The sequence below is a fragment of the Balaenoptera acutorostrata genome, chromosome 3, assembly GCF_949987535.1.
Source record: "Balaenoptera acutorostrata chromosome 3, mBalAcu1.1, whole genome shotgun sequence".
NCBI lineage: Eukaryota > Metazoa > Chordata > Mammalia > Artiodactyla > Balaenopteridae > Balaenoptera > Balaenoptera acutorostrata.
In genome coordinates this window covers 79,350,059-79,593,851 of record NC_080066.1, presented here as the reverse complement: position 1 = coordinate 79,593,851, position 243,793 = coordinate 79,350,059, and the positions used below count along the sequence as shown (strand labels likewise).

At 45.4% G+C, this 243,793-nt stretch overlaps 1 protein-coding gene and 1 long non-coding RNA gene across 6 annotated transcripts; both read left to right on the top strand.

Annotated features, from left to right (window-relative positions):
* Window positions 1-204: 204 nt before the first annotated feature.
* Window positions 205-205,099, top strand: CGNL1 (cingulin like 1). 5 transcript variants are annotated; one of them, XM_057543464.1, is made up of 23 exons: window positions 205-228; window positions 8,158-8,246; window positions 9,183-9,229; window positions 11,261-11,534; window positions 13,901-14,046; window positions 103,964-105,548; window positions 106,335-106,429; window positions 108,678-108,783; window positions 111,795-111,896; window positions 112,429-112,577; window positions 114,389-114,524; window positions 123,559-123,771; window positions 171,440-171,646; window positions 172,550-172,654; window positions 178,251-178,403; window positions 179,581-179,751; window positions 183,257-183,418; window positions 186,353-186,442; window positions 197,761-197,844; window positions 198,714-198,838; window positions 200,297-200,405; window positions 200,779-200,942; window positions 202,034-205,099. In XM_057543464.1, the coding sequence occupies exons 6-23, from the start codon at window positions 103,980-103,982 to the stop codon at window positions 202,167-202,169; spliced, it is 3,876 nt and encodes a 1,291-aa protein (XP_057399447.1). In that variant the 5' UTR covers window positions 205-228; window positions 8,158-8,246; window positions 9,183-9,229; window positions 11,261-11,534; window positions 13,901-14,046; window positions 103,964-103,979; the 3' UTR covers window positions 202,170-205,099. The 5 variants fall into 5 exon arrangements, with proteins under 5 accessions (XP_057399447.1, XP_057399448.1, XP_057399449.1 ...); XM_057543466.1 differs by lacking the exons at window positions 205-228; window positions 8,158-8,246; window positions 9,183-9,229; window positions 11,261-11,534; window positions 13,901-14,046 and adding exons at window positions 49,633-49,689; window positions 51,887-52,003; XM_057543465.1 differs by lacking the exons at window positions 205-228; window positions 8,158-8,246; window positions 9,183-9,229; window positions 11,261-11,534; window positions 13,901-14,046 and adding an exon at window positions 49,584-49,689.
* A 29,519-nt stretch (window positions 205,100-234,618) lies between these two features.
* Window positions 234,619-240,151, top strand: LOC103006992 (uncharacterized). Its single transcript, XR_449640.2, has 4 exons — window positions 234,619-234,770; window positions 236,962-237,046; window positions 237,907-238,083; window positions 239,925-240,151. It is a non-coding gene; the product is annotated as an uncharacterized LOC103006992 (long non-coding RNA).
* Window positions 240,152-243,793: the final 3,642 nt, after the last annotated feature.

Sequence of the window (243,793 nt, the reverse complement as noted above, 5' to 3'; positions counted from 1 at the left end):
AAATTTCCCATTAACGCTGGTGGCTAATTTACTAAACAGTCATCTGCTTGTGGTTCCAGAAGACCGCCGGGTAAATTCCAGACACCTCCTGGGTTGCAGATAGCTTGGGCGTGAAGTCACCATACCCTGGTCAGTGTGACTTTTGGTGACCATCTCTCAGTACACCGGAAAGTATTTCCAGAGACTGGATGCCATTTTGGAGTGTAAAGCCTTGGAAATCTGTGGAAGGTGACTTTTTTTTTTAATTTTATTTATTTATTTGTTTATTTATTTATTGGCTGTGTTGGGTCTTCGTTTCTGTGCGAGGGCTTTCTCTAGTTGCGGCGAGCGGGGGCCACTCTTCATCGCGGTGCGCGGGCCTCTCACTGTCGCGGCCTCTCTTGTTACGGAGCGCAGGCTCCAGACGCGCAGGCTCAGTAACTGTGGCTCACGGGCCCAGCTGCTCCGCGGCACGTGGGATCTTCCCAGACCAGGGCTCGAACCCGTGTCTCCTGCATTAGCAGGCAGATTCTCAACCACTGCGCCACCAGGGAAGCCCAGGAAGGTGACTTCTTATGTTGAATCTAGAAATGGGATGGCAGGAAGGGGTACTCTGACTCTTGGTGCCAGGAAACTCAAGTTCTGGTGCTCGTTCTGCCACAGATGTTAACTACAATTCAAGTCACTGAATGGCTCATCTTAGGGGTGTTTCTAGATTAGATATTGTACTGTATCAAGAGGTGTAGAAAAGTAATGAATTGCCATTCACCAGTTGTTAGGCATAAAGGATGCCTTTCCCCGTACTTCTCTGAGCCCTACTTTCCTTATCTGTCAAGTGGAAACACTAATAACTTGCTTATCCACCCCTTACCTCCCAGGACTGTTAACATGAGTAAAAAGAGAAAAGAGATTTGAAATTTCCATGCAAAGTTCAAAGTTCTACACAATTAGAAAGCACAAATGGAAATCATTTCTAGATTCTGATGAAGCTTTTCAATCATTTCCAATCACAGGTTTAGGAATTCATCCACCATGTTCTTGCTGTTGAGCCTGTGCTGGTTCAAGCATCACAGCCCAGATGGCCAGTGGTCTCTTCTCTGGCCAGCTCCTTAGGGGTCAGCCTGGGTTTCTTGCTGGTTTGTCACTGCCTCACACTCTCTGCCCCTGACACTGGGGTGGGGCAAGAAACAGGGATGAACCTCTCGGCTTCCTCCTGAAACTGCCCTCCTCACAGTTTCTCAGCTGTGTCTTCCAGAGTCTTCTTTTTGAATTCTTGCCTGGGCAATCACTTTCCTTAAACCAAGTCAGGTCTCCTGAATTCCTAGAGGCAGCAGAGCATAGGGGGAACTTGTGGGACTTTGGGCTACAGATCATTAATTAATTATCCATGGATCTTACCGAGCCTTGTTTTTCTCATTTGTAAAATGGAAGTAATAAATCTACTTCACTGGGAATCTCTGAGGATGAGATAAAAGAACATGGGTGAAAGGACCTGGCATATTGTAGGAGTTAAAAGTGCATCCTTTTCCTTTTTCCTTCTCTCCCTCTTCCTTCCCCACTCAGCTGCCTGCAAGGCACTGTCTCCTCTCTCCTGATTAGGTGTTCCATTTGCTCTCTTTGCAAAGGAGATGCAGAAAGCAGATTTAGCCACATGTCTGTGCATTTTCCTGGAGAAGTCTTCACAAGACCACTTCTCCTTTTCCATACTGGCCTTCTCTGAGTTCTTCTAGAGTCTTCACATTTGGGAAAACGTCTGGATGTCACCTAATTTTCATGTTGCATGTGGACATGTCTCAGAGCCACACTGTAACTGCACACTGAGAATCATGTCATTTGTTCTGGGGCAAGCCTAGAGGCGGCTTTGTGTGGGTCTACATGTAGGTGCTGGGGTGGCCCCGGAGGAAGGAAGAGGGAACTTGGAGGGCCTGCAGAGATGAGGAGTCAGGTAGGATCCTATTAAGTGGGTTTCACTGAAGGCTGTTGACACACTTCTCATAAACTCCCCGCTTCCTGCTACTTTCACAGGAGAAAACACGATGAGGGCTGGAAATCAAATTAAGCAATTAAGCAAAATTCCCCAAGTCACTTGAGCTATTCCTCTGAATCCAGGGCCCTGGGATAACACGGCCTGTCAGCCACCCCTGTTTCATACCTGTCTTCCATCTCCATTCTGCAGAGGGAGCAGGGAGAGAGCAGAGAGATGATTCCAGAAGTGCTGCCATTGCTGGTATGTCCATCCCTCCCGCTCTGGCGCTGGCTCCCCACCTTCTACCCTCCACTGTCTCTTCATCCATCTTTCTCCTCTTTATTTTTGTCCACCCTTATGGCTGTCACGGGGCTCTTGGGTCATCTTTGTCATCATAAACTCATGGGTTCCAAAGTGTGCTCTGTGGAACACTTACTTGAGAATGTGCGTCAAAAAAAAAAAATGGATCCCTGACCAACTGCCAGGAATGGCGCACACTGTGTCCCTCGTGGAGATTCTCAATTCGTGTCACCTATTGAGAGCTCTGAAAAATTCCATAATAAATGGTTTAACATTGTTTAGCTAGTTTTTCCCAAAACCCTTTTGATCATGGACCCTTTCCTATGAACTCCCAAGGAACACCTATTAGCAGGGTTTGGTGAACCACACTTTGGGAAAAGCTGGCATGAACAATGTATTATTTGTAGAAATGCTGTAAAGTCACATTCGCTAATGAGAAATCTGGCATCAAAGGCCTATGGGAAAATGTGTGTGCTGTGCTTTAATGAAAGTATGACATTCGTGTAGATCAGAGGTCCCCACGCCTTTCACCACGAAAGATCCTTTTTAGTTCTTTCCTCAAGGGATTCCATGTTTCGAAAGCTTTTATCTACCCAACAAACTACATTTATTGAATAATAATTTGTCCTTTGAGTTTTATTCATCAAAGACATATTGCTGCCAATCAGTGTTTCTGATCAGTCAAGATAACCACTGTTACCACACGGAGTTGATATGACTCCAGCCCAAAGCAAATAAACTTAATGTTTTATTTAGTCTGGGAACCTCATTGAGGTAAATGTATGATTTCCTCTGGGCTTTTTGAAATCTTGAAAACAGCTTACAGACCCCCCTCGCTGCCTTCCCAGAGTGCAGGGTGGGTGGGAAGCAGGACTGTGTGTGGAAACCCAAGGAGGACACACATGGTTGGGAGGAAGGCAGGGAGGCAGAGGTTATTGGGGCTGCCCACGGACAGCGAGGACAGCCGGTGGGGGGGACAATGGGAAGCGGCTACAGTCCCTATGAAGCCCGAGGGTCCATGGATTACGGGGTCCAGATCTTGAAGAACAGAGGAGAAGCCACCGGCCAAAGGCACACACGTGGGGCTCCCCAAATGTGGGCAAGAACCTGGGCAAAGCGTATGCACCCCTGTAGCCAGGTACCCGGAAGAGCTGGGGAGGAGGCCGGGGCCCAGGGGAGGGCAGGGTGGGGTGGGCGCTCTGCCGGCTGCTCTCCCCGGGCCTCCCCGCTACCTGGTAGTTTTTATCATGAGCTACTAGGAGGTGAGGGAACTCAGTTTGGCCGCCCTCGTGGTTGTTGATGGAGCCCTTGAGGGTTCGAGGCCCCTGAGGTACCGCCTTCTATTCTGCGTCTGGCTGCCTCCTACCGCGGAAGAGCCTCGTGCGGACCTAGCGGCCCGCTCCCGCGGGAGACGGTGGGCATCCCGGAGCTCGGCCTCAGACGCCGGGGCCGCGGGCTCCTGACACAGAGGCTCTCCTGGTGCGTGTGAAATGGGATCACGTGCCCCGCGATCCGGTCTCCACTGGACGTTGCACAAGAGCTGTCGGGGCAGCTGTGGGTGCAGCGGGGTGGCCCCATTCCCTGCAGTGAGAGGGGGCTCCTCTATGGGAGGGAAGCGCTCAGGCCAAGCCCTGTGCAGCCCGAACCGGCCTCCATGCGCCGGGCGCCCAGCCCTGTCCAGACACGGCCGTGGACCTCAACACCAGCCTTGCTTCTCGGCTCTCTCCTCTCATCAGCCAGGACGTTTTCACAGAAGATATACAATCTGTGCCTGGCAGAAGCCCGGTTGCAAAAATAAATCTTTCCCTGAACATTTTCCAGGCCCATTTTAGAAACAAATCTGGGCGATGCCTTTTACTCATTTCCAAAGACAAACAGCCGACGCCTGAGGCGTCTATTCGCGCAGAAATGTTTCGAGAATGGAGGATGGGATCTGCCCTCAGAAGAGCCCACCCCGCTTTGAGCGGGAAGGGTGAGCAGCCCTGCGGATTGTGCCCTCACCAAACCGCTGCCCGGGTCTGGGGACACAGGTGGGAGGGAGCTCACAGGCCTGGGCTCCAGAACGGTGCAGCCTCGTGGGGGGGCCTCCCCCTCCCCTCCCCTCCCCTCCCCCCTCCCCTCCCCCTCCCCTCCCCTCCTCCCCCCACCCCTCCCCTTCCCCCTCCCCGCCCAGGTTCTCCCACAGGTGGAGCCTTCCTGTGGCTTCCGGAAGCACTGACAGCTGCAGAGGCTACAACCTCCCCAGAACCCACCCACCCATTCTCTCAGTAAACATTTACACTGAACACCTGTTAAGTCAGCATAGGCACCACGCTAGGGGCTGCAGATTCAGCGTGAACTGTGCCCACGGGGCAGGCATGCGATGGGCGCTCCGTCCAGAGGCAACCACTGAATGAGTGAGTGATGCAGCCGTCACACAGGGCTGTAGTTTTCTGTGCTCTATCACGGCATTGTCTCATTTGATTTTCACAACAGCCCTGTGAGCTGGGAAGGAAGGAAGGGCGGGAGGGAGGGAGAAAAGGAAGTTTCTATTTACCAGGCCAGTGCCCTATGCTTTTACATGCACTATCTATTTATCTATTTAATCCTCCCAACTATACTATGTGGTAAGAAGGTACCTCTGTCCTCACTTTCACAGAAAAAATAAAAACCAAGCCGCGATGAAGAGTGGCCCCCGCTTGCCACAACTAGAGAAAGCCCTCGCACAGAAACGAAGACCCAACACAGCCAAAAAAAAAAAAAAAAAAAAAAAAAAAAAAAAAAAAAAGAAGTTGTAGCACTGAGTGCAACTCTTAAAAAAAAAAAGTAATTAGCAACTTAAATGATGCCAGAGTGTTTAAATGGACTTCATTCTCTCTCTGTCTGCCTCACCTCACTTTTTTTTTTTTAAAGCAGTTATGTTTTTCTTCTTGTTTTTTCTTAAGGGCCTAGTGATTTCTATCTACTGATAGTAAAGTTTCACTTTTCTTGTTGATATTTTACTAATACAAAAATTCATCTAAAAGAAAAAATATGAATGAATGAAAGAATACTGAATTAGCAATATATATACTTATGTCTATATAAATTCTTTGAAAATATTGTGATCCAAGTAGCAATTATTGTTGTTATTATGCACAATAGTATATTATCAAAGTATAATAAAATGAGATTTATTTAAAAAATAAATAAATAAATAAATAAAATAAAAACCAAGGCCCAAAGGAAGTGCCAGAGGAAGGACTGACCCAAGGTTGGTCTGATTCCAGAGACCCAAACTCTCTTGCGCACAGGTACACTCACTCACGCACACATATACACGCATCTGCTCCACCGGCCCCTGCTCCAAGGATACCCAGGGATTAACCCACGCACCGACACTTACTTTCCCTCGTCGGTAGGAATGTTCTGAACACCTGCTCTGCCTCCTGAGTGCTCCTCTCTGGGCTCGGGGACCCAGTGCAAGCAGGAGAGCCCAGGTCCCTACCCCTAGGTGTACCACTGAGCGTCGGAAGTGTGGCTAAATCTGAAGTGAGATGCGCTGTGAGCGTAAAAAACACGGAATTCCCAAGACTTAGTAAGAAAAAAGGAATGTAAACCATCCTGTACTTTATATGGATCGCATGTCGTGATTATGTATCTTTTAGATATATTGGGTTACAGAAAGCAAGTTTTTAAAAATAGTATTTCCTATTTCTTCTTTTTTTAATGTGGCTATTGAAACATGTAAAATCACTTATGTGGCTCATGTTTGTACCTTGTATTATATTTGTGAGGAACAGCTCTGCTCTAGATGGAAAGAGAGACTCTAAACAAGGAAACAAATACAGAAGAGAGGTGATTGCAAATAGAGAAAAGTGCCAGAGAGGAAATAATGCAGGCGGTGCACTGAGAGGGGCTGGCAGGTGGACACAGGTGGCCAGGACCTGCTGGTCTCCAGTGGCAGGTGGGGAGAGACAGGAGGCCCTCGTAACCATGGGAATAAGGCGTTTCCCACGCTGGGGAGGTGCCAGGGCCTCTGTCCTAAAGAAAGGAGCCGCCGTGCAAAGATCCAGAGGGCTGTACAGACTCCCACTGTATTCTCACCCCACTGAGCCATGAGTCCTGGAGCTGCAAGGACCCTTAAGGTCACCACCTCCGCCTCTGGGTTTCAGAGGGTTGGTGTTTACCGAGGTCTGTTTACCGATGTAGGACTGGGTGACTCTCATGTGCCTACCCCGCTATTGTTTACTCCACAGAGGTCCTCTGCATGCCTGTGACGGTCCAGCCAGCAATAAGCTCTGGGAAAGAAGTGGTGACAAAATCAAGTCCCTGTTCCCAGCAGCTCATAAACAAGTGTGAGGTGGCTGGAGCCAAACGGGCGAAGAAACATATATGTCAGGAGTGGTAGGTGAAAAAAAATCAAGAAGGAGAGAGGGTGGGTGGGAGCTGTGTTAGAGAGAAGGTGATATTTCATCAGGGACCTGAATGAAGTCAGGGAGGGAGCCCTGAGGACACTGAGGGGAAGAGCATCCCAGGGATCTGGAACAGCAAGTACAAATGTCCTGAGGTAGGAACCTGCCTCTCAAGTTCAAGAACAGCATCAGGCCAGGGCCCTGGGGAAGAGTGAACAAGGGAAGAGTGACCAAGGTGAGGTCAGGGTGAGGACCTGGATGGATTCAGTGTCACATGGATATTCTCTGTAAGTGGCAGTTATGATTATCATTATTATTATCATTACCACAGGTTTCCTAGAAAGATGACAACTGCCACCATTCACAGGATCTTCCAAGATGAGGAGGTCCTCTGGTCCCAAGGCTTGGCACAAAAGAAATGGGATGGCCCGTGGCTGGCTGGGCACACACTGTCTTATGCTCAGCAACTTGTCTGTAAGACAAACCATACAGCGAAGCATTTGGACTCGGGGGGAGGGGGTCTTGGGGTGGAAGTTTGGAGCTGTCAGAGGGGCAGGTGGCCCAAGTGATGACAGGACTCAGCGATTTCCTATAATTAAGGAGCCAAGGCCCTAATGGCTTGCTGAGGTTCTGCTCTACCACCCTCTCCCATCCGCCCTCTAGCCCTGGGTTTACCAGGCCCCTCCCCTAGTCAAGAACCCACCGTGGCTCCCTATTGCCTGCTGTTTTGCTCTTCAGTTGACCCTTTGCCACAGTGATCACTCAGGTCTCCCTGTCCAGTGATGATTTGCCAAAAAATGTTGGCTAAGACTGCAAGAGGAAATTACTTGTTTGTTTGTTTGTTTTTTTGCTAAGAGGGAAAGACCTGCTTTAATGAATATTTTTTCCAAAGAAAATGATCCTTCTGACCTTCTCTGAACCACAAAGCCAGGGCTGCCTTGGCTCTCCCGGCACATTGGGAGTGCTTCCCTGTCCCGCAGGGTGTGGCAGGCCCCAAGAGGCCGCGAGGCTGCACTTCTGCGGGCACAGCTGTGCTCACCAGCCTGGCCTGGACTCAGGGGCCCTCCACAGGAGGCTGAGGGCTATTCTGACAGGCTTTTTGACATAGCAGGGTGCATTCAAAGACACTGGCCTCCCATCCCATCTGCATTCACTAAGCCAGCATTCCCTGAGGACCTACTGTGTGCCTGCCACTGTGCTGTGGCCTTTCTGCTCAAAAGTGGTTTCTGTACGGAAAGGCTTATTCCAGATAGGCTTCTAGTAAAGAATGGCCATCACCTGTTTTTTCGGATTCCTTGTAGAAACAGAAAATCATTTTTTATAACTAATTTTTATTGGAGTATAGTTGCTTTACAGTGTTGTGTTAGTTTCTCCTGTACAGCAAAGTGAATCAGCTCTACGTATACATACATCCCCTCTTTTTTGGATTTCCTTCCCCAGAAAACCATTCTTTTGAATCTAATAACCACAGTCCACCAAGCTTATAAAAATATTTCCGTATTCCATCACATCTCATGATGCCTGTTCTTTGGTCTCCAGGGGAGCTCCGGTGTCCTGAGCCTTCTGTTTGCTCTTAATCAGGAAGATGGGCATCATTCCATAGCAGTTTGCAAATGGGACTCGGAAAGGTAAGTGACTTTCTTAAGATCACACAGCCACACAATCTGGAGCTAGGGTGGAAGCCCCATGCCTGAATCTAGAGGGGTCTCCACTCCGGATGCACAGGGAATCACTAGGGGAACTTTTACAACTGCCAACCCCCCAGCGGCTGCCCCCAGAGGGTCCGATTCTTTTTTTTTTTTATTTTTTTTTTTATTATTTATTTTTTGCTGTGTTGGGTCTTCGTTGCTGTGTGTGGGCTTTCTCTAGTTGCAGCGAGCAGGGGCCACCCTTCGCTGCAGTGCATGGGTTCTCATTGTGGTGGCCTCTCTTGTTGCGGAGCACGGGCTCTAGGTGTCTGGGCCTCAGTAGCTGTGTCTCATGGGCCCTAGAGCGCATGCTCAGTAGTAGTGGCACATGGGCTTAGTTGCTCCATGGCATGTGGGATCTTCCCGGACCAGGGATCGAACCCGTGTCCCCTGCATTGGCAGGCAGATTCTCAACCACTGCGCCACCAGGGAAGTCCCGAGGGTCCGATTTAATTGATTTAATTGGCGGGGCCTGGGCAGTGGTAGGGGGCTGGTTAGAGCACCCCAGGTGATTCTAATAGGCTGCAGGAGCTGAGAATCACCGTGCCAGAGCCTGTAGCACAAGCACACTGGCCCAGGCGCAGAGGAACCATCCCGGCTCTGCCACTAACTTGCTGTGTGCAAAGCCCATAACCTCTCTGTTCTTCAGTTTCTTCATTTGTCAAAAGGGAGATCTCTTTCAGGGTCTCTTTCACATGTGGGATCTGTGAGTCATGGGGTAATGGGAAGACGCTTGAAGCCCTCAGCAGGGTGTGACTGCGGGAAGGGGCTTGGGGTCCTGGCCCTCCCTGCCCGAGGCAAGTGGGGAGAGCGGGGCTCCTCTCCTAACGTGATTCTCAGAACTCTTCTCTGTTCTCCGTTCCCGGTGGTGAAAAGCGTGTTTCGGAACAAACAGAACTATGCCTGTTCCCCAAATGATGAAGGTGAGTTCACGTCCTTTGGTGGTTTTTCAGTGTTTCTGAGACAGAGTTCACTTTTCTTCTGGGACACTTTGGGGCGCACTGGGACCTGAATGGGCGAGGTTAGTGGCTGGGGAGCTGTGAGAGGCCCCTCCTCACACCACAGCACACCTAGGACTAAAGCGGAGGGGCTCAGAGAGCTCCAGAGTCGGGCGGCGGTATGGCCGAGGCGCTGAGAATAAAAGGGCAGGAGGGCTGGCCTGAGCCCCCAGGAACTGCCAGAAGCCCCTCTCCTGGGAGGAGGGAGGCCACGCCCTTGAGCCCTGGAGGGGCAGGTGTCACTGCACCTTCGGACTGAAGTGAGGGGGAGGGGACTTCCCCGTATTGGGACAGGCACCCCTGTCGTGAGCTGAGCCCCCGAAGGTGGCCCCGGCGTTCTCTCTCTGACTCAGAGGATGCTTCTCTCCTTGGCACCTGGTTCAGGGCCGCCCGGAGGATGCGTGTTGACCGGCCAACGTTCCCACTACAGATGTGGGCCCCGAAGCCAGAATTTCTTGATTATGAACAAGTAGTTCCTGCCGGCAGCGCCTCAGGAAGTGGGTCGTAAAAGTTCTTTTCCCCGCGCTCCTCCTCGTGCGTGGGGCCTCTGCGTCCAGAGCCTGGAACGCGAACCCGGCGCGGCCAGGACAGAGCGGCGGGCCCTGAGCGGCACTGCGGGGCCGCGGCTCCTGCCGGCAGCGGTCCCAAGTTGCCGCGTCAGGGCAGTGGGTGTGGATCCGCTCCGCGACCTCCAGGCGCAACAGTTAGCAGTTTCCGTCCGTTTCCTAGCTCCCAGGCTCGGAAGGAAACCCCTTCGGTTGTGTGCGAGGACCTTTTCTGCTCCCTGGGGTCCAAGGAAGTGGAGCTCTGGGCCTCAGGTCACCATGGCACTGCCGAGACTGGCTCTTCAGTCATCTTGGTCCCTGGGGGCAGCGGCGCCATCGAGTCCTGGTGCAGCCCCCGGGTCTTCATGCCCTGTCCCTGCGGGCAGTCGTGGCCAGCCCACCCCGACGCGACTCCAACCCTTTTGCTGAGACCACAACCCCTGTGCCCCCGTCTCCCCTGGCACAGTCGACTCCCCTCTTCGACTGGAGCCGCCACTCTCATCCCCCCTTCCCTCTGCAACGACACAGATGACCCCCTCTCCCCCGCCCCAGGGGCCTAAAACATAACAGCTCTTTACTTGCGGAGTTGGGGTGGGTAGGTGAGAGAGTGCACCCTTTCGGAAACCCCAAAATGACCTCTGCTTCCCAGAATGGGAAGCAGGGAAGGGGAAGGAAGAAGCTCTATTCTTCCTTTAGGCATTCAGAGCAAAAGCATTAGCAAATGCCACTTCTACCCCACACCCACAGGGCTGAAACCAAACGACACCCCAAAGACCAATTTTTTTGTTTTACTAAATTGCTCACCTTGTTACATTAGCCTCATTTTACAGACAAAGAAACCAAGGCTTAGAGGGTTTAGTTACTTCACCTGCCACTTGGCCTTGAGTCAGAGTTTACAGAGATACCCGCCTCACCCTTTGCATACTCGGTGGGACCAGTGTCAGGTGGTGGGCACTGCCCCAAACTGTGTCCACCCGGCTCTAAGCAGTTACTCACCTGCTGGGACACACCCTCCATTACAACTTTAGCCACAGCCAGCAAATGGGTAGGACTTGACCAAGAGACAATTACATTCCAGCCACTGCAGGCAGAACTAGCTAAGCCTCCTTCAGGAATGCATCACCATGGCTTAGGACTCTACAGCTTAGGTGTGCTTGATTTTGATCACCTCTCCTGGACCAGACACCGTGCTCACAGTGTTATGTATATCATCATATCATCCCCACAAGAATCCTACTATTATCTTTGCTCTCCAGATAAGGAAAAGGTAGCTAAGAGCGCTGAGTAACTTTCCCAAGTACTGTAATAAGCAGGTTGGCTAAGTGGGATATGAGCCTGAATCTCCTAATTTTAATCCCCTGTTCTTCCCATAATGTATCAGTGAAGATAACTGGGCGATTTCATTTTTCAGAGAAATAAAAGCAAGAGAGGGGAATGCCAATGTTCACGCCTTTCATTTGTGGTGACACACGGGCAGACAGTGGACCACAGGGAAAGCAATCAGACATTTCAGTCTCAGGAACTCAGTGATGGGAGAGCAGCCACTACAGTGGTTATTCCACAAAGGACCACCAGGTAGCACCATTGCACAACAGCTGCGTACCCAACAGCTCAACTCAGACCAGAATGGGAAGATGCAGCCCCGAGGAGTGGCCTGCTTTTCATTAAGTCACTCGAATGACCTGGTAAGTCTAATGAGGCTGTGTCCATGCCCAGCCATTGCTCACGCTCTCCTGATGTCCAGAGCTGCTCTGTGAATAAGGAACTCAGTCAGCTCCTGTCCATTTACTAACCCATCTTTTTAGCAAAGATATGCTTTGTACTTTGTAACTATTTAAAATATCTTGACTGTTAGATCTTTTTTTTTTAAGTTTCTTTTATTTATTTATACATATATTTTTGGCTGCCTTGGGTCTTCGTTGCTGCGCAGGCTTTCTCTAGTTGCGGCGAGCAGGGGCTACTCTTTGTTGTGGTGCGTGGGCTTCTCATTGCAATGGCCACTCTTGTGGAGCACGGGCTCTAGGCACACGGGCTTCAGTAGTTGCAGCATGCAGACTTCAGTAGTTGCAGCATGAGGGCTTCAGTAGTTGTGGCATGTGGGCTCAGTTGTTGCAGTGCACAGGCTCAGTAGTTGTGGCTCACATGCTCTCGAGCGCAGGCTCAGTAGTTGTGGCGCACGGGCTTAGTTGCTCCGCGGCATGTGGGATCTTCCCAGACCAGGGATCGAACCCATGTTCCCTGCATTAGCAGGCAGATTCTTGACCACTGCGCCACCAGGGAAGTCCCAGATCTTTTAATATAATTTGATCTGTTTCTGAAAAGGTTGTGCTTCCTTGTCTAGAGGTGCAGGGAGCAAGGGTGAAGTTCTTTAATGAAGGTCCCTTTTGGCCTGAGGAGGTGGCAGGGAGAGGTGCTGGGTCTGGGTTGAAGGTGAAGGGGGGTCAGCAGTCATGCAAGGGCAGAGCCATGGTTTGACCGGATTGAGGGCCTGGCAGGCAGCTTTGTACAATCTACCCATGGCCTCTGTACAGCGTCAGGGTCTTGGAAAGCTTTGGAACTGGAGAGAGGAGGGGAGCGAAGTGGGTAATAAACAGCATTTCTCACACTGTTGATGGACACAGTCCTCTCCGTTGCTAACCTGGTTCTTGGAGTTTGGATGTTCCTAGGATGGGCGTGGTGGGCAGGAGCCAGGAGCCCAGGAAGTCTCCAGTTTGGCTCCACCTTGGCTCCAAGGGTGTCTGTCACACACTCTGCAAATGCAGGCAGTGTCAGGGCTCTGACACTCGGGAGAAACAGGAAGTCAAACCAAGGCCCCAGACTTTGAAATGTGAAGAGATGGGTCTTTCCTGACGGAGGGAAGTAATGAGGCAGGCAGAGCCTTGAGTGGTGATGTCCACACAGGGAACACACAGTCCCAAGTGTGATGTGCCCAGGATTACCTTCAAAGAGCAGGCGAAGCCGAAGGAGTCTGCTTAACAACCTCTGAGAAGTCAGAGCTAGGCAACGGGTCGGGGTAGGAGTCAGAGAAGCACAGGCTGTAGGGCAGTGCCGGCTGCCTGTAGCCCAGGGAAGCAGATCCAGGGGCAGGATGGAGGCTGGCTTCCTACGGGGGGGCCAGTCAGGACCTCGGGCTGAGTGCTGAGTGCACCTCGGAGTGCTGATTGCTGAACTCTGGCCTGTCGGCAAGGACCCACCTCAGCGAGGGAGGGCCCAAAGCTCTCAAACAGCGTTTTTTAGTTTTTATTTTCTCTGAAACCTTAGCCCTTTGTACAATGAATAGTCAGTATTGGAGAATTTGCTGGAAGGAATGTGGGGTGCTGGGCAGAGATCCTAAGCTGTGTTGAAGAAAGTATAAAGTGGTGTGACAAACTTTGTGGATTACAGCTTGAGATACCTTTTCTTTTTTTTTTTACCAACCTCTTGTCTTATGCTGACAGGTGTCCAGTTATTTTTATAACTACCGCACAAGATCTGTAAAGAATGAAAAATGAGTATTTTTAAATGTCATATAAAAATAATTGCTATGACTTATTTAAATATAGTTACAAAGGAAGTTCATAACAGAATTTGCATTCAAGTATCATTACTATACTATACTATAACTCAGAAAATTTTTCCTTCTGCACAGCCCTCTTATGTGGAAGCATAACATGTCAGAAGCAGTTGTCCTGTAAGAAAACATAAAAGTAGATGATCAACAAATAAGATTAATAAACATGGTATAACCTCTATACACTGTAGAAATATTTATTTTTACTTAATAATTGGGATTTAAAGGGCTTGGAATATTTTTATGTGTCTTGCATATCATTGACAACTCAAAGGGCCTTCAGGGTATTAAATCTAAATTCTAGTCTGTGTACAGATGATGCCAGCTCCCAAGTATTATGGGCTGACTTGTGATCCCCCCCCAAAATTCATAAGTTGAAATCCCAATCCCCAGTACCTCGGAACATGACTGTATTTGGAGACGGGTTCTTTACAGGGATAATTAAGGTAAAATGAGGTCATTAGTTGAGACCCCAATCTAATATGACTGTGTTCTTATGAGATGAGGGAGTTTGGAGACAAGATACACAGAGGGAAGACTCTATGAAGACATAGGGAGAACACAGCCATCTGCAAGCCAAGGAGAGAGGCCTCAGGAGAAACCAACCCTGCTGACACCTTGATCTTGGACTTCTAGCCTCCAGAACGGTGAGAAAATAACTTTCTGTTGTTGAAGCCTGCCCTGTCTGTGGTCCTTTGATATGACAGCCCTGGCAAACGAATACACTGAGTTACACAGACTAACGGGGAAGAAGCAGTAAGGATAGAAGAAGCTAAGACTGCTTCTTTCAGCGATAAATCCCTTTTCCTAGAATAATTTGTGCCTGTCCTCTTTTTTTTATTAATAAATTTAGTTTACTTTTGGCTGCATTGGGTCTTCACTGCTGCACGCGGGCTTTCTCTAGCTGCGGTGAGCGGGGGCCACTCTTTGTTGCGGTGCGCAGGCTTCTCATTGCGGTGGCTTCTCTTGCTGCGGAGCACGGGCTCTAGGTGCACAGGCTTCAGTAGTTGTGGCACACAGGCTCAGTAGTTGTGGCACGTGGGCTCTAGAGCGCAGGCTCAGTAGTTGTGACGCACAGGCTTAATTGCTCTACGGCATGTGGGATCTTCCCAGACCAGGGCTCGAACCCATGTCCCCTGCGTTGGCAAGCAGATTCTCAACCACTGCGCCACCAGGGAAGCCCTACCTGTCTTCTTAAAGTAGCTATTTTCACCAAAGAGAAAATCATGAATTTTCAAATTTCAAACATGTTCATTTGTTTCTATGTGACTGTATATGGTTTGAAAGTGACAGTCACCCTTCTGAGCGAGTCCCCTGTCTCCTAAAGAGTCATGGTCTGTGCTGTGCCCAGGCTGGGGCTCCAGTTTGGGAAGATAAGTGAGCAGACTCACCAGGTCCTGCACCTTGTGGAGCTCTGATGCATGCATCTGGGCCTGGCACAGGGAGCCCTGGGGGCTTGGGCAGGGCCAGCCAGACAGCAAGGTGAATTCCAGGCCCTGAGACCAGCTGCAGCAAGCTCCACAAAGTCCCTGAGCAGGGCAGGGCCGGAACAAACGCCAAAGCTGGTCAGGAAGCACTGGCCGTGTAGGCGTCGCCTGGTCCCTGCCAGGGTCTCCCACCTAAAACTGGACACCTGGTCAGTGCTCTATTTTGAAGACAGTAGCTAACTACTGACTAATTGTTTTGTTTTGTTTTTTTTTATAAATTTATTTATTTATTTATTTATTTATGGCTGTGTTGGGTCTTCGTTTCTGTGCGAGGGCTTTCTCCAGTTGTGGCAAGCGGGGGCCACTCTTCATTGCGGTGCGCGGGCCTCTCACTATCGCGGCCTCTCTTGTTGCAGAGCACAGGCTCCAGACGCGCAGGCTCAGTAATTGTGGCTCACGGGCCCAGTTGCTCCGCGGCATGTGGGATCCTCCCAGACCAGGGCTCGAACCCGTGTCCCCTGCATTGGCAGGCAGATTCTCAACCACTGCGCCACCAGGGAAGCCCCTGACTAATTGTTTTTAAAATAAATAGTTGATGGACTGAGTAGTACTTTTCAAAAATTGGTTTTGTGTGCATGGGCTGGATTCTCCTAATACACAAAGAAGATTTTCTGGGGGAAAAACTCCAGGATCTATAGTTCTAGGCGTATGAGGTTGACAGGCCAAGGAGAAAAATTAATTATTTTAGAGCTCTATTGCTTGGCAGTTGGCATCCTGCTGGCATCGCTGCATACAGGTACCTGAACTTTGTCTACAATAAAACCGTATTAATTTGAAATCCAAAGAACAAAAAGAAAAATTCTCCAACCCCCCACTGGATTTTGCATTTACCAGGTTCGGCTTATCTCAGCACTTTTATTAAACAGTAAAAAAAAGGCGTCTGGTTGGTTGGGGCCTAGCAGTGGCTTTGAAATAGTCGCTATTTTTAATTAACCAAGACTGAAGTAATGAGGTTTTACTGTAATTTGGTATGGTTTAATTAACTCTAACTTCTCATCAGGCCTTAAACCTCCCTGCCCCAACCAAGACAGCCCTCAGCCAATTGCTTGGATTAGGTGTTTCCCAAGACAGTGGAGCCTCTGGGAAGGCTGGCCTTGCTCTGCCCCTCAGGGCAGCAGTGGGGATCCCACTTTTGCTCAGCAGCTTATGGAGTAACCTGTTTTTCTGGGTTTTTTATTTGCCATTGCTGCCAACTCAGCATGTCTGCAGGCTTGTCACCTTCCTCTCCCCCCGGGTCCCCTGCCGCACGTGGTTCATCCACAGCCTCCGAGGCTCAGAACCACCCTTAACGAGGATTCTCCTTTTCCCTCAAACTGTACGAAATCCTGTGCCATCTTTCTTCTTAAAGCCTGTCCATCTCTGTGGTCGCCCCTCCATGGTCCTAGGCTCCCTGCCCTTCTTCTTAGCCTGCTCAATCCTTTCCCTTTTCAAATGACCCTCTCATTCTTCTGCAGCAACCCTCCCGTAGCTGCCCAGGGCCCATCAGAGGTTGTCCTTGTTCTGCAGAGCTCCAGGAATTGGGGGGGGGGGGGGTCTTGAGGTGAGGATGAGGGGACAGAGGCGATGGAGGGAGCCTGGACAAGCCACTTTGTTCTCCCCACCTCTGCTCTGACCAGAGCGGCCCTTCTTTCTCCTTGGATTCATGCATGAAGCTTCTGGGTAATATTTGATGTGGCAACGAAAGGTGTCTGTTGCTAAAAATAAGTTAGAAAATCACTGATCTGTACAATAGGACCATGCTCTCCAGCTTAACGATCATGACCCCAAACCATGCAACGAAGGCCGCCTCTCTGTTCTTTTCCACTTCTCCCTCTTTCCAAAACCACGCACCCATTGGGTCTTGGGAGCATCTTGTCATTTCGCACCTTCGTACCTGGAATAAAAGGCCCCTCTTCTCCGTCTTTCTAATTCCTAGTTATTGAAGGCCTAGCAGAGACCTCACCTGCCCCAGATGTGGCAGCGTCTGCCCTGACCGCGGGGGCTGGAAGGCTCTCTCTCATCCCGCAGGCCCCTGCTCCTCTCCCTGGCCACAGCTGGATGGACCAGGGGACCCTTCATGGGCCTCTGGGGCCTGGCACAGAAACACGTGCCCACCGGAGAGTGTGGGATAGAGAATTGAGACTGAGCCATTAGGTGACCGTGACTGATGGCTGGGCAGAGGGACCACGTGGAGCCTGGAGGCACTTGTCAGTCAAAATTGGGAGATGGGGGTACAGAGGCTGTGGGTAAGCTGAGAGAGGCAGTGAGCAGAGGCAGGAGAGTGAGGAGGATGGATGGGGTGGGGGGCAGAGAGAGAGAGAGAGACACCCGATTCTTGTCCTCATTTGTGAGACCCCCAAGGAGGTCTTGCAGCAAACCTTCCCTTTACTGGAGCCCACTTGCTGGGGCCTCTTTTCCTGCCAACAGAAGAGCTAGTTCACATCTCCTGGACTGGACCTTGAGCGCCTCGAGGACAGATGTTGTGTCTCATTCAGCTTTTATTCCCTGCAGCACATACCACAGGAGCGCGGCAGGGAGCGTGCATGTGGGAACCAGCGCTACCTGCCTGCCTCGAAAACACGGTGTGTTTGAGCTTTAATGCTGAGTGTGTGCAACCCAAGCCTGGGTAAGGAGTTATTCAAAACCCATGGGCACTTCACAGCCACCAGGAGGGCCATAATCAAAAAGATGACAGTAACAAGTGTTGTTAAGGATGTGGAGAGGGCTTCCCTGGTGGCGTAGTGGTTGAGAATCTGCGTGCCAATGCAGGGGACACGGGTTCAAGCCCTGGTCTGGGAAGATCCCACATGCCGCAGAGCAACTGGGCCCATGAGCCACAACTACTGAGCCTGTGCGTCTGGAGCCTGTGCTCCACAACAAGAGAGGCTGCGATAGTGAGAGGCCCGCGCACCGCGATGAAGAGTGGCCCCCGCTTGCCGCAACTGGAGAAAGCCCTCACACAGAAATGAAGACCCAACACAGCCAAAAATAAAAATAAATAAATAATTTTTTAAAAAAAAGGTCCTTTATTTAAAAAAAAAAAAAAAAAAAAAGGATGTGGAGAGATCAGAACCCTCATACGCTGCTCCCGGGAATGTAAAATGGTGCACCAGCTGTGGGAAACAGTCTGGCAGTCACTCAAAATGTTAAACATAGAGTCATCGTATGACCCAGCAGTTCCACTCCTAGGTCTGTACTCAAGAAAAATGAAAACATACATCCATCCAAAAACTTGTACATGGATATGCATAGCACCATTATTTATAATGGCCCAAAATTAGAAACAACCCAAATGTCCATCAGCTGGTGAATGAATAAACAAAATGTGGTCTGTCCATACAATGGCTTATTATTTCAGAATAAAAAGGGATGAAGTACCGATACATACTACAACATGGATGGACCTTGAAAACACTGAGCTGAGTGAATATGCCAGTCGCAAAAGACCACACTTGATACCATTTATATGAAATGTCTAGAATAGGAAAATCCGTAGAGATAGAAAGTAGATTAGTGGTTGCCAGGACTTGGGGTTAGGGGAGAATGGGGAGTGACTGCTAATGGGAAGGGGCTTTGTTTTGCGGGTGATGAAAATGTTCTGGAATTAGATAGTGATGATGGTTTCACAACCTTGTGAATATACTAGAAACCCACTGAATTGTACACTTTAAAATGGTGAATTTTATAGTGTGTGAATTATATCTCAATTAAGAAAAAAACATGGGCAGCCCTAATGATTGAATATCTAAGCACTAAGCAGCAGTGATGGCTAATATGGTCAAAAGAGAGACAATCAAACATGACCCTCCTTTGGAAGAAGGAGGCTCCACCGCCTGTGAAGGAGCTTTGCCAAAAAAAAAAAAAGGGAACCTGAGTCCAGTCAAGCCCGTAGCTCCAACACAAACTTACAGGAAACAGAGAGGCAGAGAAACGTGTAAAATGACACCACGGGGAAGTAGTCCAGACTGCAGGAAACTGTACTGGACAAACAACTCAGTTACTTCAGCAAATGAATTCCAAAGGAAAAAAGAAAAAGAGACCACGGGGGAACACACAGATTAAGAGACAAATCAACCAGTTGCTCTGTGTGGAAGTTATCTGATCCTGAGTCAAATAACCTGTTTAAAAGAATTGGGGCATTTGACACTTTGGAAATTTGAACACTGACTGGGTATTTGATAATATTGAGGCATTATTATTATTCAGATTTTTTCCCAGCTTTATTGAGATATAATTGGCATATAACACTGTAAATTTCAGTTCTGCAGAGTTGATTTGATATACTTACATATTGCAATGTGATTACCACCATAGTGTTAGCTAACACGTCCATCATGTCATATGATTGCCATTTCTTTTTTGTCTTGAGAACACTTACGATCTACTCTCTTAGCAGCTTTCAAGTATATAGTACAGTATCGTTATCTACAGTCACGATGCGGTGTGTTAGATCCCCAGAACTTATTCATTTTCTAACTGGAAGTTTGTACACTTTGACCAGCAACTCCCCATCTCCCGTGCCCCCAGCACCTGGTAACCACCATTCTGCTCTCTGTTTCTACAAGTTTGGTCTTTTTAGATTCCATATATAAGTAAAATCTCACAGTATTTCTCTTTCTCTGTCTGACTTATTTCACTTAGCATAATGCCCTCAAGGTCCATCCCTATTGTCCCAAATGGCAAGAGTTCCTTCTTCTTATGGCTGAATAATATTCCATTGTATAAATATACCACATCTGGGGCTTCCCTGGTGGCGCAGTGGTTAAGAATCCGCCTGCCAATGCAGGGGGACAGGGGTTCAAGCCCTTGTCTCGGAAGATCCCACATGCCGTGGAGCAACTAAGCCCGTGCACCACAACTACTGAGCCTGTGCTCTAGAGCCCGCGAGCCACAACTACTGAAGCCCGTGTGCCTAGAGCCCATGCTCTGCAACAAGAGAAGCCACCGCAATGAGAAGCCCGCGCACCACAATGAAGAGTAGCCCCCTCTCACCGCAACTACAGAAAGCCCGCGTGCAGCAATGAAGACCCAACACAGCCAAAAATAAATAAATAAAATAAATTTATAAAAATAAAATATACTCCATCTTCTTTATTCATTCATCAACAGATATTTAGGTTATTTCCATGTCTTGGCTATTCTGAGTAATACTGTAATGAACATGGGAGTGCAGCTATCTCTTTGAGATCCTAACTTCATTCCCTTTGGATATATAGCCAGAAGCGGGATTGCTAGATCATATGGTAGTTCTATTTTTAATCTTTTGAGGAACCTCCATACTGTTTTCCATAGTGGCTGCACCAGTTTACATTCTCACCAACAGTGCACAAGGTCTTTTTTCCACATCCTTGCTAACACTCACCTCTTGTCTTTTTTTTTTATGTAGATTTTAAAAATTATTTTTCTTTTTTTAAAAATTTATTTATTTAACTTATTTTTTTATACAGCAGGTTCTTATTAGTCATCCATTTTATACACATCAGTGTATACATGTCAATCCCAATCTCCCAATTCATCACACCATCACCCTCCTCCCTGCCGCTTTCCCCCCTTGGTGTCCATACATTTGTTCTCTACATCTGTGTCTCAATTTCTGCCCTGCAAACCAGTTCATCTGTACCATTTTTCTAGGTTCCACATATATGTGTTAATATACGATATTTGTTTTTGTCTTTCTGACTTACTTCACTCTGTATGACAGTCTCTATATCCATCCACATCTCTACAAATGACCCAATATCATTCCGTTTTATGGCTGAGTAATATTCCATTGTATATATGTACCACATCTTCTTTATCCATTCGTCTGTCAGTGGGCATTTAGGTTGCTTCCATGACCTGGCTATTGTAAATAGTGCTACAATGAACATTGGGGTGCATGTGTCTTTTTGAATTATGGTTTTCTCTGGGTATATGCCCAGTAGTGGGATTGCTGGATCATATACGGTAATTCTATTTTTAGTTTTCTGAGGAACCTCCACACTGTTGGCCGCACCACGCGGCATGCGGTATCTTAGTTCCCCGACCAGGGATCAAACCTGGGCTCCCTGCAGTGGAAGCACAGAGTCTTAACCACTGGACCACCAGGGAAGTCCCAGTATCTTTCGTCTTTTTTGATAAAAGCCAGTCTGACAGGTGCGAGGTGATACCTCATTGTGGTTTTGATTTGCATTTCCCTGATGATTAGCGATGTTGAGCATCTTTTCATGTACCTGTTGGAATTTGCATGTCTTCTTTGGAAAAATGTCTATTTAGGTCCCCTGCCCATTTTTTAATCATATTGTTCTTTTGCTATTGAGCTGTATGAGTTCTTTGTATATTTTGGATATTAACCCCTTATCCAATATATGGTTTATAAACATTTTCTCTCATTCCATAGGTTGCCTTTGATTTTGTTGATATTGTTTTTTGCTGGTTAGAAGCTTTTTAGTTTGATGGAGTCCCACTTATTGATGTTTGTTTTTGTTGTTTGTACTTTTGGTGTTATATCAAAAAAAACTGTTGCTAAGACATATGTCAAGGAACTTTTTCCCTATGTTTTCTTCTAGGAGTTTCACAGTTTCAGGTCTTATATTTAAGTCTGTAATCCATTTTGAGTTAATTTTTTTGTGAGTGGTATAAGATAGGGGTTCTGTGTGTGGTTATCCAGTTGTCCTAACACTATTTATTGAAGAAACTCTCATTTCCCCATTGAGTATTCTTGGCTCCTTTGTCAAATATTAGTTGATTGTATGTGCATGAGCTTATTTCCGTGCTCCTGATTCTGTTCCATTGGTCTATGTGTCTGTTTTTATACCAGTACCATACTGCTTTGATTAATATAGCTTTGTAATATAGTTTGAAATCAGGAGGTTTGGTACCTCCAGCTTTGTTCTTCTTGATCAGGATAGTTTTGGCTATTCTGTCTTTTGTCATTGCATGCAAATTTTAGGATTTTAAAAAAATGTCTGTGAAAAATGCCATTAGAATTTTGATATAGATTGCACTGAATCTTTTCAGATTTGTTAATAATATTTTGGGTTGTGTTGTTGTTGTTGTTGTTGTTTTTAAAGAGTCCTTGTCTTTTAGAATTGCTGAGATATTTACAGGAAAAAAATGATATGATACTTGGGATTTTTTTTTTCTTTTTTTTTTTTTTTTTACAGAAGTCACAGGTGGAGAGGACAGTGATTTCCCTGTCAGCCTTGGCTATGTGATGGTCAGATCATTTTAATTTTTATTTTTTTTAATTTTTAAAAAATTATTAGCACCTTTAATTAATTAATTAATTATTTTTTGGGCTGTGTTAGGTCTTTGTTTCTGTGCGAGGGCTTCCTCTAGCTGCGGCAAGCGAGGGCCACTCTTCATCGCGGTGCACGGGCCTCTCACTATCGCGGCCTCTCTTGTTGTGGAGCACAGGCTCCAGATGCGCAGGCTCAGCAGTTGTGGCTCACGGGCCTAGTTGCTCCGTGGCATTTGGGATCTTCCCAGACCAGGGCTCGAACCCGTGTCCCCTGCATTGGCAGGCAGACTCTCAACCACTGCGCCACCAGGGAAGCCCCGATACTTGGGATTTATTTCCAAATAATTAAGAGGGAGGGAAATGAGTGGAGGTATAGATAAAATGAGATTGGCCATATATAGACAATTTTTGAAGCTAGGTGACAGGGGGTTCGTTATATGTTCCTACTTTTGTATGTTTGAAGATTTCCTTATTTCCATATTTATTTTTTATTTAAAAATAAACAAGAAGAATTGAAAGAGAAAAATCATGGTAAAGTAGTTGTTGAGGCCTGACATCTGTCAACGGTTGACTGCCAGCCTGGCTTTGACTGGTCTGCTGGCTGCACCCGAGTGTCTCCACCCTTGTTCCCTCCCTCACTGCCCCACGGGCCCTTCCCAGGAGGGAGCACTCTCAGTGGCCTGTGGACTCCCGTGGACCCAGGTGGGAAGAGCAGGCGATCACATGAGGCCACCACTGTTGTGGAACATATAATGATTCTACACTATGGCCCTCCCATAGTCAGAATACTTGAGAAAGCAAAGAGCTGAGGTGTGTGAGAAGGAGGAAAGGGAGGAAACCTTGGATCAGAGGTTGGGGAAAATTCTGGTCAAAGGAGTGAATTGAACTAGAGTGACAGATAAATCATGCAAACCATCTTTGAATGCATTTCTTAATGAAAATTAAAAACCCTGCAGGTGGATGTACTTCTCTTTTGCTTGAAGATGACCACTTTGGAAATGACTGGTGCCTCAGTGGAAGGTCAGTTGCAGGCTGGCTGTTTCAGAACAGAGAACGCATTTCCCATGGAAGCAATGTTATATGTGGTGTTGGGTTCCCAAGTTCTCCCTTAATCTTTAAAATTTTATATAATCTTTAAAAAATGTGAATCACTATGTTGTAAACCTGAAATTTATATACTACTGTAAATCAACTATACCTCAATAAAAAAAAGAAGGAGCCAAGATATCTGAAAGACTAGACACTTATCCTTAAAAAAAAATTGATTTATGTTAGTTCCTCACCATATGTTGAATGGGAGTTTGTAAGGAAAAGCAATTCAATTATTTAACAAAAAGAAACTACAATTATTTGGTTACATCTGAGTGTTATTTGTGAAACTTCATTGAAATTGTCTTATCAACTTAAGGAAAATTAAAAACTTCAAATGAAAAAATAAAGTTTACTCAGCTAGTTTAAACGCTGAGCATCTGCACCTGAAGTAGTGAAGACAAATTTCAAGGTTTGGAAAGTTAGAAAACACTTGTGTTACATGTCAGGCTAGCAGAGATGTTGTGCCTGGCAGCCCTCAGGAACTCTTAGTGGGATTCAGAGGAGGGAGAGAGTCCTTCCAGTTAGGAAGCCAGGGAAGCAGTGAGATTTGAGCTGGGCTTAGAGTGGTGGATACATTTCAGGGGCAGAGCAATCCCTCTGTCCTCCTTCCTCATCTTTGTTAGGAAAAATTCTGAAGTGTGCTTTGGGGCAATTCCCAAATGAGCCTTGAATCAGGCCCAGTGAGTTATGAGGAAGTGTTAGGAGTGAGGCCAAATCTATCTGAGGCAGACAGAAATGTGCTCAGGATGTGCTGAATTGATAACCACACCTCCAGGCCTTCAGGATGATTCCAGCTGACCATCGCCACCCCACACTCCTCCATCAGATTCCAGGCCCACGGTTCCTGACCTGTTTCTCACTTCCACTTCTGTCAAAACTACAGGGTCAGATTGGCTCTTATCTTTGTTTTTGTTATGATGTTCCAAACACAGCCTTCCTCAAGTGATCTTTTCCACCAGGCCCATAACTTCTTCCTGAAACTAGCATCCAGAATGCAAATACCAGATCCATCAGGCAGGTTCAAAAAAATAGGTCTCAGATGGCTTCCTTATTTCAGGAAGCATTGGATTAATTATTTCCACTCAGGAAAATATTATGCTGGAGTCCATTCCTGCTTCTAGTCCCCAGGTGAACTCCAGGAAAAAGCAAACGAAAAGCAGTCTTAGGGCATGAAGATCAAAGGATGAAAGGGCCTCATTTTCCCTAGCGTGAAACTTTAATAGTTAAAGTAATAAAGAGAATAGATTCTCTTGACTCCCCCCTTTCCTCTCCCATAACAGCCAGGAACTCATTTCTCATTTGCTTCTCAGCCATCAGCTGTCCCGTATCAGTTATCTATTGCAACAAGAATGCTGTGTAAGAAAATCTCCCAATTTTAGTGGCTTCAAATAACAACCATTTCTTATTGCTCATGTGACTGTAGGTTGGATGGGTGGTTCTGATGATTTGGGCCAGGCTTGGCTTAACTCAGCTGGGCTTACTCTGGGGTCAGTTCCTGGCTGAGCTGGGGGCTGGTCGATCAAGCATGGCCTCAGGTGGGATGAATCAGTTCTCCTCCTCAGACTAGCCCAGGCTTGTTCTCTCTTCAGGTGGGATGAATCAGTTCTCCTCCTCAGACTAGCCCAGGCTTGTTCTCTCTTCCTCTAGCTGGACTGCTCTCATGGCTGAAGCAGGGGTCCTAAGTGAAGAGCAGAAGCATGCAAGACCCCCAGAGGCCTGGACTTGAAATGGCACAATTCGGCTACACTCTGTTGGCCCAAAGCTAAGTCACAAGTCCAGCTCCGATTTCGGGGGTGAGAAAGGACACTCCGCTTCATAATGGGAGCAGTCGTGAAGCCATGTAGGAAGGGGGATGCCTACAGGGGGGCCATTAACTGTGGCCATGAGTGCCAGCAATCTATCGGAACTGCCAACATGATTTTTCTTTTAATTGTGGACTTAGTCCAATTTCATACATTAATGAAACATTCAGATTCTACTTCCAAATTCCTAATTCCTAGGGAACCGGGAAACCGTCAACCTTCTATAATCCTTCTTCATGTGACAAACATTTCCAGAGCATCCACTGTGCCCAGCCCCTTGCTCAGTAGGTCCTGGGGAAATACAGGAAAATGACCCCTCTCTGTCCCCCGGATGCTCAGCCCAGTGGGAGAATCAAACCATGAACAGGGAGAGGAGACGCCATTCAGCGGCTGTGGGAATCCCTGGGGGAGTGATATTTGGTCTTGAGTTAGAGTTTTCCGGAAAGAGAAGGAAGGGGAGTTTATTCCAGAGGCCTTGAAACTATAAAGATGGTCGTGTTTTCAGGAAAGAGAGCTGCTTGCAGGGAAGGGCAGACTGGGGTTGCAAAGGGGCTTAAAAGCCCTTCCTTATTCTGAAGGGTACATGAAGCCACTGCAGGGCTTGAGCTGGACTCATGTGCCAGGTTTGCTTTCAGAAAGATCTCTGGGGCAGCAGGGAGGTGGAAGCAGAGCAGAAGACAGGGAGACAGGTTGTGAGCCTATTTCCATTCCAAACCTGTCCTTTCAAGTTGAAGTTTCTATGATGCCCACCTGCTGGCTGAACTGGAGAGCCTCTCTGGAGCAGCTCAGAATTACACAAGCCTGTGTGCAGTGGGGGCAGGGTCGGGAAGCTTTGCCCTTCTCTGCTCTTGGCCAGCTTCATAACAGGTTAGCTTTTAAACTTCTGCCTCATTCCAGACACTATGCCTCTGGCCCTGGAAAGAACTTACCCTTCCTGATCCTGCATAACATTTCCACTTTCTGGGAAACACACCCTGTGTGTGATTAGGTGAGGGAGGCGCATACAAATCCTTTAAAGTCCTAAACCTTCCTTCTCTGCGTTTATCTTACAAAGGCTCCATCCTGGGAGAATTGCCAGCTGCAGTTTTCTTCTGCTGACGCCTAGCTCAGCTCCTGAGCTTTCAGATCCCCAGCTCGTCTCCCATCACAACTGGGTTGTCACAAAACTCATGGGAAAGCATGGCAGGCAGAAGAGTGGCCCCAAGACGTCCATGTCCTGATCCCCAGAACCTGTGAATGTGTTGTTACAGGCGAAGGGGAATTAAGGTTGCTAATCAGCTGACCTTAAGACGGGAAGTTATCCTGGATTACCCAGATGGACTCAATGTAATCATTAAGGTCCTTAAAAGGGGAAGAGGGAGGCAGAAGGGAACTCAGAGCGAGGCAGGGTGAGAACTCCACCTGACACTGCTGGCCTTCGAGCCGGGGGAAGAGGGCCATGAGCCGCGAATGTGGTGGCCTCTAGAAGCTGGAAAGGACAAGGAAATGGATTCTCCCCTGGAGCTTCCAGAAAGGAACACAGCCCTGCCAACCCCTTGATTTTAGCCCAGTGAGACCCACGTCAGACTTCTGAACCACAGAACTGTCAGGTAATAAGTTTACGTTGTTTGAGGTGATTTGTTACGGCGGCAATGGGAAACCAATACAGGACATGTGAGTGGATGGTGGCTTCCTTGAGGACAGGGGTTACTGTTATATCCTCCAAATCCAGAGCATGCTGTCGCAGGCCCAGTGCTCAGAAAGGATTTTCAGAAGGGGTAGGAGTGATGGAAGGAGTGGGCATCTGGTCTCTCCAAGCCCCCATCTGGCTGTGTGACTATGGTGAGTCCCCTCACCTTCCGGTGACTCAGTTTCCATGTCTTCTCTTTTAAAAAAAAAAATATATATATATATATATTTATTTATTTATTTGTTTATGGCTGTGTTTGGTCTTCGTTTCTGTGCAAGGGCTTTTCTCTAGTTGCGGCGAGCAGGGGCCACTCCTCATCGCGGTGCGCGGGCCTCTCACTATCGCGGCCTCTCTTGTTGCGGAGCACAGGCTCCAGATGCGCAGGCTCAGTAATTGTGGCTCACGGGCCTAGTTGCTCCGCGGCATGTGGGATCTTCCCAGACCAGGGCTCGAACCCGCGTCCCCTGCATTGACAGGCAGATTCTCAACCACTGCGCCACCAGGGAAGCCCTCCATGTCTCTTAAGTAAGGAAGTCAGGGCTAATGACCTCCAAGGTTTTGGAGACTTTTGAGTTGACCTGCAGATATGTTCCTTACTTCCTTTTCTCTCCTGGCAGCCACCACTGGATGACTCTTTCTCTCCTCCCACTGGTCTCACCCATAAAGTCTGATACTATCCTTCTCAATGAGTCAGTGCCTGAGGCCTTCATCAACTCTGTTCTCACCACCCTCTCTGGGGTCCCCTGCCCACAGGTTCAATTTGGAGATGGTAGACATAGCTGTCCAGACCCCCCTCGTCCTCCAAACCCTGAGAAACCACCTTGCCCGTTCTCAGCCATGGAATGTGGCATGGACTCTTGCTTCACAGTTTTGCTTAGGATCAGTGCCTGGGACATCCCCCTGACCTGTAATGCTTTGGGTTTGAATCGTGCATTTCCTCAGAGCAGTGTGTGGCCTTGGAGCCTATCTTTCCTATTCAGTGACAGGGGACAATCACTGGATCAATGGGAAGAAAAATGAAGCTCTGTGTTCTTATCTACTATGAGAGCCATGTCCCAAGAGTAGGACGACACTCATGGTGACATCTGTTTTCCTGACCCTCCTACCCCTGTTTACAGAGAGTGATGATATGTCTAAGTGCAGATTCAACTTAGAGGAATCGTTTTCATTTAATAAAGAACTGAACCAAATTACAGCATGCTACCTCCAGGTGATGGTCAGATCCGCCATTCTCAAATGGTCTAAATTTGTTTTGGGTTATAGATGTTCTTAGAGCCCGAGTTCTCTTCTCTGACCACCCATTAGAATCACTCAGGGAGTGTTTAAAAATCCAAGCCCAGCTGCACCTCAGAGCCATTGAATCACTGGGTTAAATTTATTTGGTTTATAAGTGACTCCACTTTTCCAGATTCTGATGTGCAGTCAGGTTTGGGAACCACTGCCTTAGATGACAGTATTTACTCCTGTTCTTCCCTTTGCTGTTTACAAAAACAAGTTTACTCAATGGACACCTCTTACAGCAATGGGTCGTGATTGTTTACTAATACAGTTCACTTGATATGGAAAAAAAACCAAAGAACAAGTTTACTTAACAATGACTCTAAAGCGCAACAACATCCACGTGCCCTTGATTGTTAAACAAGAAGATGCTCTGTGTAACTGACCCTGGACCCCCGCTTAGTGCCAAACAGTACTTACAGGTAGTCTTGGGATCTCAGCCCTGGGCCTTCTAGCCAGCTGAGCATCCAAAGTCTTCCAGAAGTTTGTGGATGAGACTCCTATGGAGTCCCTTAGCTGTCTCTCTTCTAAGAGCCCAAAGGAAAAAAAGAAAAGCTGGCACCTGTGCTGACCTCTTAGGCCCTGATCCAGAAAACCTGCTCTCTCCATGCAGTTGCCTCTCCCACCCATCCCCCCCTGCCTCCTGGCTCCCTCATGCTTTGCTCACGGACTTTCAGCCCTAGTGCATCTGTGAGGTATAATCCTCCCTGAGTCCCCCTTGCTCTATGGACCAAACCTTTGGAGCACACCCTTTGACCCAGCCCCTGACACTGCTCTTAATCTTGCTGCGTGCCCCTCACCCATTCAGCAAGGGAGACTGGGACCTGCAGGCGTGGCTGCGAGGCTCACTGTGCCCCGCCTCGGTGTATTGGGGGCAGCAGGCCAGGACCAGGGCCTATGGAGGCCTGATGGTTACAGGTCTCACCTGGACCACCAATGCCCTATAGGGGTAGGCTCTTGGGAGCAAGGGCTTCTGGGTCACACCTGGAGCATGGGAACATGCTGGCATCAGTCAGCCAACAAATGCAACTCATCTGAAGTGACTATTTTTTTTTTTAATTTTTATTTATTTATTTATGGCTGTGTTGGGTCTTCATTGCTGTGCGAGGGCTTTCTCTAGTTGTGGCAAGTGGGGGCCACTCTTCATCACAGTGCGCGGGCCTCTCACTATCACGGCCTCTCTTGTTGTGGAGCACAGGCTCCAGACGCGCAGGCTCAGCAGTTGTGGCTCACGGGCCTAGTCACTCTGCGGCATGTGGGATCTTCCCAGACCAGGGCTCGAACCTGTGTCCCCTGCATTGGCAGGCAGATTCTCAACCACTGCGCCACCAGGGAAGCCCTCAAGTGACTATTAATGGCTGAGAGGGCACTGAGGACAGGCAGTGGGACTGCAGCTCAGGATGTAAGGGGGAAGGGTCAATAATCTGGTCTTGGGTGCTGGTGCCTGGGCAAGGAGGGGGCCCCAGCAGGCACTGTGGCACTCGAGGTGGTTCCTGCTACCTACAGCCCCCCTCACCCCCGTGACGGTCTTTCACGCTGCAGACCCCATATGGCTTCCCTGCCTCCATCAGAGATGTAAGCCTCAGCCCGTGAAGGGCAGACTCAGCTGGTACGTCCTCCTCAGAGAGTAAGTCTGAGCCAGTTCCCGCTGGTGCCCCTCACTTCTCCAGTGAGCAGGAATCCAGTCACACAGCGGCATGTCTTTCCTGAGTAAAATCCCGCAAGGCTAACTGTTCACAATCTGAAGAGAGGAACGTTCCATTCTCAAAGAAAAGAGAAACATCCTTTCTTCCAAAGAGCCGCTAACAGCCAGCTGCTAACTAGGTATCACTTGAAATTCACAGACACCAGTTCCCATAGCAACCCCAGGGAACTATCACAGCCTGCCCTTGATACAAACGGCTTTAGCAAGGGGTTTTGAAAGAATCAAATATTTTAGACACAAGTTTTAAACACAGTTTCTAGCTAGACATCAAGGGGTTCCTCACCTGAGGTAATTTGATGAGAAAGTCACTGTTCGGTTTAGTCAATGAAAACAACTCTGATGTGATCAATGGCTGGGAGCAGTAGGGCAGTTGGTGTAAAGGCACTGAGACTGCATCCCATGATGAAGGGGACATCCCTAGGCTTAGCATCATGTTTGAAATCCTTGGACAGCCTTCCGTGTGCAGTGCTGTTTGGAAATGATGCTAGGAACCGGAGAAGGCACAGATGCACAATGATGGCAGCCTTGGTGTGAGCCCTCCACCAGCCTGCATGGCAGAGTAAACCCACGTCTGCACTTAGCCCCTCAATTCGGCCACCTTGGTGCCTTCTGATGAGGACAGCCCTCTCCTCTGCTCTCTCTTGGGCGCTGCAGAGGACGAGTATGAGTCTCCCCAGGCCTTCTTCTCTGAGGACAGGTTGTCTGGTCCCCTGGAGTGAATTGTCCAGGCACACAGGGCTTCTTGGAGAAATGGGCTGGGATTCCAGGACTGAGAAAGGGAAAGAACAGAGTAAGCCAGGACTAGCTTGTGGTGCCAGAAAGCAGGGAAGTGCTGGAAACATGATGAGGACATGTCCAAGGGTCACAGGAGCCAGCTTGAAAGGACTCGCAACAGCCCAAACTGGGGAATCTGAGCAACAAAATAAATAAGGATAACAGTGGATCACGACCCCTAGAGTAAAATGAGTGTATTTTGCTAAGTGAAAGAAGCCAGATCCCCAAAGCTACACATTGCATGAATCCACTTATGTGACATCCTAGAAAAGAAAAAATCATAGAGATGGAAAACAGATCGGTGTTTGCCAGAAATAGGGGTTGATCACAAAAGGGCAGCGTGAGGGAGTTTTGGAGGGTGACGCAACTGTTTCATGGCTGTGATGGTGGATATATGAGTCTATATATTTGTCAAAACCCACAGAACTGCAAACCTGAAAGAGTGAATTTTACTGTATGTAAATTAAAAAAAAAATTAACTAGGATGGTGTGTGTTCCCCTGAATAGAAAAGTTGTTACAAATGAACCTAACCATGTATAACCTGACCACACTGAAGGAAGTGGGGAAGAACAGGACCAACCTAAGTACCTTGGGGAAAAAAAAGGTTTTTGACTTTTGCTACTGTCAGATAAGTATCTAAAGATAAAAAGAATGCACACAAATACTGTACTTCTAGTAAATTTGTTTCTCACAGGAGTATGGGTTATCAATTCCGAAACTACTTTAGGTATAGAGTAGGGCTGAACAAATAAGTAAATACATTGTTGATGTTGAGAGCCAGGTTTCTCACTGTCAGAGAAGGAAGTTACAAATAAGAAAAGGGGGAGACTAGAATGAACCCTGTGGTGTTGGATTGGAATCTGAGATATCACTATGAAGTATGTTCACATATATGTGTGTCATATATATCATACACATCATATGTATACAGACAGGTAGGTAGATACAGAAATATGGATGCGCATGCATGAGTTAATATATAATATGTATATGTTCTGGTCTCTGAGAGGGCCTAGAAGCAATGACACCAGTGACAATAAGCTCACCTAGTGCCCATATCTTCATTTCTAAATAAAAAGAGCCAGGTTTTTTGTAGAAGTGGTTGATTCCTGGTCTTGGGCAGGGAAAATATAAGAAGAGCCTAGAGCATCTTGAGGTGACAGAAAGTAAGGAAATGCTCAAAAAGGACAGGAACATGTTAAAAGCAAGCAGGAGACAACCTGAAGGAGCTCCCAATGACCAAGGTTGGAACAATTTGAGTAACAAAATAAATAATGATAACATTAGAGTATAACCCGTAGAATAAAATAAATATACACATTCATACTCTTATAAGCAAACAAGCAAATGGGTGAGAAAGGACAGCTCTCCTGTAGAGAGAATTTCAATTACTTATAATAATTAATAATGAGGGAACTGTATAGTAGTAATAATTATTATTATTTAATGAGGGGAATATAAAATCACCATTAGACAAACACCATAGCAAAAGTTATTGCAGGCATGATTCACTAATGGAAATTAAAATTGGTGGGCAAAATTTGAAGTGAAACAGGGTATGTGCATAGCCTCAAAGTAGCTCCCTCAAGATATTTATTAACTACAAAATGAAAAATAGTAACTTTACAGTGGAGAAACCCAGCAGACACCACCTTAACCAAATGATCAAGGTTAACATCACCAGGAAGAAGACATAGCTGCATCATATCCCCCTGACATAGTGCACTGAGGGCCCATCTCCTTTGTGCTAGTGCTGGCAAAAATGGATAACTTCAATCTGATCATGAGAAAACATCAGATAATCCCCAAATGGGGCACATTCTACACAATAACTGACTAGCAGTATTCAAAAGTGTCAAAATCATGAAATCAGGAAAGACTGGGGAACCATCACAGATTGGAGGAGACCAAGGAGACACAGCTAAATGCAATGTGGCATCCTGAAGGATGCTCGAGAGGCCAAAGGACGGTAGATAATCAGAGGCAATTAGTAAAAATTTAATAAGGTCTGTAAATTATAGTAGTATTGTATCCATGTTAATTTTCTGATTTTCATAAATGTACTATGGGTAAAGTAAGATGTTAACATTTGGGAGATTTAGGTGAAGGATTATGGGAATTCTTCCCCCACCCCCAGCTTTATTGAGATATAATTGACTTATAATATTGTGTAAGTTGAAGGTATATGATGTGATGATTTGATGCACTTTTATATCACAAAATGATTACCACGATAGGGTTAGTTAACACATCCATCACCTCTCATAATTACCTCTTTTTGTGTGTGTGCGTGGGACTTATAAGATCTACTCTCTTAGAACTTTCAAGTATATAATAGTATTGATAACTATAGTCACTATGCTGTGCATCTTAGGTCCCCAGAACTTATTCATTTTCTAACTGGAAATTTTTAGCTTTCAACTATCTCCCCACTTCCCCCAATGCCCAGCCCCTAGCAGCCACCACACTACTTTCTGTTTCTATGAGTTTGGCTTTTTTAGATTCTAGATATAAGTGAGATCATACAGTATTTCTCTTTTTCTATCTGACTTATTTCACTTAGCACAATGACCTCAAGGTCCATTCGTGTTATTGCAAATGGCAAGATTCCTTCTTTCTCATGGCTGAACAATATTCCATTGTATGTATGTGTGTATATATATATATGTATATATGTACACACACACACACACACACACCACATCTTTATCCATTCATCCATCAACAGACCCTTAAGTTGTTTTCCTATCTTGGCTATTGTGAATAATACTGCAATGAATGTGGGAGTGCAGATATCTCTTTGAGATCCTGATTTCATTTCCTTTGAATATATACCTAGAAGTGGAATTGCTGGATCATATGGTAGTTCTACTTATAATTTTTTGAGGCTGCATCAATTTGCATTCTCACCGACAGTGCACAAAGATTTTCTTTTCTCTACATCCTCTCCAAATCTTATCTCTTGTCTTTTTTTTTTTTTTTTAATTTATTTATTTATTTATTTATGGCTGTGTTGGGTCTTCGTTTCTGTGCGAGGGCTTTCTCTAGTTGTGGCAAGCGGGGGCCACTCTTCATCACGGTGCACGGGCCTCTCACTATCGCGGCCTCTCTCGTTGCGGAGCACAGGCTCCAGACGCGCAGGCTCAGTAATTGTGGCTCACGGGCCCAGTTGCTCCGCGGCATGTGGGATCTTCCCAGACCAGGGCTCGAACCCGTGTCCCCTGCATTGGCAGGCAGATTCTCCACCACTGCGCCACCAGGGAAGCCCATCTCTTGTCTTTTTGATGATAGCCATTCTAACAGGCGTGAGGTGATATCTCATTGTAGTTTTTTTTTTTTTTTATTGAAGTATAGTTGATTTACAATTTTGTGCCAATCTCTGCTGTACAGCAAAGTGACTCAGTTATACACATATAGACATTCTTTTTTAAAAAATATTCTTTTCCATTATGGTTTATCACAGGATATTGAATATAGTTCCCTGTGCTATACAGAAGGACCTTGTTTATCCATCCTGTACGTAGTAGTTTACATCTGCTAATTCCACACTCCCAGTCCTTCCCTCTCCTACCCCCCTCCACCTTGGCAACTGCAAGTCTGTTCTCTGTGTCTATAAGTCTGTTTCTGTTTTGTAGACAGGTTCGTTTGTCCCATATTTTAGATTCCACATATAAGTGATATCATATGGTATTTGTCTTTCTCTTTCTGACTTACTTCACTTAGTATGATAATCTCTAGTTGCATCCATGTTGCTGCAAATGGCATTATTTCATTCTTTTTTATGGCTGAGTAGTATTCCATTGTATATATGTACCACATCTTCTTTATCAATTCATCTGTCAGTGGACATTTAGGTTGTTTCCATGTTTTGGCTATTGTGAATAGTGCTACTACAAACATAAGGGTGCATGTATCTTTTTGAATTATAGTTTTGTCCGAGTATATGCCCAGGAGTGGGATTGCTGGATCATATATGGTAATTCTATTTTTAGTTTTCTGAGGAGCCTCCACACTGTTTTCCATATCTCATTGTAGTTTTTTTTTTTTTTTTTTAATTATGAGTGAGGCTGACAAAGAGATTCCTTCTCTCATTTTTTGTTTGGTTTCTTTTAAATTTCATTTATTTATTTATTTATGGCTGTGTTGGGTCTTTGTTTCTGTGTGAGGGCTTTCTCTAGTTGTGGCAAGTGGGGGCCACTCTTCATCACAGTGCACGGGCCTCTCACTATCGCAGCCTCTCTTGTTGCGGAGCACAGGCTCCAGACGCGCAGGCTCAGTAATTGTGGCTCACGGGCCCAGCCGCTCCACGGCATGTGGGATCTTTCCAGATCAGGGCTCGAACCCATGTCCCCTGCATTAGCAGGCAGACTCTCAACCACTGCGCCACCAGGGAAGCCCCTCATTGTAGTTCTGACTTGGATTTTTCTGATGAGTAGTAGTGTTGAGCACCTTTTTGTGTACCCGTTGGCCATTTTTGTATCTCCTTTGGAAAAATGTCTATTCAGGTCCTCTGCCCATTTTTAATTCAAATTGTTTGCTTTTTGTTATTCAGTTGTATGAGTTTTCAATATATTTTGAATATTAACCCCTTATCTGATATATGGTTTACAAATATTTTCTCTCATTCTGCAGGTTGCCTTTTCGTTTTGTTGATAGTTTTACTGGTTAAAAGCTTTTTAGCTTGATGTAGTCCCATTTAGTGATTTTTGCCTTTGTTACTTGTGATTTTGTTGTCATATCCAAAAAAATCATTGCTAAGACCCATGTTAAGGAGATTTTTCCCTGTGTTTTGTTCTAGGAGTTTCACAGTTTCAGGTCTTACTTTTAAGTCTTTAATCCATTTTGAGTTAATTTTTGTGAGTGGTGTAGGGTAGGGGTTCAATTTCATTTTTCTGTGTGTGATTATCTAGTTTTCCTAACACCATTTATTGAAAAGACTATCCTTCCCCTACTGAGTATCCTGGCTCCCTTGTCAAATATTAGTTGTTGTGTATTTGAGAGTTTACTTCTGGGCTCACAATTCTGTTCCATTGGCCTATGTGTTTGTTTTCATGCCACTGTTTTGATTAATATAGCTTTGTAAAATAGTGTGAAATCAGGAAGTGTGGTGCCTCCAGTTTTGTTCTTCTTTCTCAGAATTGCTGTCCAGGGTCTTTTAGTGGTTCATGTTTCCATACTAATTGTAGGATTGATTTTTCTATTTCTGTAAAAAATGCCATTGAAATTTTGATAGAGATTGCACTGAATCTTATATGGCTTTGGGAAGTATGGACATTTTAATATTAATTCTTCTGATCCATGAACAAGCGATAGCTTTCCATTTGTCTATGTCTTCTTTAATTTCTTTATTCGAAGTCTTATAGTTTTCAGGAAAAATGTCTTTCACCTCCTTGGTTAAAATTATTCCTAAGCATGTTATTCTTTTTGATGCGATTATAAATGGGTTTCTTTATTTCTTTTTCAGATAGTTCATTGTTAGTGTATAGAAACACAACTGATTTCTGTATGTTGATTTTGTATCCTGAAACTTTACAGAATTCGATGATTAGGTTTTTTTTTTTTGGTGGATTCTTTAGGATTTTCTATATATAAGTTCATGCCATCTATAAGCAGAGATAATTTTACTTCTTTCTTTCCAATATGGGTGCCTTTTATTTCTTTTTGTTACCTAATTGCTCTCACTAGGACTTCCAGTACTATGTTGAATAGGAGTGGTGAGAGTGGACACCCTTGTCTTGTTCCTAATATTAGAGGAAAAGCTTTCAACTTTCTAACATTGAGTATGATGTTAGCTGTGGGCTTTTCACATAAGAACTTTATTGTGTTGAGGTATGTTCCTTCTATACTCAGTTTGTTGAGAGTTTTTATCGTGAAATGATGTTGTATTTTGTCAGATGTTTCCAAATGAAGCAACTGACAAAGGATTAATCTCCAAAATTTACAAGCAGCTCATGCAGCTCAGTATCAAAAAAAAAAAAACAAACAACCCAATCCAAAAATGTGCAGAAGACCTAAATAGACATTTCTCCAAAGAAGATATACAGATGGCCAACAAACACATGAAAAGTTGCTCAACATCACTAATCATTAGAGAAATGCAAATCAAAACTACAATGAGGTATCACTTCACACCAGTCAGAATGGCCATCATCAAAAAATCTACAAAAACCATAGGTCAAAAAGAGTCATGTACCAAAATGTTCATTGCAGCTCTATTTACAATAGCCAGGACATGGAAGCAACCTAAATGTCCATCGACAGATGAATGGATGAAGAAGATGTGGCACATATATACAATGGAATATTACTCAGCCATAAAAAGAAATGAAATGGAGGTATTTGTAATGAGGTGGATGGAGTTAGAGTCTGTCATACAGAGTGAAGTAAGTCAGAAAGAGAAAAACAAATACAGTATGCTAACACATATATACGGAATCTAAGGAAAAAAAAAAAAAAAAAGGCCATGAAGAACCTAGTGGCAAGATGGGAATAAAGACACAGACCTACTAGAGAATGGACTTGAGGATATGGGGAGGGGGTGGGGTGAGATGTGACAGGGTAAGAGAGTGTCATGGACATATATACACTACCAAATGTAAAATAGATAACTAGTGGGAAGCAGCCGCACAGCACAGGGAGATCAGCTCGGTGCTTTGTGACCACCTAGAGGGGTGGGATGGGGAGGGTGGGAGGGAGGGAGATGCAAGAGGGGAGAGAAATGGGAACATATTGTATATGTATAACTGATTCACTTTGTTATAAAGCAGAAGCTAACACACTATTGTAAGGCAATTAAACTTCAATAAAGATGTTTAAAAAAAATCTACAAACAATAAATGGTGGAGAGGGTGTGAAGAAAAGGGAACCCTCTTGCACTGTTGGTGGGAATGTAAATTGATACAGCCACTATGGAGAACAGTATGGAGGTTCCTTAAAAAACTAAAAATAGAGCTACCATACGACCCAGCAATCCCCCTACTGTGCAAATACCCGGAGAAAACCATAATTCAAAAAGAGTCACGTACCACAATGTTCATTGCAGCTCTATTTACAATAGCCAGGACATGGAAGCAACCTAAGTGTCCATTGACAGATGAATGGATAAAGAAGATGTGGCACATATATACAATGGAATATTACTCAGCCATAAAAAGAAATGAAATTGAGTTATTTGTAGTGAAGTGAATGGACCTAGAGTCTGTCATACAGAGTGAAGTAAGTCAGAAAGAGAAAAACAAATACCGTATACTACCACCTATATATGGAATCTAAAAAAAAAAAAAAAAAAAAGGTTCTGAAGAACCTAGGGGCAGGACAGGAATAAAGATGTAGAGAACAGACTTGAGGGCACGGGGAGTGGGAAGGGTAAGCTGGAACGAAGTGAGAGAGTGTCATATACATATATACACTACCAAATGTAAAACAGATAGCTAGTGGGAAACAGCCGCATAGCACAGGGAGATCAGCTTGGTGCTTTGTGACCACCTAGAGGGGTGGGATAGGGAGGGTGGGAGGGAGGCACAAGAGGGAGGAGATATGAGGATACATGTGTATGTATAGCTGATTCACTTTGTTATAGAGCAGAAACTAGCCCACTATTGTGAAGCAATTACACTCCAATAAAGATGTTAAAAAAAAAAAATCCAGTTCCTCACCATTAAGTATGGTGATGTTAGTTGTAGATTTTTATAGGTGTTCTTTATCAAGTTGAGGAAATTTTACTCTATTTCTAGTTTGCTGAGAGTTTTTAATTATGAATGGATGTTGGAGTTTATCAAATGCTTTTTTTTCCTAAATCAAGTGGCATGGTTATATGATTTTTTTCTTTAGCTTGCTGATGTGATAGGTTAGATTGATTTTTTTTTAATTTTTATTTTATATTGGAGTATAGTTGATTAACAATATTGTGTTAGTTTCCAGTGTACATCAAAGTGATTCAGTTATGCATATACATATATCCATTTTTTTCAGATTCTTTTCCCATATAGATTATTACAGAATATTGAGTAGAGTTCCCTGTGCTGTGCATTAGGTCCTTGTTGGTTATCTATTTTATGTATAGTAGTATGTATATGTTAGTCCCAAACTCCTAATTTATCCCTTCCCCCCTTCCCCTTTGGTAACCATAAGCTTCTTTTCAAAATCTGTGAGCCTGTTCCTATCATGTAAATAAGTTCATTTGTATCATTTTTTAAGATTCTACATATAAGTAATGTCATATGATATTTGTCTTTCTCTGACTTACTTCACTCAGTATGATAATCTCTAGATCCATCCATGTTGCTGCAAATGGCATTATTTCATTCTTTTTTTATGGCTAAGTAATACTGCATTGCATATATGTACCACATCTTCTTTATCCATTCCTCTGTTGATGGACATTTAGGTTGCTTCCATGTCTTGGCTATTGTAAATAGTGCTGCAGTGAACATTGGGGTGCATGTATCTTTATTATGGTTTTCTCTCAATATATACGCAGGAATGGGATTGCTGGATGATATGGTAGTTCTATTTTTAGTTTTTTAAGGAATGTCCATACTGTTCTCCATAGTGGCTGTACCAATTTACATTCCCCCCAACAATGTAGGAGGTTCCCCTTTTCTCCACGCTCTCTCCAGCATTTATTATTTGTAGACTGTTTGATGATAGATTGATTTTTGAATGTTGAACAAGTCTTGCATACCTAGAATAACTGTCACTTAGTCATGATATATAATTCTCTTAATACTGTGCTGAATTTGATTTGCTCATATTTTGTTGAATTTTTGTATCTAAATTCATGAGAATTATTAGTCTATCATTTTCCTTTTTGTAATGTCTTTATCTGGTTTTGGTATTAGGGTATGCTGGCCTCATAGAATGAGTTAGGAAGTACAGTGGACCCTGTACTTGACCCTTGAACAATATGATGGTTGGGGTGCTGACTCTCTACACAGAGGAAAATCCACATATAACTGGGCCCTCTGTATCCACAGTTCTGCATCCATGGCTTCAACCAACTGAAGATTGTGTAGTACTGTAGTACATATTTAGTGAAAGAAATCCATGTATAAAATGGATCTTCACAAGCTAAACTCATGTTGTTCAAGGGTCAACTATATTCTCTCTGCTTCTGTTTTCCGGATCCCAGTTTCAAAAATTATTGTTATCATTGGTAGAGTCAACATTTATTTAGATTTACAACATTTTTTTTTTTAATTTTATTTATTTATTTATTTATTTATTTATTTTTGGCTGTGCTGGGTCTTCGGTTCGTGTGAGGGCTTTCTCTAGTTGCGGCAAGTGGGGGCCACTCTTCATCGCGGTGCGGGGACCGCTCTTCATCGCGGTGCGCGGGCCTTTCACTATCGCGGCCCCTCCCGTTGCGGGGCACAGGCTCCAGACGCGCAGGCTCAGCAGCTGTGGCTCACGGGCCCAGCTGCTCCGTGGCATGTGGGATCTTCCCAGACCAGGGCTCGAACCCGTGTCTCCTGCATTAGCAGGCAGATTCTCAACCACTGCGCCACCAGGGAAGCCCACAACATTTTTTTAACCAATGTGTTTTCTGTTTCATCTGGCATTCTATTTCTTCATTGTTTTTACATATTTCTCTTAGCAAGATTCTGTAGGAAATATAATGTCGTAGTCCTTGTATGTCTGAAAATGTCTTTATTACACCTTTGCTCTTGAATAATAGCTTATTTGGGTATAGAATTCTCATTTACAAAATTTACTCTAATTTTCCCTCAGCCCATTCATGATTATTATTCATTATCCTTTGGTATCTATTCTTGCTGAGGTAAAGTCTGTTGTCAGTCTGAGTAGTCTTTTCTTTCTGATACCTTTTAATATTTTCTCTTTAGCGTTGATGTTCTCAATTAATGGGACGTTTTAAACCTGAGGACTCATGTCTTTCTTCAATTCTGGGATGTTCTCAGGCATTTAAATCTTTCATCACCCTTATGTTCTCTGTTCTCCATTTCCGGAACTCTTATTCTTTACAATTGGAAGTCTCAACTTATTTTCCATCTTTATTTCTTTAAACTGAGTTTTGGGTACTTGCCTCAGTTATATTTTATCATTTATTAACTGTAAGTTTGGCTATATCCAAACTTCTGAGTATACCTTCTATTTAAATGATTGTTTTAAATTTTTCAGTATTTCCAGTTAGTTCTCTTCAGTATCTGCCTCTTCTCATTTCATAGCTTCCTCTTCTTGATTTATGAATACCATCCTTTATTTTCTCTCAGAGGATTTTAATAATATATATTGTTATGTATGTGTATTTTAATTCTTTCAAGGTGTTCTCCTCATTTTTGCTAGCATGAGTTATTGTATTTGTTCACTGTTTTTCATGGCACTAGATGGGCTCATGCATTTTGTCATTTTATCTGAGAGCTCTTTGTGCAAGGAGTTTTCTTCTTCACTGTTGGATAGTTTCCTGGTTGCAGATTCTGTCTTTAAATTTGATCTTAGGTTACTGGTCTTCTGTTCCTGCTCTGGGCAGAGACTAAATTCTGGATATTGGGTGTGAGTCAGTTTCCGGTCATGTAAGTGCCCCTATACCCTTGCTCTGCTGTGGGCAAGGGGTAGATTTCTGTTTACAAATCTAAGCAAGCTATTTTAGTCTGTATTCTTGAGCAGAGAGCATGGTGTCCAGCCCTGACTTCACACCCAGGGTTCTCAGTTCAGTCTGCCACTGCCCTGAGTAAGGTGAGCATGGCACTGAAGCCTTGGTTCTTAGCACATACCTGACCTTAGCTCCCCATGAGTTCCCAGTAGCAGCCTGTATAGCTACAGGTTTCCATTTCATTTGGGGTTTTGTCTTTCATTTACTTCTGTGTTTGTAGTAGAAGGGAATGTTTCAGTCTGTGCTCACCCAGCCACCTTGACCTGGAAGGTCTGAGTTACTTTTATAATGGAAAAAAAATGCATTCTAAAATAAACATTCTGTATAAGAGGGCTAGCTTTATAGACATATGGTTTATCACAGAGATGAAGCACACAGCCTCTGGAGTCGATCAGACCTGGTTTGGGAATCCTAGCCCTGCCACTTGCTAGCTGTGCAATCTTGAACAAATTATATAATCTGTGCATTCTACTTTCCTCCTTGCACAATGGGTATAACAATATTGTCTGGGTTATTGTCAGGACTGAATGAAATAATGAATATAAAGCCCCAGGACAGTGCCTGGCACATAGAAGCTCCTCCCCCTCTACTTCCCAGGTCTTTACCTGTTGAAACAGACATCAGAATCGGGCAGAGTAGATGGAACTGGCATTTTTATTACTGGTGGAGTCGTTGGAAATATATTAGGTAATAGATATCTTTCCTCATGCGGTCATTAACCCCATTTCAACAAATTGTGTTGTAATATCCAGGTCTATGTAGAGTTTATTATGTATCTTAATACTGCTTTGTTGATGCCTCTCCAATAGTTCAACTGAATAGCAAAAATTTCAAAATATGTTCGTAACTTTTGGAGATTTCATAAGATGCGTTTGCTGTTTGTTTGTGTGGGTTTTTTTCTTTTGGCTGTGGGTGCTTTGAATGGCAGGGACCAGGTATAAGACTGGAGGAGAGCATGACTAGGTGGGCCTTGAACAAGATGCTAAATGTTATAAGTGATTCTGCGATTCCTTTTCTTAGCATGAGCTAAGTAGCTTGTAATATTTTATAAAGTAAGACTCAGTTTTTCTACATTTCTCGGGTGCTTTCACTAGCTTACAAGGTCTTAAACATGCACTGATGCTCATATTTTTAGATTTCCATCAGCCAGATACAAATAATCAGAAAACTATTTTTTATCTCCTCTCTTCCTTTTTTCATGTACGTGTACACACACACAATCAAAACCACAAACACAGTGTTTTCATGTTTTTTCCTCCTGCAATCTGGACCCAGGGACTCTTTATTCCTTTATTTATTTTATTTATGGCTGCGTTGGGTCTTCACTGCTGTGCGTGGGCTTTCTCTCATTGTAGTGGCTTGTCTTGTTGCAGAGCACAGGCTCTAGGCACACGGACTTCAGTAGTTGTGGCTCGTGGGCTTTAGAGCACAGGCTCAGTAGTTGTGGCAAACGGGCTTAGTTGCTCCACGGTATGTGGGATCTTCCCGGACCAGGGCTCGAACCCGTGTCCCCTGCATTGGCAGGCGGATTCTTAACCACCGAGCCACGAGGGAAGCCCCTCTTTATTCCTTTTCTAAAAATTGTGATAAAACCAACAAAACATCAAATTTACCATGTACACTATTTTTAAGTGTACAGTTTAGTGGCATCAAGTACATTTACATTGTTGTACAACTATCGCCACCATCCATCTGCAAAAATTTTTCACCAGAACACAATGTTTTGAAAACTATCGGTTTTATTAAGTACCCTTCCTTCAAATTTTAACAGCTGAAGAAAGAAATGTAGACTCGTCAACATTGGCACTCTTGCTACTATATTTCAGAAGCAATAAAATATCCTTTTTTGAAAAATCTCTTCCCATTCCTTGCAAGTCCATAGTAATGTTGCTTTTGGAAAGCAAAATTTAAAACAGAAAACAAATGCTGTGTCCCCTGCTGGTATGTAACAACCGAAGTTTATAACAAGGTAACTATTTTATAGCCCTCCAAGCTAGTTAAAACTACATCCTTCCTGTTGTGTTCTATCTTTTGGACAGGTATGTAATTAAGATAGATGGTGTGTGATCCTATAAGCTCCCTTCCCGGAGAATGTTCTGGCCAGATTCAGTTTGTTACATTATACTGTTCTTTTATATGTCCCTTAGTGTCACACTTAGCAGTCTACAAAATATCAAATGTAGGTCACTTTCCTTCCTAAAATGTTTTCAACCTTTGTTATGTCCATTAAGGAAGTTATAATTCTAAGTTGTCTGAATTTTAGTGCTGACTGGATAGATCTTTTTCTGGTATTAAGTGTGAGTATGAAAGCAAAGAAACAATTTGTGACAGTCATCTTTCACTTCTATATTTTCTAAGAATTTTGTAATCCTAGGAAAATATCCAGGACATCTTATTAGATGTCCTGAGCTCCATCCTTCTTCTCAGGGATGTTCTAGACTATTCTACAGTGGGAATGGAGCACCCAGGATCAAGAGAAGGGGAGTGTGTAAAATCTCTGCCCTGAGTGGGCATCCCCTTCCTGGGTGGTCACCAGGCACAGGGTGGCTGTGGAGGAAGGGAAGCTTCACCCTCACCTGGAGGGGCAGCTGGCGAGTCATGGAGGCTGCTGGCTCCTTGGTTCTCCCTCAAGTCGCCCGCAGTGGCCGTTCTATCCATTTTTTTCTTATTTCTGTTTGAATGGTTTCTTCATCCCACTCACTCTTAGTCTCCCCTCCCCCCTAGTCTAGAATAATATTTTCTAGTTTCCCAGAGCAAATCTCACACATAAGCCCCACATTTCCGCAGCTTTTGGTCTAGACCCAGAGACCTCCCAGTCCAGAGACCTTTGAAAACTCCCACTCTGAGATTCCTTTCTTTTCTGCCTTCCACCCTGTCACATCTCACCCTGAAGGCAACGGGCAAACAGGGGCTTGGAAAGGAGAGGTAGAGCTACAAAGAGCAAAAAGGGGGGAGGGGTTAAAATTTCAAAAACATTGTCCCACTGTGATGTAAAGTAGATTTTCACCGATAGAAATAAGATACAGTGAGGTTCTCTGCTTGGAAAATTGATCTGTAAAACAGTGGTCCATCTCCAGCCTCAAAGGATAGTATCTTTAAAAAAAAAAAAAAAAAGCAATGGAGAATTTGCTATTGAGAAACTTAAGGTCCTATGAGGAAAATATTATTAGAGCCAGTATTACAATCCTGTCTGCACACTGGAATCACCTGGGAGATTTTTTCTTAATGCCACAAATAGGGTGCCTCGACCCACCCCTGGAGACTTCAGTTTAATTGGCCTGGGGTAGAGCTCCATGCAAAGCTCTCTTTTAAATTTCCCCAGGCATTCAGTGTAGGAGAGAAACCCTCAGGATATAAGCAGGGCTGCCACAGTGCCTGGGCCCACGATAATTTCAGGGCTCCACAAAAATGTTTAATTTATTTTAAAATTAGAAGAAAAAATGAACTTTAAGGTGGAAGAAAACATGTTACTATATAATATCAAAATATTTTTCTTTATACCAATGCCTTCATAAAATACAATTTTATATATATAGAGTTTATATATATAATTATATATACAATTTATATATAATATATAATTTTATTTAATATATATAATTTTATATATACAATTATATATACAATTCATATATAATTATATGTATACAATTATACACACACACGCACACACACAAAAGTGCCCAAAGTCATAATGCAGCCATGTATTAAAAGGACCAGCATAAGGGTACATCTTTGAATATCCCTAAATATAGCTGTTCAGTTCACATTAAGTTAGCACATTGAAATATGTCAGTGATGTCTGCACTTTGTGTTGGCAATAATGATGCCTAAATTTCCCTTTGTCATGCCCTGTCCCCTACAGATGGTTCAGGGGATCTCCATCCTGTTTCAACCAGCTACCTGTAAATTTTCCTGTGTTGCCAATGACAGCCTAAAAGGCATCCTTCAGTGTATTGTCTTCCTTCCAAACATCCAGTACCTTTCTGATGTTTGATTCAGAGCCACTGACCAGGTCCCTAAGGTCAGAATAGACTGGAGAGCTCAGAGAAAAAAGAAACGTTGGCCCTGAGTCAGAGGCCCCGGGAGACTCTGGCCCCCACCAACGTGGGGCTCTCTGCCTGGGCTATGCTGGCCTCTCATGCCCCAGCTCAGCTGCTGCCTGGCCCCTCCTGTGGGCAGCTTCCTAAGGCTGAGTGACACATACCTTGCTGCCCCCTTGCCCTCTTTCCAAACCCATATCCATATTTTAAAAGTCATCCTCCTCATGTTGGCACAAACTCTGGAATTCTCATAGCGAGGGAAAGGCCTATGGATATCAATCTCTGCGTCCTTGAATTTCATGGAAGGGATTGGGGGACAGAGGAGACAGATCAGTGCTGGGCTCAGCTGGCACAGGGCGGGGCTCAGAGGAGGCCAATACCTATAAGAGCTGCGTGTAAAACTGAAGGAGGGAGGGGGAGAGGGAGGGGGAGAGGGAGGGGGGAGAGGGAGGGAGAGAGGGAGGGAGAGAGGCTCAGAGAAAACTACCTGTCAGAACTTGTGGCTGCTCTAGGTGCTGAAGTTTCCCTGGCTTCCAGCAGGGAACTCGTTTTCAGAAACCCTGGTCTGAAACGGGAGGAGGATGGCTTGGGATGAATCATCCCCTAGAGGCCTTCCAGTCTGAAGTCTGTGACTCTCCAGCAAAGCTCCAGTCCTGACAGACCCAGGAGCCGTGGAAGCTGCTCCTCCACTTAGTAATTAAGAATTCGATCTTGGGCAAGTTGTGTGGCTTTTCTGAGCCTCAACTCCCTCATCTTTAAAATGGGGATGAGAACATCTACCGGGTTGTTCTGACATTTAAATATTAAATGTGAAATTCCTCAAGTTGCTCAAGAAATCCAAGTTCCTGCTATAATCACGGTCACCTTGATCACAGGACTGTGGGCAAAGGGTATCACCAGTCTGTGGCCCTCAACCTGCTCGTGAGTTAACCGGCTCATAAGCCCTAAGGTAACTCCTTACACTTCAGTTCTAGGAAAATACATCATATCTACTTCTGCAAGATAAACTAAATTCTAGTTTTCATTATTTCAAGGCCGAGCCACTAAATAGTCACGGCTGGCTATTTTTGCTTTAGACATATCCAAGAAAAATGTGTTCTGGAAGGAGAAATTCCTTGTTAGAAGGTGTTGGCCATCAGAAATGAACAAAGATACTTAGCCTTGGCACAGGGGAGGTTTGCCGTTGAGGTTGAAGGGGCTTGAGCTGCATCTTGACAGTAGCAGCCTCAAAAGCAATTCCTCTAATAAACTGATCTCCACTCCTCTTCTTTCCTTGCCCCCAGTGGCTCTCCTTATTTTTGTTATCAGGAAAATATCTGCCTGGAAGGTGGGGGTCAGTTGCTGATTAAATGCTTTTTAGACAGTTAACAAATATGTACCGAGTGCATACTTTGTATGGCTCCTCGTGTGAGGGTCTAGAAGTAGATTTGTGGCGTTCGGCACCACCCTCTCCTTCATGAACTGCTCATCCTTTGGCTTCTATCAAAGACTTCCCTGGTTCTTCCTGACAGCTCTCCGGGACCCTTCTCCTTCTCCCTTGGCTGGTACCCGCTGCTTCCTCAGCCCTAAGTGAGGGAACTTCACTCTCTTCTCCTGGCGCCTGGGCCTTGAAACCTCAGTTTTGTCTTTGCTTTTTCCATTCCCCCACTGCATACATCTGCTCCCCAACTCCTAGGGGTCTTCTTTGGAAATTTTTTTCTTCCCTCTCCCTCCCTGCTGCAATCCCCTCTCATCACTTTGTTGGTTCCTGGGCTGCTGGTTTCTGCCATCCCACGTTTCCAGGGTCATTTAAGTGCCCTCTGTAGGATGCAAGTTCCATTCCAACCATTTTGAGGTATCCAAGTGCTGTTTGGTTAACTTGAGCCCCCTCACTTTGATATTGGATGCCTTTTCCACCATCTGGCCCCATCCCCCATTCTAGTATGATCCCCTACAGGCAGCCTCCATTCAGGAAAAGCTGGACCACGCTCTGAACAGTGTTCACCCACCCCATCCACCTTGGGTGTCTTCCTGGACTCACCTGCACCTGGATCCATTATTTCTAGGATAGCTCAACTCCACTTCCTCCAAAAAGTCTGCTTTGACCATTGCTGCCTTCTTTGGATAAGTAGAATCCAAATCTTCCCACCACCCCCATCACTATTACTTTAAATGTTTGTTTGTTTATTTAGGTATAATTGACATTTGGCATTATATTAGTTTCTGGTGTACAACAGAATAATTCGATATTTGTATATACTGCAAAATGATCACCACAATAAGTCTAGTTAACATCCAGTTACAAAGATTTTTTTCCCTTGTGCTGGAAACTTTTAGGATCTAATCTCTTAGCAGCTTTCAAATATGTAATTCAGTATTATCAACTATATTTACCATGCTGTACATTACATCCATATGACTTATTTTATGACTGAAAGTTTTTACTTTTTACTCCCTTCACCCCCTTCACCCATTTCAACCCCCTCAGTTCCTCCCACCTGGTAACCACCAATCTGTTCTCTGTATCTATGAGCTTGTTCTTTTTTGTTTGTTTTTTTATTTTTGTAGATTCCACATATAAGAGAGATCATATGGTATTTGTCTTTCTCTAACTTGTTTCACCTAGCACTATACCCTCGAAGTTCATCCATATTGTCGCAAATGTCAGGATTTCCTTCTTTTTTTATGGCCGAATAATATTCCATTGTATGTTTATACTATATCTTCTTTAGCCATTTGTCCATCAAGGGACACTTAGGTTGCTTCCATAGTTTGGCTATTGTAAATAGTGCTGCAATGACATTGGGGGTGCATATATCTTTTGAAGTTAGAGTTTTCATTTTCTTTGGATAAATACCCAGAAGTGGAATTGCTGGATCATATGGTAGTTCTATTTTTAATTTAGGGGGAACCTCCACACTGTTTTCCATAGTGGCTGAAACCAATTTACATTCCCACATCTTCACCAACACTTGTTATCTCTTGTCCTTTTGATAATAGCCATTCTGAACAGGTGTGAGGTGATAGCTCATGTTTTGTTTTTTTTTTTTTAAAGTATTTGATTTTTTAAAATACTTTATTTATTTATTTATGGCTGTGTTGGGTCTCTTAGTTTTCGTGTGAGGGCTTTCTCCAGTTGTGGCAAGTGGGGGCCGCTCTTCATCGCGCTGCGCGGGCCATTCACTATCGCGGCCCCTCCCGTTGCGGGGCACAGGCTCCAGACGCGCAGGCTCAGCAGTTGTGGCTCACGGGCCCAGTTGCTCCGCGGCATGTGGGATCCTCCCAGACCAGGGCTCGAACCCGTGTCCCCTGCATTAGCAAGCAGACTCTCAACCACTGCGACACCAGGGAAGCCCGCTCATTGTGGTTTTGATTTGCATTTCCCTGATGATTGTTGAGCACCTTTCCTCATACCTGTTGACAATCTGTACGTTTTCTTTGGAAAAATGTCTATTCAGATCCTCTGCCCACTTTAAAATCAGATTGTATTTTTGCTATTAAGTTGTATGAGTTCTTTATATATTTTGGATATTAATCCCTTATCAGATATGATTTGCCAATGTTTTCTTGCATTCACTATTACTTTTTAAGTCTTTCTATATTGTTATTTTAAATTATTGAATTTTCAAGTGTCTATTTCATTCCATACGTCAACAAACATTTACTTATTAGCACAGGTTGTGTGATATTCCATGTCTGTTTTCTTAGGTAATCTTCACAACCTGGTGGGGTGGGTAGCCTCCCTTTTCACAAGTAAGAAAACGTTTTTTGCTCAAACTCCCGCAGCTGGTCAGCGGCATTCTGCAGTTTCCCCTGGAACGGTCCTCAACTAGATACCAGAAATCTGACTTCTAATCCCAGCCCTACTACCATCAGCTGTGTGACCTTAGGCATCTCACTTCCCTGCCTCCCTAACAGGGACGGACATTTATTATTGGCGTCCCCTCCACCAGTATTTCTAGACTTCGTAGGTGCTCAATAAACACTTGCAAATTCGATTGTGGTAGGAGAAAAGTTATACCTTAAAGTTTCTGACCAGGTGGGGAGAAAAAGGCTGCCTGTAAGGGTAGGGAGAAAACTGGGCCAAGGGGCCGTGGGGAAGGGACAGAAGGGAAGTCGTGGGTGCGAAACAGGCAAGGCTCCCAGGAGACACGGGGAATTTGGAACTGCCGGGGCTCGGAGGTGAAAAGTACCGGGGACGGCGGAGGGGAGGTGGGAGGACATTCCGATCTGGGGAAGGGTGAGGACAAAGCGTAGCTGGAGAGGAGTGTGAGGCCTGATGGGGTGGGATGGGGAAGAGGTGCTGGCGGAGGGGCGGGCGCGTCCCGGCCGAGCCGAGTAGGCGCCGTGTCGGGGTGCGGGGAGACTTGTCCCGAGGGCCGGGGCGGCGCGAGGGCACGCGGGAGTGCAGGGAGGCCCGCCGAGCTGCTGGAGCGGGCGGGACGAGCCGGCTCGGGCGGGGCGGTGGTGGGGGTGGGGGCGCCGGGCTCCCAAACCCGGGCGGCCCCGGCCCGGCCCCTCCTCCCCGAGGGCGGGCGGGGCGGGGCGGGGCCCGGGCTCGCCCGGCCTCTTGGCGGCGCCGCGGTCCCTGCACTCGGGCCGGGCTCTGCTGGCTGCGGCTAGAGCGGGACCCTGGAGGCGGCGGCGGCGGTAAGTGAGCCGGGAGCGGGCGCGGGGACTCGGACCGGGAGGCCGAGGTGTCGTCGTGGGCGGTGGGATCCGGAGGAGCTCGGGCCCGCCGTCCGAGCCCCGCGCCGCGCCCGCCGCCAGGCGCGCGGGTCCCGGGGCTGGAAAGTGCGCTCCTGGCTCCCGCTCGCGCGCCCTGGCGGGGAGACGTGCAGGACAGATGGGTTCCCGGGGGCCCGCGTCGGGGCCGGGGCGAGGGAGGGGCTCCGGGACCGCCGTGTAGTGAAGAGGGGCTGGCAGCCTTAGCACCCCTGCCTCGACCCTCGGGCTCGAGTGACAGCTGCGAGTGAGCCCGGGTTCCTCCCGGACCCAAGCGAGCACCTCGGTCCCTGTCCGACCCTGTTTTACTTTATTTCTGGGCGTGCTGGTCTCGACCATCCCTTGAAAAGAAAGGGCGGGTGGGCGTCCCTCTCTCCCTGGCTTTCCCGGTCCAGGCAGGTCGTCCTGAAAGACCCCGCCTCACGTACGGCACACATCCTAGCTTTCCAAGGGATTTTTCCAAGTTGCATCACTGTTTGGCCTCTACACAGGTGCTTGGCTGTCATGTTGGAGTTAGTTACAGAGGATTTTTTAAAAAAAACTTTGTATATTTACTCTGTGTATACCCCTTCACCCCAAGGCTGCGGTGCCTTTCCAACGCTGCTCACAACGCGCTGTTCAAAACACGTTGGGGATTTCTTTTGGGTATTGATTCTCAAACTTAGCTGCACATCTAGAGAGTTTTAAAAAATTCTGATGCCTAGGTCCCACCTCTAGAGATCCTGATTTAGCTGGTCTGGGGCGCAGCCTGAGCAATGGAATTTAAACAGCCAGGTGATTCTAATGTGCTTTGGGTTGTGCTTTTCGCTTTCCACACCCACTTTCTGAACTACTAGAGGAGATCATCTCAGCTACTCTCGATTCTGCCTTGTGTAATCCACCTTTGCACTTGAAAAACCTGTGGGCTGGTGCTTTCCAACTTTAAACTGCAGATGGTGCCTTTTTCTGGAGTTCCTTCTGCTTCTACCTCTCTGTTCACAGAAAATATTGCTAGTGCACTTTCTGCCAAGGAGGTGACAGTGGAGGGATTAAAGTCATGAAGTCCTTGCAAGGGTCAAGGTTATGCTACAGGTTCTTATTCAGGGAAACTAAGTGATAGTTTGACTTGTCCTAGTTGGAAAGGATTTCAGATTAAAAGGAGGAAAAATAATTTAGGAATCCATCAGCTTTTGGAGATCCTCTGGCACAGATTATGATTCTGCATAAATGTGTGGGGAAATTTTTTAAGAACACAAGCTGACAAGATCCTTATTTTGTAGTTGATATGGTGTTAATATGTGTGTTAAGCTTCATTGTGTAGATTGGGCTTATTGCCACTGTGTGATTAAGCCCAGCAGATGTAATTAACACAGTGTATATTTCTTGTTGACAGCATAATATCTGAGTTAGGGAATTGGTGCCTACAGTAACATGACACATCTGAGGTGAGACCTTTGCCACTTGTCTAATGATCTTAAAAATGATAGGGAAATAGGACTAAGGAAAAATCGAATATATGTATACATTGAATTTGAGCATATGTTTTTTATAGTGTGTTATTGTGACAGTCTCCTGGGATCTTGGTTAATTTACTGTGGTACCTAAGTATGATGTTTGTATTAGATTCCCACCTGTGTGCTACATGGCCACAAACCAGTGGATTTCATTTTTTTCTTAGGCGCTGGCCCCCTATATGACATTTTTATTAGTAGTGGTGTGACATTCTTTTAAGAGAATGCCCTCCAGAGTTGGAGGAAAGTTTGTGTTCATTTCTAGCTCCTAACGTGAGTCAAAAGAACATTCATTTTGAAAAAATTCAGAATTGTAGAGTTTGGTCCCAGTTGGTTTCTCTCTTTTTCCCATCCTCGATTACCATACGCTGCTCCTATCCCTGGGCTCAGTTGCTGGAAGTGGGGCCGCGGTGGCAGTGGGCTTAACTGTCTTGGCTTGAGAATGGAGGTTATGAGGAGGGCATGGTCTCACAGGGTGGCCCCTGGCCCGAATCCTCAACCTTTGGGGGAAAAAGACCATATGGAAAGTGTCTTCCTACTGTTGAGTTTTTCTGTTTTTTTTGGACCAGGCCAACAAAATGAAGCCATGTTATTGACTGGTTCGTTAACTTGCTAATCTTATCTCCATTTAGGGGGAAAATGTTGACTTGAGGATGCTGTCGAACTCCTAGTGCCTGAAAAGTTGCACCTGAACAGCAATGGTTAAACTGTGAATATAATGGTACATTCTGGAAAAAAAGCAAGAAAAAGTATGTGTAAATATGGACCTAACAGATTTATTTAAGCATTTCTCCCTTTTTAGTAGTAACTCTAATATTCTAAAGTGATTAGAAGAAAGGAAGTGAAGAAAGAGTTAGTGAGGGGCTTCTTTATTTAGAGAAAGGGTATGCAGCATTCAGAAGAGTGATCTTTGATTTGTGTTAAGAATAGACTGCCCTATTGGCTTTTTTTTTTCCCCCCCCCTTCACGTAGGGACAGTTAATTTGCTTGTACTGATGGGGTTGGGGGTGGTTTAAAGAATTCAGTGGCCTCCTTTACTCCCTCTGTCCCCACCCCTGCCTGCAACCCATTTATCTAAGAGGTGCCATTGACCCTTTTAAACAACACGACTGATTTTGTGCTTTTCCTTTCTTTTCCTCCTCTGATCCTGGCACTAAAGGGCAGTGAAATGGCTGAGAGGTTGGCATCAGAGGAGAAAAACAAAGTTCAAGGGGAATTGAAAATTGGGTAATTTTCCATGAATGACCAAGTGCTTACTTTATTCTGTCACATGACATTGCTGTTATCACGAAACAAGTTATCCCATAAAAACCCTGAAAGTAGAAGAGAAAAAAGGGGGATTTGGTGGAAAGAGCACCAGGGTTGACCGGCTTTCACGTAGGGGAAGCTTATTGGAGTTTTCAGTCCAATGCCCCCGTCCGACCCCACTTTCCTTCCTTCTTCAGGCACTGTCCTCCGTCCCCCAAACCAATATCCCTGGGAGAGAGAGTGCTTCATCTTAAATTCATACCACATTTTTGTTTTTGTTGTTTCTTTACTCAGTCATACAACAAATTCAGTTCTTATGAAGCCCCCACTCCTGGCAAAGCTCTGTTATCGTTCACCGATTTCGTGGTAAACAGGCTACTGTCCTGACTTATGGAGCTTGAGATCTGGTGGAGATGTAAACTGGGGGTTACAGTAGGTTGGGAACTCTTAGACGCACGATGAGCATGAAGAACTGTGGGGGGAGCTGGGTACCTCCTGGCTCGCCTCCCCTGGGTGTATAGATACCTTGTCAATTCATTGGCACAGCAGACGCAAGAAAAGCTTTTCTTGGGTTTAAATTATTAAGTCCCTACGTCAAGTTTTAAATAATTGACTTCAGATACTTTTCTGATGGACGAGAGGGGTTTGTACTCCGATCCTGCCAAGGGAAAGTGAGGAGTGAGGAAGGAGGAGTTAGGATTCTGGCAGATGCGATTTGCTTAAGGAGTACTTAGGCAAGCAGTGCATGGAGGGATATGACCGGGGTTGGGAAGCTGGCGGAGAACGTGGCTGGATCCCTTTTTGCCATTATAGTAACTGGCCACCTAAGCTTAGTGAGTAGAGGCTACCCGTCCTGTGCAACCGAGCTGGGAGGAGGGTAACAGCAGCCGTTGTACTTTGAGAGCAGGTGGGTCGGTTCTTGTCTGTCTCTCCAGCCAGTGTGTGGATGTTTGTTCTTTATCGTACTGTTGTCCCTTTAGCTCAGGTTTCCTTGGACAGACAGGAGACTGGACTTCACACTGCTTTTCCTTGGGAAGGTGGTTTCCAAACAGCTGACCCACAGGACTAATAACCCCAGGGTTGTAAGAGTAGTTACATTTGTTGGCTGTCCACCTTTCACGTGTCGGGTAGCGAGCGGGGCACTTGTCCTCCGTTGCTTGAAAACCTGTACGTTCCTGAGGGGCAGGTGGCAGCGGCCTCATTTTACAGATGAGGAAACTGAGGCCCAAAGAGATCCTGGGCGGCTCAGGCGCTCCAGAGAAGTGGCAGAGCTGAGGTTCCAGAGCTCTCGGAGCTGCCTGAATTCAAAGCTGAGGCCTTTCCACCGCTCCTTGTGCCTCTAAAGCAGAACTGATTGGGAAATTATGTTTTCTGTGCCTTGTTTTTCTAACACCACAGTCCCCTTAGATCTGGATTGATTTACTGTTTTCCTCTACGGGACGATGCGTAATGTTAGACTGAAGATCACTGCGGGCTTATCATCCCAAGGGAAATTTTATGAAATCCTATTTTTCTGTTTTTTTAAACGGAGAGGATAGATTAGGCTGTTTAGAAAGGCTCTCAATGGATCCCAAATCCTAGGTTAGAGAGACACTGTCTCCACATTTCTTCAAGTTCTGCAAACCTCTGAATTTCTGGAGAAAATTGGCCGTTGGGTAAGAGATTAAAAACAAAATTCAGTGTCGAATATTCTGGAGCAAAGCGAAGCCGTGCACGTTCAGTTCCTATTTATGTGGTACTAGCAACAAAAACAAAACTTTGCTGCATTGTAATTACCTCAAGCTCTTAAAATTACAGGTCAGAAGGGTTTAGAGGCGTGCGGAGCTATAATTAGGAAAGGTAAGTTGAAAACAGGGTTACCGCGTGTGTGTCCATTACTACAATGGGCTCTAGCTCTATATTTCACCCTAAGAAGGATCAGCTCGATGGAGGGTCATCATGGAGTTAGTGTTGGGGATTACAGCACAGGGCATTTTTCATGAACATGGAATATTTCAGCCTCTTGTTTTATAGGGCGGGGTTTATCCCCTGCTGTCCAGTCACAGGGCTTTCTGCTTGCCTTTGGTAGAGTACATAATGGCTCAGGCTGTTACATACTTTGTAGTCTTCTTAAGTCTATAAAGCGCCTTTATTATTATTATTATTATTATTATTATTATTATTTTTAAATTTATTTATTTATTTTTATATTTTATTTTTGGCTGTGTTGGGTCTTCGTTTCTGCGCAAGGGCTTTCTCTAGTTGCGGCAACCAGGGGCCACTCTTCATCGCGGTGCGCGGGCCTCTCAGTATCGCGGCCTCTCTTGTTGCGGAGCACAGGCTCCAGACGTGCAGGCTCAGTAGTTGTGGCTCACGGGCCTAGTTGCTCCACGGCATGTGGGATCTTCCCAGACCAGGGCTCGAACCCGCGTCCCCTGCATTGGCAGGCAGATTCTCAACCACTGCGTCACCAGGGAAGCCCAGCCCCTTTATTATTAATAATCTTTCACCCTTGCTTATCTCTTTGCTAGAGGATTGAGGCAAGATGATCAAGATTTTCTAGTTTTGGCTTCAGTAATTCGCCTGAGTTTTACTTCTGACTCCCCCTGGCTTTCTAGCCCGTATTTTATTGCATTTGAACAGGCACTCTGTTTTCCCTTGCAAATTGGAGTCCATTCGGGGAAGAGGACCCCCTGCGGCTAAGACTCCTCCCAGGGATCCTGAGACGTCAGTGTTGTTGATCCCATTTTCCAGGTGAGGAACCCGTTGAGGTCTGGAGTCTTGTGATTCCAGTTCAGAGTTTGAGACGCTGTTAACAGCTGCCCTCTTTTGATTTTATTTCAGAGGAGAAAGAAATGGCCCAGTTTCCAAAGTCATAAAGAGGTTCTAGTATATCCTATGAACTAATCCATATCCTTGAGCTTTGTTGTAGCTGTATTACAGATAACATTTGTAAAAAAAAAAAAAAAAAAAAAAAAAGAATTTGCTTCTCCACCATTTTTGCTTATGAGATTTTTATCCTTATTAAAAACAGTTGACTTAGAATTGCACAGCAGCAGCTGAAAAGTGGATTAGCCTCTCTCCTTGCCCTAATCAAATATCAAAAACCTGGAAAGTTTACTGAGAGTGGTGATTACAGTGAAAGCTTTAAGAGTTGGAGAGGAACTGATAGAGAAAGAATGGAGGGAGAGATAAGAGAGAGTAGTTTGGAAAGGGACTGCTGGCTGGAGTTTACCAAATTTAAGATTTTTCCTACTTGTGAGTTTCAGGCTTGAGGCTTGAGCACCTTTGTTTCACATGTAGTCAGGCCAGCTCAGCCCTAACTATCTGTGCTACCCTGAGCCACCTGAAAGCTGTTTTGTGGGGTGGGGTGGGGTGGGGTGTAAGGTTAGAGGGAGAGAGGAAGTAGGGAAGGGGGGGAGGATTAGAACCAGTAGTTACCTGGTTCTTCAGGTCTGGTCTGCTCAGGGCATGACCACCTCTTGCTAAGGGTCTGGATACCTGCCTTGAGTCCAACTTCCTGGGCGTGAGGCAGCTTGGTGGGGTGCAGAAGAGTCACCAGACTTCCCAGGAGGCCTGCCCAAATCAGTGATTCTCATAATAATAGCAAATGCTTCTGGAGCATTTACCTCCAGCCCTGTCTGAGAGTGTTCAACATAGCAGCTCTATGGGATGGGTGCTATCATAAATGCATTTTCCTGGTGAGGGAAAGAAGGCCATGAGAAACTGGGTCACTTGTTGAAGTTGTGTAGCTACCAAGTGGTTGGATCCAGGGTTCAAACTTGTCTGGCCCTGAGCTGTGCTTCTCTGGACCTGGAGCCCTGGTTAGTGCGTGGGCTCTGCATTCGTCCCCTCAATTCACCCACTCCTTCATTTCTTCACAAATTGTTGACTGCTTGCATGTGCCTTTATCTCAACAATTAGAACACCATCAGTGCCCTTTGCTAACATGTCGGAGGAACCCCCCTCCCCCCAAAACCTGTAAACAAACCTGTAAAGAGGAGGGCTCTCTCAACGGACCTCGCACCCCCGTGTGTAGTGGAAAATAGATGCTCCATAAAGTTTTGTAGGAGGAAGGACAGAAGTCATTCAGCTTTTTGAAACGTGACGTCTTGTATTTCATCTGTGTCTCTCTAGCGGCCACAGTGATTTCTAAACAGAAAGACAGATGAGCGCTAAGAAGGGTGAGACGGGGGGCGGGGGGAATGTTTCACCAAAATAATACGGGGGAATTCTTGATAAAGGCATGTTTTAAAAAATGTATTTCGGGCTCTCATGGTCAGTGATTGCTGTTTGTGTTTGTGCTTAAAGCACTTATTATTCAAAGGGCATGCCTACTCCCAGCTTGCAGATTATTTTGTGAGTCAAGGAGGCCCTTCAGCCTTCTGGGCATTGCTGGAACTGTTTTTGCCAGCAGAACGCATTTTCTTTGGCCTTGAGGATCAAACCCCTGGAGGGTTCAAGCCCACCTCCATCTTCTCAGGGCAAGGCTCTGTTTAACATTTCAGTACGTGAGCTGGTAGAAGGTAGATCCACCTCTGGTCTTCTTGTTCCATCTTCCCACTGTGGGGTGAGAGCATTGGGGTCTCACCTGCTTGAATTGGAAGCCACATTTGCCCATCACAAGGAGTGTGGTGTTCTGGGCAGGTTGCTCATCCATTACAGGGTTGTTTCCTCATCTGTAAAAGGGGCATGCAGCTCTTACCTCGTAGAGCTGTTAGGACCACATCTCTTTGACATAGTGTAGTGGCTCTCAAATGGGGCCCCGCTGGGGGACATTTGGCAGTATCTGGAGACATCTTGGTTGTCACGACCAGGGGTGGTGGTGGCTACTGGCGTCTGGTGGATAGAGGCCAGGGATGCTGCTGGACACCCTACAATGCACAGGATGGCCCCCATAACAAAGAATCATCCAGCCCAAAAGTCAGTACTGGGAGGCTGAGAGCCCTGGCAAGGTGGCACCTCTAACAGCGGTGGTGGTTTTTAACATCTCTTATCAAAGGGAGCTGTTGGCCAGTGGCAAAGAGCCCTGCTTTCTTAAGTGGGGTGGAGGGAATGGAATTTAACCTTTTTTTTTTTTTTTTTTTTTTTTTTTTTTTTTTTAAGGATTTATTTATTTATTTATTTTTTGGCTGTGTTGGGTCTTCGGTTCGTGCGAGGGCTTTCTCCAGTTGCGGCAAGCGGGGGCCACTCTTCATCGCGGTGCGGGGACCGCTCTTCATCGCGGTGCGCGGGCCCTTCTCTATCGCGGCCCCTCCCGTCGCGGGGCACAGGCTCCAGACGCGCAGGCTCAGCAATTGTGGCTCACGGGCCCAGCTGCTCCGTGGCATGTGGGATCTTCCCAGACCAGGGCTCGAACCCGTGTCCCCTGCATTAGCAGGCAGATTCTCAACCACTGCGCCACCAGGGAAGCCCTGGAATTTAACCTTTTATTGGTGCTTCTGGGTTACCCCACAGGTGCCCCTGAAATGTGGGAAGAGCTGTTTTCCTCTCCATTAGCGTGCTCCTTAACTTCATTTGTAATTGCGTGCACCTATTTACATATAAATAATACGTATAGATTTACATATAAATAACTTATATGCTAAAAAACATCCCCGGACATCTCAGAGTAATTAAACCTGGCTCTTCAGGAAGACAGCAGAGTGGGGCCCTGGAGTAGAAGCCAGGTGCCTGCACCCACCGTGTGGCCTGACCTTGGGAGGCTGGCTTTTCTCCCGGGGAAAGGACGGGTAATCACACCACCCTCCTATCTTACCACATTGTTCCCGGGACTAAATACAGTAAATCCGAACACATGAAAATCTCTCTGTCTACGTGAAGTAGTTCTACACATGTGAAGGTGTAGTTTGATTCCTAAGGTGTGATTTTGAAGGTGTTTTTCAGAGAACTCTGTGGTCACTCAAGAAATGCCACTGAAAAAGGATTAGGGCTCAACAGCCAAGGAATATCCGTGTTGCGGGCAAAGTGGGAAACTAGGCCCAGAAAACATTCCTTCAGCAGAGCGTACGATTCGGAGGCAGAGTGGCCGTGCTCTGAGTTTGGGTGTAAGCTACCTGCTCTCCTCCCTCTGGGTTCATCCTTTGGCTTTTTCCCTATTTGCTGGGTGACCCTGGGCAAGCTCCTGGACCTCCCTGTGCCTTGGTTTTCTCACCTGTAAAGTGGGGCTAATGATAACAACACCACCCACCTGAGGACAGGTGCGGGGCGGGGGGGGGGGGGGGGGGGAGTGACTTGGCCTTAAGTGCATAGTGCACATGGGAAGCTTAACTCAATAAATGAGTTATTAGTAAAATAATACTATTTATTATTTTGGCCTGTAGCATGTATATTTATATTCATGTGAGGAAGGGATTGCTCCTGGGCTAGGAGCTGAAAAAGGATTTTTCCGGAGTTCCTGTTATCATTTTCTATTTTATGGTGGTAAAATACATACTGTGTAAAACTGCCCATTTTAGCCAGTTTAAAGTGTACAGGTCAGTGGCATTAAGTACATTCCCAGCATTGTGCAACCATCACCACTATCTAATTCCAGAGCTTTTTCGTCACCGGAGAGGGAAACCCTGTAGCCAGTAAGCAGTCATTTCACATTCCTCCCTCCCCCCCAGGCCCTGGCACCACCAGTCTACTTTCTGTCTCCGTGGAATTGCCTATCTGGGTATCTTATATAAATGGGATCATACAGCATGTGGCCTTTTGGTCCGGCTTCTTTCACTAAGCATCATGTTTTCCAGGTCCATCCATGCGCTGTAGAGAGTATCAGCACTTCATTCCTTTTACCTGGTGTCTTTGTAGAGGAACCCAAGCCTCAGTTTCATCAGGCCTATTCTCCCACATCGTGTCCTGTTTTCAAGCTTTAGAATGTCTTTCTTCATTTATTTGGGTTCTTTTTGGCCAGCCTTAGTTTTTCCACTTTTCCTGTCCGGTGATTCTAATGACCCTTGAAATGAATATTGGAGTGACATTGTCACGCCGGGTTCTCTGTGCCGCCGGGGAGTAGGTCTTATTAGGTATTTTATTTCTGCTGAAGAATTAGCAGCAGGGGGACACACACCGGCCCAGAGTTGTGCTTCATTTCCCCAGGACAGCACGGCAAGTTTAAAAACAAGTGTCTGGAAAACACCCACTAGGCCATTTTATTCCTCCGTGTAAAAAGCTTTCCACATGAGAAGTGGCCCTCAATTAAATCGTTTAATAAAAGCCTCCCTCTGTTTTAAAGCTTTCTTGGGAAGTGTTTACATTTAACGCCACTGTGGGCTTCTAAATGAGCTGCTGTGGAGTCAGGGATCCTTAACCTGTGACTTTAATAATATCCTTTGCTTTAGATTTCCAGGTGGAGGCCTGGGCCAGATTGGTAGCGTGTCATTGACCCAGACAATCTGGGCTGTCTCCTCCCCACCCCGCTTAAGCCACCAGTGATGGAAGATTCAGAGAAGCCTGAAGCCCCAGAGATGTAAAACTAGCTCCTGGAGAGAGAGACCAGACTGAAAGGAGATGGTGTGTCACCTCCATCCTCCCAATTCTGAGATCAGTAACAGGGTAGGGGCTTCAGTAAGAAGAGACTGAAGCGTTTAGGAGAGCAGCTCAGGGCTGTGAGATGCTGGGTCCTTTAGGCGAGGCCTGAGATTTCAGCCAGGCTTTGGAGCTTTCTTGAGTTACGGGCCATGGGCCCTTATAGCTGAGGAGGCTCTGCTTTTTGCTTTGATTCTGGAGAGGTGAGTAGGTCCTGCCAAGAGGAAGCAGGATGTTGGCAGCTTTAGGGGGCTTAGAGGTTCTTTTGTGGCAGATGCTAGGATTTATCCCAGAGGAGTGTCCAGGGAAAAGCTGTGTCCTGAAATAAAGGACGCTCTAGGATGGCCTTCCATTTGTGCTGCTTTCCTGGGGATCCTCATCAGCTGGCCCAGGACAGGTGGGTGGAGAAGCCCAGGGACCCTGGCATAGGTTGGGATTTGCAGAGGCTGCAGGGCCTGGCGGTTACGAGCCTGGACTCTGGCCTTGGACTTCCAGGGTCCGAATCCTGCTTCTGGGGTTATATGTCATATGAGTATGACTTATATGTTATATGACTTAATAGAGTGCTTGGAACAGTGTCTGCATAGGGAGGTGTATGCATGTGTATGGTCTTATACACTTCACTTCTGTGACTCCCCAGTTAAAATTGAGGAATGGCCCTTATTTTCAGAGCTAATTCACCTCCATGCCCAGCAGTCTTGTGCAATCCATGGGAGAGGGTGAGATCACAGGACACTTAAAAAAACAAAACAAAACAAAACATGACATGCAGATGGGGAAATCATGCTTGATGAACCCATTATGTTCTCTGAGGGAGAAAATAAATGTGGGAAGAAGGGCAAACCAGTGGATCTAATTTATTTAGATTTCCCAAAGACCTTTGAAAAGACTTCATGCCAAAGGTTATTAAATGTGTTGGGACTTCCCTGGCGGTCCCTGCTTCCAGTGTAGGGGGAGTGGGTTCGATCCCTGGTTGGGGAACTAAGACTCACGTGCCACATGGTGCGGCCAAAAAAAAAAAAAAAAAAATACAAAGGTTATTAAATGTGTGAATCTCCCACAACTCTGTGTGTGGCACTGAATGTAAGAAGGAATGTGGTCGAAACCCATCTTCTGTGTCGTCCTTGATAGAAGAAGAGAGATGGTGAAATCGCCACATTTGCAGGTGAAGTGGAATTCTTTTAAAAGTAAAATTGGAAGAAGACATTGGAGTTAAACTATAGGGAGGTTTTTTATTTTTGTTTTAAAAAAAATTTTGGATACCACATGGAGCTGTCAATTATAATTTTAAATAATTCGTTCGTGGTCAGTGGTGCACCTGGGCAGCCAGAAGTTGGAGCTAGGAATTGTGTGTGCTGCTTCCTAGCACAGCTACCCATCATATGCCTGGAGTATCATAGGTGCTCAGTAAATGTATGTTGAGTGAATAAGTGAAGATTAATAGAACAAAGGTGTTCATTAAAAATAATTCAAGTTCTTTACAAAATAATTTCTAGTTTCTGTCTTTAAGAGTACATTTGTATGGACTTGAGGACATGGGGAGGGGGAAGGGTAAGCTGGGACAAAGTGAGAGAGTGGCATGGACATATATACACTACCAAACGTAAAATAGATAGCTAGTGGGAAGCAGCCGCATAGCACAGGGAGATCAGCTCGGTGCTTTGTGACCACCTAGAGGGGTGGGATAGGGAGGGATGGAGGGAGGGAGACGCGAGAGGGAGGGGATATGGGGATATATGTATATGTATAGCTGATTCACTTCGTTATAAAGCAAAAACTAACACACCATTGTAAAGCAATTATACTCCAATAAAGATGTTAAAAAAAAAAGAGTATATTTGTAGAAGGCAGTAGATTTCACCATTTATAAATATAAGAATCAGACCCTTAAATGCACAGATACTGAATTTCATCCCTTCTGTGATTTAACCCAGGGCAATAAATGAATGAATGAATGAATCAGTGAAATGAGTAGAAGCTTCGTCAGCACTGACCCCTCTCCCCCAGTAGAATTTAGGAAGCTTGGGGATTTGCTAGACTAAAAAGTTACGTGTAGGAATTATTACTTTTGTATTTTTCATTGCGTTCAGCTTCCTGTGGGGCTAGTGTGGTGCCTCATGGGTAGGAGTTCTCTGTATGTGTATGAATGACAAATGAATTAAGATCTCCTGAAAATAAGCACAAATATTTTATTATTGCATGTCTACTCTGTGCCAGGCAAACTTACCGTTATATTTGCTCTTACGGTGGTTGTATTAGGTTTTGCTACATAGTGTTGCTGCATAACGCAGCAGCCCCTGATCTCAGAGCCTTACAACCACAAGCATTTATTTTCCTACAGGGTATGGTTTGGTTGACCTAGGCTGGCCTTGGCTGGGCCAGGCTAGATTCCAGGCTTCCGTTTGGCTTTAGGGCTCTTCCACATGTGCTTATTCGGGGGCCTATGGTGTGCTCATCTTGTGGCAGATCGTGGTAGCCTAAGAGGGCAGATGGGGATGCGTGATGCGTTGGCTTATAACCATTGACCAACACAAATCACATGGCCAAACCCAGCATCAGTGCAGTGGGGAAGTAGACTCAGGCCATTCTCGTGGGAGCCACTGCAAAGTCACATGGGAAAGAAGGGGGGACATATAACCCCATTATAGGGGAGTGGAGTGCAGAAAACAGTGATTGAATCCACCACAATGATCAAGAATGAATGAGAGGGGTGAGAAAAGTAGGGGCCAAACCAGCCTTTTGGAAGCTTGCTCAAGCTAGGCCAGCTGGGTGAAGAATCATATATTTTTTGACCAGGTACCAGCCTAGGCCTTGGTAATCCCTGTAGATTAGCCTGGCACGCCCTGACTCTCGACTGAATGTCATCTCACATTCATTCACTCTGACACTGCTCCTCGGAGTTCAGCTTATCTGCGGGAGGAGCGCAGGTGGTGGGCTGGGACTTCCTCTGGTCAGCAGTCCTGACCTGACAGGCTGCCAGGTGGGAGCCTGTGGGAGTTAGGCTGGGAGTTAGGCTGCCACTGTGGTGGCGGGAGTGACAGGTAGAGCAGAGAGGGCCGAAGTGTCCCAAGGAGGCCAGGGGATCTGCTTAACCTTGGCCTGGCCCCCTCTCAGCATAGGTCTGTGGGGATCAGCCTAACTCCCACCTGTGTCTGTGACAGTTTATCACCAGGGCCTTTACACACCCTGTCCCCATCTTTATAAGGACCCTGGGCCCTCGTTTCAGGAACCCTCCTTTTACATTCAAAGAAACAGGCTTCTGGAGGTTGGGTGACTTCTCTTCAGCCAACCAGCTCGTAAGTAGCAGATCTGAACTAGGTCATCCAGTTTCTAGTCTAGGACTGTTCTTCCACACCCTGGTGACTGCCCCAGCCCAGCAGAGAGTCGTGACTGGCTCTAAGGCATTAGAGAATATCCGGCCCAGGGTGACTGTGTCTTCTTTCCTGAAGGAGCCAGCTGAGACTTGTGGCCCAGTACGATGCCTCAGATGGAGCAGAATGAAATACTGGCCGCCTTTGTGTCACGTTTTTTCAGTGTGTCCTTTTTGGGGAAGGGGCTGCTAGACTCTCCAAGGAAGAAAAAACTGGCCATGAAGCAAAAATACACTGAGAATAGATGGGGATTAAACCCGGTGAAGCCATGGCTGTGAGAGGACAGACACTCTAGTACGTGCCCTGGGTGGGATTATAAATCCAGTGGGGTTCTTTTTGCAGAACAGCTGGGCAGTGGGAATACTTTCACCAGCAAGTAAACAAAACTCAGTTAAAAGTAGTTTAAATAGTAGGGATCTTTATGATCTCATGTAAACAAGAAGGCCAAAGTTAGCCCAGTTTTGGAGTTAATTAATGACTCAGATACGTTTCCTCTTTGTCAGCCTCACTGTTTGACATTTGTCCTCAAGCTTGGCTCTTGGTGGTCCCAATGTGGCTGAAGCTGTTTCAACCATCATATCCTCATACACAGTGATGTGTGATGCCCAGAGGCAGGAAAAGAGGAAAGCAGAGAAAACCTTTGCTAGGAGCCCCCTGCAGAACTTCTCCTGTGCCCCATTGGCAAAACTGGGTCCGATGCCCGCGTCTCATCCGATGGCTGGCATGGAGACATGGGGCTCCCATAGCTTGCTTAGACCAATCTTGGGGCCCAGCTTTCCCCAAAGCATGTGGGCGCTGGGAGGAGAGGGGACCAAACGGGAGCTTTGCTGGCCAGAGGGAAAGGGGCAGTTGGTGTGAATGGGTAGCCACTGGTGTCGGCCACAGCATTTTCTTCCTTCCTCCCTCTTCTTTTTTTTTTAGCATTATCTTTCAAAACTTGAAAATGTTCATACTCTAACTCGGCCCTGCCACAGTTAGGAATTTATCTTATGAATACACCTGCAAAAGTGTGCCGGCAAACATACAAAGATGTTCATTGCAGCATTATACTAGCGTAACACTAGAAATAACCTAAAGGCCTTTCAAGGGGACTGGTTAAATAAATGAACATATAAGCACATTATGGAACTGGGCAAATCTGTGAGTACTGATAAAGAAAAATTCACAAGTAGAATTTTTTTTAAAAGCAAGGTGCAAATTAATATATAGTCTTAAGATCCCATTTTTGTTTTAAAATCTCAATTCTTGGTTGCGAATGTACATCCTAAGAAGTCCTAAGAAACGTGCTTATTTCTGGGCTGTGGGATTGGTGGCATGGTTGGAAGGGAAATTTTCTTTTTCATTTCATGCCCTCCTTGACTGTTTGAATTTTACATATATATAAAAAAAACCCACTGTATGTGTTACCTTTATAATAATAAAACGATAGGTGGTTTCTTAGTATACACAGGGGCTTAAGGAGAGGAAACGAGGGCCCGAAATGTGGTTGTGAGGGAATGGAAGTGCCACTTGTCTGTATGTTTGGTGTGAAGGGAGGGTTGTGGAAAGAAAAAAGTCTATGAGTGAAATAAGGTCATTTTTTAAATCTCCCTTAGCACCTGGCATAGTGTCTTACACATACTAGAGTCAAATACACATATGAAGAATGAATGTTTCCATCAAGCCCCAGAGCAAGTTTATGAAATGTGAAAACCTAACCAAGCAGCTCAAATCAGCAAGAAAAGTAGCCCCCGCTGGGAATTTTATTTTGCAAATAAAATATGGCTGCCATTACCTACTTTTTCCTTGAGGTCCCAGAATCTACTTCATTGCTAAGAATCAACCTGAGTATGCAACTTTCCACACATCATCCATCTCATACTGAAGGCTGCTGGGCCAAGTTCTGCATAATAAAGCTGAATAAGGGTTTTACAACTGAGGGTAGAGCAAAGATAGGAACCACCACCGTCGTGTGTTAGCTGTGTTGATAGACGTGGCTTCAGTGGAGAGGTATCTGGGTGTCCTAAAGTCTGTGAAGTACAGAATGAGCAGTTATTTTTTAAGCAAAGTAAGGTTTTTTGATACCCCAGACTAGTAAATTAGAAAATTGCTATCTTAATTATGTCACTCTGATAATAGGGAAAAACCACAGAAAATAGTAGTGAGATAGGGATTTTGGACTTAATTGGCCACCGTTGGTAGAAAAGTGTGAATGTGTCTATTGGTGAAGTGAAAGAATTATATGTGGTAATCTTTTCAAGAGCAATTCTCTTCCACATAGAAAAGCAGAGGCATATGGGTACTGAAAAGCCTTTTTATTGGGGAGGAGGAGGGGGGAAGGGGAAGTAGGGTACTACCATTACGTTGTGCTGATATTCTTCCTAATTCCCTTGCTTGAGGGTTCTCTCTCTCTGTGTTTGATTCTTTAAATCAAAGAATGCTGTAACTGACGTTTCCACTGAGTTGCTTTTAACTTTTATACCCTTGGGTTTTAGCATTTAGTTCTTCTGTAATGGCCACCGGATGCCCACTCTCTTCAGACAATGATGATATCGTCGAGCTATGGTAAGATCATTTCCTTTGGAACAAAATGAAAAGCTTTCTGTGCTCACAATTGGAGGAAAATGTAAACTTTGAGTAGGCCTCCTCTGCTACAGGTTGAAAAGAGTCCAGGTTTGAACGTCATGCACTCTGCTGTTCAAACGTGCCTTGGAAAATTTCCAGCATGTTTTTGAAATACGAAAGGCTAATATGCATTTTTAGTGTATGTTTTTTAAATGGGCCCTTAGAAATATTCGGAAGAAGAGAATATTTCAGAATAGAAAGGATATTTCACGCCTTTGTTGGGATTATTTTGGGATCAGAAGAACCTGGGATCATTGGTACATTATGTTCTAGAGTGATTTAAATTACTTAAGAGAGAGGGGGAGGGGGGAGGGAGGGTTGGTTTGTGTGTGTGTGTGTGTGTGTATACCTTCCAAACCACAAATATTCATGTTTACTTGACATAATCTTAGTATACAGCTTCCTCTGGTATTTAGACAGTCTATTCCTATATCTGCAAAGTCTGTGGTTAAATTTTATAATTTTAGATGAATTCTGCCTCTTCATCTGAAAATATAATAAGAATTAATGATAGGAACACTTTTATAGTACTCAGTAGTGCCTGGCACTGTTTTATGCACTTAACATCTACTAACTCACTTACTCCTTGTAATAATCCTATTATTACCCCATTTTACGATTGAGGAAACTGAGGCACAGAGCGATGAAGTAACTTGCCCAAGGTGATACAGCTAGTTAAGAGGTGGGGCTAGGTTCAGATCCAGGTGGTCTGTCTTAGTTGAAAGTAAAGTAGAAAATAATGGAAGCAAGAATTCGTGAGATGTGATTCCTAATCTTGGTTAATCTTCTAAATTGAAGACTATTCGCAGTGTTTACAGTGTTTCATTTTACTAAAACAGTCTTGTATAATCTGAGTCCCTTGCTTCATGACCAACATTTTAAGTTACTTTACACAGCAGGCCTATACTTTAAAAATTATCTTAGTTGTAAATCTGAAATATATTAAAGGACAGTAAATTTAGCCAGTCAACATGAAAATCTTTTAACAGAGTTACTTGTCTCCTCTCTTTCCTTAGGGAAGAAAGATGAGCTCTTTCAGTTCCCAAATGACTCCTCAATTTAAAATGAATTATTCCACTGGAATAAAATAGTCATTCTCCTTCTGCAGAAAGCAGTTACTGCTTTCAGAAGCTAAAGCCATTTTTCTCTCCAATAGTCTGTGATTAATCCTGATGTGCGACTCCTGCAAGTTTCCTTTCTTTGAAACCTCAGCAGCAGCATAACTGGTGATTCCTCCTCCTTCTTGGAATCGATGCCGTGGTTGGTGTCCTACACAAACGACTTCTGAATGCCCAGGTCACAGCCTGCACTTCTGGCCTTGAGTAGTAGATAAGATACATGGGTCTTCACGTATGTGGAGCTGTGGTTGATACTGTGAAATGGTGTTCCAAAGTGGTTGTACCAGCTGGCATTCCCACCTAGCAGTGAGTGAGTTTCAGTGTCTCCAGTGTCAACACTTGGTATCGTGTGTCGTCTTCATTTTAGTCATTCTGGTGAGCGTGTAGTGGAACTGTGTTGTATCAAACTCGGTTTTGACTCAGCAGATGCTTATCATAAAACATTCGGAAAATACAGAAAAGTATAAGATGAAAATTAAAAACTGTTTTCAGTTCTACCATCAAGATATACAGCTGTTAATTTTGGGGTGTGTGTCCTCTTTTTTCCACTACATATATGTATGTATGCTAAACACAAAATTGGAGTTGTGTGCAAGCAAGATACTGTTAAAGGGGGTATTTCCTATGTAATGAAATAGGAAAGCAATGAATGGAAGGCCCAGGAATAGTCTTAGTGGTTTTTTTAGTGTGCGTCATATTGCCATTTTCCTATTATATTTGGAGGAAGAAGGAAAGGGGAAAGGAAGCCAGCATTTATTGTTCACCTGCCATGGCCCAGGCCCTGTGGTGCTGGGAAGTGCTGTATGCTTCCAGGATAGACTTGAGCTGTGAGAAAGTGTTACCCACCTGGCAGCCATATAATGTATAGCATGTTTGAAAATAAGTCTTATTTCACACCTAGTAACTGAGCATGTTTGGAATACTGGGCTCATGTCGTAATGTAAATTGAAGTTAATTAAACTGGCAGGTTGTTTGCCCAGTTTCGAAGGTACACAAACCTCTATTGTTTTAGCTCACTTGAACGTTAGCACACAGAGAACAACACTTTGAATGGAGAATACTTATTTGGTGCATAGCCTCCATATTTATAACAATTGTCCTGTTTCCTTCAAATGCATTAAATCCAACTGTTTGTTGCTGTTCAACATGGAATCTAATCTCAGAATCCCAATTATAGTCTATATTTGAATAATTTGCATTATTGGCTGAAATGTTGGTTAGTGTTTTGAAAAGTAGAACCTCTTTCTTTGAAGCTGTGCTTAATCTAAAGACGCAGGACTCATTTTTGTTGCCAATAAAAATCCTTTGGGGGGGAAAAATAGAAAAAAAAATACACAAGAAATACACAGTGCTGCTATCCTGAATTTATATGTTCATGACAATCAGTAGAGATCTCTTGGCTTTCTCTTAAGAGCAGAGGGTATGGAATCTTTCTGTTGAGGATTGCTGGCCTAGGGTAAGGTTCTCAAGTTAATTTTGGGTGTGTGTGGGAATTACTTTTAAGAATAATGACTATTTAATCCAATGGCTTTAAAAAAATAAAACCCAGAATTCATAAAACTTTATTCATTAACTACAACCTAAACAAAAATAATAGTTTAATTGTAGAACATTTTGGGCAATTAGATATTTCACATGAGTTCATTTTCCTCATTTTCAGTTTAGTTTTTCAAGTGGTAAGACTAAATATTTAGCTTTTTACTTGAAATTTCGATAGGGACACATTTCCCTGAATTACTAAAACCTAGACATTGAATAAAAATTCTCATTTCATTCTTATTAATCTTATTTGTCATGTGGAGATATCTTCAGAGGCTCTAGGTGCATCAGTCTAATTGTTCCTACACTAAATAGCTGTGGAAATTGCTGTGCTTCTAATTCTCATGACTGTCTTTTTGGTTCTTCTGTCATCTTCTGTAACGGATAACCTTGTTTGCTTGCAGCAACTCCCACTTCTGTGTTATTGCTTCTACTTTGCTTTGGGTAAGGATTGAAATTTCCAACTGTGTAGGGTTGTGTGTAAGGAGAGGAAGAAGGAAACTGATGTTGAATTGTGTTATGTGTCTAGTGCTGGGTTGCCTGTTGCTTAAAAGGGAAACTGTGGGCTTCCTAGCACCACTGTTTTGGATGTTCAAAGGCCATTTCAGCTTCCATTTATTTATTTTTTTCCTTCTTATTATTGTAATAACTTGTTTGTAATCAAAATTGAAACACTGCAGAAATGTATGACTTAAATTGGAAGCACCCTATTTTATCACCTCTAATTATAACTGCTCTTAAGAATTTTTTTTAGATGTTTATGTAATTTTATACATAGATGGTATTTTATAGAAATGAGGCTATTCTCCTAATGTGTATCTCTATACATTATTCTGATACTTTTAAAAACGGTGTACTTTCCATGGCTGTGTATATAAATCTTTTTAAAAAAAATAATTTCCTTGTATTCCATGATATGGATATATCATAATTTAGCCAAGCTCCTAGTTCTGTTTTTTTTTAGCATCTTTTTTTTTTTTAAATTGAACTGTAGTTGATTCACAATATTGTATATAGAAGTGTGTTTGTATAATTGTTCTGTTTAGGGTTAATTACTAGAAGTAGAATTGCTAGATGAGGTGGTGTGTACCTTTAAAATTTGCTGTTGTCTGCCGTAAGTGTACCAATGTGTACTTTTGTTTCCCCAACCCGTATCAAAGGCAGTTTCTGCGTATCTCCTTGTGTTTTCAAGGCACAGACTGAGAGTTAGGAGTGTCAGGTTTTTTTGAGTTTCAGTTTTTAGTCAAAAGAGAGAATTTTATTTCTTGGATGTAAGAGGCAAGAAAGAGGAGAAACAGGTGCATTTCTGTCAGGAAGGGGGAGGCAGACAAGGCCAGGAGAAGGAGGAGGAATGAATGGAAGGATGAAAAGGCACCGGAGGAAACGCGGTCTTCCACCAGAGAAGATCCCTCCTGTGCCCTCTGGTCTGTACCTGCAGCAGGTTCTAGCCTGGCCCAAGGGTCTTCCTTTGATCCTTGCCTCCCTTCTCACATCTCCGGTTATCCACTTGTCCTGAAATGGGTAACCTCTGGGCAACTGGAGCCTTCCCTACTTCCTTGAGGACATCCATCAGGAGTCTTAATTTTTAGCAATAGAAACTAACCCTGGTAGATCTAAGCAGAGAGAATCTGTGAATACTGTGAGGATGTTGTAAGGCTCACACAGCTGCTGGGGAGATGGGAACCAGGCTGTGGAAATGTGCCGGGACCTAGGGAAGCCAGGTAGGTAGGAGCACAGCCTGGTCCTTCCAGCAGCCACGCTGCACTCAGGACACAGGCCCACCCCCTCGCTGGTCGGGGGCAGAGATGAGAGTTTGGCCGTTTCATTCCTACCAGTTGATGGTGGACCCTGCCTCCCTTGGATTCTCCTACAGATGGTCGGGAAATCCCCAACACAGGAAGCGATGGCGTTCACATGCTGACTGAAGTGTGGCTCATTGCCAGCCTCTGTCCTTTATCCCTGGCTAATACCTCTTGCCTCCTCCCCAGGGTCTTTGAGATCTCAGAGAAGGGGGCTGTAGATGGAGATGTATAGACAGAGATTCATGCACACATGTTATACATACGTATTCATTTTTTTTTTTTTTTAAACCTGTTTTTTTTTTTTTTTTTAAAGGATTTTCTTATTTATTTATTTATTTATTTATTTATTTTTGGCTGTGTTGGGTCTTCGGTTCGTGCGAGGGCTTTCTCCAGTTGCGGCAAGCGGGGGCCACTCTTCATCGCGGTGCGGGGACTGCTCTTCATCGCGGTGCGCGGGCCTTTCTCTATCGCGGCCCCTCCCGTCGCGGGGCACAGGCTCCAGACGCGCAGGCTCAGCAATTGTGGCTCACGGGCCCAGCCGCTCCGCGGCATGTGGGATCTTCCCAGACCAGGGCTCGAACCCGTGTCCCCCGCATTAGCAGGCAGATTCTCAACCACTGCGCCACCAGGGAAGCCCCGTATTCATTTTTAAATCACTCCTTGAGTTCCCCACTTCAGGTGGCATTGCAGTACGAAGAAGCACGCTTCTCTGAGGGTGTTGGGTCTGACTTCCGGGGTAGGGATTTGGCAGACAGTTGCTTGTACCAGTTGCTGGTGGGTAAGTAACTGTAATTTAGATAGAGATTGGATCTAACCTGGAAACTAAGACCTCTGTAGAATGGTTGGACGGTCAGTAGGGATCCTGGACAAGTCACATGACTGTTGTAAATTGTCTCCTTATGTTTGAAATGAAGGTTTGCATGAAGTCACTGTTTTTGAACCAGATTACCCATCAGAGGAATTACCTGGGTTGCTTGTGTGTGTATGTGTGTACAGAATTTTAGGCCTCAACTCTAAACTGTCTATCAGAGTTTCCAGAAGTGGGGAATCTTAGGGATTTGTGTTTTTAAAAAGCTCTCAGGTGATTCTGGTGGAGTCACAGTTCTATGCCTACGAAACTTCCTTATAAGCTGTAATGTTTCATGAAATGTGTTCAGTTCAAAGGTGGATAGTTCTGGGAAATTGGTTTTGTTACTTGTTCAGAACACCTCCAACTTAATAAAGTTTTTAGTTTCCCCAAAGTATAATGTCACTTGAGCCTTCAACCCTAATACCTTTTCTTTTTTCTATTATGAACTCTTTTAAACGTAGTAGAGCTCCAGATTGGCTCATCTTCAAATTCTCTTTTTACACATTCTGTGGCAAAGACTGCTAATTTTTTTTTTTTTAATTTACTTTACTTTTTACTTTTGGCTGCGTTGGATCTTCGTTGCGGTGCACGGGCTTCTCACTGCAGTGGCTTCTCTTATTGCGGAGCACGGCGCGCGGGCTTCAGTAGTTGTGGCGCACGGGCTCAGCCGCTCCGCGGCATGTGGGATCTGCCCGGGCCAGGGCTCGAACCCTTGTCCCCTGCATTGGCAGGAGGACTCCCAACCACTGCACTACCAGGGAAGCCCAAGACTGCTAATTTTATATCCAATGTCTCTTCTACCCTTCTTCCTCAGTAACCAAAAACCTGGTTTTTCATTAGAGCATAGTACTGTGCCAATCTAAAAGACTCTATTTCCCAGCCTCTCTTTCAGCTGGATATGGGCCAGTGACTTAAGCTTTAGTGAGTGAAAGGTGAAGTGTTATGTGTGGGGCGTATGGGAAGATTCCAGGGACTGACTTGTATAGACAGTGCACCCCTTTTGCTTTTTCTCTGTCCTCCCTCCTACCTCCTGCTTGGAACATGGACACAATGGCTGAAATCCAGTAGCCGTCTGGGGTCATGAGGTAACCGTGATGATGGAAGCCCTGCCCTAGGTAAGTGGAGCACAAAGAAAGGAGGAGCCTGGATCCCTGATGACCGTAGAGCCATAGTACCATCCCTGAACTGCTTATCTCCATACTTCTTTCTTACTGTTTAAGCTAAAGTTATTTTGCGTTTCCCGTCACATGCAGCTGGACCTAACCTAACTGATTCCTCTGCTGTGTGGAGGCTTCACAGTGTGTCCTCCACACCATCTTGAAGGTGACTTGCACATAGTAGGTGCTCTGTGTTTGACAAGTTAAATGCCCAGTGGCATTGAGGTAGGAAGCTTAAAGCCTCCGGATCCTCCACCCTCTGCCCTTCCTGCTTTAGGTTAAGTTACTTATAGGGACATTTTATTTTTCCTATCCCAACTCCCAGGAGGGTATTTCCCAGTCCTCAGTATAGGGCTTTAGGGCTACAGGCTCAAGTATTTGGACAAGGCAGTGGGTCTTTGAGATTCCAACTGCGTGCATGCATGATTTCAAATGAAAATCTAAGGGCTGGGCACTTTCCTGAATCTACTCAAGAAACTGGAGGTGGTGGTTCGAATGATGTCATCAAAGGCCACCATGGAATCTTTTGCTGTCTTTTGGAGGCAGCACTTTCCACTGTGCCTGCCAGGAACTTGATGTCAGGAGAGTCTTTTGAAAGTGACTATTAAGGAGCCTTGATTGCTAGCTATTGACAAGGGGGGCTGCCTTCTCAGTGGCAGCCTCAGAGGTGGTCTTGGCCAGATCAGCCTGCTCCTGACTCATGCTGAGCTCCGTTGGCCAGGCTGATGCACCCCTCTTTGGGGCCCAGTACAACATGCTGGTTTCCTGGAAGCATTTAGGCCAAGACTCTGCTGCTAAGAAAATATTATTTTTGCAAGTATGGCCTAATGGGAGCGTGTTTAAAACTCTCCCTCAAAAGTAAGGCTCCTTTGAAAGAAATATGGGGTTAAAAAAAAACAACCAAGAAACGAAAAGCAAAACCTAGGAGGTGAATTAACACTTCACTGATGCCAAGGAGTTTATTTTAAAACAGATTTCATTGACTGTGGGAATTTGGATGGCCCACCCCATTGTGCGCCCACTGAGAGCAAGCGCAGAGGCAGACCCACACCCCTTTGTGGGAAAGTGAATTCCATGGCAAACCTCAGTGGCTCCAGAGTGTTTGCTTCTCCTGGAAATAATTATAGACATACGCAATCCTTGAAAGGCAACATCTGGCTGGATGGAGGCAAGCTGGCAAATAGTCTAAATAGATGGGAGTGACGTTGTGCAGAAGGAAAGAAACAGCCTGAGAAAATGGCCAGGGAGTGTTGGTGCCCCTGTCCAGAGACCCACAGCACCCAGCGCTGGTCCCGGGGTTGACTTTATTCCCGGAGCTGCGGGGTGCACCTGCCTTTCTAGGGGGCAGGTGTCTACATAGCGCAGAGCCCTGGTACCTGCCTTTCTGGGGCTCCCATGGAGGCAAGCAGGTCTCCCACAGCACTTGTTGCGGCCCAGAGCCCAGATGTGTTTGCTGCCCAGGGAGCACCCTGGACCCAGTACTCTGCGGTCAGCCTTGACTTCTCATCTGCTTCCAGTGTAATGTGAGGTGTTGATTTAGACTGTCAGAAACGTCTCTTCCCCCTCGTGTTTTCTCAAGGCGGCCCGGGTGCTTGTTCTTATGAACCGTGCCCAAGACCTGAGAGCTCTGCAGCGTTTCCAGGAAAGTGGCTTAAGTCTGCACTCCTTTCTCCCTGCCGAGTTTGGAGGGTTCAGCTTTGGACCTCTGGAAACTCCGGGGCAAATCCTTTTTTTTTCCTCTCTTCAATTTTGCATCTACCAGCTGGTGATAAAAGCAGAACAGCATCTTCTTGGACTTACAAATGTTGAGGTTTTTTTTTTCTTTTTTAATCGCACGTGAGATATTTTCAAGTAAAGAATGCAGTTCTAATAAATTCAGTGAACCTGCCATGGATTTTCTGAACCCAAGTTTCCATGAAAGCTATGGTAATGATATTTTGAAGGAACTTATTGAAAAATACGGGCCCTTATAGCAAGTTTTTGCAGAGGGTGTGTTTTCACGTAGAAATGCTTTCAGCAGCAGTTTTGTTTTGTATTCTGCAGCCTCTTGTTGTGGTTTTGCAGAGCCCTGAGGCAACAGTTTTAAAGGCCTGGGTTTGACTTCTCTTTGGGCTTTTCAGCTTTTTTTTTTTTTATTTTTTATTTAATTATTTATCTTTGGCTGTGTTGGGTCTTCATTGCTGCACGCGGGTTCTCTCTGGTTGTGGCGAGCGGGGGCTACTCCTTGTTGGTGTGGCGAGCGGGGGCTACTCCTTGTTGCGGTGCGCGGGCTTCTCATTGTGGTGGCTTCTCTTGTTGCAGAGCACCGGCTCTAGGCGCACGGGCTTCAGTAGTTGTGGCGCACAGGCTTAATTGCTCCGCGGCATGTGGGATCTTCCTGGACCAGGACTTGAACCCGTGTTCCCTGCATTGGCAGGAGGATTCTTAACCACTGCGCCACCAGGGAAGTCCCAGGCTTTTCAGCTTTTGACCACCTTAGGAAGGCGTAGAGAAGACCAGATTTCTCCCAAGCCAAGAGGGTGTGGAATAAATCCCTAGAGGAATTGGGTGGGTGGGGGAATCCTGCTTTTGAATAAATAGTCATTAGCATACCATGGATAATGTCTTGTTAATCACTTGTAGCCGGGCCTCAAGAATCGAATTCTTTTGGAATTGAGGGTTTAAAATTCATTTAGAATTGAGGGGTTAAAAGAGTCTTCAGTCCTTGGAGCCGGAACACTCCTTAAGTTCCACTTCTGCTACTTTCTTGCTGTGCAGTCTTGGACCAAAAAATCACTTGGCTTTTCTGAGCCTCAGTTTCCATATCTGTAAAATTTTACTGCCCACCTCACTGGCTTTTATGTGAATCAGTAAAGTCACGTTGTGTTGATGCTTTCTAAAGTGTAAAGTGCTGTACAAATATTAGTTTCTGGGACTTCCCCGGTGGCGCAGTGGTTAAGAATCTGCCTGCTAATGCAGTGGACATGGGTTTGAGCCCTGGTCTGGGAAGATCCCACATGCCGCAGAGCAACTAAGCCCCTGTGCCACAGCTACTGAGCCTGAGCTCTAGAGCCAGCGAGCCACAACTACTGAGCCCGTGTGCCACAACTCCTGAAGCCCATGTGCCTAGAGCCCGTGCTCTGCAACAAGAGAAGCCACCACAATGAGAAGCCCGTGCACCGCAACGAAGAGTAGCCCCCACTCGCCACAGCTAGAGAAAAGCCCACGCGCAGTGATTAGGACCCAACGCAGTCAAAAATAAATAAATAAATAAATAAAAAATATTAGTTACCAAGAAGATGACTCCTTCTTTCACTTCACCCATCCAATTGTTTCCATTGTCAGTGGTGACATCAACATCATTGCTCCCACCATCTCTGGGCTGGGCCATTTTCTCTCGTACTCTCGCAGTGTGTCTTGTATCTTCTGCGTCACTGCCGTTGAGTGTGCTGCTTCAGATTTGCTTCTCCTGTCCTCAGGTAAGATTTTTCTCTTTCCAGACATTCCTATTCTGACTGTCTAGGTTTTCTGTAGCATTCTTTGCTTTGTCGTTTGCAGTCTTCAGCTCTTTCAAGGGTGTGAAGTGAGCAGGGAGGGTAGGGAGCTGACTCTGCTTTCCTGGGCAAGGGCTGGGGACCCCTGAGAAGGTGGTCCACTAATCTGGTTTTTTCTGTGCTACCTTGATGTTCCCCTTCCCCAGCCCAGACTCAGGCTGTTTCCCCAGGGTTCTTCAAAGACAGAAAAGCTCTTGGAGGGTGTGGACCTTTTTTTCTTATTCTTTTTTTTTTTTTTTTTACCCTGTAGGGATGCAACTTACATGTAATACAAGTGTTGTTTATTCATTCGTTCATTTAGTACAAGTATTTACCAAGAGCCCACTGTGTGCCAGGCCCTGCATTAACCCTAATGATGTGGCAGTGTCCTTAGCAAAGGATAGTAAAGCAAAGGTCCCCCTCATGGCAGGTTGAATTCTAGTGACAGACACCTAGCAGGAGAGATGCCAGTAAACACAAACAAGCGAAGACATATCAGTGGATGACCGGAGCCAGAAGAACAATACACCAAGCTAAGGTGGACTGTTAGGATGGTGGGGGATGGTGGAGAATCCTACTTTATGGGAATAATCTTTTCTACGAGATGGGTTTTTTCCCCGCATGAATTGATCAACCAGAAGTTGAGACCTAAAGGAAAGTCTAGAGCCTGGCTATGTGGAGGAAAGGACAGGGACATTAATGGTCCTAAGGCAGAAGGCATGAGGGTTGGAGGGTGTTGGGCACGTTCAGGGACCAGCAAGGAGGTCAGTGTAGCTGGAGGAGAGTGAGTGAGGAGAGCATGTTTTATCAGGAGGAGGTGGGGTTGTAGGGACAGTGCTGGATTTTGCGGATTATTGTGATAAGTATTGTGATGGGAGCAGGAAGCCAATTAAGCGTTTTGAGAAGGGAGGAAGTGGGCAGTCCAGTTAGGAGCCCAGAATTTTCTGTGGAATTTGTCCTCAGTCACCGCAAGGTGGCCATGGCATGGTGACATGGAAGGGGTGGGGGGTCAGTGATGGGGGCGGGGCCCTGAGAGTGGGAACAAAATGTTTGGAGTGAGCGCTTCAGGAAACCAGATGTCTGCCTGGTCCAGAGGGTCCTCCTTTCGAAAGTGTGTTTAAAGATGTCAGTTAAGCACAGGAGAGCATACTGATCAAACTCACATGAAAGTGCTGTGTAAATCCAAAAATTATTCGCATGTGTACTGAACTTACTGCCAGAGTTAGCAGTGGTGCTGGGCTCTGAATACCTTCTGAAACAAATAATTTTTTCTTGCATGCATTTATTTATCAAAATATTAAGTACTTACCAAATAGTAGTAACCTAGTGCTTACTGTACCAGTTGATAGTAGGATTTATGACTGTTGTCCTATTCCTGGTCGGTCCACAGGCCACTTGGAAGATGGGCCAGCTTGAGACAGGAGGGAAAGGGCAGGGCACAACCTCCAAAAGAATGACATAGCTGTTGAGGATATGACATAAACTGGTTAGAACCAATTAGGCCCAAGATGGGAGAAGATTCAACTTCCAGTCAACCTTGAGCCTTATTTTACACTTATTGTAATACATCAGCTAAATGACACCCAAAGGCACCATGACAGTTCCCAGGCTGACTGTAAAAGGCCAAAAAGTGGGCGGTGGCCCAATTCCTGGGAATCTCCACCCCTACCCCAAAATAGTTGGAATAATCCTCCCACTCATTACCCTATGAAATCACCCAGCCCTTAAAAACTAACCACCCCGTATTTTGGGGTTGCTCTTGCCTTTTGAGAGGGACCACGTTCTGTCTATGGTGTGTGTATCTCTGCTTTCACTGTACTATGGCTTGCTCTTGAATTCTTTCCTGCGTGAAGCAAAAGACCCTTACTTGGCGGTCCGTCCCAGGGACTCACCTGAGACCTGGGACATGACCATCCTCTGATGCCACATTTTCCTCCAACCTCTTTACAAAGGATATTAATAAATCTACTTCTTACCTATCTCTTTACCTCTCGCTGAATTCCTTCTGTGCTGAGACATAAAGAACCTGAGCTTCATGAAGTCCTGATACCAGGTGTGTGGTTTCAGCTGGGAGATTGTGGGTTTGAGTCCCTTCCTAAGCGAGAGATTGTGGGTTCAAGTCCCATCTGATGTGTGTGGTTTCAATCTGTGTTTTTTTTTAATAAATTTATTTATTTTATTTATTTATTTTTGGCTGCGTTGGGTCTTCATTGCTGCGCATGGGCTTTCTCTAGTTGCGGCGAGTGGGGGCTACTCTTCGTTGCAGCACATGGGCTTTTCATTGCGGTGACTTCTCTCGTTGCGGAGCATGGGCTCTAGGCGTGCGGGCTTCAGTAGTTGTGGCACGTGGGCTCAGTAGTTGTGGCTCGCGGGCTCTAGAGTGTAGGCTCAGTAGTTGTGGCACCCGGGCTTAGTTGCTCCACGGCATGTGGGATCTTCCCGGACCAGGGCTCGAACCTGTGTCCCCTGCGTTGGCAGGTGGATTCTTAGCCACTGTGCCACCAGGGAAGTCCCCAGTCTGTCTTTTTGATGTGAGTTTTCTAGTTGTCTGATGGGGGTAGAACTGGATCATTTGATTATTGCTGGCAGAGTCCAGTCATTTGCCCCTGCTCTCGGGAGGTCACTTCCCAGATGGCTTTCTTTGTACGTGAGAAGTTTCAAGACATTCTGTTACAGCAGTGAGAACTAAGTTTTAGTGTTTATAGGAGGTGTTGACTTGCTTGCTATAACTTACCTGATGTTTGGGTCTATTTTTTCCTTTGTTTTTAGAAAACATATATATATATATATGTATATATAAAAGATTCGTCATCTCCTTTGTTTTCTGAATCACTTCTAGTCTTACCACCCAAAAAATCTTTAAAGAAATAATTGTGAAAAATAAGCCTAGTGTGGATGAGATTTCTTATCAGAAAGCTCATTAGAATAACGTGTAGCCTTTTTGCTACTGATAATATTTAAAGTTCAAAAAAGGTGTTCTGACCGTTCTGTTTCATGTCTGAAAGTATTATTATTCTATGTAGTATCTTCAAAAGACAAGGAGCTGAGAGGGTGGGGTGGAAGTTAAGTGACCTGATTAAATATCCAAGGGCTGCTGAAGTCTTAGGACACGTGGGATGCTCAGAAAGAAAACAGACCATCCCAAGAAGTCGTTTCCTGAAAGCAACTGAGGACAGAACACACCCTGTTATGTATTTATTTTGGTAACAGAAAAACAGTTAGGTTTCCCCAGGGCCTCAAGTGTCAGGGATGATGAAAACACACATTCATAGGCTGAAATCATTTCCTTTAATGGAGACCTTTGTCCTGAGTGCCTCACCCAGAGGTGAATCTCTTTTCTGTAATGCGGGTGACCCGTTGTTCTCTTTGCACTCACTGAGTCAAGATTATTCAGAAATGTGACTTTCAAGCTCCAAAGCAAAGCTTGGGCAACCTTCCCTGAGCTAAACTTTTGGAGCCTACGTCCTTCTCCATCAGTCAGCATAGGACGTGCTCTTAACATTGCCTTTTGACCCCCTGTCATGTGTGCCTTCATGGAGGGCCCTGGGAACTAAACACTGTAGAGATTAAGGGGTGGGCCCTGCCCTCCAGGAGCTCTTAGTCTGTAATGGGGAGGTAGAGAAGTAGGTGGAAGAGGCAGAGGGAGAATCTAGGATGCTTCCAGGTTGCTGAGAGGGGATGGGGCTGACCCTGATGCCCCGTCCCATGGGAAGCCAGGAGTTTATAGAAAGGATCAAATGGTCCTGGGAACATTAATGCTGTTAGACGATTGGAAGGTACTACAGCAAGAGTAGGTATGGTTCCATGTTGAGTCTACCCGGGGAGTTGTTTTTCTTATGAGAGAAGTGTAGAGAAACAAGTCCAATAAAAAACCTTGTTTGATTTCATAAACCAAACAACTTGAAGGGAATGAGGGACAAAGTTTCCTACGGAGCATCCTTACTTTGTGCTGCCTTGTTAGGGCCTTGCCCTTTCCTAGCTTGACAGGTGGCGATGATTCCTTGTGTTTTGGAAGATTGAAGGCACGAGCCATCAGCCTAGAAGGTGTTTTAGCCAAGATGGGTCGGGGTTCTGAGCAGTGAGAGCTCACGTCTTCAAGTGTGCAGAACTGTGTCCCGGTCAGGGGATTCCCTGTTGGCAGCGAGAGGACTGCATGCTGGGGAGGTAGCAGGGTCTGTAAAGCCGGCAGACAGACTTTGAGTGGGACAGAACGGCCGCCCTCAGAATCCCAGCTGGGTTATCTGTTAGCTTATAACCTGAGTTACTGAAATTCGTCGACCTTCAGTTTTCCCATTTTACTAGGTTGTTAGGGAGATTAAATGTGAACCTAGGCAGGGTGCCCAGGACAGTGCCTGACCCGTGATAGGCACTCAGTAAATCGTACTTTCTTTTCCTTAGTTGATGTGGGAGATACTTTTATCACCATTGCACAGGAACCCTGGCTTTCTGCTTGCGACCTAAATGACACTTGGACCCTTGGGCAGAGAGCCATCTTCTTTCTCTTCTCCCTGCAGCTGATTTGGCCAGTAGAGGAAGGAGGACTTTGGCAGCCTTCTCATCACTTTTTCTTTCTAGGCAGGCATTTCTGAGTGGTGTGCATGGTGCCAACTTTTTTTTTTAAAAATTAATTAATTTTTGGCTGAGTTGGGTCTTCGTTGCTGCGCGCAGGCTTTATCTAGTTGCGGCGAGTGGGGACTACTCTTTGTTGCGGTGCACGGGCTTCTCATTGCGGTGGCTTCTCTTGTTGCAGAGCACGGGCTCTAGGCACATGGGCTTCTGTAGTTGCAGCACGTGGGCTCAGTAGTTGTGGCTCGTGGGCTCTAGAGCACAGGTTCAGGAGTTGTGGCGCATGGGCTTAGTTGCTCTGCGACATGTGGGATCTTCCCGGACCAGGGCTCAAACCCGTGTCCCCTGCATTGGAAGGCGGATTCTTAATCACTGCACCACCAGGGAAGTCCCATGGTGCCAACATTTGTGTATGTGAGAAGGTTGGGGCAGGTGGGGGAGTGAATATGAGGAGGCTCAGTAATGTAACAATAGAAGGAGAGGAAAAAAATAATCCAATCTAAATATATCTGTTGCTGTATTGTTTGTTAAAAACCTGTAAAAAGTCTTGTTAACTACTAGAGAAACTGTAAATAGAATCTAGCAAAACTGCTTTTTCCAAATATGAAACCTCTGCTCCCTAATTTTATCATGGTGTATGTGGGTGCTCTTCAATTCTTGCATTAAACAGGATGCACTTGTATGACTTTAGTTTCTTTTTTGCTAGAAAGACAAAATGCAGTCCTTTTTTTTTAGTAAGAGAGTGAAGTTTATCATGTTTGTGTCTTTTCAGATTCAGGGGAGAGGATCAGATTTACTTAAAAGTGACAAGATACCATATTGGTGGATTTTGTATTTTAATACAAGAGTCTGAAAATAAACTATAGCAACTTAGAGAACACAAAGACCACATTAAAAAAGCTTTCGAAGTTCACTAAAATTTGTCAGATTTATACCATATTGGATGGTGCTATTGGCAATGTTTTTCTTAGTATCAAAATATTACAGAAGAGTGTCACAAGCAGGGGCTCCATCCGTAGACACAAAGATCTTTCTGACAAGAGCTAGTTTCTGAGGCTTCTTGAGAATTTGAGCCTATCTTCTACCAGTATCAAGAGTCATCCTGGGCTATCTGGAGGCTGTCTTCATCCTCTCAAGGACTTGCTCACTGCTGGCTCAGAGTTCATTCATGCATTCTTGGATTTCGCCCACTGTGCTCGAACTGGGCAGCCCAAACCAGATCTGCTTGTTCTTGCCCTCAGGGAGCTTGCAGTTTGTCTGTTCTGACATTTTTGCCATATGCTCTTCAGCTTTCACTGGTTTTCTTCACTCTCTTCTTTGATATGGATAATTGCATTGGGCTTTGGCTCAGATTCTTTACCGAGTTTCTCAGTATCTTGCAATACTTCCCTGAGACCCTTCAGTTGCTGTTCCACCTCTTTCCTAGTATTGAAAGGATAGATATTGTAAACCATGAGTTTCAAGTGCTTCTTGGAAAATTCCACCAAGGTTCACGTTTTCTGTGTTCTCTGTCCATTGTCCAAAAGCGTTCACAGCTTTTAATGTGACATCCCGGGTTTCCTTTGGGGTAGGCTTGGGTTGACTTCCTTCCTCTGCTGGGAGGGCAACCAGCCGATGATGGTTTGGAGTTTGTGTTGGGATGAGCCTCGCGTCAGGGCTGTGCCTGGAGTAACTGTCATTCACTTCTGGTCTAGGCTGGGGTCCCTCAGGCAGTGGATGGCAGCGGGTGGGCCAGAGCACCTCGCCCCGGCTGCAGGCAGGAGTGGCTTCACCCAGTCAACAGACTTATTCTCAAGTCTGTTCTGTACACATGAAAACCCAGAATAAGATCTGGAGAAAACTTTATTCTTTGGTTGTTCTATTATCCTCTTCCCTCTTAAAGACTGTGCCTGGATGTACAGTAAGTCCCTGACATACGAATGAGTTCTGTTCAGAGAGTGCATTCGTTAAGTCCATTTTGTTCGTAAGGCCAACAAAGTTAGCCTAGGTAGCCACCTATCACAATCGGCTATATAGTACTGTACTGTAATAGGTTTATAATACTTTTCACACAAATAATACATAAAAAACAAGCAAACACAAAAAGTAAAGAAAACATTTTTAATCTTACAGTACAGTACCTTGAAAAGTACAGTACAACAGCTGGCATACAGGGGCTGGCATCGAGTGAACAGGCAAGAAGAGTTACTGACTGGAGGAGGGAGAGGAGTTGGGAGATGGTAGAGCTGAAGGATCGTCAGCAATAGGAGACGGAGGGCAAGCTGCAATTGCACTCACGCCTGACGTCGATGGAAGGCAGGATCGCACCTTTGAAAGTTCGGAACTTGAAGGTTTGTATGAAGGGGACTTACTGTACTCACCTCTGTGCTTCCTGTCTCTGGGGTGATTATCTTGATGTTTTCTCTGATATGTAAATGGATGATTGTTACTGAGTAAATAGGAGATGGAATCATTGACTCAGATTTGGAAGAACCTGCCCTTATTGAGGGGCTGAATCCCCTCTCAAACCCATCTGTGAACAGGCAGCCCTACCCTGTTTACATTCCTCTACTGAATTCACGTCTCCTGAAACAGATCTGTTTACCTTCAGGCATCTCTGTTAGAAAACTTTTCCTCCCTTCGATTACATTGGAATCTTTGTCCCTGGTACATCTACTCATTGTTCCTTGTTCTAAGCTTTGGAGCTACACAGAGCAAGTTTCATCCCCTTTTCACATGACAGCCCTTCTGGTATTTACATTTGATGACAGTTTATCCTGCTTTTAGCCCTCTTCCCCTCCTCCTGTACCCGGTGCCTTCTCTTAGCTTCTTGGTCCTGAAATCATCCTGGCCACGCTTTTCTTAAACTAGGTTCTTGCTGATCAGCCCCAAGCAGAGGGAGCTTCCTAAATCACCAGGGAGGGGGGTCGGATGACACCCCTCAGCCGGGTTCATTTGGCTATAGGGCCACTGCTGGGCTTGTGGCCTGTTTGTCCTCTGCATATTCCCCCGAGGCTGTGTGCTTGGATGAAAAGACACACTTCTGAAATAGTGAGGGGAGTTGTTTTTTGATTTCAGGGGTGTCTCCAGTATGGTTAGCTGCCCTGCCCTCCTGAACCTGGATATGTAATTTTCAGAGATCATGGTGGTCTTTGACAGTCATCTCACAATGAACTTGCTCTCAACTATGATCCCCAAGTCTTTTTTTTTTTTTTTTTTTTTTAAACAGCAAGGTTTGCTTCTGTGCCTCACCCATCCTGTCGTCAAATAGTTGGTTTCTTCAGGGCCTTCAATTCTCCCTGTTAAACTTGATTTGTTAGGCTTGACCCACATCGCTCCAGTCTGCTGGTCTGCTCGGCTCCTGAACGCTCCCACAGTTCGTTGTGCTTCCTGGGCTCGTGTGGCTCTTGTGGTTCAGGGCACAGGCTCTAGGGTGAGAGAGACATGGGTGTAAATCCCGCGTCCACCGCCTACTGGTTGCACGTTTTGGGGCAAGAGCATAGTGAAGAATGTTCTGCGGCAGTTGACGGAGCAGATGAGTGGTGTCTCAAGGAATCCAAGGGCAGGAGGCAGCAGGTCAGGAAAGCAGAACTGGAGAAGCTGAAAAAACAAACAAACAACTCCTCTCATCCCTGCTTTTCTCTGAATATTAATTTTTTTTTTTCTTTTCTGGGGCTTGACTTTCCCTGTCCACTTATGTGGTAGGCAGAATAATGCCCACCCACCCCTCCCCTCCAAAAGATGTCCACATCCTAATCCTGGAACCTGTGAATGTGTCGCCTTACACGGAGAAAGGAGTGTGGCTAAATTAAGGGCCTTGAGATGGAGATTCTCCTGGGTTATCCAGGTGGGCCCAGTGATATCACAGGGTCCTTCTAAGGGAAAGAGGAGGAAACAGAGAAGGAGGTGTGATGATGGGAACAAAGTCAGAAGATGCTACCCTGCTGGCTTTGAAGATGAAGTAAGGGGCTGAGAGCTAAGAAATGCAGGCAGCCCCTCGCTGGAAAAGCCAAGGGAAGGGATTTCCCTTAAAGCCTCCAGAAGGAATGCAGCCCTGTTGGCGCCTTGATTTTAGCCCAGTGAGATTTACGTCCATTACAGTAAACATAAATATGTGTTTTAAGCCAGGAAGATCCACGTGCCTCCTTGACGTCACGTCTTCCCTGGGCCACCCACCCTCTTGCGGGCCACGCACCCTCTTGCGGTAACCAGCTCGCCACCGCCTGTCGAGCCCCACCCTGGAGGCAGCGTGGCTTGGTCCTGCCTTCCTACTGCCCTCACCTGTTGTCTGTCTCAGGGCCCAGCATGGGCCCTCCATGGGAGGGTGGTCTCGGAAATGTCTGTGGAACCGGAGATCCCAGGAGAAAACTGATGGTGCCTTTCAGAAATCCAGCCGTGTGACTGGAGTTCCTTGGCCTCCCAGCTTAGCAGCCCTGCCAGAAAAGGGATAAGGCCAGTGCCTCATGGTTTTCTCCCAATGAACCCTGAGCGGGCTTAGAGGTGGCTTCCTCTGTCCTAAATGTTCTTCCACCACGCTTGGAATCTGCTCTAGAGCCTCTGTGTGGTAAATCCACCTGCTTTCAGAGACCACATTGCTGTTTTTACTATTGCTGTTTTTATAATCTTCAAGAGGTTGGATGAAGAAAGAAACCCACAGAAATACGGTTTTGATGCCTTCTACTTCTTTATTGTACTGCATTTGAAAAAGTGCTTCCATGTTCACGGTCTCAGTGAAGCCTCATGGTGGCCCCATGAAGTGGCCAACTTCTTTCCACTTTAACCTTTTTTTTTTTTTTTTTCTTTTGTGAGGCTGCGGAGTGGCGGCATCCAGACTCTTTACGTGTTGAGCTGGAAACCCACCATCCCTGTTTATGGGTCAGAGTTCAGGGTGGTGACATGCCCAGTCTCTCTGCATATGTGGGCAGAAGATGTTTCTGGTTTCTGTTTCCAGGGCTGTTGGAAACACAGCTCACCACCTCTTCGTAGTCGTCAAGAACATTCCTGTTTTCCCCTTAGAATTCTGCTCTCTCTTCTCAGTAAGCCAGCACCCTCACCTGACTTCCTCTGTCCCTCCTCTTTACATGGCCTCCTTGCCACCTGGGCCTGTCGGCCAGCCATCTTTTTTCTGGCTTGAATTGGAGATCAGCGCCTGCGCTCAGAGGCACCTGCTATCGGGGTGTTCTAGAACCTTGTCTCCTGTCTGTTGCCGGGGCGCCCACGGAGGTGCTGTGTCACAGCCTGCTGGGTGCTGTCCTGGCACCCACATCCTCAGCCTTCTTTCTCCTCATAATCCTCTGCGCGTGGTCTCCAACCTACAAACCGGACGATTTCCAAAAGTTTATTTTGCAATTAGTTAATTGTTTGGAGCTAGCATGTATCTACCTGGGCACTCAGTGTCATAAATGGTAGCTAGGTTCCAGGCCCCCACCCGACATCTGTGGCATACCACCATTTCTATGGGTAAACTGATTCCAAGGTCAAACTCTGTACTAGTCACTCGGAATTGAAGTGTCCTTTTCTCCTTCTGGTGGTCTCAGGTTGCTTGCGGGAGGGATGGAGAGGGGAGTCTCCATCCATCCATTCGTTCATTCATTTATTTCATAAACAATTACACTATGTCAGGCATGCTGTGGGGCACTGGGGGCAAAATGGTGAGAAAACCAATACAGCCCCTGTTCTCATGGATCTTACAGTCTGGGGGAGACACACGTTAATTAAAAATTTTAAAAAAATCATAGAAATGTGGAAATAGAGCTGCCGTGAGGGAGCGGTGCCTGGGAGGGTCTGCGGGGGTGACTCCGGGTATTTGGTGGACCTGGGGGTTGGATTGATGTCCTTGGGTGGCACACACTGTCTTCAGCTGGGTGGCTTGGGGCCTTGGCAGCACTGGGTTCAGATCAGAGCAGGCGTGGTGGTAGCTTGGGCCCCAGCAGGCTACAGTCCAGGGTGTCTGCGACGTCTGGGACACTGTTGGAGTCACGAGCATCTGTAAGAGGAGAGCAGCTGGGGAGCAAAGGAGACTCCCAGCTCTCGGGTCAGGGAGCTGGGTTCTTAGGTGGTGCTTATTAAGGAATGTTTGAAGTGGAGCTTTAATTTGGTCTCTTCTTATATTCAACCCAAATAACACCCCAGTCCACGCTTCCTGTCACTGTGGTTTCCTATGGCCAAGCAAGTTTAATTAATATCTTTCTCCCTATAATCGCTTCCATCTCATCTTGTATTTTTTGCCACTCCTTTCTTGCTCTCAACCCCTTTGTAATTCCCTTTTATCCTCGTGTTTGGTTTTTCCCGTTCTGCTCTGCGACTAAATCAGCTCTTCTGTTTTTCATCCAATTTACGTTTCTCTCTTGGAGAATGATATTCTCTGAGATGGAGGAGGGATGGGGGGCAGAGCTGGGTCTTACATAAGCAGCATTGGTATACGTGTTTTGTTTAACACTTCCACTTCAACTCTGCTCAGAGGTTATCGTCTCTGGGGAAGGTACATCTTCCGTGTTTGCCCAGCTTGCCAGTTGTTCCTTCTTCCTTACACAGCACATGGTCTGCAAGTTTGTTAGTCATTTAGCTCTACTCTAGCTTGTGGGAAACTGTCCACAGCTCAAAAATTTTCACCACGTAAATCACATTCACAGCCCAGCTGGTGCAGGCCTCTGAGGTCAGGAACTTGCTGGATGCGTCTTCGGGTGATATGGTGCTCTGCGTTCACTGGGTCCTGGAAGATTGTTTGCCCTGTCTTTCTGGCGGGGGGGGGGGTGATCCAGGAGGGGTATGTTGAGAGCTAACCGGGATGGTGTGCCCGGTGACCTGTTGAAGGACATGAGTATCTCCATTCTGGCCACCCAGCAGGCCAGAGGTGGAGGGCAAGTCAGGAATCGCAAGTGTTGGCTCTAGAGTGACCACACCGACCACAGCCATGTGTTTGACTGGTGGTTTTTTTGTTTTGTTTTTTTTAATTTTTAATTAATTAATTAATTTATTTATGGCTGTGTTGGGTCTTCGTTTCTGTGCGAGGGCTTTCTCTAGTTGTGGCAAGTGGGGGCCACTCTTCATCGCGGCTCGCGGGCCTCTCACTATCGCGGCCTCTCTTGTTGCGGAGCACAGGCTCCAGACGCGCAGGCTCAGTAATTGTGGCTCACCGGCCCAGTCGCTCCGCGGCATGTGGGATCTTCCCAGACCAGGGCTCAAACCCGTGTCCCCTGCATTGGCAGGCAGACTCTCAACCACTGCGCCACCAGGGAAGCCCTAGTCTATGGTTTTTTGTTATGACAGCCTGAGCAGACCAACACATCATTATATGTAGAAACAGGATAGGCATCCCTGGGCTCTTGAGGGGCTCTTTCTTTCTTTTTTTTGGCCGAACTGTGTGGCATGCGGGATCTTAGTTCCCTGACTAGGGATCGAACCCGTGCCCCCTGCAGTGGAAGCTCAGAATCTTAACCACTGGACCGCCAAGGAAGTCCCCTGAGGGGCTCTTTCTTAAACAAAGTTCCCCCGATTCCCTTTCTACCTTTAAACAACAAAGGGACCCCTCTTTCTTCCAGTGCATCTGGGGTCAGAGATGGTTCCAGGTAATGTTCTTAATGGTGCATTTAGATGTGAGGGCTCCAGGGTAAGGCCTGTCTGTTGGAGTTGTCTGAGGATATCTGATGGGACACTTTTGGCAAGAACAAGCATTAGCATCAAAGGAATGCTTCTCGGGAAAGATTATAATCAGCTACTTGGAGGAAAGCATAACCCCTTTTCCCAAACATACTAAGCCCATGTGAGAGGAGGACCTGGTTTTAAAAGCAGGAAGCACTCTGAGAAGGGTCTTAGTGTGCACTCATGGATGGTTCAGAGCTGGAATCCAGTCCAAGCTGTTCAGTGCCGTTGGCTGTACCGCATCGTGTGCTCCTTTGGAGACTGGGGCCAGTAGCAGGTCCTGCCTGAGATTGTGAACGTGGAAGCACTTTGTTCACCATAACATCGCAGTGTGGATGTGAGTGATTGTTAAAGTTTCTAAGTTAAAAGCCTCAGCTTGCTTGAGGCATATTTTTCCCTGGGATGCTGAATGTGGGTTTTTAGCTTCTTTAGACAGGTCATTGTATCTTTGCCCTAGAACTCTCTAATCACTTCATACAAATAGAGAAGTCATAGGAACTGTCACTAGCATAGGACACAGAAAGAATCCTGAAGCTTGGGAGAAATGTATGACCCTCTATTTTTTTTTAAAAAACCCTTAACTTCCAGGGAAGGACTTCCTTCCATTGTCTCCCGGTTGTGTTTCTTCCTTTTCCTCTTCATTTTTTCCTCTTTTCTTTGTAGTGCTTTTTCTTTTCCCCCCCATGTCCAGGATTTTAAAAAAATTACTTTTGTTGCCTGTTCTGTTTCACAACTTGGCACCTGTTTTGATACGAGTGTCTGCTTCCTGCCACCCTCGGGACAGTTAAAGGGTACGGGGTAAATTTATCTAGGGCTTGACACCATGATTTCCACTGCTGTGACCCAGAGACGCTCCCATTGGAGAGATCAAATTACACTTTGGTTTTTAATACAAAACCGTTCTAATTTGAGCCCCTCGGAGAAAACTAAGACGTTTAAATACTTTCTCTTTTTGCTCTTTTTTTCTGTGTGATCATCAGTTAACCACCCAAATTAAAGTGTACGTGTTAATGTTCTACATTTAGGCTAATGTCTGGAGGTTAGTTTTGGACATGACCATTCAGAGTAGGTTCATGTTCAATATATAAGCATTTAGAAGAGTACTTGGTACATAGTCTGAGTATTTATATATATATTTTTTAATTTAAAAGTTTTTTGGCTGTGTCGCACGGCATGTGGGATCTTAGTTCCCTGACTAGAGATTGAATCCGTGCCCCCTGCATTGGAAGCACTGAGTCCTAACCACTGGATCGCCAGGGAAGTCCCCATAGTCTGAGTATTTAAGAGTTAATTACATCATCATCATCATCATCATCATCATCATCATCATCATCATTATCATTAAAGAACTGCTCCATGTTGCATGTTGTGGGGCAGTAAGACAAAGAAGGGGCTTTGGGACCTAACATCAGTATTGGGTGTAGGTGGAGGAAAGTAAGCTGGAGTTGCTGCTATGTATTACTGGCTTGGGAGAAGTGATGATGGACATGGGAATGATCCCTGAGCAGAGATTTGGGTCCAAAAGTTTGGAGCTAGGGAGCTTTGAAAGTGGCTCATCAAATGGAAGTTAGGGGTATGTTAAATGGTCTCTGAAAGCCTTTCTACCTTTAGAATGTGATTCTGTGTAGCTTCCCCCCTACCTGGAGTAGAAGTAGGATGGGCTGGGGGTGAGCTTTGATAGGTTAAGGGGTTTTGGAGAGGAGAGGGAAAAGCAGTGACTTTTTTTTCTGCGTTGGTTTCTTTCTCAATGTCTTTTCTGGCATTCTCAGGGTGAGAGGAATTTCCATACGCTTCTGCATTTGGTGTTCATTAAACGCAGACCATACCTCTTCAGCTGCTCTTGGCACACCCTTAGAGATTCAGCTGCAACTCAGGATAATAGGCAACTGCCAGAGGGAGGGAAAAAAGTCACATTCCATAAAATTAGGTAAGGTCTGGCTTAGAATTCTTTGAGCATAAATGCCAGGTTATGCGTTTTTTATTTGCACCCCTGCCTCCTGCCCCGACTGCAAACACATCCTTGGGGGAGATTAAACCAACACAGCAGAGATTTCATCCTGGGGTGAAAGGGAGAGTTGGGGGTGAGCAAGGGAGGCATTTCCGTTTTCCATGACTGCCTTTTATTTTTGTATTTTAATTTCTGTGGTAATTAACACTCCTTGAAAGAGTTGTCTTACTCCATTCTCTAGTTAGCCCACTCTGGTTGGGCTCCCATGCCTTCCACTCCAGTGACAAAGTTCTTGTCGAGGTCATCTTTAATCTCCATCGGGGTTGCCCTCGGCTTGTCAGCAGTGTTTGGCTTATCTGAGCACTCCTTGCTTCTTTTTTTAAAAAATTTATTTATTTATTTATTTATTTTTGGCTGTGTTGGGTCTTCGTTGCGGTGCGTGGGCTTCTCATTGCGGTGGCTTCTCTTGTTGTGGAGCACAGGCTCTAGGCACACGGACTTCAGTAGTTGCAGCACGCAGGCTCAGTAGTTGTGTCTCATGGGCTCTAGAGCGCAGGCTCTAGAGTTGTGGCACGCGGGCTTAGTTGCTCAATGGCATGTGGGAGCTTCCCGGACCAGGGCTCGAACCTGTGTCCCTGCATTGGCAGGCAGATTCTTAACCACTGTGCCACCAGGGAAGTCCTTGCTTCTTTAAACACCAGCCTCTCTTGGCTCCCAGGCCACCACACTCTCCTGGTCTCCTCCTGTCCCACTGGCTGCTCCTTCTCTGTTGTCTTTGCCTGCTCCTTCCCTTCTTCTTGACTCCTGCCAGGGCCTAGACCCTCCTGTGGCTCTTGTTAAATGCAGATGAGGATTCACCGGGTCTGGGGCGGGGCCTGAGATTTTGCATTTCTAACAAGCTCCCAGGTGATGCTGTTACTCCTGGTCCACAGGGCGCCCTGTGCAGCCAGGCTCTGAGCTCTGTCCCCATCTTCTCTACCTGCGTTACTTCCTAGCTGAGCTCAACCGGCCCCTGGCTTTGAATTACGTCTTGAGTCTTATCGGTGACTTCTCACCCACTTGGGATAAGACCCAGCGTCTTACTGAGGCCCACAGACCCCCAAGGTTTGGCTCCTGCTGACTGCTCTGCCCTCCCCTCCCTCCCCTGCGTGTCTCCACCTGTGTTCTGGCCAAGATGGCTTTCGTGCTGATTCTCGCACGAGCCCAGCACATCCCTTCCTCCGTGGCTCTAACTTGCCGTTCTCTCTGCCTGGCTGTCACATGACTTACAGGGATCTCTTCCTCTCTTTCAAATCAAATGTTCCCTTCTCAGAGAGGCCGCCCTTGGCCACTGTATCTCAGATGGACCTTCACCACCACCACCTTGCTCTCTCCTCACCCTGCTCCGTTTTCTTCATGGCACGCATCACTGTGGATTACTTGCTTATCTCTCTCCCCCCGACAGAGTGTAGGTCTATGGGGGGGCCTTGTCTCTGCACGGAACTGCTGTAGGAGAGGGTCTAGCATAGCAATAAGCTCTCAGTAGGAACTCGTTAGTGATTAAATAAAATATTAGTATCAGCATATCCTGAATGAGCTGGATGGCCACTGGTCACCACCACCCATTCCAATGCCATGTTTATAATGGTTTAGGTTTCAGGTAATATTATAGTATTTTAAGTGTCATGAACTCTTGGGAAAGAACTGAGATGGAGTGGGCATATAAGTGAGGCCATCATACTGCGCGAAGCGCCGGTGTTTCTGGGGCAGCCTCCAAAAAGGACGGTTTCTGCCCTGCGGTGGAGGCTGTCTTCCTGTTCACAGCACATATGGTGATTTTAGTTTCAGCAAAATTTACATGATCCTGCATTTTAAGTTCATGTTGTGAAGTTGAATGGTACTGGTTTTTTAAATCGTATTTGTATTTAAGGTGCAGATTTGTTTTGATTTTGTGGTATCATAAGAACCATAATAGTTTTGTATTTGTACATTTAGTGAACAGAAAGGTTCTTTCAGCATTTTTTTTCTTTAAAGGCATCTGTACATTATACAAGCATGTGAAAGACTAAAATAGGAATTAATCAGTATTAAAGATGCAGCTGAGGACAGGGACACCTAGGAATAGGTCTTAACTTCTCAAAGTGCTTGTGAAAAGCTATTTTTGACAAAACAAGGATAGTATACGCTCTGAGTGGGCCATTAAATTGTAGCATGCCTCCAAGAGAGAAATTTTAAAATATCTATATTCATATGAATACAAAAGAATATACATACAAACCCTAAAAGCTAAAATATATAATACTTTGTTTACATAACTGAAACTTCAGTTTTCTGATTACTGATTCAATTTCTGAGTATTGAAAAACATCATGAACTGTGAAACTTCCTTACTGGAGACATCTGTATCAAATAAAGATATTTAAATAGGAAATAAAGATAATGGAGTTGATGGCTTTTACCCACCAATGCCAGGGTCTGGCTTAGGAAGGTATGCAGGAGAAGCTCCCAACTCTAATGTTTCTCCAGGTCTTTCTGCCGTCCCCCGGCTCCTGGAGACCAGAGCAGAAGGGATTCTGCACTTGGGAAATGGGGCCCAAGAGGGAGACAGATTCTTGCTGTAAGGAGAAGTGAGTGGCCATCCCATATGTATCTTATTTGTGTATATGTGTTTGTTTATATCCTGATCACTTGTGTCTTAGGCCCTTTGGGCTGCTCTAATAAAATACCATAGCCTGGGTGGCTTATAAACAACGGAAGCTTATTTCTTATAGTTCTGGAGGCTGGGAAGTCCAAGATCAAGGTGGCAGCATGTGGTGTTCTGGTGACGCCCTCTTCCTGGTTCGTAGCTGGTGCCCTCTTGCTGGTCCTCACGTGGTGGAAGAGACTAGAGATCTCTGGGTTGGGGGTGGGTGTGGTGTCTGTTTTATAAGGCCACTGGTCCCATTCATAAGGGATCTATCCTCATAATCTAAACATCTTCCAAAGGCCCCACTTCCTAATAGCATCATGCTGGGGGCGGGTGGGAGTGTGTGTGTTAGGATTCCAACATATGGATTTTGGGAGGACAGACATTCAGACCATAGCAACTTCCAGATAGAACCTGAAGCTCTCATACTTACGGGCGAGCCCAGCAATGTGGAACTGTGAAACCGCGGAGACTAGGGCAGAAGACAAACAGCAGAATATGAAGGAGGGGACGGGGTGGGAGTGCTTTAGGAAAGGCGAGAGGGAGCCATGGGCCTCGGAAATGTGCAGAATATCTGAAAGCACAGTCAGCTCTTCAGCCACTTGAGTAACTGGTGAGAACACGAGGCTGCATGGTTGGGGTGACTTCGGCGTCTGGGAGGGTCCCACTTCCCCTGCTGCCCACCGAGGAGAATTCTGGGGAGGAAGATTACAGTGGGGAACAAAATCCCTGGTGTCATCAAACTTTGGGATAATAACTGTCTTGAACAACAGACAGCCTGAGTTGACATGTGGGAATCTGCCAGGTTTCTATTTTAGAAGGCTTATTTTAATTTTATTTTTTAATATTTTGGACGACTATACAGTATCATTTTTTTTTCTTTTAATTTTAATAGTCACACTATATGATATTCAGTAGGTGTCTCTGGACAATTCCAGCCATCTGTCATTTACATCGTAGCCTTTCTGGGTCTCATGGGAACAACTGACTGATACACTTATGAGGTTGGGTGGTTTGTGAATGGATGCGCGCAGGGATGCCTTGGACCCCTCCCGGGGACTCTGGATTTTGTAATCATTTGGCCAAGTTTGCTCATGATGCCAACTCCCTCAATCTCTTCCCTGATGAGGACAAAGATGGACAGATTTTCCTGGTTTGATCTTTTTTTGAGTGACCAAGAAGAGATACTTTGCAGAGGGTGTAACATATCTTCCAAGGGAGGATGTTTAGCTCTGGAATTCACTTTGCAGAAATCCTCTTTGAGGAGGTTCCAGGAATGGGGCTTGTTACAGCTGGCATTGTTGGAATTCCACAGTGTTCCTTTACTCCCCTTAGGAGACGCTTCATAACCCCAGGACCTATCTTCTACTTTTGGAACACACACCCCTTGTGAACGTGGCCGCTGGCGGTGGGAAGAAAAGCCCCAGTGATGCTGGCAATCAGAGTCTAGTGTTTTAAACAGTGATACATATTCCAGTTGGAGGTAGTAGGCACACTAGAAGGATGGGCATGGGGATTTGTTATGGAAAGCCTTGACTGTTTTGTTTTCATTGTTCAGATTTTAAAAAGGGATTCCGAGCCACGTGCATCGCACATGGTTTTATTAGTGCATCCATCCATTTACGTATTCAGCGCCTGCTACATGTGGGACGCTGTTCTGGGTGCTGGGAATGTGGCGAAGAGGAAGGCTTCTCTGAGGAGTGACCCGTCTGCTGCGCTCTGACAGACAGGGGGCTGCTTTGCTAGCGTGCCAGTGCGGCGGGACACGGTGACGTGTTTTGGTCCATAGCCATCCAATGACCACATCAGGATAACTACCAGATACTGTGGGACGGCAGGAACATGAAATGTGGTCCCTGCTCAAGAAAGAGCTCAGGTCTCCGGACGGAAGGTCTGGGGCTAAATCCCGATGCTGCCCCCGAGCCAGGTGTGAGACCGTGGGGGCAATCTTTCACATCTCTAACGGGGAGAAAGTAGAATCCCTCACAGGTGGGGCTGCAAGGATCCGACCAGACAAGATGATACAAGGCAAGCACCCTGCGCTTGCCTGGTACCGTGCGGGGGTGATGTGCACGCCTGACTCAGAACTGGCTGAAAAAACTTGAGACGTCGTTTTGGGGACAAAACCCGTCTACAAAAGAGCTGGCACTGGCGAGCCTTGCTGAGCTGTGCGGCGCTGACTGTGTGCCATAGGCGTTAGAAACTTCTGGAGTGGGTGAGCCTGCAGGAGAGGATCTTCATAGCTGAAGGGAGATAGTTTTTTACTGATGGAAAGAAATTGAAAGTGAACGTGGTAAAAAACAAAACAAAACAGTGTGAGGACAGAGGCTTCTCTTGGTCAGGTACCCGCAAAAATGTTCCCTTCTTCTTGGTGGCCTGATAGCATTGTGTTCATGTCAGTAATGTGAACCTGATCTTAAGGTATGTGTTTGAAGAGCTTGTCAGGGCTCAGAGTTGACTATAGTTTAATGAGTGACAGGACTGAGAAGTCAGGGAACTACCCCCGGAGTTTTGGAGGCGATTTAGTTCTTAGACATTTTGGCTTCAGTGTAGGTGGGTTTAGGTGAGTATCAGAGCATATGTCAGGGATGGCAAATGGATTTATATTGTGTCTACACTGATCGATGGGCAGTGACCGCACAGGTGTGGTGTTGAGGAGGCTTCTGAAGTTAGATTTGGACATAAAAATGCAGTGAAGACCCTGTGTTGATACGTTTTAGGCTCAGGCTCCATATGGAAACTATAGCACAAATGTCATGGGTCTGTTATGTCTGGTTAAGAACTTTTCTGTGGACCTGGCAGCATAAAGACGTTCATTTATTCAGTCAACAACTATTTATCAAATTTCCATTCTGGACACAGCACTGTATTTTAGATTCTCAACCCTCTGGTTTCTTAATTAGTCAATAAATTATTTCAGGATGCTGGTGCTTAATGCTGTTTGGTTAACCAGTGGGGTTTTTAGCCTCTGCCTCAGAAATATTTAAAAACATTTTATGATCAAAGTCAGATTTCTTGTGGCCATAAATGCCACATGGAATTTTTTTTTCACTTATTTCCTATTTCATTTAGCATACAAACTATGATTTAATTTTCCCAAGCACCTTGTGAAGTCATCATTAATAATCTGACTTTAGAGATAGGAAAACTCTCAGAGATGTTAAGCCAGAGCTGGAATTTGATCTGAGTGCAGCATTAGACACGTTTCTGGCCCGTGTACCTGGGTGTGCTCTCCATTACTGGTCTTCAGAATTGCAAACTTTTGTGTCTCAGCTCTGCATTGGTGGGAGAACTTTTAGAAATCATTTCAGGGTCAAGAGGTGAAGGACGTATAACATTTCTGAAACATTTTTTGGGCATGCATTCTGATTTTTTTTTTTAGAGACCTTGTGGAATACAAAATATCAATCACTGAATTTTAAAGGTAAAGTGGGGAATATAAAAGAGGAGTGGGATCAAAACTGACAAAAGTGGAGCAGAGATTGACGTGGTAGGAGACCATCCATGGGGACAGCAGAGGGACACACTTCAAAGACGGGGTGAGGATCCCAGGGAGGCCAGCTTGGTGCCTGCACTCCAATCTGAGCATAGTCAAGGTCCTTAGTCCCCGGCCCCGTGACCCCCTGATCTTCAAACTCCTGGTTGATTCTCCAAGGTCTCCAACCCTAGGATAAAAGGAACTTTCTTACTGGCTTTTCTTTTCTCTTTGCCACCCTCCTTTTTGTGCAAGGTGAGTTCTGGGGGAAGCTGCACCACTCAATATTAAAAATTTAATTTTTTTCCCCCCAAGTAGAAAAGTTTTGGTCATCATGCTCATTTAAAGAGATTCAAACCATACTGAACTGTGTAAAGTAGACAGCAACTCTGCTGTCGTTTTCAAGCCTCAAAGTTTATCTTTGAAATTGTTTTCCCAGGGAATTCTGAAGGTCTGACTGTATGTGAGACATTTCCTTTGAAATCTTAAAAGTTTGGTCAGTGTCCTTTTTTTTTTTTTTCCCCTACAGAATGGATGGATGGACGGATAGATAGGAGGAAAGAAATAGGAAGAAAATAAAGCTTAGTTTAGGTAAAGCTGCCTCTTTCTGTCATGTTTAGGAATACGTTGAAAAATCAGTACACATTTTGCTAACGTTGGATGTTCCACACTCTATTTTTCACTTTTATGTAGTTGAGGGTCTAATGCGGATATTCCAGCACAAAATTCATGCCTTCCCACTAGTCCTACAAGCAAGTCCTTTAGGAGTGAACGTTTTGTCCACTCTTCAGAGGTGTTGTGTGTATCATCAGACCGGCAGTGGCTTCCCTCTGAACGAGATGGTCACCATACCCCACACAGGGGACATTATTTTTTGGTTTGTGGCTCACTTCTTATTTCCTGGAATCAAGCTCAGGACTGCACCAAGCCTCATCAGCTCCCCGTCCCTGCTTTAGATGCTCTCTTAAATGACTTGTATGATCAAATAGAATTATTCATTCCAAGCAGACATCCATACACAGAGTCCCTGCCCCATGCCAGGTGCTGTGCTGGGTGCTTGGGCCTGGCCGGCGGGGACTGCTGTCCCCAGGAAGAAGGACAAAGCATGGTGGGAAGGTTTCTCATTGTCTGGCTGCATGTCTGCAGTAGCCATGAGGGCCTCTGGAATTGCTGGTGAATGTGTTTTCAGGGCCGGAGGTGCCACTGGGAGTTAAGAGTGGTGAGGTGGGAGGTGTGGCCTGGCATTGTGACTAATCTCCAGACTCAGCTGATAACATGTGATGGCCCAGAGAGGAAATGTTTCTATCTGGCATATGTTCATAGTTCTTACAAGTGCTAAGCTCTTTGTCCTTATGCATAAACACACTCGTTGATCTCGCTAACTAAAGCAATTATCATCATTTAGCAGTCTTTCCCAAAAGCATTATTTCCACTCCAAAACACCTCTTTTATTTGCCAAGTGCCACAATGTTACATCCTGGCAATTGGTCAGCGTTTACTGCCAAATTATGTAAGTCCTCGGTTGGGCTTAGTCCCCGATTGAACAAGTGTGCCCGTGGAGTACATTAGGATGGTGACGTGGCCTGGTGGCTGAAGACAGAGAACAGCTGTCCTTAAATCGATTCATTAGTTCAGTGTTTACACTGTGATTGGGAAGGAAACCCACATTTGCTTATGACACCAGTGCCCAGCTGAGAAATGTCATTCCATGAAAATACTAGATTGAGGTTTGTTGTCAAGGAAATGTAAATTGTGGACATTTCATGAAATTCACATATGCGGATTAATTTGCAAACAGGGAGCTAAGAATGTAACAAACCAAGGTGGCCTTACTCAAAGATTGAAATGTAATTAGTGTTGACTGTAGTAGCAGCAACTAATGAAAAGGACTATAAAACCCTAGAGAAGAATTTTATTAATAAATATTAGGAGAAATGTTTTCATAGAAAAGTCAGAGTCGGTGTAAGAGATTATGGGTGAGTAAAATGACCTCATTTAGTAAATATTTTAAAAAACATCACAGTGAATAAATTTGTACAGAAGCTCTTCTGTTAAAAATGATATTTGTTATACATTTTAATGCGTATGGACTCTGCTAGAGGTGCAGAATAAAACATGCCAGTGCTGCTCGGAAAAGAGGGATCAAGACACACCCGGACATTGCGGTCTTGAAGGCCTTTGTACGTTGTTTCATCTAAGGCGCGTTTGCTGTTCTTGTTCTAGGATTGAAGTGTTTTATAAATATTATTAGTCTCGTCCAGCTAGAGAAACTACGTGTCTCCTTTTCAAAAATCCCACTCAGAAGACAGTAAAGGAATAAAAATTAAATCTCCAAAGACAAAGAACGGCAGTGGAGACTTAGCGGAGGAGAGCGCTGAAGCAGATGTAGTGGTAATTAGCGGGGTGAGAGATGCTTCAACCTGAGGCGCTTGCAGTATACAAATGAGGTGATTTTCCTGCAGAGCTGTTGAGCAGCTCAGAAGTGGGAAGGCATCAGTTACTGTGGAAGTCAGGGTGAGGGGCCAACGTCTAGGGAATTATTTAGGTGCCTTGAGAACTGGAGCAGTTAGACCTCCAGCGTCTCCTCTGTGCCCTGGATATCTGGGCACCCACCTGCCCCTGCCCCCTCCCCGCCCCCAGCAGTAGACTGGAGTTCTCTTCTCTGGGGAAACTGAACTGGAATGATTTTGGAAGCGGGTGTGGGTGACTGAAAACAGGGACTGAATTTGAGTTGTGACCTCCCTGCTCCTCCCCTGCCCTGTCCCATAGACAAGCAGCCAACCCCGCCGCAGCCTCAGTAGTGGATTGGAGGATTCTTTTCTTGGGAAATCAAACAGCTCCAGAGAAGAATGCTCCCAGACACTGAAATGTGCGGGTCCCTCAGTGGAAAGCTTGGCACTCTTCGCCCCACATAACTTGAAGTTTACCAGCTAATAACTCCTTTGCACATATACAGATCCTCCAATCTGCTTTTACTACTTCCCTCTTAAATAGGATCAGGCAGCCAAAGATCCAAGTCATATTAGGAAGGCTTTCAACATGAAAGACAGGGACCCAAACAAACCAGAAAAGAGAAACCTTGCGGAAGATGGAGATGTTGCGGACAGCAGAGAAATTGCATTTTTCTGAAAAAAAGTTATAGTATAATATCGTCAGAGAGAGAAGCTGTTTTCATGTCCAAAATAGAACTTAAAAAGAAAAACAATTAGAGAAGAATAAAGGAAAAGTGGAAATTAAAAATTAAATACATCCTCAAATTTTTTATTTTCAAGTATCTCTCAAAAATTAGAACAAAAACGATGGAGTTGAGTAGATGAGAAAAGAAATATGAAAAATTGAAATTCAGTCTAGAAGATTCAACATTACTAATATGTTAGATGCAAACACCAAGAACAAAATAAAATGGTTTTCTAAACATTATCACAGAGATAATACCAGGACATTTCATAGAGCTAAAGGGAATTTCCAAATTGAAGGAATATATTAAGTGCTCATGTTTTATAAAAGTGGCCAATTTAATAAAATCCTCACTGGGGAATGTCATCGTGAAATTTCAGAACACCAAGGACAAGGAAAAGGTCCTAAAAACTTTCAGAGAAAAATAAACGGGGCGTACACAGAGGACAGGATATCATAATAGCACCAGAATTCTTAATAGCATCCCTGGAAGTTAGAAGGTAACAGAGTAATACTTTAAAATCTGAGGGAAAGATACTTCTAACCTGGATTCTAAATACAGCTAGACTATCATTCAAACGTAAGCGCAGAATGAAGATATTTTTCAAAATACAAGGACTCAAAATTTTTCTCCCTTGGACCTTTAAAAGTTACTGGACCCGTGCTCCCTCAGACCAATTGGGTAAACTAAGAGAGAGGAAGACACCAAACTTGGGAAACAATGTAGCACAAAGGGAAGAGAGCAACCAGACCCTAATATAGGGCTGGAGGGTGGAAGTTTGCAAGGGAGGTCACCACGGAAAAAGACCACCAGATTACCTGATATTTTGATCATCTGGAAATTAATACTGGTAAGCATCTAACAGATGTCATATAGCTGATGAAGATATTTAAGGGTAGGTATATAGAAAACAAGACAAGCTAAAAATAGCAGTTACTGCCTCTAGAAAAGTTAAAGTTATGGAAGAGAGAAAAGATGGCCAGAGTCTACAATCTAGCGCTTCAGTGAACAGTATTTATATAATCACAATAATGTAAACACAACTGGCTCTTGATTTTATTCTTGGGAAGCTAGCAGAATGAGAAATTCATATGTATGTGTGTGTCATCTACCATAGGTAAAAATGATAAATTGCAGCTAGGCATATCACTCAGCAACATAGAGGTAAGTACTAGAAGAAACAGCTGCAATTTGCAGTTGGTTTCCTCTGAGGCATGTGATCAGGATTGGGGATGGGAAGCTGGAGAGTACAGGTTTTCATCTTATCTTGTTTTATTCTGATTAAAAGTTAAATTATTTTAAAATGTTAGTATAATGCTGATGCAAGTGAAAGTAGACATTATGAAATCAATCATTGGAATCGGTGAGATGATGAATATTGCAGATGACTGTATCTCTCCGAGTTGTTCCTATCTGTAAAATGGGAGGTGATGATGTCTAACATGATTTACATTTAAAAGAATAATCACCAAGCAAACTGATAGCACCAAGCTAGTTGTAGGAGATGAATGTATCCAGGAAAGCCCAAGACAAATTAGAAAGACAAAATAAGTGAGGATGTGCTATAACTGAACTAAATAATCGGTAAGGGCATATTAATGGATGTTTTTTGAATGCCATCCCTTAAAACAGAAACTACATCCAGCACCCATTAAACATGGACAAAAATTATCTGTATATTTGCCCACAAAAGAAACCTCAATACATTGAAAAAGAAAGAAATAATAGTGACTTCATTTCTTTCTTTCTCTCTCTTTTTTTTTTGGCCGCACCATGCAGCTTGCGGGATCTTAGTTCCCTGACCAGGAATTGAACCCATGCCCTCAGCAGTGAAAGCGCGGAGTCCTAACCACTGGACTGCCAGGGAATTCCTGTGACTTCATTTTCTGACCATAATACAATGCAAATAGAAATTAACAACATAACAGAAATAAAGACCCTCCAAGCCAAAACAGCATAGCAAACATACCGGATATGCAAAAACTTTCTCAAAAACAACTCTTGAGTCAAAGAAATCAAAACCACACATTGAAACTATCTAGAAAATAATAATAGAAACATTTCTGTGGTGGAAACTACTGGCTGCCTTCCCAATGTCCATTCTCTTCTCTCTTTTCACCAACAGAACATTGATTTTGAGAGTGTCAATGACCAGCTTAAAAAAACATGTATTTCCCAACCCTTTCTTGTAGGTGGGGGTGGCCATAAGATTAAGTTCTCACCAATAAGATGCAAGGGATTATTGGTGGGTGGGGCTTCCAAGAAAGCTCCTTAAAAAGAAGGTTGCCCCATCTGGTATATGTGATGCTGGATCAGCTATCTTGTAATCATAAGGTGTCTAATACATGCTAAAACTAGATGAGTAGAAACATAAAAAGAGGTGTTCCTCAAAAATATCCTGGCATCCATTCCAGCTCTGGACTTCCTATCTCTGGGGGAAAAATATCCTAACTCTTACGTTGCTATTGTGGGTCTGTTTGTTAGGAACCAATGCAATTCCTAACTGACAGTCACATATCACAATTTATGGACTGTAATAAAAGAATGAAAATAAACAAATGAAGCATGCAAGTCAAGAAATTGGAAACATGACATGGATGGACCTACAGACTGTCATACCGAGTGAAGTAAGTCATAAAGAGAAAAACAAATATCGTATATTAATGCATATATGTGGAATCTAGAAAAAGGTATGGATGAACTGGTTTGCAAGGCAGAAATAGAGACACAGATGTAGAGAAAAAAACTTATGGACCCTAAGGGGGAAAGTGTGTGTGGGGTGGTGGTGGGATGAATTGGGAGATTGGGATTGACATGTATACACTAATATGCATAAAATAGATAACTAATAAGAACCTGCTGTATAAAAAATTTTTTTAAAATTCAAAAATTCAAAAAAAAAGAAATTGGAAACAATAAAGGGAAGCAGAAATAATGATCAAACTAGACCTCAATAAATTAGAAAATTTTTAAAAATGATAAATCTGAGAGCTAGTTCTTTAGGGGAACAACAATTTAAAAAAATATGTAGACATATTTTACCTGCATAATCAAGAAATAGGTGAAGAAAGCTCAGATAAAACTAGATAATGAGAAATAGAAATAGAGGAGATGAAATGATTTATACGTTGCAAAATTCTGTGCAAATAAATTTGAAAATATGGATCAAATAGATGATTTTCTTGGAAAATATGCTACCAGATTGACTCCAGAATAGAAAGGAAACTCAAAAAGTCTGCTAACAGTGAAAGAAATGAGACAGCTGTTTTCTGTGACCAGTTGTTTCTGTTCTTCTTGCATCTCTGTGGCTATTGGAGTTTTTCAGAATGACAGAAGTGAATTTCTGGTGAGAGAACCTCAGAGTGTGGGGTGGCTTGGACAGCCTGCTTGGTGATATGTATGCCATCTCTGACAGGATGGCCACACACCAGAACGGGTGAAGGCAGTGATTCTTGGTATTAGGACCCATCACAAAATAAACAGCCCCAAGTCTTCAGGTTTTTCATAAAATTTTTCAGGTCCTTAAGTTACTTGAACTGTTTTTTTTAATGATTTTTTTTTCAATTTAAAAAAAAATTATTTATTTATTTTTGGCCATGTTGAGTCTTAGTTGCTGCGCGGCTTTCTCTAGTTGCGGCGAGCGTGGGCTTCTGTTCGTTGTGGTGCACGTGCTTCTCACTGCGGTGGCTTCTCTTGTTGCGGAGCACGGCCTCTAGGCGCACGGGCTTCAGTAGTTGTGGCGGGTGGGCTTAGTAGTTGTGGCTCGCGGGCTCTAGAGCACAGGCTCAGTAGTTGTGGTGCACGGGCTTAGTTGCTCCATGGCATGTGGGATCTTCCCTGACCAGGGATCGAACCTGTGTCCCCTGCATTGGCAGGTGGATTCTTAACCGCTGCGCCACCAGGGAAGTCCCAACTTGAACTTTTTGGTTAAAAAAAAAAATTGAAAGCTATTTTTAATCACTTACTCTCATTGTCGGTCTCACAAACAACTGCTTCCTTAAAGTAAAAATGTTTTAAACACTATAGCCAAATAAATAATGATAAAGATTTCAAAGCAGGGTTGTGCATAAAGAAGCTTGAAAGGGTTTTGACAAGAAAATTAACAGTTTAGAAAAAAAGAAAAATGGTGAGCATCAGAACGCCTTAGCTCTTAATTATTTTCTTGGAAAAGTACCTTGTTCTCAAATGCTGGTAAACTGGAACATCCTATTGGTTAAAAATAAATAGCATAAAGGGTGAGGAAATGAACTAAGGAAAAAACAAGGCAACCAGCACAGCCTGTCAGCTAGAAACAGAATAATTAAGCTCTACCAAAGGCGTCAGGTCATTTGGCCAGTCATCTACCCTAAGGCCAGGGTTCAAGCTCAGTGTTGACAAACACCATGGTCACGTGGACCCACAGGCATCCAGAAAGGCCTGTTTGGACGAGCATTTGGTTCTGAAGTGTCCTTGCTCTTTAAAGTGTTTGGTTTTCCCTGAACTTTGAAGTCTTCCCTCATAATCTTCATTTAAACAGATGTAATTTTAACTTAATGTCCTCTTTTTACCCCAATTTTCCCTGGTAGTGAACAACAGTGAACCATGGAGCTGTATTTCGGTGAATATCAACATGTGCAGCAGGAATACGGTGTCCATCTGAGACTCGCAAGTGATGAAACCAAAAAATCAAGGAATTCCCAGCACGCTAAGGCAGGCTCCTACGGTGTCAGTATTCGGGTCCAGGGGATTGATGGCCACCCCTACATCGTCCTCAATAACACAGAGCGGTGTCTGGCAGGCACGTCTTTTCCTGAAGACGGGCCATCATTTCCGTCTCCAGTGACAAGTAACCTGCCTCTCCATTCCAGCAATGGATCTGTGCTCGAGGAGGACAGTGCAGAAGAACTGCAGCTGCCCGAAAACCCATATGCCCCACCCGGCCCAGTAAGAAACCTGAAACAGCCCTCTCTCTTTGAGGGCAAGAATGGAGTTCTAGATCACAAAGGCGAAGCGATGAAGCCATCCCCCGTGCTGAACTTTCAGAGGCATCCAGAGCTTTTACAGCCCTATGATCCCGAAAAGAATGAGTTGAACTTACAAAATCACCAGCCTCCTGAGAGTAATTGGCTAAAAGGTTTCGCAGAAGAAGGGACCAACAGTAAGAAGGCTTGGACTTGCTCGCCCAAACCTAGCCATTCCCAGCTGACCAGACCTCCCTCGGAAGACCCGGCCAGATCCAGCGTGACGGCCATTCGACTGTGCAGCTCCGTGGTCATCGACGACCCCAAGAAGCAGACCTCGGTGTGCGTGAACGTTCAGAGCTGCAGCAAGGAGGGGCTGGCAGAGGAGGCCCTTGCCCCTAGCGGGAGGCCCCTACCCAACCACCCGGAAGCCAAGAAAACCAGGCCCGACGTGCTTCCGTTCCGGCGCCAGGACTCAGCCGGGCCCGTGCCGGACGGAGCCCGGTCCCGGAGATCCTCCTCATCGTCCACAACTCCCACTTCGGCCAACTCTTTGTACAGATTTTTACTCGATGACCAAGAATGTGCCATCCATGCCGACAATGTGAACCGTCATGAAAACAGAAGGTATATCCCCTTCTTGCCCGGAACTGGACGGGATATTGATACGGGGTCGATTCCTGGCGTGGATCAGTTAATTGAAAAATTTGACCAAAAACCTGGGCTGCAGAGAAGAGGCAGGTCTGGGAAGCGAAACAGGATCAACCCAGAAGACAGGAAAAGGTCCCGAAGCGTGGATAGTGCATTTCCTTTCGGTCTCCAAGGGAACTCGGAGTACCTGACCGAATTCAGCAGGAACCTGGGCAAGTCCAGCGAACACCTGCTGCGGCCGTCGCAGGTGTGCCCGCAGAGGGCGCAGGCGCAGGAGCACCGGGGGAGGCAGGGCGGAGGGCGCGCCTTCGCCAGGCTGCAGGGAGCCCAGCCCAGGCCGCCCCTGCAGAACAAAGATGGGAAAGTTCCAGAAAACAAAGGTGGTCAGGAAAGTCCGACCCGGCGCACATCCTCCCTCCCAGCACAGACTAAGAAGGGGGAGGAAATCAAAACAGCCACCGCTACGTTGATGTTACAGAATCGGGCGCTAGCAACTTCCCCGGACTCAGGTACCAAGAGGATTTCTGTGAAGACATTTACTTCCACCTCAAATACTCAGGTAATACTGGTTTGTTCCTTCTGAGTGATCTATCAATACATCCTGGCTGTAGGAATACATATCTTCCATCCTGAGTCAGTAATTGCACCATCTTGAATCAGTAATATTTTTTAGAGTTTTCCCCCTAGCAGTAGATTATGACCTACTGCTAATCACTTGGTTTTCTAAGTAAATTCAAGTACCATTAGATTCCTGTTGTGTTCTTGTTTGTAAAGTAACTTGTCAAACACTGTAGAGAGGCTCGATTTTTCTTTTCGTGTATGTGTAAAATCTGAAAGTATGCAGAATTTGTTTCCAAAACAAGAGGCTCCGTCCTTAGGTTTATTTAGATGTATTAATTTTCCTCATGACATTGAGTGACTGGATTAATTTCTGTCTGAGAAATTAGGTTAATCCTAATTTAGGTTTATCCTGAAGTGATGGAATTTATTTAAGTGGTCCAGTTAGTGTTTTGGTAGTAACAGTAAAAAAATAATAATGATAAAAATGATACTAAGGTTGGTAAGTGCCAGGCACTCTTTGTTATGTATTATAGGATCGCACCAACCCTGTGAAGGTAGGTACTATTAACTTCTACTTACAGGCGAGAAAATTGAGGTGAGGAAAAGTTAAGTAACTTGCCCAAGGTTACAGAGGTGCTAAGTGGTGGAACCAGTTGTAATGAGCATCCTTACCTGAGGAATCCTTTCTGGGAAGCAGGAATGTGTTTGGAAGCTTCTGCTGTGGGCTTGTGCCTTTTTCTTGGAAGCGTCATCCTGTGATCTAATAACAGACATTGTGTTCCAGGCCACACCAGATCTGTTAAAAGGCCAGCAAGAACTCACTCAGCAAACCAATGAGGAGACGGCCAAGCAGATACTTTACAATTACCTCAAAGAAGGGTTAGTGATTTTCCTTCAAGGAGCAAAGTATTGTCCTTCCTGGTGGGCCTCTTAATTTTCTTTTCTGAGACCTTGTGTTTTACCCTCCCTTCCTGCCCTGGGTGAGCCATTTCAGGGTGCAGACTCCATGGCTGGAGTTGTCATAACAGCATTTAAGTCTTGGGTGGAGGAGGGTGAAGAGGAGGGGAAGGAAGTGTGGGGAAGAACATCCTACTTTAAAAGTTAAAAATGAATGTGTTTTTTAAAATGATTCTTTACTGTTTCAGAAACAAATTCAAAGATAGGAAGAATGTCTACTATTCAGTTTTGAACTGAGTCTGTCGTCGCCTTGAGTTTGTCCGTACGCACACAGGGATAATCGATCGTCCCTTATTAGAAGTTACAAATAAAATACCTCCTCCCCTCCCCAGAGTTGACATTGGCCGGGAGCCCCTGCTTCCATTATTTTTAAAGCATGTATGAGTCATTTAAAAGCAGTGCTTTCCACTTATCTAGGAGGATGAGTTTGAATAATCTGGTTTTCAGTCCTTACTTAGATACCAACTGAGCTGGAATTCTAGGCCAGGAATTTGAAGTTTCTGTTTCAGTTCTCTCATCAGATATGATTAAAAAGAAGAAAAGCTTTATAGTCTGATATGACTGAAAGTCACTTGGCAGATACTCATTGGTATCAGAACACTTCATAGTTTTATACAGTGCCTTACAATTTTCTGTCAGTAATATAGAGCTGACGGAATCATTCAAAATATAAGATAGGGACTCTTTTGAAAAAAAAGAAAAAGTAAAGAGATTCTTCTAGCTAAGAACTAATTATTCGTGTCTTTCTGTGAAGGGTTTTACCATGAGAAGATTAAGGTAGAAGAACTTCTAACATTTAAAATTCTTTCTCTACATTCTTTTATTTTTTTGGCCCATGATTTATTGAGAGACTGGTGAGACAGACTTTAGTGGGAGGCACCTATTTAAGGAAACTTACTTAAAAATTTTTTTCCCTGGGCTTCCCTGGTGGCGCCAGTGGTTAAGAATCCACCTGCCAATGCAGGGGACACGGGTTCGAGTCCTGGTCCGGGAAGATCCCACATGCTGTGGAGCAACTAAGCCCGTGTGCCACAGCTACTGAGCCTGTGCTCTAGAGCCCGCGAGCCACAACTACTGAAGCCTGCGCGCCTAAGAGCCCGTGCTCCGCAACAAGAGAAGCCACCACAATGAGAAGCTGGTGCTCCAAAACGAAGAGGAGCCCCCGCTCACTGCAGCTAGAGAAAGCCTGCGTGCAGCAACAAAGAGCCAACGCAGCCAAAAATAAATGAATAAAATAAATAAATTTTTAAAAAAAAGAAAGAAAGAAAATAAGGGGAGAGGGCTTCCCTGGTGGCGCAGTGGTTGAGAATCTGCTTGCCGGTGCAGGGGACACGGGTTCGAGCCCTGGTCTGGGAAGATCCCACGTGCCGCGGAGCAACTAGGCCCGTGAGCCACAATTACTGAGCCTGCGCGTCTGGAGCCCGTGCTCCGCAACAAGAGAGGCCGCGATAGTGAGAGGCCCGCGCACCGTGATGAAGAGTGGCCCCCGCTTGCCGCAACTAGAGAAAGCCCTCTCACAGAAACGAAGACCCAACACAGCCATAAATAAAATATAATTAATTAATTAATTAAAAAAAAAAAAGAAAATAAGGGGAGAGATACCCCTCCATTTAAAAAAAAAATTTTTTTTTTTCCTAAGTGCCAGGTATGTGTGATAGAAGGTGTGGGTAGTCCTTAATAGAACTTTATCTGACCATTACCTATGAAAGTCTAGACAAAGGGCAGCTGTGTTGACAACCTTGGCTTGGGGGATTTATTTTTTTAAACAAAGGCTAAAACAAGTTAAGATCACGGTGGATCATTCCTAGTGTGACACACATACAGGAGAGATTCCTTGTTGAAGTGAATATACGTCATTTGAATCAGGCAAGCAACAAATTACTAAATTTTTATTGGATGTTATCTCCAAGCTTATTTCGAATGTGCTTGTGTCTCTTGCACATGTTTGGAAATGGGAACCCCTCTCCCAAATCGGGTGGTAACACTGAACAATTTGTTTGGAGAAAAATACACCGTCTATCCTGCCCTCCTCACACTGGTTGTGTCTGCAGCCTTAATTAATTCACGCCTCTTGCGATTTATCTTCTTAAAGGGCTTGCTGTTTGTGTGTCGTGGCACATAGAATAGTCTGAGGCCAACGGTTGTGCCCTCATTGTTTTTTTTTTTCCAGAAGCACCGATAATGATGATGCTACTAAGAGGAAGGTCAACCTGGTCTTTGAGAAAATCCAGACGTTGAGGTCTCGAGCAGCAGGGAGTGCGCAAGGAAATACTCAAGTAAGGCGGAGCGCTGTATTTTGTAGAGGGCATTTCACGTGGAACCTGGCAAACAAATGGCTTTCCTCAGTCTGTACTTCTGGTTACAGTAGTTAGTGGGAAGTTTCCTGAGTAGTAAGCAGTACCGAAGATGGAACAGCATGTTTTAAATATTGCTGATTTGCACCCTGCCTTTTTTCTAGAAAGGTTTTAAGAAATTTTATTTAAAAATAAATCTATAAAATATAACAGGAGGAAACAATAGGTGGTACGATTTAGAAAGGGAAAAGAAGAATAGGAAGAATGAAATGAAGCATGGGATGGAGAGCCCTAGTGTCATCGTAGGCAGGTTTGAAAAGTAAGTATGAACGGGCGTGGACCCAAGTTCTCAAACTTCAGAGACTAAGAAATAAGAGAATCAAACTAGAGAATATGGAAGAGAGACTGGTGGGCTGACCAGCGTGGGCCGAAGGGAAAGGAAGGAGTAGAGTGGGGCTAAATTCTTTTTTAAAAAAACTGCCTGTTTAATTTATTGTACTGAATTTTAGTTGGGACTTGGAGATTTTTTGTTAAAGGAGGACTCATCCCCTATTTGATGAACATGTACTATATGCTAGACATACCTTGTGCCATGAAAGGAAGCAGCATTTAAGAGGGACGACTAAAATCTTGTCCCTCAATTCTATGCCACCTTGAATGCCGCATTTCTTGCTTGGGCATCTTTCCTTTTGCCTTCTGGGGGGATTTCTGCACTGGAAGGAAAGAAGATACCCAGAGGCAGGTAACAGGGAGTTGGTCTATTGCTTCTTTTTTAACTTTGGAAACATATGAATAAAGGATATTTATAGGCATCAACTACCCTTTTTTCTCTACTGTTCCGTATTCCCCTTACACTCAGTTAACCCATGACTGCTGCTCTGGCATCAAATAAAAACATTTTTCAATTTATCCGTAGAAATAATATTTAAAATATATAAGCGCATTTTATTATATATCTTTATATAGATGTATTTTATTATTATATATTATGTATTTATATTATATTTATAAATATATAAAATATTTTTATATATGCACACACACACAGTTCCCACTGGGGAACCTTTAAATTATACACCTTGCTTATAGGCAGGTTTCAGGAACTCTACACAGGTTTTTAAATTGGGTTAGGATTTTTTTTTGCTAAATCTCTTAAATCCAAATCATCACCATTACTGTTGCTTTGCATTAACCTGCATATTCTCCTGGAGAATGCATCCTTTGGTCTTTTTTTTTTTTTTTAATTTTATTTATTTATTTATTTATTTATTTATGGCTGTGTTGGGTCTTCGTTTCTGTGTGAGGGCTTTCTCTAGTTGCAGCAAGCGGGGACCACTCTTCATCGCGGTGCGCGGGCCTCTCACTATCGTGGCCTCTCCCGTTGCGGAGCACAGGCTCCAGACGCGCAGGCTCAGCAATTGTGGCTCACGGGCTTAGTCGCTCCGCGGCATGTGGGATCTTCCCAGACCAGGGCTCGAACCCGTGTCCCCTGCATTAGCAGGCAGATTCTCAACCACTGCGCCACCAGGGAAGCCCGCATCCTTTGGTCTTGATGTTAAGATTGTCATTGTGGTTCCAGACTAGGGTATCCAGCCTAAACTGGGGAAGTTGGGGTAGCCCTTCTGGAGTTGATAACACTAATGATGTCTCAAGAGATCATAGAATTCTCCCAGAGAGGGGAAGGGAGAGCATTCTAGGTAGAGGGAACAGAACAAAAAACATAAACTATAAAGAGGTGTGTGCTTGCCATGTTTAGGGGACTAGAGGTAATGTAGTGTAGCTGGAGAAGAGAGCTGGGATATGGGGACCAGGCACCAGGTAGGCAGGACCTTGTAGATCATGTCAATTTTCATTTCAGGCCAAAGGTGATAGGCTTCCACTGATGGACTTTAAACAGCAACGAGTAGTGTCGTATTTATAAAAATTCATTTCTTTGTAGTTTTTGGAGAGAGGTAAGATCAGAGGACGGGAGACCAGTTAAGCAGCTGCTGCTTCTTAATCAAGCCAGAGATGATGAGACGATGAACTTAGGCTCTTAGACTTCTGGCTCTGATGACAGTGCCGTGACTGCTTAATTGCCCACATTTTTCTACTCCCCTCCTCTCTCGCTTTATGAATCTGATTATTTGCTGGCAAAGGTTTTGGAGTTTTATATTTTGGTGGCAGTTAAGTGATTTCGTGCAAGAGAACCCTCTCCCTTAATGGGCTAAGACCATATTGGAAAGCCATGAAGCAGGCAGTTTTTGTTTGGGAAAGAACAATCTACAATTTCCCTCCTTGGGTTAGATTTACATTTCTAAGATAGATTGTTCTCATTTTGCCTAAGAAAATTGGAAGTGCTGTGTTTCTGTTGACTGTTGGTTTCTGGTCTGCTTCATAGGAGTAGATGAGGAAGTACCTCATTTTTTTTTTTTTTTTTTTTTTTAATTTTATTTATTTATTTATTTATTTTTGGCTGTGCTGGATCTTCGGTTCGTGCGAGGGCTTTCTCTAGTTGCGGCAAGTGGGGGCCACTCTTCATCGCGGTGCGGGGACCGCTCTTCATCGCGGTGCACGGGCCTTTCACTATCGCGGCCCCTCCCGTTGCGGGGCACAGGCTCCAGACGCGCAGGCTCAGCAGCTGTGGCTCACGGGCCCAGCTGCTCCGTGGCATGTGGGATCTTCCCAGACCAGGGCTCGAACCCGTGTCTCCCGCATTAGCAGGCAGATTCTCAACCACTGCGCCACCAGGGAAGCCCGGAAGTACCTCATTCTAAGTTCATGCATGACTCACACCTGGATTCAGGTGCCTGAGAGCCAAGACACTGCCTTTTCTGGTTTTGATTTCTGCTTTTACCTTTTCCCCTCCCTTTTAGTTGTAGTTTTCTAACCACTTTGCTGTAGGATTTTAGCCGAATCCTTTTGAGAGTGTCATCCTGTTGTTAATGTTCATGCAAGAAAAAAATAAAGCATCTTGAACATTTAACTTAGGATATTTTTGCAATTAATCGTAGGCTTCTAATTCTTCATCTGAAGTCAGAGATCTCTTGGAACAGAAAAATAAGTTGACCACAGAAGTGGCTGAACTTCAGAGACAGCTTCAACTAGAAGTCAAGGTATCTGATTTTTCTTTATGCTATTTTATTCTGTTCCGTCTTGATTGATAAAGAATATTTTAAGTACCTTGGGTTGCCCAAATGAAGTGAAAACAAATTTTTTTCCCAAAAGAAACATTCTTCCCATTGCTGAGCAAATTCCTGTATATTTAGTTCCTGCTGCCCAAAGAACTTTTTTTTTAAGTAACCAAAGCACATAGAGAATGTTGGCTTTGACAGAGTAATAGAAACGCTGTTGGATTCAGACAGGCAAATTGGAAACTAAATGTATATAAAACATCTGGACTAAGTAATAGAAAGAGCAGAATGTGATTTAGCTGTGTTTGTGTTTCTCTTTTAGAAGTATTACAATTCATTAAGTGTTTAGTGTTCTTTCTAGATGCGAACTCCCATGCCTTTATTACATAGTTCCATCAAGTTGTTTAATAATCTAAGTGCAGGGGCATGGAGTCCATCAGAGATTAGAAGGAGGCTTCAGTGGGATGACATTAATGTACGGTGGAGGTGCTTTAACATCACATATTCTTATTAGAATCAGCAGAACATCAAAGAAGAGAGAGACAGAGTGAAAGCAAACTTAGAAGCACTCCAAAGTCAACATGAAAGCAAGGTAGAAGAGAATGCCGAGCTGCAGCGGCGGCTGGAGGGAAGTGAAGGGGAGCTCCGGAGACACCTGGAGGAGTAAGTTCTGGCCCAGAGCCTGTGCCCTTCCTGGTTTCCTGCAACAATGGAGCCAGACACTTTTTTTTTTTTTAATTAATTAATTAATTTTTGGCTGGATTGGGTGTTCATTGCTGCATGCGCGCTTTCTCTAGTTGCAGCGAGCGGGGGCTACTCTTTGTTGCAGTGTGCGGGCTTCTCATTGCGGTGGCTTCTCTTGTTGCAGAGCATGGGCTCTAGGTGCGCGGGCTTCAGTAGTTGTGGCACACAGGCTCAGTAGTTGTGGCACACAGGCTCAGTAGTTGTGCCTCGCAGGCTCTAGAGCTCAGGCTCAGTAGTTATGGTGCACGGGCTTAGTTGCTCCGCGGCATGTGTGATCTTGTTGGACCAGGGTTCGAACCCATGTCCCCTGCATTGGCAGGTGGATTCTTAACCACTGCACCACCAGGGAAGCCCAAGCCGGATCCTTTTTGTCCGTTTAATTCTGCCCAACCTTCCAAATCTTTATAGGGCTGCTGACCCTTCCTTTTCTCCCTCTTATTCTTACAAAATTATAAAACTGGTGACGTGTAGACCGGTAAGCAGAATGAATTTAATAATTTAAAAATTCTTTGTGTATCTCAAAGGATATTTGTAAAGTTTCAGCCCTTAGAGTAGATCTCAGAGCATTCAAGTGAGAAGCAAGGAATACTGAGTGGTGATATCTAAGGACAGATCTCAAAGAGCCTAGGCCCAGTCTCTCAAGAGCATGTGTCACATGACCCCCACAGTCTCCCACGTTCTGAATGTTGTCCTGGATAGTGCTGACCAATTTTGTGACCAGTGCTTATATACTTCTTTTGGGTCTTCAGAGAAGGAAAGACAAGCCCAAGATGGCCCTGCCGTCATGTTGTGTTAAAATCTGTGACAAGAGGATTTGAAACCAAGGTGTGAAAATGGATGGTGTCATGAAGCCCACTGGCCATGACAGATGCCTTAAGTGAGAGGCTAAGCAGGAGTGAAATCTAGAGGGAAATTCAAGAAAAACAGGACATTATATCATAAAAGCATTTGATGACCTTTGCCATTTTGATGGTGTCGTGTTTGCTTTTGAAACATTCTTAGAGGTTAATTTCAGAGAAGAGGTTGGTAAGAAAAAAATCAAAACTTAGAGTGCAGTAAAGACTTTGCAGAATAAAAGGTAGAATAGTTGTGAGTTCCATTTAGAGCAAAGGTTGGCAAACATTTTCTGTCAGATAGTAAATGCTTTAGGGTTTATGGGCCATATGGTCTTTGTTGGAACTGTTCAATTCTGCCATTGTATTGTGCAAACGCCATAAACAATACATAAATGAATGAGCATGGCTGTGTTCCAGTAAAACTTTATTTACAAAAGCAGGCAGTGGGCCAGATTGGCTCATGGGCCATAATTTGCTAACTCTCCTGGTCTAGAGTACTGGGGATGGGGTGGGGTAGGCTGGTAGGGAGTGGGGTGGCTTTAATGAAAACATTTATCATAAAAGTTGTGCTCTTTTTCCTGATTCCTTATCTTCTATGTCCAAATTCTAGTACCCTGTGATCTCCTTTTGGGGAGGAAATGTCACTGTATAACCTTTCCCATTACATTGGTTTGAGTTCTCACTTGTCTTCTTGTTGGGCACATTAGACTGTAGACATGAGTTCTTACCAGTGCCTTTCTGGTTTGTGATTTTCTGTTCAGTGCAGAACAGAAAATGGGAGGCTCCTTGGGGATTTAGATGACTCTGCTTGATGATCTGAAGCTCTGAAAGCAGACTGGATGAAAATAAGCAGAGGCCAGGAGAAACTCTCTCATGGGCTTCCTTTCCTGCCAGGCTGTTCCAGGTGAAGATGGAACGAGAACAGCACCAGACTGAGATCAGGGATCTCCAGGACCAGCTCTCAGAAATGCATGATGAATTGGACAGTGCTAAACAATCCGAGGACAGGGAGAAGGGGGCTCTGATTGAGGTAAGCGGGGCTGGGGTCAGGTGACAAGAGAAGCCCCCGTCTGCCTGGACAGTATGGGATGGGTGGGGGAACTGGGAGCCATACTCTGTTGCGTGTTTGTTCTACATGCCCCTGTGTTCCCTTCTGTGAGAGCATCATATGCAATAGTTTGTCTTAGGAAAATTTTCCGCCATACAGAAAAATAGAATAATGTGTTAACTGCCGTAGAGTCCTAATCCAAATCCAACAGTTATCAACATGTTGCCATATTTACTCCATTTTTTTCTTCTCTCCATCCATTCATTTTTCTTTTTTTTTTCATTCATCTATCTATTCATCTTTTTTTAAAGTTAATTTTCATTGGAGTATCGTTGCTTTATATCTATTCATCTTTGCTGAACCATTTCAAAGTAATTTATAGATAAAACCACGTCTCACCCCTAAACTTTTCAGCATGCATTTGAATAGTTAGGGAATTTTCTTATAACCACAATACTATTATCACATCTGCAAAATTAATTCCTATGTTGTATTATACACAATATAATATATGGTCTTTAGTCAACATTTGCCAGCTGTCCCTCAAGAGCATTTGCTAGTTGTTGTTTTTCCCCCAAGCCAGAATCCAGTCGGGAATCCCACATTGCTTTCATTATTCTCTCTCTCAGAGTTCATTTATCTTAGTATAGCCTCCCTTGTCCCTGCATCCCCCACTCCTTGCTCTTTTTCTCCCATCCCACTTCTGAAGAGCCCAGACCGATGCTCCACATTCTGGATTTTCTAATTGTTTCCTTATGGTGTCCATTAACTTGTTCCACTCTCCCCTGTGTTTCTAGTAAATTTGAGTTTAGATCTAAACACTAATAGATTCAGGTTAAATTTTGAGCAAAGATACTTTGTAAGTAATGCTATTATGAAAAAACATTTAAAAGACATTAGTATTATATTAATGCCCATACACCACTTATCACAGGTTAAGTTTTTGTTTAAAGCCCCCATAAGACTGTAAGTTCCAAGAGGGCAGAGTTGGTGATGGTTGGCTTAGCACTATATCCTCAGCAGTTATTCCAGTGGCTAGGACATAGAGCACTCAGGAAATATTTGGTGGATGGCTGGATGGATGCATTTTGAACGAATGAGTGAGTGAGTAAATGAATGAATCTACTTTCTCTATACACAGGCCGCCAATCTGGCTTCTGCCCGTATCAGTCTATCCCCTATTGATATTATCAATCTGTGAGTCAGTGAATAAGGTTGATTCCTTCTTCTGCTTCCATTTGTTAATTATTATGGGTTTTTTCAGAGACAATTATTATCTCTTCTCTGAATTAGATTACCATCCTGTTGAGGTGTTAGATACACATGTGTGAAATGATCAGAGAGCAAGAATAGGTTTTGAACGTCTACATTTTTTTCTGGGGAATGAGTCTGAGGATCAGAAGAAGAGCTGTGCTGTGTAGATATTTTGATATTTGCTGTAACTTTTTTAACATCTTTATTGGAGTATAATTGCTTTACAATGTGTTAGTTTCTGCTGTATAACAAAGTGAATCTTTGCTATAACTTTAGCATCACCTGTGTCTTTGGCTTAGTTTTGAAGTTTAGTTCAGTTTAGCTAGCTTATAAAAGCTTTGGTTTGTAGGAACAGCCCAACAAATAAATGATACACAATTTAGAACAAAGCCAGAACAAACAAACAAAAAACCCATGAGAAAATACAGGTAACTTGTTAGTATTTAACTTTCACTCTCTACTGCTTTTCCCCTAAGGGCTTGGATCTCATCTTTGTCCTTTTCTTGGGGTTAAAAGCTGCTGTCTCATAATTCCTTGTAGCTTCCTCTGTCTCAGCTGTCCATTGTTTTTTCTCACCCTCTTCCATGTTTACTTTGGAAGTCCTTGCCCAGGAGGGATTGTTTTTCCTGATCTTTAGGACTTAGCATCTCTCTTCCCCATGACTTGGCAGGGGTGGAGAGGAGAGTGGAGTGTTTGTGGCCGCAGGGCAGAGGCCTTCTCATGAATTCATTTTCACGTGGGCAGAGGGGGACATTTCCTCTTCCCCCCCATGTGACCATCTCTTTGTCTCTGTTGAGACCACTTTCTCCTGAGAAAGCCTCAGGCCTGCTCCTTACCACCTGGTATTTCTTTGCATCCAAAGATTCCTTAAAAACCACTGCATTTGTGGTATTCTTCTGCTTCTCTTGGCTCTGTCTTCTTCTCAGGGCTCTGGGTTACAAAGACAAGGTACATTAGGATGGGGCTTTGAAGATATGTGTATTTATCACTGAAGTGTTAAGAAAATCACATAAGGTGAAATTTTAAGATGGGGGGTGAGGGGCTTCCCTGGCGGTCCAGTGGTTAAGACTTTGCCTTCCAAAGCAGGGGGTGCAGGTTTGATCCCTGGTCGGGGAGCTAAGATCCCACATGCCTTTCGGCCAAAAAACCAGAACATAAAACAGAAGCAATATTGTAACAAATTCAATAAAGATTAAAAAAAAAGGGGGGGGGCGGAAATGCACATATTTTCCTAATACCTTAACAAACTGGTCTTTTTTTCTACATTTTAATTTGTTTCCCTATTCATTGACAGATTTCATCTATAATGTAGGAACAAATATAGTGTCTCTACAGTTTTTTTTTTTTTTTTTAAATATTTATTTATTTATTTATTTATGGCTGTGTTGGGTCTTCGTTTCTGTGCAAGGGCTTTCTCCAGTTGTGGCAAGCGGGGGCCACTCTTCATCGCGGTGCGCGGGCCTCTCACTATCGTGGCCTCTCTTGTTGCGGAGCACAGGCTCCAGATGCGCAGGCTCAGTAATCGTGGCTCACGGGCCTAGTTGCTCCGCGGCATGTGGGATCTTCCCAGACCAGGGCTCGAACCCGTGTCCCCTGCATTGGCAGGCGGACTCTCAACCACTGCGCCACCAGGGAAGCCCTCTCTACAGTTTTGATACCTGCTTTTAAAAGTTAATACGCCAGAAATATTTTTCTTTATGATACTTTATCGTCTTCATATTTCATTTTTAAGAAGATACCCCACAATATGCTTAACCATCCTCCAATATTTAAGTTGTTTCTTCTTTTTTTTAAAAATTATGAGAAAATATGTTGAATTTTTTATACGTGTCCTTTTACTTATTTAGAAAAATTTCCTAAGGAGAGAAATGTCACTGAACAGGTTATGGCTTTTGATAAAAATGTAGCTTCAAAAACACATTTAAATAGAAGGTAAGACTTTGCCATAGTCTATGATTCCTTGTGTGGACACCTCACTGATTCTAAAGGGGAAAGCTATTATCTTAGCTATCGGGAAGTCTCTTAAGTTGCTGAATTTTCCTAGTAACTAAAACCTAAAATTGTTAGTTGTCCTTTCCCCAGGTATTTTCTATCCTTTTAGATTCTGTTTTAGCGCATTTGAGCTTGCTCTGATTCTCTGTTTCTTTTACTGGCCAGCTCATTCAAGAGCATATCATCTTTGCTTCTTCCCACATTTCATGCCTAGCATAGTGCCAAGCAACAGAGCAAATGAATAAATAAATTTCAATGTTTAAATTAATTTTAGGGACTTCCCTTGCGGTCCAGAGGTTAAGACTCTGTGCTTCCAATGCAAGGGGCACAGGTTCGATCCCTAGTCAGGGAACTAAGATCCCACATGCTGTGCTGTGTGGCCAAAGGAGAAAAGAAAAAAAAAAAAAGATAAATTATTTTTTAAATGCCACCATTAAAAAAAAAATGGGAATTATTCTGAAATGAACTATAGCTTCTTTGCCTCTTTGAACACAGTATAGTGAGCATATATTAACTGAACATAACTAGCTTTTTGACTTACAGTGGTAACTGGGATATGAGCTTCAGCTTTGGTGATGTGTTTTCAGGCAGAGGCTAATAATGAGAGACTCAGGAAAGGGAAACAGCGTACATCTTTTCTTAGAAATGTTCCTGGTATTGCTGGTTTTCTGGTTATTTGCCTCTTTCCTGTAATGGAAGCTATATCATCTACTGCTGCCTTTCTGCAAGAAAAGTTAGGACACAATTAGCTTCTCTATGCCAAAGTGGGTTTCTCTCCCTCTGGAAAATTGTCCTCACTCTTTTTATCAGTTTCCTTTGACGTGTCAGCAACATGTAAAAAATGGTCTATGGTTTCTATATTACTAATAAAATAAACCCCATCTCCTCATCACTTTCAGTTTATTCTTCATATCTTAATAAAAAGTGGCCTGGGGGAATCTGATAACAGATTATAGTTGTAGCCAAGTTTTCCATGGCACTTGGCTTAGAACAGATTCTTAAACACAGTGAACATTAAACACTTCTGCTTTTTAATGTTTGAAAAAGCTTGAAGGCCCTAAATTTTGTGAGGCCTGCATAACGCACAAGATTTTTCATGAAATATCTTTTAATACTTCACATTCTGTTCAATAACATTGGGCCCCTATATGGAGTCAGTAAAGTAACATTAAGAGAGAATAAAATCATTAAAAAAAAAAAAAAGGAAAGAAGGAAGGAAAAAAGGAAGAAATAGTAGAAAATATCCTGTTTTTTTTTTAGGAGAAGCCAAATAATTGACCAAGAATAGGATGACTGTTATTCTTAGTTAAACAACTGATGGTTCCGAATTTCTTTTTTAACTCAAGATACAAAAATAACTATAGGTCAAGTTTTCAGTCACTTCTTTGTCCATGAATGTGTTTCCCTCTGTTCTTGGAGGGATGAGTAAACATGAGACATCTCTCTAAGCCTCATGACGGTGGCTTTTTCTAATTACCAAAGATTGTCTTTGATGGGAGCCTATAATGTTGACAGATTGGCCAACAGAATCTCGTGGTGCTTTATCCCTGACATTTATCAAGACCAAGTACTTAGATATCAGTAAACTATTCTGGTTTTAAAATCCTATTGGTCTGGGGATAGGCTGTGCTCAGAAATGACATCTCTAGAATAATTATAAGCTTATTGTGTTGTGATGTTACTGAACAGTATACACATTTTACTAAAGAAGCAACAGAAAAAATCATGTTTCTCATCAACTGTGTTACACTTTCTAGGCCATCCTTCCGGGGGAAAAAAATGACATAATTCTTTGGCAGCTGTAGTTTTGATAAAAGACCTTTACTTTTCCTTTCAATGAGCGTGGGCCAGAGATAGGGACTCTGTAGAACTTCTGGGAAGCTTTTATGCAAAAGAGAGTCTAGATCAGTTTTGTTTTCTCATTTTGACGTGGAATACCTGTGAGTAGGTGGTGTGTGAAGTGAAACTTTCTGTGGGCAAATGAGTTGCTACTCTGGACGTTTTGGTCTGTGTCTTTTGGTGCCCCTGCTGTCAGGACAGCCACTGGCTGCTGCTAGTAACAGCTGGGGCCCAGAGCATGCTTCCTTTTCTTCTCAACTTTCCTTCTTGTCTTTTCAGGTTCTGGGCAGGTTTCTTTGCTTCAGTTTAAAAAGGTGGACCTCCTTACAAGCACTTGAGCAGAACTCAATACACCATTCATTTGCATCTGAAAGACTGAGGAACTGCCCGCTCCTCAGCCTTTCTTGAGTGTGTAGTTTTGTCGTCAGGCCTGCAGAGGCTGTGTAGTGAAGAGAACGGGCATTGGTATCCAATCTGGGTCCCAGTCTTGGCTCTACCACTTATAAGCTGCGTGATCTTAGGCATGTTAGCGTCTCGGAGCTCCAGTTTTTTGTTTTTTAAATGCATGAGAATAATAATATTCATCTCCTATGATTTTTAGAAATGCTTAGCGTAATTCTTATTATGTAGTAAGTACCAAACACAGTCAATTTTTTTAGCCTACCCTGTACCCACCCCCAAATACACATCCATACTAGGTCTCTATCTCTTGTACTTTCATGTGTGCAGCTACCCTGGATGTGTATAGGTTTTGAAAGTACTGGTTCTGAGTGCCCAGAGTTTTCCTTTGTTTGCTTTGATTGGAGTCTACAGAGAGGCATGTGCATCTCTAATAGACGTTCACGTGAATTTTGAGGTTTATATGTTTTCTCTCACTTCTTTGGCTTGATATCATTGGCAGTAAAGCCACCGAGGTGATGAAGTGAAGTTTTTGAAATCTCCCGTCCCTTTCGGTCTCTACCCTGGAAAGCTTCAGGCGCTACTCAGTGATACGGTGAGGTGTAATCTGATTGGATTTGTGTAGCAGAGTCCACTTAAGCAACAGCCCCAGACACAGATAACAGCATGTTGGTGTAGAATGGACCATAAAAACAGGTTCTTGACATGCATTGGTGGCAGTACACAAAAGGCAACACAGAACACAGATATATCCTGGAAAAGATAAGTGTGGGAAGAGGAACTGACTTATCGTTAAAACAATTGAGAAATGTGTGAAAATAAGAGCAGGAAACGGGGGTAGGCTCGCAAGGGCAATTGTGAAGAAGCTGGCAGGAGGCTCCAGGAAGGCCTAGAGAGATAGCCAATAGCAACAGTGATGTGGGGGCGGGTGCGGGTGTCTCTAATATCCCTAAGGAGGGACCGGACAGTGGGAAGCACAGGGCATCTCCTTTGACAAATATCAGGACGGGGGTATATTTTCATAAAATTTACTGATGTGTTCTGTGTTTGGTGCTTTGGAAGAGCCAGAGTTGCTCTAGTTGCCTAGACGATTCTCTGGAAGTTTCTTCTAAGCTTATTAGTGCTTGCTAGCTAGATTCTTGAAGGACTAATTCTTAGTCTGTGCAATGCAGCTCTACCCTGGGATTGCAGAGGCTTCCCTGGTTTAATGGACGCACATGCCTAGAGTAAAGGAAAGAGAATCCATTGTCAGTTATTCTTAAATTGATACAAATAGTTTCATCCCCTTATCAGTGACCCACTTCTTGAATGGAAAGTAGTTTATCATCTCTGAGGCCTCGGGTCCCAGGTGGCAACCATTCCTTCAGTTCACCAGGAGCTCCAAGAGGACAGGATGTGTATTTACTTAGAAGCCACCAGTGAAAGAATAGACGAGTTTAGAATTCTGACATCTCCAGACTCCTGCTGTACTGCCCATGTTAATTTATTTATGTCCAGAACAGGCCCGCTCTCAATATCATTGATCCATGCATCAGAAATATAAATCAGATCTATGTCCTTTTTTCAAGGAGCTGATAATCTAGCAAGAGAGATAGGAAAATAAAATCTAGATACAAGGACTGCACGGTAAAAGTATTAAGTGCTATGAGAAGCACAGCTTAAGTGCGGTGGGTATTCAGGAAGGGGATTCAAGGAAGACTTCTTGGAGGAGGTCATACAGTATCTGAGTCTTGAGAGGTTTTCTGGCAGCCAGAGAGACATGGGACCGAGAGGGACGAAGGGCATCCCAGACAGAGGATGCTGTGTGGGTGATGGCATAGAGGCTACAGGTGAGAAACTGGAGGTTGGGAGCCGTTGGGCAGCTCTTGCAAACCACCTGGGCTGGAGGTGATGAGAGCCTAAACCAGAGAGGTGAGGGAAAGGATCTAAGATGTTACAGAACTAACTTTTTGGTTGTGAGGGACAAGGACGAGAGAGATCAAAGTTGCTGCCAGGCTCCTGAGCAGGTGCTGCCATTCCCAAGGATAATGAACAAAGAAGAGGAGAGGAAGGGACTTGAAGAATTCACTGAGAAACATAAGCCTCCGGAATCATAGGTGCCCAAGGGACATCCAGATGGATGAGTCTCGCAGGTCTGGACTCAGATAAAGGTTGGAGGTAAAGGTTTGGGGAGTTATTTATATAGAATTTAAAATTGGGGGAAAAAAAAACCTAGATGAGCTTGCCAAAAAAGAATGAAGAATGCAAAGTCACATTCTTGGGGATCATTTTAGCTTTTTAATAAGAGGGAGAGAAAAACCAGAAAAGATCGTCAGAGAAAAAGTGGCCCGAGGGAAGAAAACAGGAGCATGCAGTGTCTTTGAACGGCAAGGCAGAAGAGAGTTCTAAGGGGACAGGTGAAGAGGATCAAAGAGGGATTGAGAAAAGTGAGGACTGAGAAAAGGCCATTGGATGTGGAGATTAAGAGGTCAGTACAACCTTGGAGGGGACAGGCTTAGCAGACTAGGAACCAAAGCCATTTGCAAGAGAGTAAGGAGTGATGAGGTGGTCAAGTAGTAGAGGCAGTGAACAGAAATTATACTTTCAAAAGTTTGGTGGAAAAGCTTGTTTTTTTGTTTGTTTTTGCCCTTGACTCAGAGGAGGATCCTTGTGCCCTAAGGAAAAGGACATAGATTCAAGGAAACAGAAAGGAACAAAATGACAGAAAAAAAAAAGACAGCTGATTAGTAAAGACTTGGAGCAGGCTGGCAGGGGAGAAAGCTTGTTGTCTGTGAAGTGGCTTTGGGTGGGGAGGAACCCTGGCGTCCAGAGAGGTGCTGGGCGGTCAACCCAAGTCCTGGCTGACTACAAAGTAGGGGTGTCCGCCGGAGAGAGTGAGCCTCAGCTTGAGGGGAGCTGAGCAGGTCTGCCAAGAGATGGTGACCTGAAAGGAATGCCCAGCCTTGGCAGGACACACTTGGGTTTAGGTGATGCGATTTATAGCGGAACTTGCTGCCCCAGTTGTGTGACTTTGCTCGTGAACAGTGAGGTTATGAGGCGGTGAAGGCGGAGAACGTGTGAATATTGTGCCTGCTCAGCACGGGGCAGGGGCATCCCGAGGACTTGGGTTGTGGGTTAAGGGTTTGACTACACGCAGGGTTCTGGGGATGAAGTAAGCGAGGCCAGCAAGTCGGCATGTCCCCCACGAAGCAACGGCTCATGAAGGCCACTAGCAAGGGCTACAGACCATTGCACCGAAGTGACGTGAGATGGAAGAAACAGACCTGGCCCCTCAGAGCGTCGAAAATGAAATCAGTTTCCCTTTTCTCCCTCGAATTAAATCTCAGAAAAGCTAAGATAGTCGAATCGAGGGGGATGGTGGCCTCTGAGCAAGGGAAGGGGAGAGGCGGAGAGGGGCTAAAGCAGCGTGTAGTGTACGGGAGGAGAGAGCGCGGAGGACGAGCGAGGGTGCGGCCGTGTGTGCCGGTGACCGGGGTGGAGGTGCGGGGCGGCTCGGCGTCCTCACCTCCCCGCCTGCGTTTCCTCCCTCCAGGAGCTTCTGCAGGCAAAGCAGGACCTTCAGCACCTGCTCATCGCCAAAGAGGAGCAGGAAGACGTCCTGAGAAAGCGGGAGCGCGAACTCACCGCCCTGAAGGGAGCCCTGAAGGAAGAGGTCTCCAGCCACGACCAGGAGATGGACAAGCTAAAGGAGCAGTACGACGCTGAGCTGCAGGCCCTGCGGGAGAGCGTGGAGGAGGCCGCCAAGGTGGGTCCCGGCCAGGGTGCGGAGCGGCTGGGTGGGGACAGAGGGGCAGGACCGCCTCTCCCGCACTGGTGTCCGTCGTGTGCCTTCCTTTTCATGACAGGGTGAAACTCGGTTTCATCAGATGATTGATCCAGACCTTGTTCACAGACGATAAACTCAGCAGTTCTGTTGGTGACCGTTTTAAGTTTGTAAACTTAAAAATTGTTAAGGACCCTGCTTAAAAGCTCTTACACGCGGTGAGATTTAGAAAGCCCGGGAGTGAACCCCTCCAGGGTTCCTAAAGGTCGGTGGCCTAGGGCATTGCGTGACTTTGCTAATGGGGTAGGGTTTGCAGACAGGACCCAGATTTCTGGAATCCTTCACCCCTGCCGCCGCCTGTTCCTTCTGACTTGTGAAGCCTTTTGTTAGACAATTTGGGTTCTTTTCTCAGCAAAGTTACAAGAGGGTTAATGGGCTGAATTGCCCAAACCCTTGCAAGATAATTTTTCTCTTAATTGAATTCTTGGCTCCTGCAGATGGATTTTAAATTATGTTGAGGTCTTTGGTGCGGGCCTCACGTGGGCTGTTAGAGAAAAGGGGAAAATGTTGTGAAATATCATGCCATCTTTAGGGAAAGAGGGGAATTACAGAGTATAAATTGTTTAGAGTCTCTGCAATATATAGGTTAAAGATGATGGAGAAAGAACTCTTGCTGTTGTTTGTTTATTCTGTGATGATCACAGTGATAGCTCAGAGCTGGTAGGCCCTCTCCCCTGTGCTGCATAGTGACTCACTGATTTTCATTTATAGCACGGTAATTGCAAATGACAAGAAGTGAAAGATGGGTTTGTTGTATAAAAATAAAACGTTTGGGAAATAGTCTACTTGGGGTTATTATAACAGACAGTTAAAAAAAAAAGTCTCTTGTTGATTTGCCTATCTTAGTTTTTTTGAGATTTGGTTTAGTTTGAGGGAGAAAAGCAAAACTGATTTAATTTTCATTGCTTTGCAGGGACATGTCTCTTTTTTCCATCTGATTTCCTTTCTGTGCAGGAGCCTGGTGTCCTTGCTCTTGGCCTTTATGTGCTGTTGCTTCATGGGAGACATGCCAACAGGCTGCTGAGTAAAATAATTTTCCTTTGGACCCATCATGTCTTTATCATCTTCAGACCTTATGTCAAAGGTTGAGTTAACATGGTTTATTCATTGAAGGGTAGTTGAGGATGGTGTTTGGCATGTTTATAGTGATTTGATGGTAAGGAAAATTAAACTTACGTCACACACGGGATGCAGGAGATTTTATTGGAAGTTTCTAGGTCCTCTGCTGTCACATGTTACAAGTGGGGAAGGGAGTCATGGTAGGCGAAAGAGGATCTTTGTTGTATGGAAATGAGATAATCTGTAAAGACTTAGGCTACTGCATTTTTGTTGTTGTTTTTAAAATTTATTTTATTTTTGGCTGCGTTGCATTTTCGTGGCTGCGTTGCGTTTTCGTTGCTGCGCACAGGCTTTTCTCTAGTTGCGGCGAGGGGGGCTGCTCTTCGTTGCGGTGCGTGGGCTTCTCATTGTGGTGGCTTCTCTTGTTACAGAGCATGGGCTCTAGGCGCGTGGGCTTCAGTAGTTGTGGCATGCAGGCTCAGTAGTTGTGGTGCACGGGCTTAGTTGCTCCATGGCATGTGGGATCTTCCCAGACCAGGGCTTGAACCCGTGTGCCCTGCATTGGCAGGCGGTTTCTTAACCACTGTGCCACCTGCGAAGCCCGGCTACTGCATTTTGAGATCTCCTGACTTTTAAGCATTGCTTCAAATTAGACAAAAAAGAATCACATAGACCAGCGACAAGCCATTTGTAGTCGACGGTGTGTGCCCTTTGTCGCCTTGTGGCTGTCCCTAGCACCGTGTCTGACACACAGTCACATCTGTGCGGCATCCGATGAGTGAAAGTAAGCGGAGGATCAGTTCTCCTCTTAACCGCATTTTCAGTCCCTGGTGTGTGGTTCCTGTTGAGTTTTCTCCAGTGATGACATGGGAGATCTTTTAGGAAACTCTGCTATTTCTCTGCCTTGCTTTTGCGTTTCCCTGCAGTTTCTTAAAGAGGATCCTGATTGTGTTTTTTTACACCTTGTTAGCTTTTGCTTCTGAAGGTGTTTTCCGAACAAATGTGGCAGAATCATATTTAATGGAAAAAAAATTATGTCAATGTAATGGACAGATGCTGCCTTTTTGTTACATTATTTACATATTGGTACTATATAATAGAATTTTAGAAGTAGTATATTGACTACTTGGAGGAGAGTGAATTAAATATAATTTTTTAATATAGTAAAGAGTTTCTTAAATTTGTACACCAGCCTTTTTTTTCATTTAAAAAATTTTTTTATAAGAGATATATTTTCCAAAGTTCTTTTTTTTTTAAATTAATTAATTAATTTTTGGCTGCGATGGGTCTTCGTTGCTGTGCACGGGCTTTCTCTAGTTGCGGTGAGTGGGGGCTACTCTTCGTTGCGGTGTGTGGGCTTCTCATTGCGGTGGCTTCTCATTGCAGAGCACGGGCTCTAGGCACACGGGCTTCAGTAGTTGTGGCGCACGTGCTCAGTAGTTGTGGCGCACGGGCTTAGTTGCTCCGCGGCATGTGAGATCTTCCCGGACCAGGGCTCGAACCCACGTCCCCCGCACTGGCAGGCGGATTCTTAACCGCTGCGCCACCAGGGAAGTCCTGTACACTGGCCTTTAGCCTTTTCCTGCCTCAGGGGAGGGACTCACCCACCACTGTGACTAAAAGCTGACATTTCTTTAAGGAACTGCATTATATTAAAAAGTTTATTTCCTTGGCAAGTCTTTGGAGGCCAGCCCAGCCTCCTGGCATCACTTTTTCTAATTGTTGCCACTGAATCAGGGCCAGAAATCCCTACACTGCTATTTTATCATATTGTCAAATAGCAAATATTTCCTTCTGGCCTGAGCTTGAGCACTAGAAGTTTTAAATTACTAGAACATTTGGTGAAAACTGTCACATTATATTAAGAATGTTTTATAGATATTCCAAGCAGCTACTCTGTAAAAGTGGTTTTCGTAGACCCAGACAGCCACACCTTTTAAAGAACAGATTGATTGCTCAACAGCGGAGAATTCATGAGCGCCCCGGTGGTGTGGGGTGTCCTCGTGCTGCAGGATGAACGTCACTTCCCCTCAGAGCGGTGGCAGTTCAGGGCATTAGGTGAGCTGCTTCAGTGCCCTCCCCTCAGAAGGAGGGGTCTTTACGTTGTTAGAAAGAGGATTCTATCGATCACACAGTCTTTGAAAAGGCTGTGTGATAGACAGCATGTTGTTCCATAACATACTTTTTTTCTGTGTTATGTTCTTTTATACTCTTTCCAGTTTTGAAAAGGGAATGTCCTCTTTCTCCTTGGGTCTGTGGCAGTGGCTGGGAGCCACGTGCAGAAATGGACAGTCAGTGGGGATGTGCATGACTGTCATCTGGGAGTGAAATGAAGACCGTCCACAGCTGTTAGCGTCTTCTTTTCATCCCTACCCCTCCCTGTCCCCAGTTCTTGAGCAAAAGAGAAGTGGAGATGGTAGTCAGCATTTTCAGATTTCTCAGAGAGTAGGCTCAGCTCAAATTCCAGCTCCTCTAAGAGCTTGCTTCTTGGACTTTACAGTTTCCAGGGTCCTGGTATTGCTGATTACAAAGTAGGAAAGAGTAAATGCCCCAGGTGAAGCTGTAGGAGATGGCTTGTGCTGGTGGCAACCAGGAAAGATTTCCTGGAGGGAGCTCTGAGAGGTGAGTGGTCTTTGGACATGTGAGCATGGAGGCTGAGGACATTTGGGGTACCAAGTACAGCATAAGCAACACCTTGTTAGGTGGGAAGGTGAGATGTGTGTTTGGGCTGGAGCCCTGTGGAGCAATAGAAGGGAGAAGAAGACAGGCTTAGGAAGAAGAGGACACAGATGCAGAGACCTGAAGAGAAGCAGCCAAGACCAGTAACAGAAAAGCAAGCGGAAAAGTGTTGTATTTGGCTTAATTAATGAAACATTTGAGAAACTTCTAGAAGCAGCCTGTTTTTATATTACATACTTATATGTTGAGTCTGTGTGCTTTTATATTGTTCTGCACTTTATAGTGTAAATTATTTCTAACGTTACGCCCACATTTTATATTCCATATAACCCTTAGAGAAATTTTATTCAAATTCAGTGAGGTTGAAACTTTTTTTTTCCCCTCCAAAACTGTCCTTAGATTATGGCCTTATGTTTGTGTTTCACCTGATAGTTTGGAAATGTCGCTCAGTCTTGTGAAAATGAATGTGTGCTCCTGGGCTCTTTTCTCATAGCCTCTGTAGATTTTTCCTTCCCTCTTTGCTACCAGTCTGTGAACAATTTCTTTTCAAAGCGTAAGGTCAGCAGAGGGTCAGATGGTAAAACCAGTGCTAATCTCAGGATCAGTGGAATTGCCTTCCTTAAGAGAAGGCTAATTCAGTGTAAAATCTCATTTCTGTCTTCTCCGGCAGAGGCAGGTTAGCGAGGAAAACTGTAAAAAAAATCCTTATTTCCTCAGCTGTTTAACTTCACGTAATCAAGTTACTCTGAAGATCAGCTGTTGAGAGCAGGGGGGAAGCGGCAGGTTTGTAATCCGGTGCCCAGGTATAGGAAAATGTCCCCTTTCTGCAGATTCAAGTGTGCCTAGAGTGGCTCAGAACCCTCCGTCGGCAAAAGTAAAATGGGAAACATTCAAGCTTAAAAAAGTTCTACTTTTCATTTTTTTTCTCTCTAGTTTTTCCCCCTAGAGCTGGCTCTTCATAATTACATCACTCTTCTGCATTCTGTACTGATTAAAAAGTAGCTAAATAAAGAGGCCTGGTGTGGCATCCTAGGGTGTTCGTTTTGAACCTTCCATCAAAGCCCCAGACATGCCCCATCCCTGCTGTGTGTCTCTGATCCCAGGCGCATGGGTCCTGATAAATCTCTTACGGGCCTTGGTGAACAGTAAACAGGACATCCCAGCACTTCACTCCTGGTGTTTGATCTGAGCTGCCAAAGTCACTTGCTGTGGGTGTAGAAGACAGAGTAAGAGTCCCTGACATCCCCATTCATTTTCCATCAAATATTTGAGTGTGTTTTACCACTGCCAGTCACTGAGGATACAAGGCAGGCAAACCATGGTTTCTAGCTTCGAAGATCTTTTGTAGCCTTGTGGGGAGAAATGTGCAAATAAGATGAGGATGAAGTTATAGGTGCTGTGGTTGAGACACAAGCAGGGCAGGAGGTCAGGAAAGGCTTCTGGCTTCCGAGGGCAACGTTCAGGAGAGAACCAGCACATCTGTTCTGTAACTTGACGCCCTACATGTCTTTTGCGTACCAAATACTTGAGAATTAGACATGAAAATGGTAATTCCTCTCCAGGACCTCTCTGAGAGTTTCTGAACATTAGCCCATCTTGAACCTGCTGGCTTTGTACCCAACTCCTCTTAATAAACTCAGAGTTAACATTTAGAATTGCTAGAAAGTTTAAATAGTCTAAATGCAAGACAAAGAAAGAATGTTGACCCGAGGGATGAGTTAAAATAGACTTCATTTATTTAAAAAATCAATTAGGTCGCAGTTATAGGTAAGGTTTCTGGAGGGTAGGACCTCATGAAGTGAAATATTTATGGGGAAGGCCTCTTTCCTGCTAGGATGACAGCCTCCAAGGAGCTCTCCTTCGGGTCTCTCTCCTAACTTCAGGAGAGCAGATTTAGCTGCTGCCATTCTGTGGGGAGTGTCACAGTGCAGGAGAAAGGATCCTCTCACAGAGAGGCCGGCCTTGGGCAGGTCTTAATGACACTTCCTTGAGGCCTCATAAGTGTCGGTTGAGTAGGAGGGCGTTTTCCTGTAGCTCCTGGGAGAGAGGAGGTGGCAGCAGGGCTTTCAGGTTGCCCAAAGCACTCGGATGACCCAGAAAATCACAGTGAATTCACATGCAGTGTGAAGAGAAAGTGTGGAAACTTAACTGGGTGGAGAGGAGTAAAAAAAAAGCCTTGTGGGCTTCCCTGGTGGCCCAGTGGTTGAGAATCTGCCTGCCAGTGCAGGGCACACGGGTTCAAGCCCTGGTCTGGGAAGATCCCACATGCCACGGAGCAACTAGGCCCGTGAGCCACAACTACTGAGCCTGCGCGTCAGGAGCCTGTGCTCCGCAACAAGAGAGGCCGCAATAGTGAGAGGCCCGCGCACCGCGATGAAGAGTGGCCCCCACTTGCCACAACTAGAGAAAGCCCTCGCACAGAAACGAAGACCCAACACAGCCAAAAATAAATAAATAAATTAATTTAAAAAAAAAAAAAGCCTTGTCCTGCCCTCAGGAGGAACAGCAGAACAGCCTGGTCTGCGAGTCACACTGTCTGTGCTGCGTCTGACATAGGCTTTAAGCCCGCCCGGGGGAGGGGAGACAGCTCTTGCCCGTTTCCCACCTGTATGAGGAATGACCAGAGGACGAGGCATAAATAACACAGAAGACTGGACGACCACTAGTCAACATCAACGCCTCACCATTGGGAATGGATTGTTGATACAGTTTTTGGACTCTCTGTCAATAAGTAGTTCATTCATAGTCATTCATTAATTGGGCAAGTATCCATCCAGCATTTCATCTGGGCCAGGTACCGTGCTGGGTTGTGGGGATAAAATGAACAAGAGGGGTGAGATGGACAGAGTTCAGCCAGTCACGTGTGTAAATGTGTAATTCAGTTGTGATAAGCGCTTTGAAATGGAGGGAGGGAGGGAGGGGAAGCTTCCTCAAGCAAAATGAGGATGGAGATCTGAAGGATGAATGGGAATTAACTAGGGTTAAAAAAACTCACAGAATGTTCCAGGCAGAGGAAACAGCATGTGCACCGGGCTTGGTGGAAGGAGGGGGTGCGGTCTGTTCAAGGTGTTGAATGAAGGCCAGTGAGGCTGGGCTGTGAAGGACAACGGGAAGTCTGGAGTGAGAGGAAGTGGAGAGCGGAGTAGGGACCAGCTCATGCAGCCTGTGTGTGTCTTAAGGATTTTGTCCTTTGCCCTAAGAGCAGTGGAAATCACGGAAGACTTTTAAACGGGGAGTGTGTGTGTGTGTGTGTGTGCGCAGAGCAGATTCCTTCTGTGGCAAAGAGTCTGCTCTGGTCTTTACAAGTAAGGACGTTGCTCTGGGATGACGTATTCATGCTGCCACTTTAGATGGAGGCATGAGTTCTCGGGGGTCTCTTCAGGAATCAATTTCCATTTTTAACGAGGCCTCTCTCTCTGCTGAAGGGCAGAAGGGGAAGGGAGCTGGGGTCATGGAGGGTCCCATTTTCTTAAAAAAATTAAAAAATTTTTTATTGAAGTATAGTTGATTTACATTCTTTTTTTATATTCTTTTCCATTATGGTTTATCCCAGGAGATTGGATATAGTTCCCTGTGCTATACAGTAGGACCTTATTGTTTATCCATTCTAAATGTAATAGTTTGCATCTACTAACCCCAAACTCCCAGTCCATCCCTCTCCCTTCCCCCCTCCCCCTTGGCAGCCACAAGTCTGTTCTCTATGTCTGTGAGTCTGTTTCGTAGATAGGTTCATTTCTGCCATATTTTAGATTCCACGTATAAGTGATATCATATGGTATGTTGTCTTTCTCTTTCTGACTTACTTCACTTAGTATGATAATCTCTAGTTGCATCCATGTTGCTGCAAATGGCATTATTTTGTTCCTTTTTTATGGCTGAGGGGGGGTCCCATTTTGTTTGTGACATTTTGCTCTTTGCTGATCATTGGTTCCCTGCATTAGTAAACTGTGTCTGTGAGTGAGTAGGTGAGAGTGGGTAGGGATCATGGATGAAGAGGAAAGCATGGTCTGTTGGTGGTGAGGTTTGTAGGAGGAAAGTTTTGTTTTCTAACAAGGCTGTTACAGTGTCTTAGTGCTAGAAATATCTTTAGACATTTATAGAAGTAGAGAGGATAACCTAGTAAGGTGCTTGCCTGTCTCCCCAAATGGAACAAATGTTCTGAGATCTCCGAACCGTCCATGGACACCGCCCACAGTCCAAAAGTGTGAGCAAGGCAGGAGTGGTGGTCACTCACTGAGGGCCAGGAACCAGGTGCATTTCCAGGTGTGGATATGCCCACAAAACTGGGCAGTGTAAGCAGAGGGGCTATTTTAAACAGCCAAGGATGATTGCAGCCACTATAATATTGCAAATAGTTGAGTCTTTAACATGTGAAAGGAAAACTGCATTAATTTTGTTATCAGAAATCCTACTCAATCTGTGTTATATTTTTTCTGATCTGCTGTATTCTTTCTGACCCTCTAAATTCTGCCTGATGACTATTTTTCTAAAGACTTGCCAAGATCATTAAGTAGATTTCTACTTGGTGGAAAAACTTGGCAGTATTATTTGATCACTCTAAGCAGAAAATGGAGGATGTCATAAGCTCTAAGTCCATTAGATAAGAAGTAGCGTGGAAACAGAAAATTTACAATGTCAAAGTAAATCGGAGCATATAGGGCTTTTATGGTAGCCAGCCTCTGAGATGACTTGCTCCCCTGCCCAGTGATCTATGCTTCCTGGGACTCTTTCTCCTTTGTAGGCCCTTCCCAGGTTGGATAGGGCTGCTCTGTGTGACCAGTAGAGAATGGTGGAGTGTGACTTCCAAGGCTAGATAAAAGACATCATTTTAGCTTCTTCTTTGCTTCCTCTTGAATTGCTTGCTCTGGGGAAAGCCAACTGCCATGTTATGAGGGCCCTCAAGCAGCCTGTGGAAAGTCCCATGTGATGAAGGACTGAAGCCTCCTATCAGTAGCCATTTGAGTGCACCATCTCGGAAGTGGATCCTCCAGCCTCACTCAAGCCTTCAGATGACTGCAGCCTTGGCCAACATCTTGGGCCAATCTCATCAGAGACCCTGAGCCAGAACTACCAAGGTCACTTCTAGATTCCTTACCTTCAGAAACTCTGTGAGATAATAAATATTTACAATTACTTTTGGCTGCTGAGTTTTGGGGTAATTTGTTATGCAGTAATAGCTGACTAATACAGCATTTTGACAAAGCCATCTCTCTTATGCCACATTTCCTTATAGCCCCTGACTCCAGCAGAGCCGTAGCATCCTGCCATACCCTTGGTCTAGTCCTTGTTTTGCTGGACTATAGCTGTTAGGTGAAATGTCATTCTCCCCATTTTGAAGGAGGGACCATCTTATTCTTTGTATCACCAGCACTTTGCAGAGTGCTCAGTAAGTGTTCTCTTTCTGCATGAATCAGAATGTACAAAGGTTAAAAAGAACACAAACATAGTTTGAGAGGGAAGCGTTCTAAATTTGGCTTTGCTTTTATTGACTTCATAGAAGACTCCTAGTCCTTCCTGGGTTTTGTTTCCTCTGTTGTAAATGGGTACTATTTTTATTATCAAAAACAAACCAAAAATGAAGGCATGTGCACATATGCTTGTGCATGTATAGACTATCTTAGGAGGGACACAAAGCGATAGTGATTGCCTTTGGGGACAAGTAGGGGGACGGGGTGAGAGGAAAACTTTTTAAAAACAGCTTATAAAAACCTTTTATACTACCTCAATCTGTCCCATGTACAGTGAAATAGGGGTACTGATCTGTGCCTTCCCTAGGCAGGCTCAGAGGAAACCATGAGTTTAGTGGTGTATGTTTACTTTTTGTCCTTGGGGGCCCCTGTCTCAGCTTTGGCCTTCACCTTCCATCTGCTACCAGGTCTGTGTGTCTGTGTCCATGGCATCACTTCCATCCTCAGATCTTTTTTCCCACGGCCGCCATCCTGGTTCAGGCCTCGTTATCTTCAGCTTGGATGGTTTCAGCAGCCGTCTCCCTGCTTCCTCTCCTGGTTTGGCCCCTTCGGACCACACCCGCCCTGTTGCAGGTTGGCCACCCTCTAGTCCGGCCCCCACTCCCAGCAAGTCCTGATGGCTTCCCTCCACTTACACTTACAGCCCTGCATGAGCTGCCTCCCACCTGCCTTTCCAGCTCTGGTCCTCACTGTTGTCCATGGTGAGCCCAGCGTCAGGCACACGGCGCAATTCCCCATTCCTTGGTAGAAATGTGTGCTCTGTCCCCACACGCTTGCCACCTCTGGGCCTTTGCTTTGTAGTCCCCATCCGTCGCGAGTCCAGTGTGGTACCGTAGACAGGGTGGAGGCTTGCCGTCAGAAGATGTGGGCCTCGTCTCCACTGCTTACTGGCAGGGAGATCCTTTTGCGGGGGGGTACTGTATTTCATTTTATGGAGTAACACTGCACATAATTTTTTTAAAAGTTGAATTTCTGGGGAGTTCCCTGGCCGTCCGGTGGTTAGGACTTCGCACTTCCACTGCAGGGGGCACGGGTTTGATCCCTGGTCGGGGAGCTAGGATCCTGCATGCCGTGCAGTGCGGCAAAAAAAAAGAAAATTGAATTTCTGTGCACCACTTGCCAAAATACCAGTTCTTCCTCTTCCTCCCAATTCCTGCAACCCCCTTGTATGTTCTTTGGGAGATAATCTACACTGGTGGTGGTCAGCCAGGAGCGATTCTGCCCACTGTCTCTGGGGGACATTTGGCAGTGTCTGGAGACATTTTTGGTTGTTGTAACTGGGGGCATGCTACTGGCACGTAGTGGGTGGAGGCCAAGGGTGCTGCTAAATGTCCTACAATACACGGGATGGTTACCCGCCCCCCGCCATGTATTTCTGTTGAGAAACTGGAATCTATGTATACAAGTGTGTGTATATGTTTATGTGTGTGTGTATTCTTTTCTTTTTATACAATGACTGCTGTGTGACCTTAAGCATAGTTGGTGAGCAGTAGACTGAATGACTGAATATTGTTGGCAAACCTCATCTGTGATCCCCCATATCCTCTTCTCTCAGTTGGGAAAATAATACTAACAGCGTCTGTCTCCTGTTGTACATATTCTAGTTGTACATATTCTAGTCTCACGCTGTGTCTTCTGACTTGCTCTCCTGTGTCCTCCTCCTAGACTTCTCCCTGTGTCCCCTGGGCAGTCCCCCTGCCTTCTTTCCTCTGTCTCTCTGCTCAGATTAGCTGTCTAATCTCTAATGTCCTTCAGTACCCCCTGTGCCTTGGTCTCTGTGGTTAAAATCCTGCCGGTCCTTCAGGGCTGAGCTCACATGCCCTCTTCTTCCTGTGGTCCAGCAGCTGCTGTCCTTTCTCTTTGAGATCCCCAGACCCTTTGCCCCTCCTGTAGCATTTATTGTGGTTTGCTTTGCCTATAGTTGTTTATTCACTCAGCTCATGCACATGGTACGAAGCCTGGGGGTTCAGAGATGGACACGATGGTCTCTGCTGCTGTCCCGAGACAAAGTTGATGCCGCCAATCTGGCACGTGGAAAGATGGCATCCAGGTTTGGAGAGGCTTTTATACAGCATGTAAAACAGAAATACTAAAAGGAATGATTTTGTTCCGATTAGTCAGGCCAGGAAAAGTTCCTAAGAGGGAATGCGGCTTGGATTGAGTCTTGGGAGCAGTGAGAATAGTGAGGTGATTAGGGCATTCAGCTGGAGGGAATGTCATAAGCTGGAGCATGGGACCTTGGGATTGTTCTCTCCTGAGACTTTAGGGGTAGCAATTTTCCTTTTCATTTTTGTACCATCCATAGTCTTACCCTAGGCAGTTAATAGATTTGTTTGTGTGTTCATGTACGTATTCATTCAACAAATATTTTTGAGTGCTTTCCATATTTCAGGTACTGAATGGATACAAATGGGTTTAGCATGTTAGTGGCAGATGCATTGCAGTGGAAACCGTTAGAGTAGTAGGTGGCCTCTGCAGATGTGGTTTAGTGAGTTTTGAGCTACAGATTAAGTCATGTGTTCGCGGTGAGCACATGTTAGGACTCTGGAAATGTGTGTAAGAACATTCAACGGCAGATGTAATGGAAAGCTCCTCCTTCCCCAGTGATCACTAGGGAACAGAACTTGTGTGAGCCAGCGTTATTAGGTTGGTTTCATGAAAGACAAAATAAAGGGCAAGGTGTTTGTTCTACAGGGTGATTGCAGCAGTTTTCACAGTAAAGGATAAAGCAGTGTTGTTTTGTCAGCAGTAAGTAGGAGTTGGGTGGGAGAGGGGACAAGGGAGAGGACTGTTCTTTTCTTAGGACATTCCAAAGTCATGGATGAATCTTACCTTTGGGGACTTACAGACGAAGGGGAGAAGATGGCCAAGTGTGCATATTTCTCCTTTTAACACTTACCCTCTTTTTCTTTGTTAAATTTCTGCACATGTGTCTCAAGTGTGTGGTCCAGAGAGAAGAGATACTGGCTGTGTCTGGTTTTAGGGAAACTCTTAAGTCCACTTATAGTTAGAAAAATGGGATGGCCTGGATGTGCTTCAGAGACTTGCTGGAACAAGACTGGGGATAAAGTCAAGCAAGTAAATAACAGAGCCCAGAAGAGGTGGCAGTAGAGAGGACGTGAAAGTATCTGGGCAGATGTGGCATAGGAGGATGTGAAAGCCTTGTCTTTTCCATCCCTGAATTGTCCAAGAACCTAAAGATGTCTGTTCTGCACCAGGGAAAATGTTGGCTAGATGACAACGTAGGGAAGACTTAGAAGCCTGCAAATTTAGTTGGAAAACACAGTTCTTCATGGCTTTGGAGCAAGAGCCGGGGCATTAATAAGCTCTGGAAAGTGGGCAGTGGGGTTGTTCTGTAGAGTCCATATGGAGAGTCTTTTGAGCCAGTTGAGTTTATAAATATGACCCTGAACTTGGGTCCAGTGTGTGCCAAGCCCCAAGGAGGAGTATAGTGTTTGAATCCCTTGTGCTTTCTGATCTACAAGGTCCTCTCTGCCTGGTGAGGCATTTTTCTATCATGGCTCTCAGCCTGTGACCTTGTCTGAGAAGATTCCCACTGCTTCTTCCATACTTGGTTTCTGAGACCTCAGGAAGCCAAGCACCTAGCCTGCCCTCTGGGCTTCCTTCTACCATTCCTGTTGTGGACAGTCCCTTGGAGCGCCAACTCACTGCCATTTCCCATATCTGTCTTAGAGACCCTCAAGGCAGAAGCAGACGCCTGTGCTGTGTACCGTGAACTTCCTGCTGCTGAACTGGGGAGAAAACGTGGCTGGGAGGCGGTGAACTCTGCAGCTGACTCAGGCCCAGTGGAGAACCAGGGTTAATAATTTACTGTACCTCTCTGCAGCCACCGATGTTGACCTTGACGAAACTCTGGTAGAAATTAGTCAGAGCCTGGCCTGGCATTTAACTAACAGGATACTATGACAGGGAAATAACTTTTTGTTGAGAGGTTAGTCCTGTCTCTGAGTTTACAGTTGGCATTCACATGCATCCGGTCCTGTTTGCATCCAGAGTGGAGAACTGTTTGCTCACCGTGTTCATAGTGTTCATGAGACAAATATGTCACACAAGATCAGGGGGCCTGGCTTTATGTGGAGCTGCTCATCGTGGCAGGAGGACAAAAGCCACATTGATGGCGAAGGCCTGTAGGAGAGGCAGTAGAACAAATCTGGGCTTAGTGGGTGTGGCAGGTGAAGAGGCTGCCTACCCCACCCCCAGGCCTTCTATTTTAAATTCACAGCCCCTTTTCTTGAGCAGTTCGGAATCTTTTACCTCTGGTGCTGGGAGAAGGTTAGACTGATTAAACTTCCTAGTGTAAAGTCAACAGCACTGCTGCTTCTAGAAGGTTCTTCAGCTTGGGGAAGTGGGGGCCTCTCCCTGTAGAATCTGTTCTCTCCCTTTCCTGAAGTGGAGATAGCTAGATTAAAAGCCCTAGTTAACTATTGGATAGGCCTAGGCTGCTAACAAATACGTGGTAACCCACAGGTGGACTCTTCTTACTGGGGGGTTACCTAAATGCTGTGTTAGCTGTGCAGTGGGGCGGTGCTATTGCTCTCAGAAATGGGAACGCAGTCGTTTCCCTGTCAAGAGCCGCAGAGTGCTGTGGACGTCTAGCTGCCCTCCTCCTCCCCCGGCCCTGTAGGAAAGTGCAGTGATTTAGTTAGAGATGGTTCCAGAATAGAGTTTCTAGGTTTCTACTTCTCTAGTACACCGGCATTTTTATCCAGCCATCAAATACATGCTGTCTAAGTAGATGTGTCCTTTTGGGGAACACTGCTGGCCCAAGATGGGAGTGTGGGGGGAATGGGACCGAAAAGCAGAGCAAGCCAGCAAAAGGAGAGGTGGAAGAGGAAGGGCAGGAGCTAGAAGAGAGGGCTGAGGCTGGAGACCAGTGCCCAGCTGCAGAGGAAATCAGCATGAGAAGCAGGCAAGGAGGACAGTCGTAGTTGGAAGTGTGATGGGTGTGGTGAGGTGCAGTGAAGAGAGGAGAGAGAAAAGATGCACGGGTGGGGGGCGGTAGGATAGGAAGTGGGGAAGCTGGAAGCATCCGGAGATGAAGGACAGAGGAGTCTGGAGTTTGAGCCACAGATCCAGAGGGTAAGGGGAGGAAGGATGGTTCCGAGAGGCACAAGAGCGGGCCAGCAGAGGATGGAGGGTAAGCTGTGAGCTATGTGTTATGCCCGGTGGGAGTTCTTCTCCAGGGGTGTTGGCTCTCAGTTATCCCAGATAAAGAGAAGCCAGTGTTGGTTTTATGGCAATATTAGAAATGCATGGTTACTAAATAAATGACTTTTTAAATAAAATGTGAAGTGTGAGAAACTAGAAGAGGATAAACAAACTTTTATCACCTGAGATATGGAATCTTTATGCCTCCTATTTCTAGGGACTCTCTGTCAGTAGCATTGAGCATGGGTATGAAAATATGCATTGGATTTAATGTTTAAAAGAGCTACAAATGTCATTTATTTGTCTGTGGAAACTAGGACCGTAGTCCCATAAATTGTAGCTGTCTCTTCTGGTCTTTGGGCAGGAGTTTGAAGAGACTCTTGGAAGGATATCAAAAGAAGACTTTAAATGACTTAGGTCCCATCCATGAGAATGAAACCGATACTCATTTAAAAACATTGTGTACTCTAGCTGAGAATTTATACAGCCTTTTAAAGAGGAGACAGACACAGTCTAGGTTCCCAGTGATCCATCTGTGAGCTTGTGGCATTGCTTCTTGGGTCTAGGACCTTGTTGCTCCTACCAGCTGGCTTGGGGCCATCTTCCTTCCTCTTGAAACCAACTTTCTTTGATATGTCATTGGAGATTTCCTATTGTTCCCTCCAAATCGTTCCTTAATGAACGGTACTTTAAAAGCCTTCCGTTTATATCGAGACATTCTCATATTGATCAATAGTATGTTATTAGTTCTAAAATATTTTTTTGGTAGAGTCCTTGAGGTTTTCTACATAGACAGCCATGTCATTTGCAAATAGGGATACTTTTATTTTTTTCCTTTTAGATCTATATGCATTTTACTTCTTTTTCCTGCCTGACTATGCTAGGTAGAACTTCCAGCACTATGTTGAATAGGAGTGGTGAGGGTGGGCATCTTTACCTTGTTCTCAATCTTAGGAGGCAAGCATTCACTCTTTTATCATTAAATATAATGTTAGTTATATAGTGGTAGATGATCTTTATCAAGTTGAGGATGTTTCCCTATAGTCATAGTTTTCTGGGACTTTTTTTTGTTGTTTGTTTGATTTTGAATCATGAACAGGTGTTGAATTTTAGTAAATGCCTTTTTTCTGCATCTGTTGATATGATCATGTGATTTTTCTTCTTATTTTCAAATGTTGAACCAGCCTTGTATCCCTGAAATTAACTCCACTTGGTCCTAGAGTATAATTCTTTTTATATATTGTTGAATTCGATTTGTTAATACTTCATTAAGCATTTTTATGTCTGTATTCAAGAGAGATATTTGTTCTTTCTTTTTTGGTACTGTCTTTTCTGGTTTTGGTATCAGGGTGATATTGACTTCATCAAATGAATTGAGAGGATTTCTTACTCTTCTGTTTTCTGGAAGAGATTGTGTAGAATTCATGTTTATTCTTCTTTAAACGTTTGATAGAATTCTCCAGTGAAACTGTCAAGGCCTGGAAATTTCATTTTTGAGTTTTAAAATTTTGAATTCGGTTTCCTTAATAGTTATGGGACTATTCAAATTATCTATTTCATATTAGGTAAGTTGTGGTAGTTTGCACTTTTTGAAGAATTGGTCCATTTCATCTAAGTGTCAAATTTATGTGTGTAGAGTTGTTTGTAGTATTCCTTCATTATCTTATAGATGCTTGCAGGGGCTGTAGTGATAATCCCCTATTTCATTCTTGATATTGGTAATTTGTATTTTATCTTTTTTTCTTTGTCAGTTTTGCCAGAGGTTTGTCAATCTTATTGATCTTTTAAAAGAATCAGTTTTTTGTTTCATTTATTTTTTTCCCTATTGTTCTTATGTTTTCAATTTCATTGATTTGTTTTTACCTTTATTATTTTCTTCCTTTTGCTTGCTTTGAGTTTATAATACTCTTCCTTTTCCAGGTTTGATTTTTTTCTTTGTTTGTTTGGTTTTTTTGGGAACACTCCAAATTTATTTAGCATGTCCTCATTTCCTGCATTGTACATGGGTTGGTTTTTTCCAGGTTCTTAAGGTGGCAGCTTATATTATTGAATTCAGACTTTTCCTCTTTTCTAATGTGACTGTTTACTGCTATAAAATTCTTTTGCAGCACTGATTTAGCTGTGTCCCACAAATTTTGATATGTTGTATTTTAATTCTCATTCGGGTCAATGTATTCCTTTTTGTTTTCCTTGAGGCTTTTTTTTTTTTTTGACCCATAGATTATGTAGCAGTATGTTGTTTAATTTCAAAGTGTTTGGATATTTTCCTGTTATCTTTCTTTTATTGATTTCTAATTGGATTCCACTGTGGTCAGAGACCACACTCTACATAATTTCAGTTCTTTTAAATATGTTGAGGTTTGTTTTATGGCTCAGAATATAGTTTGTCTTGGTATATATTCCCTGAGTTCTTGAAAATAATGTATATTTTATTAGAAAAGGATTTTAAAATGGTAAATACAGATCAATCTCATGGATAAAAATAAATGATTTTTTCTTGGGCAGTAGAAAGATAGTTCCTAGTTGGACAAGATATTTAACCATCCCCAGCCTTAGTTATATCATCTACAAAATGAGAATGCATCCTTTTTAGTGGTTTACAAATCCAATTATATTTGCATGTTAAAAGTAAGCGGTTGAGGATAAGGGAAGTATCAGATTATTTGCCACTGAGGGTTTTATTCCATTCAAATAGTAATTTTGTGGATTTTTTTTTTCCTGTTTTATGGTTGTTTTAGTAAAAAGGAGTGATAGAAAAGTCTTGCTTTAAAATATTTTGGACAATGCATAAGAGCATAAGGGTAGGAGAAGATAAATATATGTTTTTTTTTTTAAACATCTTTATTGAAGTATAATTGCTTCACAATGGTGTGTTAGTTTCTGCTTTATAACAAAGTGAATCAGCTACAGATATACACACGTTCCCATATCTCCTCCCTCCCGCATCTCCCTCCCTCCCACCCTCCCCATCCCACCCCCCGAGGCGGTCACAAAGCACCGTGCTGATCTCCCTGTGCTATGCGGCTGCTTCCCACTAGCTATCTATTTTACATTTGGTAGTGTATATATGTCCATGCCACTCTCTCATCCTGTCACCTCTCACCCCTCCCCCTCCCCATATCCTCAAGTCCATTCTTTAGTAGGTCTGTGTCTTTATTCCCATCTTGCCACTAGGTTCTTCATGACCTTTTTTTTTTTTTCCCCTTAGATTCCATATATATGTGTTAGCATACTGTATTTGTTTTTCTCTTTCTGACTTACTTCACTCTGTATGACAGACTCTAACTCCATCCACCTCATTACAAATACCTCCATTTCATTTCTTTTTATGGCTGAGTAATATTCCATTGTATATTAAATATATGTTTTGGATCATAGTTTTGACAGCACATGTTTTTCCTCTCTCAGTGTACTTGGAGCATCTTTTTAAGTGGATGTGTATAGAGCATCCCCATATTCTTTAATGGCAGCAGCACAGCCCACTGGACAATGGTTTAATAGAGGTTTAGCCACCTGCTGTCTCTTCTGGTGCCCCAGCCTCACTGAGCTCTCCTGATAGTCTAGCATTCTCCTTCTAGAGAAATCAAAGGGCCTGCCAAGGTAACTCGGCAAACCAGGCCAGAGTCAGGAGAGCCAGGAATTCAAATTCATGAGCAGCTGAGTCAGGGGACTGGAATCAGAAGTGAGGGTGAGTCAGGACCAGGGCCCAGGCTACTTAGGCTGAGGTGGTGACCTTGTTGAATCAGCTGCTTTCCTGATTCTCTGGGGTTGGGTTCGGCTCAACTGTGGTGAAGTCTGAAACTTTGTCTCCTACAGGGCTTAGCCACCAGACATGGCCAAGGAAGTTGGCCCGGGTCAAGTTTCTCCACCTCTCCTGTACTAAGTTACCCGTCAGAAATATGTAAAGCAAACTGTAGAGTCCCATGACTCTGTTTCTCTCTGTGGAAATGGGAACGATACATTGCAAAGGGTCAGGGAGAAGGTAGTGAAGGGAGAGGAGAGGAAGGGGAATAACGAATAGTGATGAAGAGGGAGGCACAGTCTTGGAAAGCAAGACAGATGTTGGGCTCTTCGGGAAGAAGGAAACTGTTCTTGTCACCACGTCTGGTGGATCCTACCTCTCTAGTAAATCTGCCCACTCCTCTGTCCCACTGCTGCCATCTAAGTCCTTAAACTGGAGTCCCTGCTCACAGCCATGGTTTGATTGAATGGGTGAGAACAGGTTGTTAAGAGTGACCTTCAGATATTTACACCAAATGATAGGATGAATATTGGGGGCATTGAGAGATCCAGAGGAGGTCCAAGTCTTGGCAGAGTGGTGAGTGGATGAGGACTTCAATTTTATTTACATCAAATCTGACTGTGTTGCATTTGAGGGGTGTTTGGTACATCCAAGGAGAGGTCTCTGGCGCAAGAGAGAGGCTGGGCTGGAGCTACCAATTTTGGTTGACCCCAGTGGGCATTTGCAATAGTTAAATGATCCTAAAGAAAAGGCTCTTTGAATTCTGCCCTAATTTTTTTTTAATTCTTAAAAAATTTATTTTCATTTTTATTAAAAAAATTATTTATTATTATTATTATTTTATTTTATTTTTTTACAGTAGATCCTTGTTGGTTATCTATTTTAAGTATAGTACTGTGTACATGTCAGTCCCAAACTCCTAATCTATCCCTTCCCCCCGGTAACCATAAGTTCATTCTCTAAGTTCATTCTGTGGATCTGTTTCTGTTTTGTAAATAAGTTCATTTGTGTCATTTTTTTTTTTTTAGATTCCACATATAAGTGATATCATATGATATTTGTCTTTCTGTGTCTGACTTACTTCACTTAATCTGATAATCTCCAGGTCCATCCATGTTGCTACAAATGGCATTATTTCATTCTTTTTTTATGGCTGAGTAATATTCCATTGTATATATGTACCACATCTTCTTTATCCATTCACCTGTCAATGGACATTTAGGTTGCTTCCATGTCTTGGCTGTTGTAAATAGTGCTGCAGTGAACATTGGGGTGCATGTATCCTTTTTTATGTTCCCATTGAAAGGATGTGTTCTAGAACTTCTGACTGATGTTACAGCAGTTGTAGGCCTGGCCCTGCCAGCCATGCTTGAGGTACTGTGGAAATAACTCACTTCTTTGGCGTTATTTTTCCCAACCCAGTTCAACTTGCATTCCTGATCAACGCAGGCTTTTAGTGGAAGGAAGCTTTTTAGTGGACACACAGGCTTAAAAGTCTTTCTACCAGCACAATCACACTAAACTCTAATTGCACAGCAGGTAGAAAAGACTAAGATCAGATGCTGTACTCTGTGTGTGTATTTTGGGGAAAAGGGGCTGACTTTGCAAATTCATATTTATTATGAAGATCAAGACCACTTCTCCTTGGGGAATGAGTTTTTCCAAGATGGTAAATGGGTCCCAAAAAGTAAACTTTTTTCCTTTCTCTTCTTGAGTTTATAACCTTCTTTGCTTGTTTTACCTCGAGCCAACATTACTTATTTTCAGGTGTGCAGAGCCAACAAAAAGTTATTAAAGAGGAAAGTTGGTTTATTTTTGTTTTTCTGGGCAAAACTGATAATGGGAACATTTGGAATACTGGGTTAGAATATATATTTTTTCCCACAGTATTTTTAGGAAATCTGAGGATTTGGTGTTCTCTGATATTGGTAATAATGTGTCACTGGCTGTTACCAGATAAATCTATATACTTGGATTTTCTTTTCATTCACGTTGTTTTATTTTTTTAAAAAGGCCTGAGGTTGAGGCCGATATCTATATGGGACTGGATGATTAGCGCTGTCTTTAGTTCCTAGCTTTGTAGATAGTGCCGTTATTGAGAATCTTGCTTTTCCTGGCTCTTTACTTCTCATATAATGTGCAGGTCTAGAATTAGAGGTCATGTCTTCTGCCCAGATGAAACAGAGTTGGGTACAAGTTCAGATGCTACCAGGTATGCTAGGTGGGGGAAAAAAAGCTTTAAGATAACCTTTCTCAAAAAATGTCTCCAGTATTCTGTAATCTTTGGATGTAGCTTCAGAGCATATGAAATGAATAAGTTTGTTCTGGGCAGATGTTTTCATTTATTTAGGGTAGAATCTCTGGGTCATACAGTAACTATATCTAATTGTCTGAAGAATTGACAAACTCATTTTTAAGATGGTTGCACCACTTTACATTCCCACCAGCAATGTACATCCTCCTCATCACTTGTTGTTATTTATCTTTTTGAGTATAGCCATCCTAGTGGGTGTGAAATGGTATTTCCTGTGGTTTTGATTTGCATTTCCCTGATGGCTAATGATATTAAGCATCTTTTCATGTGCTTATTGGCCCTTTGTATATCTTCTTTGGAGAACTATCTATTCAGCTCCTTTGCCCACTTTTGTAATTGGGTTGTCTTTTTATTGTGTTGTAACAGTTTTTCATATAGTCTAGATACCAGTCTCTTATCACATATATATTTTGCAAAACGGCTTGCCCTTTTGCTTTCTTGATGCTGTCCTTTGAAGCACATGATGTCCAGTTTATGTATTTTTTCGTTACTTGGGTCATATCTAAGAAACCATTGCGCAAACCAGCATTATGATGACTTATTTTTCTGAGAATTCAATAGTTTTAGTTTCATAGTTTTTATAGTTTTATCTGTTAAATTTAAGTCTGTGATCCATTTTGAGTTAATTCTTGACTGTGGTGTGAGGTAGAGGTCCAATGTCATTCTTTTGCATTTAGATAACAGTTGTCCCAGGACCATTTCTTTTTTTTAAAATTTATTTTATTGATGTATTGTTGATTTACAGTGTTGTGTTAATTTCTGCTGTACAGCAAAGGGAATCAGTACACACACACATTGTTTTTCATATTCTTTTCCATTATGGTTTATCACAGAATATTGAATATAGTTCCCTGTGCTATACAGTAGGACCTTGTTGTTTATCCATTCTAATATAATAGTTTGCATCTGCTAATGCCAAACTCCCAATCACCAGCACCATTTCTTGAAGAGACGTTTCTTGCCCCATTGAATGGTCTTAGCACTGTTCTGTCTCTGTTCAGGTGTGCTTTCCAAGCCCCTTACCATCCAAGTTCCCCAGACTTCAAGTTTGGTAGTGAGGCCTGGACATTAGGGAATTAGAATGCTTACCCTCAAGAGACTATTCAAACCAGAAGGGACTGAGATACTGCTACCTGCTAAGTTCAAGTTAGGGTTACTGCTATCCCAAGTGGGTGAGAGATTGAGAGGAAAATGAGATTGGTTGCAGAAAATAAAAATGGTGTCATCTTCCCTGAATGTCTGGAGGTAGCATAAACACATTTTGACCCTGCTCTGCATGCAACCTTACTGAGGTCACTTGACCACCTGAAGAGATTTAGAGATTGGGCTTTCACACACGGGCAACAACAGATACTTGGAATAATGAGAAAAAGGAAATGAGTTTAAGCAGTAGAAATCAGGGGTTCCTCATAATGGCTCTGTTACTAAAAAGCTATATGACCTCAGGCACCCTGCTTCAACCACACCCTCATCTCTCTCCTCCGTCAAAGCAGGGCTGGATTAACAACCTCTCCGGTCCTCTCTTACGTTAAAGTTCTGCGTTCTGTGATGCTTGTGTATTGAAGATGTTGTCAGCATGGTTAGGCTTTGCTATTTAGAAACCATGTTATAAAAATATACCCGGAAGCGCCAGAAAGTAAGGAAACACTCAGAAGAAATACACACACGCACACATATTGCTGCAGGTATGGCACTGGGACACAGCCAACTGAGAGAGCTTCCAGTGGCCAAGGCTGGAACAATTTGAGCAATAAAATAAAGGAGTATTGGATTAACCCGAAATATAAAATAAACACCTGTGGGTCCATACTGATACAAACAAATGATTGAATAAATAAACAAAAGGGGAAGAATAGACAAGTCTCTCTTACAGAAGAATTCCAAATAATGTATAAAGGTACTTTGCTTTCAAGGAGGTAGAATTTAACTCCCCACTTTTTAAGTGTGGGCTGCACGCAGTGACTTCCTTCCACAGGGTACAGTTCGGAAAGAGGGGAAAAAATGAGTAACTTTTTTGGGGTCCGTGGAGAAACCTGACAAACCCTACCTCAGCCAGGGGATCCAGGTCAGCATCATCAGTGATTAATCACAGGGATAACATAGACCCTTGATACGACATCATGAGAATGGCATATTACCTCTGTGGTCTTCTTCCCCAAAACCCACAACTCCAGTCTAATCATGAGGAAAAATATCAGAAAAACTCCAATAGAGGGACATTCAACAAAATGCCTGACAAGTTCTCTTCAGCCTGTCAAGGTCTTCAAAACCAAGGAAAGTCATAGCCAAGAGGAACCTGAGGAGACAGGATGACTAAATATAATGTGGTATCCAAGCTGGGATTCTGGAACAGAAAAAGGGCATTAAAAACTAAGGAAAACTGGGACTCCCCAGGTGGTGCAGTGGTTAAGAATCTGCCTGCCAATGCAAGGAACACGGGTTCGAGCCCTGGTCCAGGAAGATCCCACATGCTGCAGAGCAACTAAGCCCGTGTGCCACAACTACTGAGCCTGCGCTCTAGAGCCCGTGAGCCACAACTACTGAGCCCACGAGCCACAACTACTGAAGGCCACGTGCCTAGAGCCCGTGCTCCACAACAAGAGAAGCCACCACAATGAGAAGCATGCGCACCACAACAAAGAGTAGCCCCCACTCGCGGCAACTAGAGAAAGCCCACGCACAGCAACGAAGACTGAACGCAGCCAAAAATAAATAAATAAAAAATAAATTTATAAAAAAAACTAAGGAAAACGAAATGAAGTATGAACTTTTGTTAATAATAATGTATCAGTATTGGCTCATTAATTATGACAAATCTACCATTACTAACGTAGGTTGCAGTAAGAGAGGAAACTGAATGTGAAGTATATGGGAACTTTGTATTAGCTTAGCAATTTTTTCTATAATCTAAAATTGTTCTAAAATTTTATTAAAAAAAAAACCTATCTGGTGAAATCTTCTGACCCCCAATTCGGTACGTCTTCTGTGAAGTAAGTCATCTCTGTTCAACCTCCTTCCAATGCCACCACTTTCTCCACTGCACACCACATGCACCTCTGTTACATCACTTGCATATCGCACTGCAAGTAATTTATTCTCTTGCCCGCCATACTAGATTGTGAGCTCCTCATTCATCTTTATGCACAGCCTCTGGCTTGCAGGAGATACTGGCATGTTTGTCGACTGACAAAATGAAGGAATGAGCGTAGGAACAAGTATTTCATGAGTCTCCTGCGTGCGTGACCTTTTGTTATTATGGTCACTGTACTCAAAGATGCCCACATTGTAACTCAGAGGCCGGATAGGAACTGGATGATGATGCCATGATGCAAGAAGAGAAAGAAATGCCTTTCCTTTCTTCTTTGGAGAACAGTCTAAGGTTCACAGTGAAATTCTGTCAGTAGAAGTGCTCTAAAAATGTGTTTATCCCAAGTGGGATTCACATAGTACAGATGGGACCAACTTCCCCACTCCCTACCCCTCCAGCTTCACTCCCAGGTATTTCTAGTAAGAGACCTTATTTCTTCACTGAAGCTTTTACTCTTTGAAATCCTCAGTTATAATGACTATTCTGGAGGAGCCCACTTTATTTATCAGCTGAAGTCTTAGCTTTCTCAGACTGATGAATGTAGAACCTGGGAAAGTGGGCAGTAAGACAGGTACCTCTTTTTAAAATCTTTTAATACAGTTTTTAAAGGTTTCTTTCCATTTACAGTTATTACAAACTATTGGCTCTATTCCCCATATTGTACAATACATCCTTGAGCCCATCTTACACACAATAGTTTGTACCTCCCACTCGCCCACCCCTATATTCCCCTTCCCTCCCTCCCCACTGGTAGCAATTAGTTTGTTGTCTATATCTGTGAGTCTGCTTCTTTTTTGCTGTATTCACTAGTTTGTTGTATTTTTTAGATTCCATATATAAGTGATGTCATACAGTGTTTGTCTTTAGAGAAAGACAAGAGTCTGACAGAGTCTACTTATTTAACTCAGCATTATGCCCTCCAGGTTCATCCATGTTGCTGCAAATGGCAAAATTTCATTCTTTTTTCATGGCTGAGTAGTATTCCATTGTACCTCTTATCATGGAAGTTAGAGGACCTGACCCTCTCAGTGGCCCCAGAAAATGAGACTCAAAAGATGAGATGGGCCTAACTTTCTTTACTTCCTTGGAGGCGGCATACGCGTTTCAGGATTATACTTCACTCCCACGTGATAGCACAGGGCAAAGGTGAAGGGCTGCTAGGTTCTCATTTGGAGGGGAAATTTCCAGGAGCAGTAGGTGTGCAACTTTGTTTATACCTTGACATTTTTCACAGGATGAATCTGAGGCTGCTTACAAAAGCACATACAATAAAATAAAAAATATATATAATTATAAAAAAATCATGGGAAATATAAATTCAAATAGAGTTAATATTGGGGGTAGCAGGGACAAAAGACAGTCCAATCACATAGTCCAAAGATCATGAAAGCGAATTAAAAAGGTGGCCCTGAGATTTTTTGCGGTCAAAGTGAAAAAAGAAATGTGATTGGTGTCACAGTATCTGCTGTCCATAAGGGGAAAAAAAACACATCTCCTCAGAGTAAGTAAAGCTTCTTTTGACATATAATTTTGAAAATTACACCCAAGTTTCCTTCCTAGCTTCGGGATTATAGGGACTCAACGAGCAGAGAGAGGAGGTAGATGCTAAGATTCAGACATGCCCACATGTGTGCTTCCCTCAGGCTCACAAATGACTGAGAGAGCAACAGGTCATTGCCCTGGAGTCTTTTTTATTTATTTATTTATTTATTTACTTACTTACTTACTTTTGGCTGCACTGGGTCTTCGTTGCTGCGCACGGGCTTTCTCTAGTTGCGGCGAGGGGGGGCTACTCTTCGTTGTGGTGCACGGGCTTCTTATTGCGGTGGCTTCTCTTGTTGTGGAGCATGGGCTCTATAGGCACACGGGCTTCAGTAGTTGTGGCTCATGGCCTCTAGAGCACAGGCTCAGTAGCTGTGCACGGGCTTAGTTGCTCCATGGCAAGTGGGATCTTCCCGGACCAGGGTTGAACCCGTGTCCCCTGCATTGGCAGGCAGATTCTTAACCACTGCACCACCAGGGAAGTCCCTACCCTGGAGTCTTGATAGCCCCTTGGGTATGGGCATTTCATTTCCAAATTTTACGTCCTTATTGAGAATTATGGGAGCACATCTGTCCTCCTGCATTGGTGGGAAAAGGGGACTAGTCAAGCAGCCCTATATAGATAATGAGTATTTATGATTCTGAGGTCTGGTTTGACCTCAGGAATAAACAAGGTGAGGATAGTAAGTATATTGGTCTGGAACTAATGCTTTTAATAATGAGTTCATGGTTTTAAATTTGCAATGAATAAAATTTGCAGGTGGTAAAGTTCAGTCACATTGACTCTCTTGACCTATAGAAAATATTAAAAGTTCAAATAAGAGCTGAAGAAAGAGGTGGTCTCTGGAAGTCAGAAAAAACTCAGGATCATTCAAATCACTCTTTTTTCCTTTTGACAGGGTTACTAGGCAGGGAGATGGGCGTTACAGACAGATTTGGAAGGAGTTTTCCAGTGATGGATGGCAGGACTCTTGGCCCAGTCCTGTTAACTTGTTTTCCATGAAAAAGACACAGAAAGCATACTTATCAAGTCTGTAGGTAACCCGCAGCAGGCAGGGAGAGCCCAAGTGCTAGATGATAGACCCAAGATTCAAAATGGTCTCAACAGGCAGGAACACTGGTTTAGAAATCAACTTGATTCAACTGAAAAGAGATAAATGACATCTTTTTTCTTTTTCTTTCATATGTATGGAATGCAGAATCCAAGGCTTGGTGGGACTTTTGGATGACCCTAAAGTTCACAGATATACTCATGTACATAAGTCAACATGCTGTCAAACTTTATTAAAAAAATTTTCTTTTAAATTGAAGTATAGTTGATTTACAGTGTTGTGTTTCTGGTGTACAGCAAAGTGATTCAGTTATACACATACATTGTTTTTCATATTCTTTTCCCTTATGGTTTATTAGAAGATATTGAATATAGTTCTCTGTGCTATATAGTAGGATCTTGTTGTTTATCTATTTTATATCTGCTAATCCCCAACTCCTAATTTATCCCTCCCCCACCCCTTTCTCCTTTGGTAACCATAAGTTTGTTTTCTATGTCTGTGAGCCTGTTTCTGTTTTGCAAATCAGTCTGTTTGTGTCATATTTTAGATTCCACATGTAAATGATATCATATGGTATTTGTCTCTCTCTTTCTGCTTACTTCACTTAGTATGATAATCTCTAGGTCCGTCCATGTTGCCGCAAATGGTATTATTTCATTCTTTTGGCTGAGTAATGTTCCATTGTATATAAGTACTACGTCTTCTTTATCCATTCATCTGTCAGTGGACATTTAGGTTGCTTCCATGTCTTGGCTATTGTCAATAGTGCTGCTTTGAACATTGGAGTAGCATGCTGTCAAACTTTAGAATCCTCTGAAGTACCATTTAATGGATTCAGGGAGATTGCAAATTCTTAAATTCTATTCTTTTCATCTTCTGTGGTTATAATATCCACTTTAACTTTCCCTACTCAGGGGTTTTCAGCAAATAGCAAGTATTTATTGAGCTCCAACTGTATATATGACACTGGTCAAGGTACTATAGCTAAGAAGGTAAATGAGACATGATCTTGATCCCAACAAACCCAGGCTTCTCTCCTAATCGTGTGAGGGTGGTGGATGAAGTCATACGCCACTGTTGTACCCCACAGTACTCAGAAAGACAAACAGTAATCACCCAGAGAGATATGCCTGAACACTGATTGGGGATATCAACCTGGAAATCACTGAGAAAATCGGTCTCGCAAGGCAAGAAAATGTAGGGGCCAAAGACCACCATTTTTATATGCCTGTGCTCTTGCCATTTAAAAATGTTACATTTGTAGGCTCATCTAGTGACTCTTTTTACAGGCGTAGCCGTTCTGTGTTTTTTTGTAACTGGATAGTGTGCGAGTGAGTAGAAGGGTTTGGGAAGGACCTGTGTTCCGAATTGGAGGCCAGAAAGCTTTATTGATGATGGAAATAGAGATTTCTGTTTCTTCTCTCCTCATCTCTAGCTCTCTGCTGTAGCTCTGTTGAAATCCAGGGTGTGAAAGAGCCCACCTCTGCCACTGGCCTGTCTCTTGGTTCTTTTTTTTCCCTCTGCACCTGGATTCGGCACTTAACACCCTTCCCTTGTGAACAGCTTATAATAAACTGCTCATATACGATTAGGCCATTAAAAATAGAAATAGAAAATTAAAAAGCATTAGGAAGGATGGATTTTATTTTGGGAAAGGACCCAATCCCATGAACTTTCCGTTCTTTCTGTTTGGGGGGGAATGGGCCTGATTCTTCATCTTAGACTAATTGCGAACTGGTGCGTGTTACATTTTCCATCCCAGAACAACTGGATTGTGTCTTTCTCTGTTCATTCCTGAGCCCCATCCACTTGTGAGAGTGCACGGTATTCAGCTGGTATCCCACCCAGCAGATTTCAGCCAAGGGTGTTCCCTGGAAACTTGAGTGTCTGGGCATGAGCTCAGGCACTGGCAAGTTTGCCATCCCTCTAAATATCTCCATGTGCTCCTTGTATAATACTGACTGTAGAGCCAGAAGGTAGCTCCTCTTCTCTGGACGCAGTAGCTTTCTCTTTGCTCTTTTCTTAGGGATTTACCACCCATTCCTTGTCTGACAGGAGTTGTGAAGAGGGTTGTCATCACCGCGAAACTCCTCAAAGGCGAGGTCTTATTTTATTTTTCTTTATATTTTTCCAGGGGCTTTGTAGTCTAGAGGATCTGTTCATATAGCTTGGTGATACCCTGTGGGCCATTAAACTCTGGACTTTTCCTATAGTTTCTACAGGAAGTTTTTCCTTAGAGGTCACTGAAATAGCTTGCCTGTGTGACCCTGAAACAAGCTGTCAGCAACTGGTTTACACTATGTCATCAGTATTCTTCTTGCTTTCTCAGTCAGCTCATTAACCACCAAGCCTTCTTTGTGTTGGCCTCATTACCAGCTTCCTCGTGGATTGTAAGATGCAGTGACTCTGAGACTTCTAGCAGTTCTCAGACCTTGAGGATGCTTTGACCTGTCTTGATAGAAGGCCTCCCTTCTATGTCAAGAATTCCTCATGCCTATTACCTGGTGGTTTCTTTAAAATCAAACATCATAAAACGTGAATTTCTGGTTTTATTACCTGTGGTGACTCAGAAGGACAGCCTTACTTTGCCCTTCTGACCTAGGCACACCACCAGGGAGAGAAGGAAAGGATGATGTTAAGCATCAGCCCTGGAGACTGTCAGCTTGTCTAAGAAAATAGAGGTGTAGCCACCCTCCTGTTTTGGGGTTCTGTATATTAAATTATTGATAAACAATTTTGAGGAATTGCTTATAAACACCAAATAAGAGAGTTAAGTGAATCCACATTCACTTAACTCTTGGGAAGTGTTTAACGTGATTTGGCTGATGACTAGCATTATCTTCCCTGGTGTAGATTGACTTTAATAAAGCATTAGTGTCCCAGTTCATTTTAACTTTGGTTAATGCCATGGGAAGGGTGAGGATATGAAGGCAGCTGTGTTCATACGGAGGCATAACTTTGGAAGCATATAAAGTGACTAGTTGACAAGAAAAATGAAAGCATATTTCTAGAAAGCCAAGAATGTCTTAGCAATCCAGATAAACGTTGCTTGTAAAAACAAAACTGATAACCAGGACTGACTGGAATGAAGCCTCATGAACTCTGGGGAGTGGAGATAAGATAAATGAGTGAAAGACAAGAGGAGGAAAGTGTGTGTTTTCAGGGAAAATATTCACAGGGTTGCTCTGAAGTGCAGCTGGATGTGCTCACGAAGGCAACAAATACATTAAATAAAAACAAACCCAAACCACCGTGTTTCCTTCTTTGTGGGCTCTTAAAACCAAAATATGACTGTTTCCAGCAAAACTGTTCTAATTATCAAGAGACTTGTCTACTGGCCAGACTGGGAGTTGTGCTCAACCTGATACTTGGGTTGAGTACAGCCTTCCTCTCCCTAGCAGGTCTCTCTTGTGAAGGAATTATCAAGACCCACAAGAAAGAGGTCGGCGGCCCGTGCTCCGGAGCTGGAGAGACCCTGTTTGAAGCCGGGCCTGTGATTGGGGGCGTGGCACTTAAGGAGTCTGAGCCCCGGTTTCCCTGTCAGTAAAATGGGGATGATGACAGAGCTTTGGAGCCCCGGGGTGGGGGTGGGGGGGGGTGAGACGGGATGGCTGGCAGTACAGTCTCGGCACAGGTGCCAGCTGGCTGCTCTCAGGCCAGGCAGGAGGACCGCTCTGGGGGGACGGGCTGCGCCTTCTCTCCGCGAGCAGCGTGGCAGCAGTCGGAACGGAGCTCAGATTAGCGCCCCCAGCCCGTCCCGTCGGGTTGGGTGTTGACGAGGGTGGCCGTGGAAACAGAAGGTCAGGGAGTGAGATTCCCGGCTGCCGCAGGTCCCCGTGGGTGCCTGGCACATCTGGGGACTTCAAAGGGCACCGGTGACTGGTCAGACCGACAGGAAAGCAAGTCTTGGGCAAGAGGCCTCTTTGTTTGCTCCTGCGTGCGCGAGCCTGGTCTGCCCCCGCCCGGCAGGTGGGCGGAACTAGCTGTTTGTTTTGTGGAACAAAGAACAGGCCTGGTTAGATTGGGGGGTGGAAAGTGGAGGGGCGGGGCGGTTCCGGACAGGATTCCTCTTGGTGAAAACAGACTCTCTGAGAATTGTGTGGCGTGTGTCTCCCTGTTGCGGATGGGGAGTAGAATAAAGACACACACACACACACACACACCCCCGCTTCAGCTTGGGTCCAGCAAAGTCAAAGCCCCAGAAAAGGGTCCTGAGCCACCCGACCCTCTTCGTCGGGGCTGCTTATTTGGCATCCCTAGGAGTGTTGTTGGGGACAGTGGCTAACCACAGATGGGGTTAATGAGAGGCCCGCGGTTTCCAGAAATGGGGCAGTTCTGCAGGAACGGAGGGTTAGGGTATAGGCTAGGCACAGGGGCAGGCCCCACAGGATCGGTAAGTAGTAGCTTTAATGTCAAGGCCACGGTGAGCTGAGCGTGCGGGCTCTGCAGCAACACTGTGGGCAGCCGCACGTGCACGCGGGGAAGGTGGCCCCGAGGATCCCCGCCTGGAAGGCAGCAGAGCGGATATACAGGGAGGTGCTCACTTCTCCCACCAGCGGACACTTCTGTGCCCCCGGTGCACTACCTCTCGTGCTAGATATTCTCCCTTCCCTTGAGGATCGCAGATTGGGGTGGTCTAGAGGTAAAGCAGACCTCTAGATATACCTCTGTAAAGGTATATCTCCATTGTGGAATATATTGTATTATACTTTCTTTTTTCACATAGGTTGCTCATACTTTAGGTTGATTGTTTCAACAATGTGTGTGTGTTTGTGTGTGTGTGTGTGTGTATTTGAGTATTTACTTTAGGCCAGACACCGTGTTAAACCTAGTGAGCAAAAATGGATACATGCTCCTTGCCTTCCAAAAGCTTACAGTCCAGTGGAAGAGAATACAAGGGAAAAAGTCATATAAGTAACTACAAAGTGCACCAAGGCTCATGGAAGAGAGGGGCTGGGATTTAACCTAGTCTGCAAGGTCAGGGACCATTTCCTTGAGGAGGTGGTAATTGGGATGAGCAAGAGCTAATGATGTGGAGAGGCAGAGTCTTTCAGGCACATGTGCAAAGGCCCTGGGGTAGGAGGGAACATGATATAGGAGGAAACGTGGAAAGAAAAGGCCAGTGGAAGGATGGGTTGAGTAAGGAGAAGTGTGGTATGTGATGGGGTTGGGAAGGTAGGTAGACCGTGTAAGCCCTGTGGACCGAGGTCAGAAGGTTTGTTGTTCGTTTTTGCCTTTATCCTCAAGAGCACAGGCAAGCCATAGAAATATTGAAGCAAGGGATGACATGACCTGATTTGGGATTCACAATGCTCTCTCCTGCCCCATTGTGTGGGGAATGGTTTGGAGAGGGCAGAAGAGGGGATGTGGGGAGAGCAGCGAGGAGACTTTTGCTGTTGTCCAGGGAGAAATGATGGCAGCGTGGACTGGTGTGGTGGCAGTGGAGATGGAGAATGGAGGGTAGATCTGAGATAAATTGGCAACTCTTGGGATAAAGTTAAATGGCTTTTCCTATTATAGGACTTCTCAGAGCCTTTAATATGTGGGCCAAATGTGGATTATGATTCTCTAAGAAAAGACTCAACCGTAAGAATTGCTCAGAATTACATGACCACAACGTTATTGTTTTCAAAAGATCTTCCACAATACTTTTGTTTTCTAGAATACTTTCTGGGAAATGCTATATTATATAATTCTTTTTTGGAGGGTACTTTCCACAGAGGGTTCTGGATACTATTACAAAGGCCTGTAATTGGGAATGAACTTGACAGACAGTATAAAAAGAAAGCTGTTGGCCACAAAGTTTGAAGACTTGGGCAAAATCAGATTGAATACTAGAGTGAAGTCAATTTAGAAAGGTTCTGGAGGCCGGGCTAGGAGTTTGAATTCAGTTTGCTATGTGTTGGGCGTCATTCTGGACTCTGAGCTGAGATGGGTCATGATGGAAGTGTCATCTTGGCAAGATCGTTCTGGCGGACATGCGGTGAATGAGTCTAGTGGTGAGGTGTGCATCAGAACTGGGTGTCCTCGTTTTCTAGAACTGAGTAGTTGAGGCTCTGGACTTGGGTGGCAGAGTAGGAATGGGGAAACACATCTTTCAGGTTGAGATGGAAATGTACGATTTTTTTTTTCACATCCTGTCCCCTTGGCAGGTGGCCCCTGTCAGCAGTAGAAGGCTAAAAGAGAGTCTCTTCTGTGTTTTTCTGAGGCCTAATAAGCACAAGGTCTCCCTTGGAGCCCTTGGGTTCCCAGGCGGAGCTGGAAGAGAATGTGTGTGTTCAGAATTGCGTTGTCATTGTCAGGGAGCAGGAGAGGTATTACTTAGGTTAATAGATAATGTCTAATGAGGTGGTTAAATTTAAGTCCGTCAAGTTCTCACCACAGCTGAGATTCCACTGTTTGACTCTGAACAAGTCATTTAACCTCTCCAGGCCCTGGTTTGCTCATCTGGAAAATGAGTGGCTAGAACCTGTGTCAGGCTTCTCCTAAGCTAATAATTCCAGCTGTCTCAGGGAGCTGAAAATTCATTAATTAGGACAACCATTTATCAGGTTAAGTAAGACCTTTTGCCTTCAGAGAACTAGGATTTTGTGAAAAATTTGGATTGAAAATGGGGCCTTTGTAAAAAAAAAAAAAAAAAAAATGTTAGGAGTGTCCAATTCACACATTCCTTTGAGATTCAGGCATCTTTTCTGAGGCAGAGATGCAGCAAAGTGAGGCAGACTTCAGGCAGGACAGACCTCTTCGTAATGCAAAGGTAAACAGCACCCTAATGAAGGAATCTGCTAGCTGCGGACTCAATTTAGGAAAGGAGGGTGCTAAAAATTTATTTTTAGGTAGGGTGTTTGGAAGTTGAAAGAACTTTCTCATGGAGACATTGTTATAAATTGAGATTAGGTTCTCAGACCAGATAACAAAAGTCGATCTAGCTCATGACAAAGTGGAAATCGTGTGTGTTGATGATAAAAAATACCAAATAAATGTGCCATGGAAAGTGTATGCATTTGGTGACCATCATTGGATATGTTCAAATATACTTAGACACTTAAAAACATATAGAGCCAATGAATTCACTAAACTTGAATTGTGAGTGTACTGTGTGCCAGGCACTGGCTGGGCTGGGGCACAGAGTGAGGTGCAGGCCCTGCCTGTGAAGAGCTGACTGGCCGGTGGTCAGTCTGCTGGGCTCTCAAGTCAGGATGCCTGGGATTGTACCTGGCTCTGCTGCTTACTGGCCCTGAGACCGAAGCAAGTTACTTAACTGCTTAGTGTCTCCTTTTCCTCAGTTATAAACAAAGGGTTGAACAGAATCTCTCTTGGGAGGGATGGGGAGGGGGTAACTTAAGAACTAAGTGAGATGCCCATGGGGTGGGCACAGTGCCAGGCATAGAGTGAGCACTCAGTAGATGTTATTATGCCTGCCTGGCCCAGAGCGTTGTCCTGTGGGATGCAACTGCAGCTCACCTGGTTCCAGCGGGGAATTGGGTCTAGTTCCCCAGGCGTAGCCCTGGAATGGGATGGGCTATCATGGGAGAGAAGTGTGGGAGGAAAAAAGCATGATCTTTTTTTCCCCAGAAGAGTTAAGGTACAACTCACCAGCAAAGAGAATGGGGTTGAGGCAACAGGGTGAGCTCCAAATGCATGAGAGCCAGAGGGATGTTGGGGGTGACCTGGTGGGCAGAAGTGGAAAGGGGCTGGCAGCTGAAGAAAGGATGGGAACAGGAGGACCCCAGCAGTGACACCCTTACTGTCATCGTTGGTCCCTGCAGTATCACTCACAGCGCGGGTCCTGGGAAGGGTCTAATGGATGTTGATCTTGAGGTGGCCAAAGTTTTCTTTAGCTTGTGGACTTGAGTTCAGGAACCAGGTTTCCTCTTTGGTCTCAATTCAGACGCGTATCTGTGAGGGATCTATTTTATTTGCTGGGAGACTTTGTCTTGGGAGCCTGGGGTACTTGGTAATCAAGACGACAGCTGGCGAGACTCTTCAGGGAGTATTGTTTTGGTTTGGGGCCCCACACTTTGAAAGAGTACTTGATACTGCACCCCAGTGGGTGAAGAAGGGCCTTTGAAAGTTTAGCCTAAAGAACAAAAGACAAGGTAAGATGGTGTGAAGGAGGTATGAGGGCGTCAAGTGCTTGAGAGGCTGTCATTTGGAGCAAGGACTATGCCCTTCTTGGTTGGTCCCAGTGACATTGTAGGAATGCAGTTATCAGCTCAGCGTGAAGGAGACGTTTCCATGGCTGAGAGCTGAGAGAAAATGGAAAGGCTTGTTTTGAGAGATAGTGGGTTTCCAGCCCCAGGAAGTGGAGACTGGATGTCTGCTTATCTATCAAAGATATGATGAAGGTGGAGAGAGATGGGGGGCGGGGATATTGGAAATTCAGATTGGGGTTTGAACCAGAGAAACTTGGTGTACCAAACAGCGCTGACATTCTACCACTTTATAAGATATGAATGAGTGAATAAATATCCAGGTCTGTTTGAACTTATCTGGCGAAATAGAAACGTTGGTAGGCCAGAGAGAGAAAATAACCTTTATCTGCCGTGCGGGCGCCATATTCTTGATTACAGAGATGGACCATTGGGCTCGTGACCCTTTCTTTACGCCGTGATTACTACTCATGTTTCAGTTGTGAACATGTTTAACACTCTTGTGGGGATTCAAACTCTTCACGAATGGCTCTGTGCCTCGTTCAACTTGTGTATTTATTGAGTGTAGACAATTGATGCTGAGTGCTTAAATACAATTAATAAGTTAATTTTATTTCCTTCTCCCCTGACGTTGGATGGCTCAGAGAGGTTGTGACTTGCCTCCGGCCGAACAGCTAGTGAGGGGCTGCCCTGGAACTGGGTCACTTGCCCGTCCTACCTCCATCGTTCCTTCAGTGGGGGCCACTGTCAGTTGGGATGTCCCAGTACCAGTGATAGTATTTCATTAAGCTACCGCCTCAGGACACACAGTTCAGGATGCTTTTAGTGTTTGGCCAGGGTCTGGGGCAAGTGGCAGATTTCCCTAGATGTGAGGTGGATTACTCCTCAGAGCCTCGCTGGAATGCGCCGTCAAAGCTGGGGTTGGGAGCAGCCTCCTGGCTCTCTGGATCCTCAATAGTAGGTCAGTAGGACCCCTGGTGAGGACCTCCCCTCACTCCTGCAGAGCTGGCCCCAGGGATGGGCCAGATCTCTGCAAATACTATCCAGGGGGTCTCACAAACTGATGGATCGCCCAGGCTGGTGTGGGTATCTCGGGGGTCAGGTTGGTGTGCTGAGTCCCCGGAGTCAGGGTCCCTGTGCACAGCGGTGCTTGTGGTCCAGTAAATGGCAGCCAGTGACTTGGCTGGGGATGGGAGAGTAGGCTTCTGGTCAGATGGGGCGTGGAGGGCAACCTGGAACCCAGGGTGGAGGGGCAGTCCCTCAGGACTGGGCCCTCCGTGTGCGTGGGGTGCAGCTTCACTGGCCCTTGGTGCTCCAGGACTCGCTCAGGACAGGCAGGATAAAGGGCTTAGAGTAGGGGGGCTGGTGGGTATCTCACTTCCTGAGCAACATCGTGCTGGCGGCTCCCACAGACGCTCTCACACGAGCCCTTGCAGCCACCCTGAGAGTGGGCACAGCATTACTTCCCCATTTGCAGAGCAGGAAGCAGAGGCTCTAGTTCCGCAGCTGGTAAGCGACCAAAGCAGGGTGAAGATAATGGCGAAGGTCACTACAGTCACCGCTGTTTCTTTAGCGCACACCATCTGCCTGGCCACGCGCTGCACACTTTACATTCACTACCTTTAACTCCCCCAGCCCGACCCCCCACCCATGTCTCTGCGTGGTGATATAATTGCTATTTCAAAGTTGAGGAAATTGAAGCTCAGTAAAGGGTAATTGACGGGCTTGGAGTCATGTGGCTAGTAGGTGGCTGAGTCTAGATTTGAACCCAAGACTGCCTGACTCTGGAGGCCGTGCTCTTTCCTTGTTACAGCCCCACTGGCTCTTTGGGATGAAGCGGTGGGAGGAGCAGATGGTGACACTAAGTGGCCCTCAGAGCTTGTACCTGGATATGACACATCTTACTTGCACTCACATTTCATTGGCCAAAGCTAGTCATAAGGCCACACCTGACTTCAAGGAGACAGGTAAGCAAAATCGTACATGTGCCTGGAGGGGAGAAGCACCAGTGACCACCATGGTGATTTATGGGGCCTCAATGATAGGTGCCCAAAATGGCCTTTTTAAAAAAAAAGAAACAATGGGACTTGGCCCTCTAGCAGTCCTGGGGTAGGTCTTTGATCAGACTTGGTGATTCCATCCTTCCCCTCTGTCTCTCCCAGCTCTTCTGAAAGGATAGGTGACATTTGTTTCTCCCTTTATTCAGAAACAGAGGGATTGAGTGAGAGTCCTGCCAACAGCTGTGGTTGGGAAACAGTCCAAGGGGACGGAGGCCAAAGAGTCACCATGCCTCCTTCAGGGCCTCTGTCTAGAAGGAAATCTGCAATGTATGTTCTATAACTTCTGGGTGGTACATACTAATTCCTTCTTGGACACCGTTTGCTGTTTATGTAGTGACTAGTGTTTTGACACTTGGCAGTATCATCCTTCATTTTTCTTGACCCATGCAGTGAATGGATGTAACACCACCCCGGTTTTTAAAAAACCAAACTGTGATTCTGAGAAATTGTGACTTGGACATGACCTCAGAGTGCGTGGGTGACCATCCCTGGATTAGGACATTACTATTTCTGGCTCTGTTCCCTTTGCCTGGCAGTTAGAGCTAGCCGCTGACCCCAGCAGACAGGCCTGCAAGGAGGGGGCTGGAGACCGCTCATGGGCTTTTGCAAGAGATCAGTCTGCTCAACTCTGTCCCAGGGAACAGCCTACATCTTTGAAGGAGGAAATAAATAAAGGTCACCCTTGTTGTATGTCTGAACCCTGGAGATGGTGGGAACCAGCCTCAAAAGCTTGGTGAGAGTATTGGTCCAGCCTCTTCCATCCCAAACATGAGGTCAGTCCAGATTTTCTTTCTCCAGCCCCTGTTATCATTGTTCCTGCAGCCATGGAGGCAGGGGGACGAAAGGAAAAGTTGACAATTTTCTGTATGGAAATTGGTCTGATTTGGGGGTGCAAAGGGGCACTAATGGAAATGGTCATGAGATTAAGAGTTCTTGGTCTGAGAATTTCTCTTTAAATTTTTTAAATGGAATGATTTCTGCAACTTAGGGTTGATCGTTTCAGCATTTATGGAAATATGGTAGCAACAAAATGGAAAAGTTGAAGGATCAGCTTTCGCAAATAAGATTTCTGAGAAGGAAACAGCGGAGACCTGTGGACTCAGTTAAGGCCTGTTGGCTTCCAGGTTGAGCCTTGGTTTATCTTGGAGGCGTCCGCACAGCTCCCCAGTAGGCAGTGCTGTGGAGAACCTGCTTGTTTATCATCTGTCTTGAGAAATCCTGTTCAACTTGTTGGACGTGTGTGTGCCGACAGCAAGCTGATTTTAATGGTTTGTGAAATTGTTTGTTCTGTGTCCGACCCCTGCTTTTTTCCTGCCCCGTCCCCCCTGTATTTTTCTGGTGACACAGAGCTCTGGACTCATGACATTGTCCGGGTGGTGTCCTTTCTGCCAGCCAGCGGCTCCTTGAAGGGCTGACTGCACCGTGGGGGGATGTTGGGTTCTATAAACAGAACTTTTACATGCTGGTCACAAGATCAGCATAGACTGTGGGCCCTCATGGTGAAGGAAATGGTGTCTCACAGCTGTGATGTGAGGCTTTTTTAACCTCCTGGACACTGAGATGAGACCCAGGGACACTGGGGAAATTTTTGTAAGGATTTTTAAGGAATGGAGTAAAAAAATAAGTAAAGGCAGAAGCATAAGTAAAAGTCTGTAACCCAGGGCTCTGTTTCAGAGAAACTCTTGAGATGCTGTTTTTATGGTACAAGGGTGTGTATTCCCCCCCTCACCCCCCGTTTAAATCTGGGTGAGTGTGTGGACATAGCTGAAGCCCCCAGTTGGCAAGTGTGGAGCTTCCTTTTCCCTTCTCTGGCTGACTGTGGGAAATCTCCCCTGAAGTTGCTGCCTCACTCAGAAGAAGCTGGTAGCAAGTAGCAGAGGTCAGAGACGAGTTGGAGAGCTGGGTGCAAGTCCTGGTTTGTGACTTTGGGCTACATGACCTTACATGTAGCTGTCATCCATTGTCGTCATCTTATGGTGTGCCTGAAACATTGCTACGTGCTCAGCATAACGTCTCCATTCATTATTAGAACAATAGGGAAAACCAAGCCTTAGAAGCAAACAAGCGAGGCCAGTTCAGGTCGGCCAACTCCAAGGCCTGAACGCTTGTTTTGTTTTGTTTTTAGAGATAATAGTCGCATAATGTAAAATTCACTGTTTCCACCATTTTACAAAGTGTACAATTCACTGGTGTTTATATATTCTTAAGGTTGGGCAAGCACCACCACTGTCCAAGTCCAAAACATGTCCATCACCCCCAAACAAAGCCCCTTACATCCAAACTCCCCCCTTTCCCATTCCCCTGGCAACCATGAGTCTACTTCCTTTCTCTGTCTCTGCCTATTGTAGGTGTTTCGTGTCACTGGAATCACCGTATGTTAAGGCCTGAACTATTTTTTTTTTTTTAAAGGAATGTAGTTTATTTATTTATTTATTTATTTATTTATGGCTGTGTTGGGTCCTCGTTTCTGCGCAAGGGCCCTCTCTAGTTGCGGCAAGCGGGGGCCACTCTTCATCGCGGTGCGCGGGCCTCTCACTATCGCGGCCTCTCGCTACGGAGCACAAGCTCCAGACGCGCAGGCTCAGCAATTGTGGCTCACGGGCCCAGCCGCTCCGCGGCATGTGGGATCCTCCCAGACCAGGGCTCGAACCCGTGTCCCCCGCACTGGCGGGCAGACTCTCAACCACTGCGCCACCAGGGAAGCCCCAAGGCCTGAACTATTATTGAGCATGTTGCCTCTTGGGGAAATGGCTTGACCTGTTTGTGTGCAGGGTATTTTTATTCGCATGTTGGGTATCTCTATAGGTTTGTTGTGTGGCTTAAATAATAACCTTTGTCGAATGGATTCTGTGAGCAAGCGTGAGTCATTTTATTAGCACAGTTTTTGTCTTGAACCTATGTGTGAACTACAGGCCACTCTGAGAGTAAATCTTTGCTGGTTTCTTAACCATTTAAAGGGAAATGTTTTGACTTACTTCACAAGGACATTGTGAAGAAACCAATGATATTTTTAGCCTATATAATCACCAAGTTACTATAGGAAAAACTGGATAATTGAATATGATTAAAAGGGAGTATCTTTTATGTGGTTTTGTAAGCAGGAAAATCACCACCAGGGCAATGAAAAAACAGGATGTAAACAAAATCTTCATTAAGCATGATAACTTTCCAACTCAGTGAGTTCTGGCAAGTTGGTGACTGTGGAGAGAGAATGAGCTAGTAAAGCCTTCCTCCGTGGCAGAAAGTTGGTCTTTAGATGTGGTCCTCAGCCCTAGATACCATGGCAAGGACACTGGTAAAAAACCATCTGAGTTTAGTTGACAGCATTCGAAAATGAAGTTTAAGTATGATGTTATAGGGGTAAAACCTCTGGAATTCTTAGTTTAATGGTTGCCTAATACTGCCCAATTTCTTCAAGTTCATTCTAAATCCCAGACATCCCAGCCTTTAGAGCTGGCAGGGACATTGAAATTAGCTAGACTGACCATTTCATGTTACAGAGGAGGAGAGTGAGGGCAGATGGAAGTTAAGTGACTTGCTTGAAGTCATCACATAGTAAATTATTAGCAGAGTCTAGTCCAGAATCCACATCTTCTAACAAAAGGAAATTGAATACTTCCACTATTCTGACTTTGGAATCAACTCTTCCTCGAAAATATGTAGGGTTTTGGTAACGAGTGGACTGTCCTTTCCTATTTCCTTTGCCACATCTATTCCCATCTTCCTCACACACTACTCCGTTGCTACAAACAAACAGAGCTTATCAATGAGATAACTGTGTGACCAGTTCAGTTCTGAACTACAGACATGTTGGGAAAAAATGGTGTTGGCATTTGGGAAATACAGTGAGAGAATTTTTGGAAACCCTGATGTAGCTCTTAGAGTAGGGATTTTAAAATGATGTTTTTCAATGGCTCAACCCCACTTTCACCAAAAAATGGTCTAAGTAGGCGGTCAAAAAAGAGGAAGGAGAAACCCATTACTTTACATTATTGCAGGGATCTCAGCTTTTTGAAGCTCTCGTATCTCTCTTGGGGTGGTGGCGGTTTCTGACCCATTTAGAGCAAGTAATACCTATTACGTTTTCTTTAAGGATGTGAATTGAGTTCAGAGGGGTCACGGGTTTGCATAGATCACAGTGTGAGCTGACTGCACAGCCTGCAGTGGCACCCAAGCTGCCTGACACCCCATCCCAGGAACTGGAGTCATGTCAAGAAGCATAAAGGACTTGGAGAGTGGGGACCCGAGCTGTGAACGTCTGCGGGAGGGCCCTGAGGTCGGAGCAGCCTCTCCTCAGTCTGGACCTCACTCCTCACAGTGGGACCCACAGACCGGCATCGCTGGTACCACCTGGGAGCTTGTTAGAAATACAGAGCCCCGGCCTTTGTTCTTCCTGAGTCAGAATGAGCATTTAAGAGATCCCCAGGTGAATCCTGTGCTCATTAAAATGTGAGAAGTCCTGGCTCAGAGGCCTCATGCCAGTGAAATTCGTAGGTAACTAGGGAAAGAGCAGTTTATGACTAAAATAGATGCTATTTCTTTTCCTCCATAGTTTACTGTTGCTCAAGTAAGGGGTTAGCTGAAACCGTAATACAGGGGACCTGGTTCTCCATACGTTCAGAGTGAGAAAGGGACTCATCATTTGTGACCCCGGTCCGCACTGTGGGCAAGAAAGAGATGTCCGCAGCCGTGCTGTGGAAAGGTGGTGACCTCCCAGCAGATGACCTGGCGTCGGGGACCCTTCGGGCACCCGTCAGCTGAGCTCCTGCAGCCTCACTCGCTGGAGGGTGGGAGTAGCTGATGACATGGAACCAGCGAGCCAGCATTCCATTCTCTGGCCTCCTGGCCTCCACGCCTCAGCTGTTTTCCCTCATTCAGCAAAAAAGCGAGACAGAAAAGAAACAAAAACTGGCTGTGAGAAGAGGCCCTGTTAATTAGTAAAGCCTGATACGTCTCATGCGGTGGGTCTGCATTAGGACAAGCCAGGAGGGCCTCGTCCTGTGCGGTTACTTTGCATCCGTCAGGAGTGAGCCTGTCCGAGGTGTCTGCTCTGTGCTCGGGGGAAGTGCATCAGTACCTTTGGGTGAGGAAAAACACCTAGACGTGGCCATTTGTGGCGCTGTTGGGGAGTTTTGTGTTTGTCATGGATAAAAGTTTCCCCTGGCCCCAGGCGACAGTGTGAACATTTCTGAGTGTGGGCGTTAACGAGTGAAAATGTGCCAGCTTGTAAGCAAGTCATTATTTGCAATGAATGGTGGTACCAGGCAAAGACTGGGGTTTTGCTTTTTTCTTTTGTGATAACAATTATGTATTCCTCCTCCAACCCCCCTTTTATATCAGTAATTGGAGCATATGGTTAAAAGTCAACTATTTCAGAAGTAGTGGGAATTCAGCAATTCAGCACGTCGAAACATGCTGTTTGTCTGTTTTGGAAGAATTTTCTTAGTTGCCATCAGTTTGCCAGACCATCCTTGATTGGGAAATGAGGCTGAATTTTTAATGAATTAGCCAACCAAGAAACGTGACTTGCCCTTAAAATAAGGGGTCATGTAATTTGGACAGTACAGTTGCCCTGGAAAGACTGTTAAAGATCTTGTTTCTCTCTTTTGAGAAATCTAGGCTTGATATTGAGCTGGTAAAAATGGGCAAGTTATAGTCTAAAACCAGGTTTGAGGATTTAGAACCGTAGTAGGTAAGCTGGGCAAAGTCCTGACCTTGTGAGAAATACGCCTGGGTCTCGTTGGCTTGGTCATTAATAGCAATATCAGCAACGAGAGTCATTGCCTTGTTTAACTAGATATTTACAGTGGTGTGGGTAGGTAACTTCTTCCCTCTTTTACAAATGAGGAAACTAAGGCTCTCTGAGGCCAGGCCCAGTGAAAGGGGCCCAGAAAGAGGCACAGCCTGGATCTGAGTCTAATCTGGTGGACGAACTGCAGCACCTTCTGCCCCTTCCTCTGCACTCCTAGATGCACATTTTTAGAATTAAAACTGAGAATTCCATTCTTGAGGTGATTTATGTCTTTTATCCAGGCTGAGATAATGTGTACGTGTGCTGGGTGTGTGGGGAGGAGAGTGCTTGCCAAAGCTACAGGGTAGAAATGGCCCATCTTCCTGGAACACCAAGGACAGTATTTGGATATAAAAAGAGACATGGGGTGGAATGAAAGTTATAAGTGTCGACTGCAAAGCGTGCATGCATTTTTGATGGAGAAACCCAAGCCTTGGAAACAGTTCTTTGCGGTCGCTTGGGTGTCTCTCACCACCCCGCATTGGACTTCTCTGCCTTTAAGGTTGCTTGGGTGGAAAATTTGGAGAAGCACTCATGTAAGTGCAAGTCCCGGGCCATCTGGGCCTTTTCCACTCTCCCAGCTATATGTGGTGAAAAGGAATTTCTTAACTATGTAAACCAGCGTGGGAGAGTTGGTGCTCTGCTCTGTTTGTACAGCTGCTCCCCGGCTCCCGCTCTGCTATCTTTCGTGGCCCAGAGGTATCCGTGAATATGCTGGGGAAGGGTTTCTGGAGCCCGGAGAAGGTGAGAACTGGGTTGGGGAGGTGGTTGTCCTCCAAGTGCCTGTGCCCATTGGTAGTCAGTCTTTTCCACAAAAATGTATATTTATTTAAACATTTTTAATACTTCTTGAATTTCATAGTTCACCATTTAAATCCTCACAGGAGGACTTGCAATGGAATACCTCTCTCTGCTGCTTTCCATAGCCCCAGTTCCCTTCTTCACAGCCAGCCAGTGTTACCAGTTTCCTGTGTAACAAAGTACATACAGGTGAAGAAATGATCTCAGGGCAATTTTAAGGGATGGTCCAATCTTGAAAAACAAGAGAACGTAGCACATCTGCTACTTTTGCCTTTGTGGTGATGACCTAGGGTAGTGTTTCCGACCTTTTGGAGTGGAATTTGGAATTGATTTTTGTTAACTATTTCTGACTGCTTGTACGAATGAATAATAGGTAAGATATTAAAAGACACATCCATGTGATCTTTTTTACAAATAGATATTACATAGGGGGTATGATCTGGCTAAATGAATTGTTAGGAACTGTGTGCTCTTTGGTTTTTATTTATGATGGGACATCCTCCCTAGTCTTGCTGTGACGTACAACACTTAAGATCAAAACATCACAGAAATGAAGTACCAGCAATTAATTAAGTGAGGTCAGCAGCGTTTGTCCCCAGTGACCTGTCAGAGTAGATCTTTACCAGCTCTGGTCCTCCTAGAGTTCTCCTGCCTTTGCCACAGTCATGAGATACAAACTTAAGCATTTGGAAAAGGTGGTGCATAGTTCAAAGTTCAGAGTTGGAAGAGCTTTTGGAGTCCCGCTAGACCAGTTTTCTGTGCTGACAAGTCATGGAGAAGAACTTGCTTTGAACAAAGGGATATGATTTTTATTCTTTTAGGTTCCAGCACTGCTGCAAGTGAATTAGGTACGGTTTCAGGAAGAGCAAGGTTATCCTATGGGCTTTACATGAAATAGTGGAGTGGGGGCGTGGGGTGGGGTGGGGACAGGAACAGGGGCGCCGCTATGGAAAGGTTTGCCAATGGAGGCTTAAGTTAAATTTATTTGTAAACGTAATGTGGTTTACCACACTATGAAGACATAGAGCAAAACGTATTATCGTTTTACAAATAGTCAAAACAGGACTAAGTGTCTCAACACATACAAGCTCCCGTAGAGTCACACTCAGCCTGTGAGATTGCGAGCTGGGATTGGAGCAGACCCTGCCACTAGCAGCTGAGTGATAAGCTGCCTGGTCCATCCTCCTAAGACAGATGGACTCAGAATGTGCCCTGCAACTTCCAAACAGAGAAAATACCAAGTTCTAAACGTCAAAACACAGCACAGCGTCCTTTATCTAGCATGTCAGGGTGCCAGGTAGGCCCCAATCCAGTTTAAACCAGATCTGGTTTTCAGTATCCTTGCTCTTCCTGAGATTTCTGGGTGAATGAAAGATCACTGACTGCACGTGGAAGTGTTCTTCGCTTTACCAGAAGATTTAGGCAAATGTCTTTAGTCTCTTGTTCTCACCAGTACCTCGGTGGACCTCAGCTCCTCCATCCCCTCCGTCCGCCTCAGCCTCTGGGGTTTCCTTTGTCCTTTTTTCCTCTTTTAAAACTCAGCTGTATTGAGATACTTAACATACAATTCAACTATTTAAAGTGCAAAACCAATGGTTTTTAGTATGTTCACAGAGTTCTGCAACCATCGCTACAGTTAATTTTAGAACATTTTCATCACCTCAAAAAGAAACCCTGTACTCTTTTTTTTTTTTTTTTACAAATTATATATATATATATATATCTCAATGTTTATTTAAAAAACAGGATCATACACTTTATACTGTTTAACTTTTTATGTATCACATCATGACTTTTTAAAAATTTTTGTTGAAATAGTTGATTTACAATGTTGTGTTAGTTTCAGGTATACAGCAAAGTGATTCAGTTATATTCTTTTTCAGATTCTTTTCCATTATAGGTTGTTAAGAGAGATTGGGTATAGTTCCCTGTGCTATACAGTAGGTCCTTGTTGGTTATCTGTTTTGTATATAGTAGTGTGTATATTTTAATACCAAACCCTGTACTCTTTAGCTGTCATCTCCCAATCTTCTCATTCCCCTCAGCCCTACGCAACCACGAATCTATTTTCCATCTCTATATACGTGCCTATTGTAGACATTTTATATAAATGTCTGTATGTGGCCTTTTATGAATGACTTCTTTCACTTAGCATAATGTTTTCAAGCTTCACCCATGTTGTAGCATGTATCAGTACTTCATTCCTTTTTAGGGCCAAATAAATAGTCCATTGTATGGACAGACCACGTTTTGTTTACCCGTTCACCAGTTGATGAGCATTTGGGTTGTTTCCACTTTTTGGCTACCTTGAATAATACTGCTGTGGAGTTTTTGCACAAGTTTTTGTGTGGCCATATGTTTTCATTTCTCTTAGGTACATACTTAGGAGTGGAATTCCTGGGTCTTATGATAACTCTGTTTAAACTTTTGAGGAACTTTCAAAATGTTTTCCAAAGTGGCTGCACCATTTTGCATTCTCACCAGCGGTGTGTGAGGGTTCTGATTTCTCTACATCCTCCCCAACACTAACTATTATCTGTCTTTTTGATTATAGCCATCCTAGTGGGTGTGAAGTGGCTTGTTATGGTTTTGATTTGCATTTCCCTAATAACTAATGACGTTGAGCATCTTCTCATGTGCTTGTTGGACTTTTGTATATCTTCTTTGAAAGATGTCTATTCAGATCCTTTGCCCATTAAAAAAAAAACTGGGTTATCTTTTTATTATTGAGTTGAAGAATTCTTTATATAGTCTAGATATGGGTCCTTTATGAGATATATGATTTGTAAATACTTTCTCTCATTCTTTGGGTTGTCTTTTCACCTTCTCGTTGGTATCATTAGCACAGAAGGTTTTGATTTTGATGAAATCTAATTTATCTATTTTTTCTTTTGTCACTTATGCTTTTGGTATTGTATCTAAGAAGCCTTGCGTAACTCAAGCTCACGATATTTGCTCCAGTGTTTTCTTTTAGAAGAGATTTATAGTTGTAGATCTTACATTTAGGTCTATGATCCATTTTGAGTTAATTTTTGTGTGTGGTGTAAGGAAAGGATCTAATTTCATTCTTTTGCATTTGGATATCCAGTAGTCCCAGCACCATTTTGTTGAAGACTGTTCTTTTCCCCCTTGAATTATCTTGGCTCCCTTGTTGAGAATCAATTGACTGTAAATATTGGGTTTATTTTTAGACGCCCAGTTCTATGCCATTGAACTACGTGTGTATCCTTATTTGAGTACCACTTGATAACTGTAGCTTTGTAGTCTCTTATCTCTTAATGGGAAAGTTAGGGCAGGAATGGACAATCTGGACTTTTCTCTTGCTTTCCCTGGTCTGACCAGTTACTGGATTCTTTAGATCCCTCCTCAGGTTTTCAACCACACTTAATTTCTCCTCAGTCATCTTGCTAGTTTCGGTAGAAGATGATAAGTCCAAATAGTAATAGAGAAATCCCAGCTGTTGGGCACCATAGTGTTCTCCTAGCAATGCCCGCCAACCTTGTTCTGACTCAGTAGCTTGACTCTGATGAGCTTTCCCAGATGGATAGAATTAAATGGAACACTTGGGTTGTGAAAAGATGCTCTGGTTTCTGCAACTCTCAAATTGGTTAAGTTCAGGATAATACAGCTTCCTGTACTATTACAAGATTTAAAGATCTTTCTGAAAGGCTATGCAAGCAAGTGATTTCAGCTGATAGCTCTCCCAAGTGGGCTGTGACATAGTCTTCGAAGCCAAATCTTGCCTTCCCTGGGCCTTCCTTTCCTTGAAGGCATCTGCAGCACCGTTTTGTGAGCACTGGGTTTACTGGTTTTGGCATCTTCGTAGTAGTGGAGAAATAGAAGATGAGAGGTCTGCTGGGAGAGGTGGAATTCTGGACAAGGCCACTTACCATCACTTTTAAGATGCTGAGCCAAAAAATAAAACGCCTACGTGACATCTGGAATTAACGATAGTCATCCTGTAATTGTCGCCATTCCTGTCTGTTACGGATTGTGTGCGGCACACGCTCATTTTCAGATGGTAGTACCTAGAGTTTGCACCGTGAACTGTACCATAATTTAAGCAAATTTTTTAATTTCCATTTTGTGTTAGACATTAAAAAAAAAAACCCTATAAGCAGAAATTGCCCTTCATCAAGAGCTTCTACTAAGAGGCCCTGCACGTGGTGAGGGGTCAGGAAAGCGAACTCATCAGTGGTTATAAGAACAGGTTCTGGATTCGGTCTGCCCGAATGCATTTTCTCCCACCTGAACTTGGATGAGTTCTTCAGTCTACCCAAGTGCCACTTTCTTTGTCTTTAAAATGGTGATAAGAATAGTATCTACCTCCTAGAGTTGTTAAAAGGTTGAAATTTCATGTCAAGGACTTGACACAGGCAAGGGTCGGCAAAACTTTTCTGTAAAGAGCCAGATAGCAAATGTTTTAGGCTTTGGCCACAAGTCCTGACACAGCTTTTGTAGCACGAAAGTGGCTGTGGACAGTGTGCCCCTGAATGGGCATGGCGGTGTTCCAGTAACACTTTATTTTTAATAACAGGCTGTCGTGTGCCGATCCCTGGCTTAGCACGGTGCCCGGCACGTAGTGGGTTTTAATAAATGCCAGCCATCCACGAAGTTGGCAGCTGTGCCTTGACCCTGGTTCCCATGCTCACCTGTTCCGTGTCTGTAACAGAACATCGAGGTCCTGGCCAGTCGGAGCAGCACCGCAGAGCAAACCCAGGTCGGGGCTGAGATGCGCGCTAAGGCTCTGCAGGAAGAGAACGAGAAGCTGCGGGGAAGCATCCAAGAGCTGGAGCGCACTGCCGCTCGGCTTCAGAGGCAGGTTGCTGACCTGCAGGGTGACGAGGCCAAAGCGAAGGAAATGCTCAAGAAGTACCAGGTGAGGCTCGCTGGACCCCGACCCCAGGCTGGGCAGTGCCGGATCCTTCTTTCCTGTGTGAGCGACTGGAGAAGCAGAAAGGGATTTATTATCATAATGAAGTAGGAAAGGTCAAGGCAAGCGTGATCATCTCCTCTCTGTAACCCATCGCTTTTGTTCCTCTCTGCGTGACACTAACGGGAGACGGGCTTCTAGAGCGGCCTGGAACGGGGCTGACGGAGTCAGGGTGGGAAGCACAGGTACAGGCACAGGAGTCCCCATTTGCCCAGACATAAGATGCGCTCAACCTTTCGACGCTGAGCAGAGGCCTCCGGACACCCAAAAAGGCCGTCTTAACACTACCGTCGGGCCCGTTCTCACTCGTGACTGTCTATTCTTTTTTTTAACAGTTGGTTGACGGTTTCTGAAGTCACGCAAGTCTTAACAAACCAATTATCTGGTTTGCCAGATCTCTAGAAGTGGGAGGCTGTTAGCAAGAGACACGTCCTGACGGCTGTGAGAAAGGGCAGCTGACAATAATAAGGGACAGGAGAAATGGAAAGTGGGGGTGTATGCTCACAGAGGTTCCCCAAATGGTCATCCATCAGAATCACCTGAAAAGCTTTTCTGAAACTGTGTGCTTGAGTCCATTCAATACCTGTTGTTTCCGAAGCTCCGGTGCTCAGGGTGGATATTTGTATTTTCCCAAAAATCATCTCAGATGATTGAAGTGGATGTTGACCTCGGGTTAAGTAGGGAGCTGCAGACAGGCGCACACATCTGTACGGCCGCTGTGTGCTGTCGTGGGCCCATGGCAGGTGCACTGTGCCTGTGGATGTCCCCGGCATGCCTTTCATGCCACCGAGTCAGCTTCCTAGGCGTAGCACACATCTGAGTGTACGCTGACCCCGTGTTTCATCGCAGGGAGAAACTCGGCAATTAGAGGAGGCCCTTGTGCATGCAAGAAAGGAAGAAAAAGAAGCAGCGTCAGCCAGAAGGGCCCTGCAGAGTGAGCTGGAAGACGCTCAGGTAAACACTGAGGGCTGTTGTCTTTAATCCCCCACAGAGGAAGCTCGAGAAGCAAACTCGGAGGGACAGGTACAGATCGCCATTGGTCCTGTCCTTCCAGGCAGCTCCTTTCATAATAATGACCGTCCTGGACTTCAGACTATCTGTCTAGACCAGTGGTTCCTAACTGGGGGACATTAGGCAATGTCTAGAGATGCTTGGTTGTCACAACTGGGGAGATGCCACTGGCATCTAGTGGGTGGAGACCAGGGATGGTGCTAAACATCCTGCAATGCACAGGACGGTCCCCATAGCAGTGAGGTACCCAAATGTCAGTAGTGCCAAGGTTGAGAAATCCTGCTCTGGACGTTACAGAGCCTGACAGCTTTCCAAAGATAAAATATGAATTGTGTGAGGAAGGCCGCCAGAATTGGTCCCCAAGGCAGTGTAGAGTCGGCTCTGTGGCAGAAGCCAATTTCCTTTCTCCTCTGGGCCAATAGACTCCTCAGAGTGCAGTCCTGCAAGATGGCTATTAAAAGGAGCAGGAGGAAGTCATTTCCTTGAAACTAGATAGCTATCTCTGTTCAAAATAGGTAGGTTCCTGGAAAATTAGGTTTTCCCATTTGAAGGTTAGAAAGCCTGAAGTACATTCTTTAAAAAAAAAAAAGTCTGCACTGAGGTCCTAAATAGACTTTGCACAGTGACCTCAGTGTGATCCAGGTGTGTTCTTCCTTCTACCTGCTCTGGGGTTTTAAAGAACCAGCAGCATCAAGCATCCCTCAGGTGAGCTTACGAGGAGGTAAAAGCCAGTGCTTCTGAGCAGTTGTCTTAGAGGCTGTTAAAGTTTTCCCTTCGGACTTGCTTGTCTGTAAGGAGAGGTCGGGAAGGGGCACATGAAAAGCATCAGGAGCTAGCTCAGGATTCATATTTTAAAATGCCTAATTGCAGCTTTCCTTTCATATACAGCTTCAACTCCTTGGGGCTAGAGGAGGGGAACCTGCTTGTACTAGGGTTCACTCAGGTCAGCCACGACTCAGGAGCTCTCACCCCCAAATCTGCACCTTCTCTCTTGCTTTGGACAGAGACCTTGTTTTTGCATGCAGTAAAGCCCTGTCTTTTCCTCATTTTGGTGTCTGACTGTCCTTGCTTTGGATTTCTTTTTCTTTCTTTTTTAAAATCTAGGTCTTTGTTATTAACTCTTGTTTGGTTGATTCTGTGTGGATGGCAGTTTCACTGTGCTGCCGTTTAAGGCTTGTGATGGCTGCAACCCAGCAGCCAAAGTGCAGGGTGTAAATCTCCGAGCTAGTTGGGCACAGAAAGAGAGGAAAAACATTTGTACTCTACAGGGGCAAAAGTGTGCGCCTTTGTGTCACGTCCACACCAGGCACTGGGTGCAGCTATTACAGGCTCTGTCTTTATCATCTTTTGGTCAAACCGGAAAGTTTCACACAGAAGGAAGTGGTTCACCAGCTGTGAATCTGCAACTCAAAGCTAATTCAGCGGAGACAACAGATGATGGCCTCAAGGTCTAAAGATCTTAATGTAATCGCCACCCGCCCCCACCTCTGGCTCACCATCCGTGCCTTGGAAATTATCCCTGACCTGTTACTTTTTGTTCAGGCCTGTTTTCCCAGTGGTGCTGAGATGGGGAGGGTGCTTCGTGCAGCGTAGGGCTGTGCTAGCCACTGGCAACATAATCCAGCAAGAATTTTAAGAGGGTCCAACAGTCTCACCATCATTATCTCAATTATCTGGTCTCAAAAGCAGTGCTATGAGGGACTTCCCTGGCGGTCCAGTGGTTAAGACTTCGCCTTCCAATGCAGGGGGTGTGGGTTTGATCCCCATTCGGGGAGCTAAGATCCCACATGCCTTGCAGTCAAAAAACCAAAACGTAGAACAGAAGCAATGTTGTAACAAATTCAATAAAGACTTTAAAAATGGTCCACATCAAAAAATATCTTCAAACAAAAAACAACACAAAAAAAGTAGAGCTATGAAAAGTGCACCATCACTCAAAAATACTTTGCCTTTTCTCAGTTTGGGAACCAGATATAGTCATTCCTTTAGTTCGATAACTTTTCCTGCATGCTTCTCCCAAAGCTGGCAACCGAAGGGAGCTTAACCCTTAGAGTAAGAGGAGAGAGTAGCAGTTTTTTTTTCCCCTCACATAAGCATTTTACATTTCAGAATCTTTGTGCCTTTAGCAATCTGTTGCATCTTCGTGGATGATAAATGTATTTCTTTACATAGTAGCTGAAGACCATGTGAACTTAGGTCTGATTTATTATGACTCAGTCAGACAGTGGCAGAGGTTCTTAAAGGAGATGCCATTCTTGGTTTGCTTCAGCCCTACCACTTGGTTGAGGATTGTGCCGCTGTGTAGATCTACTTGAACTGCATTCATGGCAAAGACATCTCTGATTCCCTTGAGAAATGGCTTCTGCAGATGGGGAAGCCATAGTTCTTTCCTTCAGGGAGGGATAATGACATATACTCTGTATGCCTGCACCTCCCACCCTAGCGGGCTTCTGTGTATTGAGACCAGAGAAGAAGAAAGCCGCCATGCTTGTCCCGGTCCACGGCTAATGTGTGGCACGGGCTCTGAGGAGACTGACTTCCTTCTGATCAAGCCTCTCATTCCTTTAAGCGCTTCGGCTCACCTGCCACTTGGTTATCGTTAATACGGACTAATCGGGACCTTGCTCAGCCGTATAGTGAAAGGCTCTGCATCCACCGAGATAATGGTCCCCAAGCTCAAGGGCACTCACTATACGTCCAGCAACCTTGTGTTTTGGATTCTCCGACCTGATAAATTTTCCTCACATTTTTGTCCCAGTGTTGGTCAATGGCCTTGTCTGGCTGGTCTTGGAAATACAGTCGCTGTAGCTATAGAGCATTTCACACCTAACTCCTAAATGCAAAGTTGCCAAGTTGGCTGCTTTTCGTGTGAATTTGGGACATATTTTCTCAGCATGGACATACTGGAACATATTTCTTGAATCACTGAAGAGGCAGAGCATTGTTTAAACAGCATTTCTAAACTTTAGAGTATGTTAGAATTATCTGAGTAACTTTCAAATGCAAATGCGTGGGCTCCACTCTAAGAAAAACTGTGATTTCATCAGAACAGGCTAGATTTTGCATTTTATGTAAGCAGTCCACCACCCTTGCCCGGTGATTCTGATATAAGAAATCTTTAGATCACTTTTGGGGATAGGTGTTAATTCTCAACCACTGAGTTTTTATCATATGCCTAATAGTGAGTCTGGACTGTGAGACACACTGAGATAGAAAATCTATTTCTTGCCTTTACAGATCTTACTACCCTGCAGTAGAGGCAAGCATGCAAGAAATGTTTTAAAAATAATTTAGCAAAATTAACTATTCTAGGCAAATGTGTATGCTGGGACAGGGGGTGTTGGCCAGGCCCCAGGCTCAGAGTGGGGGAGTCTGGGGTGTGTCCAGTGACACAGGAGAGCAGAGCCGGTGTCGGGGGGTGGTAGGGGAGCCCTCCCCGAGCCAAGGGTGAAACAAGTGCGCTCACCACGTGGAGGTTGAATGGAGCCGAGGCTGGATTGTCTGCTGGCCTGGGGCCCCTGGGATTGGGATCCAGAAGGAAGAAGAAGAGAGGCTGGGGGATCTGTAGGGGCAGGGGTTAAGCTGGATCCCGGCGGTTCTATGGGAAGGTGTTGATGTCCTTCTGTATTTGTTTTTGTTCAAGAATTGACATTTTCAAAAAAAGAGCTTCTTTCCTGATTGGGGAGAAACTGCCAATATTTCTGTGTCCAGCCAGGGGAAAAGCATGGAAAATATATTGGACATTTACTCTGTGCTAGACACTGGCTAGGTACTTTGTACGTAGTCTCTCCTTTGCTGCTGTGCTGTTGTGTGCTACATCATTACTGTGCTAGCTTATACGGCTGTGGGTCTTGTCTTCCCAGTGGGCTCATAAACTCCTGTCTTTAAATTCTTTATGCTGCCATGGTACTTTAGCAAAGTAAATAAAATCTGAATGAAACATTTTCAAAAAAAAAAAAAGAATTGACATTTTGAGATACATGTTCCTGAGAGTTTTCTCCCACATGAAGGAACCAACCATACCTTGCTTACCTTACCCTGTGTGCTGCTTTTTGCCCCCAACACCACTAAATCAACCACCGACACAAATCCTGGGGGGGGGGGGTTGACCCTCCCTGTGGTGTGTGTCCAGCTGGACCATGGTGGGACTCACTCCTGCTAATTGCCCCCCCCCGCCCCCCCCCCCACTGAACTCCCGATTACCTTTCTTTTACCACCCTCTTTCCCCAACTGCTTTTGTTGACATTGGTTCCCTGCAGCAATCAACTTCAGCAGCCCGGCTGTGCTGGTTGTTTCTTTGAGGGCAGCCCTCCACAGGTGGCTTTTTGGCCCCAGGCCATGTGGCTGACCAGCAGAGCTGTTCCAAAGCTTTGCAAACCAGGAGTGCCTGAAGTGCTTTGTGAGTGTTTTCAAAATGCCTGAGTTACTGCACGTGACAGCAGCTTGTAAACTGTTAAGCACTGTACAAATATAACCATTGTCCTTATACAGCCTCTGCAGGGACACAAGACTGAGGAGGTCCTAAGCAGTACTTGTACTAACCCACATTCAGCCCTCAGTGCCTGATAACATTTTTCTTATGATCTAGCTCCTGTTTGGGTCATGCTCCCCCATTCTGAGCTGTGCCCCTTCGTGATATCCTTATGCCAAAGGCCTTAACACTCGGCCATTTAAAGAAGCCACTATAATCTTCCTAAGATATTCTAGGATTTTCTTTTTTTTCTTTTTAGAGTTGCATGATTTTTACGTAAAGGACATCAGTCTGTATAATGTTGTGAGATGAGAGCCTCAGAGGAACCCAGGGGAAACATCGCACCCAAGATGGTACATTTTATAAGAAGTACTAGTATTTGGTGCTGATTCACTAAATAACCACTCGTTTGTACTTTTCCTGACTAGTGTTTCTTCCATTTAATACCTTCTGTCCATCAGGTTCATCAGCTTGTGGACTGCCAAATTCCTTTCCTTCTATGTGTGAGTCCAACCCATGGATTCTGTTGATTATAACTCCCCCTACCCAAGTGGACTCTTGGCCCACGGGATAATGTTCTTTTTTCTTATAGATTCATTTTTAGCTGTTTTAATTGTGAGAATCATCTGCATAGCAGAGAAAATGCTCGAACATTAGGTGCAATGCTATATATCACAGGATGTCAATTGCCACATGGGTTTAAGTTTGTCTGATGTATAACTGTACCTCAGTTTTCAAGCATGAGTTCTGTCAGGTTTTTGGACACTCTCCTGAATCACCACCTGCAGCAGCCTTGGCCGTTTTCTGTATTTCTGTAATGCATCCTTCGTCTGCCCTTCATTCCTGCGTAGGTCTTTGGTTAAATCAACTTTGCATCTTGGTCCCTGACTTGCAGAGCCGACGATGTCCTTGTGTCTCTGTGATGGCTTCATTTTGATCCTTTTCCTCATCACTGATGTAGCAGGTCTGATCGCTTTGTGGCGTGGCTGTGAAACTCCCTCTGCCACCTGTTTCTGTGGCTGACCTGGGAGGTAGGTGATAGCACTGTCCTTTCCCTGCCATCTGCAGAGAAATCTGAGTCAGGCCACCCTGGAGCAGAAGCAGTTGTCTGAGAAGCTAAAAGACGAGACCGAACAGAAGGAGCAGTTAAGGAGGCTGAAGAATGAGATGGAGAATGAGCGATGGCACCTTGACAAGACCATTGAGAAACTGCAGAAGGAGGTGAGGGAGAGGGCGTGGGACCCAGCCCCCCGTAAGGGCCCGATAGGGCTGAGGAGCCCTGCAGTATGTCTCAGCACAAATGTGTCAGGGATTTGCAGATCCCGGGAAGCAGCTCTTCGGCCTTGTTGATAATCCCAGTCACAGGGGAACTGGTTTAGAAAGTGCCCTCTGGATCCTGGGCCCAGCTCCTCACAACAGCTGCCCGAAGAAGCCTGGCATGTCAGTGCAGACTTCACAGATGTTAACTGAATCAGAACCTCTGCCTTTGTGCGTAATCTGTGCACTTGCACCTATCCTTCTTGTGCAGGAGTATGAAAGGCAGTTTTGTTTTGTTTTTTTTAATTAATTAATTAATTTATTTTTGGCTGTGTTGGGTCTTCGTCTCTGTGCGAGGGCTTTCTCTGGTTGCGGTGAGCAGGGGCCACTCTTCATCGCGGTGCGCGGGCCTCTCAATGTCGCGGCCTCTCTTGTTGCGGAGCACAGGCTCCAGACGCGCAGGCTCAGCAGTCGTGGCTCACGGGCCCAGTTGCTCCGCAGCATGTGGGACCCTCCCAGACCAGGGCTCGAACCCGTGTCCCCTGCATTGGCAGGCGGATTCTCAACCACTGCGCCACCAGGGAAGCCCTGAAAGGCAGTTTTAAAGCCCAGTAGTTGCTGCTCCTCTGCTCACCTCTGCCCTAAAACACCCAGAAGGGAAAAGGCACAGAGCTGATGGAGCCATCCTGAGTATCTGCTGTTTTTTTTGACACCTACTGTGTGCCAGTCATTTACCAGCTATTTTGTATCTAACTAGAATTTTGTCTCTATGTATTGTTTTAATCTTGACAACAGCCCTGCAAGGTAAAGGTTATGGTTTCAGTATTTTTAACTAGTACACTGCAGAGGCCCAGAGAGCATAGGCAATGCCCCAGCCATGTAGCTGGTAAATGGCGGAACGAGGATGTGACCCAGGACCATGGATCTAGCTCCAGAGGATGTGCTTGTTCACACCTCCATGCTACTTCCAAGTTGCAGGAGACTAATCCTGGGCAGATCACGACCAGGTGCTTTGCAGTCTTCGGGGTGGGGTGCCACAGAAGAAAGCAGACGAGACGTGTTGAGCTGGGGCGCAAATCTAGCTCCCTGGTCCCAGATGAAGCATCACAGGGTGGGCTCTCACCCGTGTCACTTCTTCCAGATGGCTGACATTGTTGAGGTGTCCCGCACATCAACGCTGGAGCTCCAGAACCAGCTGGATGAATACAAGGAGAAAAATCGCAGGGAACTTGCAGAAATGCAGAGGCAGTTGAAGGAGAAAACTCTAGAGGCAGAAAAGTCCCGTCTGACTGCCATGAAAATGCAGGATGAGGTAATGCCTGGCCAGAGCAGTTCCTGGTTTACCCGTGTTCAGAATATCCTTCGAGACTGCTTTGAAACTCTTCTAGGAGAGGCTTGGGGTAGATTCTTAAGACAACGTTTGTGCTTGATTCTTGGGATGGTTTCTTCGGGGCAGATGGCATTCAAAGACACAGAGGACCCAGGGCCTCTGAGGTTAAATGGACACAGCTTCAGTTTGACCATTTTCGTGATTAATCCAAGATCTGCCTAAAAAGCTTAGCTGCCACTGGTAGAGCACCAGTAGTGTGCCCAGCTGTGTCTAAATGATTTATATGTATCATTGTTTTAATTTAATCTTAGAACAGGGATTATAATAACTAATTTTTTTTTTTTTTTGCCATTCGTTTAAAATTATATATATAGACTTTCATTGCCGTGGGAGGGGTGGGTAAGAGTTTCAGAACAACAATAATGGAGACACGCAGAAATCTTCAGGAATTTATGAGTACTGAAACTATTAAAACATATTCTTGGTTTTATATTTAAGAATAATAGAGCAAAGTAACCCAAATGTTAGCTCCCTTCAGTCTGGACTTCTGAAGAACTGCGTATAATAAAGGGAATGTTTTTGATTATTTTAATGGAAAGCTGAAGGCTCTAAAATGCAAGTACAGTGTAAGCTGATTTCTGCTCTGTCTCTTGCCAGCTGGATGACCTTGAGCAAGTTACCCCAATTTTCTGAGCATCTGTTTCTCCCTCTTTAAAAGTATACAAAATAATAATGATTTAATAATTAAATGAGGTAACATGTGAGACTATATGGCAGAGGGTCTATATATTCTGGACACTGATATTAGTTTTTTGTGTTTTTTTTTAATCCTAAAGCTTGCTTTTTTTTCATAAGCAGTGCCAAGAGCACTAAGATTCCACAGGAAAACAAATTTTTCTTTAAAAAACAAACTTTTATTATCTTTGATGATCAAAGGAAGGTCGCCCATGAGTCAGCGCTGAAACTGTGTGAAAGAACAATGGATATTTATTACAGGTTTCTAGAATACTTCTGAAAGGACCCTGGTAACAGATCCCCTCTGGTTTAGGGTCTTAGGGATACAGGACTCCTAGTAAGAACTGAAATTAGCCTATCGACAGCACAGTTCTCTGGCACTGAAGCAGAATCATTTCTACAGCAATTGGGTGGGAGGATTCTGATATTTGCCAGAATGCAAACAAACACGTGGTATGCTGTTTTAATTTCAGAAAATCAGTGTCACGGTGACCCCTGTAAAGTGCTTTCCCTTGGTTTTTGTATAATTATTACTCTGCTAGAATCTTCGGGTAGGAAGGAAACTTAGAGACCCTCTAGTTAGACAAGGAAACTGAGATCCAGAGAGATTAGTTAAGGCCAGATAGAGACCAGTGTTGTTTGTAAAAGGGCAGTAATTCCAAAAAGGATTCCTTATGATGAAAACAGAGAGGGCACTTCCTAGATGTTCTCAGTGGTCTAGCCCTGTGAGACACTATTTCCATCTGCAGACACCTCATCAGTCTAGAAGGAAACTGCAGTCAGACGCCACCCTAAGTCAGGATGGTGAAGTCATGGAGTCGTTTAAAACAAAAATGAATTAATAAGCCAAGGTCACTTGGGATCCTTGAGAAACTCAAGCTCAACTCTGTTCACCACCCTCCACCACATTTTGGGTGAGCTGAGTTAAAGCTCTCCGTAAATAAAAAAGCTGCAAGGGTCCATCCACCCTAAGTGCTGTAGTACTGCCTCCTTTGCTTTGAGAGAAATAGGCATTTTACCTATTTTGCCTTTGGCATAGAGCTAGAAAAGTTCTCATGAAGGTCGTCGTTAGAGAATTAAGACTTAGAGTTCACCGTTCAATTTATTTTCTAAATCCCACTTAGCAAAGAGCAGCTTTAACTACTTAAAGGTAGCACTCGTAGGTTCAGAAGTTATTTACTTACTCATGATTCCAGACACTGTACTATTCTTTTGTGCATATCCTTACTGAATACTCTTGGTATGATAGAGCACTTGCTAGATGTTAGGAGGGATCTACTGGGCGTCAGAAGGTAGGAATGTGCTGGGCATTGGGGAAGGAAGGGTGAGCTGTACCATTACCTGTCAGTCTTTCTGACTCTAAAACCCATGTTCTTTTGGGGGTATTATCTCATTTGAGTCCCATGACAGCTTTTTAAGGTAGGTTTTATATTTATCCCAATATTGCAAATCAGGAAACTGAAGCACAGAGAATTTTTTTTGAAGACTTTTTTTTTTTGGAGAGATTTTTTTTCATGCTCTGGAGTACCTCTGTATCCAAAGAATGTCTCGTCATCCTTTTTTCCATGGGATGATTTTCACTTTGTGCTTTCACTCAGTCACCACCAAAACCAGACTGGGGTCTTTATCTGGAGATGTCTTCTTTAAGACTGCTGTTTTCATAGAAATTTCAGGTGTTCCTATCAGCCTCCAGGAGAGGAACACAGTTCCTAGTCTTCCCTCTGGGCTTCCTAAAGTAGCCTAACCTATTGGGTCCCCAAAAAGAGTATCTTTGAGACTTTCCCAACTTTTCCGTGAAGATCACCCCCAAAGGCTGGTACTCTTTTAATGAAGTTCGCCACTTGCTATCATATACTCCCTGAAGGAAATTAACCCTTGGTGTATTCTATTCCTATGACTCTGCTTTCACCTGCTACCCTATACCACCTCCAGGAGGGAAGGAAGTTGAGAACAAAACAGACAGCCTCAGGCTTCACCGAATCAGTCCACAGAGATGTTTAAGGAGTACCTTCTGTGTGCTGAGTTGCCTAGTTCCCTTGGGGAGATTCCAGCGGAGTGGAAAACACAACCCCTTGTGAATCAAGCTGTCGGTTGCACTTTCTTCAAAGCTATTAGTTCAGTGCCACCTTGTGGAGGAACAAAACACTGTAAATTATGACAACTGATAACATATTTTTCTAGAGAGTAGTGGTTTTCACTTAATTTGCGTGTCTATATTAATAGATTTTGTGCCTGCAGGTCGCTTTGGGGTCATGATTTTAGCTTTTATCTTCCCCCAGCTTTAAACCTCTGTGGAGAGGAGGGTGGGTGATAGATTACACTCTGGGAGGTGCTTACTTAGTTCAAGGGCTTTCAGGTATCTTCGGCCACGACCTACGGTAAGAAAGGCATCTTGCCTTGTAACCCAGTAATACATGCATCCATACAAGTATATGAATATCTAGTAGAAAAGTTTCACAAAACAATATTTGCTTGTACTACTCTGATACTTTTTTCTGTTATATTTAACGCTGGCCAATACCTACTGAATTGAATTTATAACCCAATGGGTTGCTCTCTGTAGCTGGAAAAGCGGCTTCTTTTTGCAGAAGAGGAAACTGAGGCCCAGAAGAAGGTGGCCCTTGCTCACGGGCTTCTGAACCCCAGTGGAGTGGGGGCCGCCCGATCCCCTTCGGGGTCAGCCTGCACACTGACGAGATCTCTGTGCTCCTGACGCGCCCAGATAAGCACCCCAGCCCCTTCCTCATTCCAGACGCGTCTGTTGGAGGAAGAGTTACGGGACTACCAAAGGGCTCAGGAGGAAGCGCTCACGAAAAGGCAGCTTCTGGAGCAGACGCTCAAGGACCTGGAGTACGAGCTGGAGGCCAAGAGTCACCTCAAGGATGACCGAAGCCGACTCGTCAAGCAGTTGGAGGTTGGTGGGCGGCGCGGGTGTGGGGCTCGAGGGAGGCAGACTTTACGCGCACGCCTCAGCCTTTGGGAAGTCTTTGGCTTTTTTCCTCTTGAACAGCAAGACAGTAAAGTCATTGCTTGATTTGAGGAAGAAGCTGGTAGTTTGTAGACTCATAAGACATCAGAGCTGGAAGGAATGATGGAAATAATTTAGTTGTAGTGTCGTCATTGTCTGGAAGAGGAAGCAAAACAAGAGTCCAAAGGAAGTTAGGTGATTTTGCATAAGGGGACATAGATAGTTCTTTATCTGTTTGTTGCTTTGGGTGGTGCTTCCAACTACAAAGGAGGCAAGACTGCTGTGAATCTAGAGAAGGGCTAAGCCTTGCATCCAAACCATCCAAGTCCTAGGGACACCGAGCACTCATTCGTTGTACCACGTGCTCCACTTTTGTTGCCTGATTCTGGCCCGTTTTCCCTCACAGATGATCCAGCTCTGCCAAAGCTGGCAGTAAACCGGCTCAGGTCACTTTTGGACACACCGTGTATACATAGTCCAAGACAGTCTATCAGAAAGTGATCGGTGGAGTCACCAGCTGGGGCGAGCTGTTCACAAGATGAAAACACCACACATTAGAAAAACGTGAATCAAGTAATAGAATCCGAGTATGAACAGCCTGTCAAGAAGGGCAGGAAGAACCTTAACATCAGTCCAGCTGGACTTAGAAAAAAGGAATGATCCTCAAGAACAAAACCAACCCCAAACCAGAAACACCCACCCCTACCCCCACACACATCCCACGTACCCGTGGAATTTAGAGAAAACATAAAAATCAGCCTCAGACCTACGGGAGAAGTTAACATTGTCAAGGTTTTGATAAAAGTCAGACAGCGCTCAAGGCCAGGGAGAGAGAGCTGGAATTTAAAATCAGTGGAATTCCTGATTCAACTTCTCAAATCAATAGAAATAACTTTTAAAACCTCCACGAGACTTAGTAGCAGTTTATATCTAGGGAGTGATGGTTCAGCCATTAAAGATTTTATTAGATGGGCCCTTTTAGAGGCTTAGAATTACCTGGTTAGGGTGTCGTGCCCCGCCTCCACCCCCCCCACCCCCCCACCCCCACCCCCACCCCCTGCAAGATTGCCATGTATTTTGCTGATGTCCTGGTTCTAATCTCATTAGGGGAGGTCATTTTAAGACAAACTAAGGTCAACCCAGGTAACTAGGAAGTGATTATTCTAGGACCCAAACAATCTGGTTAAACACAAGCTAAGGCCTCGTCAGGCAGTGACGTGAGAACCTTTGGCGTAATGACCCTTGGCCTGACCCCCTGAAGTCTCCTGCTGGGTTCTGTACAGTACAGTACAGATTATAGGCAAGAAGAGAGCCCTGCGAAGAGGTGCTTTTAGGCAAACATTGGGTTGCCAGGTCATCTCCTTCTAGAATATTCTGGCTAAAAAGAACATTTCCTTTTACTAACTCAAGGTGTAGAAGCCATGGCATAGCTAAGCTTCATTTGCCCCTGTGCAGTATTTGAGCTATTTCTCCATTAAAATGAACATATAAAATGAACAGCTCTCAAGACCCCATCCCTGTGAGGCACACCCGAGGGTGCTTCCTCCATAAGCCGCGGCTGGCAGGACTGTCTTGCTGGGACTAGTATCTTGCTTGTTCCTTTACTAGCACTTAACAGATGAATTCTCAGACTCAAGAGCTCTCTCAATAAAGGCCATTGTCTGTAAACTCAGAAACTCAGGTGGCTGTCGTATGTAAATGCGGTACTTGTGGATCTTTGGTGATTCTGAGTGACACTGGCCTTGGAGGGGTCAGGAACCACTGAACAAATAAGGAGCTTTGGTGCAGGACCCAGCTGTTCTGAGTTGGTCTTTGGGACTCTGGACTCCTGGGAGAGAGCTTTCTGGGTTCTCTGTAGATTTCGCTCACAGCAGGGAAGGCATTCACAGACATTTAGTCATTCACGAGTTCTGTTTTATTTTTGGTGCATACGGAGGCTTGTCAGCCAACTTTGACAATTGCAGAGACAATATTTATGTACAGATGCTGCAGGCTTACATAGAAACTCGTAATGCTGATTGCTTTTAGTGTGTCTGGCTCATGGCTCTGACTTAATCCATACATATGACACGTTGGCTGGTGGCAGGAGAAACACATGTACAAGCCCCACAAGCCCCCAGTTCAAGGTGGGGTGGTTTGTATATGAAACCTCTTTTCTTTTTTTTTTTTTTTTTTGGTACACAAAGCTACTTTGAAGTACTTTTCTCTTAACACTCAGTGATGTTAAATTAGGAAGGCTAAGGAAGATAGAAATTACTATTCTTCTGTGAATATTCGGTTTAGCAGAATGGGCTGGCACTGTCTTTATGTTACTCTGATGGGGATTTGGGAGTGTGTGGTGCTAAGTATATGAGGTTCCCTAGAAGAAAAAGGCAGATGCAAAAGGCTGTTCTAGGCTCTATTCCTGGGAGGGTCTTGGAAACCCTGAGCAGGAGAGAGGAAGAACATTGTCCTGAGTTGAGAGTATTCAGAGGAGTGTGCCTTGGACGATATCTTGGTTTCCACATTGTTTTTTAACAGATACCTGTTAAGCTTAGGTAGATATTTGTAAAATTACTGATTCATAAGGGGAAAAAAGGCTTGAAGGAAACATGCTAAAATATCCTCAGTGCTTGTTAGGGTTTGGGGTAATATTTTTTTCTCCTTTTATGTATTTTCTAGATGCACAATTATATTTTACATTATAAAAGCCATAAAACACAGTTTTAAAAAGATGTACTTTGGACAGTATGAGAAAAAGACACATCTTTCCTCCAAACTCTAATTCACGGTGTTCAGCTCTGATCTGCCCTTGGGGTTGTCCTTCCACGGGGCAGTCCCTGCTCCTAAAAACTTGGTCAGTGCAAGTTAAATAGGCTGTGTTTGTGACTTCTTTCTTAGGACAAGGTGTCTCAACTGGAGATGGAGCTGGAAGAAGAACGAAACAACTCGGATTTGCTGTCTGAGAGGATCACTCGGAGCAGGGAACAGGTACTGTTCTATAGTTGAGTGATGAGTGGATCATCCTGCATGAAAAAGGAAATGTGAGAGGTTGAACCTGAGGATTCAGCTGGAGGAGGGAGGGGAAGTCCATGGCTTATGGAAAGGATGGAAGATGGGGTCAGTCACTAAGAGGGAGGTGTAATATATAACATGGAGCATATAGAGTGGAAGTTTCCAGAGTGGTTATGTATAACAATGTATTAGTCACAATAGGCAAAGTGCTTTTAGAGCTGAGGCTCTAAGAATCATTACTTTAACAAGCAATCATGAAATTTGGTAGCTACCACTGTATTAGTGCCATGGGAAGTAAATGATATGATGCAGTCTTCTCCTTTAAAAACTTTGCCAGCAAATTAACAATACATACACCTGTACGGCATCCATAGTACAGTAACGGTACCTTGCAAGTGAGTGCTTTTTGCAGTTTTCAAATGACAGGAATTTCACTTATATTTGATCCTTATAGGAACACTGGGAGGCAGCCAGGGATAATTCACACTGTCCTCACATTGTACATAATGGAACTGATTTCCCAAACTACACTTGGGATAATCCCAAGGTTTTTGGGTTTTGTTTCCATTTTTTAATTAAAAAAAAGTTCAGAGTGCCTAAGTCATATCCTGGAGATGGGGTGTCACATCACTAGAAAGTGGTAGCACCATTAGCTGGTTACCATGTCCCCATTGCATGCCCAAACCATTTGACAGATAAAAAGGTGGAAATATTATGGGAGAAGGATTCAGAACATTCAGTGGTGGTTTTACAGAGAGTCTGTATTCACTAATCTCAGCCTCTTATTTACATGATACCTTTGGATACCTATAGAAACCTCTGATGGGACGTACTTTCAATGACAACTTATTTTTACGCCCAGCTCCTGAAAATGGTGGTAGTAAAACTGTACATTTAATAGACATTTGGAGAGCTCTTCACCTTTTGATTTGCTTTGGGCACTTTCTTAATTAAACAATGCAAACAAAACCTAAAAGCCTAGGATGGTGCTGAGTATAATTTAGGAAATTATCTGTATGAAGGATTTAAATTAAAAGTCTGAAATACAAACTAATACAAAATTAATATGGAATCTTCCCGCTTTCCTCTGGTCACCCTTCTCCTTATTCACATGTACCACCTTTCCCTCACCTTGGGATGACCAAGAACTGGAGGTTCCAGCGCTTAGGGACAATGCCATTCTAGGCTGGTAGCCCCTGTTCAAAGTTGAAGGTGAATCACTGGCTTCTTTTCCATCTGCCTCTGCTTCCCTATTGACAGCTTCTTTGCAAACAGGTAAGATACTGGTGCTCCTTTGCTCCTGAGAGTGAAGGAAATTCCAAGCGGAGGCTCCATCCACCCTCCCACTGAACTTGGGTTCTGCCTACATATTTCAGTCCTATTTACTGTGCTAGTATCATTCCTCTGGCGGGGTGGCAGCCCACCTGACCTGAGCTGCAAAAGTTTAGAGAAAGACCTTCACGGAAACCTGAAGTTCGGGTGGAGAGCCCAACCTTGACATTTGAGACCTCATAGTTCTTAGTAAAGTCTGCATTTTCTCAGTTCTCCTGCTGGTATAGAAGCTGCTTTGTTACGAGTTCCTGCTGGCCTGGCTAAGGCACCCCCCTTACCACAGGGCTCTTCAGGATCTGCTAAGCGTTGGTGATGATGTGAGAAGTGGCCCTGAATTTGTTTTGCTAATGCTTCTTGCAACTTAGGCCAGGAAGAGTGGTGGGGAAGTATGTCATCCTATCAATCAACAGGCAGTTAAAACAGCCTTCCAGACCCGAAACAAAACACAGACAAACTGAACCAGAGATGGTTGCCTCCCTTGGGTCTGCTGATGGCCCAACACTAAGGAGGCCCGTCACTTAGGTCTGTTTGCTTTGGGCCTCTGCTCTCTTCTCTCAGCAGGATTTGTGGGTAATAGAACTGCTCTCTGCGATCTGGTCAAGGTTGAAAATATTTTCACTGAGCTGAGACCCTAAAGTAAGCCCGGGGAGGAAGTAGCAGAGGGGACGTACTTGTTCTCTGGGAAAGAATCCCTTGTCCAGCCTCCTGCACCGACCCCCATGTAGCTCCAGGAAAGTCTCCGCCCCTCTGAGCACAGCCTCTAAGATCTATGCAAAGGAGGCTGTTTGTCCAGGAGATTTCTGAAGTCTTTTCTGAATTCTAACATTGAAATGCTGTGAGAAGGTTTTATAAAATTGTGTCTGAGTCGCCCTTTAACTCTGTCATTCCCTCCCTGTGACTGAGTTTATGTGCCTGAAAAGATGGGTTTCACAAATGTCTCTAGCCTTTTTGCTATATTTGTTCTATTTTCCTCGTCACTCTTCTTCGTTCTCACTGCACTCTCTGGGGTAGGGAGGGTAAAGCCTGGTGTCTGTTAAAAGCGGAGAAATTGAGCATCGTGTTCAAACTGAGGTAGGAATTACTAAAACAATAAAACAAAACAAACCCCTGAGATAAAGTGGGGTCTCCTGATGGAGTGCTCTCTTCTGGCATGTGCTGCCTTTGGATTTGTGAGGAAGGGTAGAGAAATGGGTTTGTCAAATATACCCGCCTTACAGGAAAGCATTTACTTCTCACTCAAAGTCAAGGTCAATCTGAGACTTGCTTCTTGCCTCTTAAAGTAAAGGTTCAGGAAAGGGCTCTGAGTGTAGACAGGTGGGCCTTGATTCTGTAGTTGTTTCAGTTCACTTAGGTTAACTTCTAGGGATGTACCGGCTGCCTTCCTGCCAGAATCAGAGAAATGGGAAACTTCTAAACCTAAGACCCCTTCTCCTCCGCCCCCTCAAATGCTGCCCTATGACACCTCCTCACAGGAGATGTCTCTTAAGGAGCAGGAAATGGTGCCTGTCTGTCGTCTCCAACCTGATTTATAGCATCCGCTCTGGATGTGCTGCAAACTGCACTGAAAAGGGAAGGTGTGGGGAGCTTTATGTTTTGGATCTTGGTCTCTTTAAATTAAAAAGTCAAAGGTTGCAGCTCTTCTCTCTACTTAATCTCTGTGTGCTCACAAGCTCCCTGTCTAAATCTTTTTTTTTTTTTTTGCATCCTCTGAACATCTCCCATTCATTTTCCTAGTCTGAGTGACAGGGCTTAGGTGGGAAAACTAGAAAAAGAGGTTTTCCGGTAATTTTAGTGAATGGCCTACCCCATTTACAGAATCTTAGATCTGGCAAGGACCTCCAGGTTCATTTCCCCAGACTTTCTGTGCAGTGGATGAGAGAGCCGAGGCCCAGCATCACCTGTGATCCAGCCAGGGTGCACGGCTGACCAAGGCAGGCACTGTGGTTGGTTTGAGGAGCAGAGGCTTGCCTAAACAATGGGTAACTATCGAGAAAAAGCAGTGGGTGGACTTCCCTGGTGGCGCAGTGGTTGAGAATCTGCCTGCCAGTGCAGGGGACACGGGTTCAAGCCTTGGTCTGGGAAGATCCCACATGCCACGGAGCAACTAGGCCCGTGAGCCACAACTACTGAGCCTGCGCGTCTGGAGCCTGTGCTCCGCAACAAGAGAGGCCGCGATAGTGAGAGGCCCGCGCATCGCGATGAAGAATGGCCCCCACTGGCCGCAACTAGAGAAAGCCCTCGCACAGAAACGAAGACCCAACACAGCCAAAAATAAAATAAAATCAATTAATTAATTTTAAAAAAAAAAGAAAGAAAAAGAAAAAGCAGTGGGTACTAAATGCCCAGTGAAAGAGTCAGGCAGCTAAGGAGGGAAAGACCATGATAGCGAGGGTGACTGTGGGAGTTCTTAGGGGAAGGCTGGCCCGCAGCTGGCTTTGCAGAAAGGGTAAGATTTAGACAAAGTAAGGAATGGGAAAGGAATCCTAGATATGGTGGAGGGTGTGAACAAGGATTGGGAGGTAGGGTCTATTTAGCATTTTCCCGAGCAACAAATGGACTGCTGTGCTTGGTTAGGTTTCTGGTTTCCGTGAGGGAATAACAGGAGAGGCAGGTTGAGAGATTTTGAAAGGACTCTACCCTGAAGGCAATGGGGAGCCTTGGAAGGTCGTTGAGCGGAACAGTGAAGCTTACACAGCGTTCTCGAAGGGGCGGGAGTAAGGGCAGGAGAAAGGGGGCCTGAATGAAGCCTCAGCTGGGCTGTTTCCAGGGACAGAGGACAGGAGAGGCGGTTGTGAGATCAAACATTCTATCCTTTTCATGTGTTTGTTTCCACTTTCTCGTGCTTAACGTCTGATGCTCAGTAAATGCTGGCAACATTCTTTGTAAGTTCCCAGCCCTTCTAAGGCCTTCCTTTTAGATACATGCTCAGGATATTCTTTTTTTTTTTTTTAATTAATTTTTATTGGAGTATAGTTGCTTTACAGTGTTGTGTTAGTTTCTGCCGTACAGCAAAGTGAACCAGCTATATGTATACATATATCCCCTCTTTTTTGGATTTCCTTCCCACTTAGGTCACCACAGAGCCCTGAGTAGAGTTCCCTGTGCTGTACAGTAGGTTCTCATTAGTTATCTATTTTATACATAGTAGTGTGTGTATGTCAATCCCAGCCTCCCAATTCATCCCACCCCCCCAGGATATTCTTAAAGTTGAAGGAAATTTGAATAAAGTAGTGGGTGCTTTACTGGCTTTTGGTCTGTTTAAATCCAGAGAAATCCTTTTTCCTCTCCTTCCTCTAAAACCGTGTTTCCCTTTACGATATTTGCCATCCTTACTGAGGGTTCTCCAGGTGCTGGGCGCTGTGCCCGTGCCTTGCATGCTTTCTCTTGTTGTTTTCAGGGCTCACGAGGCTAAGTGGCTGCTTGGGGTCTCGAGGCTTGTAAGAAGTGTGGAGCCCAAAGCCCACCACCTCCCACCTGTTCCCATCATCCCAGCATCGGACAGTGAGGGTGGTAAAAACGCCCCAAATGTTTGGGTCTCTGTGCCCAAGTTAAAAATAATGCCACAGTGTCTCTTAATATGAGTGAGGATTTATTTTCACCTGATCCTCTCCTGACCCTGCTCCTGAGTCCAGGATTCAGATCGCCCAGCTTGGTGTTTTCAGTGTGTCCCACAGGCTGACGTTCTAGCTCCTTGGGCACTGCTGTGTGACTGCTGGTGGCTGAGTGCCTACAGTTAACAGTAGATCTGGCCCGAGATGGAGAGGTGTTCTCTTGGCCACGGAGGCCAGGATAACCCAGCCCAGTGGAAAGACCATTTGTTCAACCCAGGCAGCCAGCAGGCAAGAGGAAAAGTACCAATTCGAGAGCTTCCCTGTTGCCTTGGCAACTGCGGGGTAAATCCCAGTGGATAAAGTCACAGGCTTCTGCAGTCCTTTTCAGGAACTGCTCCCGACTGGCTGGCTCACACCTGCTCCTCAGTCTGTACCAGGGGGATGCAACCACCAGAATATGAGCCTGGGAAGTGAGGCTGCTTTGCAGTCAGCACGTGAAAGATCAGCATGGGATTTCTTTCTTTCTTTCTTTCTTTTTTTTTCTTCTTTAATTAAAATATTCCTGGTCTCAGAACTGCCTCCTATTGTAAAGACTACTCGAAAACCCAATGTGTACAGTTGGTTAATCATAATTTTCCTTTCTTGTGACTGAGTATCCTTTTTAGTACTAGCCAAGAGTGTGTGCTCACCAACCCCTTTACAGCCCAATGGTAAACACAGGTGATGGGGTTAAATATTATTATTCGCGATCATACATATCTCTGGCTTTTCATTAACCCGGAAGGCAGCTGCTTCTCATCCTGAGAGCTGGCTCAGGTCACGGGTGCCTCTGACATAAACCCACTGGAATCTGATACTGTTATTTCCGATCAACATGCTCAGGGTTTAGCATTCTTTCAATCCAGCTGTGATAACTGTTGCCTTCAGCTCCCCTTCTGTTTTTAATTCGACTGGAAAGTTTTTGTTTGGTCTATTTAATATAGTTGAAGGGTAAACAGCAACGTAAAGCGCTAAGCTTACATAAAGAAATGTTTTCTCAGCCTCAGATTTACTTCCCTGGTCCAAAGGAGGAAACTGGCTAAGCCAGAGGCCATTTCTCTCTCTCTCTCTCTCTCTCTCTTTTTTTTTTTTTGTTCCCAGTGTGGGCTCAGGGTGAGAAGAAGAATCTGATTTGGAATATTCACGAGTCACGGGGCCATTCCTGGGGATCACAGTATTGAGGAACTCGACTGAAACACTTGGGGTTTATGGTGAAACCCATCCTTGGGGGTATTGTTCATAACACCACGTGGTATTCCTTGTGTACGGCTCTGCATGGTTTTTTTTTTTTTTTAATTTGTTTATTTCACACTTAATTTATTTTTTAAGTTTTTATTTTATATTGGAGTATAGTTGATTAACAATGTTGTGTTAGTTTCAGGTGTACAGCTGGTGTATTTATTTTAGAATTCAGTGTCTGGCTCTCCTTTCTGAAGAACTGAAGGAAGCCTATCATGTTTGCCAAAAGACTGAAGGAAAATTGACTGTCTGGTGACAGTAACTGTTAAGTTTTATGGTCTCACATTTGTTCCTTCCTGTTCTTCACTCTGATTTATTTTACACTTCCGTTTTAATAGCCATCTTTTGAGGGGATGTGGTGGGGTATAAATAATTACTGTTTTGCTTTGTTTTTCCTTTGGAGACTCACACTGGCCTGGGGCGCTCCTGGGAGGTCTTGAACCTGCGGAGACCTCCGGGATGCTGCTTCCTGAGTGCCCCTCTGTACTGGGAGGCTCATTTCCTGGCAGGATCCAGAATTTCCAGTCAGTAGCCCTGAGAGAGCAAGTTTTTGGCCGGTGGCTGCTTCTTTAAGTTTGTCGTGAACCCCAGGCCCGGGCCCAGTGCCGTGGACCCCTTGGCAATCTTTAAATCCCTCCACAGCGCTTCTCTGCCTCATGCCGCTGGAGCTGCTTCTTCCTTTTAGGTTCAAAGGACCCCCAGAACTCCTCCTACTTCTAGGTTTTGCCCTTCACTGAGGGACCTGGGAGGTTGGCAGAGAAGGAAATGCCCACCAGTCCCGAACCTCCCAGCTGGAAGGTGGGGGTGGTAACGTCTGCCTCAGAGAGTCCCGGGAGGATTAACAGGCTCAGACGTGGACACTCGCAGTCACTCCGCACCTGTCGCCAGGGGCTCTCGGTTCTTTCTGTTTCCCTCCTCCTTCCCCAGGCCTGGAGCACAGCTGTGGAAGTCACTGAGTGGCTCCTCACGCAGTTGCTGTACAGCTGCAAAGAGCCCCTGGCCTCTGCCCCCACGGCCTTTTATTGTCTTCTGGTGGGTTTTGGCCTCACACCCCGCCAGCAACTAAATTTCTCTCTTTCTCTCTTCCTCTCTCTCGACAAGCCTCCAGGTCTTCCTTATCCCTTAACTTTTGGGGAAATCATCTCCCTTCCCTTCCTGCTCCGTCCTGGGCCTCCGAGCTACAGGAGCCTCCCCACCGAGCCCTGGCTTACCGTCCCTCTCCTGGGCTCTCTCCCACTCCAGTGCTGCCCCCAGTGTGGGCCTGCATCCCTCCCTCTCTCCCTCCCTCACTGGACAGTCTCCTGTCACACTCCCATCCCACTACAGTCCATCACCTGCAACTGTTTCCTCCCCGGTGATTCTCCCCCTCGGTCTGCTAACAGCTGTGGACATCTATCTTGCAAACCCCTTACTTGAGCTCCTCAGCTCTCGGGTCAGAGCTGCGGTTCTAGAGAAGAGGGGCTTCCCTGTCTCTCCCTTCTCTGCTGAGCCTCCCAGAGCCATCTTCCTGGCCAACCTAGATGCATTTTCCTCTGTCCTCGCCCTTCTGGACCTTTGCAGCAGGTCAGTGTCCTGGTTTTCTCCATACCTCCCCTAACAAAGTGGAGCGGGGAGGCCTTCCCAGGGCACGGTTCTGGAGCTTCCTCATTCTTCATGCACTTCTCCTTGGTGAGCTCATTTGTCCTGTGGCTTCAGCTGGCATCACCCAGTCTCCACACCTGTATCTGCAAACTCCCCTGGACTCTAGGGGTACCTAGGGATGTTAATAGTACCTGCCTCATCAGGTGGTGGTGAGGATGAAATGAGATAACGCTATAAAAATGCTCCAGACTTACTTTTGTTAAGTGCAATGCAGATGTTCGCTGTGGTCACAATATTATAACGGGCCCCGTGTGACTGCTCCCTGTCTACCTCGCCACCTGAGCTCTTAACCCATCCCCTTGCCTCCCCACGTGTCCACCTCAGTGCTCTCGATTCTTCCAGCGCTCCCTTCCTCTTTCTTAACTCTTGCCTTTTCTCATTAGTGGTCCCTGGCTAGGAGAGCTGCACTTCCTCTCCTGCCCCGTCCCCGCCCTGCCTGACTCTGACCTCCCACTCAGCTCTCAGATCTCAGCTCAGCGTCTCTTGCTCTGGAGAATTTCCTTGACCCTCCCAGTCTGGGCTGTGACCACTGCCGTGCACCCCGTGCCAGCATGCTGTCCTTCCCCATTGCAGTGACACTGACCACAGGGACAGCTTGTTCATTTGTCCCCCCACGAGCCTATAATGAGGTCAGGTACTGTCACGATGTCCAGCCTAGGGCTGATAATACAGTCTGAATGAATGCATGGGCCCACCCCATCATTCCAAGACCACCCCTCCCCCGGCACACAAACATATGTGTTCACAAACACACACTCGCTCTCACCCTGGCCGAGTGGGTCTTTTCTGGGGACACCCCTAAAGGTCTGGAGACATGCAATGGCTACTGTAGCTGAAAGGTGGAGACAGGGGCCTTAGAAGGAGGGCCGCGCAGCGCTGCACGGCGGGCGGGAGGCGCCGAACGTGCTTTCACTGCATTGTAGGCCAGCTCCAAGGGCCTACAGGCCGCCTTGTTCAGCTTCCTTGTTTAGAAGTGAGGAGTCCACATCCCAGAGGTGAGGCGACCAAGGTCACACGCAGGTGGATGCGGAGCCAGGAAGAGAAGCTGGGCCATTGCTCCCTGTCTGTGTAATTGCTTCCCGTCGCGGTGAAAGTTTAGCCGTGTCCTCCGTGAGGTCCTGGCCTCTGCCCAGCGGGCGTGAGCAGAACAGTTTCCCCCAGGAGGCACATCGTGGTCCCGTGGCCCAGCCGTGCTGGCGACCTCTGTAGGGCTGTTGGCTGGTTCACAGCCGTGCTCGGAGCGGGGCTGTGAGGCTGCATTCATTACCCGTGGACCTGGTGCTCCTAGAGCAGCTAGAGGAATTGTGCAGGGCCCTCTTGGCAGCATGTGATTCTCCAGGGCCCGGGGCCAGGCGGGGGCGTGGAGCCGAGGGAGGAGTTTTATGTGCTCTGCCTGCTGACCTGTGCACGGCTGGCATGTTTTCCCCTGCTGCGTACAAGGATGCCCTAAGGAGACCAGCTGCCTCCCGGATCTTGGTTGTTACGTGACAGCTGTATGTAGACCCTAAGTCTCTTCGAAGCCTTTTCACTGAGTTAGTCTAGAGAGCCAGAGCAGGTGAGGGAGTGGGCCGTGAGTAGGCACGGCCTGTGTTCTGATCCCACTCCCTCCCGATGTGTGGGTAACTGCCCTGGACCTCCGTGTACTCTGCTGTAAAATTCGGAACCCCTGTGACTTAGAAGCCTGCCAGTCAGAAATGCAAAACTGTGAACGTTTTTTTTTTTGGAACACACAAGTTCACCCTCCTCTGTGGGCAGGGTCTCGGCTTCCTCCCGGGGTACCGAGCTCTCACGTCCCAGCCCCGCCCATCGCCAGCCCCGTTCCTTACCACTCCCTGTCACCCACTCTGGGCCAGCCACACCACTCTGCTTGTCATTCCGCGCATACGCTGTGGTCGGGACAGTGGGAGATGCAAGCCTAGCCTATCGTGGTGGCGTCTCCTCTCGTTATTCCTCAGGTCTTGCACTCCAGGTGGATGGCAGGGAAAGGGGTGAGCTTATGTTTTACTCGCGAGGGTGCTTGTACAGGCGGTGAAAATCCAAGTCAAGGCTGGTCAGGGCGAGACTGTTACACATGCTCCCCAGGCATCCAGGGACTCCTGTGTGCACACCCCCGGCCTTAAGAAGGAACAGGCATTTTTATTTTCCTGGCTCACCTTCTTAGTTCTCTGGGCTTCTTCAGGCTGCCCTCTGCTGGACGGTCCTGGGAACAGGGTCTGGGGCCTCTGCCTCTGAAGCGCATTTCACGGTTGCTGCGGCCCACTGGGGATGGGGAATGGAGATAACCGATAGGCAGGCAACAGGGTTTCTTTCCAGATGCCGCTCAGCTAGGCTCATTTCCTATTAATATAGAAGAAATCCTTGGTGAGGCTTAGCCTTTGGCAGGACACCTGGAGTGTTCTTGCTGACTTCTGTTTTTGGCATAAGAAGGGAGAAATCTAGCAGCATCTGAGATATGCTGACTGCAGAAGCCTTTGCTGAAGCTCAAACTTGTAATGCAGCAGCCAGCAGCTCAGGGGAACACTAGCTTCCCCTGTTACTACTTGTGTAGATCCCTGGCAAGTTGGGTGACTGACTCATCCCAGTTTGCCTGGGACTCCCTCAGTTTTAGCGTTCAGAGTCACATGGCCTGAGCACATCCTCAGTCCTGGGCAGGCTGGGATGGTTGGTCATGATCCAAGTTGATTAACTTCTCCAAGCCCTGATGTCCTCAGCAGAGATGGTATTACCTGCGTCACAGGCTTGTTGTGGGGATGTCGTAGGATAGTACAGGTGGAGTGCTGAGCAGGTGTAGCGGTTCACTAGGGCTGCTGTAACAAAGTATCAGTACCGTAAACTAGGTGGCCTAGAACAACAAAAATGTGTTGTCTCAAGTTCTGGAGGCCAAAAGCCTGAAAGCAAAGTGTCAGCAGGGTTGTACTCCCTCCAGACCTGTAGGAGAATCCTTCCTTGCTTCTTCCTAGCTTCTGGTAGTTTGCCGGCAATCTTTGGTGCTCCTTCACTTGTAGATGCCTCACTCCAATCCTCCGTCTTCAAGTGGCATTCTCCCTGTCTCTGTCTTGCCTCTGTGCATGTCTGTCTCTGAATTCAAACTTCCCCTTTTTATAAGGACACCGGTCATACTGGATTCGAGCCCGCCCTAATGACCTCAGTTTAACTTGATTACCTCTGTGGAGATCCTATTTCCAAATAAGGTCACATCTGTGGTTCTACGGCTTAGGACTTTAATATATCTTTTTGGAGGGGACATGATTCAACCCATAACGGCAGGGTTAACTTTGACTGTTATTGGTATTTGTATCATTATTGTTGCAATCATTGAGAACTCAAGAATATCTAAGGGACAGCTCCAGTATTCAAGAGGAGAAGGCAGGAGGCCCCCGTCATCAAGAGGAGCTGAGTTGGTTGTTGGAATTCATACCTGCGAACCATTTCAGCACAAAGGCTATAGGAACACCCCCTCTAACCTCTGGGCTTTTGCACTGTGTGGTGTAGATGGAGCAGATGCGGAACGAGCTACTTCAGGAGCGAGCCGTGAAGCAAGACTTAGAGTGTGACAAGATTTCCCTGGAGAGACAGGTGAGGGCAGCTGGCCCCATGAACCCTTCCCTCCCCCCCCACCCCCCGCCGCCCATGGCTTTGGATTAGAGCCCCTTGGTTGAGCCTTCTTTGCACAGCACCCCGAAGAACTCTGCAGAGTAACTCACCTGAGAAGTACAGGTGTTTCTAAGGCCTTTTCCAGAGAGGTTATTCCCACAATATTAAGTGTGCTTGTAAGTTTAGCAGCTGGGGAGAGGTAGAATTGCAAGTGTTGTTTCTAGATCCTAAAGAGGGCTAAATCCGAATGAAAGGAGAATAATAAAGAACCAGTGTCCTCAGATGCAGCAGTTGCTAACAAACCTTACTTGAATCACTGTTTCTTTTACATGCCATTCATGTAAGTTCTTCACCGAGTATGATGTATGATATTGCTGAAGGAGCCTATTTCTCCTGTCCCGCCCCAATAGGTTTATTTATTTATTTATTTTGGCCGTGCCGCATAGCACGTGGGATCTTAGTTCCCCGACCAGGGCTCAAACCCACACCCCCTGCAATGGAAACCTAGAGTCTTAACCACTGGACCTCCAGGGAAGTCCCCCACCCCAATAGGTTTTGTAAAAGGCCAAGGTCAGCCTCATTTGTCTGACATCCAGTAGTCTTAGGACATGCAAAGATTTCACTCAGGCTTATAAGCAATGTGATAGAATCTCTTCTTTTGGCTTGCCAGGACATGAGTGCAAAGCTTTTCCCTGGATACATCCCCAGGTCTCCTGGGGCCACACATCCTAAGGTGGAAAGCAGGCTTACCTCAGTCACCGACCAAACACTGCCCCACCCTGTGTTCTGCTCTGCTCTGCACAGAGGGTGCGGCAGACACAGCCCCTCACGGCCTCCCTGTCTAATTCCAGAACAAGGACTTAAAGAGCCGGATTATCCACCTGGAAGGTTCCTACAGGTCCAGCAAAGAGGGGCTGGTGGTGCAGATGGAGGCCAGGATCACAGAGCTGGAGGACCGTCTGGAGAGCGAGGAGAGGTGAGCTGGGCCCAGCCGTGGTGCAGAGGCCCTGGTGGGCAGTGGGCATCACATTACAAAGTGCTTTCACACTTGTATCTCTTCCCATCCTCGAAAGCCTGTGAGGAAGGCAGAGCAAGTACAACCTTGCTGGAAAATTGTTTCCATTTTATAGATGAGAAAACTGAGACCCACCAAAGTAAATGACTTGAGGAAGGTAGCCTGGCAGAATATTGATGTAGCAGGACTAAAACTTGGGACTCCCCACTGCTCAGTTCTTAGCTGCGCCTTTCCCCATGCCTTAAATAGGACAGGCTGCCTTGTAAGCTACTGAGTTTGAGCTGGAATAGAGGTAAGGGGGCTGTCTCTGCTCTGGGGGGCCAGGTATATTCAAGCAGAGGCTGAGTGGCCGTCTGTCAGAGATGGGCATGTGGGTGGAAGGGACACAGGATCAGATGACTACAGGTGATTCTCTACAGCTTGTTCTCAGACCACAGCCTGAGGGCCAGTACCGGGGTAAGCTTGACCAGCCTCAGTTCTTTTTTTTTTTTTTTTTTTTAAATTTATTTTTATTTTTGGCTGCATTGGGTCTCCGCTGCTGTGTGCGGGCTTTCTCTAATTGCGGCGAGCGGGGGCCATTCCTCGCCGTGGTGCACCAGCTTCTCGTCACGGTGGCCTCTCTTGTTGTGGTGGCCTCTCTTGTTGAGGAACAGGGGCTCTAGGTGCGCGGGCTTCAGCAGTTGTGGCACGCAGGTTCAGTAGTCGTGGCTTGCAGGCTCTAGAGCGAGGGCTCAGTAGTTGTGGCTCATGGGCTCTAGAGCATGGGCTCAGTAGTTGTGGCTCGTGGGCTCCAGAGCACGGGCTCAGTAGTTGTGGCACGTGGGCTCTAGAGTGTGGGCTCAGTAGTTGTGGCTCACAGGCTCAGTAGTTGTGGCACACGGGCTTAGCTGCTCTGCGGCACGTGGGATCCTCCCGGACCAGGGCTCGAACCCGCGTCCCCTGCCTTGGCAGGCAGATTCTTAACCACTGCGCCACCAGGGAAGCCCCCAGCCTCAGTTCTTACTCATGGCCCCTCACCTTCCTAGAAGCAGTGTGGGTGTGTGTGCATAGAGCACTTTACATTTTCTATTTTCAGTAAGACTTTTGGGACTGGGCCTTTTTACTCCAGGGCAGCCTGGAGTAAACTCCAAACATTCACAGCCTGGCAGTCTATGACTCACTGCCTTACCAAGTAAAGCCCAGGACTGGGAGAACTCAGGGCAGGTCTGGCTCCGGCTCAGCCTCTCTCTGGCTCTGCAGCCTTGGGCAAAGTCCCTCCCCCTCTCAGAGCCCCTGTTTCCTCATCTGTCCAATGAGCAGCGCTGTCCTGCTGTACACCTGTGAGTCTCCCTGACCCTGCGTCTACCAGACAGCCCTGGGCTGGCCTCCTGTGGGGCTGGGCTGAGACGGTCCCCTGTTCTGCTTCCCCCGCTCTTCCAGGGACCGGGCCAGCCTCCAGCTCAGCAACCGCCGGCTGGAGCGGAAGGTGAAAGAGCTAGTGATGCAGGTAGACGACGAGCACCTGTCGCTGACGGATCAGAAGGACCAGGTGCGGGACCCTCTGCGAGTTCGTTTGAGATTTAATGTCTCGGGCTGGGGAAGCGAGAGGGAGGGGAGGCCTCGGCGGGCAGGCAGGCGGTGAAGTTGAGTGGACTGAGTCCGCCCTTTCCACTCCACCCCTTACATCATGGAATGGGGCCTTTAGAGCCCACTTTAGTAGGGGATTTCAGCAAACTTCAGACCCTGAACTTGGCTTTTAAAAAGTAGAATTTTGTGTCTTAGAGTCTCATCTCCACTTTCCCATGAGGCTGGTTGCCCCCTTTGCCGTACCTTGGTTGCTTGGAGAGAAGGGGGCTGGACCACTGGCCTCTCTGTACTGGGCCGGGCGACCCGCCGGCTCACAGCCTGCCTTCCCCCTGCAGCTGAGCTTGCGCTTGAAAGCAATGAAGCGACAGGTGGAGGAGGCTGAGGAGGAAATAGACAGACTGGAAAGTTCTAAGAAGAAGCTGCAGAGGGAGCTGGAGGAACAGATGGACGTGAACGAGCAGCTGCAGGGGCAGCTAAATTCCATGAAGAAGGACCTAAGGTGGGCAAGTGCGGTGACCCCCCACCCCGGGGCCGTGATGGCCCTGACATTTGAGGGGAGCCGGATGCTTTCAGAGTGCTCCCACTCCTTTGTGTCAAGCTGATCCCTTGTTGTCACCTTTGGGGTCATCCCATGCTAGGGGTGAGAGTGGCTGTATCCACTCAGGGTGTCACATGTGTCATCCTCATACCATTGCCCCGGTGTCAGCCGGGCAGGTATCGTCCCTGTCGTCCTGAGGCTCAGAGCAGGTCAGACTAGCTCACACTACCGTGTAGGCAGCAGCTCCTGGACCAGCCCTTAGGACTCCTGGGTTAGGGAGAAATGAGATAAAGCTGTGGCTTGTGTTCTCAGGAGGACTAGGATATCCCAAACCTGGTCTCCGGAGAGAGCTGCTCTCTCGAGCTCCCCTGCCACGGCCCTAAGGATGGGGGGGATTAGGTGGGGGGTTGCTTTCCCTGCCTCAGGGTCACTGCCTGGGGCATTGGAGTGATGGGGTGAGTTGAAGTTCACACCCATTCATGGAGCTGGGCCTTTCTTGGAGGCCGACTGTGACCTGGGGCTTTTTGCTGGCTGCCCAGGTAGTTCTCTTATAAATGCCTAGAAGACTGGAGCCTGTCGAGAATCCTGTCAACAGGGCATGTCTATCGAGAACCCAGCCCCAGGCTGGCATTCGAGGGCAAAATTTAAGGGGGCACCAAAAATCTCAATAATCAAGATGCAGTATTAAAAAATAAATAAAAATTAATGCAAACAACCCATGGTGAACAAGATGATAAAATTTTAAATTAAGATGGGATTTATGGCAGCACCCTGCTGAGCCATATTGGAGCTTGAGGCAGAAGGAAGAATCAGTACTGTTGACCTTGCCCCAGCCCTGCCCAGCCCACCCTGTCAGCAGCAGCCTCCTGTGCTCTCAGGTGGGCAGTTTGCTCCCTGTTGCTGCAGGAACTGACAGGTACAGACGAGTTAAGTTCTTGTGCTTATATGCCACTCGCTGGGGTGGAGAGACAGGCGCCTAGAACCCCTTCGCCTCCAGATCGGAGGTGAGCCCCGGTCCAGGTTCAGGAAACATGCCGCCTGTCGTTTTGCAGACTTAAGAAGCTGCCAAGCAAAGTTCTGGACGACGGCGACGACGACGACGACCTCAGCACGGATGGGGGGAGCCTCTATGAGGCGCCGCTGAGCTACGCCTTCCCCAAGGACAGCACCGCCGCCAGCCAGATCTGAGCCCACTTCCAGGGGCCTGCAGCCGCCCGCAGCGGGAGGCGAGGAAGGGAGCGCCGTCACCTCCTCTTCGCGGACCAGATAATTCCTCCCTGCGACGTCACGTCCTCCTAGGATCTCTATGGCCGCACAGCTCTGGTAGCTTAGACAGCAGCTATTGCGGGGGATGCGTTGAGACGCCTGCAGCCACTTGGCAGGATGGAGCCCCCGTTCTGCACAGCTGTCTGCAGCGCCATCTGCATTGCTGCTCCTCTCTGCCCTCCGCGCCCCCGTCAAGGAAAAGGGTCCAAATGCTAGTTCCTATTTAATAGCCATTGCGAAGGGGAGGGGAGGGGAGGATGCGTAGGCTGTACATATTTTAAATCAGAGCTTCTCACACACCGCTGCTGCTGTTCCGTTTTGGAATGTTGCAGAGGTTTCGTGGGGTGGCTTGTTTGTAAAGTTCATACATCTCTATTGAGTATTATTTTTAAAAATACAAAGCTACTAGATTTTTAAGTATTACTGAGCAGAGGCAAGAGGGAGAAGGTAAAGACCACTCTGGGCATCAGAGTTGGAAAAAGGAATTGTCGTGGTGATAAGGGCCAGTTAATCCTAAGAAGAGAAGTTCAAGTGGTCTTGGTAAAGAACTTGTTGATGGAGGGGGAGGGAAAGTCAGAGGTCACTTGTATCCGTGGTCCTTGGTTGCTTATTTTATCTAGAATTTTGTTAAAATTTTTGAACCATGCTGAGACCAATACCAGTCACCAGCTGCAGTTTCTTTTGCACAGGTGGAGTGGGCAGACATGTACGTACGGTTTTTGACAAATGATGTTGGTTTCCGGGGGCGGGGGTGGAGCCCTCCTGTCGTGTCTTTTTGGTCCTTTCCTCCCGCCTCCAAAGTACACTCTCTCCGTCCCTGGACGGGGTGGTTGCCGGGTGGCGACTGCGAGGGCTTGGGAGCATGGTTCGCGGACTTAGGCTTGAGGAAGAGGCAGGTGATGTGCAGTAAGGTCATGGGGACAGGAAGAAGGGAGAAGAGATAAGCAGGTGTGTGTGAGCGTGGGTAGGAAGGAGGAGGTGGAAGAGGAAGAAGTTCTTGAAAGCTGGGGGGATGTGTAGGCAAGAGGCAGGTTGAACAGGATCTCAGGTTTATGTCAGGAAAGGGAGGAAGGAAGCAGAAGTCAGACAGAGGCATGTCTGTACAAACTGGAAGGATCCTGACTTCTGGGACAGGGACAGCGGCCGGCACCAGACAGGAGGTACCTGGGACTGGGTGAGGTCTGGGCAAGGCCACGTTGCTGGGATGGAATTTCAGGGAGGCACTGGGAGGGTGCTGGGTATCCCAGCACTTCCTCTTGGCCTTCCTGGTGTCACCTCCACTGTGATGGTCCCTAGGCACACACAGAGGCCAGGTCCAATCACAGCTGGTCAGGGCCGTGGCCAGGGAGGGAAGCCTTCGAGTTGTGTGCATGTGAGTGAGTGTTCAGCTGCCTCACAGTGTCCCCGCATATCCAGGTAGGTAAGAGGCCTGTGACCCCAGCGCTCCCTGACAGTTGCCACAGGGAGCAGGGAACCTCAGTGCCCTACCTACCCCAGGTCACAGAGCCCACCCAGCAGGACTCAGAGTGATCAGCCCCATTTATGGGTAGGTGTCTTCCCCCCCCCCCGCCCGCCACCATGGGTGAGGCCCCCAGAGCAGAAGAGTCACGCCCTCTTCTACCTCTGCTGGGTGGAGTGCTTCTTGCCTCTGCTTGCTTATTTGGAGTATGGAGAGATTCCTCCCTTTAGCCGTTCATTCGTTTAGCATATATTTATTGGACATCCATGATATCCCAGTCTTTGGCACTGGGAACACAGCAGTGAATAAAGTGGATCAAAATCCCTCCCTTCCTGGAGCACCGTCAGGGGAGAGGGGGTGATAGACAACAGTCACACCAACGAACATAGAGGCTGAGCCCCTTCAAACCTAGCGCCGGAGGCCCTCTGTCCTCTTGGGGAGGCAGCAAGCCTGTGGTTGGTTGACTGGCTCATTGGAACCCACAGGGGTTCTTCAACTCTCATATGTTGTTGAGTTCCCCGCTGCTTCCACCACCATTAGGTGTTTGCCAAGAAGCCTGCCCAGCAATGCTTCCGCCCACTCATCACTACAGATTAGAGATGGGAAAAGTTGGGGGGCCCAAGAACTTTGGGAGCGAGTCAGCATCTGTCTTGGTTTGTGAGAAAGTGTCTGCCTCTCATTCTGGCCAGTTCCTTCCGGTAGCCATGAGGCAGGCTGCAAGAAACAAACTGCCTGTGAAAAGAGAACAGAGCTCACCATTCAGAAGATCTGCATCTTTACTCTAAAACTGGGGCGTTACAAATGTCAACAAATGCGCCCCTCCTACGCTGTAACGGGGCTGGCGGTAAGCTGGATGCATGCAGTGCACCAGGATGGGAGGAACACGAGCCTGGGAGCTGAGAAGAGAGATGTTTTCAAGTCCCAGCTCATCTTACCATGGTGACCTTGACAGGCCTGCACTCAGAGCGGCAGATGACGCGAATGATTGAGGACCAGAGCTCAAGGTCCTTGCCAGCTCGGACACGCTGTCATTCTTTGATTTTATTATGTACACATATATATTTTTTTCTGTTTGTTGCTTTAAGAACTAACCCCACCCGAGAGTATTTTCTTTAGCTAGTTTAAAAAGAAAAAAAATTATTTTATTTAATAAACAAGTATGTGGCCAAATGCAGTGCTGGAGAGACAATCATCATATAGCTTTATAATTTTTTTTCCTGCTTCTGAGTGTCATCCGACAATGTCGATAGGCTTATTTTGTTGGGTTTCTGCTTTCGGGTATGGTTTGATTGCCTAGGTTTGTCACCGGGAAGAGACATTCTTAGGCAGCTACCTCCATGTAAGTGAATTCCTGGAGAAAGCGAGTTTGCCTTCCAATAAACGGTATCACCCAGCAGGAATCTTGACTCCCGTTATTTCGACTCCCTTGTTTTCTCCAGAGCTTGGCTCCGTGTCTGCCAAGAAACAACCCAGGTGAATGGCTGGAAGCTACCCAAGGTAGGGGAACTTGGGGCGTTCCAGGCTGGGACCCGTGTCTGAAATAGAAGGGTGGGGAGGGGGTGAGTGGGGCACACTGAGAGGATTAATGTCCCTGGATGGTTATGATGTTCTGAGAAATCCAGACTGCCCATTTCCAGAAAATGGCAAAAGGGGAAATGTGTTGATAACTGAGAATAAACAGGCACCCCCTGTTTTTTCCTTGTTCCAAAACTGAAATGGGTTCTCCTGCAATCACAGTTAGCACATAATCTCACTTGATCTATGGCAGGCTAACAGCAGGTACCATGGCCTCCGTTTTATATGAAACGGGAGTCACTTGCGCGTGGAAGGGACCTACCCTGCTCATGGTCCATTCTCCGCCCTGTCCTCTGGAGGCCGATCCCTGAAGGCCCTGGGTTCCCCGCATGACTGATGACGACGCTGGTCGGGGTCAGCTCGTGGGACCAGGTGGAGGTCAGCATTTTTCTGTTGTCACCCCTCTTTTGTGCAGCGTTTCCAGCGGTGATGCAGCCAGACAGGACTGCAAAGGATTCACAGGACTTGGGCAACCATACCTCCTCCTTGTGTCTCTGGTTCTAAAGGTGGTCAGGGCGACCTGCTGCTGTTCCTCTGCGCCCCTCGGCAACCCTGGTGGGTTCCCCCAACACTGCCGCCCTCCAGGGCATTTCTTCATTTAACCCTTACGGCCACCGCAGGGGGCTGCTGCTTCCTGCCCGGAGCTCTGCCCACTGCCCCCTCAACGCCCCCAGTGATGTAAACATCTGGCCCATCCAGCTATCCTGCAGCCCTTGACTCCCTTTATTCTGACTGAACAGAGCTTCTCAAATATAGATGAGATTTTCTAATTTTAATAAGTCCTCAAAGTCTTTGCATAAATTGTTTGCTTTTTTTTTTTTAATTTATTTATTTAATTTTTTGCTGTGTTGGGTCCTTGTTTCTGTGCGCGGGCTTTCTCTAGTTGCGGCGAGCGGGGGCCACTCTTCATCGCGTGCGCGGGCCTCTCACTGTCACGGCCTCTCTTGTTGCGGAGCACAGGCTCCAGACGCAGGCTCAGTAGTTGTGGCTCACGGGCTTTGTTGCTCCGTGGCATGTGGGATCTTCCCAGACCAGTGCTCGAACCTGTGTCCCCTGCATTGGCAGGTGGATTCTCAACCACTGCGCCACCAGGGAAGCCCCCACTGCGCCACCAGGGAAGCCCTGTTTGCTTTTTTTTAAAAGAAAGGTCAGGATTTTGGGGGTGTAATTTTATCATTTGTAAGTAAAAACACCCTTTGGTACTAGTTGCTTTTGAAACTGTATTTAAGCCTCTTTGGCCCCTGTGCCAGGGTCTTTGTGGTGAGAGTAAGAGATCTGAGAGGTTACCTGTCCCCTGCGCCTGTGGGAGGGAAGTGACTCAGGAGCTCGGAGCCAAAGGGAAAACGTCCTTCCAGGCCTGCAGCTAGCTCCTTCCGCCACATTCTCGACATTCCTTCTTTGAACTTGTGGATGGTTTCAGCGATCCTGTCTTTGTAGGAAGATAGTCATCAGTCAGAAAGTTTTCTGTTCTAAACTTTCAAATGACAGGAGAAAATGGCTCGACAGCAAGTTCCTATCAGCAGCTGAACAGCCTCAAATCCAGAAATTCCAGGCTTTGCGGAGGAATCAGCAGGACTTGGTCCTGCTCTCAGACCTGCACTGAAAGTCATCGTGGATGTTCACGTGTATGACCTGAGACCCAGCCTGTCTCCATCTGCAGAGCAAGATTTGAGTGTGTGCCCCATGCCGGGTTTGGTAAAGCTGGAAAGGGTGCAGTGCCCTTCCAAGAGACATTCAACAATGACACCTATTCTGTGGCGGGAGCTTTGCAAGTTTCCTACCTTGAGGAATCTCACTTGGTCTCACAACAGTTGTCAACAACGCCCCGGGGATGGGGCACGTGATTCCAGAGATCTTCTGGGTAAACAAAATTAAACAGTTTTACAAGAAAGGCAGAAATGTTGGCAGGTAAGGAATCTGAGGCTTGGGGAGGCTGGGCGTTTTCCCATAGGTCACATGTGGAGTAAGTAGCCAGCCCAAGAGCAGAACCTGCCAGCATGGGCCAGGTGCTGTTGCAGATACAAGGTTTAAGGCCCTGTCTAGGACCTTTATAAGCTTACAGTGTGATTACAGAAATGATTATCAAGCTAAGTGGAAATTAGATACAAATATTAAGTCCTTCGTATATTTATGGCATACCAAATTTGTCTGCCCTTGGGCTTTGCTAGCCCTCTGCCTATAGCCAGTGCCGCCGGTTTCCCCTGGTATTCCACGTACAATTCAATAGCTAAGTGTGTTGAGCACTTACTGCTGTATATTGGGCATTGTTGTAAACCCTCACATGTATCGACTCACTTGATTCCTCTGACCATCCCCTGAGCAGGTGCTCGTGACAGAGGGAGTTACTAACCTTCCCCAGGGCACGTGGCAGCCCATGGAAGAGCCAGGACTGGAGTCTGGGTCTGCGTCTGGAGTTCACACTCGGCGCTAAGGAGATCTGCTGCCTCCCACCCACACCCACTGCCCTGGAGGACGAGGGCCCCCCCCCCTTCCATTTGATCCCGTGTTAGGGCCTCCCAAGTCCTCCTGGTTCTTCGTCCTTCCGCTCTCCCCTTCATGTGTGAGTGTCTGTGCAACTCAACAGCCTGCTGCCTGCCTCCACTCTGAGTGCTTTAATCAAAGGCACAGAGAAATCAAAGTTAACTTCTGAAGCCGCAGACTTGAACTGCAAGGAAGGGCTGAGGGTTGCCAAGGTTTAGAAGGTATTGGGAGTGGTCATACTGTGCTAGCTGAGACTATGAGGGAATGGAAACTGAATAACCAGAAGAAGCAGGGCAATAAAGAGAAGGGAAACTGAAAAGAGAAGCAGAGACACTGATAGAAAGGAAGAGTGGTTGAGTTTTAGAGCTTTCTTGTTTTCTGACAACTCTCAGTTGATCAGTGAGTATCCTTTGAAATGTTTTCTTGTGCTAACTTGAGTAGATCTCTAGTCTTTTCAAGCATAGAGGTATTTTGGGGGCCATATTATGAAGAACTTTCGATGCTAGGGCAACATGTTTTTAATTCTCTAGGCCAGGGGTACCTATTAACTATTTCTGAGATGGAGAATAGTGTCATTAGAAGTGTGTTAAATGAAGATTAATCTAGAAGGCGTATGTAGGAGAGATGGAGAGCCGTTGGCTACTGTGATCTTTGGATCTCTCGTTTTGCCATTGATGCCCCCTTGGTGCCGCGCTAACCTGACTTATCTGGGCCTGATCCGGTGGGTGACCTTCGGGCCACCCCACCATCTCCCTGTGTGGAAGGTGCACTTGGGCAGCGTCAGCAAGTCCCTGGGTTTGGGTGAGTCTCAGGGAACATTGACCTTCCCAACCCCCAGGAGACTTTGGGATGAGAACCTTCTTCTAGAATGGTATGTAACCGTAATAATCTTCTTGTGTAATGCACCTTTCATATTAGTCTTAAATTCAAAACTGCACTTGCACCCTGAAATCAGTAAGTTGTCCTCAGTGGGACACTATTGACTGTGGTCACTAATAAAACCCCTCACCCCAGAGTAGCTCGTTGAAGAGTAGGGGGTGGTCGGGCTGGAGTCTGGAAACCCTGGACAGCAGTGGGCTGCCTCGTGGAGGTGGCACGTGTTTCTGCTACGCTGGGTGGGCCTGGGCTCTGGAGCCCTGCGAGTGGGCAGGGTCCGACCTTTGTGCAGGGAGGGAGAAGGTCTGCGGGGCACAGCCAGCTTCAGGCCTGAGAGCTGTGTGCAGGTCATCTTGAAGGAAGGGGACCCCTCTGCCCAGCCAAGGCCCCGGAGTGGAAGGACTCAGCTGTGGAAGCTGACTCCCCGCCTCCTTAACTTGGGGTGTCCGTTGGGGTGGGGGTTATGTATGCCGGGTGGGAGAGGTGATAGGTACCCGCCTCGCCATCCATGCACCAGACGGAGGGCATTCCTTCTGAGCCCTACCCAGGGACTGCACAAAGACCGGTAAGTTTTGCCCTGTGGATGGACCTTATTTGGGGGCAGTGGGAATGATTCTTAACATCTAAAATCCCTCAACAGGGTAGCAGCTGCACTTGGGCAGACTCCTGTGGGTCAGGGATCTTTATCTGATTTAATCTGCATCCTGCAAGGTAGGTAGTGTTACCCGCTTTCACATGTTAGGGAACATGTACAGAGCGAGACGTCATTTGTCTTAAGTCACCGGCTAGTCAACAGTGGGACTGGGATGAAGTCCCGTCTGCTGCTCTTACAGTCAGTGTCCCCACACCTTGGCCCTTCCCCCTCGCTGCCCCTCTAGAACAGCTACCACCGACCCCCTCAGCTGAGGACAGTTAGGCACAGGGCTGGGAGGTTTGTCGGCGGTCACAGGGCCTGGCCTCTGGATCACAGGTTTGCACTTGGACTGTGAGGCCTGCAAGAAGGGAAAGCAGTCGGCCCGCCCTCTCCTCTCTGCAAGCCTCCTCCCGCCAGCTGCAGGCTGCCGGCCCGGCTAACCTCGTTCCAACTGCCTCCGGCCTTCTGGCCCTTCCAGGACAGGCTTGTTTCCTGGAAAGGACTTGGAGCGTAAGGTAAACCAGGTGTCTCTAGTTAAATGCCCTGCTGCCTTCGAAAGGGCCAGGCTGGTAAGCCTGCCAGTCCAGCTCCTTGGTTTGCCTGGTCCATCCCTGGGATTGGCCGCCTTGCCTTTCATCAGGTGCCAGTCGTTGCCGGCCTATCCCTGGGAGTGAATATGGGGTTCTTTGGAGACAGGCACAGTGCTCCCTGCAGAGCTAGGCGAGGAAACAGGATCTGAAAAAGATGGGTGACAGGGTCCCTCCGGGGCTCCTGGCACCTCCAGAAGGAGATAGTCCGTGTCCCTGTCCACTCTCCCTGGGCAGATGTATCCTGGCGTTTAGATAATGAACTAGAAAACGGAACTGGCCTCCCCTCGACTCGCCTGCCGGCTTCTCCTATGACCCAGGTATTGTTCCTGATTCACACATGGCTTCCTAAACCAGCGTCATTTTCTGAAACAACTCACTCTACTACCACCTCCCCTTCATGGAAACTTAAAAAAATTTTTTTTTTTTTTGTCTGTGTCATTGCTGCTGGATTCTAAAATCAAGGTACAGAATGCTCCTGGCCTTCCAGTCTAGGCCCCATGGAAAGGTTAGGTGTGCCCAGTATAACCACGTTAGTCCACGCCTGTGATGGGCAGAGGCGTGCAGGCAGGAAGCATCGAGCTCTCCCTGCTGGTCATCACATGGTCAGCACATCGGAGGACTGCCACTGCATGTCCAGAGCTGCTTCCCAGATGTTAAGAGGCCAGGTGTGGAGTTAGTCCCTGTGACTTTACTACCAACCTCAGCAACAAAGATATTTAGGGAGCATCAAATATGGGGAAGACAGAAATAGGCAAGATAATGCAGCATGGCACTGGGTCTTAGAATTTCCATTTGAAGACTTCTGGTTTATTTTGTTGAGAAATTTGTGTTCCCACCACCAAGAATTAATAGTGGTTCATATTTGGTCATATCTGCTTCACAATTTTAAATAAGAGAAAAGTTTCCCCCTTTGTCTCTCATTCCCTGCCTCATTCCCTTTTCTCCTTCCCAAAGGCAACCACTATTCAGAGGATCAACCAGTTTGTTGCATGAGCATCTAGGATAAATGAATGACTGGAGGTGAGACTATTAGAGAATTGTTTTAAATACTCTATGGGAAGTCAGGACCTTAATAGCTGCACTGGGGAGGGATGAGACCCCACAAGGGGGACATAATTGCCTAATGGTTTGAAGACTAAGCTGTTTCTAAAGGTGAACCCAGATAGAGGCAGAGCCTTGGCTTGGCTGAGTTGGGATGTCCAGGCTTGGGTGGTCTGAGCTTACCTTCCCTCCACGGTGGAGAAGAGACCTTATGCTGCCCCAGAGATATTCTTTCCCCTTCCTTACCCAGCATACTGCTGCCTTTTGTCCCTCAAATATGCTGAACAAATATTGAATAGTGTTGATCTGAGGGAACACCTAGTTATTTGCCTGTTTGGGAAGGGGCATTTTGAGTTGCCTGTGGTGCTCGCATGTCTAATTCCAGGCTCACAAAGACCAGGGTCTCACTGGCTCCCTCCCCTGGAGAACAAGGAGCACAGCATCCTCCGTCATCCCTGGGAACACCCAGCTCTGGCCTGGAGTTGCCGTTGTTCCTTGGCTGCTGCCTTTGTGGGCCCTTGTGCTTGCAACCTCCTGGACGGTCACATGGGTGAGGAGGGATGTTGTGCACCTCATTCAGGGCCACCTGGGTGCTAGTGGCCATGTTTGTTTAGCCATGTTCTATTTGGTCCCTTGATGATCAAAATGTGAACATCATTTGGTAAACTTTCCTTTTTTTTTTTTTTTTTTTCTTCTCCTTTTTGGATTTTATTTTAAAAGAGCTTAGTGACATGGATCTTATTTCATGAGATGCAGTAAGGTACAAGTCATGGAAATTTTAAAGTTTGGGTAAACTTTCCTTTTAACTTCAACATTCCAGGAGCTGGAATCCTTACACACCAGGAATAGCACTTTGAACATTTGTCAATAGAGGCTTGCCTTATGGTGTCTGTTCTTCCTTAAGTATACATTTCCTAGCCAGAAGTTTCTAACAGTAGGATCATACCTCAGTTTGCCAAGAGGCCTCACCCATGCTCCTGCTTGGCAGGTAGAGGGATTGAAAGATGTCCCTTCTTTCTCTACATATGTATTTTTCCATATAAAATAGAGTAACCGTATTAACAAAAAATTGGAAAATAACCCTGCCAGCCTAATGCAGCCATCCTGAGCATTTTAGCACATTTCCTTCCAGTCTTTTTCCTATGTATTTTTTAATACTTTTTAAAAAAATAAATTTATTTATTTATTTTTGGCTGCGTTGGGTCTTCGTTGCTACGTGCGGGCTTTCTCTAGTTGCGGTGAGTGGGGGCTACTCTTTGTTGCTGTGCGTGGGCTTCTCATTGTGGTGGCTTCTCTTGTTGTGGAGCACAGGCTCTAGGCACGCAGGCTTCAGTAGCTGTGGCATGCAGGCTAAGTAGTTGTGGTTCAAGGGCTCTAGAGCACAGGCTCAGTAGTTGTGGCGCACGGGCTTAGTTGCTCCATGGCATGTGGGATCTTCCCAGACCAGGGCTCAAACCCGTGTCCCCTGCATTAGCAGGAGGGTTCTTAACCACTACGCCACCAGGGAAGCCCCCTATGCATTTTTTGTTTTGAACGTTGGGGTGCGTGTATCTTTTTTTTTTTTTAATATATATTTATTTATTTATTTGGTTGCACCGGCTCTTAGTTGCAGTAGGCAGCCTCCTTAGTTGTGGCACATGTGCTCCTTAGTTGCAGCCAGTGGGCTCCTTAGTTGTGGCATGTGAACTCTTAGTTGTGGCATGTGGGATCTACTTCCCTGACCAGGGATCGAACCCAGGCCCCCTGCATTGGGAACACAAAGTCTTACCCACTAGACCACCAGGGAAGTCCCTCCTATGCTTTTTTTTAAGCATAACTATACCCACAGTATTGATGTGAGTTTATATATGCTTTGCTGTCACTTAACATTAGAATAAGCATGCTTTCTGATAATAGATAACCTTTATCTCTTTAAAAATGCTGCATAACAATGAATTGCATGAATCGCATCAGTTAATTACCATCCCTATATTATTGGATGTCTAGAATCCTAAATTTTGCCTTCCTACAGTGAATATTTTGTATCTGTAGTTTTTTCCATATTCAAATTATTTGCTTTGGCTAGATAACCAGAACTGAAATTACTGGGGTATCAAGTGAAAAAGAAATCTTTACGTCTCTATAAATGTTGCCAAAGTGCTTTTCAGAAGGGTTTACCAATTTGCATAGACACCAACAATATATAGCTGTGGCCGTCCCTCCGGGCCCCCCACCCCTCACTTTTGCTAATTAACCTCTCTTTCTGAGTAACAGAATAACTTCTTTCATCAGGTTAGTCTCCTTTTGTATTGTCAGTGGGTTTATTTTATAAGATGTCCTTCTGTGACTTGTCTATTCTTATCCTTTTAATTGTTATCTATTAATTGTTTTTTAAGTGGCAGATGATAAAAATGAAAAGAGTGTAATAGAGTAAAACAGTGAAAAATAAGTAAAAAATAAGTGAAACAGTAAAAAATAAGTGAAACAGTAAAAAATAAGTCCTCCATCCTTAACCCCAATCTCTCCACTCTCTACCCAGGGGCAAACACTCTTTCTCGTTTATTTTGTATCTTTCAAGTCAGCTTTTCAATGTTTCATCCAGAATTTATGTGTGTCCCACTGGACACATTCACAGAAAAGTAAATGAAAGCAACTCAAGGGTATTTATAAAAGGCGATGAGGAGAGTGTGAGCCCTGGGAACACCCCTGACTCAGGCTGACTCCTTCCCTACAGTAAAGGAGACCTGCCTCTGGACTGCTCACCCAAGGGTTACATCCGGGATGTGGGACTCATGGGTCAGTGAGGTGATCCTGAAAGAAGGTTGCCCACAAAGTTGGGGTTTTTTTCAGTGACTCTAGTGTCAGATACATGAGGGAGCTTCAACATAAGAGGCCAAGGTGTGTCTGAAGAAACCTAGGCCTTCCAAAGGGAGCCAGGCACCCGAATCCCTATGCCTGGACACTCCTAGGACTCTACACGCTCAAGCCCCAGGCCACGGCTGTGTCAGCCCCAGACTACTGCGTGGACTGTCCTTTCCCATTTGCCCACTCAGGCCTCACTATCTCTTCTTCTCTATTTTGGCGATCATCTTCTGCTTCTTACACATTTTTCTCTGAGGATCCTTGATTCCTTACTCTCTGACTGCCCCCTGGCTTTCAGGTCCTCTTTCAAGGGCACTCTCTGCCCCAGCTCGTGTCAGGCCCAATGGGTATCTCTCCTCTAGCAAGTCCACATGGTCAAAACCATAAATATAGGAACTTATTGGGGAGGGCAGCGAGGATGTGGACCATTGGGCAAGTGGCCCGGGAGGAGAGAAATTACAGGGTCAACACCATCTTCCTAAGATGGCAACAGGAGATTTGGACCAAAGGCTCAGGGTCTGCAGGAGGCTGTGTTCCCAATCAGGTATTAGTGATGGCTGCAGCAGTGTAGTTTTCTCAGGGTTCCTGGATTCTCAGGTGGGCTCCTTAAGGGGCTAAGAGGCTGATGGGATGGAAGGCTTCACGGGGCTACCTGCTGTGAGTCCCAGCATGACCACTGTGGTGGCCAGCAGGGGGCGTTGGTGGCAACTTCTGGCTATGATGTGGTAGATGAGTGGGTGCTGGGTATCCAGGGCCCCGCCCACCAGTGGTGGAGTCCCAAAGAGGACTTTGGACAACAGCAGGGTTTGTCTTCCCAGCCTAGCCCAGGTCACCTAGGCAACTGGGGCTCCTCAGTTACCTTTATGTAGCAATGTTTACATCGTACTGATTTGAATTCCAGCATTTCTTGTGAGCTACTATTTTGTGAGAGACCAAAGTTTTTCACTTGCACCTCTCAAAGAGCATTTGCCGTACACCTACTGTGCGCTGGTCAACGTTGAGATAAGTAGGGCTCAGTCCCTGGACTTAAAGGAATAAAAAATGTCCACTAAGAACTAAAAAGCAGTAGAGTCTAAAGCACTAAAAAAAGAGGTATAGATGAAGTGCGTTGGTGGTTCATGATGGTACAGATCCTTACTGGCTGGGCTAATTAGGGAAGGCTTCATGGAGGAAATAACATCTGAGAGGGCGTTAAAAATGGGTGCAATATTTTAAGGCATTTTTTTTTTAAGGCATTTTTTAATAAGATTTTAATCTTACAGATGGACGTGTCTGGTGGAAAGGACAAAGTGAACACTTGGATGCAGGCAGGATTCAGAGAATCAGTCAGTTCATTAGAATCTAGGATAAATGAAGTGGAGGAGTGATTGGAGGTGAGGCTGGAAAAGAGGTTTGGGACCATATTTTTGGAGGACTTCGAATGCCACTCCCAGAAATAGGAAAGCAGTGGATGTTTATGAACAGAAGATTTTGGACAAAGAACAGAGGAGTTGGGTTTTATGCCTCCTTGTCCTTTCTGAGAAGGAGATGAAAAATTTTTTAAAGTGGCTGGTGAACTTTGTTCTTATAGAAGTTATGACACTTGATCATTAATAAGGAAAATTTGCTACTCCCATTGGAAAAATCTCTTATTATCCGTTTCATGCATCTCAGGGTGCAAATCACTACTTAGTCTAAGCCAGTGCTTCTCAAACTTAAGTGTGCATCAGAATCAGCTGGGGGGAGGGGCCTTGTTAAAACACAGACTGCTGCCCTCACTCCCAGAATTTATGGGACAGCCAAGAATTTGATGCTGATGCTGTTGGTCCGGGGACCACACTGAGACCCTCCCGATTAAACTTCCTACCTGACCTTTCTCAATAGATCCACCGGGTGGCAGCAGAGAGCACCACAGTCCGCACACTGGCCAAAGCTGGAGTCCTCAGGCCGGGGCTGTGCGGGGCTGCTTCCCTGAGCCGTCGATGCAGGCCTTAGCTACCGAATAGCCACACAAAACAGCCGCGACACCCAGCTCTCCAACACGCAAGGACGCCTGGTAGAAGGGAGTGCTTGGTGACTTGGATCTCGTTCCTTCCCCAGGGTGTCCCCACCCCAAACACTCACTACCAGGCCCTCAGAACTCTCCTCAGCTAGTCCCTCCCTGGGGAGCAGAGTGTATGTGATAACGTTCAAGGTCACTTCCACAAAGTTTCTGAGGATGAGGTGACCTAGAGCTTGGAAAGGGAACCGTGGGGTCCAGACTGGAGGGGTAAGGCTGTGGCCGCGGGGTCCACCTGATGTCCTCAAATCAGGGGCGCGGTGCCCGCTGTGTTGGCAGAGAGCAGCCCTGACCCAGACACAAGGCTGGAGGTAGCCAGGTGTCGTCCTGAGTGAGACGCGTTCCGCCACGCCTCCGGCTGTCTAGTAAGTCTGCAGATTTTTCGGTGAATCTGTGAATCACTGAGAAAGAATCCACCCTGTTCTGGTCAAAGGTGGCACATGGAGTGAACTGTAATTAACAAAGGGCAAAGAGTCAATTATGCCTTCTGTTAATGGCTCCTTATTTTCCCTCTGAAGGTTTTTCTCTAGTTCTTTATAGTCTAGTCTGCTTACGATATTTACTCTCCTTTGTTATATACTTGAGATCACATACCAGCTATTTTTTAATCCTAGTTAATTTACTTATTATCAATAGCATTCCATAATGTGTTAAAGCATTATTCTAGTGTTTTTGAACATTTTTGAACATCTGATGTTTTGAACATCATGAATATCTTTTAAAATCACTATGTATTTTTCTATCATGTATAGGAAATACATTTTACTTAATTCTTGTAGGCATTATTTTCTTTGGTATTTGGCATTATTTTCTTGGAGTAATATCCCAAAACAGGAATTATTGTGTCAAATGCCTTTTTCGCATGCAAGTGGAATTTTTATTAACTTTTTCATTTATGCAAATAATTTATGCTCTTTATTTAAAAATACAGATAGGTCAGTGCTAATAATATGAACATGAATGAGAAGGATGAGGAGGGGGAGAAGGAAAGTCACCCTTGGTTTCACTATCTAGAAATAACTTAATATTTCTGTGTATATTTGCCTAGGCTTTTTCTCTATATACAGGCTTATTTTTATAAAGTTTGGAATCATACTTTTTGTACTATTATATAACCTGCTAGAGATATCATAAATGTATACAAATCAGTAGTCTGTTGTAGGACATTTAAGTTGCTTCTTTTTTGTTTGCTGTCATAGGTGATGCTGCTATTAATTCATTAAACAAATATTCACTGAGCTCCCACATATGCCAGGTGTTTTGCTAGAAGCTGTGTCTACAGGGGTAAAATTGTCAGCAGAAGATAGGATTGGTGGGGAAGAGACCCAGCGGAAAGGCTCCTGTCATCAGGCTGGGTTTTCTCCATTCTGTTTCCTCACATGGCTGAGAGGGACTCAGCGCTGTGACAGCAGCCACTGGCTGGGTACGGTTCTATCTCTTCCATCAGCGCCAGTGTTTCCTGGTTTCTCTGCCTGCTAACACACCTGCCAGGGTGGGGCCTCATGGAGTTGGCCTCCTTCCTTCCTGAAACAGCCAACCAAAGCCAGACGGGTAGCCTGGGAGCTGGTCCCACACCTCTGATTCTGTTGCTCCTTCTATGCAGTATGTTCAATGATCATGAAAATGACTAGACATATTCATTGTCAGTTATTAAAGAAAAATGGCACTGGCTGCTTCACTGTGGAAAAGTCTCCCATGGAGGCTACTCCATCCTGCTAGATCCCTACCCTTTCTTGCACGCTATTTGCTGATACATATTTGGTGTATTGGGAGGGAGGCTAAGACCTTTTTAATTTTACATTTTCATTACCCCTAAAAGAAGCCTCATACCTATTAGTAGTCACTCCTCCTCGGCCCTGGCAACCACTAATGAGCTTCCCATTTCTATGGATTTGCCTATTTGGGACATTTTATATAAATGGAAGCATACAGTATGTAGTCTTTTGTGTCTGATTCAGTTTAACATGATGTATTCAAGGTTCGTCCAAGTTGTAGCATGTATCAGTACTTCATTCTTTTTTATGGCTGATACTATTCCATTGTGTGAATATACCACATTTTGTCTGTACACTCATCAGTTGATTGGCATTTGAGTTGTCTCTGTTTGGCTATTATGAGTAATGCTGCTACGGACATTAGTGTATAGGTTTTGTTTGAACATATGTTTTCAATTCTCTTGGGTGGAATTCTCTCTAGGAGTGGAATTCCTGGGTCATAACGTATCTCTGTGTTTAACCTTTTGAGGAACTGTCAAGCTGTTTGCCAAAGAGGCTGTGTAATTTTACAATCACACCAGCCTTGGAGGAGAGTTTCATGCGTTTTTCATTGCAGTTACCGTGACAATCTCTAAAATCCAGACAAGTCACAAGCCAACTGGCCCAGTGGCTCCCCAGCTCACAATTCCACATGCAGGAAATTCTCAACTCGGCTGTGATCCTCTTATCTTTCTGCAAGACAGGTTGGGGTGTGTACTAGGTCTTCATGTGTCATGATTGCATGTGTTCTTTAGACAGTTGTCCCTCATGACTCATATTTTCCCTTCTGGTACCTGACTTTTGTTGGTATTGGTAACCTATGAGGCCAGTGACTTCAGTGCAGAGGCTCTATCACACTTTAACCTAGAATTCCATTGCTTTGGACCAATAATAACACTTTCTTCATACAGTCCTTTGTAATTAACAAAGCCCTTTCCTTCAGGGCCTTGGGCTCTACTTTCAAAGGTGTTGGCCTTACTAAAGCACAGTAATCCCTGCTAAGGTATGTTAATGGTCAGCAAGATGTTGACCTTTCATCGGGGACTCACTGTGTCCTCATATTTGTCCAGTACAAATGAGTCCGTAATGGTGAGAATAGAGTAGCTGTGGAGGCCCTCTCAAACCCGGCCCTGGAGGACTCCCCCTCTATGTGTGGGTTATAACCTTGGCATTGCTGTAGGAAGGTAGTGCCATGTTCAAGCCAAATTTTTCTAGATTTTTCCTCATACACAAAGATCATTGATGAAAAAGCTAAGATTGGTGGCAGGATTTCAAGGAATTTTTCTTTTTGCTTATGTTATTTTAATTTTCCAAAACATTGAATATGTAATAACTGAAAATTTTAAAGAAAGCAAAAGAGGGGTGTGAGGCCCAGGATCTGGATGCCTCTGGAGTTGACAGTTCTTCCACAAGGACAATTCCTATTTATGAGCACTCCTTCCTTCTTGTCCATAAGCTGGTTTTCCATGCCTGAGAACATTCTCACAGCCATGGTTTCTTTAAAAGGAGAGCTTTTGCAGAAGGCTTGTCAAATATTTTTTCATTAACTATAAATTACATACAACTCTTTTCCCCTAAGATCAGCACCAATGTACATGTTAATTCCCTCTGAAAATGGTCAGGCATGATTACTCCTCAGAAAGGCCATGTTTCTGTCTCTCTCACTCCCCAAAGTTTCTATATTCCCAAGTATTCTCAGTATGAACTTTTCATTTTTTCAACTCACCCTGGATAAAAAAGATATCGGATTCTATGGATGAACCCCCTTCAAACAACTCCTATGAGAGCTGTGTGTTTCCAAAGGCTGAGCAGTCTAGAATCCTAGTTCCTGAAGGCCCTGTGGTTAATCTAAAGGCTGGGTGTTCCTTGTTTAAGTTCAAATTTATTTTCTAGCTTGAATGCAAATACACATTTGCAATACTACCCTAACACCACTTACTAGTGCAGTCCATCTATGTTTCCTATCCTAGCATTACATCACTCAGAGAGTTCTAATATTCCAGCGAGCTACCAGCCTGGAAATAAAGCAATTCAAATTCCCAGGAACAGTGGGCTGCCATATTACCATTGCCCTATTTCCCTGTGATATTTATTCATCAGAGATGATCTCTTATAATTTCGGAGGTCCTTTCATCCAGTTCTGTTTCCGACTATATCTAAAATGATCCAGGATGTGACTGTCTACCATATTCTTATATTATGAGTGTGGAAAGATGACATGTTTGACAAATAATTACTTCCAGGATCTAATTTTTATGAATTTAGGAAGTTGTACTTGACCTAACCTGAATATTTTTTTTGCTGTGTTGCATGCCATTTTCTCAGGGTGGATCTGGTAACTGAAAAGAGTAAACTCTATGCACTGAGTACATATTATGTACCAGAAACCATACATCGTGCTTTACAAACATTACCTTGTTTTATTTTTAAAACAGCTCCGTGAGGTATGTATTACTGGCAGTCTTTTCCAGATGAGGAAGAAGAGACCTAGAAGCAGGAAGTAGCTCACCCAGGTGACACAGTGAGACTTCTGGTTAAACGTGGCAGGTTGAACACACTAGCTTACCACTACTCCTTCCTGAAATTCTGCTAAAACATCACATTCAAGAGATTTTTTTAATGGCTGTAAAACAGCAGCAATAGAAGAGGACAGTAAACAATAGCAATAAAATCTGGAAAGCTGGAAAGAGATGGACATGTGTCAATTTAACAGACCAGAGAATGGTATATTGTAGCAGACAGTGAAAGAAGCTTGAAGTATGAAGAATCCTCTGAAAATGGTACAGATGGGGCTAAATATAGGATTTGTCAAAAATTTGCACAGATCCTCTTTCATCCTAGCAGAAGACTAGACATTGGTTCCCTGGAGCTGCTGGCTTTGGGCAGTTGCACAGCTGAGGAGAGGGCACTACGCTACACTGGGGATTGAGCTACAATCTATATGCTGAATGGTGAGACCACCGGCCCCTCCACCACCCTGCTCCAAGACCACTGGCAGCCAGGTTGATATCTTCCAGGCAGGAGGCTGTAGGATTCCTTTCTGGGGAAGATGAGTGGCTCAGGACATAGAACTTAAAGATGCTGAGGGTTGAGAGTCCCCACTGGAAGTGCCCCATGAAAACAACAGGAACTTGGGAAGAGACAGGCAGTCTAGCTAGCAGAAGGAAACAACCCTTGGGCAATAACACCAAGGTCCTGTGATCGGTTGATCCCCAGAGAATACATACTCAAGCACAGGAGTTTGTAATAAGGGAACATTCAGAAAACAGAAATAATCCTTGGACTTCAAAGTTTAAGAGCAGAAAGAAAAAGAGAAGATGAAGTTAAGGAAATCACCCAGAAAGCAGAACAATAACAACATACATGAGATGGAAAATAGACATAATAAAATTATAGGATCCTTCCAGACAGTCTAACATCTGAATAATAGGAGTTCCATAGAGATGGAGCAGAGATTATACAGGGGAGAAAAGTGTCAAAGACATAATTTGAGAAATTTCCCCATATCTGAAAGACACAAATGTACAGACAGAAAAGCTCCACAGAGCACCAAGCACAATGCATGAATATAGATCCACACAAGGCATGTAATCGTGAAATTTCAGACCGCTAGGGGCAAAGAGGAGACCCTATAATCTTCCAGGGGGAGGGAAGGGGATATTAGGAATGAGAATAGTGTCGGACTTCTTAAGAAAAACAAAATATAAACTAGAAAATATGGAGTAATGCCTTCAAAATTCGGAGAGAGAATTACTTTTCCATACCTAGAATTCTGTACATATCCAGAACACCAAGACAACTTCAGAAATGCCAAATCCTCAGAGGGCAGACAGCAGAAGCAAGAAGAACTACAGTCCTGCAGCCTGTGGAACAAAAACCACATTCACAGAAAGATAGACAAGATGAAAAGGCAGAGGGCTATGTACCAGATGAAGGAACAAGATAAAACCCCAGAAAAACAACTAAATGAAGTGGAGATAGGCAACCTTCCAGAAAAAGAATTCAGAATAATGATAGTGAAGATGATTCAGGACCTTGGAAAAAGAATGGAGGCAAAGATCGAGAAGATGCAAGAGATATTTAACACAGACCTAGAAGAATTAAAGAACAAACAAACAGAGATGAACAATACAATAACTGAAATGAAAAATACACTAGAAGGAATCATTAGCAGAATAACTGAGGCAGAAGAACGGATAAGCGACCTGGAAGACAGAATGGTGGAATTCACTGCTGTGGAACAGAATAAAGAAAAAAAGAATGAAAAGAAATGAAGACAGCCTAAGAGACCTCTGGGACAACATTGAACACAACAACATTTGCGTTATAGGGGTCCCAGAAGGAGAAGAGAGAGAAAGGACCAGAGAAAATATTTGAAGAGATTATAGTCGATAACTTCCCTAACATGGGAAAGGAAATAGCCACCCAAGTCCAGGAAGCACAGAGAGTCCCAGGCAGGATAAACCCAAGGAGGAACACGCTGAGACACATAGTAATCAAACTGACAAAAATTAAAGACAAAGAAAAATTATTGAAAGCAGCAAGGGAAAAACGACAAATAACGTACAAGGGAACTCCCATAAGGTTAACAGCTTATTTCTCATAAGAAACTCTACAACCCAGAAGGGAGTGGCCTGTTGTATTTAAAGTGATGAAAGGGAAGAACCTACAACCAAGATCACTCTACCCAGCAAGGATCTCATTCACATTCGACGGAGAAATCAAAAGCTTTACAGACAAGCAAAAGGTAAGAGAATTCAGCACCACCAAACCAGCTCTACAACAAATGCTAAAGGAACTTCTCTAAGAGGGAAACACAAGAGAAGAAAAGAATCTACAAAAACAAACCCATAACAATTAAGAAAATGGTAATAGGAACATACATATCGATAATTGCCTTAAACGTGAATGGATTAAATGCTCCAACCAAAAGACACAGGCTCACTGAATGGATACAAAAATAAGACCCATCTATATGCTGTCTACGAGAGACCTACTTCAGACCTAGGGACACAAACAGACTGAAAGTGAGGGGATGGAAAAAGATATTCCATGCAAATGGAAATCAAAAGAAAGCTGGAGTAGCAATACTCATATCAGATAAAATAGACTTTAAAATAAAGAATGTTACAAGAGACAAGGAAGGACACTACATAATGATCAAGGGATCAATCCAAGAAGAGATATAACAGTTATAAATATATATGCACCCACCATAGGAGACTTCAATACATAAGGCAAATGCTAACAGCCATAAAAGAGGAAATCAACAGTAACACAATAATAGTGGGGGACTTTAACACCTCACTTACACCAATGGACAGATCATCCAAACAGAAAATTAATAAGGAAACGCAAGCTTTAAATAACACAATAGACCAGATAGATTTAATTGATATTCATAGGACATTCTATCCAAAAACAGCAGATTACACTTTCTTCTCAAGTGTGCATGAACATTCTCCAGGATAGATCACATCTCGGGTCACAAATCAAGCCTTAGTAAATTTAAGAAAATTGAAATCATATCAAGCATCTTTTCTGACCACAACGCTATGAGATTAGAAATCAATTACAGGGAAAAAAACATAAAAAACACAAACACATGGAGGCTAAACAATACGTTACTAAATAACCAAGAGATCACTGAAGAAATCAAAGAGGAAATAAAAAAATACCTAGAGACAAATGACAATGAAAACACGATGATCCAAAACCTATGGGATGCATCAAAAGCAGTTCTAAGAAGTTTATAGCAATACAAGCCTACCTCAGAAAACAAGAAAAATCTCAAATAAACAATCTAAAAATAAAAATGCCAAATCTTGAAAATTTTAATTCCTTTTTACCCTTGGGTGTTTCCAAAATTGGAAGATTATCCTAGGAAGAGGAAGACTTAAAGTAAGCTGGTGATCCATCCCAGGAAACATACCTGGAGAATCCCCCAGGACGAAGGTAAGAGGAGACCCAGGGTGGCGCTGTGGGACTGGCCTGGAGAACCACCAGTCCAGGCAAGTGCAGGAGTGTGGAGGGCTCTTCCAGGAAGTCGGGTGGGAGCTGTCTCCAGAAAAAGATGCCATTGATACAGGACCAAATGAATTTTATCGTACTGAGAGACTACTACTTTTGAAGGAAAGTTAGTGATGAGTTAATAATAAGTACATAAAAAGTTAAATGAAGAAAAAGTGACAATTGTTAAGTCCAGGAAAAACACCAAGTTGTCTAAGAAAGAAGGTATTACTGTATATAGCATACTTTATGGTCTAATAATCACATGGCCATAGGGTGTAAGCACTGAATATTGATCTAACCAAAATTATAATATGGCTCTATTTGGAGAATGGAGGAGGGGAAGTGGGCGGGGAGATTTAAGAGACCAAAACCTCTTTCCATTTGGAAAACCAATAGATAAGATCTAAAATCTAAACACAATCTAGATATAGCCATGTAAGTGTCGTGTTTGAATATACAGAGATAAGTATCAGAGTAAGTAGCTAAAAGCGGTTGTGTCTAGAGAGTGGGAATCAGGATGTAGAAGATGGAGCAGGAGAATGCTCATTTTCATTAAAAAGCTTGTAGAACCACTGGGCTTTCAAAACCGTGGATATGTGTCACTTTAAATTCTTTTTAATGAAGTCAACAGCAAGTAGTTGCAGAATCACTATCTGAACCCGATTCTATCTGAAGCCAATCCCAGTTTTTCCTCTCAAGATAAATTCTTTGTACTTATTTGCCTCTGGACTTTGATTTTCTTTAGAGTTTGTTTGTACAGTTGATCCAATAATCTACAAAATGCAGGAGCATATGGGCTGGGGTAATCCCACGGGGATTACTGTAAGTGGCAAGGAGAACTTGTTTTGGGGTAGGAGGGATGTCTCACAGAGCCAGAGGGCAGGGAACTTGAAGCAGGGACTGGGTCACCACAGGGAACCCTGCAAGTTCTTTCTCTCCTTTGCTTCCATATGCTCCCCTGCCTGTGTCTGCTTTGTTTGTCTGATTCCCAGTTCACAGGCCAGGAAATAGCCACTCAGTCTGCACCTGAGGGGAGCGCTTGGGAGGGGATGAGATAAACCCAATTTGAGTGCCAAGTTCTGGAAAGTCAGATGGGAGGCCCCAGTGGGAAATACATGCTCTTTTAGGAGCTTGAAAGGGGTCATCTAATGAACGGCGTTTAGGGCCCTGGACCCTGTCTGCCCCAAGCAGCCTGCTGGTCCTGGGATGTCCCTGCAGATCCCAGGCATCAGCAGGCAGCCATGCCCTGCATGGGTGGCTGGACTGGGGAAGCTGTAGGGCTGTCTGCAGAGAAGTCGTTTACTTGTGTTAGAACAAACACAGGGCTTAAGCAGCAGAAATGGCACTGACTTGGGGTTTGAGGAAGGCATCCCAATTCAAGCTCCTTCTTTTATTAGCTGTATAGCCACTAGCCCCATGGGGCTATTGAGAGCTTGAAGTGTAGCTAGTCTGAGAGCTTGAAATATGCTCTGAGTGTAAAATGCACACTGGATTTTGAAGACTTAGTATCCCCATAATACAAAATTTCTCATTACTGTTTTATTCTTATTAATGGTAATGTTAATATTAATGTTGAAATGGATAATATTGGGGGTATATTGGCTTCAATAAAATATATTATTAAAATGAATTTCAGGGGCTTCCCTGGTGGCGCAGTGGTTGAGAATCTGCCTGCTAATGCAGGGGACACGGGTTCGAGCCCTGGTCTGGGAAGATCCCACATGCCACGGAGCAGCTGGGCCCGTGAGCCACAATTGCTGAGCCTGCGCGTCTGGAGCCTGTGCCCCGCGACGGGAGGGGCCGCGATAGAGAAAGGCCCGCGCACCGCGATGAAGAGCGGTCCCCGCACCGCGATGAAGAGTGGCCCCCGCTTGCCGCAACTGGAGAAAGCCCTCGCACGAACCGAAGACCCAACACAGCCAAAAATAAATAAATAAATAAATAAAATCAAGTAAAAAAAAAAAAAAAAAAAAATGAATTTCACCTTCTTCCTTTTACTTTTTAAAAATGTGACTCTTAGAAAAATTAAAAATTACTAAGATGGCTCACGTTCTATTTCTATTGGACATCACCAATCTAGACTCTAGACCTAACACATTGCCTTCATTGAAAAGAACAAAATCACTCAGGCTTGGCATCGCTCTGGAAAGTTGGGGAGAGGTGTTTGTGCAATCTCGATGCCTTAGCTACCATTTAGTGTTAAACAGCACCTTGTTTTTCAGGGTCCCAAACCCTGGTAAAATCCACAGCTGTCCCCTCTCTACTCTGCCTGTGACAAGCCAGCCCTAACCACAGGAGACAAGGTGAAGACAGTGTTCCTGACAGAAGACTCGTGTACCCTTAGGGGCCTGCAGAAGTTCTCAGGGGACCTGAAGGCCATTCCACTACTCTGGAAAGCTTGATGGAAAGGAAGTCTACAGCTTCCCCAGTACTGATGTCTTGGCCAATGAGATCAGTGTTTCTTGGCTCGAGGCTTCTAGCAGCCCAGCCAGGCAAGGTTGGTGTTCTCAACTATCAGAAGCTCTAACTGGCAATTAATTGTAAGTCTCTCTGACTTATGAAAATGTTGAAAAGTTAATTATTCATTAAGATGTAACGGGATAGACGAAGTTTTTCCAAATGTGCTGTTCTTAGAGAATGTTACGGCAAGATGCCCCTGGTGATGGAAAGTTTAGGAAGCTCTGACAGAAGTCATTGTGTCCTCCAGGGTCCTGGTTCTTGCATGTTTTGTTTCCACATTTGGTTGGTAAGTGATAGAATTTCCCTTAACTTTCCCCCAAGGATATGTCCTTGGCACATACATCCCTCTGAAATTCATAGAATTTTGAGATTTGGACGACGTCAGTTATTTCTCCATCTGGGATGATCAGCAACCTATCGTCACTGTCAAAGCCCCACGACCAACCCCCCATGATCAGCCCTGCTTACACCGCACCTTGGAATGTACCAAGCTTTAAATTATCTCATCACCAAGAACTAAGAGTGGTGACCACAAATTCCTTAGTTTGTGCTGCAGCTCTGCACGCCACTGGCGTACTCACAGAACCAGTTCTTCATGCTCCTTGAGACCACAGGCACCTGGGCCCTCCCAGTGCGCTACCATCCCACTCTCCTTGACCTCCACCCTTGGGGAAGGCGGCATTGATCAGGAATTAAGTGCCTGTGCTCAGGGGCAGGCTGCCCGGGCTGTGTCTCCACACCTTCCTTACAGCTTGTGAAACTGTGGGTAAGTTATTTCATCTTTCTGGAACTCATTTCCTTATCTGTAAGCTAGGGTTTATGAGAGCACCTACCTCCCTGGGAAGGATGTGATATATAATTATGTATGTGCATGTATGTACATGTACACGTGATGAGATAATGTGGGTAAAGCTCTCTATAGGGCTTGGTTCATGGTTGCTCTCAGCAACTATTAGCTCTCCTTAGTTGTTATCGGCTCTGTCTTTTCACCTGCTTTCTCCCCCGGCCACCTGGGCTGCTCAGAGAAAGCTTGAGAATTAGACTGCTTGTCTCTGCTACAGAGTCACCATACTCCCCCACTGGGCCTCCCCATGGCCTGGCCATCAGTGTGTGTGTGTGTAAAAGTTTTATCCACAAATATGTGTGTCATTGTGTCCTTTTTGGTAACAGCTTTATTGAGATATGACTCACCATATAATTTACCCCTTTAAAGTGTACAATTCAATGGTTTTTAGTATTGCTGCGCAGGCTTTCTCTAGTTGTGGTGAGCGGGGGCTACTCTTCATTGTGGTGCGCGGGCTTCTCATTGCAGTGGCTTCTCTTGCTGCGGAGCACAGGTTCTAGGTGCCTGGGCTTCAGTAGTTGTGGCTCGCGGGCTCTAGAGCGCAAATTCAGTAGTTGTGGCACACAGGCTTAGTTGCTCTGCAGCATGTGGGATCTACCCGGACCAGGAATCGAACCCGTGTCTCCTGCGTTGGCAGGTGGATTCTTTTTAAAGAGATTGGAGTTTATTTATTTATTTATTTATGGCTGTGTTGGGTCTTCGTTTCTGTGCGTGGGCTTTCTCTAGTTGCGGCAAGCGGGGGCCACTCTTTATCGTGGTGCACGGGCCTCTCACTATCGCGGCCTCTCTTGTTGTGGAGCACAGGCTCCAGACGCACAGGCTCACTAGTTGTGGCTCACGGGCCTAGTTGCTCCGTGGCAAGTGGGATCTTCCCAGACCGGGGCTCGAACCCGTGTCCCCTGCTTTGGCAGGCAGATCCTCAACCACTGCACCACCAGGGAAGCCCTGGCAGGTGGATTCTTAACCACTGTGCCACCAGGGAAGCCTCCACCTGACTTTTATAACTGGAAGGTTTGTACCTTTTGACCCCCTTCACCCATTTTGCCCATCCCCCCAACCTTTTCCTCTGGCAATCATCCAACTGTTCTCTGTATCTGTGAGCTTGGGTTTTGTTTTATTAGCTTTCACATATGAGTAAGATAATTTGTCCTTCTCTGCCTGACTTATTTCACTTAACATAATGCCCTCAAGGTTCATCCATGTTTTGCAAATGGCAAGATTTTATTCTTGTGGCTGAATAATGTTCCGTTGTGTGTGTGTGTGTGTGCATATGTATATGTGTGTGTGTGTGTGTGTGTGTGTATATATACATATATATACACACACACACACACACATATATATGTATGTCACATCTTCTTTATTCATCGGATGATAGACACTTAGGTTGTTTCCATGTCTTGGCTATTGTAAATAATACTGCTATGAACATGGGGATGCATTTATCTTTTCAAGTTAGTGTTTTCATTTTCTTTGGATAAATACCCAGAAGTGGTATTGCTGGATCATATGGTAGTTCTTTTAAAATTTTTTTTGAGGAACCTCCATACTGTTTTCCATAGTGGATATACCTTTTTTTTTTCTTTGGATCTGCCTATTCTGGACATTTCATGTAAACGGGACCATACGATATGTGGTCTTTTGAGAAGAGGTTTTTTAAATCAGCATAATATTTCCAAGATTCATCCATGTTGTAGCATCTATTAGCACTTCATTTCTTTTTATGGCCAAATAGTATTCCATTGCATGACTATACCACATTTTGTTTATTCATTTATCAGTTGGTGGCCGTTTGAGTTGTTTCAGTTTTTGGCTACTGCGAATAATGATGCTATGAGCATTTGTGCACACATCTGTGAATGGCTACAGTTTTCATTTCCCTTGTGTATGTACCTAGGAGTGGAATTGCTTGGTCTTATGTTAGGTCTCTGTTTAACTTTCTGAGGAACTGCCAAACTGTTTTCTGAAGTGGTTGCACCATTTTACATTCCTATCAGCAGTGTAGGAGTGTCCCAATTTCTCCATATCCTTGCCAACACTTGTTATTATCTGTCTGTTTGATTGTAGCCATCCTAGTATATGTGAAGTGGTATCTTATTATGGTTTTTATTTGCATTTCCTTGATGGCTCATGATGTTAAGTAGCCCGGCAGTCATTTTAACCAATGTTTGCTTATTATCTCTTAGATTCTCATTGTGGGTGTTCCAATCACTTCCCAAACTTCACAAGGTCCTAATTCCTCTCATCTCTAGAGATTCCATCTCTTCTGCTACTCTTGAACATCTTCATGCACTGATTCATTCTTCAACAAATAGTTACAGTAAGTCCCCTACATACGAATGAGTTCCATTTCGAGAGTGCGTTCGTTAAGTCCAATTTGTTCATAAGTCCAACAAAGTTAGCCTAGGTACCCAACTAACACAATCAGCTATATAGTACTGTACTGTAATAGGTTTATAATACTTTTCACACACATAATACATAAAAAACAAACAAAAATAAAACTTTTTTTTAAAATTTATTTATTTATTTTTGGCTGTGTTGGGTCTTCGTTTCTGTGCGAGGGCTTTCTCTAGTTGCAGAGAGTGGGAGCCACTCTTCATCGCGCTGCGCGGACCTCTCACTCTTCATCACAGTGTGCAGGCCTCTCACTATCGCGGCCTCTCTTGTTGCAGAGCACAGGCTCCAGACGCGCAGGCTCAGTAGTTGTGGCTCACGGGCCTAGTTGCTCCGTGGCATGTGGGATCTTCCCAGACCAGGGCTTGAACCCGTGTCCCCTGCATTGGCAGGCAGATTCTCAACCACTGCACCACCAGGGAAGCCCAAAACATTTTTAATCTTATAGTACTGTACTTGAAAAGTACAATATCACTCACTCCTGACATTGATGGCACAGGTTCCAGTTCCTTGCTGGATTCAATTCTGTCTACCCTCTTGCTTCTGGACATCCTGGGCTTGAAATAAAGATACTGTATTACTGTACTCTATACAGTACTGGAAAGTACACAGAAGCACAACCTCTGGTAGAGGATGCATGCACGTGACAATGTACTCCAGACACGTGAACTAACTTAACGTGATTGGACATGTGAACGCGTGTTCGCATCTTTGAAAGTTGGCAACTTGAAGGTTCATATGTAGGGGACTTACTGTATTGAGCTTCTTTTATGTGGCACATACTGATGGCTGGGGGTGTACAACTGAGGGGCCACTTACAGTCTGATGGCAACATGTCACCATGGAACTCCTCTGCTTAAAATGCTTCAGTGACATTTAAAAATTTGGGGTAAAATTTAATAGCAAAATTCATGGCAACCAGGGTTCTGTGTATATATGAGTGTTAGGCCAGCTCAGCTACCCTCCCCGCCATTCTCCCTGCCTCACATCTTCTGCTACTGTCTTGGGCTCCAAATGAATAATACTTTCATGAAGCCTGGTCCCTGTTCTCCACTGTCCCTTCTAGACTGTAAGCTTCTCCAGGAGGGGATGATTCTAACGCATCCTTGCATTTCCCACAGCACTAGGACAATACTTGGCACCTTGAAAGTACTCAATACAATACCATACGATGTACTTGATACATTTATCATTGAATTATTAAATGAATAGACGGCTAAATAAGCGAATGAATGAAAATATGTGGTTCTGCTAGGTAGTGCAATTTACTTTAGTTTTTAGTTGGCTGAAGTTAGGCTCTATTCTAATCCTCATTTTGAACTAGCCTGAATGATATGCCAGGCCTGCTGAACTGAGGGCAGCTTTATTTTAGTCAAGTATTTATAACAAATAGTGATGCTCTAAGGGGTTTTAAGTCATGGCGTGTTCAGATTTGTTTGTACCCTGTAGGGTTTTAAGAAAAATGAAATCAAATGACATAACACAAAATAAAATACCCACATTGCGAACATAAACATGTTGAACAGAGTCACGTTTGGGGGCCTGTGTGGAAATTTGCAAGGAAAGCTGGAGAGTTAAAAGTGTCCAGGCGTGGTGCACCTTCCCTTTCACCCTCATACAGGCAGGACAAAGGTCTGTCTTCACTTAGGACAGGAACATGTTTCTTTCTTGGATGGTTTTGTTGAGGGAGAGGATGGAGGGGGAGGAAGTGGGCTTCTCCTGGGGTATCCAGCTGGGCCTAGCCCTGTGGGAGACAGGATGCGGGCCAGTCAGGCCCTCCAGCCCCCTCTATCAGGCTGTTTCCTATTTTCAGAGGTCTATAGGGTGGCCCTTGTGAGGCAACAGTAATAAACACATTGTCCTGAAATGTAAACTGGGGAGGGAGGAAATGCCTGGCATTGGTGATATGTCTGTCTGCTTATTTGCCGAGAATGTTGTTTGGGGGAGATAATGTATACTGTGGAGACAGTGTTTTCAGGGATGTTTGTGAAGATGACGTCCTGATGAAGGACTAAGATGATGATGACATCTGAAGCAGGACGCAGGTCTCACAGCCAGCCTGAGCTTGCCCGGGGTCCTCCCTTCAGCTCCTTCCTCCATTTCAGGGTCCTCCTGGTGGTCCATGCTCTGACCACCACACCCCCCAACTTCTGGCCTCGTTTCCCCCGCACGCCTCCCCCAGGATGCCCTCTCATGCTCACAGCTGCCTGCAGCTCCTCCTCCTCTCCATTCCCCTCCTAAAACTGAATAATTAGACCTTTGCTAATTGGCAGTAGAAAAGGCTCCAGGAGACAGCCATCTCTGCTCCTCTCCTTTATTAAGTACTTTCCATGTGCCAGATGTTTTACTTATATCATTCATTTAATCCTAACAACCTAAAAGGCAGTGATAATTGCCATTTCTCCCAGTTTACAGGTTGAGAAACAGGCTCAGGGAAGGAAACTGATTACCCTCACAATGGGTAGCCCTGGGATTTGAACTCATAGTCTGATGCAGAGACCTCACTCTTTTTTTTTTTCCTGATTTTTTTTTATTATTATGTTTTTAATCAGTCATCAATTTTATACACATCACTTTATACATGTCAATCCCAATCGCCCAATTCAACACACCACCATCCCCACCCCACCGCAGTTTTCCCCCCTTGGTGTCCATACGTTTGTTCTCTACATCTGTGTCTCCACTTCTGCTCTGCAGCCCGGTTCATCTGTACCATTTTTCTAGGTTCCATATACATGCGTTAATATACGATATTTGTTTTTCTCTTTCTGACTTACTTCACTCTGTATGACAGTCTCTAGATCCATCCACGTCTCAACAAATGACTCAATTTCGTTCCTTTTTATGGTTGAGTAATATTCCATTGTATATATGTACCACATCTTCTTTATCCATTCGTCTGTCGACGGGCATTTAGGTTGCTTCCATGACCTGGCTATTGTAAATAGTGCTGCAATGAACATTGGGGTGCATGTGTCTTTTTGAATTACGGTTTTCTCTGCATTTATGCCCAGTAGTGGGATTGCTGAGAGACCTCACTCTTATTCAATATATTCTGTTTCCTTCCAGCTGCCTGCCAGCCACCACGTGACTGTCTGGTGCAACAGAGATGCATAAGGCAGCCCTACCCTTGAGGAATAGGGCTGCAAAGAATGATGAATCACCGGGAGAAGCACTGCAACAGCAGTGATGGAGGGGCGAAGCTGGTGCAGGAAGGAAGGGGCGGGAGGAGCATGAGCAAAGGCACTGTGGTGGACGCTGCAGGCTGCTGAGCACCACCCTCTCGCTCCCCCAGCTGCCGGGAGCAATGGATGCTGATGGCTCAACGGACTCGCCCTTGGCTGGAGCCAGCTGCCTTGCCCAGTGTTAGGCTCCCTCCCCGGGGGAAGCCTGAATCCAGGGATTGGTCATTAGGTGAGTACAAAGGGCCGGCCCCCTTGCCTCAGTTGAGCACAACACTGAAGGGCCAACCCAGCTGCAGAGGATCAGCCCCACAGGCTCAGCCGAGGTCTCTCAGGTCAGCCCCTTCCTCTACCATTCCTGGTCCCATCACTCCGGGAGAGGTATGTACCCCCAAAACCCTTCTGCACATAAGCCTACCTCAGAGTGTGTGTCCCAGGGAGCCCAAGACATGTGGAGGCATGGAAGTGTAAAGGTACCTACCGTGTTCCAGAAAGCATGGAAAACCGTGTTCCAAGGCTGCCAGGCTATAGGATGTGGAGGATGTAGGACTCCTGTGCAGGCGTCTCCTCCTGCATTGTGATCTGAACATCCAGTGATGGACATGTATCTACTTTTTTTCAGGAATCTAGCCTGCAACTCTGCCCAGTGCCACAGAGGCCTGACCTATTATAAGATTAAACTGCTTACAACTTTGGGGAAACAGCAGTTTATAACCCCAATACATAACAACAAAGAAATGTTTGGGATCATTTTATTGATGCTTTTGGAACGTCAAAGCTAAAAAGCAGCCTTAGAGCACATCCAGTCCAAAAACCCTGCGTCATCACATGGAAATGAAGCTCCAGAGAGACGACGTGACTTCAGGTGAACGCAGATAGGGTCAGGGCCACCACCGGAACCCAGGTCTCCTGGCCTCCAGTCCATTGGTCTGTCCACCTCTCCTCGGGTAGGTCTGTACCTCATACCTAATAAGAACTTAAACATGAGCCCTTGAAGACTCACTCAAGGGCTCTACTAACAGTGACTTGTCCATGGGAGGGCACACTGCGCTTGAGGAAGACGGCCACCCAGCTTCCCCCAAGGGCCCCAGCAGTCCTCCACAAGGTTCCCCACAGTGAGCCTGCTTTGCTGGTGCCAGGCCCGTCAAGACTCAGTGTGGTTCCAGACCCTTCTATACTTCCCTGCTCCCTATCAGATCAAATCCAGCTGCTTTTCTCCAGCCATGGTCAAGGTAAACGTGGAAGCCGTAGAGCACCATTGGGGGCGCTCTACCTATCATGCACCTGCTCAGTGTTTAGTGCCGGCTTCTCTTCACCTCTTCACTCCCAGGGTTAGATGGGCCCCTCCCTTCTCTGGGGAAAGGGTTATTGGATAAGCTGACTTCCAGCTGGGGCACTTGTTACAGCGTTAACAGTCCTAAGCCTCAGTACATTAACCTCTGATAAATGGATGACTCCAGACCCAGCACCGTATTGGAGACAGCAGGGCTCAACTTCCGCTGACCTGTCTTGAATGGCGACTTTGCCCTTCGACCTGCCTCTCCGGGCCGGACAATTATTAACCCATGTAATCAGACTCTGTGTGAACTTCTCTTTCCAGATAAGGCAGCTTTCTGAAAAAGTTGCCTTAGAGCAGGGTCTCTCCAGCTCAGGTTTGTGTTTTGCTAGTGCCCTGTGGGCTGCTTGTATTAGTTATGCCATGGGCAGGGAGCGTCCTGTGGTCAGTTAAGCTGGAGAAGCACTGCACAGGTAGTTATCTTCGGAAGATGCTCCAGCTACTTGAGGGCAATAAGTCCTATCTTAAATCTGCCTACTTTCATTTAACCTGTATCTGCCTGGTTTCACTTGTCTGCAGACACTTTTAAAAATGAAATACCTTTTAACCTCCTTGAGGGGACTTAATCTCGCCTCTTTCTGAGCTCAATTTCTCTCATCCGTCCTGTGTTTTACAACTGGGCTTTCCTGTCTGGGTCACTCTTCTGGCGTCACCGTTCTGTGTCTCCGCAGTGTCCCTTCTGCACGCTGGGGTGTGGCAGTGCTCCCTGTTTCTGGTCCTGGTTTGCCTGGGACTAATGGGGTTTCCTGAGACATGGGACTTCCAGTACTAAAGCCAAGAAAATCCCAGGCAAACTGGGACATGTTGGTCGTCTGTACTGAGCCCTGCTTCTTGCCTGCAGCCCCGCAGGTCTCTGGCAGCCACCCTGGTGCTTCCCAGGCCTCTTCTGGGATTCCCTGTTGCTGGGCTCAGTCTACCTGGGGCTGCAACCACACGTTGCTTACGTGCCTAGCCTCTCCTCTTTCAGCTAAACCCAGTCTCCTCATCAGCGCCTACAGCTGGGGTAAGTTCCCTTGCTGCCCCTGTGGCAAACCCTGTCTGACCCCGTCTTATCCACCCTGAATGGACTTGCAAACCCGTAGCACCATGATACTCACTCCCCAGGCCCCTGGCTCTGACAGGCACAGGGGTAGCTGAGTGGCTCTCAGGAAGGGTCATGGTGACGTGACCCAGCTGAGAGAGCTGATGAGGTAGGGGCTGCCCTGGCGTTCTGTGTGGAAGGCAGAGAGCCAGTGTGTCTGGGGGAGACATGCTGCAGCGTCCCAGGCCCTCCGCTCCCCTCTGCTCCTCTGCCAGTTGCAGGGTGTCGGGGGGGGATTGGCACTGTGTTCGTCTCTGGGCCACAGATGCCTGCTCTGATGAGTGAGTAGTCTCTGCCATGAGGGACTCACTCACGCTGGAGGAGGGTGACATGGGGACCAGTGAGTGCAAGCCGGTGTTAAGGGGTGCCACAGCATAACTGATGGAGTGATTAATTCTTCCCTTGTTTTTACTCCTGTAACTGTTTTTCCATTTCCCCCGGTCTTTCCCTAAGCCTTTCTATTGCACTGCTGCAAGGCCTTTTGTGTAGGTCCAAATCAGGAGTGCTTTTGTTCCTTAAAGCCCTGACGCAGTGGGAGATTGGTGACATTTGCTCTTGAAGGGGAGGGGGAGGAGATGACTTGCAGGGGGCAGGCAGAAGTAAGCACATTAGGGGAGGTTTGGACCAGGAGTAGATGTTTTTCCAGGTCTGTGAGCAATGGATCCCAACGGCACGCCTCTCCAGAGGGGCTGGGATCTGGAATGGACTGATCTGAACACGCTGCAGCCCTGGGGACCATGGCAAAAAACCACTCACTCACTGTAGAATGATCTACTGAATGTCTGCTCTGTGCCAGGCACCGTTGTAGACACTGGGATTACAGGAATGAACGAAACAGATGAAAACCCCTGCCCTCGTAGACCTTGGATCTTAGTTAGGGGAGATAGACACAAACCAAGTGCTCAAGACTTGGGCTTTTATCTGAAGAGCTGTGAAGCCACTGGAAGGGTTTACACAGAGGAGTGTGGGTTTAAAAGGATCACAGTGGCCTCCGTGTTGTGGATGGACTGACTAGAGGGGGCGGAGGTGAAAGACCAGTTAGGAAACTCTTTCAAGGATCCAGAGGAGAGGCGGTGGTGGCTTAAATGTTGCCGATGAAAAGGGTTTAGGTTTTGGAGATGCTTTGAAGATAAAGCCAGATAGATAAAATGTAAGCTATGAGATTAAAAGGAGAAATCATAGATGACTCCAGGAATTTTGGCCTGAGCAACTAGAAGAACAGAGTCCTAATTAACTGAACTGGGGAGGGCTGTGGCCAGAATGGGGTTTTTTGGGGGAGGGATTTTGCACAGAAATAGAGTCCCTGTGCCCCCCCCATTCCAGGCAGGGCCACACCAGCCCATATGGCTGTGTGTGGATTAGAAATGGCATCCCTTCCTCTAGCAGACACAGCTCAGTGCTGGGGGCACAGCTTGTCAAGGGGACAGTCCCTCTTACAGCCTGAAGTCCCGTTGCTGTGAACAACCTTCACAATCACATACAGAGGCCCTGCCTGGAGTGACTAGTGGTGTATCAGAAAGACCCCCGCAGGCAGGACGGGGCCAGATGGATACCTGGGGCAGTGTAAACTGAACTTAGAGAAGTAACTGTTCATATCCCTATGTCATGTTTTATAGTAAATTGTATACTTGCCTCAGCAGCTGCAGTGAGAGGAGGCCTGTTTGCATGAGATCATTAGAGGCATAAAGGCAGAAAATAATGTTAAGGAGTATTGTTGGTCTTCTTAGGATTAAAAAATAATGAATGCGTTTTGTTGTGAAGTTATATGGTCCTCTTTTGTTACATGCTAAGAGCAGATAAGTTCTCTTTATTAATCTCTCTTAATAGAGCAAACCAAATATAGGGAAAGAATAGCTTTTATTGTTTTCCAAATGTCTTACATTAGCAGTGGTATGAAACACTCAACATACTAGCTTTGAAGAAGTTGTTCCAAATCTAAAGGAGTGTTCTGTCCTCTTTACACCCAGCATTACCCCACACATGACCAGGCAATCCATAGTTTTGTTTAGAAGGGACTTCACGACATACTATAGTCATATCGTTTATATTTTATACTCTCATTCAAGCCTCATAATGACTCTAAGAGGTGGTACTATTATCTCCCATTTCACAGGAGAGGAGATTAAGCCTTGGAGAGTGGAGATGACGTACCCAGGACCCGTCAGCTAATATGTGGCAGAGCCTGAATAGACACTCTGGTTAGTTTGGCTCCAGAATCCCCCTTTGTTAAACACTGTTCCTCAGACTGACTTCGCTGATGCAAAACCTAGAATTCCACAATCCCAGGGCCACACATTTCTAGAATTTGAAGGGACTAATTGCATCTACTCTATGCCCCCTTCCTTACCTGATGCCTGAGTTCTCTCTAGTCATCCTTGATGAGATGTCTTCACCCTGGTCCTCGCACAAATGCTGGCTGATGGCATAAGAAGAAGTTTGGGAAGCTTATTAGAATGTGAATTTCTGGGCATCATCCCAGATCCACTAAATCAGAGTGTCAGGGCCCAGAAATATATCGTTACCAAGACCCCAGGTGGCTCTAGTGTGCAGCTGGGCTTGGGGAGCCCGCTAGAGCCACACTCTAGTGATGGGGAATGCCCTGCCTGCCTCACAAGTTGGTCCTGCCCATCATTTCCACCCTTAGCGATTTCTTTCCTTGATCCCCTCTCCTTGGCTAGCTCTGGCTATTAAAGTATTTCTTAGATTGCATTGAACTCCATCTCCCTGTAGCTCTTACTGGGCCCCATTCTACATTTTGGGTTACACAGAGCAAGTTTAACCACTCTGCCACAGTGCCAGCCTTTCAAGAATTGAAGTCACCAAACAACCCTCCCCCCCCAACCCCAACCCTAGTCTTTTCTTCTCTAGGGACAATATTCCCAGTTCTGCCACCTGGATCTCATTATTTAGTGTCAAGTTCTTATATCATCTGTGTCGTGTTCTTCTGAAATCATCTGGGTGGTCCTTGTTCCTTTGAACCGTGGCACCAGGACTGAAGGCCACTTCCCAGGCATGGTCCAGCACCGCACAGTGAGGACTTTTGCCTTTCTGGTTCCAGACCCTGCCTTCCTCTGCAGTCATCTTGAAATTAGAGGACACGTGCTGGGTCATAGAGAGGTGGGCTTCTGTGGAACTACTGGCCCAGCTGAGTTCCACGGACAGCCTTCATACATGACACTGCTGAGCCTGGTCCCCTGTGTCCTCTGTTGGTGTTGCTGTTGATTTTGGATGCAAGGTAAGGACCGTAGATGTATTCTTGCTGCATCCCATCTTGTCAGATTCTGCTCCTTGCTCCAGCCTCTTGAATTTGGGGATCCTGCCTCTTGCATCAGTAGATTGAGTGTTCCTTCCTCTGACCCTTTCAGACTCCGTACTCACACTGTTTTGTACCAGACTCTCTGGGCCATACAGTGGTTTAAGGTTATTGCTGTTCCAGAGATCTTTGCTCTGAGCAGTGATGTTATTGTACACACCTCGGTATCTGTATATGTATCCATATTTTATGTAGATACAGTGGACACAGCTGGTGCCCACCCATATATTCTCAGCCATCTTTTACCAGCTCTGTGTGTCTGTTTCCCAGCTTGCATGTAGCTTTGATGCTAATAGTCTGTGTTTATTAGGGACATAGAGGTTCTTTGCCCCTATGGAGTGCCACAGTGCCTGTGAGCTATATACTTCCTCTACCCTCTACCCCGTTCGAGACAATGACAGACTAGTGTAGGAGTACGAAAGCCCAGCTCTTTTGTCTGGAGGCAGGACTAACTCTGAGGTGCAACTGACATTCCAGAGCTGCCGGTGGGATCAGGCTGGATCTGGAACTTTACCTAAGATGGTGCTGTTGCTGACTTCTTCCCCTTTCTGAGTTCCCACTCCCTTCCTGGTTTCTCCTGGGGGCACTTCCTCAATAATCCCCTGCACATGGGTCCTTGGTTCAAAGTCTGCTTTTGGGAAAACCCACCTAAGATGGTGGTCATAGCATAAATAGATGTATCAGCCATTCTATATGAGTATACATAGAAACATTTCAGGGCTTTTTTATTAAAAAAAAAAAAAGCAAAAAAAATTCCTTTTTGTAGATTAGTGATTTTATTTTTGGTATAGATTCAAATACAGGTATTACTTATATGTTAACTGGTCCCAATAGGATTTACTGACCAGTCACTAAGTCAGTATCTTTTGGAACAAAACTCCTAGATCACTCAAGGAGGTACAGGGGTGGCAAAAGGAGATGTTCTTTGTACCATATGCTCAGGAAGGCCCCTAATTCCTTTAACATTTCTCACCTGACTTACTCTTTCCCTTCTATGATTTTTTTTTTTTTTTTTTTTTTGACATTGGGTGAAGCCTGCTTCCTCTTAAGGACAGGCACCAAGATGTCTTCCTGAAAAAATAAATACATAAGATTTCCACCTTTGCATCTGCAAGTTTTCTACTACAAGCCCATTTGGCTACTTGGAAAAGCCAGGAGGGTGCCTTCCTCTGGGTGTCTAGACTTTGTGTTTAACGCACGACAGAGCCCCAGAGCTAAGAAAGGGAATCACTTATCCTTTATCCATCCGTTTTCTTTACTGATTCTCCTCCCGTAGGGGTCTATGGCACTACTGATCAACTACTCACTAGCATAACGTACAATTCACAAGAATCCTCCAACTTTTGGTTGGTCACTAAGTTTTGTTGATTTTCTGCCTTTCGAATCCATCCCCTCCTTTCCTTTCCACCACCGCTGGCTCCTCTGTTCAGAGCCTCTTTATCTCTTATCAATACTATTCCTATAGACCCCAAAGCACTCACCCTGCAGTCTCTGCCTTCCATCCATACTCTTCTCTCTGCTGCCCATCATGTCACTGCCCTGCTCGCAAACCTTCACTAGCTCCCCATCACCTGCAGATCGATTCTCAACTTTATTCAAGGCCCTTTGCAGTCTAACCCCAGCCTGCTTTGTCTCCAGCCGTTCCCTCTTGTTCTGAGATTCAAGCTAGAGAGGCTAACACACATTTCCCGGACCCTCTGACCTCACTGTTTCCTTTGGCTCTCAGTCTAGAATGCCCTGACCTTTCCCTCCTCATTTTGCAGTGCCAGGTTCCATGCCGCCTTCCCAGAGGAGCCGTCCGTCTCTCTGCAGCTCAGCGCCTTGAATTCCCTTGTCCTCCGCCCACTAGAGTGCTTTGGACACATTTCAAGTCTGGCTCCTCTCCCAGTATAGGAGGTGAGCTGTCAAGGACACAGACTCTGGAGCCGTCTTGACTCGGGCTGAAGCTCAGCTCCACCACTTACTAGCGCTGGTATCATGAACAAGTTACTTCACCTCCCTGTGATGTGATTTCGTCATCTGCAAAATAGGGGACATAATAGCACCTTCCTCACTGAGTTGCTGGAAAGGTTAAGTGAGATTATGTATTTTAAGCCTCTGAACACAGTACAGTATAAGTGTTTGCTAGCATTTTACTTTGCTAAGGTCACATCTCTCTTCCCAAATTGATGTTGAGCTCCCAGAAAGTAGGGTCTGTCTTACTCCTCTCTATGTCCCCAGTGCCTTGTACATAGTAGGTGCTGGGTACCTATTTGTTCAATGAATTGACTTATTATTAGCCTGCCAGTTGCACATTCATCCATGAGTTAACAGGTAAGCACAGGATCGTCTTCAATGAGTTGTATTCCCCAGGGTGGGTCAGCAGTAGGTTCCAGCCCCTGCGTCTAGACAGGTTTATAAATTCTGCGTATCTGGGTGACTTGGCTGGGGTATTGGGTTCCTCTCAGTCTGCTTTCCTTATCTCTAGGCCCTGTTCTCTGCTTCTCAGACACCCGGTGAATATGGGGTGTTTCTTGTTCTACTTTATCCAGAGGAGCTTTGTAATTCAATACCCTTGTCCTTGGGTTGGAAATGCGTCCTTTCTGTATTGTGAAAGTTTGGCCTCTGTTTGGCATTCAGAACGGGAATATGCCAGGACTTTGGGATGTTGTGACACCTGAACGGAAGGGGGAAAAAAAGAGAAGCCTCAGAGACATAAGAGTGCAAAGGGCAAAAATACCAACAAGCCAGGCATCGCTTGGGCTCACCTCTTCTGTGCCCTGTTCAGTGATTCCATTCCTGATTGGTTCTGCCAAGAAATAAAGGTAGTCTTTGCCACTCAGGACTTTGCTGGAGAAATGGGTCCCATCATAAGCTCCTCAACGAAAGATGCCGATAGAGAGTCTGGAGAGGGTTTTGTAGAGAGTAACACGGACAATTCAGAAAGCAGAAGCTGGAGCATATGAGAGAGAAGTCTAGGAGCTGGGATGGGAGAAGGAGGTGCAATCTAGTGACTGATTTCAAGAAAATGAAGGGTGTTGATACAGACATCTAGAATTTTCTACAGACCTGTGCTTCAGCAGAGAAATTTAGGACAGCTTTTAGGCATATGTGGCTATTACTGTGGATGGGAATGGGTGGCGGCTGAGAGTTCTGTTATAGCATCTCTTCCCTCCAGCCCAGTGGCACTCCTCTGTCACCAGTGCTCAGGGAGGGCCCAGAGTAGGCTGGGGCAGTGCTGAAAGGGAGCAAGCAGGGGGGCTGTCCCTACCAGAGCCCCATCCCTGCCCCCCATGTCTGCCCTCTTCCTACTCACAGTTCTAGACCAGGAGGACTTCTGGTGGGGGCAGAAGTGCTTGGCCTTTGACTCCTCTTTCAAAAAGGGTCAATCCTTCCTTTTGATCTTCTTCTCCCAGAACTCTTCATGGAAGTCCTAGTTCCTAGACTATGACTTCCTTTTTGACTTTTTCCTTTCTCTGCCAGATCTACCTTTTCATTGGTTTTTCCATCCCTACTTGTCTTCCTATTTTCCTGCTGCTTCTCCTTTTCCACTTTCTGGGGGCTCCCACTCCCCTCTGTCTTGCAGTTCCTTAGATGTTGGCCTGGCATGGGGGGGCTGTGTCATAAGCCAGAGCCTGGCATCTGCCCACCCACACCACCTGCAGCCCTTAGTGACAGCTGGCGTGGGGAACTTTCCTGGCTGGGACAATCCTGGGGCTCTGGCTGCTTCAGCTGGCAAACCGCTTGGAGACCCCTGCCTACCTTAGAAGCTGGGTTAGCAAGGGTCTTAGTTTTAGTTTTGCTTGGCCATGAGTGAGTTGAAGTATTGCTCTGTAATATCATTTCTTTTTTTTTTCTTTCTCTTTGTTTCTTTCTTTCTTTATTTGGCCATGCTGTGTGGCTAGTGGGATCTTAGTTTCCCGGACCAAGGATTGAACCCAGGCCATGGCAATGAAAGCGCCCAGTCCTAATCACTGGACGGCCAGGGAACTCCCTGTAATATCATTTCTTCATTCATTCAACATTATTGTGCACTTGAAACATGCCAATTACTCTGTAATATCATTTCTTCACTCATTCAATATTTATTGTGTACTTACAACATGCCAATTACTGTTCTAGCCACTGGGCAGGCAGGGATGTAAACAAGATCCAGTTCCCACCAAGAGCTCACAAGCTAATGTGTAGTCTGCTGCTTTTGTAATGAAGTGTAATAGAGTATAAAAAAGGATTAACGATATGAAAAAAACTTGGATAATGGAGAAATGAATCCATGCCCCACCCTTCCTCTCAAATGCTGACTCCATCTTGAGTGATCACTTGGGTGTTTGCCATAATATAAATAAACATCGGTGATGCCAGGTTATTTGACTCTGAACAGCTGCCCATTTCCTAGAAAGGAAAACCTCAAGGCAACATAACAGCAATAATCATTAGCCTCTTTCTACTGAGGTAATCATGCAGATATCTCTAAGCCATATTGGCTTTCAACAGCTGTGTTTTGACAACTTTTTGTTTATTTATTTTTTTATTTTTATTGAAGTGCTGTACACCGAAACTAGCACAACATTGACCACGTTTTATTGAAAGGCAGACCCATCTTTTAGTCACATAAAACTCTCCCAAGAAAAGGGGCCTTCACGGAAATAACGTGGGGAAAGACCTCTCATGAATGACCTCTTTTTAGAAGGGTGGGTGGATAGGAAGATGCCGGAGGTCTATAGTTAAAAAAAAAAAAAAAAAGTAGACCTGGAGTTAGAAGATTGGAGGTCTAGTCCCAGCTGTTCGCCAGTTAACCTAATGCCCCTAGGTCTCAGTTCCCTCATTTGTAAAATGGGATGATAACAGTATCCACGTTTTTGGTCACGGTGAGACTTTGAGGAGAAAAGGCAGATGAAGCGAGTATTGTAGAATGCAGACATAGCTGGGATGATGATGGTGACAGAGATGTTAAAGCACAGGCTGTGTGACATTGGGAAAGTCCCTTAGATACTCTGGCTTCAGTTTCCTCATCTGCGGAAGGAGCAAATCTCAGAGGATCAGTTGGAATTCTGTTCAGCAACAGTTCTTACGTTCCTTGGGTATCTTCTGTGTTGGTGCCACACTGAGAATTCAGAGCAGGGTGAGGCTGGGCCCTCACTCTCCAGAAGCTCACCGTGGGGGAAGGGAACAGACACACACACTGATGACTCTTCTTTTGACAAGACATGGTCTCAAAAAGCATCGAGGTTCATGGGTGTAAGTGTTCAGGGCAGGAGGGTCCTGGAGAGCTTGGTAGGGAGGGAGTGTTTGGGCTTTGAAGGGTGAGTGGAGAGGGATTGTCTTCCCCTGTTGAGAAACATTTATCCTCAGGATAAAGGCCAAACTCTTCAGCTAAGCACAGCAGGTTCTTCGTGATCTGGCCCAGCGCCCTTCTGCTGCTTGTCTACCGTTTGCCCCTTGCACTGTGGTATTTTCAGTTACTAAAAAATCTACCAAACCTTCTCTTGCCTTCCACCATCTTTGCGCTTGCCAGTTCCTTTGGCCTCCTCCCTCTGCTAGGGGGGCAGCAGAGTGGATAAGCAAGGCACTAGGGTCAGACTGTGCGGTCCATCTTAGCTTTGCCACTTTCCAGCCAGTGGGGCCCCTGCCTTGTTACTTAATCTCTTGGTGA

What these genes read in the sequence shown, in the direction of transcription:
- CGNL1 (XM_057543464.1), top strand. Translation starts at nt 103,980, where the DNA reads ATGGAGCTGTATTTCGGTGAATATCAACATGTGCAGCAGGAATACGGT. An exon ending in GCGTGGAGGAGGCCGCCAAG is followed by an intron (nt 123,772 to 171,439) that starts GTGGGTCCCGGC and finishes TGTCTGTAACAG; the next exon opens with AACATCGAGGTCCTGGCCAG. An exon ending in TGACGGATCAGAAGGACCAG is followed by an intron (nt 200,406 to 200,778) that starts GTGCGGGACCCT and finishes TTCCCCCTGCAG; the next exon opens with CTGAGCTTGCGCTTGAAAGC.